A 288358-nucleotide genomic window follows, 5' to 3' on the forward strand; every position below is an offset into this window, starting at 1 on the left:
AAATAGGCAATATCTGGCATTTATGATATAATATAGGCAATATCGTATAAAATAGGCAAAATAGGCAAAATTAAATTGCCTATTATGATATAATATAGGCAATATCGTATGAAATAGGCAAAATAGGCAAAATTAAATTGCCTTTAAATTAAGCTAATCCCTTCCCCCTGGCCTTCGCAACATTCGTTTTCATCATATCTCTAACAGCAAAGAATAGGCATTTTGCCTAACATCCGGTCTCTAGTCATCACTATCAGATACGGGAGGCCTACTATCTACCTAGTAGTATAATTGATGCTATAACCAGGACACTTATAGCGTAGAAAAGAAGAGCTCATATGATTAAACAGTGTTTAAGTGTGATATGCTCTCAATCCCAAGAATCTTGAATTCTAGTGTAGAAAAGAAGAACCCTCAATAGACAGATTTGCCCACACTTAAAACTATGTCAAGATGCCCATATGCCCCAATCGGCCATGTGTGTACATATTTAAATCTAAAGAATTTTGAATTCTAGCGTAGAAATAAAGAACCCCCCTCAGACAGATTTGCATATGTGTGTAAAAGCTACATCTCTCAGTTTGTTGTCCATAAACTTGTCAAAAATATGCCCCCTCTTGATTTTGTTTTGACTATACTTAAAACTAGGGCAAAAATGCTTATATTCTCATCCTCTACAACTTACAGATCAATACAATAGGACAAGGGCAGGCAAGCAAATTGGTTTCATGTTTTTTCTAATCTTGGATCAGTTTCATGTCCCGGCCAGCAATAAATTATGCACGCCTGGGAGATTTTATATGCTTGCATGCATGAGATAAAATCTACACTGTGCCCTTTCAGGGAAAATTCCCCATACATGCCATTATGTCATTGACTCCAAGGGAAATTCTTAGTAAAAAGAACATTGGCCTCTTGCATGTTGTCATATATGCCTGAATTGGATTCAGGTTTTGCTTTGTTCTGATAATATATACCCGAGTGAGACTTACAGAATATTCATTGCACAGTTCAGTCCAACTTTGAATTGTATTTAGCTGATATAGAGCTCATAACTCCTGGGTTCTGATGTCCAATAGAATATGGACATAGTCCCATGGCTTATTGCCTTGTAAACAAGAGCTCTGGGTTTGAGCCCTGGTAAAATGTGAGGTCTCCCCTGATGGCAAAGTGTTAATATTGTTGCCTTGTAAACAAGAGCTCTGGGTTTGAGCCCTGGTAAAATGTGAGGTCTCCTCTGATGGCAAAGTGTTAATATTGTTGCCTTGTAAACAAGAGCTCTGGGTTTGAGCCCTGGTAAAATGTGAGGTCTCCTCTGATGGCAAAGTGTTAATATTGTTGCCTTGTAAAAAAGAGCTCTGGGTTTGAGCCCTGGTAAAATGTGAGGTCTCCTCTGATGGCAAAGTGTTAATATTGTTGCCTTGTAAACAAGAGCTCTGGGTTTGAGGGCTGATAAAATGTGAGGTCTCCTCTGATGGCAAAGTGTTAATATTGTTGCCTTGTAAACAAGAGCTCTGGGTTTGAGCCCTGGTAAAATGTGAGGTCTCCTCTGATGGCAAAGTGTTAATATTGTTGCCTTGTAAACAAGAGCTCTGGGTTTGAGTCCTGATAAAATATGTAAGATTGAAATACATGTGGCAAAATAATATCTCCACACGTGAGATTTTGAGAATATTTACTGCTAGCTGATATACAGCTGATAGCTCCCAGATCTGAAACCTGGTAAAGTGTGTTGTACAACAGCATAAAAGAGCAAAACTATTTTATATTGGGGATCACCAGAGCCTAGTTATTGCTGTTGTTTGGGTATAAAAGCACCAGCTCAGCCACTAGCTGATGTTATAATTGTTTTGGCATATTGTCCATAGTTCTGTTTTTTTTTTGGACCCAGAAATTTTATATAAATAAACAATAAAAATGCCAAATCAAAAATATTGCAATCAGTGTAATAAAAATATATCTAGTTCTAATTGGTCTAGACACCGGCATATTTGTGACCCTAAGAAATGCAGAAAGGCCACAAAAATGTGTCCAAGATGCCATAAAATATTAAGCAAGGCTTATTACAAATGGCATAAATGTATTTGTTATGAACAGTCATCAACATTGCCCCACAACCATCTACATCTGGTCTGAAAAGGAAGCATGAAACACCTGTTAATGCTGGACCGGCAAAGCAGCCACGCTATGCACCACCTATCCATAGCAGTTTTAATGGCCAACTTAGGGATTACCGGTTTGTATCAGAGCCAAAATGTGACATTAAGAATTTTTTGAACAGTATAAATTCTGATGTGCAGGCAATTCTAAATGCACAAAATGGCTCTTATAAGCTGTCCCTCAAATTGTTTACACAATATAAGAAGCCAAATGGCACAAAATTTACACAGCCCCACATAACAGAAACTGTACCGGTATATTCAAATGCAAATTCAGACAAAATAATAAGCAGTTTGATAGATCAATTGAATATTAAACACTCTGAATTTGCTGGAAAAGAGTCTGGATGGAGCCTATGCGGATCTCCACACAAGCTCTATGTTAATATTTCTGAATTCAGCCCATTACAAGGATCTACATATTTGCCATTACCTGCCAATATTAAAAACAAACAAGCCGTGGTTAATATAAAAAATAATGATGAGAAATGCTTTTTGTGGGGTATTTTAGCTGCTTTCTATCCAGTTTCAAGGCATCCTGAGCGAATAAGTTATTATAAACAACATGAAAATGATTTTGATGAAGCAATGGAGGGTTTAGAATATCCAATGTCTGTTCAGAATATTGATAAATTTGAAAAAAAAGGCCAGGAATATCAATGGTAAACAATTATCTATTAATGTTTTTATTTGTTCTACTGACCGTGGCAATTGCTTGATAGCACCTCTCAGAATCAGTACATTTGATGATGATTCTGCTGTTCCGATTGATCTGCTCTTAATTGAAGGGGATGATACACACCATTATACTCTGATACAAAATCTTGAAGCTTTAGTCAGAACACAACTAGACAAATTTAATAGAACATTTAAGTTGTGCAGAAGATGTTTAACTGTATTTGATGGTAAAAAAATAATAAATGGGGTTTGTGAAGTGAATGCAGAAATTGCTAAAAACAAGTTAATTGAGCATCTGAAATACTGTGGCAACCATAAACCTGTTCATATGGTGATGCCTAATCCAAGTGAAAATGCCAAATTCAAAAAATTTGAAGCCTTGTTGGAACACCCAGCATATATAGTCTGTGATTTTGAACCAAATCTCAAACCTCTTGCATTCTGTAGCCCAGATCCTGAGGAATCTTCAATTACACCATACCAGTTACATGAACCTTCTAGTTTTTATTATGTTGTTGTACAGGATGGTGTTGTTAGTAAAGAATATTTATACATGGGACCAGATGCCATCAAAGAATTTGCACATAGAATAGAAAATGAGTGCCATGACATAGCATCTAATATCGTATTAAAATCAAAACCCATGTTGCCTTTAACAGAGAAACAGATTAAAGATTTCAACAATGCAGAAAAATGCACGGTATGTGATGTAACGACCCTGCGAGGTCGCCACATTTAACAGCCCTGCGAAGTCGCAGTATTGTGTTTGTTGGGAAGGTATGGATGAATAATGCATGCTAAATGTTTAAAATGTGTTAACGGATCCACCTCTACGGTTGTTACTTTCGCTTATTTTTATTTGACCCTACGTGGTCGCTGTATTCTGTGAATGTTAACGGGTCCACCTCTACGTGGAGGAACTTGGCTCATGGTTAGACCTTGCGTGGTCGTTGTTTTTGGTAAATGTTATCAAATATTGTGACATGAGAATTAAAGGTTAAAAACCTGAAAAGTGGAATGTGAAATGAAAAAAAATTGTAAATTAGCTCAGCGAGAAGCACTCTTTGAAATCAGTAAGTACTAGGCAGAAAGGCCTGGAGTTCAAATTCTGAGTACAGTGTGAAGGTTTATGACATGAGATTGTTAGCCATTTTTATTGTCATTTATACTGTTCAATTTGTTGATGCAAGTGAGTGGTAAGGGTAAAGGTAAAGACACTTGAGTAAGTGTGCTAAAGGACATCTTTGTGATACGATTATAATAAACTGTTACATATATATGTATAAACCTGGTTTAGTCTTTCTTTGCACCTAGCAAGCCCTGCGATATTTCTGAGTCCTTGTACTACGACTGAATCAGTTAGCACATATGGGTAACTTTTGCCGACCCTCCAACTGCAGTGTTTAGCGTGTTGAACGCAGCCAGTACCAGTACTCCTGCGCCTTGGTGCTGAGCACTGCGTGGGTGGACGTTGCATAAAGTTTTGGCGTCTTAACGTGGGGCCCGAGAGAGATTGTAAAGACTGAAACCAGCAAGCCAGTGGGAGCCTTTTAGCTACAAGGACTAGAAAGGGCTCATAAGTGTCAGTGTTGGTGTTCTTCCAAAGAATTCACGAAGGTGAAGATATAGTGTCGGTAGTGGAAGAAACCATAGACGGTGTGCCAAAATGGAAAGGGATGCGTCAAGTATGAGCTTAAGAAGCAGAGGGAGGAAAACCGTAAATGAAGAAACTGGGTTCGGATGCTGTGAGGATACCGGAGGAGAGAGGGAGTCTTTCCAGTGTTGCCAATGTCTACAGAAGTTTCATTGGAAATGTGAGGGGCAAGAAGAGACCTCAGTCTCCACTGCAGAGTCCAGATGCAAGACTTGCTCATCGGTACCCTTGATGGTTTTAGGACAAGAACCAAGTGCTCCTAGTACGACCCCATCAGACCATTGGTTATTAGAATGGCTGATGAGAGATAAAGAAGAGAGAAAGAAAGAAAAAGCGGAGGAGGAGAAGCAGAGAAAGAAAGATATGGCTCAATTAGAGAAAGCTAGAAAGAAAGAGAAAGCAGAAGAAGAAGCTAAAAGAAAACTAGAGACACAAGAATTTAGGTCGCTAATATAGTCTCTAGAAGAGAAGAGAGAAATGGAAAAACGTGAAGCAGAAGAGAAAAGAGAAATGGAAAAACGAGAAGCAGAAGAGAAGAGAGAAAGAGAATTAGAGACTCTCCATGCCTTAGTTCAAGGTCAAGAAGAGAGGAGACAGCAAGAAGCTGAAAGAAGCAGAACAGAGATGCGAACACTGTTCTCCCAACATAAGACAGACCAGTTAGAAAGTCTTAGGGAGGAATTAGATAAAATTAGAATCTCTTGTCAGCTGGAAGTAGTGAAAGTAGTGGAAGAACAATTAGAACCTTTAGCTGTCTGGCGTGGTGAAATGGAGCAAGAGCAGGAACAAATGAAGAAAAATTTAGAGGTCTGTCTGCAATTGGTAGCTCAGTCTACGACGGAAAATGGAAGTGAAGAACCAGAGAGAGTTAAGCAGATAGAAGCATCTATAGAAACCATAAGTTCAGCAGTAAAGACTCTGAGTGAGCAGACCGTAGTTATGGAGAAGGCTGTCCAAGAACAGAAAGTAGCTGCAGAAACGATGGCTAAAGCAACCGGCGAAAAGGTGAACTCTCTTCGCGGAGAGACACAGAAATTGGAGGTATCTCTTCGGCAAGAAATACAGGAGCAGACTGGGTCTATGGTCAGAAGAGTAGGCGAACTGCAAGATAAAATTGAACGGTTGCAGCTACAACCGGGAGTGCCTTCTGATGTTCTCCCAGATTCCATTGAACGAAATAGAAGTCTGAATCCTGAAGCAGCCTCTTATGAACCTCCTAGAGTGGTGCAGAATCCTTTCTATATGGGAACCATTCAATCGGATAAGCGTAAGCGGCCTAGAGAAGCAGATAGTTCCGACGGGACATCTCCTCGGCGAAGAACCGAATTTAAGATGCCTAGAATGTCTGACATCGCACACATCCCCAAGTTCAAGGGTGATATCGAAGCTCAGTCAGCTGAGAAATATCTTCGTGAGCTCAATGTAAGCTTCGAGCTCATGCAAGTGCCTGACAATTACCGACTCGAATTGCTACCTAGAGTATTCACAGGTAAAGCTGAACATTGGCTGGCAGGTAACATAGACAGTTTTGTTAGCTATGCTGATTTCTGCATAAAGTTTAAAGAAGAGTTTGCCTCCGAGAAGGCTAAGCAGAGACAATTAACAGCAGTAAGAAATAGAAGATATTCCCGTCCAGTACATGAAAATATGGAGAGCTTCGCTTGGAGCATTTACGCCGCCTATAGGAATCTAAGTGACAACTTCAGCGAGAGCGAGGTGCTGAATTTAATCATAGGTCAGTTACCTTATAGAACTCGAAATCTCTGCCTTGCGCACTCTCCCCGAACAGTTGACGAATTGACCAGTTTCCTCAAGGACTTTGAAATATATGATGATCCCGACTACTGGAGAAATAAAGAGGACTTCAAAGGTCAAGAACTTCCCCATAAGAATTTCAAAGTGCGAAGCATTGAGACCAAGGGTGACACTAAACCTGAAAACTCTTGGAGCGCTCGGAATTTTAATAGATTTGGAGGTAACAGAGGACTGAACCGTAACCAGAATGGTCGATGGGAACCTTATCGACCAAATCGAGGGCCAGATCGCAGATTTCCCGATTGGAAGAGGAACAATCAGGGACGCAGTAGTCCTAATTCTCCTAGGCGATCCTCACCTAGAGAATCGGGACCAAGGGGAAGACAGTCACCCTCCAGAGAAGTTATGACCTCTGAGCAGGAGGGAGCCCTAGAAACAACCCGGGACTTCTTGCATAATCAAAGGTCTCAATCCTGCCAAACAAACTAGATCCTTGTCTAGGTGCTTCGTTCCCATTTAGGCAAGGGGCCTCGGAGGAGCGACCTGATACAACTATCCAAGAACTAAAGGTTAACTTTCAACTAACTGAAACAGAAGAAGTAAAATTACAGAGTGAACTGAAATCCGCAAGGGAATCGAGGATTAGATATAAATCACCAGCAGTGGCTGCAAAGTTAATAGATATACCAGTGACTTGTGTAATAGATACTGGGAGCGAATGCTCTATTTTAAGTTATGAAGTTTGGACTAAGTTAAAGGAACAAATTCCAGGTATTCAAGTGCAGAAGGTTCCAGAGATAAGATTGGTGGATTTTTCTGGGAGCCATAGGAAGCGTGTCTTTGGCAGCAGACGTGTGGAACTGGAGATTGAAGGTATGGTGTTCAGTACTGAAGTTTTTATATTGAGAGGGTTTGTTACAGATCTTCTTTTGGGCATGCCATTCTTGAAGCAGCACGAGGCCGAGATAAATTTCAGAAGAAACTCGGTAAAATTGTATTTTGGAAAAACTCCGGATCAAGATGTAGGGAATCCACTGGATGTTGAAATTCTGCGGTACATCCAAAAGGTCCAAGAAAGAGACGAAGAGTGGATGTATAAACCGACAGACCTCAAGGAGAAGGTCGAAACTATAGACATTCTGAATGATTCCCAGAAACAGGAGTTGCTGCAAGTGCTGAATCAATATATAGCAGTGTTCTCAGAGAAGCCCGGTACCATGGAAAGTGCAGAATGTGAGATCCTTTTAAAAAGTACCGAACCAGTTCATCGCCCGCCATATCCAGTGCCGCTCTCGAAAAGGGCCACTCTAGAAAAAGAACTCAGCTTGTGGAAAAGCTGGAACATTATTCAACCATCGGTATCACCATATCTAAATCCATTACTAGTGGTGGATAAGCCCGATGGTAGTGTAAGACCGTGCCTGGATTTTCGACTATTAAATGCTATTATGATTGTTCCTAAAAGCTCAGTGCCACCTATTGATGAGTCATTGCAGAGATTTAAACAAGCCCAGTATTTTTCGAGTTTAGATCTAGCTTCAGGCTATTTACAGATTCCTTTGAAACCAGAATGCCGAAAATACACTGCTTTTTCGTACAAAGGTCGCCAGTACGAATTCTTGAAGATGCCTTACGGCTTATCTAATGCTGTGTCTACCTTTGTGTCAGTTATGCATACAGTTTTTGGACCTGAAACTGAAAGTTATCTGACAGTGTACATAGACGATATTCTGATTTTTGATGTGGATTTCGATAGCCATATCCAACATATAGAAGAGGTGCTCCATAGATTAGAAGAAGTTGGACTCAAGGTGAAACTTCGCAAATGTAACTTTGCTAAAGGTGAAATGGTTTATTTAGGCCATTTAATTTCGGGAGATAAGATTAAAATAGACCCGAAAAAGAACGAAGCCATCCTAAAGTTTCCACTACTTAAAACTAAGAAAGATGTCAGGAAATTTTTGGGGCTCGCAAATTGGAGACGGAAGCTCATAAAAGATTTTTCAATTAAGACAGAACCATTGCTTAAGTTACTCTCTAAGACCGCTAGATGGAACTGGGGTTCAATGCAACAATCCGCCTTCGACCAGCTTAAACAAGAACTGGTAACCGCTCCTGCCCTGGCTCAACCTGATTTAGTCCAGGAGTTCTGCATACAGTGTGACGCTTCGACCAAAGGCTTAGGATGTGTCTTATTTCAGGAGCAGAACGGAGAGAAAGCTGTAATCCAGTATGCTAGCAGGAAGCTAAAGAACAATGAAGTACACTACTCCATTCATGAACTGGAATGCCTGGCCATACTTTTTGGAGTAAGCAAGTTTGAGATTTATCTTCGCGGGAGACATTTCAAAATCTACACTGATCACAGAGGGTTAGTTTGGCTACAAAATTCCAGGAACTGGAACTGTCGACTCACCAGATGGTCCCTGAAACTACAATCTTACTCTTTTGAAATTATTTATATACAAGGAAAGGAAAACACGGTTCCCGATATACTCAGCCGTTATCCAGTCGAAGAGAGCGTCAAGGATGAGGACACCAAATTTTTCCATGTGAACTACGTTTGGCAAGAAAGGGGAGAAGTGGAGGATGTAGAGAATTGGATCCAGGCCCAAGAAGAGGATAATTTCTGCAAGCCGGTATTAAAGGTTCTGAGGCAAGAGGAAGTTAACGACTCCCCAGTTGAATCCAGGATAAAAGGGTTGTATCAAGTGTATGGAAACCTCTTATTTAGGAAAACATCTGGAGATGGAGTCTCCTGGAAATTGTGTGTTCCCGAGAATCTGAAAAAGAGGGTCCTAAAGGAGAACCACGACGAACTGGGTCACTTCGGCATGACTAAAACTCTCAAGAGAATTAAGAGTAGATATTTTTGGCCTAAATTAAAGATGGATATAGCCAAACATGTTAGGGATTGTCTCACCTGCGCTAAAACAAAAATGGACAAATTAGGTATATTGAAGGATAAGCTACACATTAACCAGAAAAATCCTCATGAACTTTTATCAGTCGACCTAATTGGAAAGCTACCTATGTCTCATGGGTACCAGTATATTTTGACCATGGTAGATGTAGGGACCAAATTTGTCTCCACTTACCCTCTGAGACGAGGAACGGCCAGGGAAATCCTTAATGTAATGGAGAGAGGATATTTCTCCCATTTTCCAAAGGTGAGAGCAATTCTATCTGATAGAGGAACACAGTTTACTTCGGGATTGTGGAAGGAGTATTTAAGTAAGAAAGGGATTAAGTATTACTTCACCACTGCTTATCACCCCAGCAGTAATACCATCGAACGAATGAACCAAGAAATAGTGCGGTTACTCAGATTGTTCTGTCATCGTGAGCACCAGTCTTGGTCAAAGTATCTAACCGAAATTTCATGGCTCCTAAACAACTCTGTTTCAGACGTTACAGGATACGCCCCTTCAGAGTTATTCTTTAACAGGCCTGTGCCTAATGAAGTTCTGGACCACTTCAACTGGCCCATCGACGAAGCCGATTCACAAATAGACAACTGGGATCAAAAGTTATTCATGGCAAGAGCTAGAGAACGCTCCAAAAGTGAGAAAAGGAAGTTTAAAGTAAAAGGAAATGCATTCCAGTTGCAAGAAGGTGACTTGGTTCTTGTCAGGAACCATAAGCTGAGTTCCAGAAGGAATAAGACAATCGCCAAGCTATTTGAGGTGTTTATTGGCCCCTATGTCGCTACGGATGTTCGAAGCAACACTGCCCTGCTGTTGAACCCGACGAACAAGAACCCAGTCGACAGAGTCAACTTCGAGAACCTTCGCCTTTACAGATGTTCTCCGGAGCGAAGAAGAGAAGTAGTAGGGGAAGAAGAGGACCAAGTGACTTTAGTGTAGAAAAGACAGAGACTCTTACCAGGTTGATCTTTAATATTTCCAGTAAAATTTTTTTCAGAAATTGTAAGTTTTAAATTTCTACCAAACATTTTTGGCCCGAGGAAGGGGCGTATGTAACGACCCTGCGAGGTCGCCACATTTAACAGCCCTGCGAAGTCGCAGTATTGTGTTTGTTGGGAAGGTATGGATGAATAATGCATGCTAAATGTTTAAAATGTGTTAACGGATCCACCTCTACGGTTATTACTTTCGCTTATTTTTATTTGACCCTACGTGGTCGCTGTATTCTGTGAATGTTAACGGGTCCACCTCTACGTGGAGGAACTTGGCTCATGGTTAGACCTTGCGTGGTCGTTGTTTTTGGTAAATGTTATCAAATATTGTGACATGAGAATTAAAGGTTAAAAACCTGAAAAGTGGAATGTGAAATGAAAAAAAATTGTAAATTAGCTCAGCGAGAAGCACTCTTTGAAATCAGTAAGTACTAGGCAGAAAGGCCTGGAGTTCAAATTCTGAGTACAGTGTGAAGGTTTATGACATGAGATTGTTAGCCATTTTTATTGTCATTTATACTGTTCAATTTGTTGATGCAAGTGAGTGGTAAGGGTAAAGGTAAAGACACTTGAGTAAGTGTGCTAAAGGACATCTTTGTGATACGATTATAATAAACTGTTACATATATATGTATAAACCTGGTTTAGTCTTTCTTTGCACCTAGCAAGCCCTGCGATATTTCTGAGTCCTTCTACTACGACTGAATCAGTTAGCACATATGGGTAACTTTTGCCGACAATCCAACTGCAGTGTTTAGCGTGTTGAACGCAGCCAGTACCAGTACTCCTGCGCCTTGGTGCTGAGCACTGCGTGGGTGGACGTTGCAGTGATTCTGAATTTTCAGATACAAATATCAAGGTACATCACCATTCTCATACAGATGGTAAATTCTTAATGGCCCTGTGTAATAGCTGTAATATTAAGATCCAGAGACCAAAATTTGTCCCCATATTTTGCCATGGTGCATCAAATTATGATTTTCATCATTTGATCAGGTACGAGGGGTTTGACAAGCAGAATTTAAATATTTTAGCTGAAAATAATGAGAAATATATTGCCATTAGCAAAATAATTAAAGTTAATGGTGTTCCTATTCACTTAAAATTTCTTGATTCATACAGAATTCTGTCTGCTAGCCTGGCTACACTGGCCACTCAATTATCTGATGATCAATTCAAAATCACATGTGCTTTGTTTCCAAATCAGGACCTGAAATTAATTAAGCGGAAGGGTGTATATCCATATGATTATGTTACAGATTTTTCTAAATTTGATGAGTGTTCTCTGCCACCACAACAAGAGTTTTACAGCAAAATCAGAGCATCTGGAATTACTGATGATGATTATCACCATGCCCAGTTGATGTGGAACAATTTAAAATGCCAGACATTTGGTGATTATCACAAGGCATATTTAAAACTTGATGTGACCCTCTTAGCTGATATACTTCAGGCATTTAGAAAATCTTCCATGCAAAATTATATGCTGGATCCAATGTATTTTTACAGTGCTCCGGGCCTAGCATGGTCTGCAATGTTTTTAAACACTAAAATGCAATTGGATCTGATCCAGGATCAAGACATGTATCTGTTTATGGAACAATGTATAAGAGGGGGCATGGTGCAATGTTCTCAGAGATATGCCAGAGCAAATAACAAATATATTCCCGATTATGATCCAGCACTGCCATCAAATTATATACTGTATGTAGATGCCAATAGCCTCTATGGTTATGCTATGATGAAAAAACTGCCATATGCAGGGCTTGAGTGGGTTGAAGATTTCAAATTTGAAGATCTTAAGGATTTTGATGACAGTAACTATGGCCTGTTCTTAGAGGTTGATCTGACAATTTCTGATGATTTACACAACACATTTTCTGATCTGCCCCCTATTCCTGAGGTTGAGTGCTCACCTGGCTCTAAACAAAAGAAATTGATGATGACTCTAGAGCGAAAACAGGGTTATGTCTTATATTACAAGAACCTCCTGTTCCTAATAAATCATGGTGTCCAAGTGACCAAAGTTGGAAAAGTTTTGAGGTTCAGGCACTCAAGATGGTTGAAACCATATATTGATACAAACACAGAGCTTCGAACATCTGCAATGAGCCAATTTGATAAGACCTTGTTTAAATTGATGGTCAATTCTGTGTATGGCAAAACAATAGAAAATGTCAGAAAATATACTGATGTTAAAATAATTACTGACCCCAGCCGGAGCAAAAAATTGATAGCAAAGCCCAACTTCAATTACAGAAGAATTTATGAAGAAAATATGGCACTTTTTAACATGAAATAAACAAATATTAAATTTGATAAGCCTATTTATGTAGGGGCTGTGATATTGGAATTGGCCAAATTACACATGTTAAAATTGTTTTATAATGTGTTGAAGCCTTTTTATAAGGATCGTGTAAAACTGATGTACATGGACACAGATAGTTTTGTTCTTGATATTCAAACAGAAGATGTTTATCAAGATATAGCACAGCCTGAATTGTTTAAACATTTTGATACCACTGAACATTCAAAAATTAAACACCACAACAAAAAGGTGCCTGGCAAGTTAAAAGATGAGACACTTGGTGATGTTATTGTGGCATTTGCTGGGTTAAGGGCCAAGATGTACAGTTTTGAAACATGTAGTGGCGCTGTTGCCAAAAAGGCCAAGGGCATTGGCAGAGTGACTGTAGACAAAGAGCTTGAATTTGAAGATTACAAAAATTGCCTCAAATTATTTAGCACAATCAGAACATCAGAATCCAGAATTCAGAGTGTGGATCACTTGTTGACTACAAATATTGTAAGAAAAGTGGCTCTGGATCCACATGATGATAAGAGATGCATTTTATCATGTGGCATACATACTCTACCATGGGGTCATTGTGATTTGAAAAGTGGTAATCAATGCCCAATTACAGAGCATGATTTGAAATAAATAAACATGCCTATGAACTTATTTGGGTTCAAAAAACAGGCTATTATGGACCTGCCAACACCACAACCCTCTTCTGATATGATATCTAAACTAAGTGCTTTGTTAATTATTCATCTGAACAGCATACTTACAGATGTTGATGATGAAACAGGTAAAACATTGTACATATTTAACAATAATTTAAATCATTACCAATTACCTGTAGGTGGTCAATTGCAATTTATTACAACCCCTGAGGGTAATGTCAAGATTTCAGTAGGGAGAAATATTTATAGAATTAAGCACTCAAACATGGTTTCTGGCACTGTATATACTGTTTCTGCTGGTGACTGCTTATATATTGAGGTCCCGGGATCATATGACAAGCTTATACCTTTTTTTATAGAATTAAGAATCAGATATTCAATAATAAATAACCACTAAAACAAAATGCCTAATGATATATTTGGCCATACAAGACATGAAGATCACAGTGATGAGATTCTGATGCTTGATGTCAGAGTCAAGAAATTAAGAAGTGATTTACAAGCTTTACAAACCACACTCAATGCCAGTCTTCAACTAGAAATTACAAATTTGCAATCACAATGCATGGACCCTCTTCTTAAAATTGATTCTGAACTCAAATTGCTGCTTCAAAAATATACTGACTTGGCCACATTGGATAATTTTCAAAGTTTAGAAGAAGCTGTAGCAGCTCTTCAAGCCAAATTTAAGACCCAGGCCACCAACTCTGAGCAATTGAAACAGCAATTGGAAGAGCAGATAAATAATGTCCCGACACAGCTCCAAACAATTGTCAAAAGCATAAAATCACAAGAAGATTTTGATCTAGTGATTTCCACTCTAAAGGAACAGATTCAATCACTCCAGATACCTAATCTGGACCCCTTGAACAATGCCATAGCCGAGGTTAAAGAAAAAATTGAGACACTTGAAAATTTTATGAACAACTTGCCATCTTCTGATGCTTTGAGTGCAATAACTCGGAGTGTTGCCAACATTAAGCTGCAACAAATTATATTTAGAAAATCCTGTAGTATCAGCTGCTGAACACCCCATAGTTGCAATATTCCTGTTTACATATTATGTCTAGACAAATTATTGTTGATGAATTACACAGACAAGCCAGACATAATTATAAGAGACTGCCAGTAGTGACAAAAGGCATAGATGATTTATGGCAGAGCGACTTGATTGAGATGGCAAGTGGACAGCTGAAAAACTTAGACAAAATCAACAAGGGCTACAAGTATCTACTTACTGTAATAGACACATTTTCAAAATTTGCCTGGGCTGTGCCACTCAAATCCAAGACTGGAAAATGTGTTACAGAAGCCTTCAGGACAATCATCAATCAGAGTGGAAGATCACCGCGCTATTTGCAAACAGATAATGGCAAAGAATTTTATAATTCTGTGTTCCAACAATTTATTAAAAGCCAGTCAATACAACATTATTCGAGTTACAGTGATCTCAAGGCCTCAATTGTAGAGAGATTCAACAAAACCCTAAAAAATCTTATGTATAAACAATTTACACTTCAAGGTAATTATAAATGGCTTAATATTCTTCCAGAACTTCTACATAAATATAACAACTCGGTCCATTCTACAATCAACATGAAACCCTCTGAAGTAACTTCATCTGATGAGCAAAAATTGATCAGGACTGTTTATTATCCTAGATACCAGCCAACAACAAGAAAGGCCAAATACAAGGTGGGTGATCAAGTAAGAATCAGCAAATATAAGCACTTATTCAAAAGAGGCTTTACAAGAAACTGGAGCACTGAATTATTTACAGTGGTTCAAATTATACCTGGGACCCTTAACACATATATAATAAAAGACCACCGAGGAGAAATTCTCAAAGGCCGGTTCTATGAAGAAGAACTCAACAAAACTAAACAGCCTGACACATATCTCATAGAAAAAATCATCCGCTGAAAAGGCAACAAGTTATTTGTCAAATGGCTAGGACTTCCAGAACACAGCTGGATCGATGCAGACAAAGTGATAATATGAGCACCTGGGATGTTATAAAAAGGCTGCCAGAACCTGAACAGCAGATTAAGAGAAATGGCAAGTTGCTGCCTGATAATATTAGATGTCTTATTGTTGGGCCATCAGCTTGTGGTAAAACTACACTAATGATTGATAATTTTTTATTGGCACCCAACTGGTTAGACTGGAAAAACAGGCACTTGTATGTTTTCTCTAAGATCTTGGAACAATTAAAATATCAGCAGCTGATGAAGCTATATGATGGACTGGATATTGCCACTTTTGAATCAGATGTTAAGCCACTTCATGAATGTCTGGATAATTCTGTTGTTGTGTTTGATGACATTATACTGGATAATCAAAACAAGGTTAGAAATTTCTTTACACAGGGCCGACATAAAAACATTGATTGCTTCTACCTGGCACAGACTTTTTCTAAAATACCGAAGCAGCTGATCCGAGACAACAGCAATTTTATATGTGTGTTTCATCAAGATCATACCAACCTCAAACACATACATGATGAATATGTAGGTGTGGACTTGAGCTACAATGATTTTTCCAAGTTTTGCAGTAGGTGCTGGAATCAAAACAGTTATGGGTTTGTCACAATTGATATGACAAGAAAACCCAATAGTGGCAAATACAGAAATAAAATCAACAATTTTCTAGACATTGAAACATATATAAATAACCATGAAAAGGCCAATCATTGATGATCTTAAATTAAGAGATTATCTTGTAAAAAGATTTAAGGGATGGAAATCACAGAACCGAGGAATTTATGAACAACACAAACAAACGGAACAGCCTATTATTGATGCTATTAGTGAATTAGGTAAAAATATCAAAACTGTTACAGAGCAAAATCAAAATTTGATCACAGAGCTTGTACCTGTAGCTGCAAGGAACATATTAGATTATCCAATCTCCCCACTTTCTAGTATTCATACACCTAGTCCTGTTGCTCCTCGAAGAATTGAAGCTAGTCAGGATCCTATTGAATTGGGTCTTCTTGCTCAAAAATATTTAAGCACACCTAAAGACAACAAAGATGAGGTCTTTGGCTTATATGCTGACACAGAGCGTGATGGTAGCATCATACATAGAATTGGCAATTTCAGAGTAACATTTATGGGAGATGATATAATTGTATATTCAGAATCTCATCTTGGAGAAAAAGGTGGTTTTGTTAAATATCCCGGCACACCTGGGTTGTGGGAACTGATGACTAGGAAAAGGCCTGGCAGCTATACAGATCAAGATTATGAGCATTACAAAGAAATATTAATAAAATCAGATGCTCTATACCAGAACAATGATCCCACACAAAAAAGAGTCAAGTCTAGCAGTGGAGCAAAATACAACAATTTAATCAAGCCCATATGGTCACAAATTAAGACAGGTAGTGGAATCAAACAATACAACACCCTGCCCAAAGAATTTGTGTGGGTTGATGATGTCAGGAAACTTGTAGATAGGTTATTGGTGATAGCTGGGGAGGAAAATGCTGGCAACCACAATTTTTACAATGAAAAGGTTGGAATTATGGACATGATAAGCACAAAATTGTCTAATTTTATAGTGAATGACACTAAGGGGATTGGATATCTTATAAAAATTATTAATACTCTACCACCTAAATTTTGGAATATTTCTGAGGGCCGGGGGTTGGTTAATGACATTATAAACAAGCTGCCATTTGAACTACACATTCCAGGCTATCAGTATTGTGGTCCAGGCACAAAATTGGAGCATAGATTAAAAAGAGGTGATCCTGGTGTTAATCCCCTAGATGCTGCTTGTAGAGACCATGACATAGCATACAACACACATTCTGATCTTGACAAGAGACATGTTGCAGACAAAAAATTAGAAGAGGCTGCATTTGGTTGATTTGTAAGCAAAGATGCATCTTTAAGTGAGAGAATAGCAGCATTGGGGACCACCATAGCTATGAACACCAAACAAAAACTGGGGTGGGGGTTGTGAATATATATATAATAAACCTAGGATGAAGGCCAAGGGTGTTATGTATCAAATACCTTATGCAGGTCTTAAATCTCTTAAAACTATTGATAGTCTTTTAACCAAAAAGCAGCGCAAGAAAAAAATTCTTGTATTGCCAAGGGCCATGGTATGAAATTGTTGCTTAGTACCCCCCAATTAAAAAAATTACAACAATCTAGAAAAAAATCACATGTGGGGGGTTTCATATTTACTATCCCGGCCATCTTAGCAGCACTTGGGGCTGTTGGGAGCTTGGCTGGGGGATCAGCTGCCATAGCAAAAACAGTAATAGATGCCAAGAAAAATAGGGCAGAATTAGATGAATTGAAGCGCCATAACCTGGCCATGGAGAATCAAGGCAAAGGTGTTAAGAGAGCCATGAATAAGTTTAAAAAAACAAGAGCCGCTTACAAACCAAGATATTGAAGCTTTAATCAAGCCACTGGGCATCAAAAATTTTAGAGGTGTGTACATGTCTGATTCTTTACCAGAACAACCACTCAACAAAGAGTGTGGCATTGTTAATTTGGGTAAGTACAAAAATCAGGGCACTCACTGGATTTGTTATCTTAAATTTTTAAAAAAATGAGGCATTTGTGTTTTATTCATTTGGAGGTGTTCCACCTGAAAATTTAATAAAATATCTAAAATCAGCTAATCTTTATTACAATAATGCCCGTGTTCAAAATTTCAAAGATGTTAATTGTGGACATTTGTGTTTATCTGTTCTTAGATATCTGTCTCAAATAAATAAACCATCAATTGAAGATTTTCAAAAAGCCTTGTGGTATTTAAAACATCATGGGGGTATTCCATCTCACCAGCCAAAATTCAATATTGAAACTCAAATTACATGATGATATAGTGTATCCCAAAACAATAGCTCTCAGAGCATTTTATGGCATGTACTTGATCCCTAATATTACACACCACAACAACAAAATTGCAGTTGGGGATCAAAAAATTGTCATCACTCCAGGGCAATATAATCTGTCCACTCTAAATGCTCAATTACCCAGAGGTATAGTATTAACTCAAAATTCTGTCACTCACAGAGTAGAGATTGTATCTGCTACAGAAACAGTGGATCTGGGTACTATAGGAGAGCTGTTAGGCTTTGAGAACAACACAAAACTTGAACCAGCCATCAAACACACTGCTATTAATATACCTAAATTCTTAGCCATAGAGACTCTGAATATTCACTGTAATGTGGCTGAGGGTATGATCACCAAATCAAATGGCATAGGTACTCACAAACAAACTTGCATCATTGCAACATTTAAACCTAATTCTGAATTTATGGAGCCAATCATCTACACTCCATCCCCAACATTATATTTTCCTGTGTGCCATAATAGAATAGATTATATTGAGTTGATGGTCACTAATGAAAAGAAGAATTAGTTGATTTTGCTGGAGCCACAACAACCGCAATCATAGAGATTAATATTTAAATAAAAATACATACAAAAAAATGGAAAATATTGAGAGTTATGAGCTACAATCATTCCCCCCAAACAGGAGGACATTTGCAAATTTAAATCAACCCAACACTGAAATTGAGGTTGATCTTGATATAGGAGATGGCTTTATACACCCCCACAGAGCAGATCTATACACCAAATTTGATGTTGTAAAGCTCGATGGAACAGATTATCGGGCAAATTCAAATATAAGATTGGTAGACAATTTTGTGCCGCATCTGTTCTCTGAAATTGAGATCAGAAAACATGGTGTTGTTATAAACAGAGTGGATTATCCCGGCATTACCTCCACAGCTTTGGCCACACTAAAATTATCCAAAACCGAGGCTTCTTACTACAAAATAGGTGGATTTGAGGCTGGTGATAAAATTATATCTAAGAGCCACACAGTGCTGTTCCCAATGCGCCTGTTGTCAGGATTCTTCTCAGATTACAAAGACATTATGTGGAAGGGTGGTTTAAGAATTACGTTTAGAAGAGCTGCCAATGATAATAATGCTTTGATGAGGTACAGTACATTAAATTCTACAGAGGAAGCTCTGCCCAATACCCTACCTGATGAAGGCAAATGCATTATTCAGACTATGGAGCTAAGAATCCCGGTTGTTTAATATGAAGCCAGTATGCTCTTAAATACAAAGCAGATATAATAAAAAATCCACAGAATCCTTTACAATTTTATACATATCAATGTGTATAGAAGCCTGCCGCTGGTACCTATTATGAGTTTGATGCTACAAATTCATTCTCCAGTATACAATATGACATGCCAGATTTTGTGGTGGTACTGTTTCAGACTGGAAGACACAATAACCAAGAAAAAAATTCAAGTAAATTTGATAACTGCAACATCAAGAATATTTATCTTAAAAATGGCAGAAACGAGGTATTTCCTAGAGAAAATTATAATTTAGACATGTCCAAGGATGATTTCCTCAAATTATATGAAGCATTTACAGCATACAAAAAGGTCACTACTGGCAATACTGACATGTATTACACACCAGATGAATTCAAAGCACAGAGACCCATGTTTGTCATCAACACTTCAAAAAGAAAACAAGTTGTGGTTAATGACAGGACAAACATTAAAATTATCTGTGAATTCCACGATACACTCCCTGATGACACCATATGTAGTGTTATTCTCATAGGTGAAAAATCATATGTTTATGATGTAAGAAATGAGAGAGTCACAGAGCAATTCTAGAAGATTTTTGCATATTACATTGTCTTACTACTAGATATATGAGTTGAGGCTGGTGTCCAATTAAAATATTGAGCTTATTCCAGGTAACAAGTATTTAAGCATATATTACATTATATTATTGTGTAAGCAAAAGCTCTTATAAGCATTTTTGCCCTAGTTTTAAGTATAGTCAAAACAATATCAAAAGGGGCATATTTTTGACAAGTTTATGGACAACAAACTGAGAGATGTAGCTTTTACACACATGGGCAAATCTGTCTGAGGGGGATTCTTCTTTTCTACACTATAATTCAAAATTCTTTAGATTTAAATATGTACACACATGGCCGATTGGGGCATATGGGCATCTTGACATTGTTTTAAGTGTAGGCAAATCTGTCTATTGAGGGTTCTTCTTTTCTACACTAGGATTCAAGATTCTTGGGATTGACAGCATATCACACTTGAAGAAATGGGGAATAAGGGCATCTTGGCATAGTTTTAAGTGTAGGCAAATCGGGCTGTTTAATCATATGAGCTCTTCTTTTCTACGCTATAAGTGTCCTGGTTATAGCATCAATTATACTACTCTACCTGTCCTGCTGGATTTGGTCGATCTGAAACGAAGCACGACGGAAAGTCGCTTTCTTGGAATACCTCAGAATTGAAGGGAAATATTCCTGTTTGAACAAAACCTGATGTTATGTTGGTAGGGGTAACTGTATTCAAAAATGCTGTTTTAACTATCTGTGGTATGTCGTAGATTGTAAGAGTTTTTCCTGGATTATTCTTATGCCATGAATCAATTGCTCTGCCACACACTTTCTTAAATGGACCAAAAACACTGACATCTAACGGTTGTAGTCGATGCGAACAGTGTGGAGGAAATGACAAAAGGGTAATATTATTATTTTTGCATTCATCTAAAGCTTCACAGCTGAGATGGGAAGAGTGATTATCGATGAAAAGAAGCACAGGGGAGTTTTCGTTAGGAGTCACCTGAGAAATGAAGTGTCGAATGAATTGGACAAACGTTTCGTCAATCATCCAACCTGAACCAGTAGCTGCTCCAATGCAGTCTGTTGGGCCATCTCGAATGAAATGGTCCCGAAAGTTCTTACGTGGAAATATTAGCATTGGAGGTATGAAAGTCCCTTGAGCACTAACTGCCACTGCAACTGTCACAAGTTCACCTCTTTCTGCACTGCTCACTATGCCAACCTGTTTTGTTCCTTTTCGAGCTACACCCTTATTTGGTTTCATGACAGTTGTGACACCAGTTTCATCCATGTTCCAAATTCTTGAGGATGAATAATTGTTTCTGGACAGAACTTCGGAAACTTTGTCAAAAAACATGCGCACATTTTCTTTGTTGAAACTTGACATTCGTTCTAAAGAAGTTGATTCAGGAATGCACACCGAAAGACCTTTGTTTCTCTGTAGGAATCCTCTGAACCATTCAATACCAGCCATTCCGTTTACAGACCACGATGAAGGAGCACTTATATCAAACTTAACTGCACAGAGATGAGCCAATTTTCGCACTTCCTGTGGTGTTAGTCCAAACATATCTCACTGGAACGCTGCAAGTACATTTTGAAGATATTCTCTTCTTCCTCTGAAAACACTTTCCACGGTTTCGCATAACCACAACTTATGTTCTGTCCCTCACGAGGACCACTTTCTTGTAATTTCTTCTTTTGTATGTATCTTGAGAGGGTTGAATAATGAATGTTGAACTCTGCAGCCACTTGTCTTAAGCTGACATTTTTGTCATCTTCGTGTTCCAGGACTAAATTTGCTGCTCTATCCATCACTTCAGGCGGTGTAGTCCCCTTTTGGGTCTTCCTCTTGTAGTTCCTCATCTTGCAGGCTACCTGAAACAATAGAAATAATAATAATACGGCAACAATTATACAACAATTCGACAACAATAGTTTCGGCGGGAACATAAGAAGGAACAATCTTTTAAAAATAAATCTGCAAGACGAAAGAGACCATATCAGAAAGCATAACAATATTAATGTTTCGTGCTGCTAGTAGAAATTACATGCACATGATTATAAACAAAAATTCATTCACAATTTATCTAGCACTACTTAGTGAAATATAGTGTTTTCTTGCCGTACTGACGTGCGTGTAATTTTGTATAAGAATAAATAAGTGAAAATTCAAAATGCGTGTTGGTTACTGAATATAGGAGTAAATATATGCGATCACATTTTTCTTTTACTTGAAAATATTGTAAAATTAGTAAACAATAAACCGTATTTCGATTTATCACATTCGGGACAGTGAACAATTACATTCAATATCTTATTCAAGCGCTGGTCTGTCATGGGGCAGTTTGCAACATTGTGGGGTTAGTTGCAACATCTGTTGCAACTTGCCTCACCGACATGTTTGATTACGAAAGCTATTCTTGCCTCCACAAAAATTGCCTAACATAAAAAGCAATTTCACTTTCCACACCTTCAATAAACATGCTTTCAATTGACCACATGTCGCATGCTGTCGTCATTTATAGGAATTGCGTATTAAAAATTGTAAGAGATTCTTAAAAATTACTCACCGTCCTCAAAATTCTTCTTTCTTCCTCCACTCTGACAACATCTGAAAAACTGGTGTAACGAACGGTTCATCAGAGACACCTACCAACGTGTGTTGGAACGACAGTAAGCGCAACGCAGTAGAGCCATCCTACATAACAGAAAAAGCACTGTTGCAACGTGCCCATGTTGCAAAGTGCCCCACTTTCCCCTACTGTTGGACATGGCAGTTAACTGATCTAACTGACTCCCTGTACAACAGGCAAAAAACAATACTATTAATAGTAAAATATCCCTACAATTTCACCATTCGAATTACGTGAACGCGTTTAAGATATCTCAAGAGGAGCAAGTGCCCCCTCCCTCCGGGCGTCCTTGATCACGTTGAAATCTATCCGATTAAATAACAATCGAAACGTTTGGTGACCGTAACATTACTTACAACAAACATTTAGCCGATGGTTGTAGTTGACGTAAAATCTGCTAGGCGCGCTGCTTGTTGTTGATAGCTAAAATGGCAACAACGAATGTTGAGCAAGCATATTGTGTAATGGAATTTGCAGGAACAGGGACAGTTGTTACAGTTCAGATACACGTTCGTTCGAAATTCAAGAAACGACCACCACCTAGACACTGCATTATACGCTGGGTGCAGAAGTTTGAATCAACTGGATGTCTGTGCAGTAGAAAAATTCCCGGAACGTCGAGGGAGACAGTGGATAGGATTATAGTTTTGACATCTGCCGTGTTACCCAGGGTGCTCATATCCAACATTTGTAATTGCCCAGGTAAATTTACAACCTTCCTTTCTCCTTTCCCACCAGAATTGCTTTTGTATCTCTTCTCACTTAAAAATAAATTAACTTTACTTTTGTACCATTCTTTTTTAATAACACTGTATATTATATTTATATATCCATATTTTATTCATCCCATGACAGATCAAAATATCTTTATTGGAAAAAATGTCTCGCAAGCAACAGGCATGGCATTACCTGTTTTGTCGCAATGCATGATGGTACCGAGTGTTGCCAAGTACATGGAATAATCTTTTTAAGTTTGCAATTGACGCAGACCTTATGGGATACTTCGAAAAATACATCTCTGTTGTCGTACCTGAACAAATTTCAAAGATTGGAACTTGAAATTAATCATATTCGATTTATTTCAATTGTTGATTGATTTTGTGATGGAGTTTATTACTAGCTGATTGCCCGGCGTTGTCCGGGTATTTACTTATACCAATCTTCTATTAGACAGAAAATAATAAATTCTAACTACGAGAGTGTAAAATGAACTTGGAGTTGAACGGAATTGGGATTGTCACTATTCATCTTAGCGACCCCGTAAACTATAGATTCCATACTAATATAGGTCGCTTTCGATTATTTTTAATGTCAATCCCTTCCCATCCTCTCTCCTGCGGGTGCCACAGGTGTCTTGGAGTTGAACGGCATTAGGAGTGTCACTATTTATCTTAGCGGCCCCGAAAACTATGGATTCCATACTAATATCGGTCGTTTTACATGTCAACCCTTCCCACCCACCCCCCTAGGGGTGCCAGGGGTGTCTTGGAGTTGAAGTTTAAAGATTGTAAGTCATATGTGACCAACATCTTGAACGTCACAAATTAGCTTAGAGACTCCGAAAACTATGGATTCAACAAATCTAGATCATTTTTTACATTTTATTTTTCACCCCCTATCATCCCCCATACCGATAGGTGATGAACGTGGAGTTGAACGGCATTCGTAGTGTCACTATTCATCTCAGCGACCCCGAAACTATGGATTCCAAACTAATATCGGTCGTTTTCGATTATTTTTACATCTCACTCTCCTTCCCACCCCCACCCCTAGGGGTGCCAGATGTGTCTTATCCCCACAGCATTTCTTTCCAGATACATACATACACACGTACATCAATTTTTATATATTAGATACTTAGTGTTTCTGCCATTTTTGGATAATTGCTCGTTTTTTCAGTCAGGGCTTACTTTCTTGGCCCTCTCTGTAATATCAACGTGTGATAAGAAGACATGAGTTCTGGGTTTGGGTTTCTATCTCATGTAGACGCACATTTCCCAGTATTTGGGATTTCATTATCAATCATCTGAAAATTAATTATATCTAAGACTTGGCGAAACAGTAATAAATTGCACCAAATATTGCAGTCAGGTCACAAATCACGAATCTTCTGCTTATAAGAACGTTAGGTGAAACAGGGATACAGCTAGGTAACGCGTTCGATGGTCACGTGTTTACACCCGCCACTGGCCACCTCGATGAAGAAATTCTTTAATTTTGTTCAATTGAACGAAGGGGCCAGGACTAATTGCTATGATGGCACAGTCAAGGGCGCTCGCAGACTTTTTTCTCATGAGGGGCAGAAACTATTATCATTATTTTTGCTATTATTGTTGTGGTTATTATTATTATCATCATTACTACTTCAACTATTACTGGTACTTCTTATGCTTTTTTTTAAATTGCATACATTTGTAATTTCCAAATTCTGTGTATCTATATATGTACATATGTATATATTGAGATTGATTGAGTTGGTGTTTTAAGTCCACTTTATGCACAGTATTGTTAATTGGGACTGGACCTACAATTTAAAGTGGGATCCGAACCACTATGTGCCTCCACCGGGTATCGAACCCAGGACCCCTTGATTACAAGGAAGCGATGCTACCACTGCGCCATCGGGGATTTATATACCATTTACATAACTCCATACTTAACATATTAATTGATGTAGGACAAAAAGCTGTTTTTTGATAGTTAGACAATCAGTGCCAAATGGACTGTAAGCTTAAATGTAACCCTACTTCAAATAATAATAATAATAATAATAATAATAATAATAATAATAGTTGCCCTAACTAACTAACTTCCTGTAAATCACAGAATACAATATTTTTTATACAATATCGCTACAATGTCACCATTCGAATTATATTAACTCTCTCTAGAAATCTCAGAGGGGGCAAGTGCTCCCCCTTGCGGGTGCCCTTGGACACAATATTAGCGGTTGACATCACACGTAAAGTTCCTTGCGTTTGAACCAAAGTTTTGCAAATTATATTCATAGCACATTTATTGAACTGAACCAAGTTGTAAGATGTGTAACGCAAGTCTAGCCTCCAAGCGCACTCGCCCAATGCCATAGAGCGAGGTAGGTCGATAACAAGGGAACATTTTTTTCATTGCGGGAGCATAAGTAGGTCGGGACAGTTCAGACCTTTTCCACGTATGATTGTTCAAGAACAGTCCTTCCTTTTCAATCTCGCTTAATTTCCTCAGGTGTTCCTTGGAGCGGGGCTAAACATCTTCCTTCGATCGATTTCCCGCCTTCTCTCTATGCAACTCGGACTCTTTCGACCTCAATTTCACAATTTCGTCACGCGATGGCGTAGTAGTCGCAAGCGTGCATTTGCTCGGGAAGGCAGCCTATATTGGTTGTAGTTCCTGATTTTGTGTTCTGTGCCCAACAGGGGGAAGCAGTTGGGAGCTTTATTTGAATTCTCACCTTCGTCTCGTGTGTCGTCTAGTGGTGCGTGTGCGAAATATTACGTGCTTGTTGTTTAAGCTCAAGCAGCGTAGTTAAGTGTCAACGTTTACATCCGTTTTGCGTTATGATGCACTAAACCGTCCTATTTGTGAACCTAATTATCCAGGCAACAGACATGCAACGCTCATGATCAACAGGTTGTCACAGCTTGTACTTGACGTAAACAACAATGAATTTTCATTTCAGTGCGGTGACGTAACACCTCAACAATGGTTAAACCTTATCTATTGTTGCAGTTGGTGTACGGGACGTTTCAATCTAGGTTCTGTTCTTGGTCGTTAAGAAACAAAGACTTTCTTGTACTTGAATGAAATGATTGCACTAGTGTGATCAGCTTTCCGCTAGTGGAAGAACTGTCTATGCGCCGCCCGGTGCCAAATGGGTTGTGGTTCGAGCACAGAAGTTGTTGAATTGGAAAGGTCTTTTTACAGTACTGAGCAAGGAAACGTTAAAAATCCTTTGGAAACAAGAATTATTCAGGTAAATATTATATCCGCCAACTCGATAAATTAAACAGCACTAGTTATTCGTTCTATATACGTATTTGCACAGAATGCAAAATTTCGTAGAGATACAGAAAAGCATGAAACATTGCATAATCTTATAAAGTGGATTTTCGAAATGGTTACGTATACTTTTATTAGTAGTCAGCCCTCATTTTGAAATATTTTCCTGCCTTTGACGTTTTTTAAATAAACTATACACTCAAGGAGGTGGGGTGGGGGTTATGACCTTCAGAACCCCACTTTGGGCACGCCAGTGTGGTATAATATCGTTTAGTTTTTACAAGGTCTGGAACGCTACAAACATTTACTTCCAGCAAATCTTCTAGAAAAATAATATATGTTACACATCACTTCTTGGTATGTTTTACTTTGTACAGAAAATGATTTCTTCCACATATTTACTAAATAATAATTTTCCATTGTAATTTGCTGCGAGGGCTGAACCCTCCGTCGTGCCGTGTATTTAGCGTTATTGATGTTGGGAGGTGATGACAGTGTTTGCCAACAATCTTTCCACCTTTCGGAGAAGCACAGGTCTTTTACATTGTCTCTGAGGAAGTTTTTACTGCATTCCTACCGTCTTAACGTGTTTTATATGTCCTGCGCAGGTCGCTTTACGACATTGCACTTCAAACCTTCTCAATGGGCTTTTAACATCCCCCTTTCAATTTTCAGCTAAGAATTTTATATAAGAGAATTTCCTTGGTATAGTCTGAAGGCTGAAAACAGTGGCGTGCCCAAGGGGGTTTGGCCTTTGGCCCAGTATTCCTATAAAAAAAAGAACGTCAAGGGCAGGAAAAGAAAGCACAATGAGGGATGACTACTAAAGAAAGTATACGTACCCCCCCCCCCTTTTCAAAAATCCTTGACACGCCCCTGCTGAAAAATGTCCATATTTGGTGAAGGGCCCAGAAGTATTAACTCATTCATTCATTACATATGTGCACGTAATGTGTAACATGCAAATGGCCCAGAGGCATTTGATTAGATTTCCCACCTGAGTAAAATTTTCGGCGAAAGGGGAACTTCCGTTCTGCCGAATCCCCTTTCGCCGAATATTTTGAAGGGAGAGAATTTTCCCTCCACTCTGAAATTTCAGATGTTCGCGGCCAAAGAGCACCACAATCATTTTTTTTTAAACGAACGGAAAATTTATTTGAGAAATTATTTGGAGAAAGATACCTAGAGAAAGGAAGTATTACTCATAGTATTTGTGGATCTGAAGAAAGCATTTGATGGAGTGAATTGGATGATACTTAGAGATATACTGAATAAGATCGGTGCAGGTGTAGAAGAGTGGAGATTCATAAGCAATCACTTTCATGAAATGATGAATTAAACTGAGAGCAGGAGAATAAATGACAGAGGGAAGCGAAATTGGGAGAGAAGTATGACAATGGTGCTGCCTATCAGCTATATTATTTTCCTAGTAAGCAACACAGAGGGTGCTGTTTTTGGAATAGTTACTTCGAGTGCAACGCCCCACTCGATCTCCGAGGCTAGACTTCAACTCAACGAGTATGCTATTCTGTGAACAGAATTGTAAAATGAGTTTCTGACATCGTTGAAATTATCTTTCACCCAAGTCCCTGAAATTTCTCAGCGGATGGAAAATTCCCTCCATTCAAAGTATTCGGCGGAAGGGGATTCGGCGAAATGGGAATTCCCGCTTTGCCGAACATTCTCCTTAGGTGTGAAATTTGCCTGGGGCATTCGACGAAACGGAAGTAACCCGAAAAACCTCCTGCTTCATCTTGTCAGACATTCTCAATCTATTATCTCTTCTACATTCCCCCATTTCACTACTCTCCCCATCTGGCCACGTCACGCCACCCTTCCAGCCGTATCTGCGCCTCTTCTTCTTTTTTAAGCACATTAATTTTAGAAAAAGTTTTGTTTCAGACCAAGTGATGTGAGGCGGACCGGTTTTTCGTGTCCAACCCTGTATAAGATATACACCCCGGCAAGATTTCAACCTAAACTTGTATTTAGGTGAATTTGTGGGTGTATTTTGTTTGCGTTTTATATTTCACCTACAAAACCACTTCATAAAGTTTTTGTAATCAATGTTCCAAACAACCTTTTTAAACATCCGAAATATACAGTCATGGTCCAGTCCATTACATTGGCAACGAGCCAGGGTGTGTCGTGACTCGATCAACCCTCCTCAGTTGATATCATTATGCAGATTAAGTCAGGAAGAGAATGCTGGGAATTTCACTTATCACGCAGTGGAAAAGTAGTGAGTGTTCAGAAAAACTTCCCGTATGCTATTTATAAAACCATCGAAATACTCCTTAGAAATAGCGCACCCTTTAAACGAAGAGATTCACTTCCACAGTAAACGTAGTACAAGGCCCACTTTAGACGGAAGCATATTCTTTAACATTCCTGCTAGCATAAATGCTTCAAAAAATCTTATAGCAGATGGTACTTTACACGGAAGCATTTCACGTAACATTTCGGTTAGGATTTGCGATTTCTATGTATAATATGTACACCACGAGAGGAATGTCGAGTTACAACATCTATGATGAGTTCATGGTGTTTACAATTGAAACAACTAAAATATTTTTCTATGCGTGTACGTATCTCAGAGAACTAAATGCATCATATCAATTAATGCACCAGAATGAATCGATTTATGCACTAAAGTGTGTTTTATGGCTTCTTCAAAGAATCAGATTCACATTTGTTGCATTTGGGTGCATTTTTGTATGTCGTGAAAGAAACATCAAAGCGCATAATTTGTTTCAAGTGAGGATTCCTTTCAGTCGAGATGCACTTCAATGCATGAGTTGATGCGTTTTGATGCACCTTGAAGCGTTTTGATCCACCCGAATGCATCTCTTTTGATGATGTACTTAAACGTTTCGTCTGAGCTACATAAACTCTGTAGCTCAGACCAAACGTTTAAGTGCATCAACCAAAAAGATGCAAGAAGGTGCATCAAGGAATATCAACTGATGCATTGAAGTGCATCTCGACTGAAAGAAATCCTCACTTGAATCAAATTATGCACTTTGATGTTTCTTTCACGACATACAAAAATGCACCCAAATGCATCAAATGTGAATCTGATTCTTTGAAGAAGCCAAAAAGCAAACATTAGTGCATCAATCGATGCATTTAGTTTTTTGTGTGTACTGTACACGTTCTAAAGTACGCGTATATATTTAAGCAGCGCCATTGATTTGTACCTAAAACCTTCTTATACGAAACATTATTCCACTCGGTTGATAGCTATCGACTTTTAAAAATGTGAAGTGATACATTGTTTACATCTCACTCGGTCGCCATTACATCTGCACTCGTGACGTAGAGGTCGCTTCTGATTGGTTATGCTATGAGAAATACTACTGAAATAGGACGTTTTCTATCCATTATATATGCCATGGTGTCTGAAATGCCAGATTTTTTAAACTTTACGTGGTAGCATTTTGGTCATGGCAAAAGTGTCAGGCGTAATGCGGGCGTAAGCAAAGTGTAAGTTAGATGAGTATATTTGGCATTTTGGCGGTGGTTGAATTGAGACGATACACTTAATACCCACTTCTTGGAACTTTCCTTTTTAAATCACTCTTTTGAACCACCTCAGTCATCTGCTTCAATTAGTTCCTAAGGAGGTAACAATAGACAAACTCAGGTACGTAGTGGGTATTGTAACGATGGAATGACAGGGTTCGAATCCATTGTAGTGCTGCATGGGACCACTTTCGGTCGCTCAAACTCGTTCGAATCTCCCACGCTCGAGCGTACCACATTCGTAGTGGAATGATTGGCAACGTCCTGCGTTTCAGAGCCTACACTGTCAACCTAAATCCCATACATGGAAGGAAACCACTCCATGCAATTATTCTAAATTATAATTCGTATATTATTATGTAAGACTCAAGTACAATATATGTATATGAAATTATGCAATTCTACAGACCGAAACGTAAAATGGATACACATGCTGACAGACTGCTTAAGCAATTACAAATATCGTATCGCAGTGAACAAGTACGTGTAGATCGTTGTTCATTTACGGAAAAGGAAATGCCATCTGGCGTTGCCCGTGTAAACTATCGAGCGCTAGAGCTAAATGCGCTCGTTGGAAGGGGCAAGGTTGGCATAAACAATACTTTATATATGATAAATATATAAATATTTGTCCCTTTACGTGAATTTGGGGGCGCAGAAAGTAACCTGCACCTCCCCCCCCCCCGAAGTCGGCGCCTATGACTCTAGCCATAGTTGAAATTAATATTTTCTTTCATTTCCTTTTCCAAGTAATTTGGTAAGATCAGTTACAGTTTACCTACAAGTTAAAAAATGTAAGTGAATAGTTGATAAAACTTTATTAACTTCCTGTGGTCAGGCTGACACGACCCAGCTAGGGACTTCGAATATGCTAATCTCCTTTTTCTGCTTCCAATTTCTCTCATGAGCATTGTGCGGTATTTTAGAGCCGAGCTTTATAGTTATTGATCCGTGTTCAGAGATTTAACATTTCTGCGATTGATGCATGCAGCAAGAGAAGGGCCAAATGCAAATATGGATCGTTAATCAAAAATCCTTACTTTCATTTCCCAACCCAAGGTCTCTATCGCGCAGTTATAAATCCGCCGTGGTGTGCCGCGGTCTCAACAGTCAGCCTCGTGCGGCCAACTTTGTATTGGAGGATTACGTGCAGGTCCCTCCAAGGCCATTAACAACAACAAAGGGACTTTCATTTGTTAGCTCTCTAATGGCAATCAGCCTCTTTACAAGTTATTGATATTTCCAATACTATCTTATAAAAAAATACTTTAAAAAGATATTGATATTTTCTTGTCTTGCATGTACTATTTCTTAGTAATCTAGAACTTGTCTTTATCTTCGTGAAAATTTGGTGTTACTCTGATTGGTTAAAATATCTAGAAAAGTGTGTCACGTGGTTATTTTACTTTAAACTTTTAAGTAAGACCATTTTAGAGCAGGGTTGGAATGTTTAAAACAAAAGCGTTTAAAACAACTTGTTTTAAACGTTCAAAACACATGACTTTGTTTCTTTATATATATAAATGTTTGAAACATAGTGTTTTAAACATGTTTTTTAGACTTGTTTAAAAACATTTTGATATTTGATAGTATGTGGTTATTTGCGTGTAATATAAGTTTTTCTTTTCATTCAATCTGTGTCATTTTGTTTACTGTGCACCGAAATCTGTTCAGTGGTTGAAAATCTATGTTCAGTTAACAAAGAAACATATCGTGATGAATTCAGTGGATCACTTTTAAAACACCTAGTTATGTCTTTTTTTTAAAAGTGTTTAAAACATTTTTTTAAATTGAAAACTATATTGATGAAACAGTTTTGTTTCTCACTTAACATACTGCACATAGTTGTTAATGTCAACATTTTGTTGCATTCACGATAAAAATGTGGTATTTCGGAAAACAGAGTATTATTAGTCATTATTCTAAGAGAATAAGTCTTCTTGGCATTATATTTAAAAGTTTTATTTGCCTATGACATGTTTTCTTCTTGATTAAAACAATGTTTAAAACATTTACGTAGAACATTTTTACAGCATGAAACTGTTTATTTTGTTTCTTTTTACCAACCCTGTTTTAGAGATATATGCAGAAGCAGAAGACATGTTTGTACTGTTAGATCTTGTGCTTTATTCAACTATCTTTAACTCTAGCTTACTCGAGGGGGAGCTGTCAGGCCCATCACCTCTATTTTTTCGATTTTTTAACTGTGAAAATTTTTATAAAAAAATCGAAAATAAATTACATTGTTCCCTTAGGGTGTTCCCAATATTTCTATAATATTTTTGTTCATAAAAACATAAATGTAATGAATATAGGGGTCAAAATGCACCAAAGGCGCCATCTTTGAATGCGTCTTATTAGAGACACTAATGCTAATGCTAGTGACTGTACAATTGGCTGGTAATGATGATAATTTTTGAAAATATTATATTTTATAAACAATTGAACCTGTATAAACAAAAAATCATTAACTAAAAATTATAATGTTTTTGTGTGAGTTTCAGTGAATGGCAAAATATGTGTGTTACACTCATGTCATAATTGGTTATAATTTTTATATTGATGATGGTTATTTTTATAATTATTATTATTAATAAGTAACTGCACATACATAATCAACAAAGGAAAGAGTGATTTAATGGGAAAATGGTTTCTTTGTAAGTTTAGTGATACAAAAAAGTGTAGGCCTGTGAGGGCCCCCCCATTTCAGGTAAGTAAGTTTTTCGTATGGCACGGGTAAGCTAGAATTGAGTTCGAGCTCTTTCCCTTTATAACTTTTTAACTTCTAGCAACGTATTCTCCTTTCTTCCAGAAATATCCCATCTACGTTTCCTTTTCTTTTCAGTCTACCTCTTCATTCCGCCCGTTGTATTTGCAGGACTTTTTTTGCTTTTTCTGAAAATATGTCAGAACAAATTTTACGTTATTCCCTGTTATTAATTCGTAACTTTCTTTGAAAGTCAGTATTTCTGTCTCATGTTGTTCTTACCTACAACTCCACTGCCGAATCTTTACTCCTGTCATCTTATGAGGAACAATTGTAAGAATATCACACGTGTGTGATGATCTCAATGGATATTTAGTCTAAATCATTTCAAGAAAGTGTTATGCAGAAAAAAATGTTACATAGTGAGACATGATTTATGGAGCTATTACCTTTCAAAGTGTCACAGTGTGCCAGAAATTACTTTCTTATTCAATGTTTCTTTATTTGCACTGTAAATTATTATTATTTCTCCTCAATATGCACGTATAGTTGCTTTGTTGCGCTCTCAGTTTTGGTTGCATGGGGAGAAATGACCACACACGAAAGCATTACTAAATTAAAATTGACGGGTATTTGTTCAGTGACTCGTGAAATGTGTATTTAAGTGGTAAGAATAGATGGGATATTCAACGATGACGCTTGTGGGATATAGTGATCAGTGGGTTGAAAGTTAAATTATGGGAAGAAGTCTGCAGACCCAGAATACGAAAATTTTACAGCAAAGAATATGCAAGACAAAAGGCAAAGGATGACCGATACACTAATTCTATGAAAACCATTTCTGAAGAACAGGGAAATGCAATGTTCAACAAACAAAGGAAATGTCTCGTGGGCTCGATAAATTCGCTTTTTCTAAACGCTTTTGATGCATTTATTTAAAAAATATTTGCCTGCTCTCTGTCGTCAAGTTACATTTCTTCGATTTTTATAACTAGTGCACTGTAAAACAGCAAGTCTCCCGAGACTCACAAATGGAAAGCCAATTGAAAATATCGGCACGAAATGACTCTACAAGAGCTTTCGCACAATTTTGTAATCGACTACATATGATTGTATCTGCATGATTTATTGTGTTTTCGTGATGCAATGCATGGAAGCAGATCCCTCGATAGCAGCAACTCCTGCATTCACCGCGATTTATATTTCCCTCTTCATTAAAAGCTCCCCAAGCATAACTTCATTATTATATAATTATACAAAAAAATGTGTAGTACAACAGGTAGAAAAAGGATGGGCGATTTCAGGTAATTCTGTAGATATCCCTACATAACCGGTTCTGAGGTTTACTCCCTTCCCAGTCACTTATTATCTCAAGTGCAAACGCGGCAGGAACATGATCGTCAGTCTCCTCTATGGCCGATACAGAGGCGCAGGCGAGGATCCACGGGGAGAGAAATAGGGGCGATCGCCCCTCCCTACTGCCATGCTTTTGGATGTATTTTTGTGCCTAATATTTTTGAAGACCCAAATGTTGTGCCCTTTATCACCAGACTAGAGAATATATAAGTCCACTACGTATGTACTCAAGATATCCTAATCCTAATCGGAACTGGACCTAGAGTTTCAATTTGGATCCGACCAATTTTGCAATATGCCTCAAAAGGGAATCGAACCCAAGACACCTTGAGAGAATGTTTTTTCCCCCTCTGTTAATTCATTTTACTCCTCATATCTGAGTGCTCAGTTTACCGTGGCAGTGGAAGGAATTACGATAAAGACCAGTAGCAGTGATTAGGGGAACAATTAGCCCTCACTTTTTGCCGAAATAACTAGGACCTCTTAATGTTAAGCCTTGTGTATCAAGAAAAAGTCAACTGCCCTTGTCTCCCTCAGTTTTGGCAGTCAATCGCCGCTACTGATAAAGACACAATAGTACCAATCTATTCCATCCCTGGTTTCTATTCTTGCAAAATAGATTCTCTAGAACATGGAAGTCAGTTTGGTTCCTCTTTACAGTTGGATGTAGCCTATTGTTTATATAAAACAGAGTAAGGTTAGAATTCATCGTCGGTAAGGTGATGTACCAGACAGAAATTCGCCTCTCCCAACTGTAACTTCTGGATCCGCCAAAGGCTCAACGCTAAGCTCGTAGATGTTTTCACTACATGATACAACATGCTCTTGTTTGAAGGAGTGTTATGTATACTTTTACAGACACCGAACTCTCAATTTGAACGTGTTTTGGATCATACAAATTAGAAAAACTGAAGCCCTCCAGCGACAAATCCACTGGTTGTAGGTTCGAAACTTGACGTAAGGCACATAGTAATCGGCAAACAACAATACAATACCAAGGAAAGTAGAGAAATTACGAACCTATGTACAGGATAAACTAAATACAATAACACCTCGTTAATCCGGACTAATGGGGATAAGTTGACAGGTTTAACGAAAGTCCGGATTATCTGAAATAACCTAAAAGAATAGTAGAAAGTACATTAAAACTCCGTTTATAGCAACAAAACAAGTTCATTATGGTGTATTTAAAGGGCATAGGCCTAAATACCATACAGTACAGTACAAAATCTGCGGGAAACAGAATTTCATCAGTGGTTGATTGCCTTTTCTTTCGGAAGTTGTCTTGTTGACTTCTATCCACATTTAAAACCTTGCATTCTGCTTTTTTTTGCCCTTTTGCCTTTTTCCTGTCCGGAGTAAGCGAAGTCCGGCTTATCGGGGTCGGGATTAACGAGGTTTTACTGTAATAATAATAATAATAATAATAATAATAATAATAATAATAATAATGGACACTTAAGGAGTTCCTACATAAAAGACCTACCAAGCAATAGCTTCTTACAGTGTTCCAATATAAATCAACATTACTATTGACTAGTACGAAAGTAGAATACGCTACTTCCTGACACGTCCTTGCACGTCTGTATTTTTCTTCAAACAAGTTGTTGATTTTTACCCATGAATCTTATTCCGGTTGAGCGACTATTGCCGCAAACTCTGCTTTCACATTGTAAACTGTATAGTACTATGCCTATCTCGAAACCTGGCGGGCCTCCTCGATGGCACAGTTTTAACGTCGTCGACTTGTAATCAATGGGTCCAAGGTTCAATACCCGGTGGAGGCACATGGTGGTTCGGATCCCACTTTAAACTGTAGGTCCAGTCCAGGTTAGCCTTTCTGTGCATAAAGTAGACGTAAAACACCAAATCAGTCAATCAATCGAAACCAGTCTCTTACATGGATTAAGTAACAAGAGAGAAAAGAATGAACCAACCTGGGGTTCACGTTAAGGCTGATTCCTTTACTGTATGCAACCACCCACTCATTAATGCTCTGAGGGTTTCACGTGCTGCGAGGCCGTCGTCAAACTCGTAGGCTGACGCACTACGAAGCCACGCCGAAGCATTTACGTGGCCAGCGTGAGAGAAAGGTTTTTAGTTCATGCAGAAGTAGTGGATTGATTGATTGAATTGATTTATTTTACTTCCTTTTTCTGCCACTTTTGGCAAATCGCGAAGATGGATATGAATGGAGTTAATTGAAATAGATGAAGGGACAATCACAATTGTAACGGACCTGAGAGTTTAAGGTTTTATATTTGTAAGACGTTAAGATTTTTAAAATGTTTGTTACTTCAAATAATGTTCAAGTTGTCACAGATAATTATAGTTAGATTGATACAGTTGTGTTTGGAACTTGTGTAGATGTTTATAAATACGTCATAATCTGTTCGTGTTGACGTCACTTTCTCATCTCAGCAGAGGAAGTGAACACACCTAAATGTTTCTCACCTGACGACAGACTGAGTTTAAAAAACAGGTGAAGGTGAAGAATCAACAAGAACGTGGTAACAGTTAATAGAATGCCGGAATAATGTAATTGGTAACTATTTTCGTTTCATTCTGGCTATACTCGAAATAATAATTAAGTACAGAAACTTTCGTGTATTTATGTTTGTCTTGTCCAACGTTAATTCTATATGCAAGTGTCTGTAGTGATTGTGATGTGATTTAATATGATATAGAATTGTTCCTCTTCAGGCAGAAACGTAAGCAAATCTGTGCCTTGCTTGTAAGTACACATACGATAGGAAATATAAGTGCTTATAAGAACTACGTTTAACTTTGAATACTGTGTTGTGTTTCTTTTCTGCTCAGCAAGCCCTGATGATTTGCAAAGATTCTCATGTTCCCGACTAAAGGAGTAGCGGAGTAACTTATCGACGACTGGTGTCCAACTGGAGTACGTTGCACAATCGTATATGGACGACACAACATAGGCCGCACGGAGGATTTATACCCTGTCTCAGCTAACTGTGTAGCAAGGCGTCAGAGAAGCGAAGGAAATCGAGTGGCCAGAACAAAGCAGTACACTCTGCTGGGAAGGCTGATAACTGCAGTCGCTTTCCCGCACTCCATGCAATTCCGTTCCTCTTACGTGTTCATTGGTGAAGCCGTCTCGCGTCACTACTTGCGCAGAGACTTGTTTTCGTTTGCCTGCTCCACAGTTAGCTGGGACAGAGTATAGTTTACGCTCACTGAGACGCGCGAAACACGGAAATATCCGGCAACAGAAATTATGTTGTCTTCTTCCATTGTAATAAAATGGAGTAACGCCCAGTACAGCGAAACGCGCGGAACCCAAGCACGGATTTTCCGGCTAGAAGTCTGCAGGTTATCTTGAGGGTTATCGCCCACTGAAACGCCGGAAGCGAAACTGTTTCGTTCTGTTGCCGCGCTTCCGCCGTCTCGGTGGGCGTCAACCTTTATACTGGCCGTAAGTCCAGACGCCAGAGCCTCGCTAGTCTGCAAAATGCAGTACAGGGTTTACTGCGTGGGAGGGAGGTTGTCATTTAGGTGCACCCCGTAGAAGTAGTGGAACGAATAATTGAAAAAGATAGAAAAAAATCTACAATTTTAATGTTCGTCTTCTAGTTTTGCTGTTGCTCTCCGCGTACTTGTGGGGTGGAGCTTCAACACTGCTTCAGTAATAATGTTACTAGCATTCATGCATGGCATTATCGCCCTTCGTCATTCACTCATTAAAAGAAAACAGCAATCCTAACGTGACACGAAGTTCACCGGAATAAAGATTATTCTGATTGATGTCTTGTTGTCCTTCGTTTCCATGGCAACTCTCCACCAATCACTTCGAGCTAATTGTTTACAAGGCGTCGTGCATGAAGGCTGACGTTATGTCTCACATAAGTAAACATATGCCCTTCCTATTTATTTCTGTCAATCATACGTCAGATTATACAAATACACACATACGTTTTCATTTCCCCCCAAAATAATATGAGCAAAGTGATTCTCGAAATAATCGATACTGATAAATTTCCAATATGAAATTTTCTGATCTTGATAATGTACTTTTCGTAAGTACACCCGACGCCTTTGATTAGCGCTTCATTTATATAATGACAAATGGTCTCGGAGATAATATTTCAATATTGACCTCCACCTGACGTCGCTAACGGTACTGTTATGTAGCTTAAATGATATATCAATAGGACCTTCCAGATAGCGTAGTTCTTAACCAGTGGCGGAGATTGGGGGAGGGGCAGTTTTGCTCCCACACTATGCTAAACCTTATGAATCAAGGGAAAGTAAACTGTTCTTGCCTAACCCCAGTTTTGGAACCCAATCGCCGCCACTGTTCTTAACCATGTTATGGTTGTAATAAAAAAGACCCCAAGTTCAATTTCTGGTGGGCACATACAGTGGTTCGGATCCCACGTTAAATTTTACGTCAGTTCCAAATAAATTATCCTGCATAAAGTGGAATAAAATAAATCTTGAAAGACAACTTTGCATATGTTGAACTTTATTTATTTATGTACTGAGAATACAGTATTTCAGATACAGCACAGATGGACATTTTACACTGAAATTTTGAACAATGAGAAAAACAAATAAAAAAATATGTAAAATTAAATATTTTAAAAATTACAAAATAACACAAATATGAACGAATATTAAAAAAGAACAGGTAAAAAATGGCACTATTTGATATTATTTACCAGTATTTCTTCTGATAGAAGACCGAAAGGCATATTGCAAGGAAAATGTATCAATACTTGATGGGAGGTAATTATATTGTGTGGGAAGTCTGTAGAAGATAGATCTTTTCTGAATTTGTAGTCTTTGTTTTCTTATGTAAAGTTAGCTTGTGGTACCTGTTGTGCGCATCGGTACTGAAAGTGGAATTCCTCCAGGAGTGTGTTGCAGCGGATTTTGCCATTGACAATTTTGTATAAATAACTGAAACCATTCTGCAAACGGCGCTGAGATGCAGTATGTAAGTTTAGAAAAGACAAGAGATGCGGAGATGAAAATTTGCGTAATGAGGGAACCCTGCAACGAACTATAGCTAGGAAAAGTAAAATACTGAATATTTTAAGGTTAATGCACTGTGTAGAGTTCATTGCAGTATTTTTTCATGATATATCATAGCATAACATTTCTGGCATCCTCAATTCCGAAAATTGGGATTCAGATTGGTTAAGAAGAGGATAAGGTCGCAACAAACGCCATTATGTGATTATGATAATGGAACTAGGAAAATGAAATACGTGGGTTGTAAATTGAAAAGTGGAAACACTGTCAGGAAGAGGTGAGAACACCGTGCATGTGCTATCAAAAGGTGAGCATTGCCAGTTGGGGTCCATGTCGATGTGTGGAGTACCAAATGTTGTCGGTGCAGCGATCACTGTCCTAAAACATGTTTACAAAGGTAGAACAATGATCGTGGATCAAAATCCAGGTGGCCCGTGACAAAAACGCACAAGAATGTCATCAAGACTTGCATGAAGCCTATAGCAACAATACCTAGCAGTATCTTATAGCAGCATGATACAATTTTCCTCATGTTCTCACTGACACATCCCAACCTCCTTAAGAAATGCACTTACCAATTGTGCAAGCATCATATACGGCTATGTATTGTTGCTACAGGCTTCATGCAAGTCTTGATGACATTCTTGTGCGTTTTTGTCACGGGCCACCTGGATTTTGATCCACGATCGTTGCTCTACCTTTGTAAACATGTTTTAGGACAGTGATCGCTGCACCGACAACATTTGGTACTCCACACATCGACATGGACCCCAACTGGCAATGCTCACCTTTTGATAGCACATGCACGGTGTTATCACCTCTTCCTGACAGTGTTGCTACTCTTAAATTTACAACCCACGTATGTTAGTGTGAGAAGAAAGTTAGATTTGACAAAGAATTATAATTTTATATATAAAAAAGATTTTATTAGTGAGAATAATAAAGTAAGGAAAATAGTCAATTCAAAAACTCAGAAGGCTTAAAAGAGTGAGCATTTACAATTAATCTGATGACTTCGCTGGCCCAGCTCAATCCTTGCAATTATTTATGGCCCAGAGCAAAGTTAAAAGTTCCCTTGAACGATTAACAGGTTGAGTCAAGAATGTGCTTTCTGATACAAACAAAGGTACGTGTGTGTTACTGTTTATCGGCCGGGGGAGTTCCTTTTGAGGCACATAATGGCCATGGCCTCCATTTTGAAATGTGCCATCTTGGATTCAAGTCAAATATTTTAAATGGAACGGGGGTAATGGTAGAACTTTTTTAACACTGGTTTCTTAAATAGAGGCCGGTGATGATGTTCTTCACCTAGCTTGAGTTGATTGAAACATATGTACGTTTGGAATTGATTGATCATGGAACCAATGTCTACTCTACTAAATGCACATATTTAGGAGGTTTATCCAGTCACAATGCACTGTAAGAAGCCACTCAGATGACCTCTCTGGTAGGAATTGTGTGACTCACTACAGCATGGGCGCGTTTCTTAAGTCAAACCAAGGAAAGGATTTGCATGTAAATACAAATGTATGAAGCTGAAATCTGTTATATTTTGTATTATCTTTGCGCATTATAGTACGTATACTCGAAAAATTCAGTTTTTATTTTCCGTATTTGTACATTTATGTTTTGGCTCATATTTTACATATGTTAGTTATTTTTACATATTATTTCCATATTTTAGAATTCTTCTCAACATATTCTCCATATTCACGCAATAACTACATGTCCCCTTCTGACCAAAATAGTTTGGCGAATTTCTTGTGAATAACTAAGAAAGTCCGAAGGGACGTTAAACAAACGAAAGTGTACGACCCTTTTTATACCCTCCAATTGAGTTAATTACAAGTTTGCTGTCATCCGAATATATATATATATATATATATATATATATATATATATATATATATATATATATATTTAAATTTTACACCTCCCAACCGTTTGCTTTTTCTATTGTAAAACACTTGAAATTCCTCTTTATTTACAATTGTGGTCAACAATAGAGAATGAGGGCTCAAGCATCGGCTCCTTGTTGTTACAAACGTTACTTTGCCAACGTTGGAAGAGCAGCCCATTGCTAACCCCACCCTTGCTACTAGTTGCTCGCCCGACAGCAGCGCCAGAAGCAATAATTTTGTGGCACACGTAAGGGATTCGCTTCTGTTTTCTCTTCAAGACAGTCACGGTAATAGTTACAATGCCAAGTCTGTATTTTATGTTGCTCGTGTAGTGTTTTATATTATTAAAAGGTAATTTTTTCAATTTTACGTCCGTATTAAACTACATATTTTGGTGAAAATAACTAAGTATGTATTTACATATTTATCACATTTTAACGACGTATAAAACCGTTCCCTAATCATAAATAGGGCTTGTAAGTTGATGAAAAATCATATTTTTTTCGGAGCCTTGATAACAATGCTAAACCTGATCAGTCCGTTTCCCATATAAGTTAGAACCAGAAAACGTTGTTGTTATTTTAAATTTTTCGTCCTTTTTGGCTTATAGGTAATTTTTTTCAGTAATATTTGCAGTCTTTATTGCATTTTTCTTAATTTTTAAGATGTATTTCTCTTCTCCCCTGTTATTTCGTGAATTTTAAATGCATTTGCTAGCATAATTTATGTATTTCAATTTCATAACATGGTCTTTTTAGCAAGTTTGCCATGGAAGGCACAATGTTATTTTTAACTGAAAGTTTGGCAATGGATTGAATAATAATCAATTGTGGGTACATTTAATTTTTCTCCAGCACGTAACATATGTGTGAAGCCCACTTTGAAGTTCCTTTGCTGGCCACTAAAATCCCATTAATCTTGGATTTTAGTCACAATATAAAAATATTATAATATGATATAAGTGAAACACGATTATATATTCAGATGCTGACCGATTATAGCATCGTGGAAGAACTACTCTGAAAGGGGGTGATCGATTAACAAACCTTGATGCTTTTTCCCTTTGCTCCAGTAGTTTAAAACATCAAGTAACGTATTTTGTTGAATTCAACTAGCCTACTCTGTTGTAATTTATGAAAAAAATCAAGCTTTCATTTTAAGAGTGAAAATTATTTTTAGATCATTTTTTACATTTTTAGGTCATATTAAAATAATGTCTGCAATTGTCTCCACTGCGTGCGTTTCTTGCGAGAAAGAATTTCACACATCACACGGGAAGCTGCTAGTGTCGTCGAGGCTTAGGCATTTTACATTATGCTCAGTTTATCACTGCTCCACACAGCAAATTACATAAATAACAGTAATGTATATAGTTCTAAATCATCACACCGTTCTGTAGTAGATATACTTATTATTTGCAATAAATAAATACATTAAGTTATTCGCCATTTACTGAAATTCTAACTACACACCAAAACATTATTGTTATATCTGTTCATTTGTTTTTAACAACTGGTTGCTAAGCAACAAAACAGCATGCTTTTACATTTATTTCTTATATCTTTACAAGTAAGAATTCATTTTACGATTTACACAATTTGAAATTAGTCACAAAGCGACTTTAGGAACATCATAGACTAATAAACGTCACAAGATTCACTAGAGGACTTAAGGAACGACCAATTTCCATAACTCGTTGAACGCATTAAACTCGTACTACGTTTGAAACGCACCTTTCAATATATTTGTACTTGATACAGAGTCTGAAGAATACCTTGCTACAAGGTTGAAACGTTACGTTTAGTTTATGTTTTTAATAAAATAAATTACTGCCTTGGTCAGCATATTTAGTTTTTCAATGCAAAAAGTAAGGAGACAACTGATTCCGCACCCCCTAATGATCGCCACTGCAATTAAACATATTTTAGAAACACCTAATACAGTAAAACCTCATTAATCTGGACCCCGATAAGCCGGACTTCGCTTAATCTGGACAGGAGAAAAGCAGAATCGAAGGTTTTAAATGTGGCTAGAAGTCAACAAGAGTACTTCCCAAATAAAAGGCAGTCAACCACCGATGGTATTCTGTTTCCCGCAGCCCTTGTACTGTACTGTATAGTGTATTTAGGCCTATGCTCTTTAAATACACCATAATAAATGTGTTTTGTTGCTATAAACGGAGTTTTAATGCACTTTCTACTGTTCTTTCAGGTTATTTCAGTTAACCCGGACTTTCATTAAACCGGTCAACTTATCCCCACCATTAGTCCGAATTAACGAAGTTTTAATGTACATATATTTACTTCTGAACCCAAACCCTTTCACAAAGAAAGCTATGGAACTAATAACACCGAAAACTTGTCCAAATCTTCTATTGCCAAGTTCAAACTTAACGTTCAAGTTTCTTGTGAACATTTTAATACATGTAAAATATCAGCACTATGGCATGAAAACTTAAGTGGACAACAGTCTGCTGTTATCCAGGCTCGGTGAGGTTTTTCAGTTGCAGAAGGGTGTACTTTTTTAACCAACAAGGCCGAATACTTTTCGGCAGGGAAATCTTTGATGACTGGATCATTAATGGACACGAATTAGTTTTCAATTGGGTTTGTTCATAGTTAAGCATACACTATATGGTTTGAATTCCATTTTCTTTGAGGGGAATATAAACATCCCTGGCAGGGATAATAATAATTCTATTTTGCCGCGGATAAACAATCTTGTCGAGACCCCCTCCCCCTTTTAATTCGCACACTGGTTATCACTGAATTAACCTTCAGGATTCCCAGCTGAACGCACATCGCCATACATGCGTGAAAGGATCACTAACATTTTTTGTACACCTTCAATTATAAGCATTTACAATGCGTTTTACTATTCCTTATATAATACTGCTGATGACATTTTTCTAATAGCACGAAATGTGAATAGCCTAAAAGAAATTAGCATTTGATTCAAGAAGAAAAGAAAATGGGTTTGAAAATTAATGAAAGTAAAACAAGATATCTGAAAATGACAGCAAGAAAAGGAAGAAATCATACAAAAGATCTAAAAATTGACAACTATAACCTTGAAGGGGTTAAAAGTTTTGCTTATCTTGGATCAACAGTAAATAATAATAACAATAGAGTTAATGAAGAGATACAAATATAAATAATGGTAGGAAATCTAGCATACTTTGAAAATATCGCATCTAATATCAAGATCAACAAAAATATATGAAACACTAATAAGTGTACATGGTTCAGAAAGTTGAAAAATTAGTGCCGAAAGAAAAATAGTACGAAGAATTTGAGGACCTGCCAAAGAGGTAGGATAATATGCAATAATATGCAAGTAGACAATATATTAGAAATGGAAGATATGGCGATATTTGTAAAATCGAATCGATTAAGATGGATTGGACATATTAAGAAAAATGCAAGAAGGAATGATGCAAAGAATTATTCAGCGTGCCAGGATGGAAGGGAGAAGAAGAAAGAGGAAGACCACGAAACCGCAGACTAGATGAAGTGGAGAGCGATCTGAAAACCCTAGGAGTTAGAAATTGGAGAAATGATGCAAAGGATAGAGAAGAATGGAGAGCTGTAATTGGGGAGGCAAAGGTTCGCCCAGAACTCTAGTGCCGGATAAGTATATAAGTAAGTAAGTGTACCATAATGCTAGATTATACTTTTGGATCGTAAAGTTTCTCAGAAGTTTTCACAGACAAAAATCAATTTTGGCGATGATCCCGAAATAGAACAAAAAGAAAGAGAAAAAATATAAAAAGCTCATCTCTTCACATTTGTGCTTTCACCCGCAAGCTCTATCCTTCAGGACCATGTAAAACTTGCATCGCGTGTATTGAAGAGTGGCCAATGACACTAGAATTCAATATTTAAGCACTAAAATTCCAATTTTGCTTCCCGGAGAGAGAGAAAAGATTGATTTATTGATATGGAGAAGGAAGAGCCAGACGATTTCAGTCATTCTGAAAACTTTTCCGTAAATGAAAGTTCCACACGATCACTTTCATAATAGAAATCGGAAATACAAATAGAGGCTAGGCAATATTAAGTTGGTGTGTTCCGTCACTTTCATAGTAATTTTCGATTTGTCTGAGCCTATCAAACGAAAAAAATTAGATGATCTTCTCCTTTATAGTTTCGTTTACTCCACAGAATAATAGAGAAAACATTACATATATCAGTGTAGAGTCAAAGTTTCTAACACAATTATACATTTAACAATCTCCTCCTTACAAATTATTTATTAGTCCAACTGATCTCCCGTTTTATTCATCATAATTTGTTATTTATAATTTATTTATTTATTATTCTAAACGTTTATACTGCTGTAATCAGCGTGGCTACCATTTACAGGAGTTATACTTAAGAAGATTACATACAAATGCGAATTTTAAAAACACAGATATTTGATAAGACGTACACCAAGATATAAATAAAATAGTTTATTACAGACCCAAAAGCTACATGAATGGACAAAATACAAGTAAATATAAACACTGACACCTTTCTAAATGATACAGAGACAACACATTTATTTAAAAACATTTTTACCTGCACATATGAAGTATTTTTCTGGCATTTTTTAAAAATATTGTTACATATTTAAATTCATATTTTATTATTATTATTATTATTATATCCTATTACTGAAACTAGAGATAAGTATTTCCTTATGTGTTCATATTTCATATAATTATCTTCAAATGAATGTCCAAAACCTAAATTGAAGGCATTTACAAACTTTTGCTCAAAATTGGTTGAACTGTGTAATTATTAACTCCAACTCTGCCACAATACTCATTAGGATCTAACATGTGCAATCCATTAATGACCTTGGTATTATTTTGGACTGATGTTTGAAATTTGACGATTATATAAATCACATTATATGTAAAGCAAGAAAGCAATGTGCTATTATTGTAAGAAAAATGAAGTAGTCAAACAATTTACAATTTCTAATTTTAGAAGGAACGCTTTAGGTACCTAACCCACTTCTTATTAGGTTTCAAGGTGAATTTCCACAATCTTGGAGAGAATGGTGCATTATTATTACCGGATCTGAAGCATAAAAACAACTTGTATATCTTTTTTTAACCTACAATTGACATACAAGATCAAATATTCAATAATTGTTTCACTGCAATTATTAATATCACACACAAAGGTTATTAAAAAAATAGAAAATATATTTATTCTTTTACGCATATACTTCAGTATTAACCAGTTTTCATCTGAAAATTTCCACACAATTTTGCCAGCTATGTACAATATTTCGCCGTATCACATTCAAGAACACTTTTACAATTCAACATTGACCTGAAGGAAGGGGAGAGACTTTTTTTTAATAACATCGAAAATATCACTGTAATTTCTCGAATTTTCTTGAATAACTGTAAAAAACATTCTCAAATTTTTAGGTCACCATAACTCTGTCCCTGCAAGTCTCCATTTTTTATGACTTGAAGGAAATATTAAAGCATTTCATAGGATTTCAATCAATGAAATAAATTTTCGGTTGGGCTGCATTATATTGTTTTGAAAACAACACGACAATTAATATGTATAGCGTATTTGGACAAATAGCAATTTCATCACGGTAATTCCGTCACACATTGTTTTCGAAAAAAATATCAGAATACAAAAAAAAAAAAAAATCAGTCGTTGTGTCCTGGCATGATGAACATGCTTTGAACTATTTTTCCTAATATTAATATTTCAGACAAAATTCATAATTCACATAAATTGGAAAATGTCAGTGTACACCTGCTAAGAAGGTTTCCATGAAGATTATAGACACAATATCTGTCTAGTACATCCAGCCAATTTTCATGTTTTGCAAGCTTGGAGTTGCACTGAATTGAGTCAATACATATAGCACGACAAGCCACATATTGTACCATATATGTTAGTACATGAGGGAAATGTGTAATTATATTGTTGTCCAAAAGATAATTCCGTCAAAAATGGAATTACCCAGTTAACTATCATGGCACAAAGCTCAAACATGTAAATGAGTTTAATAAACAAACCTTTTTAAATGTTTCCAGCTATTGAAAAAATCAAATAAAATATGCGTAAGGGTTATTAAGTAGAAAAATGCAATTTCTTTTCCAACCAACGGAACCTTAAGAGTATTACACTACATTCCAATTCAATTTCAAATTAAATCATAAACTATCTTAATAACAAAGGAATTGGCCCAAGTTTCTCTCATACGATACAAACAAATACTTAGTGGAGCTTCATGAAAGTATTGGGTGCCGTGTTAATATTAACACTATCGTCAGTTTCGAAAGAAACATATCTAAAAATGATCTTGCTCGCTTCATTCGTAACAGTAGTCCGGGGTGATATGTGAAAAAGTGGTGCATTTTTTAGTGGTAAGAAGCATCAAATTTTACATGTAGGTTATTGGCACGATTAGCCCGTAACCTTGGGTGTGAAGTAGATTCTATGCCTGCCATTTTAACATCCTACATTATTTCTGTTAACCCATCAAAAGAACGCTACTGAGTACCTTCCTGTCAGTTGATTTTTGACTGTTACACGTGACTGTTGTGTTCTTGGATGTAAGTAACCATCAGTGGCGTAGCGTTATAGTACGCCCGTACGCCCGGCGTTCCCAGATTTAAAATTTCAAAAATGCTTAAATGCTGTGATTATAAAGTAAAACGTGACTAATTTCATATATGTTTGACCTTCATGGCATTATAATGGCTATTTTTCGCGATCCGCTTGCAACGCTGCACTCTCAACACTCGTTCTAGCATCTCTTTTCAATGCCTTTCCCGGCCGGACGCCGAGCAGGTTCGGCGTACAGAACTCCTATATTACTTGCTGCCTTTATGGAGGGAAAGCTTCCATTTGTACAGCACGCGCGTAAATGGGCTCTCCTACGCCAGCGTACGAGAGGTCTACCGTGATTGGTTCATGTGACCCTTCCTGCCTTCTGAAGCAGACGACAGCGGCAGAATTACTACCCGGTTCTTCGCTCTTCGCGTTCATGCAACTCGTGTTGTGTGATGCTACAATACGCAATATTGACTGACGTAATTTTACCAATCTGAAATATACTGCTTCTTAATGGCCACTGCATTGTATAATTTATCGCACGAACAGCGATGTGTATTAGAAACTAAAAGATCAACACAGTTTTTGTCAAATAAGTTGGTGAAGTCCTCTTGATAGAAATTTAGCCTGTGGCTGCTCTACCACTTAACACGCAAAACTATTATTTTTTATTGTATTTTTTCGTTATTATCTAACTACTTAATATTGTGTGAATGGAAATGTTTAGCATTCATTTGAAAACTCTTAACATCGAATGGTCTCTGGACAAAATTATTTTAAAATGTTTATCAACATTCTCAAGATGTAATAAACAGTGGTCTGAATTACTAATCGGCACTGTTACGTCAGTAGAGTGTACGATATTTGGATCATCCACTCTGCTTTTCACAGTACGCCAAGACGACAGAGGTCCCTGGTTCGAATCCCGGCGTGAGCACGGGTGTTCTTTGTCAGTGTCCTTTCATCAATATCATCACTCATATTCATATTCAAAATTAACCAAAAGTGGTAGAAAAGCGAAGTAAAATAAACCAAATCAATCAGTAGTTGGATCGCCCATGACAATGACGTCTACTGTTGTGCAGAGGCGCTTGTGATTCAGGTAGGTTTTTAATGACTTGCGTCATGCAGAAAGATATAAAAAAAGGTATAGAACACCAGAGTTCAAAACATCTGTGGCATAGTGAGGCATCTAATTTTCTAGCTAAAACATGCAATGATGATGTTTTATTGAAAACCCAGCTTACTTCAGGCAAATAATACCTGTGGCGACTAATACCATAAGTAAATTATTAAGCAAGAAAGGGCCGACTCTTCCTTCGGACTTGGCGTTCCCACCCGAAATGTCCATGCTACGCCACTGGTAACCATAGCATAAACTTGGAGTAATTTAGGGCTGGGGTAGAATATACCCCACGTTCAAGCTTACGCTATTGTCTCTGTATTTCTGTTTCTATGCACTAGTGAGCATTTCACTTATTAATCCATAAGTAATTTATTTGACAACATTTACATCATAAACAAACGATGATTTAATTAAGTCACTGGCAAAACAGTTAACAGAACCACATGCGACAAGAAGTATGTTAAATAACCATGTTACTCCTAGATTCGACGAACTCTCTCATCCTGAAGGAAGAACTTCCAGCCTCAAGTCATGAGGATTTGTTGAAATATGTAAAGTGCTTTAGGTGTCCTCGTGGCAGTGACAAGAAAACTAAACAAAGATGTGTTGTACGTACAAGTATGCATCATACCGCCGTGTGGAGACTGCAGAAATAACGTGTGCTAAAACTGCTTAATATTATAAACCCATAATTTTACTTCATCAACTCTAGTTTATCACGAAAAAAATATGAGTTCTACTTTTACTGGTTGAGCGTAGTTTAATCATACAATGACCCTATTGAACTCTATGGAGTCAGCTGAAACGAAAGCAAATAACTTTAGTGAAGTATGAAATATAATATTTCACAAGGGAAAACAGTTTCTGTTGATAGAAGTTATTATTGAAGATAATGTACACAATACCGATTCAAATATCAACCGATATGATAAATGAAACAAACACTTTATTCTGCAGTTGCAAGGATTTTTTCGCATAGGATTGGATATTGTGAATGGACTGTTCTCTGAGTGTTGTCATTGTTCTAGAATTAAAATTTAATAAATAATGGTTTGCTTAAATAAAGTAAATAGATCCTTGCAACAACAATGCATATAATTATTGTTGAATGCTTGAATATTGCGTGCTGCATAGAATCTTACGAGGCAAGGCTACGGCTTGAGAAATTGAGTTTGGGATGGGACTTTGTGTAGAAGTAGGGTACTGTATAGATATTGACAGTAGCGGCGATTAGGTGCGAAAACGTGGGAAGGGGGGGAGGGGGGGCAAGGACAGTTTATTTTCTTGGTGAACAAGGTTTAGCATTAAGAGGCTATTGTGCGGGAGCAAAGTGGCAAGAACAAGTAGGGGGGACCGCCCCCCACGCCACCCACTAATCGCCGATACTAGGTATTTTTATGCCAAGGAACTAAACGCACGGCCATGAAAATAGGCGGCTGGGTAAAATTGCGCTGGTGCCACATATGGGAAAACCAAAGCGAGAGCGGGACGAAAGTAGCTGGTTCCCGCGCACTGTGTGGCAATGTTTGAGGCGACGAAGGTTCTGGGTGCGACTCCAGTTCGAATTTCCCTACTTCTTTTTTTTTTTTTTAATTGAAGCAACTATTATTTGCTCGAATTGTTTTTAAACATAGCAATCAAGGTATTTTTCGTCACTAATACACATTTAGAGTGCTTTCGATGGCCTTATTGGAAAGTTTTCCATTCCTTATACCATTAACAGAGATAATTCCTTAAACAAGAACAATTAAAGCTCATTTGCACCGCGTGTGTCGAAAGATATACTAATAAATTGGCCGCCATCTTGAAAACATCCGCTATTGCTGAGTAACGGAGTATTTCAAATGGCTCCAATCTTTAAAATTAAACTACATTCGAAGTTTCATGCTTTTATCACTAAAATACACGATTTTACACATATCCGCCGTACTATAAGGATAAATTGGAGTGTAAACTTTCTGCGAATGGTGAATGCATTTCTCTTACAGCTTGACCATGTTCTGTCTCATCGTATTTTATTTTTCTTTACGTCTGTTCTCTTTTTTGGTCAATTTGTGTCTCCTGAGATCGTGAATGTGTTTATTCGTTTATTTTAACAACTTGTAAATGTAGTACTTTGTTTTTATAAAAGACTGACGAATTTATACCTTTTGAGATATGACAAGTACTTTTGATGAATGTAGAATGTACTGTAACAATTGATATTGATTTTTAATAGCATTGCAAGTGACATATGACATATTTAGTAATTACTTGAGCTCGATTTAATTTGATTAACTTTTTTTCGTAGTTTCCTAAATAGCCAAAATTTCTCAAATAATTATCTTATATCATTTTACCCCACAATGAAGCTTTCGATATTTAGTAGCTCTGTACGTGAAGTTTCAAATCGTTGCGGGTAAATCTGGTGGAAAGAGTGAATTTGAGAGATTTCCATAAACTTCCAAAGTTCCGTCTGAAATACATTATATTTGGCTAAAATGGGAAATTATGGAATATTGCAATTACTTTTGTAAGTAGTTATTGAAAGTAAAATCCATAGAAAAATATTCGGACCTAAAAGGGATGAGGAGAAGGTGAGTGGAGAAGGTTACGTAATGTAGAACTGCACAATTTGTATTCATCTCCAGATATTATTAGAACAATTACATCAAGAAGACTTAGGTGTGTTATATGACACGAATGGGAGAGGAAAGAAGAGTTTACAGGATTCTTGTTGGGAAACCTGATGGTTAGAGACCTGTAGGAAGACCAAGACGAAGATGGAGGGATAAAGTTGAGATGGTAAGGATGGAAAAGATTGGATTGATAGGGACAGATGGATGGCTTGTGTTGCTATAGCCATTAACCTTCGGGTTTAAGAAGGCTAGAAAGTTAGTTAGTTAGCTTTTGTAACTAACCTTCTGTTTGATGATGTCAGAGAGTTGACCGAGTCAGTCAGTTAACAAGCCCGACGTTTTTCACACCTGAAATTAGTGACTCTTTGAATCTCACTCACCTTCAAACAGAAAAGCGTTAATTGTTAAACGAAAGGGCCTTGAGCGATTGGAAGCTTCTAGTGCAAATTATCAGTGACTATTCACCAGCAGAACTCTTAGAGTGTCATTGTCCATCCTGGTGTTGTTAAAGATTCGTGATCACTTCTCGTTTGTGGAAGAAAAGGCGAGAAAAGAAGGATGTTTCACTATCAGAGAGAAAGATGTTATTACGTGCCTCAACGTTCAGTAAGTTTTCTCAGATTTTCTAATTCCATGATGGTGTAGTAGTAACGTCGTCGATTTGTAATCGATGGGGGAGGGGTATAGTTTTTTTTGGTATGTAAATGTGTATATGTTACCAGTTAGTAAACAAACTATTGCCTTACCTTGCGGTTTAAGTACCTTAAAACGTAGGTTCTAACCTAGGTCATTAAATCTTATAACAGTTGCATATGATTTAGTATGTTTACATTTCTAAGAAAAAACAAACCGACATGCAAAAAGAGGTATCGAACTAGTAACACCGAAAACTTGATAAAATTTATATTGCTAAGTTGAAACTTATGTCCGTCTAACGTACCTACAAGTTTCTTGTGAACACTTTAATACATGTAAAATATCAACACTGTCCTCCTCCGTGGCCGTGTGGTCTACTGTGTTTTGGACTCCGACGTGGGACGGCATGGGTTCGATTCCACCCGGGTTCAGTCTATGGGTTCTCAGACTGTGTATAGGACCGGTGGCAACTCACCATCGTGAGGAATTTGGGAAGCTACGAGTGAGTAGCCTAACCAGGTTACGGATATCTCCTATAACGGCTGAGGGTTCGACGTGCTGACCTCACGTCACCCCATTACCGGTTGATGATCTCCACACCTCCAGTTAGGATTGTGGGAGGGAGACTGGAAGTCGGGAGATAGGCCAAGGCTCTTACGGGGTGTAGAACCACGGCTTATTATTAAAATATCAACACTATGCCATGAAAGCTTAAGTGAGAAACAGACTGCTGGAATGCGATGAACTCTCTGTTGTCTCGACTCAGTGAGGTTGGTAATTTTCAGAGCGGTGTCCTTTAATACGCAAGGCTACAAACGTTTCTGCAGGGACACAACACAAGTTACAGCCGTATTGAAATATGTGATGAAATACAAAAGTAAAAATCATCCTTACTTTTAATTGATTTGTTTTATTTTACGTCGCTTTTCTGCCACTCTTGACTACATGGATGGCACACGACAAAATCCCCAGGACGTCCAGACGCCAGGGTTTCGTTAGTCTGCAAAAGGCGATCCAGGGTGTACTACACTCTGTCCCAACTATATCTAGAGTAAGCGAACGAAAGTCTCTGCGCAAGTAGTGACGGGAGACGGCTCCACCAATGAACAGTGAGAGGAACGGGATTGCGTGGAGGGTGGAAAGCTACTGTCGTTACCAGCCTTCCCACTCTTTCGCCCTGCGCACTCGATCCCCCACCCCCTTCCCTCTCTGCCGCTCTGCGCGGCCTTGATCCAGAGATAGATGGAACAGGGTATACGTGGAAGAGAGGTTGAGATTTTGGTGTCTTCGGAAAAGGTCACTCCTTGTACCCCCCTCCTTGCTTTTAAAAACACATTTTGAACCTTTGGAATGCAACTAATAGAGTAACAAAATCCAGTTATTAATCAAATGTAAAATATGCTTATATATTGTTACGATACAAGTGATAACAAGAAAGTAGCTGCTGAGTGTTCAGTTTGTGTGCGTTCGGTAAATGTTCGCTTAATTTATTCCATTTGAAAATCAAAATAGGTAATTAAAAATAAATGATATAGTTACTATCATGTAATGTGACAATGCAAGAGTTAATTTTGTTTTCGGTTGAAAATAGGCTTTGAAAAAGGGGTACGGATGAAAATCAAGGGGTGCGCAAGAAACCCCCCTCCCATGGCGCTGCCCCTGCTGTACATAAAGAGAACTGAAATGATCGCCGCGTATGAATATCTCTGTATGAAGTCACTCAAAATTGCTTAGTGGGCATTCTGCACGCTTTTGCTAATAGCGAAAAGGTTATCTAATTACGCAGTCTATAAAATAGTTCTGTTTGCTTTCTTGTGATATTGAAGATATTAAGAGATTTATTCATTTAATATTAACATAAGTAGATTATATGAAAATGAATTTAGCAATACATATGTACGAGGGTTGGGGAGTAAGTCATGGTAACCCAGTAATAATTTGACAATCGAAGGATGTATTAAAAATTTGTTACAAACAACTGAAAGAGTATCCATTATGGATATTTTTTTGGTAGAAATCATGAAAGAAAAGTCAAGCAACCCTGTGACATACACATGTATTAATGTACAAGTTGAAAAAACCTGTCTGACCCTGTGACATACACATGTGCAAATGTTACAAAAACTTATCTGATTATGACAAACCTTCGAAATAATCTCCGGCATTGTCCACAGCACGGTGCCATCGATGTGGAAGAGTTCCTGCAGCGACATCTACGACGTGCCGTTAGGGAGAAGCTCTGCTGCATAATGCAATCATACTCCTCGATAATGCAAGGCCACATAAGGCAGCTTGTGTACGGGACCTACTGCGCAGCGTGCTGTGGACAATGCGGGAGATTATTTCGAAAGTTTGTCATAATCAGACAAGTTTTTGTAACATGTGCACATGTGTATGTCACAGGGTCAGACAGGTTTTTGTAACTTGTACATTAATACATGTGTATGTCACAGGGTTGCTTGGGTTTTCTTTCATGATTCCTACCAACAAAATATCCATAATGGATACTCTTTCAGTTGTTTGTAACAAATTTTTAATACATCCTTCAATTGTCGAATTATTACTGGGTTACCATGACTTACTCCCCAACCGTCGTGTGTGTGTGTGTGTGTGTGTGTGTGTGTGTGTGTGTATATATATATATATATATCTGTGTGTGTGTGTGTGTGTGCGCGCGCGCGCGTGTGCGTATATATATACATATAAATATACATACACACACACAAACAAAGAGAGAGAGAGAGATGATTTGATTTTCTTTTTTGTTATTTAGCGTCGCTTTTCTGCAATTTTGGCTAATAGCGACCATGAGGATGAGTGATGAAAACGAAATTGATGAAGGCACACTCACAAAGAACACGAACACCCAGGTCGGGATTCCAACCTGGAATCTTTGGCGTCGTAGCACGCTGATCTAACCACTCCTTTGTGAAGGTCGGCAAGGTTTAGTTTAGCTACATCGCACTCTCATTTCTCACTATTCTGTCTATTAATGTCAATTATACAAGCTACTGATCATTTCTGATAATTATATCCATTGTGTAGCAAAACATGTTTAGAGTCAGTGGCGCACCACAGGGGAGGCAGGGGGCATTGCCCCTCCCCCCAACCTTGGACGGAAATGAGTTCTAAGGGGGCAAGGGGGCAAACATTGACGGCCAAGTGTACCTGCAGGGGGCAATTACCACCAACAACTTCAAATTTTATGCAAATAGAAAAACTATTCGTAAAATTTTGCTCTCTTCGCTCGCACTTCCTTCTTTTCTTGGTCTCATCAAGTTCAGAACCTAGTTAGGGGGCGGTGGGAGTCGGCCCTGGTCGCCGAACGATCTAAATAAAAATAAGTTACAAAATTGATTGATTGATTTGTGGTTTTAAGTCCACTTTACGAAAGCCTCATCGGGACCTGGACCTACGCCCTTTTTGCATAATTTACGAGGGTTATAACGTATTTGATACTACTACTACTACTACTACTACTACTACTACTACTACTACTACTACTATTACTACTACTACTAATAATAATAATGTTGGTACCGGGTTCGAATCCCGGCTTGGGCATGGATGTTTGTGAGTGTCCATTCATCAATTTCATCATATCATCACTCATCCCCATCTTCGCAAATTAGCCAAAAGTGACACAAATGCGAAGTAAAATAAAGCAAATTAATAACAACAGCAATAATAATAATATAACATTATTATTATTAACATTATTAATATTAGCATTATTATTATTAAAATTATTATTATCGTTGGTACGTTTATCCTGGTACTTGCTCCCCCAAACAAAAATTCGTCGTTGCGCCTCTGTTTAGAGTCTTGAGTTCGGTTTTACAAAAGCTGTTCAGATTATATCATAACAGTTATCATATTAAAACATCTTGGCCTTCATCTCAACCTCCCTGTTATTTCGCCAAATAATGCTCACTCACAAACTTAGCTGAGACAATGAGGTAAGTGATGCACGGTGTGTGCCTTACTAGGTAAGAAATGTGATAAGATAAATGTTGTTTGCTACCTGGCTAGTTTGGAAACGTCGTGGCCTTGTAATCGATACCTGGTGGAGGCACATTACACAGCGGCTCGGATTCCTCTTTAAACTGTAGGTCCAGTCCCGATTAGCCTATCTGTGCATAAAACGGACTTAAATCATCAATTCAAACTCAAAATCAAACCTGTCAAGTTGAACGTTAAGTGGATGGTGACTGATACTACTTATTTTAATAATGACGCTCGTCGCGATTAGCCAAATTGGCATAAAAGCAACGCAAACCAACAAAAGTACAAATACAAATAGCGCTGCCATGATTTTGAATGTGTAACACTGAGATACCTCATCCCACCCTCTAGAGAATTTATGGAATTTCTCTCTTTTTAACCCTTACCTTCTAAGAAATATAAATTAAGTATTTCTCATATACGAGGGGAGAGTGAAAAGTTTTGAGCCTCACAGGGAACGGGTGTTTGAGCTACAGTTTCACATTATATTTTCTCTACATAATCTCTATAATCACACCACAGATCAATGCACTTGTGCATTCTGTGCTGCAATTTGTTTACAGTCATCTGGTAGAATGATTTGTCGTAGCGAGTATCACACCTCTGAATGACCGCCTTCGTCCGTGTGGAAGTGGCGTCCTCGAAGTGAATTCTTCATAGCAGGGAAAGGATGAAAATCTGATTGGCAGGTTGGGGGAATAAGGTGGATGGGGAAGTGCGGTGAAGCCACACTCGACCAAAGCAGCCTGGGCAGTGAGGCCTTGTCGACAGAGGTACCGAATCTCAGCCCTGTCGGTCACTCTCTTCTCTGACACTTCATTCATTTTCAACCTGACAAAAAATAGAAGAAAACATGTGAATCTCATATAAGTTCGCACAGAGTGTCCTAAAACTCAAACCTTACATCCTCCAAAATGTTAACTACCTAGGATCACTCTTTCCATATGAGGCTCAAAACTTTTCTCGTCCCTTGTATCAAGTTGCACGTTAAGTGCGGGTACAATGTTTTCTTTGGTATAAATAAAATTGAATTTACCTTTAAATATTGACTTTCCTTTCACAAATTGTATGCGTGAAATATTGCATTCACGTCAGATACATAATCATCAACATTTGTAATTTGTTTGACTCTTGTTTATATGTTATTGATTCTCCATTATTAAAATGTGTACAGAGGTAATACTTTCATGTTTGCAAAGTTTGTTCTTGTTGTTTGTGTTCGAGAGTACAGAAGCAGAATACACGTGTGTGTTATTTCAAAATATGGACTTTGGAACTTATTACAAAAGCAAAGTGGGAATTTTCAAGAAATGCCTTAAATTCCAAAATTTTCACATTTGTAAAACAAATATTTCCTTTAGGTTTACAAATGTAGAATTGTCAAAATAAGTAAATATTGCTTTTCTGCTTAAGTGTAGCTATTGACTTTGTTCATGAAACATCTAGCTTTTATGATACTGACAGTATATACACAGTTTAATATGTAATAGACAATAATATCGTATCACACCGAAGGTGTGGTTCGAACCCGGAACCCCTGGAGTCATAACTCGATAGACTAATCTCTTCGCCAAGAGGTCCGGTTGAAGCGCTGGAAATAGCTTCTTACAAGCACATAACACCGGCAATCTTCAGCGGATCTTGAAAAATCCACTGACACGGATTCTGCCGGAAATCGTACTAAAAATAAGTAAACCCAGACTTATGCTAAAAGCACCGTTAACGGCAGACGCAGACTCGCCAACGGTTTTAACGATCGGAAATTTGAATCTTCCATAAATAGTTCGACAGAGCATTTCTCACCCCCAGTTGTACTCAGAAATTTATTGAGTAAATAGTCGTTGCCTCCGATTTACAATTGTTACATAAGTTACCACGCGAGTTGCGCTACCGAAAAAAAAATATTTCAGGACCGTGCCTCGTCCACCGAATCAATGAGACCATCAACTCTATACACGACACAAGATGAAAACGAACGTTCTTTTATCCCCCTTCTATTATTCTCACGACCCTGCCAGACCAGTCAACCAAAGTGTTAAAATCAAATGTTTAAGTGTTCTCATTATTTCACCAGGTCAAGCTCCCCTTACTGGTACAAACGTACCTCTCACTTAGCGAGTAGCGCTCTAGGCTTACAGAGCCCAACTACGACCCCAATAAAAACCCGTGTGGGCTTTTATTCGTGGTTGAGGCGCCAGACTGTGGCGCAGCACCTTTAAATATACGATATCTTTAGTATTTGCATAGTATTAGAGGGCACATAAGGTTGCGATCTAACTTTACACCCAAGTGGACAACCACACTTATTTTTCATCATATTCTACTCCAAACTGACATTTCCAAAGCCATCACGAGCATTGGGGTACCCGTCTCAGCATGGGAGCGCACAAGACGTGTGGGCGATTTACTATAAGGATTGTGCGAAATAAGCTTTTTGCTTTGTGGAGACGCCCACTCAGTGTAGCAGAGGAAACCAACGGGAAAAAAGGCCTAACCCGGAAATAATTGCAACACAAATGTTTTTGTGTCAGATTGTGCGGAATGGTATAGTGAATAATATATTAAAAATCCGCCATCCAAATGTTTGGGTAAAATCCGCCATCTCGGAAAATGGCGGCTCAACTTAAAAATTCTAAAAAAAATAATATCTCGAAAACGGTGCATTGTAACCAACATGAAAGAACAGAAAATTTGCTGAATTATGGTTTTGTTTGATAGAGCTACCATCAATCTTAATTGAATTAGTAAGATTTAAATATTTTTCTTAATTTTTAGAATTAGCGTGAAAGTTGGATTCTGACACAAAAAACAACAAATATGTAAGAAACTATGTAATTTACGTCCTAAAGTCACTGAACCAAATTCATAGGTTATGATTTCCTCTAGAGACCGGTTTTGTTTTGTGCAGGGGATGAAGAGATATGTAGTTTAATGCAGAGTCATGTGTTTCCCTAAATTTACGTGTTCCATTTCCTATGATATTGGTTGATTGATTGATTGATTTGCTTTACTTTACTTCACTTTTGTGTCACTTTTGGATAATTTGCGAAGATGGGAATGAGTGCCCAGGCCGGGATTCGAATAAGAGACCCCTGGCGTCGTAGCGCAGTTATGATATTGATGAGAACGTAATACATTGTTTTATGCAGTGTTTCGTCCACGTAGCGTTTGTAACTTATATGTTGTTTTTGTTTTTTAAGAATGTATGCACACAGTGGCGGCGATTAGGTGAGGGGGGGGGGGTGGTAAGGATAGTTTACTTTCTACTGACTGCAATTAGAGAGAAGCGTATTGAAAATGGAATTCTGGCAGATGATTTTGGGTCAAATCCACTGGTAGACAATGTTTAACATTAAGAGACCATTCGGCCTGGGCATGGATGTTTGTGAGTATCCATTCATCAATTTCATCATATCATCACTCATTCCTATCTTCGCAAATTATCCAAAAGTGACACAAAAGTGAAGTAAAGTAAAGCAAATTGTTACGACCTTACCTATTTTGTAACTTTGCAATTCCGTGTTAAAAGAAAAATTGATATAGTGTTACCTAATGTTCTTGTTAATGTCCGTGATACTACATGTTGTATGGCTCGGGTTGTGACTCAAATACGAACGCGCCAATCAAGGCGTTGTTGAACTAATGTATTCACCTTTCTGTAACTATCTAACGAAGTCAGCTCGCTTAAGACAACGGGCATTTATTATGATGTAAATATAGATTTGCCAATCAATGATTATCCTTGTTTGATGAAGTAACCTAATTGTAATTAAATAATGGCGGAACATTTAAAATTGTATATTTCCAAAATGTAAGATTTTATCAACGTTAAAGAAATAATTGTTAACTCAAATGAATATGTAAACTTTCTTTGTAAATTATTAATAGCCAAACTATGTTTTTTTCAAATATCCTTCTGTTGTAACTTGGAATATTGTAATAAGAAATTACCTAAAGACAGGTGTTCGAGGCTGGAACTTCGGGTATAAATACGAAGCAGTTTGGTCTGTGCGGAGGTTGTTCTGGTGTCAGTCTAGGAAAAAGTGAATAGGTGCAAGCCGCTCTTCTGTAAAACCTAGACTGGCCAAATAGGAACGGTCTAATCTAGGAAGAAGTGAATAGGTGTATGCCGCTCTTCTGTAAAACCTAGGTTAGCCGAATGGGATATAAGTTCCAATTTAGGAAGAAGTGAATAGGTGCAAGCCGCTCTTCTGTAAAAGCCTAAATTGGCCATCTCGGGTGATAACTCCAAGTCTAGGAAGAAGTGAATAGGTGTATGCCGCTCTTCTGTAAAACCTAGGTTTGGGCCACCCTAGTTTGACCTTTCTAGTAAGTTTGAAATTATCTATTAACAATTGATCTCCAAGTTCCAGTTATGAATTACCTAACCACTGGCTGTAAGTACTCAAGCAGTAAATAAACATTTCATTAAAACTTCACGACGTTGGTTGGATTTGATCTGCACCTACCCTGAAGATAGGTTTCAGTGTAGACCCTTAGAGCCTCAATACTCCCGGCTATAGGAGTAAAGGGTGAGAAACGTTGCTAGGAACGTAACAAAATCAATCAATCAATCAACCAATATCATAGGAAATGGAACACGTAAATTTAGGGAAACACATGACTCTGCATTAAACTACATATCTCCTCATCCCCTGCACAAAACAAAACAAACCGGTCTCTAGAGGAAATCATAACCTATGAATTTGGTTCAGTGACTTTAGGACGTAAATTACATAGTTTCTTACATATTTGTTGTTTTTTGTGTCAGAAACCAACTTTCACGCTAATTCTAAAAATTAAGAAAAATATTTAAATCTTTCTAATTCAATGAAGATTGATGGTAGTTCTATCAAACAAAACCATAATTCAGCAAATTTTCTGTTCTTTCATGTTGGTTATCTTCACTTTTTGTGTACAATGCACCGTTTTCGAGATATTATTTTTTTTAGAATTTTTAAGTTGAGCCGCCATTTTCCGAGATGGCGGATTTTACCCAAACATTTGGATGGCGGATTTTTAATATATTATTCACTATACCATTCCGCACAATCTGACACAAAAACATTTGTGTTGCAATTATTTCCGGGTGAGAACGTATATTTCCTCTACTAGTGGCGTATTTGTGATTTCAATTCGGGAGATAGGTTATTTTGTGTTTGCTAATTTGTACAACTTACCAGTTAGTAAACTAAACTATTGCCCCTCGGTTCTATATATAATATAATATTAAATCCATAAAACTCAATAAGAGTTTCAAAATTAAATTGAAAGAAATACTTCTACAGGAACAGCAGCAGAACAGTAGCACATACTAGAAGTGAACTGGCACTCAACAAATGACAAAACACTCATATCCTATAACTGTAACTATTGGAATTTTATTAATATCTTCAAATTATTATTATTATTTACTTAAATGCAACCTTATGTTAACATTTACATTCATATTTTTTCTTTTCACGTTTGTATTTTTTTTAAATATTTTCTTGTTCTTTCACATTTATATTATCCTATGACTAATATTACTGAAATGAGAATATTCGTAATTGAAGGTAATGTGATTTTTTTTTTATTTCTCTTTAGTGTAATCAAGCTTTCCATCTGTACTCATATATTATCATATTATATTAGCTATATATACTTATACGTAGTTTCTTATGTAGCTCATGACAAGGTTTAGGTGGCAGAGCAGCCTACGGCTGAACCTCGCCCGCTAAATAAAGGAATTATTATTATTATTATTATTATTATTATTACTAGACCTCGGATTTTAGGTTCTTAGCCTATTTTTTCCTTTGCAGGTAAATAAGAAATAACGCCTTAAGCAGGTTGACGATCTTTAGTTCGCCTATGTGGTTTTGATTATCTCTTAATAGTTTCGCTTTTTCAATGTCAGCGTATCATTAAAAAACGCAACTGATCAAGTTTTATAGTGCCTAAAATAACCTATTTTGCTTGTTAGAACTTATTTTAGATTTTTGTGTTTAAATCAAACCTTTCTTTTAGGTTTTTATATATATTTTAAGGTTTTACATTATTTTTACATCACGCAGAGGTATTTGTTCTGTGAGGTAATAAAAAAAATACAATGACCAACTTGTTTGAAACATACTCTGTGCCGATTTCCCTCCCTGTAAGTCCATAATGTTTTCGAAGCTCTAAACAAAGCAAATGTCTGGCGCCACTGTTGCCTGCACAGTCCAAAGTGCAAATTTCTCATCCGCTTATTTTTGGTGGTTTCTAGCATTCAAATTTGCACCATTGACTAAGTATCTGTTTAAAGATCATTTTCGTCGTATAAGATGATCCTCGCAGATAAAAGGCGGGGTAATGTGAAAAATATTGTTATATATTGTGCAGGAAATTATACATAATTCATTTATCATATCGATTAGTAACTTTTGCTAACAGTACAAGTATTACTATTACAATAATTTGTGGATCATTTTGAAAATGATGCATAGAAATGGAAATTTGGTTAGAAAGTTAATATTTTTGATGGTTACATATATCTATTATAATTTCTCACGGTTCCTTTGAAATTTTTGTTTTTAGCAATTGTACCTAATTAGTACTTTTCAGGATCTTGGAAACATTTTAAGATTTTTGGAACCTACTTCAGGATTTTTAAAAGCTAATTTAATATTTTTAGATTTTTAGAGCCTATTTTAGGAACCTAAAAGTTCATTTTTTAGAACCTAAAAATCCGAGGTCTACTTATTACATTAGTTCTAACCTGCGTCATTAAATCTTATGGTAACATTTACACGTAATTTTGAAACACTTAGTATGTTTGCATTCTAAGAAAACCCACACTCATTACACAAGAAGAACTATTGAATTACTAACACCATATTTCCATTGCCAAGTTCAAACCTAATGTTCAAACTACCTACAAGTTTCTTGCGAACACATTAAATACATGTGAAATATCAACCGATGAAAACTTAAGTGGAAAACAGCCTGCTGTTGACTCGGTGAGGTTGGTCAGTTGCAGAATGGTGTCATCCTTTAATCCACAAGGCTCCATACTTTTCAACAGGGAAATCCTTGATGACTGAACCATCAATGGACACGAATGATTTTTCAATTGTCTTTCTTACATAGTTAAGAAATGCTACACTATGTGTTTTCACTTCCATTTTCTTTGAGGGGGATAAAAACATCCCTGGCAGGGAAAACAATAATTTTGTTTTGAGGGGGATACATTTTTTTTGCGGTGGGGAAATCAGTCATCCCCCATTAATTCGCACACGGGACTGTAAGATGCCTGCTAAAGGAATTAACTATTATTATAAATTTGATATTAGAACATAACAACAATTTAATGTATTCCAGAGGAGGAATATTTTGTTAAAAAGAAATACAGATACTTTGAAGTACAATCTAGCCCAGTGGTTCCCAAACTTTTTAACTTGCGGAGCCCTTCCTAGAGTCAATTTCTATTGCGGAGCCCCTTAGGTCTAACATACCGAATGTCTTACAAGTGAATGTTGTTTTCAAACCATTTGCGTTACAATAGATTAGATTGTTGCTAAGAGCAACAATAAGGTCCATAAAATAACGTATAATCGTTTAATGGGACATCTGTGGATGCATTTTCTTGCACAGTTTTCTTATTTCAGGTTCAATTGGTGATAATTGAAGGCGAATGTCTGGTTCTGCATTTTATTTTGGTAGCTGTATAAGCGGAGAATCTCGTTTCACAGAGATATGTAGCTGAGAAAGGCAGCAATACTAATTTTGCTTTCTCCCCCAGACAAGATTTTGATATTCATCTTATAAATGCAGCCAAAACTCAGGCAGACTTTAGTTTTGAAACGCGATTTTCAGTTCACTGTGAGATGTCAAATCTATGAGGACCTATTATTCCGTTCAGAACGTAATTTCTAGTTTTCTTATTTTGATTCTACTTTTTGTTTCTTAATCTTTAATTTCATTCAATTTTTATTTATTTTCCTGGAGCGGCCGCGGAGCCACTGGGAAGTGCACGCGGAGCCCATGGAGCACAGGTTGGGAACCGCTGATCTAACCGCTTTTTATTTTACCTGATTTCTATCTAGAGGCTCAAATTCTTAGTTTTGGAATTTTTATGCTAAATATTTTTTTTCTAAAGCTATATTCATTTTAGAATGTGAATATTTGTTTGGTTCAAATTAAAGTGTGCAATTTTCTTCTCTTCATCGACAATGCTTTCTATTCAAAATATATATCAAATAATAAAAATATATAAAATTCAAATAATTTTAGAAAATTTGGTTAAAAATACACAAAATTCATGGTAGTAATGTTCCGATTTTAGAAGTTACTGTTTGCCTACACTCTGTCTGAACTTTCTCTGGAGCAGGCGAGCGAAAACAAGTCTCTGCGCGAGACGGCTCCACCAATTAACACTTGAGAGGAACGGGATTACGTGGAGGGGGAGAGCGACTGCAGTTACCAGCCTTCCCAGCAGCATGTATTGCTTCGCTCTGTCCATTCGATTCCCCCTTCTCTGCCGTTATGCTCGACCTTGCTCCAGAGATATGCGGGACAGAGTATACTGAAGAAAAATTTCGTTGAAAAGATATACAGTTTTTTTTTTGTTTTTTTTTTACCTAATTTCTATCAAAAGTTGTGTACTAATGTTCCGATTTTCTTAGACTAAAGATCCACACACAGTGACGTGTCTGACAGTTTTTCTCTCTCGCCAGCAAGACGTGTTGCGACCATGGAACTTTCAGCAGCGCCAACTGAGCCTCGTTAGCATTCCGATGCGAATGGCCAACGAGAGCAGAAGGTCCATTCGAGTGAGTAGCGGCTGCACTGAGTGTGGTGTTGTGTTCGCGTGACTCGGAATGCTTTGGCACTCCTCCGTCGCACTCTCTCTCACTGGCAGAAAGTACGTGATCCTTTCCTCTCTCTCCAGATTTCTTTCTCTTCGTCTTTCTTCTTGTGGCTAATTGCATTCAACACGCAAGCTTTTTCCTTCCTCACTCTGTCCTTTAATACGCACTACATGTACGTGATCGAACTGGATCATTTCTTCATCTTCCTTTTTTAACCCTAGGACGCATACCCGGAAATATTTACTACTTTACATAGGTGGGGTCTGGTAGATATCCACACGTATTTTATCACAACTTTTACAAACTAACTAACTCTCTGGCATCACAAAACCCGAAGGTTTATCGCCAAAGCAACATAAAACCTCCACCTCTTTCTGTCTTGCGCACTCCCAATCCAGTTATTACTATCCACACCAAGTTCTAACAGATCTATTCTAACATTTACCTCCCATCCTTTAACAAACAAACAAAAAAATAATAATAAAAACATATTTAACCTTTTTTATTGTCAGATGCAGCAGAATTCACATTCTTTACAGTAGCACGATAAAGTTATTTTTTTCAACATTAGTACGTAATTAGTGTATTTGGAAGTTAGATTTCCATCTATATTCACAAAAAAAATATTTGTAATTATCTCTAAACTATTTTGATTATGTTCAATCATACAATGGACATTATATCAACAACAACAGGACACACACAGGTCTAAAAAATTGCAGTTTTTTTCTAATGTAACAGCATAAACTATACTTCTATCTCTAGCGCACGGCTGCAAGTTTTAAGTTTCTACTTGCATTCAGTGCAGAATACATTAGAATGCTCAGCACATACATTTTTTTACACTTCACGCAAACAATTGCACTCTTTCTGCCATTATTACGGGAACAAAGAAAGTATCTCTTTCGCTTTCCTTTTGTTGCTGTGGGGTCGTCAGAACGAGCAGCAATCACACCACAACGTAAGAGAGCTTCCACAGTCGACTTGGGTTTTGTGCTCGTTTCTCCATGTTTGGTAATGTCAGCTGCATTGCTAACTCCTTCAAAAATTATATTCTACTCTTCTTCACGTCCTTGCAGTAATGAGGATTTTGCTCCACAAAGAGAGTGAATGCATTCAGTGCGGCTATATCCATTACGTAGCTCAGTAGTAGTAACATTTTGCCAGGTTTTCCCTTTTTGTGAAGCGATGCGTCTACCTTCAAGATTTGTGTAATATAATATTTCATCACATATTTCTTCCGTAATGAAATACTCCCATGGGTCCTTTGGCGTGGTAGTTATAGTTCCTGGTGCAGGTCCAGGGGCATTGTGAAGCACATTGTGTTGACGAGTTTGTGCAATAGGTTTAGGAACAGAAGACCACATTGTACCATCTCTTCTGGTCAAAATAGTTGAAGCAGCAGCTTCTGAATCAGAAAAAAATGTTTCAATCTCACCACTGTCTAATTCACTTTCAGCTGAACTCGATGTTTCGGAGCACATGTCCTGGGCGTTTTCGAAGCATCCTTCTGCATCACTGTCCTGAATACTATCTTCAGAGGATAAAACTCCCTCTTCAGGAAGCCACTCATAGAGAAATTCACTAAAATTACCATCTTCTGGATTCACAGAACGCTCATTCTTCCTTTTTTTAGAACTCATTCTCACTGGTTGAAACAAATACCTTGAAAAATGCTCCAAATCTCTAAATCACACTCATAGGATGCAACACTAACACAAACCTGCCATGGTTCAAGTATCCTATGCATCATTGATATTACATAAATAACTTATCGTTTAGCAAGAAAGGTGACAAGTTGTAAATAATATTGGTGATGCACAGCAAAAGGGCTACTGGAAGAAACATGACAAATAGTATGTATTTCTTCTTCTTACAGTAATGCAGCCAAATAGGAGTATATCGCTTTAGACGAATATTATGAATTAGATGTGAAGCTGATTCATTAGCGCCATGTATGAAGCACATGTAAAAGCACGATGCTAGAGTTGAACGAGAGCAAAGTGCATTGCTATGACAGAACTAGTGCCTAACATTACAAAAAATGTATTATTTCTTGTTGGGGTCTGAACGACCCCACGTATACAAACATGGGGTAATGATACAAAATAATAAAATTCACAAAAATTGTTATTGGTACGGGGCTATAATTTCGTACGTTATAAGAACACATTCAGATGTAAGATGTCACGAACACTGAAGAACTGATGCGCATTTATTGTGTCAGAAGGTGCTTTAATATACTATGTGGGGTCTGAGAATAAAATGGTCAGATGAGAGTAAGACTGTTCATGTATATCCTGTTCGTGCACACACAGTTGCACGTTGATTACTCCATCCAGAAAAAAAATAAGCACATATTAAAAGTAATTCACTCTGCTTAACCCTGAAAACGCCGGGAAATGAAAACATAATTTGCTCTAACACCCACACTACTCGTCAGACCTGGATCCCTGTAGCTTCTACTCTTTCCCGAAAGTCACCAAAATAAATTACTTCCGGCTAGTGATATGCAGTAATATACAAGTCTACGTATAGATTATATTGAACTATAGTTTGCATAATCTACATAGACAATGTAAAATATTTTAAAAATGAATTTTTTGAAGTGAAAGTGCCAGTTTTCAGTCTTGTAGATTTAGTTGAAAACAATCCCATTTCAAAGAACAAAAATTGTACGAGGAGGTACCCAAAATAAACCGGAATCATAATGTTGCCCGGATTACCGATGTAGTTACGGCTTGTGCCGCTAGGTGTCATTAGTATGGGATATCTTGCATCAATCTGCAAGTTGGCATTATTCTGTGCTGAGCGGTTCGTTCGTAGTGTTGCATTGTTTGTGGTGTTGCGGCAAGAGTCTGGCGATTTTTGAGTGATTGCTGAGATGGCGGACCACAAGGAGCAAAGAACCTGTGTTAAATTTTGTTTCGTGTTGGGAAAAACGGCTGCTGAGACCGTTGTTACGCTTCGCCAAGCTTTTAATGAAGCTGCTTTGGGAAAGACACAAGTCTACGAGTGGTTTTCCCGGTTCAAAGATGGCGACATGTCAACTGAAGACTTGCCAAGGTCTGGCCGTCCTTCGACAGGCAGAAATGAAGAAAACATTGGAAATTTGTTGGGGAATTTGTTCCCCAAGGACAAACAGTGAACCAGAAATTTTACCTGAATGTCTTGAGAAAATTGCGTGAAAGTGTGAGACGGAAGCGTCCAGAACTGTGGAGAAGTGGAATGTGGTTACTGCACCATGACAACGCCCCAGTCCACACGGCCATGTCAGTGCGACAGTTCTTGGCAAAGAACAACATGGTGCTTGTGCCCCATCCCCCGTTCTCACCCGATTTAGCACCCTGTGACTTTTTTTGTTTTTTTGAAGAGGAATGTGAAAGGGAAGCGATTCCATTCAATTCAATGAGGTCAAAGACATTACGATCAAAATCTTAAAGAGTATTGTGGCAGAGGAGTTTCGAAACTGTGTTCAACAGTAGGAAAAACGGTAGGACAATTGCATTAAAGCACATGGGCAATACTTTGAAGGTGACTAGAGTAGACATGCTTACCTGAATGTACCTACAACATGTACATGTACGGTCAAAATAAAACAAGGTGACAAAATTCCGTTTTTTTTTTTGTTTTTTTTTTGGGTACCTCCTCGTATTCTCTTTCAAGCATCAACTATGGGGGAGAAAAACTCTAAACCAATAACACGTTGAGCGTATTAGTCCCAAGAACGTTTGATATCTTGCATTTGTTTCATGGCGAAAGATTGTTCGTGATTGAAAAGAAGAACGAAAGGTGCTTCTACACCTTCAGCAAACGGAACGCTGGATAATTCTGTTTCATTTCTTCAGCGTGCCAAAACTTGCCACCATGTTGTGCAGACTCTACATAAATAACTTTGCCTACCAGGAGCACCGAAACACCTGGGCGGGGAGCCGGGTCCCTTCAGTTCTCGTTTGACCCCCCCCCCCCCCCATTCCCTCCATAAGGGACCCAATGTATAACTTTCAACACGATTTCATTTTGTAACAAAATATTATTTGGATTATGGAAATTTCATAAATTGTTTGAGGATTCTGTTAGAAATTACGCAGAATTATGCTCTGAAATTGGCTTTTTACTCTATCTCAGTATTACCTTTTCCAAATATACAGTTGGGCCTCCCCGATGGCGCAGTGGTAGCGTTGTCGCCTTGGAAACAAGGGGTCCCGGGTTCGATACCCGGTGGAGGCACAAGTGTTTCGGATCCCACTTTAAATTGTAGGTCCAGTCCCGATTAGCCTTACTGTGCATAAAGTGGACTTAAAACACCAAATCAATCAAATCAAACCAAATACACAGTTAATTAAGAAAAACGCATGGTACATTATGATTATGTCCGAGAATAGAGGAAGAAGCGTGGGAGTATTGTAGTCCTCGTGTTCTTGAGTGAGTCAGTCAGTCCATCGAAAGATAGGTGCCACGAATATTTGGTAAGATCTTTCATCGACTTCATCAAATCGTGCTCATCGTTTCACTTACTCTGTTTAAATGAGAGACATAAAATCATACGGAAAAAATTACGTTCGTATAAAGATTGGATAAAAGCTAGAAAATGTAACAAAACTACAATATATAAAGAAAATGTCTTCCATTCATAATGTGACAAATTGTTTCTTCATTATTTTACACTGCCACAATGATTTGGATCGGACCAACGGAACAGACTTCCAATATTCCCACAGGCCGTGTAGCGAGGCGGCAATGCTCTGGAAGTCACCTTCAGCCCGCAGAATCTGTGATTGGCCGCATCTCGCCATACGTCATCGGCACGTTTACCATATTAGGAGTGGTAAATAATAATTTATATCTGTAGTTATACTTGAGACATACATCAAGCTTCTGGATATGGATCAAATGTGTCATACAAACGGCTTTTTACAATTTTATTGAATTTGCAATTATGCATTTCAAGGTTGCACGTTTCCCCAAAATGTCAATTTTTAAAGTATCTAGTGAAGATCTACATTTGACTATTTTTCCACAGAGGTGCAAAAATTATCCTCTTCCAAGTTCAAAAAATCTCAATATTATGTATATCTACAGTTGATTATGAACTGTATGGTGTTCAGTTCCCCGTTCTTGCAAAATGGAACAGAAACTTTATTTTTCTGATTTTATCGTTATAATAAGAATATACAGTGAAGAATAATTTTCAGATAACGATTATAAAGAATATATACTTGAAACTTTCGAATGAGGTATATATTTTCCTCCCACGGAGTACAATTTTAAAAGCACGTAAACAGAGGGCTCAATATTTTTGATGTAGATAGTGCGCTTGCTTTTGACGCTGTATTCTTCTTGCGAGGATGAAAATAGTTTGTGCTTTGAATCTCCTCAACTCAAGATCTATTTGCGAAGTATGATGACTCAAATGCGTCTTAATTCTGTGGCACTTTCTCAAGGACATAAGGAAAAGCTGGTCAATATTGACACTAAAGGAACCATGAAATATTTCATTCAATGTAGTTTCCCTTCGTAAAAGTCGAGTAGAAGTTGAAAATATTCTGTTTTGCAATATGCCACTGTTTTATCACAGATAAAGGTAATACCTTTGTCTGTGGTTTTATTTAATCAGTATTAGTACCTTATACCTGTACATATATGTGATTCATATTGTAGTACTTTGGCTAGTGTTACATATTTATACAATGCGTTATCAACGTTAAAAAAATACGTTTGTAAGTGTATGTCTGAGCATGTTTGAAGATAATAAACTACCATAAAGGATTATGAGAAAAGTAAAACACAATATGATAATCAAATTCTCAATCAAAAGGTACATATAAAGTATTATGTTACATAATCACAATAATGATTTCTTTTGTCCAGCTCATCAAGCTTGATGTACCTTGATATGTACATTTTTGTTGCCAGAGGTAGTAATTGTAATTACAATTTTTCAAAGGTTAGTGTGTATGTTGTTGACAAGAATAACGTCTCACGTAGTTATCTCTTTATGTAAAACATTTATTTACACTTCTACCCTTCGCCGTATATACATCTTTCCATAAACTAACTAACTCTCTAGCCTTCTTAAACCCGAAGGTTCATGGCTGCAGCAACACAGGCCTTCCTCTAAACTCCTCTTTCCTCTCCCATTCGTGCCACATGACCTGCCCACCTAAGTCTTCTTGATTTAATTATTCTAATAATATCTGGACATGAATAAAAATTATGTAACCTTGTCCACTCACCTGTGTCCTCATCCCTTGTAGGTCCAAAGATTTTCCTAAGAATCTTATTTTCAAATACTCTCAATTTATGTTCTTCTTTCATTGTAAGGGACAAAGTTTCACACCCATATAATACTACAGGCAAAATTACTGTTTTGTATATTTTAACTTTTACTTTCTGAGATATTAAACGAGAAGACAAAAGTTTATGAAGAGAGAAGTAACATGCATTTCCTGAATTAAGCCTACTTTGTATTTCCTCTTTAATATAATTTCCATTGGTTAATATTACTCCTAAGTATTTGAATTTGGAAACTGGTTCAAACGAGTTGTTATCAATAATTAGATTTTGATTATTACCTAACACTTGGTTTCGGCCTGTAAGCATATATTTAGTTTTATCTTTGTTAACTTCCAAACCTATCTCTTTAGCAGTTTTGAAAAATATTTTAGCATTATAACTGAGTCACACCATTTAATTTTAGTCCTTCTTTAGTTTCTTTTACCTTCCTAACAGCATATTCTAAGGCAAAATTAAAGAGAAATGGAGATAATGCATCTCCTTGTTTTAACCCATCATGAATTGTAAATTTGTCAGACACATTAATACCCACACGAAGTTTACTTTCTGTTTCACTGGTACATACTTTTATCATACTAACAAGCTTCTTAGGTATTCCAAACTCTACCAATATATTATATAATTTATCTTTCCATAACAAATCCATTATCAACTGCTCCCGGTTGCCTTTTGCCCCATAACACAGAGAATTGCACTTATCAGGACTTCACTCTACGAGCGCACTATTTACCATAGCGCTAACCCAGCCCCGCAGTTTATCACGCAGAGGTTCCTATACTAGGGCGCTCACTCTGTGTGTATTTCTATATATCCATCAAAACGGCCTCACTCCATCGGGCCTTGTATCGAAGTCTCTGCGAGCCTGGGATTCTGAGATATGAGAAAACTTAACAAGTCGGAACCGGTATTTATACCTCCGACAAACGACCCGCCCCCCAACCACCGAGGCAAGGTCCTATTGTTACCTTTCAAAACGGGGAAGTCGTTGAGAAAACCCAACCGTTGGCTTCCCGGACTACCGAGCAAAAAACAACCTAGGCCGAACATGTACACCGAAATACACTTTTACATACATATTTCCCTTTTTGCAGTTGTGTACGTAAAAGCCACACAGTATAGCTCCCCCTTTTTTCCTAAAAAAAAAGATATAAAAGAACAGAAACAATAATTTTTACCAGAATCCTGCAATGTCCAAGAGAGTTCTTCACCACACTTTCTATCAGTCCCAGCAGTGTGTGAAATTTTCCAGTAAACAACATTACACATTAGACATGCACAAGACACAGACACAATGCATCATCCCTCCTCCTGAAGGAAGGGTATACCCTACAAACACAAAAATAAACAATAATACACTTCACTAGTCACAGTTCATATCCAGTCTTACAGTGTATTTCACACGCAAAATAAGGTCCCCTGAAAAAAACAGTGTCTTTCACTCGCAAATAAAATCACCTGAAAACAGTTCACTGATCTTCCTGGCACATCCGGGGCGTCGTGTAGATCCTTTGAAACCGGCAAGTCCTCCTCTGCCGAGATGCCACTCTCCAGCACTCTCCAGTACTCTCCTGGTCTTGCGTGATTACCCTGCTGGTGTCGTTTCGAGACGTACTCCAGTTGTCTACTCACTAGGACAGCGCCAGAAATCCTGTATCCGAAATCATTCTCGTAATTCCGATTTCTGATGTTACAATGTAGATTTTTCCAACCAGGCTTCCTAATCTCCATTCCCTGCTCTGGCTGCGCATTTTGGGCTGAATGTTCGTTCCTAACACCCGCTGCGCGTCGCGCTAATTCGCGTTTCTCCTGCAGCCTTGTTACGTGTGCAACTTTTGCTTCCTCCAACCCTTTCAGATCATCCTAGGCCTCTTCCGGTAGAAATATGCCAAACTGGTTGCCTAACTGGCGGCCGTAGTGAAGATGAAATGGCACACATCCAGTTTTGCTTGTGACTGTACTGTTAATACCATACTCAAGACTAGGCAAATTCTCCTGCCAATCACGGTAGCTTCTCGTGTAAATTGTAGTGCGTTTCTTGTTCCTCACGGGCGTCTCGCTTTTCTTCCCTTGTGAGCGGACTCGCGTCTTGACAGAACCGTCGTCATTAGGCACCTCTTTTGAACCGGGTACCCCCTTGTCCAGCAAACGAAGCGCCAAGTCTACTTCTTCTTCCTGGGCGACATCTGGTTGCCTTGAAACAAGTTGATGCAGACGCACGGCCGTCGCGATTAGCCTCGGTGCATTTTCAGGCGGATACTCTCTCCTTCGTGTTTGTAACAAAGCCTCGGCTTGTCAGCCAAAAAGCAGAAATGCAGTGTTTATCCTTTGGGTGCCTATTTGCTTACTTGATTCATAGGTTTTTGCTGACTACAAATCCGCAACCCTACTCATTATTCTCGAAAACAAGAGCCTTATTCTTTGCACTAATGGAGTATCAGACACTCGGTAGACGGTTTCATCTTGCCATGAAAGACACCCAGCTGCGGTTGTAAACACGAGGAGTTGTAGAAAGTAGGAGTCACAAATGGGTCGTTGTTCCATGTCGGCAAATTCTCACTGGTGGTTTGACAAGAAAAAAGGACTGAGTTGTCCGTTACCAGAAATACAACTTAGTTATGAGGCAATTTTTCTTTTCACAACAATTACGTTTTTCTTCCTTCTATTCGAGTGCAAAAGCGCTTGCACAAAGAATGAGAAAATAACTGATTTGGAAGCGCGAGGCCCTGTGCAGTGGCACGCTTCGCACACCCCTAACGGCGGTCCTGGACTCAAGGTCATGAGTACACACACTTCATTTCTTTTCATGATCCTTGGCATTTAACTGTTGATCGGAGTAAAATGGATAGTCTATTGTAACGTGAATCGTGGTAGGTTCTCAAGGTCTTCGGTACACACACTTAATTTCTTTTCATGATCCTGATACGTTCTAAGTTTTATTATTAAACGTATTATTATTAGATTTGGTACTATGTCGTTGTATTATTCTTATTATTAATAACTCAGTAATACTCAGCGGTGAACGATGAGACTCGGCGAAGTACACAGACAGTGTTAGGCAAAGACAATGCTTCAGCACAGAGGAATAAAACCACATTATTGCAGTAGACAAAACGAAAGGATTTACTCTTTATTTATTGCGATTATAATGCAAACAGATTTAGTTCGAAGGTGAAGATTTCGCTTTGACGATGACTTGACTCAACTAAAACGCATAAACTCAATGCGTGACTATCGGCATGCCTATGATCACATAGACCTAGCTTGCGCCCCGAACTACCACACCAAGAGATATGCCATAATAACTGAGCCAATGTTTGCTCTTAACCTTTTATTCCAAATTAATCCTCAGGCTAGCTTTATTTCTTAACGTAGAATAGTTTCAGTATTGTGCATAGCATTAATGCATGGCCATCGGTATACCTATGGTCACATAGGCTTAGCTTGCGCCCCAAACTACCATACCAAGTTGTATGCACAACACCGAGGAGTTCTTTTTAAGTTAAAAATCTTCGACGATCTGTGCCGAATGTGTGTTATGCGATATCCTCGCTTTTATACTATTTCAAGAACATAGATTCAAGTACAGATGAATCACTTACTATCTACAAAATGATGCTACCAACACAACTGACATCTACACACGTGTAGAAATACAAATTCACATAGTGCACCCTCGCAAATATAAAGATACATTGAACTACTCATAATAGAGTATAAAATACAATAAATATTAAACAAAAGATATACATTACAAACAAGGTGCAATATTACATAGTATAATAACACGAAAATTACGCTTTCTTTCACAAAATTAGTGACATATTTTAAAGTTGTGGCGTCACAAAAATATGGATCATATTAATGCTTGGCATGTAACTGTTGATAGGAGTAAGAAGGAATAGTCCATTGTAACGTGGACCGTGGTAGGGACTCAAGGTCATCAGTACACTTAATTTATTTTCATGATCCTTGACATGTATCTGTTGATCGGAGTCGGGTTGCATTTCTGCGACACCTTGTAATAGGGTATCTGCATTTATTTTTCTGTATCAAGTTATCACGCGTGGATACAGTACTATTTAATAAAATTGTAGGTGTTGTGCATGCATGTATTTTCTATTCAAGTAAATGCTTTCTAACAACATTCTTGGAAATTAGAATTTTCAAAGATAACAGAAGGGAGTAGGAGAAATGTATGAATACTAACCTTGGACATGTATACTAAACAGAGAGAAAATCGTTTGGAAACGAAAATCGGTGAAGGTTAATAGCAATGAAGCGTGGGATGTTATTGATTTCCGTTCCACCTGATGTCAGGCAACTCCTCACTTAAGGTGGGGGCACACCTATGTCTCCGACAAGTATATTTCCCCTAATGGGGATATCGATCGCGGAAGCAACGAACTAATCGATACACTTGGCATGTCATAAGTGGACATTGCTGGTCTGCTTGGCGCATCGCGAACAAGGGAAGTAAATTTCTCTCGCCGTTAAGATCCAGGGGAGGCGTTTTGTGGCACAAACAGCAGCAGGTGGTATCTGCTCCAGGAACTGACTCAGAAGAGTTATTTCGAAAGCGAAACAAGAATTAAACGCACGCGATCTGCCTCTTTCTTCGCTGATCTCGCCTGCAGAATTTCTTGAAGCTATGGTGAGTTGCTGGCACCTCGTTGCACTGCTGGGAGCGCTTATTTCTTGTTTCTTGCACATTGCTAATAATAATAATCAAAGGCGCCCGCAGGATTTTTTCTCAGGGGTCAGAGTCATCGAAACTTTATTATTATTATTTTAAATATCATAAAATTCAAATTGAATTGAAAATACTTTGGTGTTGTATACAAGGTCAGAATCGAGTCTACTGTTTAGATAAATACTTGATTAGTCTTTCTTCCTTTCATAAACATTTATCACTTTGTTGATGAACAGTTCTTTGTATTTTTGCACTTCATAATGCACAGATATTAATCGAAGTCACAGACCACTTAATCTACTGTGTTTCATGGTACCTCTGAACCATGTTTTACATGCCGAAGGGCACTGTAAAAAATAATAATAATAATGGAGTAACAATAACTACAGCATTGCCTCCCCGATGGCGGAGTAGTAGCGTCGTCGCTTTGTAATCAGTTGTTTCGGGTTCGATATCCGCTGGAGACACACGGTGATTCGGATCCCACTTCAAACTGTAGATTCAGTCTCGATTAGCCTTACTGTGGATAAAGTGGATTTCTTTACAAAACATAAAATTCAAATTGAATTGAAAATACAGTAAAACCTCGTTAATCCGGACTAATGTTGGGGGATAAGTTGACCGGTTTAACGAAAGTCCGGATTAACTGAAATAACCTAAAAGAATAGTAGAAAGTGCATTAAAACTCCGTTTATAGCAACAAAACACGTTTATTATGGTGTGTTTAAAGGGCATAGGCCTAAATGTACTATACTGTACAGTACAAAGTCTGTGGGAAACAGAATTTCATCAGTGGTTGACGACCTTTTCTTTGAGAAGTTCTCTTGTTGACTTCTAGCCACATTTAAAACTTTGCATTCTACTTTTTCTTTTTTTGCCTTTTGCCTGTCAGGCAAAGTGAAGTCAGGCTTATAGGGGTCCGGATTAACGAGGTTTTACCTTTCCTTTTTAAACTGAGAGTATGCAAATCACAGAAAGCAATGTTATTTGTAAAAAGACATCGCTATAATTTTCACCATTCCAATTACATGAACTTATCTCAGATATCTCAGGGGGGATGGGCAAGTGCCCATGCCCCGCCCCCTGTGGACACCCTTGATGATGATAATAATAATAATAATAATAATAATAATAATAATAATAATAGTCTATTTATTTAAAGTACTGAGAACAGTTACAAAAACCTCATACAGCACTATGTCACAAAGAGTAATATAAAAGGATTAACTTATAATATTTTTTACATAAAATCACATGCTATTCATAAATATAATATTTTAAGGGAAGTCATAATCGAAATCATCAATTAATATTTTTATAAATTCGCCACCATCTTTCAATTTTACTGTTAATAATGCATTTTTTCTTGTTTTATATTTTGGAACGTTATAAACTATAGCATTTTTAAAGTATTCACTATCAGTCCTCTTTGACAAGATGTTTTGCATAAATACTTTAATTTATCCTTCCTTCTTAAGCTCAAGGTTGTTAAATTAAAAATTTTCAAACACTCCATATATTTTAGTGACATGTAACTTCTCTTCATTTTAATACAAAGTAAACTAATAAAAAAATTCTGAATTGATTCAATTTTCTCGATGTGACTATTGGTTGCTATGTTCCATAATTCACTTCCATATTCCATTAATGGACGAACCAAAACTATAAATAGAAATCTAAAAGTTTCCATTTTATTAAAAGAAGTCCAATTAAAAAATATAACACCTAAAACCTTTTTAGTTTTTTTACATACTTCAATTATATGTTCCTCAAATGACAGTTTGGAATCAATAATTATTCCAAGATCCTTATGACTAGAGCAAATAGAAATCTTATTAGATTTAATAACATATTTAGAGACAATACAGTTTGTTTTTCTTGAACATCTCAATAGTTTGCATTTAGCTAAATTAATTTGCATACCATTTATGTCACACCATTGTACTACTCTATTAAGATCATCCTGTAATTTAAAAACATCCGATCCATTTTTTATTCCCCTGAATATTTTTAGATCATCGGCATATAAAAGACATGATGATTCTCTAACACTAAATATAAGATCATTAATAAAAATTACAAATAAAATTTGACCAAGTGGAGATTCTTGTGGTACCACACACGATATTTTTGCCTTATTGGATGTTGTTTGACCTATTTTTACTCTAAACGTTCTATTCATTAAATAATTCTGAAACCATTTCAAAAATCTTGGGGAAATACCCAACATATCAAGTTTATGAAGTAACAATTTATGATTAACAGAATCAAAAGCTTTAGCCAGGTCAATAAATACAATATCAGTTTGAGATTTTTTTAAAAGAGTTGTTTTATATTCAATTAATACTAAAAGGTTTGTAACCGTAGATCTACCTTTTATGAACCCATGCTGATTTACATGTATATATTGTATATATCCAATATAGTCGGCCATTATATGTTCAAACATTTTAGCTATTGCATTTAGAATGGTTATTTGTCTATAATTTTCAATATCACCTACATCTCCATTTTTGTTTTTAATGATTGGAACTACATAAACATATTTCCAAATTTCAGGGAAACAACCACTTTGAAGAGATTTATTATAAAAGATTGACAGTAATGGTACCAAAACTTCTTGGTTACCTTTCAAAATAAAATTAGGAATTCTATCAGAACGAATTGCAGATCAACTTTTAAGTTTACAGATTACCTTTGAAATATCTCAGTTAGAGATGAATGGTATATCAATATAATTAACATAATTATTGATCATAACACTACTCAAATCTGTTTGAGTTACTGTTGAAAAAGCTTTATGAAAAACTTCTTTAAAAGCATTTGCTATGTCATATTCTTTATGAAGTAACTTATCCAAATCGAGCATATTTGTGATTTTATTCTTACTCTTTTTCTTATTAAACTATGATCAAAAATGTTTTTGTTTGTTTGAATACTCTCTTCTAAAGATAGAAAATATTGTTTCTTTTGATTCATAAACTGATTTTTTACCTCTCTTCTTAAAGTATTATAAATAACATAACATTTAAATTCACCAGTTTGTTTATATTTATCATGAAATTTTCTTTTTTTGTTGATCAATACTTCGAGTTTTTTATTTACCCAAGGTAATCTAACACTAACAGGTACATCTTTTAGAGGTATATTCTTTTCTAATATAAATTGAACAGCTTTATTAAAATTAATTATAGATTCATTTATATCATCTTCAATTAGAAACAGTACGAAAATCGTTATAAAGTTCTTCATAATCCCCTTTTGCAAAATTGAAGTCATTGCTGTTTACAAAAACCATACTCTCTTTATTTCCTTGACCTAAATGAAAGGTGAAGAAAAATGGAGGGTTGTTATCAATTCTGCATAGAGGGAAATGTTAGTATCCAATTTAATATCTTGTATATTTGATAAGCATAGGTCAAGAACATGATGTGTATACTATTGATCATAAGGTACATTAAATTGTTTGAAATTTGCAAGAGTAGCAACTTAAAATATTTTCTCAGCTTTCCATTTGTCATAAAAATCAGTGGATACAATATTTCCAGTACACCAATCAATACCACTTACATTAAAATTTCCTATTAAAATAACATTAACAAATTTCATTACTATTTCCTGTAAGACCCAATCTAAATTAGTCCAAATAATATAGGATCAGAATTATGATTAAGCAACTTTATCCAAATAACATCATTATTAGGGAAAGAAACATCAATTGTCAAAAAATCAACTGTATTTTTAACCAATAAGGCACAACCACCACCACTTTTTCTATTACTTAAAAGCAAGTTTCTATTATTTCTAATCACCCATAACTTGGATCAAGATGGGTAAAATAATCTCTGTCTTTCTTACACCAGCTTTCAGTTATAACCCATACAGCACAACATGGTTTCAGATATGTTACGGATACGTAACTCGTGAAACATTGTAACATTGCAGCAACATTGCGAAACATTACTGTGATGTTTCAGGTATGTTTCAGCAATGTAAAAATGTCCGCGAATCTAACATAACATTCGTAATGTTACAGAAACATATCAGTGCAACATTACAGAAACGTGTCAATGTAACATTGCAGAAACATGTCAGTGTAACATTACAAATACATTTCCGTAAGGTTTTGTGATATTTCAGCTACATTACAGTGATATAATTTTACATTACGGTTATATTCAATGGAATCAGTACTGTATTCATGAGTGAAATATTTAAGGGGGCCTATTGGGGTATTTCAATATTTATTTGTAAATCATTTCCTGAAAATAAAATTCACAATGTTTGATACCTAATTAGGAATGATATTTAATTATATTTATTTTACCTCTCCTCAAATGACCACGTATCTCAATTGCTACAATTATTCTCGAGGGGGGAAAAAGTGCATAAAATTACAAAATACACATTCATTCAAACCAGACAACAGTTACAACTAAAAAAAAAAAGAAAAATACTCGTATTCGCCACCAAATCCTAAACTACCTTCAAATGTGTGTAAAGTTTTACATGTAATAATAAGCTCTCCGTGGTTTGTTGCATCATGTCACAAAGAAGGTGGGGCCTCTCCCATGGCGCAGTGGTAGCGTCATTGCCTTGTAATCAAGGGGTTCCGGGTTCGATACCCGGTGGAGGCACAAGTGGTTCGGATCCCACTTTAAACTGTAGGTCCAGTCCCGATTAGCCTTACTGTGCATAAAGTGGACTTAAAAGCACCAACCAACAAAGAAGGTGGGATTTGAGTGCTGTGATCAGCATAATGCTCCCGTCCCCTCTACTAATAGATGAGAAGCTGGAAGCATTTTAGTGTTGTATGAAATCCATTCATGATTCTATGAGTCACGGTCATCTGAAAATTCTACTCTAATGTGTCTGTATGAATAAAACATTTTTCCTGGACAGAATACATGTTCCACATGTATGGTTTTCAACCTATATGGTGTTCGAACTTTCAGAATTCCGCAGCAATATTCCAAATTAATTTCAAACATCACAAATTGAGCACATGTCTTCAAATATAACTTTCGGATACTAAAATTTACTATGTGACATTCTCACCTTTTACGAATCTCAAATAAAAATTCAAAATGAATGTAATAATATCCTATATACTTACATAATTGGAGAAATGTAGATACACTTTGACCACAAAATAAATTCAGTAAATGAACCAGTAACCACAACTGGGAAATAAATATCAATTCACAGGTGTAAAATGGAGACAAGCTAAATTTTAGCAATTTTTTGGCAGTAACAATACGAATAATATAATTGAATAATAACTAAAAATTTATAAATCAATGAAAAGTTTTGACATTCTCTATAATATTAAATGTGCAGCGTGTATCAGAGGTTGTGGTTACTAGTTAGAGAAATTAATTATCTTAATGTTACTTGTGAGCAATTTCCATTGAATTATTACTTCAAAGATATAATAATACGTTCTCATTTCTATTATTTTTTAATAATTTATATTTCACCCATGTTTGACTTTCAACGTTGTTATAGTGGTTAGGATGGGTTGGCCAGTTTCAGAATACACTGAGAAATTGAATTAAGCTCCTTGTAATGAAGGGATTTCTGGTTCGAAACTCTGGTAGAGGCACATTGCAGTGATACGGATCCCATTTTGAATTGTAGGTCCAGTCCCGATTACCCTATTTATGCATAAAGTGGACTTAAAGCATCAATTCAAAGAACAAATAAATATAAATAAGCATTCTTTGATACATTTTTTTACACCAGCGAGTGATCAGACACTATCCATGTCACCATTGAACTCTAAAAATTGGACATGCATCACATCAAAGAAACATTATTATACGTAAAAAAAATATTTTTTCATAAAATATATTCTTTATTTGTCTAAATTTGTCAAAATACAATTGCTTCTGTTCTGTTAAGAAGTATTTCATTGCAGGTTCTCCGCTATAACCTCTTGTTGGAGTGCAGTAACATTCATTTTTTCCTGAAAGGAAATAATGTCATAATATCAATTCTGGTCAGAATTTTCATTTCAAAAAACAATATTTTGCACAAGTAAAATACACATCTTAGCCTTGAAGAAAACTGCAAAGCAACATCAAGAATTTACATTCTTCATGTCAGCACCAATCAATTTTTTTTTATAAATGTAACCTCGGAGAATGCCGTAAAACAGATTGAACAAGAAAAATTGCTTGTACTTCATATTATTTGCTCAGAAATAGCATAAAGGTTTTAGTGAATGCTCAATATGTCATGTAACATCCAAATCGTTAATATTACTGAAAATCAGTGTTTCCATGTACTTTTTTTAAAAATTGCTCGGCATTCCGCAGAAAAAAAATTCATGTTTCATCTTTCTTTTAGCATGTCAAGTTAAATACAACATCTGCAACTTGTGCAATCGTGCAGTATCATAATTTGATTTTAACCTATTATTTTATTTCTGTCAATAATCCATAATTCTACCTACCTAATTACAAAGAAATGATGATTGAATGGATTTTTAGCATAAAAACAACTAAATATTACCAATTTTTTACCTCTTCAAACTTAATAATAACAATTGAACCACAAATGACCCAAATCTAGTATATTAAACTTGCAGTGTTTCATAGTTTTGAATTACTGTAACTTGAAATCCAAATTTTGTCAAAAAATGATCATTCTTGCGAAAGAAACTGATCTTAAATCAGCCATAAAATACTCAATTACTGTTAAATCTGCATAAAAACTAACAGTGGGAGTCATAAACACCATAGCCTTGAAGAAAATTGCAAAGCAACATCAAGAATTTACATTCTTCATGTCAGCACCAATCAGTTCTTTTATAAATGTAACCTCGGAGAATGCCGTAAAACAGATTGAATTTTGGCAAGAAAAATTGCTTTTACTTCATATTATTTGCTCAGAAATAGCATAAAGGTTTTTAGTGAATGCTCAATATGTCCTGTAACATCCAAATCGTTAATATGAGTGAAAATCAGTGTTTCCATCTACTTTTTTAGAAAACTCCTCGGCATTCCGCAGAAAAAATTTCATGCTTCATCTTTCTTTTAACATGCCAAGTTAAATACAACATCTGCAACTTGTGCAATCGTGCAGTATCATAATTTGATTTTAACCTTTTATTTTATTTCTGTCAATAATCCATAATTCTACCTACCTAATTACAAAGAAATGATGATTGAATGGATTTTTAGCATAAAAACAACTAAATATTACCAATTTTTTATCTCTTCAAACTTAATAATAACAATTGAACCACAAATGACCAAAATCTAGTATATTAAACTTGTATTGTTTCATAGTTTTGAATTGCTGTAACTTGAAATCCAAATTTTGTCAAAAAATGATCATTCTTGGGAAAGAAACTAATCTTAAATCAGCCATAAAATACTCAATTACTGCTAAATCTGCATAAAAACTAACTGTGGGAGTCATAAACATTATAGCCTTGAAGAAAATTGCAAAGCAACATCAAGAATTTACATTCTTCATGTCCGCACCAATCAGTTTTTTTATAAATGTAACCTTGGAGAATGCCGTAAAACAGATTGAATTTTGGCAAGAAAAATTGCTTTTACTTCATATTATTTGCTCAGAAATAGCATAAAGGTTTTAGTGAATGCTCAATATATCATGTAACATCCAAATCGTTAATATTACTGAAAATCAGTGTTTCCATCTACTTTTTTAAAAATTCCTCGGCATTCCGTACAAAAAAATTCATGTTTCATCTTTCTTTTAGCATGTCAAGTTAAATACAACATCTGCAACTTGTGCAATCGTGCAGTATCATAATTTGATTTTAACCTTTTATTTTATTTCTGTCAATAATCCATAATTCTACCTACCTAATTACAAAGAAATGATGATTGAATGGATTTTTAGCATAAAAACAACTAAATATTACCAATTTTTTATCTCTTCAAACTTAATAATAACAATTGAACCACAAATGACCCAAATCTAGTATATTAAACTTGTATTGTTTCATAGTTTTGAATTGCTGTAACTTGAAATCCAAATTTTGTCAAAAAATGATCATTCTTGGGAAAGAAACTAATCTTAAATCAGCCATAAAATACTCAATTACTGCTAAATCTGCATAAAAACTAACTGTGGGAGTCATAAACATCATAGCCTTGAAGAAAATTGCAAAGGAACATCAAGAATTTACATTCTTCATGTCAGCACCAATCAGTTTTTTTATAAATGTAACCTCGGAGAATGCCGTAAAACAGATTGAATTTTGGCAAGAAAAATTGCTTTTACTTCATATTATTTGCTCAGAAATAGCATAAAGGTTTTAGTGAATGCTCAATATGTCATGTAACATCCAAATCGTTAATATTACTGAAAATCAGTGTTTCCATCTACTTTTTTAAAAATTCCTCGGCATTCCGTACAAAAAAATTCATGTTTCATCTTTCTTTTAGCATGTCAAGTTAAATACAACATCTGCAACTTGTGCAATCGTGCAGTATCATAATTTGATTTTAACCTATTATTTTATTTCTGTCAATAATCCATAATTCTACCTACCTAATTACAAAGAAATGATGATTGAATGGATTTTTAGCATAAAAACAACTAAATATTACCAATTTTTTATCTCTTCAAACTTAATAATAACAATTGAACCACAAATGACCCAAATCTAGTATATTAAACTTGTATTGTTTCATAGTTTTGAATTGCTGTAACTTGAAATCCAAATTTTGTCAAAAAATGATCATTCTTGGGAAAGAAACTAATCTTAAATCAGCCATAAAATACTCAATTACTGCTAAATCTGCATAAAAACTAACTGTGGGAGTCATAAACATTATAGCCTTGAAGAAAATTGCAAAGCAACATCAAGAATTTACATTCTTCATGTCAGCACCAATCAGTTTTTTTATAAATGTAACCTCGGAGAATGCCGTAAAACAGATTGAATTTTGGCAAGAAAAATTGCTTTTAATTCATATTATTTGCTCAGAACTAGCATAAAGGTTTTTAGTGAATGCTCAATATATCATGTAACATCCAAATCGTTAATATGAGTGAAAATTAGTGTTTCCATCTACTTTTTTAAAAATTCCTCGGCATTCCGTACAAAAAAATTCATGTTTCATCTTTCTTTTAGCATGTCAAGTTAAATACAACATGTGCAACTTGTGCAATCGTGCAGCATCATAATTACATTTTAACCTTTTATTTTATTCTTGTCAATAATCTATAATTCTACCTACCTAATTATGAATATAGTATATGGAGGGCATGACAAGCCTCATGAGAAACAAAACTATACAAGACTACATGAGAGAGAAAGAGAGAGATTATTAACATAAGTGAGTAACCTAATAAGTGATTAAGAGAGAAATATAATTAGGAATTTAGTTTTGTCACACAAAAAATTACCCATGTGGTGATTGATGGCTGGAAATATAGGAAAAGCTAGCTTTGCATATTATCGACCTGACCTGATAAGGATCATGAAAAGATGAAAGTATACAATAAAATCTCTTCTGATTTTACATGTATTTCATCACAAGAATTTCTCACATTATAGTGGATAATGAGACAGGTCAAAATACTTATATAAACACTAGCTTGATAGCCTGGCATAGCTAGTCATTCTTTTATAATATACACTGTCTAGTCATGGCACTGTGACACTACTAGTAGTCATGGCATACTGTCACTTTCAGAGGGCTGTGTGTTTTTTTGTTTTTTTTTAAGCCAGCATCATGTTTGTTTTGTTTATAATTGCACTTCATTGTAAACAGAATTTTGATTATGACTGCTATGTTCATTTGAGCTATTATTAAAGGTTTTTTCATAGGATAATTTTATTCTTGATACCTTGTGCAACCAATCGAGAGCTGATCTAACAAGTATGACCGTGCCTGTGGTGCTGCCGTAGACTTACATTACGTAACGATGGCACAGAACAAATCAGTTGATTCGTAATTTGTATTAGATAGAGGCTCTGAACGTAACAACTTACGTGGTATTCTACGCACAGGGAAGTGAGAAACAACATTTTTTAAAAAGAAGAGGACAAACTTTGTGCAAAATTTACGGGGGGTGGGGTCATATACCGTAAACGAGAACTATATAGCTATTTTTAACAGTAAAAACATGCAGGGAAATACTTTGCGTCTCGACCATTCACTTTTTCACTACACACAACGTAGACAACTTATTTCTCGCGATTATAGTTTCATGAAGTGGAGAAGTTCAGTGCTTCTTTACGTCCACATATTTTAATTAAACAAACAAAACAAAATACTTCTTTAAACACTGGCTTGAACTGCCTTGTTTCCACTCACTTTTTCACACACGTTGTACAACACGGATTAAATATATAGCGTGCATAAGTATAACACAATTAAACACACTTTGGCATTAATAATATTCAACTTACCACGCAATAAACAACATTATTCTTCATAAGATGTGCACGACTCCCGGTCAGCGTTGAAGGTAACAACATGGCCGCCGCAGAAAATGTCCCGGATGGCCGCCACGCATGCATGATGACCGAATCCAACGTTGCCGAAATGTGTCTGAAACATTTCTCAGAGATGTAAGAAAAATGAGACGTTGCAGAAACTAGACAATGAAACTATAACATTGCAATGTTTCAGAAACAAAACTGGGACTTCATGTGATGCTTTCTGTAATGTCAACGCGAAACCAGAATGTTAGAAACATTAATGAAAGATTGTAATATTTCTGAAATATGTCTGAAACTTTGTGTGCTGTATGGGAAGTACTAATTCATAATTCTCCAGATTAATATTATCTATAAATACATCCAATTTTGATTTTGTGTTTAATCCTCTTACATTTTGATAATAATAATTCAATGTTATGTCACTTAAAGAGATTACATTCTCTTTTTGTTGAGTAAGTCATTCATTGTTTGCTACGTTATTAGCAGTATTGTCTGTATTGCACTCAATTACATTATCATTTTTTAACTTTCCGTAAAATTGAGAGATTAATGTACCTTCTGGCCACACTTTCGGATCAAATAATATATCAAAGTCCTCTATTGTAACTGCTATGTGAAAAGAAGCATAAGAGTTATATCTTGTTTTCAGCCTTGTACAAACTGCCTTTTTTACTTTGGTAGTGTCTATAATATAATCTTGAATATCTGCAGAGATAACCTTAGGATAAAATCTAGAAACAAATAATAATTTTTCTTTTATCCCTTTCTGTAAAACTGGCAGTTTTTTAGAAGAGTTCTGACCTTGCACCAGTTTCTTAACTTCACTTGGTTTAGTTACTTTTTGCAACGCAAGAGTACGGATGAGTGAGCTGCTTGTTTCCTTATCTGGGACAACCCTGTTGACAGTAGCGGCGTCTGCTTATTCGCACATTCGCACGTGCACACCCAAATAAATCTGTAATGCAAATCATTATTATACATATTTATTGAACTCTACCTCCTTCGAAACATCAAGTGTTCCCATGCCGCTCCACCAAGAGAGATGGTGGAGAAGCCTGCGTATCAACCCGCGTAGACCAGGCCGCGATCGGGGCAGGAAAACAATGGTAGTTTCGCTCGCTAGGACGCTGTTGCAGCAGTCGCTTAGAGGACGCTGATTGGACGTTTTGGCTTGAGCGCCGTGTGAGGGGAGGTTGCATCATTTAGGAAGGCTGTGAACGCAGCGATCTAAGTGCGAGGAAATGTAGTGTTGAAAACCAATTCCATTGGAGATCGTGTGACGGAGTCGAAGCAACCCATACATCATCGCAAATTGTGGGATTTTTCGATGATGGTATATTGTCCCGAGCATAACAGGGGAAGAAAAGGGGGAGAGGAGGGAGAGCAACTGAAACCAAAACGGGTGTTTTAAGCATGCCTTTCCTACGTGCATCTTGGTCAAAATAAACGGTCTCTGTGGCGCAGTAGCCGAATTATCAACCCGCGGGGAGGGAGCGTGCATCAAATAGTCAGCTGTTTTGCATTGTGTGGCTGTTACTGCGTTATAAAATTATTTAACGCTGTCAAAAGGTCGTTCCTGTTTCAGTGCAAAGTGTTTGATTTCATGATGAATAGGGAAACTGTACATAGCGAAAGCAGACTCAACGTTATTGAATTTCTGGAGGGAAGTTAGGTACAAAGCCTGCAGTAATATATGGATACGGTGGAAGAGAAGGAAAATTCTGAAGTACGATTACGAAGCAGGGCAGTGTGAACTTAGTGAGTACTGTTATTTGCTTTAACATTTATTATTCTCTTGATCTAGCTTCATTTGCTTGGTTTGATCAGTCTGTCATTAGAAAAAAACAACATCTAGATAGATTACAACTGATTTTCTCCATGTGGTAGTTCGATCGGGTTCTTTGGTGTACGCCAATGTTATTATTCCCTTGTTCATTAATATCAGCAGAGCGGGGGAGAAAGTTTTTAAGAAATATTTTGCAAATCGACAATATTATTGATATTGTAGATCGGTATTTCTATGTTTTTAGTAATTTTGTCAGGTTATCGAATGCTGAATTACATACTGCACAATAACATCGCTCTTCTCGTGATTTGCTGGATAATTTCCGAAATATTTGAAATTTATAAAAAAATTAGTGTGAAAAAATCATGAAATACGTATAACTCTGTCATAGCACCATTTTCAGTGAAAGGTGATCAAAACTTTGGTTGTCAATATATTAAGCTTCATTATGTACGCAAAAACGGGTGTGAGTATTTCGCAGGGGTGGACGATAGACTGAAGTGCACACCCATAGAGCCAGTTCACGAGCCGTCACTGGCTGTTGATCTGACCTACTTGCTGTACTGATATCTTGCTTATTTCCTTGCTGTCTTTTTGGCCTAGTCTTCTTTACGAGGCTCGTTGGTGTTTTGTTTACTTTGCACTGAATTCGATTGTAACACACTCGCATATGAATACTGCTGGTTAATTGTTTCAAGCTTCTTAATTAATTCAATATTTTGATCCCTAATTACAACTATCTCAGCCCTCAAACATTGCACCTGATTATTTAACTCTGGCACTGTTAATATCAGTGACGTCACAGAATCCATAACACGACAATCCCCTGCACACTTTTCGTTTCTACCCTCCGAGCTGTGTCATTATTTAAACCTTCATTTAGTTCATCGTCACTATTTTCACCGCTATAATTTTCTTCAGAAAACATTAAGTCAGAATTACTTACTGTTTTAATTCTAGTCACAGATGGCGTTGGAGTCACCGGCGTATCATCGTTGCGGAGTTGAATACATTTCATGCATTTATATGTTGAAACTTCATTAATCATGAAACATTCAACCTTAATCTTGCTAAGCTTCAAACAAGGTTTCGCATGAAACCTAGTATTACAAGCAATGCAAGCTAGAACTTGTTGTTTACCATGAATTCCTTTAGCACAGATCCCACATAGGCCAGAAGCCGGCGCCATGTTGGTTCAATTAATAATAATAATAATAATAATAATAATAATAGAGGTAAAAGGTAAAGTTTCCCGTGAATACAGCACAGTGCCATAAAGGCACATATAGGGCCTTGTATATTGCCCCCATGTAGCTATTGATTTGAGGCTGGGTGAGCTCCACAGCAATTTTATACGGGGACAAGACCGGAAAAATTCCGACGTTACATCATCCACCCTGGGAATCGAACCCGGGTCTTCTTCGTGGCAGTCAGACGCTCTACCGACTTTTTTTTACATAAGATAGGGAACCCTTAATCCAGTGGTTCCCATATTTTTTCATTTTTTATTTAAAATTATTTAGAGGGTACCTTTTCAGAAACAGTAAAAATGACAAACATAGTTTTAATAACTCCAGTGGCAACAGCTGAATCTGAACGATGTTGCAGCACATTGAAGCGTATTAAAACCTGCTTAAAAAATGCAATGGGACAAGACATACCAAATGCCTTGGCACTTGCTTACAATAGAGAAAGAATACCTTTCAAACACAGAGGGCTTCAACGAAAAAGTAATAACAAAAGTTGCTGAGCAGAAGAACAGGAGTCAACATTCGTAGAAAGGTATGTTTCACAACAATACCAAATTTGAGGCCACGAGACGCCACTGCAATTCGACATCCTTACCAAAAGTTCAAAAGAAAAGAAGAAAATTTTGACATTAATACCTTACAAAATAAAGCAGAAATAGATAGAATAGTCTCCTTGGAACAAGGATGTATCCAGGGGATGGGTAACAATACAACAGACTCAAGTGTTCGGTACTGGGGTAATATTCCTTAATTGTATTTTAATTATTTTTTTCATTTTTAACCTCAAATATGAAATATCATCATATTAATGTAAATTTTCTCAAATTATGTCGACTATTTCCAATTCTGATTGAATATACTCTTTTTTCAAAATTATGAAGAATCCCTCAGATTTATAAAAATTACTGGTGTAGTAAATTTTTAAAGCAATAATTACAAAATTATATTTATTTATTTATTTGAAAAGTCCTGAATACAGAAAAATCCATTTTACATCAGGATATCAACCGGAAAAGAAATAAACAAAATAATAAGATGGACACATACACACACATATACATATATAACAAGAAGAATAACAACTAGGGCAAAAATAATATTATTTACTCTTCAGCTGCTTTATGCACGCCGCTCTGTAAGTCTGCTTTGATAAATGGAAGCCCGGAGCGTCATTTAATGAGTTGTAAGTGGTTTGTAGCCTGTAGAGAAGTGATCTTTGTTCTAAAGATAGCCTTGAAGATTTAATGTAAAAGAAGTTGTTGCATTTGCTGTTGGGACGTGGGATTCTGATATTAAGAAGTGGCAAGAGTTCGCTGGTGAAAAGTTGTCCATTAATGATTCTGAAGAGTAGTGTTAAATCTGAGAGTTGACGGCGAAGAGAAAGGTCATGAATTTGTATAGTGGATAGAATTTCTTGTTTGGAGAAGTTTGCAAGGGCTGGGCATCTGTGTTTGACTATTCTGACGAAGAAACTTACTACTTTGTTTGTTTTCTTTAAATTGCTTTTACATGCCATTGACCAAATACAGGAGCCATATTCAAGAATAGGAACAACATACATTGTAAAGTAGGTTTTGAGGGCAGAAACGTGTGTTATGTCTGTAAATCTGTAAATTAGTCCAAGTGTTTTCATCGCTTTCGAAGTTATGTAGTCTATGTGATGGTTGAAAGTCAGTTTGTTATCAAAAATGACACCAAGATCCTTGTGCTGTCGTACGAACGGAATAACCTGGTTGCATAACTTGTAGGATGGCACTGTGTTATTGGATTTTAGGGTAAACCTCATGACAACAGATTTATCCGGATTTAATTTGAGATTCCAGTCTTGACACCAGCGTTCAATGTGTTTGAGATTGTCTTGGATATAGCATGTGTCCTGAAGTGAGGTAATGTTTCGGAATAATTTGCAGTCGTCAGCATACAATAATACTGAACATTCGGAAGAAATATATTCGTGAATGTCATCCATGAAGAGAGAGAAACACAGGGGCCCCATAGAACTTCCTTGGGGCACACCGGAAACTACAGGGAGCCACGACGAAGAGCAACCAGATACGATAACCTTTTGCTTTCTATTGTGCAAGTAAGATGAAAGTAGTTTAAGAAGAGCTCCGTGAATATTGAATCTATTCGATAATTTGTGGATGAGTTGCGTGTGAGAGATAGAGTCAAAGGCTTTGGAAAAGTCTAAGTATACGACATCCATGTCTTGCTTGGCATTCAGGCAGTTAACTGCTTTGGTAAGCAAGCAAGCAAGGTTTGTGTCACAGGAAGCATGAGGGAGAAAACCGTGTTGAGTGGGAGAGAGAAACGGAGAAACATGTGCAAGGATACGATTAGAAATGATTTTTTCAGCTAACAGTGCAAGTGCAGGAAGTAAGGAAATCGGCCGATAGGAAGTGACATGAGTTTTGTTTCCGTGTTTGAGGATAGGGACTATATTTGCTTGCTTGCATGTACAAGGAAACACACCTTCGGAAAAGCATTTATTAAAGTTTTGTTGGGGTTATGTAGTTCGTTCAAAATAAATGTGAACAAATCAAAACGTTAATTTAGTAATGGAAAAGTAAATACAGTTAACAGAACAACACAATTGATGAATGTGAGTAGTGGGAAAGTATATAGGATAAACCCGAGAAAGGAAGAGCCCCCCCTCCAGCAGATTTGCTACACTTAAAACAAGCTCAACATGCCCATACGAGCTTTTTGCTCAAGTGTGGAACCCTGCCTAATCCAAGATTTTTGTAAAAATGCCCTCGGGAATTTTTCAGAAAGGAAGAGCTCCCTCAGATTGATTTGTGCATACTTACAAAAATTGCATCAGCCAGATTTTTGTCCATAAATTTGTCAAAAATTGATATTTTTTTGGCCACACCAGAAATTAAGCAAAAACCCATACATATACACACATACACACACACACCCACCCATATATATACATATTCACTTCTAGTTTAAGTTTAATTGATAAACAAGGGGTTCTGGGTTCGAGTCCTGATAGATTGAAATATGTATGGCATTCCATACGTGAGATTTTGAGAATAATTACTGCTAGTTGATAGCTCCCAGATCTGAAAACCTGGTAAAAAGTGTTTTACAACAATATATTGTATAAAAACTGAATTTCTCAGTTTTCTTATTTTTTCATGTTTTATAACCACCCGCTCAGCCATACAATAGGAGAAGAGCGGGTAAGCATAATTAATTGTTTGCATGTTTTGCCGGCACGCAAGAGATAAAATCTACACGCTAGAAGGGAGCATTAATGATTTTTCTGTACGATTCACTGAAGGGGCCATTAATCTTTCTGTGCGACAGGGGAAAAAGTGTAACATGTCTGCAACATGTAAAAGTGTAACAAAGATTATTGAGATAAAAATACATATTTTCACACAGTGGCAATAAACTGCCCCCCTTCATGCTGAAAGCAATTCTATTCTGATAATATGAGCCTAGGCAAAGACTTAGAAAATATTATGGCAGTTCAAAATCCAATTTTGTCTGTATTAAGGTCTCAGAACCCAGTAAAATGTGGGCATATTCCATATTGAGAAGTGTTAATATTGTTGCATTGTAATCAGGGGCTTTGGGTTCGAGTCCTGATATAAGATTGAAATATATACAACTGCCCACACATAAGATATTCACTGCTAGCTGATAATACAGTTGAGGTTTCAAAGCTGGTAGAGTGTCTGGGGCCTCTCTGACAGCAAAGTGTTGGTATTATTGCTTTGTAATCAAAGGGCTTTTATGTTTGAATCGGACCTCTAGAATTGCTCTGTGACCCTCTCATTTCTTACATCATAAACATATGATTTTTCCCCTATGAGAATAACACTACATATGGTGTCATCAGGTAATGCCTCATGGAATTCACAGATAATTTTAATGTTTGTCCTGTCATTCACCACAACTTGTTTCCTTTTTGAAGTGTTGATTACAAACATGGGTCTCTGTGCTTTGAATTCATCTGGTGTGTAATACATATCAGTATTGCCAGTAGTGACACGTTTGAAGGAAGAAAATGCCTCATATAATTTGAGGAAATCATTCTTGGACATGTCTAAATTGTAATTTTCCCTAGGAAATACCTCATTTCTGCCATTTTTAAGATATATGTTCTTGATGTTGCAGTTATCAAATTTGCTTGAATTTTTTTCCTGATTATTGTGTCTCCCAGTCTGAAACAGTACCACCACAAAATCAGGCATGTCATATTGAATACTGGAGAATGAATTTGTAGCATCAAACTCATAATAAGAACCAGTTGCGGGCTTCTGTACGCATTGATATGTATAAAATTGCAAAAGAACCTGTGGATTTTTTATTATATCTGCTTTGTATTTAAGAGCATAACTGGCTTCATATTCAACAACCGGGATTCTTAGCTCCATAGTCTGAATAATGCATTTGCCTGCATCAGGTAGGGTATTAGGCAGAGCTTCCCCTGTAGGGTTTATTGCACTGTACCTCATCAAAGCATTATTATCATTTGCAGCTCTTCTAAATGTAATTCTTAACCCACCCTTCCACATAATTTCTTTGTAATCCGAGAAGAATCCTGGCAATAGGCGCATCGGGAACAGCACAGTGTGGTTCTTAGATAATATCTTATCACCAGCCTCAAATCCACCGATTTTGTAGTATGAAGCCTCGGTTTTGGATAATTTTAATGTAGCCAAAGCTGTGGAGCTAATGCCGGGATAATCCACTCTGTTTATAACAACACCATGCTTTCTGATCTCAATTTCAGAGAATAGATGCGGCACAAAATTATCTACCAATCTTATATTTGAATTTGCCGGATAATCTGTTCCATCGAGCTTTACAACATCAAATTTGATGTATAGATCTGCTCTGTGGGGGTGTATAAAGCCATCCCCTACATCAAGATCAACCTCAATTTCTGTGTTGGGTTGATTTAAATTTGCAAATGTCCTCCTGTTTGGGGAGAATGATTGTAGCTCATAACTCTCAATATTTTCCATTGTATGTATTTTTATTTAAATATTAATCTCTATGATAGCAGTTGTTGTGGCTCCAGCAAAATCAACTAATTCTTCTTTTTCATTAGTGACCATCAATTCAATGTAATCTATTCTGTTATGGCACACAGGAAAATATAATGTTGGGGATGGATTGTAGATGATTGGCTCCATAAATTCAGAATTAGGTTTAAATGTTGCAATGATGCCAGTTTGTTTGTGAGTGCCTATGCCATTTGATTTGGTGATCATACCCTCAGCCACATTACAGTGAATATTCAGAGTCTCTATGGCTAAGAATTTAGGTATATTCATAGCAGTGTGTTTGATGGCTGGTTCAAGTTTTGTGTTGTTCTCAAATCCTAACAGCTCTCCTATAGTACCCAGATGTACTGTCTCTCTAGCAGATACAATCTCTACTCTGTGAGTGACAGAATTTTGAGTTAATACTATACCTCTGGGTAATTGAGCATTTAGAGTGGACAGATTATACTGCCCTGGAGTGATGACAATTTTTTGATCCCCTACTGCAATTGTGTTGTTGTGGTGAGTAATATTAGGGATCAAGTACATGCCGTAAAATGCTCTGGGAGCTATTGTTTTGGGATACACTATGTCATCATGTAATTTGAGTTTCAATATTGAATTTTGGCTGGTGAGATGGAATACCCCCATGATGTTTCAGATACCACAAGGCTTTTTGAAAATCTTCAATTGATGGTTTATTTATTTGAGACATATATCTAAGAACAGATAAACACGAATGTCCGCAATTAACATCTTTGAAATTTTGAACACGGGCATTATTGTAATAAAGATTAGCTGAATTTAGATATTTTATTAAATTTTCAGGAGGAACACCTCCAAATGAATCAAACACAAATGCCTCATTGTTTAAATATTTAAGATAACAGATCCAGTGAGTGCCCTGATTTTTGTACTTATCCAAATTAACAATGCCACACTCTTTGTTGAGTGGTTGTTCCGGTAAAGAATCAGACATGTACACACCTCTAAAATTTTTGATGCCCAGTGGCTTGATTAAAGCTTCAATATCTTGGTTTGTAAGCGGCTCTTGTTTTTTTTAAACTTATTCATGGCTCTCTTAAGACCTTTGCCTTGTTTCTCCATTGCCAGGTTATGGCGCCTCTGCTCATCTAATTCTGCCCTATTCTTCTTGGCATCTATTACTGTTTTTGCTATGGCAGCTGATCCCCCAGCCAAGCTGCCAACAGCCCCAAGTGCTGCTAAGATGGCCGGGATAGTAAATATGAACCCCCCCACATGTGACTTTTTCCTGGATTGCTGTAATTTTTTTTAATTGGGGGGTACTAAGCAACAATTTCATACCATGGCCCTTTGCAAGACAATATTTTTTTTTTCTTGCGCTGCTTTTTGGTTAAAAGACTGTCAATAGTTTTAAGAGATTTAAGACCTGCATAAGGTATCTGATACATAACACCCTTGGCCTTCATCGTAGGTTTATTATATACATATTCACAGCCCCCACCCCAGTTTTTGTTTGGTGCTCATAGCTATGGTGGTTCCCAATGCTGCTATTCTCTCACTCAAAGAAGCATCTTTGCTTACAAATCTACCAAATGCAGCCTCTTCTAATTTCTTGTCTGCAACATGTCTCTTGTCAAGATCAGAATCTGTGTTGTATGCTATGTCATGGTCTCTACAAGCAACATCTAGGGGATTTACACCAGGATCACCTCTGTTTAATCTATGGTCCAATTTTGTACCGGGACCACAATACTGATAGCCTGGAATATGTAGTTCAAATGGCAGCTTGTTTATAATGTCATTAACCAGGCCCCGGCCCTCAGAAATATTCCAAAATTTAGGTGGTAGAGTATTAATAATTTTTATAAGATATCCAATCCCCTTAGTGTCATTCACTATAAAATTAGACAATTTTGTGCTTATCATGTCCATAATTCCAACCTTTTCATTGTAAAAATTGTGGTTGCCAGCATTTTCCTCCCCAGCTATCACCAATAACCTATCTACAAGTTTCCTGACATCATCAACCCACACAAATTCTTTAGGCAGGGTGTTGTATTGTTTGATTCCACTGCCTGTCTTGATCTGTGACCATATGGGCTTGATTAAATTATTGTATTTTGCTCCACTGCTAGACTTGACTCTTTTTTGTGTGGGATCATTGTTCTGGTATAGAGCATCTGATTTTATTAATATTTCTTTGTAATAATCATAATCTTGATCTGTATAGCTGCCAGGCCTCTTCCTAGTCATCAGTTCCCACAATCCAGGTGTTCCGGGGTACTTAACAAAAGCACCTTTTTCTCCGAGACGAGATTCTGAATAAACAATCAGATCATCCCCCATAAAAGTTACTCTGAAATTGCCAATTCTATGTATGATGCTGCCATCAAGCTCTGTGTCAGCATATAAGCCAAACACCTCATCTTTATTGTCTTTAGGTGTGGTTAAATATTTTTGAGCAAGAAGACCCAATTCAATAGGATCCTGAGTAGCTTCAATTCTTCTAGGAGCAACAGGACTAGGTGTATGAATACTAGAAAGTGGGGTGAATGGATAATCTAATATGTTCCTAGCAGCTACAGGTACAAGCTCTGTGATCAAATTTTGATTCTGCTCTGTAACAGTTTTGATATTCTTACCTAAATTATTAATAGCATCAATGACAGGCTGTTCTGCTTGTTTGTGTTTTTCATAAATTCCCCGGTTCTCTGATTTCCATCCCTTAAATCTTTTTACAAGATAATCTCTTAACTTAAGATCATCAATAACTGGCCTTTTCATGTTTATTTATTTATATTTCAATGTCTAGAAAATTGTTGATTTTATTTCTGTATTTGCCACTATTGGGTGTTCTTGTCATATCAATAGTGACAAACCCATAACTGTCCTGGTTCCAGCACCTACTGCAAAACTTGGAAAAATCATTGTAGCTCAAGTCCCCACCTACATATTCATCATGTATGTGTTTGAGGTTGGTATGATCTTGATGAAACACACATATAAAATTGCTGTTGTCTCGGATCAGTTGCTTCGGTATTTTTGAAAAAGTCTGTGCCAGGTAGAAGCAATCAATGTTTTTGTGTCGGCCCTGTGTAAAGAAATTTCTAACCTTGTTTTGATTATCCAGTATAATGTCATCAAACACAACAACAGAATTATCGAGACATTCATGGAGTGGCTTAACATCTGATTCAAAAGTGGCTATATCCAGTCCATCATATAGCTTCATCAACTGCTGATATTTTAATTGTTCCAAGCTCTTAGAGAAGATATACAAGTGCCTGTTTTTCCAGTCTAACCAGTTGGGTGCCAATAAAAAATTATCAACCATTAGTGTAGTTTTACCACAAGCTGCTGGCCCAACAATAAGACATCTAATATTTTCAGGCAGCAACTTGCCATTTCTCTTAATCTGCTGTTCAGGTTCTGGCAGCCTTTTTATAACATCCCAGGTGCTCATATTATTATTTTGTTTGCATCGATCCAGCTGTGTTCTGGGAGTCCGAGCCATTTGACAAGGAACTTGTTGCCTTTTCTGCGGATGATTTTTTCTATGAGATATGTGTCAGGCTGTTTAGTTTTGCTGAGCTCTTGTTCATAGAATCTGCCTTTGAGAATTTCTCCTCGATGATCTTTTATTATATATGTGTTAAGGGTCCCGGGTTTAACTTGAACCACTGTAAATAATTCAGTGCTCCAGTTTCTTGTAAAGCCTCTTTTGAATAAGTGCTTATATTTGCTGATTCTTACTTGATCGCCCACCCTGTATTTGGCCTTTCTTGTTGTTGGCTGGTATCTAGGATAATAAACAGTCCTGATCAATTTTTGCTCATCAGATGGAGTTACTTCAGAGGGTTTCATGTTGATTGTAGAATGGACCGAGTTGTTATATTTATGTAGAAGTTCTGGAAGAATATTAATCCATTTATAATTACCTTGAAGTGTAAATTGTTTATACATAAGATTTTTTAGGGTTTTGTTGAATCTCTCTACAATTGAGGCTTTGAGGTCACTGTAACTCGAGTAATGTTTTATTGCCTGGCTTTTAATAAATTGTTGAAACACTGAATTATAAAATTCTTTGCTATTATCTGTTTGCAAATAGCGCGGTGATCTTCCACTCTGATTGATGATTGTCCTGAGGGCTTCTGTAACACATTTTCCAGTCTTGGATTTGAGTGGCACAGCCCAGGCAAATTTTGAAAATGTGTCTATTACAGTGAGTAGATACTTGTAGCCCTTGTTGATTTTGTCTAAGTTTTTCAACTGCCCACTTGCCATTTCAATCAAGTCGCTCTGCCATAAATCATCTATGCCTTTTGTGACTACTGGGAGTCTCTTATAATTATGTCTGGCCTGTCTGTGTAATTCATCAACAATAATTTGTCTAGACATAATATGTAAACAAGAATATTGCAACTATGGGGTGTTCAGCAGCTGATACTACAGGATTTTCTAAATATAATTTGTCCCCTATTTGTATTTTAAATTCCACAGTGCCATCATCTTCAGTATAGGCTGTTTCTAATGTATTGGGGTCTGTAAAATCCTCCAATTCTACACTGGTGATTTTCACTTTGTTATCAGCATTTGTTATTGATAAGGTGGGGTAGTGGTGTGCCTGTGGTTGAAGCCAATATTTGATCTTGATTGGTCTCAGTGTGCCCCCAACAAAAAACTGGTAATAAAATTGTGCAGGGGACAGCATATATATTTTGCCACCTGGTGTAAATGGTGAATCATATTCTTTGTTGGGGATGCTGTACAATTCAAGAATTACTGTATGTTTAGGATTCTCGATTATGCCTGTTATTTCTTTTTCTGCTGTGAGCAATCTGCTTGTTACAGATTCAAGGTGCTCATTGATGGTCCTAACAACATCATCATGGCCTGGCTTGATCTTTATGTCCACAATAAGTTTCTTGTATTGTTGCACAATTTCTTGAAGCTGGGTGGCAAAAACAGACAGAGCATTTGCTTGATTGGATTCCATGGTCCCTAGCTGTTGCTTGATATTAGCTACAATTTGTTGCAAATTTTCAACAACTGCCAATTTTGAATTTTGAGCAGTAAGATCATGGACCTGTCTTCTGATATCCTCAAACAGGGCATGCAGTTCATTAATATGTTGATTGGTTGGTAGAGTGGCCACTGTCTGAGTGAGATGTTTGATCTCTGTCTGGATATTCTTGATATCTTCTGATTTCAATATGCGATTCACTGCCCTCTTAATATTTTTAAGTTCCTGTGATGTAGGTAGATTTGATACAGTATTCTGCAAAGATTCAAGTGCCAATTTTACATTGTTTAATTCAGAAGCATCAGCCACATTTTGCATAGCATTTTGGAGCAGGGCTATATCTGCCTGAGAGGGTGTTGATTGTTGTAAAATTTCAAGTTTTGTTTGGATATCATCTATCAAGTGATGAAAATTAGATAGTTCAGATTCAGTGTTGAGGTTTTCAAGCTTTGTGATTTGTTGCTGGACACTGACAAGGGTATCTACAATTCCAGGCAATCGGGATTCTTGTACATTTGTCAAATCACTTTGCACTGCTGCTATTGTACCCTCAAGATGGGTTATGGTACTTTGAATTTTTCCAAAATCTTCATATGTTTCAAGTTGCAGCTTAATATTTGCTACACTCCGAGTTATTGCACTCAAAGCATCAGAAGATGGCAAATTGTTCATAAAATTTTCAAGTGTCTCAATTTTTTCTTTAACCTCGGCTATGGCATTGTGCAGAGGATCCAGATTAGGTATCTGGAGTGACTGAATCTGTTCTTTTAGAGTGGAAATCACTAGATCAAAATCTTCTTGTGATTTTATGCTTTTGACAATTGTTTGGAGCTGTGTCTGGACATTATTTATTTGCTCTTCCAATTGGTGTTTCAATTGCTCAGAGTTGGTAGCCTGGGTCTTAAATTTGGCTTGAAGAGCTGCTACAGCTTCTTCCAAACTTTGAAAATTATCTAATGTTGCCAGATCAGTATATTTCTGAAGCAATAATTTGAGTTCAGAATCAATTTTAAGAAGAGGGTCCATGCATTGTGATTGTAAATTTGTAATTTCTAATTGAAGACTGGCATTGAGTGTGGTTTGTAAAGCTTGTAAATCACTTCTTAATTTCTTGACTCTGACATCAAGCATCAGAATCTCATCACTGTGATCTTCATGTCTTGTATGGCCAAATATATCATTAGGCATTTTTGTTTTAGTGGTTATTTATTATAGAGTATCTGATTCTTAATTCTATAAAAAAGGGTATAAGCTTGTCATATGACCCAGGGACCTCAATATATAAGCAGTCACCAGCAGAAACAGTATATACAGTGCCAGAAATCATGTTTGAGTGCTTAATTCTATAAATATTTCTCCCTACTGAAATTTTAACATCACCCTCAGGGGTTGTAATAAATTGCAATTGACCACCTACAGGTAATTGGTAATGATTTAAATTATTGTTAAATATGTACAATATTTTACCTGTTTCATCATCAACATCTGTAAGTATGCTGTTCAGATGAATAATTAACAAGCCACTCAGTTTAGACAGCATATCAGAAGAGGGTTGTGGTGTTGGCAGGTCCATAATAGCCTGTTTTTTGAACCCAAAATAAGTTCATAGGCATGTTTATTTATTTCAAATCATGCTCTGTAATTGGGCATTGATTCCCATTTTTCAAATCACAATGACCCCAAGGTAAAGTATGTATGCCACATGATAAAATGCATCTCTTATCATCATGTGGGTCCAGGGCCACTTTTCTTACAATATTTGAAGTCAATAAGTGATCCTCACTCTGAATTCTATTTTCTGATGTTTTGATTAAATTCTGGGATTTGAGGCAATTTTCATAATCTTCAAATTGGAGGTCTTTTTCAACAGTTACTTTGCCAATGCCCTTGGCCTTTTTGACAACAGCACTACATGTTTTAAAACTATACACCTTGGCACTTAACCCAGCAAATTCCACAATAACATCACCAAGTGTTTCATCTTTTAATTTGCCAGGCACCTTTTTGTTGTGGGGTTGAATTATTGTATGTTCACTGGTATCAAAGTATTGAAACAATTCAGACTGTGCAATATCTTGATAAACATCTTCTGTTTTAATATCAAGAATAAAACTATCCGTGTCCATGTACATCAATTTTACACGATCACCATAAAAAGGTTTCAACACATCATAATACAATGTTAACATATGTAATTTGGCCAATTCCAATATCACAGCCCCTACATAAATAGGTTTATCAAACTTAATCTTTGTTTTCTTCATGTTGAAAAGTGCCATGTGCTCATCATAAATTCTTCTATAATTGAAATTAGGCTTTGCAACCAATTTTTTGCTCAGGCTGGGGTCGGTAATTATTTTAACATCGGTATGTTTTCTGACATTTTCAATAGTTTTGCCATACACTGAATTCACCATCAATTTAAACAAGGTCTTATCAAATTGGCTCTTTGCAGATGTTCGAAGCTCCGTGTTTGTATCAATGTATGGTTTCAACCATTCTGAGTGCCTGAACCTCAAGACTTTGCCAACTTTGGTCACTTGGACACCATGTTTCATCAGGAACTGGAGGTTTTTGTAATATATGACATATCCCTGTTTTGGCTCCAGAGTCATCATGAGCTTCTTCTGTTTAGAGCCAGGTGAACACTCAACCTCGGGAATTGGGGACAGATCAGAAAATTTATTGTGCAAATCATCAGGAATTATCAGATCAACCCCTAAGAATAGGCCATAGTCACTGTCATCAAAATCCTGAAGATCTTCAATATTGAAATCTTCAACCCATTCAAGCCCTGCATATGGCAGTTTATCCATCATGGCATGACCATAGAGGCTGTTTGCGTCTACATACACTATATAATTTGATGGCCGTGCTGGATCATAATCAGGCATATATTTGTTATTTGCTCTGGCATATCTCTGGGAACATTGCACCACCCCCCTCTTATACATTTCTCCATAAACAGATACTTATCTTGATCTGGGATCAGATCCAATTGCATTTTAGTGTTCAAAAACATTGCAGCCCATGCTAGGCCCGGGGCACTGTAAAAATACATTGGATCCAGTCTATAATTTTGCATAGAAGATTTTCTGAATGCCTGCAATATATCAGCTAAGAGGGTGACATCAAGTTTCAAATATGCCCTGTAATAATCACCAAATGTCTTGCATTTTAAATTGTTCCACATCAACTGGGCATGGTGATAATCTTCATCAGTGATTCCAGATCCTCTGATTCTGCTGTAAAACTCTTCTTGTGGTGGCAGGGAACACTCATCAAATTTAGAAAAATCTGTAACATAGTCATATGGATATACACCCTTCCGCCTAATTAATTTCAGGTCCTGATTTGGAAACAATGGACGTGTGATTTTGAATTTATCATCAGATAATTGATTTGCCAGTGTAGGCAGGCTAGCAGATAAAATTCTGTAAGAATCAAGAAATCTTATGTGAATAGGAACACCATTAACTTTAATTATCTTGCTAATAGATATATATTTCTCATCATTTTAAGCTAAAATGTTTAAATTCTGCTTGTCAAACCCCTCGTACCTGATCAAATGATGGAAATCATAATTGGATGCTCCATGGCAAAATATGGGGATAAATCTTGGTCTCTTGATCTGAATATTGCAGCTATTACACAGGGCCATTAAGAATTTACCATCTGTATGAGAATGGTGTTTCACCTTGATATTTGTATCTGAAAATTCACAATCACATACCGGGCATTTTTCTGCATTGTTGAAATCTTCAATCTGATCCTCTGTTAAAGGCAACATGGGTTTTGATTTTAATAAGAAATTAGATGCTATGTCACGGCACTCATTTTCTATTCTATGTGCAAATATTTTGATGGCATTTGGTCCCATGTATAAGTGTGGCTCACTAGCTACACCATCCCGTATAACTGTATAACAAAAGCTGGAAGGTTCATGTAGCTGGTATGGTGTACTTGAAGATTCATCAGGATCTGGATTGCAGAATGCAAGAGATTTGAGGTTCGATTCAAAATCACAGACAATATATGCTGGGTGTTCCAACAAGGCTTCAAACTTTTTGAATTTGCAATTTTCACTTGGATTGGGCATCACCATATGAACAGGTTTATGGTTCCCACAGTATTTCAGATGCTCAATTAACTTGTTTTTGGCAATTTCTGCATTCACTTTACAAACCCCTTTTATTATTTTTTTACCATCAAATACACATAAACATCTTCTGCACAACTTGAATATTGTATTGGATTTGTCTAGTTGTTTTCTGACTAAAGCTTCAAGATTATGTATCAGAGTGTAATGATATGTGCCATCCCCTTCAATTAAGAGCAAATCAATCGGAATAGCAGATTCATCATCAAGTGTACTGATTCTGAGAGGTGCTATCGGGCAATTGCCAGTGGAACAAATAAATACATTAATAGATAATTGTTTGCCATTGATGTGCTTGGCCCTTTTTTCAAATTTATCAATATTCTGAACAGACATTGGATATTCTAAACCCTCCATTGCCTCGTCAAAATCATGTTCATGCTGTTTGTAATAACTTATTCTGTCAGGATGCCTTGAAACTGGAAACAAAGCAGCTAATATACACCACAAAAAGCATTTCTGGTCGGTATTTTCAATATTAACCACGGCTCTTTTGTTTTTAATATTGGCAGGTAATGGCAAATATGTAGATCCTTGTAATGGGTTGAATTCAGAAATATTAACATATAACTTGTGTGGAGATCCGCATAGGCTCCATCCAGACTCTTTTGCTGCAAATTCAGAGTGTTTAATATTCAATTGATCTATCAAACTGCTTATTATTTTGTCCGAATTTGCATTTGAATATACCGGTACACTTTCTGTTATGTGGGGCTGTGTAAATTTTGTGCCATTTGGTTTCTTATATTGTGTAAACAATTTGAGGGAGAGCTTATAAGAGCCATTTTGTGCATTTAGAATTGCCTGCACATTAGGATTTATACTGTTCAAAAAAGTCTTAATACCACATCTTGGCTCTGATACAAACCGGTGATCCCTTAATTGGCCGTTAAAATTGCTACGGATGGGTGCATAGCGTGGCTGCTTTGCTGCTCTGGCATTAAGAGGTGCTTCATGCTTCCTTTTCAGACCAGATGTAGATGGTTGTGTTGATGATTGTGCAGAGCAAGTATCTTTATGTGTATATGTGAAATATTCCATGCTGTATTTTCTATTGCATTTGGGGCAAATTTTTGTGGGAGTTCTGTATTTGTCTGGGTTACAAATCTTTTGGTGTCTGGCCCAATTAGAGCTAAATATATTTTTATTGCACTCATTGCAATATTTTTGATTCGGCATTTTTGTTGTTGTTTATTATATACAATTTCCTGGGTTTCAATTCAAAACTTTATACTGAATAAAAAATATCAGTTGGGTTCAGCTGTGTGCTTTGTGTGTGTGTGTATGTGTGTATGTGTGTTAATATTTTTGGCTTTGGTATTTATATAAAATTTCCTGGGTTTTAAATCTAATCTCTATGCTTATTATGACAGGTTGTAAAGCCAATAGCTTACAAGTGGAAAAAAAGAATAAATATTCATTCACACTGACCCAGCGCAAATACCTGCACAAACATGCAGGACATGGGACAAATATAAGCTTGACTCTAAATATGAGTGGATTACAACAAATATCAGATTTTATATTGTTCAATATGAATATTTAAACCAAACAGGCCTGTAAGTATGAGAAGCACTGTATCAACACATCTGTTCTCCTCAACCACTCTCACAATACTGGCTGATGCAATACTCGGGAATTTCTGTAAGTACTGGCGCTGAGGAGAAACATGCAAAACAAAAATCAATACTACCGTCTCGGGAATTGTACACACTAACACAGAGGGGAATTACTTGAAACATGCAAACATATAATATAAGAAATGAGAGAGTCACGGAGCAATTCTAGAGGGGCTCTGCATATTGCATTGTTTTAATATTAGATAAGCAAATTGAAGCTGGTTTCCAATTAAACTTAAACCAGAAGTAAATATGTGTGTGTATGTATGGGTTTTTGCTTAATTTCTGGTGTGGCCAAAAAAATATCAATTTTTGACAAATTTATGGACAAAAATCTGGCTGATGCAATTTTTGTAAGTATGCACAAATCAATCTGAGGGAGCTCTTCCTTTCTGAAAAATTCCCGAGGGCATTTTTACAAAAATCTTGGATTAGGCAGGGTTCCACACTTGAGCAAAAAGCTCGTATGGGCATGTTGAGCTTGTTTTAAGTGTAGCAAATCTGCTGGAGGGGGGGCTCTTCCTTTCTCGGGTTTATCCTATATACTTTCCCACTACTAATGTGCGTTGAGATGGACAACAATTTTACTCATTCGGTATTAACGTTCCAATACTACTAAACAACTAGTAGAAATATAAGCTTGTGTCCAAACTGAAATTGAAGTTTACGCACAAATTAATCACTCAATTAAATGCAGAGATATTAACTGTAGAACTAGAGTAACAATGCATTAGGTACGCATTTGTACTATTGTATTATAAGAACTCTCATAGATCTAGCTGCGAATAAATTCAATCTCTTGGAACGTAATACCTTACGAAAAAAAATAGGTATATTCACTGATACCAGGACGGAGAATTAGGCATACTGATAAATAGGGTGTGGATTTTTTTAATGTTTTAAGTTCGTTTCATGGTGTTTGTAGTCCGAAAACCCATTTTCATAGTGCTTATAAATGCCCATTTTGAGCGTTGGTGCCTATTTTGCTTAATCGTGTCTTAAATGCCTATTCTGCCATTTTTGCTAACCAGCTTTTTTTACATGCATTTGTGTTTCCCTACATTGAAGAACTGACTGAAATCTGGTAGTCGCCAGATTTGAGAGTCGCACGGGAGGTCAAATATTTGGAAATACCAAATGTCCCTTAATCATAGGAATCAAACTGGACAACTTACTCTTCACTCATACTTGGACAAATTGATTCCAACCCACTCCATTTTTCCACCTGAATGTTTCTAGAAGTCAATCAGTACTCATTTGCTTTGTTGTGTGGGAAGTAGGTAGAGATAAATGCAGAAGACGGACAGATGTGTATTAATTAAAAAATGGATTGCTGCAAAAGCTAGTCTCACCATTGACGGAAAATCCTATTTTTGTTTTTTAGCGTTGCTTTCTTCCCCGTTTGTCTAATCGCTACGATAGTGATGAGTGATGATACGATGAAATTGATGAAGAGACGCTCACAAAAACCACACATGCCCAGGGCGGGATTCGAATCTGTGACCCCTTGCGTCGTAGCCTTTTTTATATAAACTGTAATGCCAATGTATGTATTGGAAGAAGAACATTGAAATAAGTTCAGGTTCAATGCCTATTTTAATGTCTTTCTTATATTTTAGGATGCCTTTTTAGTACCTATTTTAGTGCCTTCTGTTATTTTATAGTGTCTTTTTAAGTGCCTACTTTTATCATTTTTGGTGCCTATTTGAGAGGTTTTTAGTGGCTATAAATTTATTTTTATTTAATCATTTATTTATTATTACCTTCAACAGAGGTATATCCTCCAATGACAGAAGGCGTACATAATAATAATACTAATAATAATGAAGAGTAATTACAAAATTACAGAATTACAATACAACTACAATCACAATAGATACATATACAATGCAGTCACAAATTGTATTCATTACATAAGACATACAGAACAGTTTATAAGTAAAATAAGGAAAAAAAATAATAATATAATCTTGAGTATAAGTACAGTTATTATGTATTAACTATCACATATTCGTACTTTCAGAATTGACCCTAATGTTTTCTTGTAAGTCAAGAATGGCATTGAAAAATCTATGGAATGATTATTAATCATAATTTTATTATGCATATCACAAATTCTATTAATCGGGTAGCTCTTAAATTTTTTGGTTTTTGGAATTTTAGGGATGAAAATATTTCTACAACGTAAATTATTCTTCCTAAATCCGCACCCTACTGATAAAAGTTAGCGCCCGACCCTGTGGCCGAGTGGTTAGCACATCGCGCTGCGACGCCAAGGGTCCCGGGTTCGAATCCCGGTCGGGTATGGTTGTTTGTGAATGTCCATTTTCATCCATTTCATCATTTCATCACTCATCCCCATCTTCGCAAATTAGCCAAGAGGCACAAAACGCGAAGTAAAATAAACTAAACCAATCAATGATAAAAGTTAGCTATCCAATTTCGTTTACATAAAAATAAAAGGCACATTCATGTATTCCAAAGACTGTATTAGGAGCAAACGGGAAGGGAAGAGACCACGGAACAAGTTGTAAATCACACACAGAACCTAAATCGTGTCAATGGACACGTATATTTTGTGTCCAATAACACATTAACGTGCATAAACTGCAAATGATGCACCTTCTGGTGTGTCAAAGTTGGTAATATTGTGATATTCTAAAGATTGATTGATTGATTGATTTGGTGTTTTAAGTCCACTTTATGCACAGTAAGGCTAATCGGGACTGGACCTACAGTTTAAAGTGGGATCCGAACCGCTATGTACCTTCACCGGGTATCGAACCCGGGACCCCTTGATTACAAGGCGAGGATGCTACCACATCGCCATCGGGAAGGCCTGATATTCTAAAGAAAAACACTATTTATTTCCAAACTAAATAAGATAAATCTAATTGGCAATGACAGCTTCACTAAGTAATGTCATTGTCAAAGAAACACACCGCACAATGACATTAAATATTTTTCAGTTAAAATATTTATGTCAACAGCATAGAGTAATATTGTGATAGAGGATTGCTAATATTGTGATAAACTTAAAGAAAACAACCGTATGTATTTCACATAATTAATAAATATAATAAACAAGAAACTTATGTAGTAATATTTTAAGTGTCTGATATAAAAGTTTTGGCAAAATTCACGTTCTGTTCTCAATCACTGTCATCGTCCACAGAATCCTCACTTTTTTGCACTTGAACTGAGGAGATTTTGCATTGTTGGCGCATGTTTCGTTGGTACCATACGAAACAAAAACCATATTGGATCCACACAGCTCCATTTTTGAGATGTAGGTACAACCTTATTATAGGAGCCAGAACACTCACCACAAAACGTATCATCTGCTTTTCCCTTACTTATAGAAGATGCAGTCTCAGAAGTTCGACGAAAGTCAACATTGGTGGTTTTCCTTATTGATAATTACTAATTGATAAACCAAATCCAAGTTTCTGCACTTCGAGATATTTCACGAACATAGTTTCTACTTTCTTCGATAACACGAATGGCCGTCCAAGTTTAGGAATGTTGATTTCTACATCTGAAAAACTGTCCGAGGTATGCTCCTTTACATGGAGAGTGAGGGTACTCCACGGAATCCCAAACTCTTTTGAAGCCTTATATATTGTCCAATGATGATGAATTATAATTTTTACGGCATTTTTAATTTTAGGGGAGTCGTAATCACGCCGTTTACGAACCTTTCCGTCCTTCACTGCTCGATCTTGCAACACTATCCTGTAAGAAAGAACGCCATGTTCAGAAGCTTCTAGCAGGGACATAACCCATTGACAACGGAATTCTCACACATAAAAAAATGCGTCTAAATATGCAGTATTAGCGCACGAAATATCATCTTGATATTAGCAGTTATTACTTCTCTTAAATACAACATGTTTGTAACAACTTACGTGTTTTCTTTGGTGCTGTTCATTTTATTTGAAGACTGGCTCTGTACGCGTCCTTCTTGCGAGACATCATTATGCTCACAGGCGTAGTTAGGTAGGGGCTAGGGGAGGTAAGCCCCCAGAACCAGTCATTAGCCCCCCAAAGGCATTTGACATATGCATAAAATAATTAAGGAAGGAGAAACTGCAGACAGAAATAGATAATTCTCATGAAACTTTCATGTGTTACTTTTGTGGTGTGGAAGTAACACTTAAGGAAACAAGTTCAAATTATGTCCTGATGTAGAATAAAATGAAAGTTGTAGTGATTGTGCTTTTTTACGGGGACCATATGTTCCGAACAAGATTTCAAAGAAAATGTATCACCGTTATTTCATTTGATCTTCCACCAAGGTAAACATTGTTACATTCAAACAATAGTGCGACCAGTGATTACATAAATGTTGCACTTCAACAATGATTTCTTACAATTGTATTTTCTTCGAACAAGAAAAAGAGAAGCCGTCATTGTAGAGACTTGAAGAGAATAAGTTTTGATAGGGAAAAGGCGTCAGTTCAAAGAAGTGAATCTAGTTTCTGCGGATTTGTATTGCGTGCGGGACATTCAAAAATTCATGCGTCGCGTGAATGTATCGCGATCCTGTAGAAGCGATTCAAACTAACTAACTAACTAACTCTCTAGCCTTCTTAAACCCGAAGGTTCATGGCTGCAGCAACACAGGCCTTCCATCTGTCCCTATCTTGAGCAAGATCTATATACTCTTTTCCATTACTACCGATTTCCTTTAGGTCCATCTCAACGTTTTCCCTCCATCTTCGTCTTGGCCTTCCTACAGGTCTCTTACCATCAGGTTTCCCAACAAGAACCTTGTAAACTCCTCTTTCCTCTCCCATTCGTGCCACATGGCCTGCCCACCTAAGCCTTCTTGATTTAATTATTCTAATAATATCTGGACATGAATACAAATTATGTAGTTCTAAATTATGTAACCTTCTCCACTCACCTGTCTCCTCATCCCTTTTAGGTCCAAAGATTTTCCTAAGGATCTTATTTTCAAATACTCTCAATTCATGTTCCTCTTTCAATGTAAGGGACCAAGTTTCACACCCATATAATACTACAGGCAAAATTACTGTTTTGTATATTTTAACTTTTAGTTTCTTAGATATTAAACGAGAAGACAAAAGTTTATGAAGAGAGAAGTAACATGCATTTCCTGAATTAAGCCTACTTTTTATTTCCTCTTTAATATCATTTTCATTTGTTAATATTACTCCTAAGTATTTGAATTTGGAAACTGGTAAAAACGAGTTGTTATCAATAATTAGATTTTGATTATTACCTAACACTTGGTTTCGGCCTGTAAGCATATATTTAGTTTTCTCTTTGTTAACTTCCAAACCTATCTCTTTAGCAGTTTTGAAAAATATTTTAGCATTATTCTTAATCGTATTTATATCATCCCCCAGTAAGTCTACATCATCTGCATATGCTAACAACTGAGTCACACCATTTAATTTTAGTCCTTCGTTAGTTTCTTTTACCTTGCTTACAGCATATTCTAAGGCAAAATTAAAGAGCAATGGAGATAATGCATCTCCTTGTTTTAACCCATCATGAATTATAAATTTGTCAGACATATTATTACCCACACGAATTTTACTTTCTGTTTCACTGGTGCATATTTTTATCATACTAACAAGCTTCTTAGGTATTCCAAACTCTACTAATATATTATATAATTTATTTCTTTTGACCGAATCATATGCTTTTTTGAAATCAATGAATAGCTGATGGACATTTTGATTATATTCCCACTTTTTTTCAAGTGTCTGTCTGAAGTGAAAAATTTGATCAGTAGTTGATCTGTTACGTTTAAATCCACATTGATAATCACCTATAATTTCATTAGCATATGGGGTTAGTCTTGTTAAAAGAATGTTAGACAATATTTTGTATGTTGTTGAGAGTAGAGAAATTCCACGGTAATTATTGCAGTTCATTTTATCACCTTTTTTAAACACAGGAACAATTATGGATTCTTTCCACTGTTGAGGGATTTCTTCTTTATTCCATATTAAACAAATTAATTTATGAATTTGACATATTAATGAATTTCCACCATATTTAATTAACTCAGCTGGTATTAAATCAATGCCAGGTGCTTTGTTATTCTTTAGCCTTTTAATAGCATCTTTAACTTCAGTCAAGTTAGGTTCTGGAACTAAAGGTTCTGCTGTGTGTACTTCATTTACTTCTGATTTATCTCCTACATGGACATTTAAAAGGTCATTAAAGTAGTTCTTCCATCTATTTAGAATATCGCTTGGGTCAGCTAGAAAATCACCGTCTTTATCTTTTATCAAGTTTACTTTAGGTTGCCACCCCTTTCTAAATTCATTTACACCTTTATATAAATCTCTGATATTTTTATTTTTGCTGATTGTTTCAATTTCGTTAATTTTGCTTTTCAAGTAATCTCTTTTTTTACTTCTAAACGTGCGGTTAACTTCTCGCTTTATTCTATTATAATTGCTTAGATTTGTATCATCCGAGTTATTTAACCACCTAAGTCTAGCCTGATTTCTTATTTCTAATAGATTATGACATTCATTATCAAACCATGGCTTACTTTTTCTTGGTTTATGGTATCCTATACTTTCTTTAGCTGCTGATTCTATTGCATTACGTATGTGCTCCCAATTCTTATTTACGTCTGTTTCATTTATATTTTCATCATCATTTAAATCCTGCAAAACATCAAATCTATTTGACAGTTTAATTTGGTAATCTTTCTTAATTCTTTCATCAGCAAACTTTCCTGTATCAAATTTTATAACTTTTAGATTTTGTTGCTTATGATTTATCACTGAGAGTCTTTCTCTTAATTTAGCAATTACTAAATAATGGTAACTGGCACATTCAGCACCTCTATGTGTACGAACGTCAATTATACTAGTATGCCTTCTCTTATCAATAAGAATATGATCTATCTGATTATGAGTTTTACCATCTGGAGAAGACCAGGTATATTTATGGATATCTTTATGTTTAAAAGTGGTACTTTTCACAATTAAATTCTTTGAGGTTGCAAAAGTAATCAATCTTATACCATTATCATTACTTAATTCATGAAGACTTTCTTTACCAATCGTGGGTTTAAATGTATCTTCTTTGCCAATCTGTGCATTACAGTCACCTAACAGAATTTTCATATCATACTGAGAAAATTTATCAAAGACCTGTTCTAACTCTGTATAAAAATCATCTTTAGTATTATCATCTTTATCTTCCGTTGGTGCATGTATGTTTATTAAAATAATTTTACACCACCTACCCTGTAAAACTGCATATGATATCCTATCATTAATAAATTCTACTGTTTTAAGAGCCGAGATAATTCTATTATTTATGAAAAAGCCTGTTCCAAAATTATGATTTTCAGTACCACCATAGAAAAAAGTATAATTTTTAGTTTTACAATTCCCTTCTCCTGGCCACCTAACTTCCTGGACAGCTACTACATCTAATTTATACTTGACTATCTCATTAACTGTACACTGAAATGCCCCAGGCCGGTAAAGGCTCCGAACATTCCAGGTGCCTAATTTAATATCCTTATTCCTAACGTAGACCTTATCCTTAGTCCAGGGACAATCGCACATAATTGTTTTATTACGTAAATGGTGATAACTACAATTCATTGGCAAAATCACTCTTTTCCAAGTCTTTTGTGTGCGTTGCACCGCGTCAGCAATATGTGTGCAGATGTTCCGGGTTTATTTTGATTTTTCATTGCGCGAAGGCGGTGCAGTTGAAAGTTGTGTTCAACTCTCCTGGTGAATATTAGGGATGCTTAGAATCTCAGCTATCTCTTGGAGTCTTCGGATAGATTCATTCTTCTGGAGGTAAGAAGAAGCTTATTTGTTGGTTCAAGTAGCCCACAGGAAGATTATCGTGGAAGGACACGTAATTATGCTGGTTATATAACAGCAAGAAATCTAAATCATTTTTTGGAGACTGGAAATTATCGGAAAATCATTCTTTGATTTTGTGTTTGTGAAATACTGTTTTGTGAAATTAAGGCACAGATGACAGAATGATCATTCCTTTTGATTGGAGAGTTTATTAATATTAAAAGTCAGGTGTCCAGCAAACAAGCTTAGACTATTGAATTTCAGAATGAAATTTAAAGAATGCATAGGCAAAGGGATCATTAAAACCTGCTTCGAATGTCATAATCGGTTTTCGATTGAAGTCACCTGGCCAGAGTTATATAAAAGTTATTTGGTCGAAGATCCTCATATAAAAGTCTAGTTTTCAGTATAATTAAATAATATTTCGCCAACTTTCTGTATACTTCATGCCATTATTTATTAGTGCATGTTCTTTCTCATATTTTGTTTCATTCAAACCTTGTTTACAGACAGAAATGGTAATTCTATTAGTAAAAAAGTGAATTTATCCTTAAACCTAGACAGAGACCAAGAATAGCGCACCTTTCCCGATAATTCAATAACTTGCGAGGCTCTCAATTTTCTAATAGTCAGTAATTCTTCGTTTCCTTAATTCACTTCTTCAATAGACAATTTCTTAGGATCCGAAAGCGTCATAATACTTAGAGCGTTCCAGTTTAGTGCACTTAATTTTAGAGTCCCACATTATTTCATTAAGAAGCATTTTTTAGATACGTCGCAGCTCATTAAATGTTGGCAAAACTTATACGTTGCTGTTCATTTTTAATTGGTTTCTGATTTGCCAAAAAGCAGTACTGGACTATAATCTGAATCAACGAAACTTAGAATGGCGTTGATATCTGTTAGATTAGATATTAAGCAATTAACGTCCAATTAAAAGCATGCATAGTATATTGGTAAAATAGATCTGCATGCGAGGTTTAAATGAATGGAAACTTATTAGAGCCTACTAAATAGTATTCTGGGAGAGATCTTTGCGAACATCTACAAGATTAATAAGATAGCAAACCAACTAAATAAATCACCTCTCTCCCCTCTGATAATATAATTCGCACCCTGAGTAGGTGTTTGACGTGAATTTATTATATACCTACGGAAGACTGCCAGTGTCTTCGGCTGCAGCTGCCTGGCTAGGGTCAACCATGGGCAAGATTTTTTTTCCATATCACTGTTAAACATAGAAATGGAAATTGTAGTTGGCCAACAAAGATATTTTCAGGAATTTATACAGATAAGCAAAACACAGTGCACTTCTATTTAAGTTTGAGATATGACAAATACGTTTGGAGTAATATCGTAACGTTTTCTTCATGAATCTAGTGGTTCTCAGTTGAAGTTAAATTAGGATAAAGCGAATTTTCGTTGCATAGAAATTAAGGAAATTTAGATTTTTACTATTTCATTACCTATGTAGATTGTGCTATAAATGCCTTGGAGCATTATAATTTGCTCAGTATCATGAACACAGGATTACCTATTAATATTATCACACTGTAAAGTTATACCTTCTTTATTCTATAGAAGAAATGTGTTCTTTGTTAATAGATTTGGAACCATCTAAAACAGCGTATTGATTCCTTTCAACAATTCCATTTCTTTTGTATGAGATGATGTGGGGATCACCTGTCTCCCAAGGAGAATACCCGTGATGATTTTTGTAATATATTAAAGCTTGAATAAAGTTAGCCCCAGCTAGCCCCCCAAAGCGGACGGGCAAAACTACGCCTATGAATATGCTCACTGCAGGTTCGCTTTTCGAGGAATACAGGCAAGCAGAGAGAAAACTTCTAGCTCGCTTAGCAATACTCTAAGAATTTAACACAGCAACAATCACAATATTACTATAGTCACAAGATTACCAACCTTTACCCTACACCCAGGCACTTTTGTCAGATGGTGTTCTGAGTGATGCACTAAGAAAGCATCAATTGGGAAGACCAGACAAGATTATTTCCAAGATAACAAAATTACACTTTTAATGCATCCATTGACACAGATAGATGACATTCCAAAAAGTGCATCATTTGCAGTTTATGCACCTTAATGTATTATTGAAGTCAAAATATACGTGTCCATCATGGGCGTAACTTGGGGCCTAACTTTGGGGGGGGGGGGCAGGACCGAAATTTTCCAAACCCATTAAAAATAGCATTTCGGATAATTTTGTTAAATAACTGCTCTATTTGTAAAATTATAAAGTTACATTAATATAAAATCAATTTTTAATTAAACGTTTAGATACATTAATTATTTATTGGAAAATTAAGAAGCCGAATAGAAACTTTAAATTGATTGATTGATTGACTTGCATTATTTTACTTCGCTTTTTGTGCCACTTTAGGCTAATTTGCGAAGATGGGGATGAGTAATGATATGATGAAATTGATGAATGGACACTCACACATAATCATGCCCAGGCCCGGAGAAATTTTAAATACACAGCTAACTTTTGTTGTTTAAACTTGGAAGATAAAAGAGCATTCTCCTTTCTGATTGCAAATATTAGTCCTTGGCAACTTGTTTAAGGTGAAAATACTTGTTTCAAATGATACATGTTAGAGTTTTTTAATATTGAAGGAGTTAAGGTCGAACTGTTTCCACAGTGAATAGATGACAATCATGCACATTCGCCGATGCCAGAATTCTTTAATATAAAGCAAACTGTCCGCATTTAAGTATTCAATTTAATAATTTAGGTATTTAAAGTAATATCTGGTTATCTACGTGGAAATTTTTACATACTATTGTTGTCACCATTCTTAAAACTGTAATCAAGGGGTCCCAGGTTCGATAACCGGTGGAGGCCCATAGTGATTTGGATCCCACTTTAAACTGTAGGTCCATCCCGATTAGCCTATCTGTGCATAAAATGAGCCTAAAACAACAACTCAACAAGGTAATTTATGCGTGACACAGCATAGAACTTTTCAGATATATTGACCTCTCGCCATGCACGTCGCAGCGCTTGAGCTGGAAAGACCCATGGATTTTTATGGAAATTTTCGCACTCATACATCGTCCACGCTCCCATGTCATTACAGGTGGCCGTGAACAACAGGCCTCCTCCATACCGTAAGGACCACACAGTATTTCCATGGAGAATACCTAGTTAACAAATTGAACATTTAACCAATGTGTTCATTTATCTACATTTCGGAGTCTTTTCTGACAGAAGTGGCGGTATTTCTGACATTTTTTAAAGAAAATTGAATCGGTCCTTAAACATTTTTCCACGATGACGTCCAAAGTTGACCTGGAGGGGGAGTGTATTCTGAATTATTTAATTATCATCATTTTTGTTCCTGTATCCTCATTAAATAATAATATTTCTCAAGAAAACTGGTCTTGTGTTTTGGTCAGAATTTCAGGCCTTTGAAAACTCTGTGCCATGGTGTGCAAAGTATGCAGTACTGTGTGAGGTTGTTGGCATGAATTTAGTTTTATCTTGCACAGTATATAATTAAACTATCTTCTAGCGTGTAAAACACGTCGCCATGGTATCCTGTGGAATTTATATTAATTTATTTTACAATTTGTTTCCAGCAAGTTTTGTCACTGATGTTGAGGAGTTAATAGTTCTTGTGAATAATGATTCTGTTATTTGATAAGAAAACGTTTAATAAACTCAGCAACTGCCCGTCAATTTCTCCTCTGTAAACGATCTCTATTCTTAAAATACAAGTGATAGAAATGCAGTATCTCTGTTGAGAAATGATGTTACCCAGCCACGCAAGAAATGTGCCTTTAGACAGGAATTTCTTGAATATTTGAAATCATGTGAGATGTGTCATGCCTCAAAAGTATCTGTGAGGTCATAAAGCGAACGTAGACCATAATAAAATTTATCTGATGTTTCTTTCAATTTTAGCATATTTTGATCTTTATGGTGCATATGAATCCGCCCCGTCACATAACCCATGTAGCACACAAATATGAGTGAAGCTTCTGGTTCTATTGAAGTTTCAGTCTCCTTTCTCGAAGAGTTGCGCCGGAGTAAAATTCCTTTATAATTTTGAGCCTATTAATATCATATGTTTGTTAAATATAAAAAAAAAACAGCAAGGAGGTGAAGTAATTAATGTCCAGTAGTGTTGAGTATACAGTGAGCCTTCGAGAGCAAAAAAGAATGCTCACAGCATCCTGAACTCACGGAGGTTGTAAGAATGTTTTGAACAATTCATTTCAAATTTGGAAAATATTCTCTTAAATGATGATCCTCACACACATACACAAGAAAGTTCTGGGTTGAAACTCAGTGTTCTTATATTCACATATTTCTTACAACACATTGATTGAGTTCTGAACTATTTTCTGTCTGATATTTAATGGGTGGAAAACACCTCTCTTTCACTTAACACCTGAAAATTTTGGAGAGGCTTTTGCAGCCCCCCCCCCCCCCCCCCGTTAAGTTACGCCTATGGTATCCATTGACACGTTTTGGGTTCTGTGCGCAGAATTCAGACGAATGTGGTTTCCGTCCTTAAAATTAGGGATTGCAGAACAGCAACAGGTGAGAGGACGTATTAGGAAGAATGTTGATAACGAGACTGCACGTAGATCGAAGACAAGCCGAAGCGCCGTAGATAAATGTACGGTCAACGAAGTTAGTAATAAGTTGTGTTTAATACAGCCTACATTGATACAATTGTAGGTTAAATCGTATCTTCTGCAAATATGCTGTATAAAGAAGCCGGAGTACCAAGTGAGGTGAGTGTACGTACCTACATTCTCAAATCACAGATACTTCTGCGATATAACAACTTCATTGACTATCGTTTCAATCCAGGAGTGTCATTACTGTACGCATGAAAACCTTGAAAATGATGAATTTATGAGATAAGACATGTAACTTTTAACGTTATTGGAATGCGTTCGATACAATTGTTCATGGCTCTTGCTTGATCTCATTTGAGGCACATGAACATTAGTTGTGCCATAATGTTGTAGTTTGTTCGCTTAAAGTTCGAGTTCTCCTTCGAAGGCCACTTTACTTGAAAGAAAGTTCCGAAAGATCAATTTCCCTCTGACAAACAAGTCCACGTGGAGGCCAGTAGATCCTCCCCTCAAACCTATCCCACCAATAGCGTTCGTTTTAGGAACTGACAGTTCTTGCCAAGTCCACGTGGAGTAAATACGATGTTGCCAATTCAGTTTCTTTGGAGATTACATGATGTGAGGTTGTGGTTATCTTTTCTAGGTTGTGTTATTATGTAGTGCTATTTTCCTTTATGCACCATGTGGAGACCTTGGGATTGTAATGTGGTCGCAGTTCGTGTTGGATGTCTAGAAGACTGCAGGTGAAAGTGACAGCAGCGCTTCTCAGAAAAACAGGTTCTGGCTCAAAACCAGATCGACTGGTAGGCTTCCCCTCGAGCTATGTCAAAGATACCGTACTGACGTTCGAATCAGGACTTGAACCATACCAACGTCTTGCTTGTAGCAAGGTGATTGTCCCCATACTCTGGGACTAGGCATAAATATCTAAGACTTAAACTTTCCGTGCAAGTTTATTTACTATATTACTACATTACTTTTTGTTTAGTTATAATATTGTTCCGTATTTTGCACGATGTACTATTATTTATTGAAGTTTTGGTTTCTCTTCTACAGGATGACGTCATCGACACATGCACAGAACGACCAGAGCCTCCCGAACGACGAGCGTTTGAACTTCCCGAGGGAGAATTTATCGATGGCATGCTGGGACTGTGGGTGAGTTATCTTGGAATATACTTCTGAGTATCTGGACATGCAATCTCTTGCCTTTCCGCCTTGCCACAGAAAGACTTTTGCGGTAATCTCTGTATTTATTCGTACTGTTATCGGAAATAGATCTGGTGTTCAGGCGACATTCAGTGCTCCTGGAGGTAAGTGACCCTGGACACATTTGAATAAAGAGGAACAGCCGGAATTTTCCGGAAGGCGGGAACGGGGTTCCGATACGACGGAGAAAACTCATGGAGCAGATACAAAGAGGTCAGAAACGATCTCCTTTGCCAGCCCCTATAAATACATTCTAAATGATGGCACTAAAACAAATAAAAAATAAACAAAGAAATGGGAATATGGTTCAAATTATTGAAAATACTGAATATTTAATTTATTCTACGATTGATAAAACATATAAACTTATTTTTGGCAAACTTTCTTCGAGTCTGTATTTAGTTAGAAAACAGGAGGAAACAATTCGAATAAGTACAGAAAACGAAGATTTGTATTAACATTTCTTAAAAAATATTAACTTGCTATTTTCATCATTCCATAACTATTCGCGGCACGAAATAAAGAGACACAATTTTGCCTAAAAGTAAATACACACATTCACACATACTTCGTTGAATTGGAAAAAAATTATCAGTAGATAAGAAATATATTTAGTAAATGAAAAGTATTAAGAGTAAATTTTTGCATTGTACGATATGTACTTTCAAGTTATAATTAAAGAAACGAGAGAAACTAAATTGTATTTAAATTCAATTACTTAAAATATGGGGCTGTTGATACTTTTCACAGAGAATCAAAAATGAAAATATACGTCGTACTTCAGAACTAGGTATGTAGACTCATGGGACCTAATTTTGAGGGGGCAGAATCCAACTGAGTCTAATTTTGAGGGGATGGAAGAATCAAATCTGGAGCTTAACTTTGGGGGAAGACACTCGAAAAGTTTTCCATCACATAAAAATAGCGTCCAGTATTATTTGATAAATAACTGTGACGTTTGCGAAATCACAAATATTACTCTTTATTACTTTCCTCCTCAGGTCCCATAGCTTGGAATTTTTAATATACCTAAAAATTTGGGGAGCAAGCCCCCCTTGCTCCCGCCAAGTTACACCTATGTGTAGACTAACTAACTAACTAACTCCCTAGCCTTCTTAAACCCGAAGGTTCATGGCTGCAGCAACACAGGCCTTCCATCTTTCCCTATCTTGAGCAAGTTCTATATACTCTTTTCCATCCCTACCGATTTCCCTTAGGTCTATCTCAACGTTGTCCCTCCATCTTCGTCTTGGCCTTCCTACAGGTCTCTTACCATCAGGTTTCCCAACAAGAATCCTGTAAATTCCTCTTTCCTCTCCCATTCGTGCCACATGGCCTGCCCACCTAAGTCTTCTTGATTTCATTATTCTGATAATATCTGGACATGAATACAAATTATGTAGTTCTAAATTATGTAACCTTCTCCACTCACCTGTCTCCTCATCCCTTTTAGGTCCAAATATTTTCCTAAGGATCTTATTTTCAAATACTCTCAATTTATGTTCCTCTTTCAATATAAGGGACCAAGTTTCACACCCATATAATACTACAGGCAAAATTACTGTTTTGTATATTTTAACTTTTAGTTTCTTAGATATTAAACGAGAAGACAAAAGTTTATGAAGAGAGAAGTAACATGCATTTCCTGAATTAAGCCTACTTTTTATTTCCTCTTTAATATAATTTTCATTTGTTAATATTACTCCTAAGTATTTGAATTTGGAAACTGGTTCAAACGAGTTGTTATCAATAATTAGACTTTGATTATTACCTAACACTTGGTTTCGGCCTGTAAGCATATATTTAGTTTTCTCTTTGTTAACTTCCAAACCTATCTCTTTAGCAGTTTTGAAAAATATGTTAGCATTATTCTTAATTGTATTCACATCATCCCCCAGTAAGTCTACATCATCTGCATATGCTAACAACTGAGTCAGACCATTTAATTTTAGTCCTTCGTTAGTTTCTTTTACCTTGCTTACAGCATATTCTAAGGCAAAATTAAAGAGCAATGGAGATAATGCATCACCTTGTTTTAACCCATCATGAATTATAAATTTGTCAGACATATTAATACCCACACGAATTTTACTTTCTGTTTCACTGGTGCATATTTTTATCATACTAACAAGCTTCTTAGGTATTCCAAACTCTACTAATATATTATATAATTTATCTCTTTTCACCGAATCATATGCTTTTTTGAATTAATAGCTGATGGACATTTTGATTATATTCCCACTTTTTTTCAAGTGTCTGTCTGATGTGAAAAATTTGATCTGTAGTTGATCTGTTACGTTTAAATCCACATTGATAATCACCTATAATTTCATTAGCATATGGGGTTAGTCTTGTTAAAAGAATGTTAGATAATATTTTATATGTTGTTGAGAGTAGAGAAATTCCACGGTAATTATTGCAGTTCATTTTATCACCTTTTTTAAACACAGGAACAATTATGGATTCTTTCCACTGTTGAGGGATTTCTTCTTTATTACATATTAAACAAATTAATTTATGAATTTGACATATTAGTGAATTTCCACCATATTTAATTAACTCAGCTGGTATTAAATCAATGCTAGGTGCTTTGTTATTCTTTGGCCTTTTAATAGCATCTTTAACTTCAGTCAAGTTAGGTTCTGGAACTAAAGGTTCTGCTGTGTGTACTTCATTTACTTCTGATTTATCTCCTACATGAACATTTAAAAGGTCATTAAAGTAGTTCTTCCATCTATTTAGAATATCGCTTGGGTCAGCTAGAAAATCACAGTCTTTAACTTTTATAAAGTTTACTTTAGGTTGCCACCCCTTTCTAAACTCATTTACACCTTTATATAAATCTCTTATATTTTTATTTTTGCTGTTTGTTTCAATTTCGTTAATTTTGCTTTTCAAGTAATCTCTTTTTTTGCTTCTAAACGTACGGTTAACTTCTCGCTTTATTCTATTATAATTGTTTAGATTTGTATCATCAGAGTTATTTAACCACCTAAGTCTAGCCTGATTTCTTATTTCTATTAGATTATGACATTCATTATCAAACCATGGCTTACTTGTTCTCGGTTTATGGTATCCTATACTTTCTTTAGCTGCTGATTCTATTGCATTACGTATGTGCTCCCAATTCTTATTTACGTCTGTTTCATTTATATTTTCATCATCATTTAAATCCTGCAAAACATCAAATCTATTTGACAGTTTAATTTGGTAATCTTTCTTAATTCTTTCATCAGTAAACTTTCCTGTATCAAATTTTAGAACTTTTAGATTTTGTTCCTTATGATTTATCACTGAGAGTCAACTATGTGTAGACTGTCAAGATAATTTTAAAAGGAGATGAAAGGTATTTTTGCTTGCAAAAAATTCCTCAAGAAGAACAGATATGAATGTATGCCCCGGTATCTGTGTATGTGTGTATGCTAACTAACTAACTAACTCCCTAGCCTTCTTAAACCCGAAGGTTCATGGCTGCAGCAACACAGGCCTTCCATATGTGTGTATGTATCTACATAAATATATGTATACATATTCATACATACAGCCTACACGCAACGCGTATATATTATTTTAACTACCCAACGCAAAATTAGTTTGCAGTCAACGCACTGATCACGATAATGTACCTATTTTATTCTTTTGGAATCTCCATTGACTCAACGACAAAGCGTGTAAATGCCATTCACAAGGATACTACAATATACTGGGTAACTTTGAGAATCTCAATCAGAACTTACATTGTAACATTTTCTGGTTCGCGTAAGACTATGTGTCACATGGCAAATACAAAAAAGAAGAGACTACATTCATCTGAAATATGTATCTTGATTATTTCAAAGGTAATAGAACTCAGGGAAGAAGAATTGTTCCAAATTATTAGATTCGTACGGAAACAGTCCAATTAATCAGAAATGACAGATACATTGCCAATTGACACCTTAAATCTTTTATGGCAATTGTAACCCATCAAAACTCAAATCAATCATGTCCTCTACTAATCTTCTTTTCATCAACATTTTTTTTAGCTTTGATATATTATTTATTAACCATTTATTAACACTTTTATTTCCTATTGGGAACTTGCGAGCTAGCTAGACATGTGCCAATCTTAAATCTTTTTTTAAACATATGTGTACATAAATGCATACACATATCAACATTAAACGTATGTAAGTATGTTAAGGAAATAGCAAATCAAGCTGTGCGCTCTCATGACAAACCCTCGAACGTACCATAGCACAATATACTCGTACATTATTTAGCAACTGTGATATCCAACCACAATAAAGTTTTTCCTTTCATTCTTTTCTTGCATACAGTCAGTATAACATGCTGTCTTCTTGAGAGTGTATATTCACACATTTTGTCTTTCTAGGTATGTATTATTTCACGAAAATAGCTGAACACAGTAGGGATGGTTCAATAAGAACATTTGTCATGTACGTTTATTTAACAGTTTTCAATGAAAATACGATTCATAATATATATTTCAGATCTGCAGATTGCCATAAACTACATTTCAAATTGAAATGGCTTATTAACAACTCTCTCTTACAGATTTCCATCATCAAACAAGTACAACGGGAATGCAGAACGAGAGCTATTCTTGAAAAACTTTTCTATAAAGTCAGTGCTTACGTAAGAACTTCATTTCATAGACAATCTCAAACGAATTATCAAATTGACAACTTAGTAGATTGCCACCTATCTATATTTTCACGTAGACGTTGATTTTAGATAATCCATAAGAAGTTTAGAAACCTTGTAATGTAGGTAGCGTCTCACGGTAGAGTACATGAACACCTTCATCAGCTTTTGGAAAGAGTAGATAATGTTTGGTATGTAGATAATGTTTCAACAATAATCTTACGTAGATTAAAGAAAATATGTAATGTAGTATCACTCAAAACCTCACAATTTGTCTGTAAGTTTTGATATTAAATCATTATCAAATGTGTCATTATGCAACAAGATAGCACCTGATTCGATCTTCTCATTTCCATAGCCTAACATGTTTTGGTATTTTTATTCTTCTCAATTTTCGTCACTAACTAACTAGCTCTCTAGCCGTCTTAAACCCGAAGGTTTTCGGCTGCAGCAATAAAGTATCCCATCTGTCTCTATCCTGAGCAACATCAATCCAATCTTTTCCATCCTTACCGATTTCCTTTAGGTCCATCTCAACGTTATTCCTCCATCTTCGTCTTCGCTTTCCTACAGGTCTCTTACCATCAGGTTCTGCAATGGGAATCCTGTAAACTCTTCTTTCCTCTCCCATTCTTGCCACATGGCCTGCCAACCTACGTCTTCTTGATTTAAATATTGTAATAATATTTGGACATGTTTACAAATTATGCAGTTCTAAACTATTTCAACTTCTCCACTCACCTGTCTCCTCATCCCTTTTAGGTCCAAGTATTTTTTCTAAGGATTTTATTTTCAAATACTCTTAATTTATATTCCTCTTTTCATTTTTAATTGAGACTAAGGGTCTAAATTCTCATCAATGAAAATAAAATAATGTGAGTAACACGTGCTATGGAATAATCAGAGCCTTCCTATCTCTTGATATTATTGTTAACTTTGCCTATTCCATAGGTGTGATTTTCATGTGGGTTAGAAAATACAGTTTCCTTCTTACACGTATTTCAGACTACATATGTCAGTGTTATAATATCTGCTTACATACAAAAAAATATACTGTTTACTGCATTCTCCCAAAAATATTTCCAGAAAAGATTCCTCTCAAAAATATCTTGCTTATGTCACTAATGTAAAAATAAATTTTATTGAACATATTACAGCTACTACTCGTGAACATTAATTAATTACCCATTTTTCCAAATCGTTTTATCTCACCTACTTCTGAATACTGATATTATATATAGACCATAGGTTTGAAAACAGAAAGAAACTGAGAATATCTTCTCTGCGATACGTTCATAAAACAGATATTATATCTATCTTGAACATCTAACCATTACATATATGCCACGAACTAGAACGCATTATATTTATCCATAAAATCATCATTATCAAAATTATAACTGAATTTTAATTTTTCAATCTTCGGGCAAACGCACAACCAACCTCCAATGTCTAACTCTTCCACAATTCTGCTAGACGGTTATCCCTTCTACAACGCTCTCAACTTGATAGTCTTATAACAACTTAACTCAAAATATTGGCTCTTGTTAAAGCACAGTTTTCGAGCTTCACTAAATACTTAAACACAGTGTGTTTCAAAACTCCTTCATAATTTTAAAAAGCTATAACTTTAAAGTAGTAGGTTTATTGCAACGAAATATTGTTGTTGTTTCTTTCACAGATTAAAATTTAAAACTTTGTTCTGCCCACACTGCTGAATGGCGTGTTAACCCATTGGCGTCATGTTTAAATACCTTCGGAGTTGACCAAGAAATCGTATTTAAATTCCGTAGATATAGAGATATTCTGGAGTGGATAGAGAATCTACTAGTGGTTCTTGTGCTTTGTGATTTAAGTTAGGAATATATACGTATAAACTGAGATTTTAAAAGGTAATATATAATATAATAACTGTGTGAACGAAGTGATAGAGTACGTGGAGATAAAGTTATTAATATGATATACGTGTTTAATATGACTCGACGCCATTAAACAAAATGAATACCCAAGTAAGTGACACAGACACTTCGGAATGTATGGAAGTTTGGGTTCCTGCTAGCGTAGCTAGTCAAGACAAAAGTGATGTCTCTCAGAAAACCTATCACAGAATACAGTAAATACACATCAAGTTAAAATATCTAAAGATCATGAAACAATTACATACAAAAATAACCAATTGGGGCCTTATGATATATTTGTAAGAAGTTCAAATGAAAGTAATGAAACAAATACAGGTAATATTAGACAGCTACATATACTAAAATTAGGGAAAAAACTTCATGAAGCCAAAATAGAAGGTCTAAAGACAATTGAGACCATGGGGAAAAATCTGGCGAAATTGGAATTTAAATTTGCGAAAAATGCTAACATCTTTCTCTCTCATCCAGTTCTAATGAACAATAACCGGTTTGCTTATGTACCAGCACATAAAGTGAGGAGAATGGGTGTAATTAAAGGAATAGATACCTCATTTAACAGATGATGAATTATTAGAAAACATAAAACCAAATTTTTTCAACGTACTCAAAGTGAGGCGAATAATGAAATACAAAATTGACGAAAATGGAAGTCGAATTGCTGAGCCAACGAGATCAATAATATTGACATTTGATGCCCAAACCTTACCAGTATATGTAACTTTATATTATTCAAAGATTGATGTAGAGCCTTACATTCCCATGGTAAAGCAATGCACAAACTGCTACTATTATGGACATTTCAAATCTAACTGTAAGAGTAAATTGAAGTGTAAACGTTGTGGGCAAAATCATGAATTCTCAAGCTGTAATAATAATGTCATATGCATTCACTGTACACAAGAACACTGGGTAACAGACAAGGACTGTCCAGAAAAACATCGACAAAAGGATATAGTCAAGACTATGGCGCTTGAAGGCCTATCTTATCATGAAGCTGCGAAAAAATACCCAAAAGCTACTTTAACTACTACATCAGTAGTACCGAGTGAGAACAAAATATACAACATTTCCTACGCATCAACGTGCAAGGAAACAACACAGACCCAATATAACATTAATCCAAATACTTATAAACAAGAAATCCAATATCAAATGCTTCATCACCAACTGCCTAACAAAAGAGCTTTTAATTATGCTCAACAAGTGGATCGTAACCAGGAAACAACAAAGTTATCGCAGGGAAAACGTCCAAAATCATCAGAAACACCTCAAAATCGAGAACAAAAAGAAAGACAGAAACCAGCGACAATTGACAAAACAAAACCACATTGGAAAGAAAAGCAGCAGAGTGGTTCAATGAACTCGGTTATAGATCAGAAAGACAAGTTACTTCTGCTATCGCAGAATATGCAAGCGAGTTCAGATTGTGGATCATCAATGAATGACCCCTTTTTAACATTTTTTTCTAAGTATCTAGCAGGAATATGCAACTTCGCCAATACCTCGTCATCACATAACATGAAACAGGATTGGTCTGTTGTAGCATCAAGTATAATAAATTATCTAATTCATCACTCAGAATGCCAGGCAGGATAAAGAAAATTATACAATGAAATATTAGAAGCATAATTCCAAATATACACAGTCTAGAAAACATTATTCACTTTCACTCAGCAGACATTATATTAATTCATGAAACCCGAATCAAAAATTAAAGCCTATGGATACCACTGAATAAGACACGACAGAGATGACGGATATGGTGGAGTGGCCATAGGGATTAAAAATAATTATAGGTATGAAATAATACATTTAAGGAATATGCCTGATAATATTCAAATAGTTGGAGTAACAATAGATAGTACTACATTTGTTACACTATATAATCCACCTTCGTCTAAATTACTGTATTCGTTCTGGTGTAATCTCTTCCAACAACTTCCGGCATATACTTCTATTATAATCGGAGGGGATATTAACGCACATCATCCATTGTGGGGTTGTTATGGTTCAGATATGTCAGGGAAATCTATGTGCAGATACTTTCAAGAGTCAAATGTAACAATACTAAATGATGACACTCCCACATATATCTCGAGACCAAATGAAAATCCTAGTGCCCTTGACATAATACTCGTGACAGAGAATATAGTTGCCGATATTAACTGGAGAGTTCTGCAAAATCCATATAATAGTAATCATCTTCCAATTTTGATATCATTATATTCAAATATAGATACAACACTTATATCTAGTAATCTTCCGGAAAGATCAACACGTCCATACTATTCTAAAAATATTAACTGGAACGAATTTTCAAGACAAATCAATCTCTCTACTGAAAAATACCAAAAACAAACTTTAGGGAAAGATTACGAAAACTATACATCACTAATTAAAGAGAATTTGAACAGATCTACAATTCCCCGTCAACGTGACTCGAAAAGAAAGATTGCTCCGTGGTGGACGACAAACTGCCAGAAATTGATAAACGCTAGACAAAATGCATTCCTCAAATATAAAGAAAACCAAACAATGAACCATTTCTTGAAGTACAAAGAAACAGCAGCCAAAACTCAAAGGTACTTAAGGCAAATTAAGGCAGAGTTTTGGAAAAAGTTTTGTTCCTCATTAACAAATGAATCAACCTTAACCACAACGTGGAAAGTTATTAACAGAATGTCTAATGCCAATAATATTAGTAGATATCATGGAGGCGACATAAGCAGTAAATGGATAACAGAATTTCATCAATCCCTAACACCAGACTCCAGGGACTGTGATTTTAACGCCATATTAAATTCAATGAATGAATCCACGACATTGGAATGTCCATATACCAGTGCAGAATTAAGAAAAGTTATAAGTGAAGGGAAACCTTCGTCGTCACCAGGAATAGATGGCATATCATATGAATGTATACAAAACTTACCGAAACTGGGGATAGATACATTATTAGAACTTTATAACGTGATATGGAATAGCGGACAAGTTCCCCTTCAATGGTAGGAAATTGTTATAATTCCAATCCTTAAACCAGGAAAAACACCAGGATGTTCTAAAAATTATCGACCAATAGCACTAGCGTCATGCATCATACATCTTATACTTAATAGAATTACTTGGTGTATTGAATATAACAATATATTACCAAAATATCAAATGGGATTCAGAAGAGGAATGGGAACAATAGATGTTTTGACTACACTTAACATATGATTGTCAATTGTTCGTCGCGAATTTTGTATAGTTGTTTTCCTGGATCTTTCTAGTGCATATGATGCAGTCCTTATAGATTTGCTTGTTAAAAAACTAAAAAATCTCAATCTTCCTAAGCAATTTATTAAAAGTATAGTTGGATTATTACTACAGAGAAAAAGTTATGTTCGTTACGGTCATCAACTTTCGAATGCTCGCACAACGAGTCAAGGACTTCCGCAAGGTGCGGTGTTAAGTCCAACATAATTTAATTAATATACTTATGATCTTGGTAAACAAGTAGTGAAGTATGCTTAGATTATTGCAATATGCAGATCATATTGTTATATACAAAAACAGCAAGAATCTATCTGATGGTTTAGAGAAAACACAACTGGCTTTAAACGAATTATGCACATGGTGTGATAACAATGGCATAAACATTAACGTAGAAAAATTATCTGTTATTGTGTTCCATAGAAGAAGATTACAAACTCCAGTTATGTCAGACATTAATGGATCACACATAAAACAAACTAGGACACAAATTTCTTGGCATTATGTATGATGATAAATTGAAATGGAAAGCCAAAGTAGAACACATGGAAGAAAAGGCTCTTAAGGCGTTTAACATTATAAAATGCCTCACATTCAAGAAAAAGTGGGGAGCAGATCCTAGACTACTCCACATTGTTCACAAACAAATGCTAAAGTCAAGATTAGAATATGGCTCTTTCTTGATTAACAGTAATCTAAATTGGGCATTTGGGAAAATATCTTCAATACAATATCATAGTTTATGTAGAATCTTTGGTCTATAGAAAGGAACACCGAAACAGGCTACGTTTGTTGAAGTAGAAGAATCACCATTTCATCTACGGGCACAATATCTTGCGAAAAAAATCTTAATGAAAAAGATGTCTTAAATATCCAGTCCGATTATACCAAAATTATCACTTTTACAAGCCTTAATGTCATCAAACCATACACCTAATTTTAAATTAGCAACAATACTTCCTGTTCACGGTGGCTCAGTCGGTAACGCGTCTGACTACCATGCTAAAGGTCCCGGGTTCGATCCCCGGCCGGTTCAAATCCGGGAACTTTTCTAACGATGGAAGCGGCCCCGGCGCCCACCCAGCGTCGAATAACATGGGTACCTGGGGGAAACCCTGGGGGGTAAAGGCGGTCAGGTCAGGGGCGTGATGCTGATCACATCACCCCACTCACGACCGGATCAAGAAAGTGTGGGGCGTTACCCCCACACCCCCTATACGCCTTCATGGCGTGGTGCTATGCACAGGGGAGCACTTTACCTTTTTTACTTCCTGTTCACTTTCCTCCATATCCATATAAAGATACACGAACATCAATGCCAAGTATGGTGAATAACATATTGATGGATGCTGCGGATGACGCATAAAAGTCCGCAGCTGGTAACACTGAAGCTGCAATATATTGTAATGATCTAATGGAATATAAAATGTAACCATTACCAGCAGAATTTTCAATATTCACGGCGGAAGCGCTTGCTATTCGTCAAGCATTGTTGTATATACACGAGAAAAACCTCAAGAGGGCAGTGATCGCCACTGATTCAGCGTCAGTCTTACACTCCCTGGGGTCGATAACAGCGGATTACTTTATAGACTGATACATTGTTAACATAAAAGTTTTGAAAAACTAAATATGCTGACCAAGGCAGTAATTTATTTTATTAAAAAACATAAACTAACGTAACGTTTCAACCTTCTAGCAAGGTCTTCTTCAGACTCTGTATCAAGTACAAAAGTCCTTTTGACTTTTGTACTTGATACAGAGTCTGAAGAAGACCTTGCTAGAAGGTTGGAACGTTACGTTAGTTTATGTTTTTTTAATAAAATAAATTACTGCCTTGGTCAGCATATTTAGTTTTTCATAATCATGGAAACAAGGCTTAATGGAGTTATAATAAAAGTTTTGTATCACAAACTAACTAACTCAGGTTACAATATTTCTTTTGTATGGACGCCTGGGCATACATAACTACATAGAAGGAAACCACATAGCAGACGTACGCAACTGAAGAATTAAGTCACCCATCGCTTCGGATTAAATTTTCTGCAAAAGCACTAGAGTCGCATGCTAAAACAGAATTGTTGAAAAGTTGGCAGAAACAATAGTCAATTACAGGGAAGACTAATGGGAAAAAATATTATTCAATTCAACCACTTATACATAAAGAACCTTGGTATCAATATATTAACCTTTCAAGAAACTCTTTAACAAGTCTTCTTAGATGTCGGCTAAATTACACCCTAGCCCCTAAAGACTTGTACACTAGGAAGATTGTGCAATCCCCAATCTGTCAGTATGGTGCAACTGAAGGAACACCTGATCATATTATATTTGAATGTCATCTTAATGTAACTAACACGCGTGATTATTTCTTAAGAGATCTAAAAGAAGCAGGTTATAATGGCGCATACGCCTTGACAACACATTTGAGGAACCCAACTAAGAAAATAATATATGTACTTACCAACTATATTGTGAGAGAAAATATTGTATTATAAAATTATGAAATTGTAAAATTATGAAATGTAAAACAAATGTAACTGGTGCATAGCTGAAAAGCTACAACTAATTATACATTTATATAAATATATATATATAAATTCGTAGTGCAGCAGTTTGGAGTGCAAAAATAATTTGAAATAAATTACCTACATAAAAGTTGAAAATGTTTAAGTTTTATAAGTTTTCCGTAAAAACCAAACTTCGGATCAAAGGGTTGAAATGTGAGAATATATAAGCTTTATTGGCTCAGAACTGTGTAATAATCCAATATTTTTCTGAAAATTATCTCTGGTTTGGGATGTGTTGAAAACTAGTTTCAAAGGAATATTAATTAGCATTGAACACCAGATTCCGCGAGAAATCGAGTTTTGATCCTAGTGTCGAAATAACAGATTATATGCATTTTAAGAGGCTAAATATACATAAAAACTCGAAAATGACTTATAAATTTAAATTGGTTTCTAAATTGGGGGAAATGAGAAATTTTGATGCCATAATGGCAGCTGAGGAGAGCGACGTACGATAAAGAAATGTTTTTTTCTTACTCCACACAAACACATCGAGTGGCGCCACACTGAAGGAATTTCAAACAGCACATATCTGGACTTCGTTTTAGAATGAATACATGTGACATCTATGAGCTACACACTGAACTACGTGCGTTTCTATCAAGCAGTGTAGCATTGCGAGCTGAGCTCGTCATACGACTTATATGTCATAACAGGTTCATGCGAGTCCTGCTCATCATATGACTCGAATGGGTTAAGGTAATCACACGATCACATGATTCGAACATGGCGCCGATACAGTAAAAAGCTCAGTGCGTGTTATGGTATAATAATAATATATAATAATCCTTTGCGCAACAGCTCTGAAGGGCCTTGGCTTAATACCTACCGACTGCCGGTCTCCCTCCCACGCTTTCCTTCGTCACCTCTAAGCGTGGAGATCTGCAACCAGTATTGGTATGCAGAGTTAAAATCTGGTGTTTTGGTGTGTGTGTGTCTCCAGCGGAGACAAGTATTCAGAGATGGTATCACAATACTCCCGACGAGCACAGTCAGAACGCCATTCTCGGAATCAAACGAAGATTGCATGAGTGTTTGGACGTAAACATAGGCGTCGACTCCATGGGGCTTGGGAGGGCTCGAGCCCCCAATGTTAACAATGTTGGTGCAGAGTTCCCCAATAATGTATTATTTTGCTTCTCTTGTAAAGTTTACTCTGAATTGTGCCACATGAACTTAACTTTAAATACACATTTGAAATGTTCTAGACCATCAACGTTGGGGGGCTGATGCTGTCAAACCTCACAAGTTCTACACTCCAAAAGAGAATTATAAATCAATATACACTGACGTGTGTTAAACAATGACATGCATCTACAGGACTACAAAACTAACAGTCGTAGAATTTGAATTTGAATTTGAATTTAAAATTTTGGGAGCGTCAGCACTTAGGCTAATTTGCTCCCGTCACATTATACAGGGTCCAGCCCCTTACCATTACAAATTACAACTCAAACGTTGCATAACTAAAAACTTTAAAACCTTAAAATGTTCTGACTTGTTAAAAGCTGAGGCTGTAATCGCGCACTCAGCACACACAAGGACATAAAACAGGACAACACACACAAAATTATACTGGCAATAGCGCCAGTCGCCAGAGCCTCGTTAGTCTCTTGTCCAGGGTGCACTACGTGGAAGTGAGGTTGACTTTTGGGTGCACTACGTGGAAGCAGCACCCCTTACACCCCTAACAGTCGTAGAGAAAGAATACATCTCAGCTGTGAAAAGTTGCACAACAAACTTTGAGCAAACGCAAGATTTCTTTCGCCAAGATTTGGATGCCGATAGGATCTCCTTACATCTGTCCATGCTTGGTGATATTGCCAAACAGAACAAAGTAGCTGTAACTACCATGCGTGACATAAGGAAGTTTCTTTTGGAAGGCAGCACCCTCCAGGAGCTTCTGCTTGAAGTCGCCAAATTCATGATGCTTCTTCGCACAGTGCCAGTGACGACAGCCACAGCCACATATTTGAGATCCACAATGGGGCAGAAGAGAATAAGTAGCTTAGCGGTACTCCACATACATCAAACTGTGCTTGATAATTTGGACCTGAGACCGCTCGTTAATGACTTCATAAAAAAATAACCCAGTGCGTAGAGCAATTCTTGCTTTATTTTGAAATCATGTTCATATGTTTTTATGTGTATGTGACTTTATATTTTAGTGTACATGCTATGTGTTTTTTTATTATTGCAAAATTAAATTTAAAAAGTAAAAAATTGTAGCAAGAACAAAAAAGTAAAATTATTTTCTTGCGATTTGTGTTAGCATTTATGTAAATAATTAAAAGGGAGGGAGTGAGTCATTCATTCATTTATTTCAGTGATCACAACCCCCCCCCCCCCCGCAATAATTTTGACAAGTCGGCGCTGCTGGACGTGAATGGTGCCTAGCTGGATACCAAACCACATCAAACATTAATTTCAAAGTTTCCTCTGTGTAACCAACAATATCTCGTTGTAATTATCCTAATACTTTAAAAGTTATAGGTTTTCAGAACCCTGCTGGACTTTAAAAACACACTGTATAACGTGTATGTATATTTCCTGTCTTTTGTTTTGTTGTTGTTGTTCTCGTTACAGTTTCAGTGCCAAATGGTTATAAACTACTGTATCCGATACTTGAAGCAAATTTTAAAAAAATGATCAGCAACACTTCTTAAGTGACCTTAAATTAGAAATCCTCAAGCCCTAAGCAGATTTTGAAGCAAGTGCATAATGTTAAAAACAAATAGGACTATCTCAAATGTGATTCTTAATGAAGGTTTTAAATTTCACATTCAAATGTTTTGTTACCCATACTCTAGGAAATATTAAAATTATTTTCCTGACCAGTGAAATTTGTATTGTAAAACATTGATTCAAAACAATGTACTGAGCTCTATGTAGATGTTTAGTCATACTGACATTTTATTCCGCATAAAGTAGTTTCAAATAGTGGATGTGATTTCTATATTAACATTGTTGTTATTAGAGGCATCATCGCTATCACCGTCATCTTAATCTTTAATGTCTCTGCTATTTATATTGAGAAATAATACATAGGCAAACAAACATACACTTCAAAACTAAATTAGATTCTTGTAAGTTCAGTCGTACTGTTAATACATTATACCCAGACATAATGAAAAGAATGTGAATTTGTGATCGAAGTTACATTTGAATATACAGGGTCTATCATAAGTAATTGCGCAAACTGACATAGTTGAAAGTACACGATAATAGGTGCAAAAAAGTCTCAGTAAACGTGGGTGTGCAAACGTTTTCGAGATAATTGCGAGTGTGTGGTTACAAGCCGCCACTGACTTCATTGTTTGTAAACGTCGTCCTAATTTTTAAAATGTACTCTTCGTTGCTGTAAGGTTCCATTTGCACTACACAGTACGATTAGACTGTGTACTGATTGTATCCATCCTGTTTGATTACAACGCCATCTCTCGGAAATGTTCTGTTTTATAAACGAAGAGCAAACCTCGGGACGCGCAAGGAGTAAAAAAACTCGGTGTTTACAAAATTCAATCAGAGACGACTTCTAACCACACATTTGCAAACATTATTAGCATTTTACCAACTTCAGGATGTGACCACACATTCGCAATTATCTGTAAAAAGGCTCGTTTGCAAACCCATGTTTACTGCGACTATTTTGCTTCTATTATCGTGTACTTTCAACTGTGTCAGTTGTGCTATTACTTACGATACACCCTGTATGTGTGTGTGTGTGTGTGTGTATATATATATATATATATATATATATATATATATATATATATATATATATATATATATATATATAGGGGAAAATGGGGTAGCCCCGGACATGTTCACACAGTGATGTGCTTCTTGGTAAGAAGATGCAAAATTGTTTTAAAACAAGCCTGAAATATTTATTTGGAATGTGATCTTTATTGACAAAGCAAAGTTATCGAAAGAAATGCAGAAAGAAGTACATAAACAAATGACAATACAGATCGCTACGTTTTACATATTTTCACATATTGGCGGGTACCACCGGACACTTAAGATAATTGAAAAAAAATCATATTCTACACTTGGAAGGAACAATAAGAACACCTACCCAGGAAGTTTACAGTAATCACATGTGTAATGGATATCAGTTGATTCGATATCGGTGTAGTTGTCATGGGCCCAGCCATCGCAGGATTGACACTGAATCCAGCCTTCATTGAACGTTTCACCGCAAATGATGCATTCAGTTGTGCTATCCTGTTCGTCTGGTCGTATGTCCTCTTTGTTATTGTCACAAGCAAGCTGATCGTGGCCCATTAGCTTCTTGCGACCTTTCTTTGCTAGTACATGTGTTGAGGTCAGCTTTCTTTCAAGTTGCTTCTTATATGGTGAAGATGTTAGTATCTCACTCACTGCAGTTCTTCTTGTTCGTGACGCTAAACGTCTCTTACGATTTTCTGGTATTGGTGATAACTTTTCAATAATGGAGAGCCCTTTGCTAGTTGATGGACGAGGAGATTCAGGTTCCTCGGTGACTTGTAGAGAACGTGGATCCACTGCAGACGACGGAGAAGAAGCAGCCCTCATTGTGTCCACCGCTGCTGAAGTTGAAGGTTCTGGGTCTTCACAGGTTTGCGGAGTGTAACATCTTTCAACGCGAGTCACGTTTGCGGGCAGGTAGTCAATGTCTGTGAATATATTACGGTTGAATGGATATATTCCAGTGCACACAAATCCATTGAGAGCAATGTCCATGAGACACACCTTACGGTATGTCTCTGCAACAAGGTGCGCTACATCATAATTCGGTTATCTTTACTCCAGCATTCTTGCGCATCCACATCGAACAAGCTTCTTTGTATGCTCCTTTAAACGGTTTCATAAAATACCTGTCAAGGGGCTGACTCTTGTGCGTGGTATGTGGAGGAGTACTGGTCATATGAATACTGTGATCCCTCGTATATTGGATCACTTTCAAATCCTTATGACTGCAATGTCCGTCAACAATATCAGAACTGAACGCTATCACACAGTGTCAAGAACTGCTACATTTTGTCCGGTGTTACCCTCCAATTGCCTGTCCGGGGCTACCCGACACGCACCATTCGACAATAACATGCCTCACACTAACACACAGTCAAACCCTAACCAGTATACTGACAACTATTTGTGTTTCATTTACTTACCTTTATAATAGCAATGACCTTCCTTAAGTTACTTCGGGACGAACACCGCATACGCAGAAACAGAGCGGCTTGCAGCACGTCCGCTATTCTTCACGGACCAACTCCTACTACTTGCACGTGCAGGGGAGAACAAAGTCCTTTCTTTTTCTGCTGATACAGTGTTGCTAGCTCATACCGCAGTTTCGGAACTCACACTGTCCGATGTTACCCGATGTCCGGGGCTACCCGATTTTACCCTATATATATATATATATATATATATAGAGAGAGAGAGAGAGAGAGAGAGAGAGAGAGGATAACGCAACTTCCTTTCTATTTGGAAATAGGTACGTACATTTATTTGAAGATGTGAAGAAACAAATATTTTTGACGAGCATTTCCAAAACTAAAGTTGTAGACTGTAGTAGCAGGTGTATGCTTGACACCTATTATGCACCACATACATTGTAAGTTCAATAAAGAAACTACTCACGATATTTTCCCAGATGTTATATAAACATACGAAATTTTGTTTATGGTCTTAAAATAAAATGCTGTAGTTCCTATAGCACGTGGTTGTTTCCTATTTTTGCTTTTAAATTCAGATTAACGTTTACATTTTTTACAGTATATTTTTCAACTACTCGGTGCTTTGTGGATCGTTTTTACTTCTTTCTACGATTTCTCCCACTGTAATTGTACACTTCTGTTCACATAAAGTGGCACACTCATTTGAGTTAAAGTTCAGGTTCGGAGCCGATCGAGTGTGGCAGTACACCCGAAGTAAATGCCGAAAAACATCACCCTGCAGTGTTGCTCACCAATAAAGATTTTCACAGCATGCAGGATATTTTCTGACTTTCCGAGTGAAAGAAAATGGTTTCAGGAAAGCCTTACATTGTAATTATTAATGCAGAAAGAGAGAATTTTATTTCTTTGAACTGTTTATTTCATTCCAGCCGCATCTTGAATTTCAAATTTGATTAGATTTTTTTAATTTGCCGTCGTTTTTTCTTCCACTTTAGGCGAATCGCGACGATGAGGAAAAATGATGATATGAGAAAATTTATGAAGGGACACTCGCAACGAACACCCATGCCCAGGCCGGAATTCGAACTCAGGTCTCCTGGCTGAATGCCGACGTTGCTGTTACGTTATGCTAGGGGAAGGGGTTAATGGAACCACCTTTCTCTCCTTGCTGATTTCAAAGAAGTATGAGTTTTTCCCCAATTAAGTAATTGAGGCACTTTTTAAAATTAGTTATGGGATACTGAGTTTTTCGAAGATTTTTTTTACGAAATTTTCCCTGCCGTTTGAATGAACAAATGGACACTGTAACTGTGTCCTTTTGCTCGGAAAGTCAGAAAATTCCCTGCACGCGGTGAGAAACATTAGTGGTAAGCAACACTGCAGGGTGTTGTTTTTCGAACATTTACTTCGGGTGTACTGCAAGACTCGATCGGCTCCGAAGCTGAACTTTGTTTTTAAGTCCACTTAATGCACAGTAAGACTAATCGGGACTGGACCTACGGTTTAAAGTGGGATCCGAACCACTGTGCCATGTGCCTCCACCGGGTATCGAACCCGAGAACTCAAACGAGTGTGCCATTTTATGCGAACAGAAGTGTACATAGTAATTAAGGCAAAAATAGTATTATTGATTCCTCTTTCAATACGAAATGCATGCCATTGAAAGAATTTGCAGCTCCTGAAGTGTTTTCTTCTCAAGCACAACTTTAAAAAATCTCACCTTGTGTTGAATCGTAATTTGTCAGTCACATTATTTTCCTTGTCTAACGGAATTCTATCTCTTGCAAATTTCCCCCCAGGAACAGAGTCTTGTGGAGGAGCTTGTCGAATCCCTGCAGAATGGAGAGCTATTCGAGGATCCCGACTTCCCCGCGGAGCCCTTGTCTCTCAGCTACTCCGACCCCGACAACGAGGAGCTAGCGGATGTGCAGTGGCTTAGGCCTCAGGTGAGAGAACGCACTTCTGAATAAGAAGAGAGACAGAAGTCGTGGAAACTGATTTCGTGGATGATGGTTTTGATGGATTTCAGTCATCTAAAGATATTACATAACTTATTTATTACCCATGAAAATCAGAAAGTTTACATATGAGAAACACACATTCCTGATGTTATGCCAAATTATTTTTGGGACACCCTCTACTGTATATATATATATATATATATATATATATATATATTATATATATATATATATATATATATATATATATATATATACATACATACATACACACACACACAAATGTATAGCTACATATATGTATGTATACATTTTTGATTTTGTTCAGGTAAGACTACCCAAGTTGTTGTTTTAAAGTCGTCTCTCTTGACAAGGGACGCACACTAGTGGTAACCCAGAAGTTATGTCAGAGCGATCTTTTTCTGTGTTGGGTTGCGTACATACAGGTTAGATTTTCAGTGTTTATAGCACATAAACTAAGCGCTTTTCAGGTAATGTTGCAAGGAAAAGTTATTGTTAAGTGTTTATGATATCTACCAGCACCACTCAAGCATTGTTGAAGTTGTTTTGTTTTTTGACATCCTGTGTATGTGTGTGTGTGTGTGTGTGTGTGTGTGTATACACACACACACACACACACACACACACACACATATATATATACAGGGTGTCCATAAAGTCTCACCCCGCCCTGGGTATTGTGAGAACGGCTGTAAATAGTTAGGAATGGCAAAGCACGTATTCCATGATGTACAGGGGGAAACGTTTTGAGGCCAATCACTCCCTATCCGGGACCCCCATAAGGGGGTAGGCTGGGGTCGACTCAATTTTTTCAAATAGCAAGGGGGGTCGAAGAATATGTCGTTTGAAAGGTCTTATCATAACAATAATACAGCAAATCCGGGGTCTCTACGTAGCTCCAATTGACAATGGCGTGAAATCAGATGTGGAACATGACCAGCATTGGACAGGACTCCAACTCCTATAGTAGTAATCCTAGACAACAGTGGGAGCTGGAAAAATGTTCCTACACTGTAGCATGTTTTGGAGATATCCTAGCAGTGTCTACAAATACGTACCCCCCCCCCCCAAGAGATGGCAAGCGTCCGTACACAAAACCGCTTATCATCGCACCCCCTGAGATTCCTACCAGGAGGACATTTATGCCAAAGAAATACAAGATGAAGCAAGAGGGATATTATTGGAACTCGAAATAGAAGAAGTAGACAAGTTAAGCTACCTAGATATATTGATGAAAAGGAAGAGAGGACAAGAAATTGAAACCGCTTGGCATCAGAAGAAGTGATGTAAGTGAGGTGACAAAAATAAATTTTATAAAGAATATTGAGGACAGAATAAAGAAAATATGCACGAAAGAATGTGAAAAAGAAGGCAAAATAAATAGCCTATGGAAACAGCTGGAAAAGAATGGCTATGAGAAGCAGGATAGACTGGACATAAACAGAAGAAGGAAGAAAGGGGGCAGGGGACAATTGGAAGAGAAAGAAAAAGAGAAAAGGTTTGGAATAAGGAGTATGGGGAAGACCACAGAAAAGATATGCAAAGTGCTTAGGAAAGCGGACATTAAAACTTACGGGAAGGGAAGGAGAAGCATCTTGAGAATAGCGAAGAATGCAAACAAGGAAAAGGAAAACAGAGAATAGGAAGAGGAAGGGATTATCTACGAAGTGAAATGTAAAGAATGTCAGAGTGTGTACATAGGAGAAACGAAAAAGAGGCTGAAAGACAGGTTGAAACAACATAGCAATGATGTACGACTTAAGAGAAAGAGAAATGTGATATTTAAACACACGAGAAAAACAGGACATGATATAGAGTGGGATGATGCTAAGCAGATAGGAAGGGAGAAGAGAATACTAGTGAGAAAATTGAAGGAGGCCAAGGAAATAGAGAAGAAAGGTGAAGAAGACATAATGAACTGGAATGGGGAACTGAAGTTAAACAAAGAATGGAAGAAGGTGTTAGAAAAAGTGGAAAGTACAAGAGAGAGAGGGAGAGAGAGAGAGAGAGAGAGAAGAGAAGAAGGAAGAAGGAAAAAGAGCGTGAGATAAAGAGCCCAACCACATTCTATATGGAAGTAAATATGTTTAGCCTTTTAGGTGAAAGTACAGTTGACAAGGGAAAGCCACCTGCTAGAATGTTCCAGAACAACTTTCTAATAGTCTGGAGGGAGTAATGTTTGTGTGTATATATATATCGTCCTGTTTTTGTATCTTGTTACATTTGTACTTGGTGCAGAGTCTGAAGAAGACCTTGATAGAAGGTTGAAACGTTAAGTTAAGTTTATGTTTTATAATAAAATAAATTACTGCCTTGGTCAGCATATTGAGTTTTTTATATCATGGAAACAAGTCTTAATGGTGTTATAAATGTATACAAACTATTGTAAACGCTATCAAAGGAAGTGGAGGAACTGAGGAAGCAAAATAAAGAGACAGAGCAGGAATTGAGCAAATCATTGGACTATGCTCATCAAAAACTGGGTGAAAATGTTGATTTAATAAAAAAGCAATCCGAGACCATTGCCACATGTCTTGAACAGGTGGAACGGCTGCAAGAGGAGAACATTCAACTGAAGAAACAACTTCTAATATCATAGAAAACGCATGATATAAGCTGATGATAGTAAAACAAAATATAGAGAAACTGGCATAAAAGCGAAGTCAATTATAAATAAAGCGTATCGTATGTACATCAAAGAAACCGAGGAAAGCATTAACAATAATATAAAATCTTTCTGGAACTGTGTACATAATAGGAAAGGTAGAAATGCGTATTCAAATCAAACTATCCTACATGACAGCAGAACTTTACAAATAAATCAAAGTATAGCTGACAGCTTTTCTTCATACTTTCAATCTGTTTATGCTGAATATCTTAGCACATACGAAATTATACGAAATTACGGATGAAGTTGAATTAAAGGTATCTAATTCACTCACTAACGATGGGATCACTGACAAGGAATATTGGCATGCAGTAAAAAAATTAAAACCGAAAAAATCCAGTGTACCAGATGGAATTCCTCCATATGTAATTAAGGCTTACGCCGAAGTGCTTCAGAAACCATTAGGCTATGTTTTATTTATAATTTAATAATGAAGACACAATGTTTCCCCAAAGATTTGGAAATTAACTAAAGTCTGCCCAATCTTAAAATCATGTGAAAGTACAAGAATTGAAAATTATAGACCAACTGCTGTAATATGTGCACATACAAGAATATTCAAATATGTTAAAAACTACATAAGCGATTGCCAATATAGGTTTTCCCCAGGTAGATCTACTACAACTAATTTAACAAATTTTGTGCAAGATGTATATAATGCATTCTATTGTAGATCTGCTGTACACACAACCTATATTGACTGTGAAAAAGTTTTTGTTAAAATCAACCATGATATTCTTCTGCATAAACTATCAGGCTTTGGTTTGACAAATAATATGTTGAATTTACTGAAATCATATCTTCAGGGTAGGAGAGAATATTGAACTTACAAAAAATCAAAATCATGTGACTATACTGTAAACTCCGGTGTCCCACAAGGATCTAATCTAGGACCTCTCTCATTTATTTTATATGTAAACGATCTACCAACTTGTGTTAAGAACTCATAAATTCTTTTGTATGCTGATGATATTAAATTATACAAATTAATTAATGGTCTAGACGATACAATAGATCTCAAAGAAGATATAGAGAAACTATATGAATGGAGCTGCTTAAATGATCTCACATTTGATACAAATAAATGCTACTTTCTGCAATTAACGAATAAAAAAATAATTTGAGGTGTACATATTCAATTTGTGGTAAATTACTTCCAGAGGTGAATCCAATCAAAGATCTTGGTGTTTTCATTCATTCTGCTTTGACCTTCAAAGAACACATATCATATATGGGAAATAAGGCCTACAAATTATTAGGTTTTGTTATAAGAAATTCTAAAGATACATTGTATTACAACTCTATATAATAGGATAGTAAGAAGTAGACTTGAATACGCATCCGTTATTTGGTCTCCAATGTATAGATCGTACGAAAATAGCATAGAAAGATTTCAGAAAGGGTTCCTAAGGTATCTATTTTACAAGAAATATGATATGTCCCCACGACAAAATAACGGGAATTATAATAATCTGCTTCACATATTTGGTTTTAAGAGTCTTAGTAATAGGAGGAAAATATTAGAACAGTTGTACTTGTATAAAACAATTAATGGTGTCTTAGACAACAGCTCCTTTCTCGGTCAAATACAATTCAATATAACAAAAAATAATCTGCGTAATAGAAATATTCTAACTTCTAAAATTTCAAAAACTCAGAAATATAGAAACTCACCAATAAATAGAATGTGTCACAGTTACAATATCCTTGTTGCAAACAACCAATGTGTAGATTTTTCACTTCCATTTGACAGATATAAAAGAAAAAATAGATTCAGTGCTATAGAAAACGAAACACTGATAGAATATAGATTGTTTAATATAAATGTTACCATTTACAGTGTGCAATACTTGTGAATTACGTATAAACCTCTTACCTACATGTATGTAGATAAGTGTGTATATATATCTCATGTGTTACGTATGTTTGTTATATGTATTGTACGTGAATGAATAAATATGTGTTTGTATATTTCTATGTAATTTCTATTGTATTAATCAAACACAGTGTACGGCTTCTGTGATTGGAGGTTCAATCCTCTGTAGAAGTGCAAAGCATAAATAAATAAATAAATACGTTTTCGCCATTTCTTCCCATTTACAGCCGTTCTGCAATAACACAATTGACCACGTTGCAACTTTAACTTGCTGCTGCATGTTCAACATTATCTTGACCAATGACGTAAGCTCGGGCGCGTGTCACATATCTGAAATGAAAAAAGAAACAAAAACAACGGAGCTTAAAATTTAATATACCATTCACTATTTCCCTCTACACTGTACAGTAACACACTACACTACACTTTTTCCTGGAGACGGCACTGCCCTCACAGCTCCAGCGATCCATGTCTGTAAATCGCGTACATTGGTGATGCAATTGACAATCAATAAGCGTTCCCAACACCATTACAGAAACTCTACCAACGAAAACAAAAATATCCGTTTTTATACCATACCCTGCATTAGGCTATAGGATCTTTGATATTTTTGTCGTTCTGATATTTATTCAGGAACTGGTGGACGATCCCCAGCTCTTCATTGACGGCATCAGTCGCAGCGACGTGAAGCAGGGGATTCTGGGAGATTGTTGGTTCCTTTCAGCATGCGCTGCCATCGCAAAGAGGCCTGACCTCATAGAAAGGGTAAACTTTTCTTTGCTTTTCAAACTGTACTAGCTCTTATAATATTGATTAAAATGTTGCTATTGTTAGTTTTTATTAGAAAGCTGAAATATGCTTTATTTTCAGATCCCGACAGTGGCATTTATAGAGATGAATTATTAGGCTGAATAAATGAATTATTATAATTAGTGAGATGATGAGATTATTTCCTTATTACGATTTATTGATAATAGTAGTATTCCAATTTTATGTACAACTAGGCTGATTACCCTGCGTTGCCCGGGTATTTATTTATCCCAGTCTTCTATTAGACAGGAAAATAATGAATTCTAACTATAGTGTAAAATGTAACTAATTTTATTTACAGGTATTTAAAAGTATAAGTACAGTATACAAATTATAAAGTAAAATCTTTTACAAATTCACTATAATATTAATTTAACTCAAAACTTGATTATAAACAACATTTTTAGTTTCACCTCCAGGAGCAAGAATAAATAATTTAATTGGTGAACCCGCCCTTGAGCAAGCAACATAAAGTTGTGCGTGGGCAAAACATGGCGATCTTAAATCCACTCCGCAGTACTCAATAGACTGATGCTCTGACTTGTTGATCGTGATCGAGAAAGCAAGTCTCACTGGAAATTGCAATATCTTAAAGTTAAAAGGGAGATTCGTCGGAATGATTTCACTTGGCCAATCGCCTTACGTTTCTTTGAAGGCTTACGGCAATGAAATCTGTAAAAGAATAAAGCTGTTTGAGATTAAATGTCATCGTAAATGTCACCAATTAGATTAGCGACCCCGAAAACCATGGATTCGACATTAATATCGGTCGTCTTCGATTAGTTTTACATGTCACCCCCTTCTCACCACCAGCCCTAGGGATGCCAGGGGTGTCTTATCCCCACATTATTACTTTTCAGATTGTAAGTCACATGTGTAAAACGTTTGGTTGAAATTGCTCCAGGCGTTCGAGAGTTATGCCGGAACAAACATACATACATATATACACACATACATCCATTTTTATATATGTAAAAATATAGATACAATGTTTACGGTCGAGTCATCCGTGTAGCGGCGGCCAGCGTCCCGGGCAGTGTGAGTCCGTCTACCGGCAAATTGGATGCATCATCTGCGTAACTGGAACCGATAGCTATGTATTGACATAAGCTCGTAAATGAGCACGTACCTTGTTACAAGAGATGTTGGAAATGTTGTCCTTCTGCATTCACACGTTTAAGGCTTCTTTTTAGGAAATTTTCACTAACACGTGTCAGTTCCTCTTCCGAAATTGCTTCAATTTATCTCCTGATACATTCTTTAAATTCTTCTAATATATGGCTTCAGGTTTAAACGTTTGGTAGCTCGCCACGTAGGAGTCACGCAAATGTCTGTTCCTTGTTGCAGGGCGCCGGAGGAACTTTTGAGGAGTATGTTCCAATCGTTCTGCAATTTCGTGTAGTTTTTCCTCAGTAAGCACATGTCGTTCAGATCAGACCCGTTTCCCTAAATTTGTTCTCAATTATCCGAACGCTGTCTCTGTGTGAAAGAGGAATATCTGGAAATTCTGCTGCAAGGCGCCTTCTAACTTCCCTACATAAAAGAATCGTTGTTTCAAATTGTACGTTCAGCGTGGCATTATCGTAACATACCCTTCGGTATGTGGGTTGATGTAGCTCACTGATCATTCATCCTTGATTATGGAGCATCTCGCTATTCATGGTATGCTTGATGGTAAGGTGCGAGAGGTACTAACTACACACATATGAATGGCAAAACACAACACTTGAGTTTTGAACCCCTACAGACTGGATCTGCATGGCTAAAGGAAAACGGTATACCTGTCTCTTTATAGAAGCTGAAGTTCTGCGAAGTATGGTTATGGTCGTGACTCTACAAAGAGATTTGACTCCCGACTCGCTTCAACACGTTCTTCCTCGAATCGTACTTCTGCCTCTCTCCCTAACTGCTCGGAACTGACTGACCAATGACCTCTCTCTGCTCCCAGACATTTATTCCGATCGATTTTACTAATAATGCCGAATCAGTCACCTGTAGTCTGTTCCCTGATTGCAATTGTTTACACCTGTTTGCAACGATGGCGATCAAGGAAGCTCGGCAATGTCTGACAAGGCATTCCTCAGACATTTCTAGATATTTCCTGTCTGGAAAAGTGATTGCTAAATGATTTGGAGTTCTTTGTACTTAATATTTCCAATGATTCTATAGTTTGTTATGTTATTAGACTACAGAAAAGTACCAGTAATACGTAAACTAAAACAAAACAATCTAAAACACTTGTTAACACCTTAACACTTCACAAACACGTGCAAACTGGACATCAGCTATCTGGATATTGAAGCACTGACGCGTCCAGTGCCAAGCTCAGTGTACAGCTGTGATCTAAATGCCGGTAGACGAACTCTTAATGTCCGACAAGCTAGACGCCTCTCCACGCACGACTTGACTGTGAAAGTCACTGTAGAACCACAGATGAGTTAATTTAACTTATCTGTGGTAGTACCTAACAGATAAGACAAATTTAAAATCACAATAACTTAGTGCTAATTCGTTGGCATGTCTAGGATTATGGCTTCTTTTCATTAGTCATGCTACGTTTTACATTTTCTTGGTACACCTAAAATTTTGAAAGGAAAACTGGGTATACTGTGGAAATTTTAATCACCGTCATCCTTGTCCAACTGGACATGCCAATAATTCCTCATTTATATTTATTCACACGAACACACACTCATATTGTAGCCCGTTAGACTATTGAAACTACGTGATCCGGACCCCGATAAGCCGGACTTCGCTTAATCCGGACAGGCAAAAAAAAAAAAAAAAAAAAACAGAATGCAAAGTTTTAAATGTGGCTAGAAGTCAAGAAAAGAACTGCTCAAAGAAAAGGCAGCCAACCACTGATGAAATTCTATTTCCCGCAGACTTTGTACTGTACTGTATAGTGTGATTAGGCCTATGGCCTTTAAATACACCATAACAAACGTGTTTTGTTGCTAAAAACTGAGTTTTAATGCACTTTCTACTGTTCTTTTAGGTTATTTCAGTTAATCCGGACTTTCGTTAAAGCGGTCCACTTATCTCCCACCATTAGTTCGCATTAACGAGGTTTTAATGTAATATCAAATGATGCTCTGCAGACACAATACATGAAATAGTGATTGAGTAGATAAGCCAACTGTCAACTTAAATAAAACCCAGAGCAGTTACTATTATATGGGATTCAAGCTGTTCAACGTGCTTTCTGTAACTGCTCAAAATGTGTTCCTCATAAGATTTTTTAAAAAAATTGTACAACTTTGGTTAAAGGATAAGACCATAGAAGAATTTGAAATTCATCTCACAAATGATTCCAGTGTTTATTACTTTCTTATTGTGTTCTCTTTTATATTTAATCCTAACTTCTGTGTACTATAATATATAAAGTGACTGTAATCAATAGGTATACTGAAAATGTTATGTATAATGGCGACATCTATTGCATATAAAAAAGCCTAACGATTAATTACATATTATTATATTCGATTGTACCCTCATTGCCAACCAGTACTATCACATTCATCGTCAACATTGGCTTTGCAGTCGTAATCTAACAGTTTTCTTTCAATGATAATATTATAATTTTAGGTTGTACCTCCTGAGCAATGCCTTTCAGGAGATGAGTATCGGGGCGTGATATACATCAGATTCTGGCGCTTCGGTCAGTGGGTGACCGTGTACATTGACGATAGGCTGCCTGTGAAGGAAGGGAAGCTGCTCTATGCCAGTTGTTCGGAGCCAAATGAATTTTGGGTGGCATTTGTGGAGAAAGCATACGCAAAGTGAGTAAACAATTGAATGACTTTCTGCATGTTACATAATAATATCTTATTTTACGAACTTGCTGTGAAGGTGCATGGGAGGGTAAGACTTCACCCTAGCGCCCTCTAGCATCAGCAACTTTGGTTCCGAAGGCGTCCCGTGCGACCTATCCAATGTTGTGGCACCTACACGAAAAGCTTGCACCAGTTGCAATCCGTATGACCTCCTAAAAAAAAGTCGTTTTAACCCTAGCTAAAACTCACAAAAACCATAATACATTTTTATTGGTGCTTGTTTGTTTACGCAACCAACCAACAATATACATTACCAACCAATTGTATACTCTCACTAGCAGAGTGTCTCGAATAACACGCTTTTAAAGATGGCGCCTGGTACGCCCTCCAAGTGCATTTGGCCTCCTGTTTACATAACATTTATGTTTTTATGAACAAGACTAATACAGAATATTCAGAAAACCCTACCGAACAATGTAATATATTTTCAATTCTTTACAAAAATTTTCAGTTAAATAATTGAAAAATAGAGGTGGTGGGCCTGACAGCCCCCCCTCACTGTAACACACGCAAATTCTGAGTTAACAAGACGAGTGGACTTGTTCGGACTTCTCTGAAAAGCCTCTTCAATTCTTTCGCACTTTCCTCTGAAGTGTGTGGTCACCCTGGACTCTTCCCTTACCTAAACACCCTGTTTCTTCAAATTGTCGACACCAACGGCGAATGTTCCTTGCCACTTATGGATCAATCTTGAAACGCTCTCGAAAAGCACGCTACATCGTCATTATCGACTCATTCTTGCTGAATTGGAGAACACAAAACGCCTTCTGTTGCGTACACGCCATCTTGCGAACGACTATGGTTAGCGTCTATTTGGGCGCTACTAGTGGTATCTAGCTGCTGTCATTTAAAACTCTAGGCCACGGCAGTTCAAGCAATGCAAATTCCATTCACTGCCACTGCATGGTTGCACAGCTATAAGGTTTTAAAATCGGGTCATTCTTTTTTAAACACGCTGTATTCGTATAGCCTATGTACAATCATTAGCGTGTACACGAGGGGTGCCTGGGCACTTCGTAATGTGTCATAAGAATATGAAAATATAGGAACTACCATTAAAGTAGTTAAAAATGTAAGCAATTTCGTTTCATTTGAGACGAAACCCCTCTACCCCCCCCAAAATAAACAATGTAATAATCAATATCCATGTAGTAAAGATGTTTTTAACTTTATAAATCGCTCAGAATTCTTCCACACTTATCCCTTTCTCTAGCACAGCGTCGATAGCTAATGGGTCAATCCATATGAAGTCATACAACATGGTTGCTTGACAATTTTTAAAAAAGTTTATTTTTTGTGTGGTGTGAGTCTCATATGTTTACAGTTCAGAACCACTGTTATTTTATTTTTACTATTACCGATTTGAAGATGGCGGGCATATTTTTATCATGGCGCGCGTCATTTTCTCCAATCGTAAGCATCAGCGGCAACTTTTTTATCTCAGCTCTGGTAAGTTCTACGACAATGAGACAAAATCTGTGATGTTAATCACATTGTAGGCTACAATTATATTTCTGTGTAATTTTCTAAATATTATTCCTTCATAATAAACTTTAAGGTGAAAATTGTGTATTTTAAACGCTCAAAATTACATTTTCGGACATTTTTTTTGGAGGGGAAGGCACGACCGGATCAAGAAAGTGTGGGGCGTTACCCCCACACCCCCTATACGCCTTCATGGCGTGGTGCAATGCACAGGGGAACACTTCACTTTTACCTTTTTAGGGGAAGGCAGTTTGTTTCACACTTGAATTTTTTTGTGCAAGTATCTGTGTACCAGTAGAGTATGTCAAAATTATTTGAAGCTTGAGACTTTAATATTTTTTTGTCTACAGGGTCATAAACATGTACTTTTTGTTAAAAAATTCCAAGTTCAGGGTTAAATATCTCTGGTGGGCAGTTGTTTAAAAATTTGAAATTTGTACACAATTTGTACTCCATGATAAGTAACTTCAGTAAAAATTTTGAGTTTGAGATTCAATTGGTTTAAGAAATACAAAACTCGTGAAAAATTCAATATTTTGCGTTAAATATGGTATGCCTAATTTCATTTCTTATTAACATTTTTTGTTAAAATTCTGCAAACTGTAATTTGGAATGTCAATGAACAACATTACAATTCTGAAATGGATCTGCAATAAAGTATATATACGAGGGCGTGCTGAAAAGTAAAGCTTACTATGTTTTTATTTTCTTTGTTACCTTGTAAACGCATTTTGGATTTTGAATAACCATACATTTCACTTATAAGACTTTCCCGCTACTCAATTGAAGATTTTAAACTTCTATCGCCAGGGGGTGCTGAACTATTGCGAGGAAAATGGCAGCATGTAACCATGCAATGTCGGTGGAGCGCCTGAAGTAGCGTGCCGTGATCGAGTTTCTAAACGCAGAAAATGTGCTACAAATTGACATTCATCTGAGACTGAAGGCATTTTATGGGGATGAATGTGTAGACATCAGTACTGTGCGATATTGGCTTGTTCATGCTCGTAAAGAAAACCCAAGCTGAACACGATTCTGATGACCCCCATCAGTTGCAGTTCGCGGACATTCATTCCATTCTCTCACATAGCTGAGATTTCTTCAGCTGAGGTTACACAGAAATATAATTGTAGCCTACAATGTGATTAACATCACAGATTTTGTCTCATTGTCGTAGGACTTACCAGAGCTGAGATAAAAAAGTTGCCGCTGATGCTTAAGATTGGAGAAAATGACGCGCGCCATGATAAAAAAAATGCCCGCCATCTTCAAATCGGTAATAGTAAAATTAAAATAACAGTGGTTCTGAACTGTCAACAAATGAGGCTCACACCACACCAAAAATAAACTTTTTTAAAAATTGTCAAGCAACCATGTTGTATGACTTCATATGGATTGACCTTAATGCGACCTTCTTGAACTCACAAGGCTTATTTGTTTATTTACACTTTTGCATAGCAAGAATATTGTAGTAGCCATCGAAATAGCACCCAGAAGAAAAATAAATGCAAACCGATTTATGTAGGAGCTGTGTGCAGTTTAAAAACTGAGAATAATGGAGGTTTAATAACGGCAAATGCAGGGTGTTTCACTCGCTCTCAGCCTCTGATTTTCGCTTATAAAAATAAAACAATTGGTCATAATGTAATGAAGTTTGCTACAGACATTCTTTGGTGTATGAGAAGCATGGTGACGTCACGGCGAGTATTGGAAGCCATTAGCATCAATTCATACCTGCACACGCCTATCCACCAACACATGATGAGTTGCAGCGTCATTGTCCCGCCGAATGCTGTCTTGCATTTCTTTGATAGTTCGTGGCTTGTTGCGATAGACCATTCCTTTTCAAGTAGACCTACGCACGAACGATAAACACACGGTGTTCCACTGAGCACAGACTCATAACTGTACTGCTTTGTTACTGTACTGTAATCACGAACCACTGATTGTAAGCACGAACTTTCAACCGAATCCGAACAAACACGATCCACTATCAGGTGCGTCACATGAGCAGGACCAAGAACTCAGACTGAAAGCTCACGTCCGTACAATTGGCATTTGACGCCAGAATCTCCCTAGCGCACGTACATGCCCACTCAAGGACTAGAGGGACTGTGGCGACATATTCAATGACGTCACCATGCTTCTCGTACAAAATGGTATGTCCGTAGCAAATTTCATTACATTATTACCAATAGTTTGATTTTCATAAGAGAAAATCAGTTGTTTTGTTGAGTAAGATACACAAACATTTGTTTTGACGATTTATCTTACAGTGGATCACTGAAGTCCCAAGTGGATAATAATACAATTTGAAATTTGATATTTTTTATATATTTTCGCCACTCTCAGTGGTATTACGATTCTCGACATTATTGTAACAGACTGTTTTAATAGTGTAGTATTTAAATGATAGTAGATTTAAAATATATTTATACTGACCTGCATTTTTGTTCAAGTTTACTCGGATTTGCTAATAATTTAAATGTTAGCTCTTTCTTCAAAATTGTAAATTTTGTATCGTATCTAATATCAGTATACTTTTTAGGCAATAATTATTTCAAATTCACGAACAGTACGGATAGTTATTTTTGTGATTACTCTTGGCCTTTAAAGTATACTACCGAAATGGTTCACAGTAGTTTAGAGCACTAATGGTTGTCATTTTTAGGAACTTTACTGCTATATATGGCTGGGGTGTACGTTCACTGACGTACCCTCGTCCTGTATAAGTATGCCTACCCCTGAAATTAGACGTCCCCCCTCATGAACTACATCGGATGTTATGGGACCACATGAGTACCTCGCAAAGGTGCCTTAGTGCACCAGTTAATTCGACTTTAGAGGAAAGCATTTCCTTTAACATTTTTGCTAGCATAAATTCTATGCAAATGCTTCCAAAAATCTTCTAGCAGATAGTACTTTACACGCAAGCATTTTCGACTAGCTTTTGCGATTGCAACGTATAACATATACAGCATGAAAGGCACGTCGTGTTACATCATCTATGCTGAGTGCACGGTGTTAACATTTGAAAAACCTAAAATATTATTCCATACGTGTACAGTAAATGTTGTAAAGTATGTGTTTAAGCAGCGCCATTGTTTTGTACCTAATAACGGTTTATACGAAACTTTATTCCTCTCGGTTGAATAGTTATCAGTTTTTAAAAATGAGAAGTGATACATTGTTTACATCTCGCGCGGCCGCCATTACAGCTGCACTCGTGACCAAGAGATCGCTTCTGATTGGTTATGTTACGAAAAATGCTACGAAAATAGGATCGATCCTATCCTTGACAAAGGCCATGAAATATGCCATGGCATCTGAAATGCCATAAAATTTCTCACTTTACACGGTAGTATTTTGGTCATGGCATAAATGTTAAGAAAAATTCTAAGGTAATGCTTTCGTCTAAAGCGGGCTTTAGAGTGCTGTAATGGGCGTTTTTCGCTCGAGCGGCAAATAGTTCGCACAGACGACGCTAGATAGCGCACGGAATTGACAGTTCCTTAGCTCGAGCGAACAACGCTCGAACAGGCAAAACGAGCGGTATACATTCGAAGCCCAATAGTACACGTATAGCCGTAATTTGTCTGTGGTAGTGGACCCTCAAGTGAAAGACGCAATGAAATTGAATCTTATAAGTAAAACATGCATCATCTCCATGTTAAAATGCAGGTTAGTCTATTTTACCAACACGCATGGGCTGAATCTACCGGCGGATTTTCACACATATATTTCTACGATTGTTGCCACATTGAAATTACATTTGATTCTATACACTCGAGACTCGATCGAGTATGAGCGAGCGAAAGTGGTCCTATGCAGTTCTCTAGTAAGAGTAAAACTAGTAGAGCAGTAATGGAAATATTCTGTAATTATCGTAAGGCCTAGGATTATAGATTTCCTGTCATTTCATAAAATTACAAGTAAAAAAAATCATAAATAGACAAATAGGTATATTAGGTAATCCCGGTCTCCGGCCCTCATAGAGAGCTTAGCTTCGGCACTGGTAAATTCCAGAACAGCACAAGGCATAAGTGTTCCGTGCCAGAGAATCACGCATTACTTCGTCGTTTCAACTTTTAGATATTCACTGTATTTTTCGATATATTTGCGCAAAAATGTGAAATTTACGAGAAACAGTAAAAATTGCGCAAAAGCCAAATATACCTTATTTCGTGACTTAGTATGCATAGGAAATGTGTTTAGTACATAATTGAATTCAATTAAAATCACTTTCGTGCAATGTAAGCAGACAATGTATTAGATCACGAACACCATACAGATCTCGTGAGATTTTAATCTTTACTACTTCTTGTCTTTAGTTTCCCTTATTTCGTATTAATTAATGTTCAACCAACATCACAAATTATTATACTCTTTTTGTGTGTATATATGTGTGTGTGATTGGGGTGGGGTGCGCGTGCAAGTATATGTATATATTCAAGTAAATTTACATACAGGATGTTTCTGTGTCCTTGATTGAAACTGGCCGTGTGGATGGAGACTGACCCAAGTACCAATATGGGAGAAGGAACACCTATCCGGAACTGTTCCATTCCGTTGCTCGCGTGGCGTCCACGAGAAGCCAGATAGTCTATCAGTAACGATAACTTCTGAAACAAGGTAGCTTGGGTATTCCCCAGCCTGGTACCTTTCTGGTATGAGCAAATGATTATTCAGAACGAGCTACGACAGTTCAAGTGTGTGCGGTGAGAAGTTATTAGTGATATTGTCTGCACCGAGTCTCTCAGACGCCGCGAGAGTATTCGTGTTACAAAATCGTACATACAACATATGTTATAAAGCACGAGTCTATTTGTACCCAAAACAAATAATGTATTTTATCTAACTAAAAATGTAAGACTTTCTAGTGTATTGCTCGAGTTTTGTATTTCTATTAAATATGTCGGTTTTGTATTTTAGAACACTCAATGAATATCTGTTACATTTGTGCCCAAAACAAATAATGTGTTTTATCCAACTAAAAATGTAAGGCTTTCTTGTGTGTTGCTCGAGTTTTCTTTTTTTTACTAAAGATGTAGGTTTTGTATTTTTTAGTAAATATATTGGTTTGAAAAACAATTCTGTTTACGCTTCGGTTCATCTGAACCACAATAATCCTCAAAAAAATATGTTTTCAATGCAGGTCATTGCGTGAGTCTGTCAGACGCCACGCGAGCATCGGTGTTAGGGAAATTGGCGCGAGCAAGGGAGGGTTAAAAAGTTAGAAGCCAAAACTCGTTGGGGCTTTATATGACAGTGGAATAAGACAACCGAAAGATCCAGCTTGTAGATTTAATGCAGACCTCACTACAGTGCATCATAGCACTCTAGGACGAAAATGTTACAGTAATTGTTCAAAATGGCGAACCCCAGCGTCGATGCAGGTGCGCAAGAAGCTCTGTCGCATCTAATCTAACATCCCCGGAGTCGCTCCGACGATATCACAGGGAGCAAGGATTCTTCTGTATCTTTCATTTGTCTTATTCCAGTGTCATAGGCAGTCCCAACGAGTTTTGGCTTATGACTTTTTAATGGCGAGTTTTCGAACAGGTGTTCCTCATCTCACATTGGTACTTGGGTCAGTCTCCATCCACCCTGCAAGTTTGAATCAAGTTCACGGAAACACCCTGTATAAGTATTAGTTGTTGTGGAGGCAAGAATGTATGGGATAGGGAGGAGACAATTAATTCATACTTTGTACAAAATTTGCCAAGAAATATTATTGTTAACATGTAATTGTGCAGAAAATATATTTTCATAAAATACTATATAATTGCGAATGACTTATACATTACCATGCAGTACAGAATACTAATTAATGCTTAGACAATACTAATGCTATGTTTTGTGAATTTCATCAGAAATGTGATATTCGTAATTTTTAAAAATAGATATGTTGAACTTCGCTTTAAACAAGAATTAATTACTGCAATTCTTTGTTTCAGACTCCACGGGAGCTACGAGGCCCTCGCAGGGGGGCAGGCTTTGGAGGCATTCGTGGACCTCACGGGGGGGCTGGCCGAGAGGGTGGAGGTGGGGGCGGCTGCGGCTGCAGGGTCGGAGGCAACGGCCGACCTCTTCAGGCAACTCAGAATCGCACAAAAGAACGGGGCGTTCATTACATGCTCTCGAAAGGTACAGTTATATCACTTGGATACATTGGGATAGAATACAAGTAGAATACAGGCTGTGTCCGAAAGGTACAAAGAGCAGACTTCAAGTATTGTCCTGACTGAAGTGACGTCACCTAGTGCAGTTCGAAAGCACCAATTAAACGAGCGATCGAGACAACACCGCGGAGTTCTTAACTCCAGCACTCGTTGTTCATTTGTTTGAAATCACGGAGTTAGAAAGCCAGCAAGTTGTTGGTTGAAGTTATTCTAATGTGTGGAAATATATGCATGAGGAATTTTCAAAATGTTATGTGATTTCTATGGTGAAAAAGATGTGTTTAATACGCAGGGGAGACAACGTATCCTCACTTTATTCTAATGAACGTATTTGGCGCTGCAGTCGAAGTGCAATTCGAAAAGCTTTCACTTTCAGTGAACTGAGAGACCAGGATGTTCGCTTCATATACGGTCTTGCACCTTTCCGTCACGGTCACAGTTTGCAAAAATTCTATACAATTTCAATTGTATATTTTAGGGAATACTACAAACATCGAAAGGTATTATAGCATTGAAATGTCTTAAGTAGTTATAAATACATTTTATAAAATCTAATCTTTTTCTTTTCCTTGAAAAAAATGTTACAGTTTGTCGAATTATTTGCTAAAAGAAAATCATAAACAGGTCCACCGAATCTGTATAATTCCTAGCAAGAGATCAGCTCTATAATGTCGGGCTACAAACCTGTATAAGTTTAAAAACCATAAGTATAAACTAGAGGGACGAAACAAATGCGGCTTTTACTTCTAAAGACATTTTCGATATCATCTGCATGTCGGAAATATTTGCTCGTGTTCAATGTTTATAAATTCGTACTTCAATAAAACACCAGAGGTCGAATTGGGTCGGTATCAACCGGTATGCAATACCGGTAGTAAATTAAGATGCAGAAAAGCATACCGGCAGTAAATTTTTAAATTTGTCTATTAGCTATTTATTGAAGCTGATCGTACAAGTGGCAACGCAAAGGCCAACCATGTACTCGCTCATTTTTCTAACTTCTCCCCCCTCTCTCTCTTTCTTGCACGTTTGAGTTGTACCGCACGGCACTCTGCACTCTTCCCCTCCCCATCGTCCACGGCTGAGCGCTCCTTGTCGATCATACGCCATGAGAAACGCAACAATAGCGCCGAGAATGTGCTAGAAAGTTCTAAACTGAACTTGGAATCATTTAACATATTCAACCAAAAGGACTTACAGAATCAACCAGCAACGTGTTTAGAAATTGGTAACAAAGGACGGCCATTTACAGATTTTTCACATAAGTTGCAATAAAGTAAACAATGTAGGCCTATCAGTTGGCAGGATAAATGGCAGTGATCATACATGTCAATTTTGTGGCTGATTTTTGTAGTATTAGGAAGAAGTGAGTGGTTTAATATGAATTACTTTACAGTGGGGCCGAGGGGGCAGTTTCCCCCAATTTTTGCCACTTTTGTCCCCGCAGCATCATGCTAAACCTTATCTACAGAGGGAAATGTACTGTCTCCCCATAACCCCCGGTTTTAGAACCTAATCACCGCCACTATTACTTATTACAATTCATGCATGGCACAAATAAAATAGGATCGGAATATGTTGTGATAAAAGAGAGAGAAAGAAAATCGATGTATTATTTAAGATATATAAAAAAGGATTGTATTAAAAGACAGTTCTGTGCATACAGGCAGAAATTTATTTCCAATTCGGCTACTGTAAAGCACTTTTGTTCATTGTTCAATTCAGCTTTTTTCTAGTAATTCAATATACATTAATAAGAATTTTATTTACATTTGAACCTAAAATTAAGTATCATAAATAAAATTTTGTGATGTTGGACCTGAAACTCTGTGTTGTATTCGTTTTATCAACCAGGTACGTACTCAGAATTTAATTATTGGAGTCATTCTCTATATGGACGTAATGTACGTAGTTACAGAATATCATCATTATTTTTTTTTACTAATTCTAGTCTCCTTGCATGATTTGACAGAATTTTATATTGAAATTTCCTTTTCCCCTAGTTATGAAAACAGGAAACATTTGGAAAGAGTTTATATATTCAGCTAAGTGATCAGTTGTTAGCACAAACAATATATTTGCTGTTGCATGAGTTACCTTTTGCTTTTGAGCATTGGCGTAGCAACATATCGCGAGGCCCTAGGCGAGATTAGAATGTGAGCCGCCCCCCCTGTTCTTTAAATATGAAATCTCAAAGTAAATTGATAGGAAATCATCAGACATACGTCAACCAATGTATGATTGAATTTTAATAGTAATAATTACTAATTAAAGTGATATTTAATAATTTCACTCACTCTGAAAATGTATTTCTCTGCTTTCCCTTGGGACAGAATTCGCTCACGACTTCTGAATAGTGCAGAGATGAGCCGATGTTATCTGTTGTGTTGATATTGCCGGCCCTGTCTATTGTTCTTGTGACATGGTCGTTGGGAGGCTTATGAGCTTCTTCCATTCCTCTACGTCGTGTTCATTGTTGCGTTGTACAGTGTCTCTCAAACGTTTTAGGACAACGACATGTTAAACTAGGCAACCCAATTTACACAAGCCGTTGGTGGGTTGCGTGCAGAGTTAGGCTCAATTTCAGGGTTGCCACATGCACAATAGATATTTATAAAATACGCGAAAGAAATATAAACAAGTATTATTGTATAAAATTATTAAAAATATCACTATTATATCGCAAATGACAAAATTCTTTCTGAAAGAAAAAAATAGGTTTTCTAGCATTTCATCGCCGATGAGTCTACAGTAAGGAAAAGAGGTGAGAGGAAACGAAAGGTTACAAAAGAGAGGAGAAAGAGAAAGCCAAAGGAGAAGAGGAAAAGTAGAGGAGAGAAGAAAGATAGGATAGACGAGGAGAGGAGATGTAGTGAGGAGAATGGAAAAAGATTCGAGGAGAGATGAGGAAAAAAGAACAAAGAAGAGAAAAGAGGAGGAAAACGAGAGGAGAGGAGACGAGAAGACGGAAGTGGAGAGTAGAGTAAAGGGGAGAAAAAGAGAAGAACGAAAAAAGAGAGAATAGTGCAGTGGAGTCGGAAATCTAAGACAGGAAAGGAGATAAGAGGAGTGGAGAAGAGTGGGATGGAGATAAGATGCGAGAAAAGTAGGGAAGGCGATATGAGATAAAAGCAGAACGGAAAGAGGGGAGAGAAGAAGGAGAAGGAACTGGAGAGAAGAGGTAGTTGCAGAAAATATCGTCTGAGCGTCAAGAATGGATGCATTGTTCAAATTATCGACATGAAACATTCAATAACATTTTGAAATGTACTGGATAATATACTTAGGTGGCAACCTAAAGTAAACTTGATAAAAGATAAAGACGGTGATTTTCAAGCTGACCCAAGCGATATTCTAAATAGATGGAAGAACTACTTTAATGACCTTTTAAATGTCCATGTAGGAGATAAATCAGAAGTAAATGAAGTCCACACAGCAGAACCTTTAGTTCCAGAACCTAACTTGACTGAAGTTAAAGATGCTATTAAAAGGCTAAAGAATAACAAAGCACCTGGCATTGATTTAATACCAGCTGAGTTAATTAAATATGGTGGAAATTCATTAATATGTCAAATTCATAAATTAATTTGTTTAATATGGAATAAAGAAGAAATCCCTCAACAGTGGAAAGAATCCATAATTGTTCCTGTGTTTAAAGAAGGTGATAAAATGAACTGCAATAATTACCGTGGAATTTCTCTACTCTCAACAACATATAAAATATTATCTAACATTCTTTTAACAAGACTAACCCCATATGCTAATGAAATTATAGGTGATTATCAATGTGGATTTAAACGTAACAGATCAACTACAGATCAAATTTTTCACATCAGACAGACACTTGAAAAAAAGTGGGAATATAATCAAAATGTCCATCAGCTATTAATTCAAAAAAGCATATGATTCTGTCAAAAGAGATAAATTATATAATATATTAGTAGAGTTTGGAATACCTAAGAAGCTTGTTAGTATGATAAAAGTATGCACCAGTGAAACAGAAAGTAAAATTCGTGTGGGTATTAATATGTCTGACAAATTTACAATTCATGATGGGTTAAAACAAGGTGATGCATTATCTCCATTGCTCTTTAATTTTGCCTTAGAATATACTGTAAGCAAGGTAAAAGAAACTAACGAAGGACTAAAATTAAATGGTCTGACTCAGTTGTTAGCATATGCAGATGATGTAGACTTACTGGGGGATGATGTGAATACAATTAAGAATAATGCTAAAATATTTTTCAAAACTGCTAAAGAGATAGGTTTGGAAGTTAACAAAGAGAAAACTAAATATATGCTTACAGGCCGAAACCAAGTGTTAGGTAATAATCAAAATGTAATTATTGATAACAACTCGTTTGAACCAGTTTCCAAATTCAAATACTTAGGAGTAATATTAACAAATGAAAATTATATTAAAGAGGAAATAAAAAGTAGGCTTAATTCAGGAAATGCTTGTTACTTCTCTCTCCATAAACTTTTGTCTTCTCATTTAATATCTAAGAAACTAAAAGTTAAAATATACAAAACAGTAATTTTGCCTGTAGTATTATATGGATGTGAAACTTGGTCCCTTATATTGAAAGAGGAACATAAATTGAGAGTATTTGAAAATAAGATCCTTAGGAAAATCTTTGGACCTAAAAGGGATGAGGAGACAGGTGAGTGGAGAAGGTTGCATAATTTAGAACTACATAATTTGTATTCATGTCCAGATATTATTAGAATAATTAAATCAAGAAGACTTAAGTGGGCAGGCCATGTGGCACGAATGGGTGAGGAAAGAGGAGTTTACAGGATTCTTGTTGGGAAACCTGATGGTAAGAGACCTGTAGGAAGGCCAAGACGAAGATGGAGGGACAACGTTGAGATGGACCTAAGGGAAATTGGTAGGGATGGAAAAGAGTATATAGAATTTGCTCAAGATAGGGAAAGATGGAAGGCCTGTGTTGCTGCAGCCATGAACCTTCGGGTTTAAGAAGGCTAGGGAGTTAGTTAGTTACTGGAGAATATATTAGATCGGTGCGAAATGCCTTTTGGCTGAGTTCAGAGCAAATTCAAATCTTCCATGTAAGATCTTTGATTTTACCTGCGATTACACCACTAAAAAAATGAATGTAATTTTTAATATTTATAAGAATTATTCAATTTTTCTCCACTTCTCGGTCCGTTGAAATGGAGATTTTGTAATGCAATATTTCCCCTCCCCCCATCGTTAATTCCAAACTGAATCATTCCGTTTCACACGGCGTGGACAATGAACACAATGGGATATGTCTAAAACTTACGAAAATTTTCTGCCACCGGAAGGGTTACGACCATCAGATTGACAATCCTGAACGGTAGCCACTACCCTACAAGCTTTAACTCCTTAAACCAGGTAGAAGAACCACTACACCACGCCTTTACCTTCGAATGAAACAACATTTTTTTTTAAGTATTCTGTCCCTCCAATATTGTAAATGTCGTTTGGTATACGTGTAGTTGAACTTTTACTTTAATTTTGATTTGCTTTCTTGTAGTATAACCGATATCTTCGAGAAATAATTTTCGAAGTGATTAAAAACGAGAATATTGGTAGTTGTGAAAATGCGAGTTATTTCTTCTAACTTATTATTGTGATTAGACATTACTAATGGAAAATAACTAGAGGCTTGAACATTACAGGACGATGTTCTTTTCCTGTGATACTGTAACAGACAAAATGCTTGTTTACTGATGCAAGTCTTGTGTCAAGAACAGTCTTATGAAATGTATTTGCTGTTGCGTAAGATAACACGAAATAATTACACCGTGTGCGAACTACCAAATCTGCGCAACGTTATACGTAAACAGGCGGAAAATTTTATTCATAAAATCACTTCACATTTGACAGTGTTAGCCAAGAGAGACTCGTGGGACACTGTGTTAAGGTGCTGGACTAAATCCTTCTAATTTTTCTTCCTCGAAGAACAACAATTTCTAAGGAAGATCAACAGTGATGATATTTCTTATTTCTTTTAAATGCTTATACTTTCCTTTAATTGGGTTAAAAATAAATAAGAATATTGCTTGCATTTCTGTCATTGAGGTAGACCAGAGAGAGAGACAGACAGACAGACAGATATTACAAAATAGTTCATATAGTGCGAGCGCCATTAAAAAGTCATGATAATTCTATGTTGCGTACTTAGAATTATTCATACAATAAAGAACATGTCTAATTGTGAGTTAACAAAAAAAACAATAATAAAGATACATTTTCGCATCACGATTGCAGTTCGAAAAAGTCGGGACAGGGATTGAAAGTAACGCACTGTCCTGACTAAATCGGTGAATCGGACGTCTGGTAGCCTTGCATCAATGATTATAAAACTAAAACCACCCAATATTGCAACTTGAAGACTTTTGGCCAAGAAACAGATTGATTTATACAAAAGCAAAATTGAAATTTTTACTCATTTAAAAAATCGACGATGTTATTTTCGTATTTGTTTATTTATAGGTTCACATTTAAATATTTTAGGGTTCGAGGGGGAAGCATGGCCCACATGGCCCCTCCCCTGGGTACTGACATTACGTAGACAGTGGAAGAGAAATTTTGGAGAACCTTTCTATTAAATTTAGTATTTACATTCACCTTATGCTCAGATAGGTTAAACCGTTTATTGAATATCGTGAACTTTTCGTTTAATAGATAATATTTGGTTTTAAACGACGGGAGAACATTGGTCGAATTTCCTTTCTTGCTCTTTTGAGAGAATATATACTTCTACAATAGCAATCGCGTTCGGAAACCGTGAAAAAAATGACTTGGTTTTCAAAGGCAGACAAGCTTGATAGTCTAGCTTGCTCGCGATCAAAGTGTTCATATAGTGCGAGCGCCATTAAAAAGTCATGATAATTCTATGTTGCGTACTGGTAGCCTTGCATCAATGATTATAAAACTAAAACCACCCAATATTGCAGCTTGAAGACTTTTGGCAAAGAAACAGATTGATTTATACAAAAGCAAAATTGAAATTTTTACACATCCTTGCATTGAACTCAAGTGGGAAAAGGGGTAAAATTAGCATGTCCTGAATTGCCACACATATAAGTAGTTATTTCATTAATATTTGTCAATGTCTTTTAAGCAGTACACAATTATCGTTAGAGTATCATAACATGATCTTATATATAAAAATATCCCGTTGAACGCGTGTCAATTCATTTATTTGTTTATTTTTATTATAAATTTCATATGCAGAACAATGTAGCCACTATATACTGCTATTACAAATAATGTTACCATGCTCTTGTTTAATAGAAGGGATCTAGTATGGAGGATCGAACGTGGGACCGCAATGCTTTCAAGAACTCTAACCAATACACTACGCCCTTTTTTTTCTTGGAGCTAGTGTTCCTAATTATTCTTTCGCCTCAGTATTGTAAACGTTAGCTGCAAAAAAGAAGTTAAATACTCAGATATAGCTCTGTACTTCTAGAATTACTTTATACACATGCATTTGAAATTTAACTCTGAATTTCTTTCTTCGTATTAGTATATCTAAGCTTGTGAATATATTTTATTTGTAATTTTATAACGGTTTCATGAACATCTACGAAATAGTTCCTTATAACTTGGAATATGGTGAATAGATATGAAATGTCTTGAAATTAATTTTCGACCACTAGATTTTGACAAGGGAATTATGTGTGATCCGTTTCCAGTTATTCATTGCTTAAACAAACGTTTTAAAACTATGTGGAATTTTCATTCTGGGATAAGTTTCTTTACTTGCTACATGTATGCGAACTACACTCTGTCCCACTTTTCTCTGGAGCAGGTGAACGAAAACAAGTATCTGAGCAGCGATGAACACGTGAGAGGAATGGGATTGCGTGGAGGAAGGAAAGCCACCGCAGTTACCAGCCTTCCCAGCAGCGTGCACTGATTCGCTCTGTCCACTCGATCCCCTCTCCACTTCTCTTCCGCTATGCGCGGCTTTGCTCCAGAGATGCTGGGACAGGGTACAGTTAATTGTTTCTCAAAATGTATCATCTATCTCTGTATACCACACATTTAATTCTTACTCACATGGAAAAAAAATGTCAATTTGTATTCAGGGGTAGTTTCACAGTTACAAACTATTTTGGCCTTGATGAGAAGTTTAGTGTAAGTAGGCATTTTGTTTATAATTTTGAAATTGAGGTCGTCTAAGGTTGAAATCCTCATATTTAGGGCTTGAACTCGTCACTTAAGAGAACTCGTCCTCTACTTTGTGCGTGACCTTCTTTATTTTTATATTCATTATTCATCCTCATCGTCGCGATTATCAAAAGGTAAAATAAGAAAAGTCCTCCTCCGTGGCCTCCGACTGCAGGACGGCATGGATTCGAGTCCGCCTATGCTCACTCTCTAGGTTCTCGGCCTGTGTATGGGACCGGTGACAACCCACCATCGTGAAAAAATTGGGGAGCTACGAGTGAGTAGCGTAACCCGGTCTCGGAAATCTCATATGGGGCATGTTCCTGGGTAAACAAAAAATAATCGATCAGACAATTCGATTATCGAAGGCGATAAAATAACCTCCGGTTGACCAAGTTGCCAATATAAATACATGGAATACAAATTGTCTTCGAGCTTACATTGTTAAAAAGGAGCGGATACACGTATTACTATCCCAATAATTATTCAATACGGTTTTTTGTTTGTCAAGAATTATCACTTAAAATATTGCATGTTGAGCTGGTGCCTACCTAGCCGCCTCTGATGAAATCTACCATTCTTCAGATTCTCTTTAAAATTCGACTCGGGTCACTTGTAACGTGCTGGGTGCAGACACTGTGCATCAAAGCACAGTGTCTTGCGATAAGAAGCAGCCTTGAATAGCGTGAGTGAGTCACTTTGATCGCGAGCAAGCTAGACTATCAAGCTTGTCTGCCTTTGAAAACCAAGTCATTTTTTTCACGGTTTCCGAACGCGATTGCTATTGTAGAAGTATATATTCTCTCAAAAGAGCAAGAAAGGAAATTCGACCAATGTTCTCCCGTCGTTTAAAACCAAATATTATCTATTAAACGAAAAGTTCACGATATTCAATAAACGGTTTAACCTATCTGAGCATAAGGTGAATGTAAATACTAAATTTAATAGAAAGGTTCTCCAAAATTTCTCTTCCACTGTCTACGTAATGTCAGTACCCAGGGGAGGGGCCATGTGGGCCATGCTTCCCCCTCGAACCCTAAAATATTTAAATGTGAACCTATAAATAAACAAATACGAAAATAACATCGTCGATTTTTTAAATGAGTAAAAATTTCAATTTTGCTTTTGTATAAATCAATCTGTTTCTTGGCCAAAAGTCTTCAAGTTGCAATATTGGGTGGTTTTAGTTTTATAATCATTGATGCAAGGCTACCAGACGTCCGATTCACCGATTTAGTCAGGACAGTGCGTTACTTTCAATCCCTGTCCCGACTTTTTCGAACTGCAATCGTGATGCGAAAATGTATCTTTATTATTGTTTTTTTTGTTAACTCACAATTAGACATGTTCTTTATTGTATGAATAATTCTAAGTACGCAACATAGAATTATCATGACTTTTTAATGGCGCTCGCACTATATGAACTATTTTGTAATATCTGTCTGTCTGTCTGTCTCTCTCTCTGGTCTACCTCAATGACAGAAATGCAAGCAATATTCTTATTTATTTTTAACCCAATTAAAGGAAAGTATAAGCATTTAAAAGAAATAAGAAATATCATCACTGTTGATCTTCCTTAGAAATTGTTGTTCTTCGAGGAAGAAAAATTAGAAGGATTTAGTCCAGCACCTTAACACAGTGTCCCACGAGTCTCTCTTGGCTAACACTGTCAAATGTGAAGTGATTTTATGAATAAAATTTTCCGCCTGTTTACGTATAACGTTGCGCAGATTTGGTAGTTCGCACACGGTGTAATTATTTCGTGTTATCTTACGCAACAGCAAATACATTTCATAAGACTGTTCTTGACACAAGACTTGCATCAGTAAACAAGCATTTTGTCTGTTACAGTATCACAGGAAAAGAACATCGTCCTGTAATGTTCAAGCCTCTAGTTATTTTCCATTAGTAATGTCTAATCACAATAATAAGTTAGAAGAAATAACTCGCATTTTCACAACTACCAATATTCTCGTTTTTAATCACTTCGAAAATTATTTCTCGAAGATATCGGTTATACTACAAGAAAGCAAATCAAAATTAAAGTAAAAGTTCAACTACACGTATACCAAACGACATTTACAATATTGGAGGGACAGAATACTTAAAAAAAAATGTTGTTTCATTCGAAGGTAAAGGCGTGGTGTAGTGGTTCTTCTACCTGGTTTAAGGAGTTAAAGCTTGTAGGGTAGTGGCTACCGTTCAGGATTGTCAATCTGATGGTCGTAACCCTTCCGGTGGCAGAAAATTTTCGTAAGTTTTAGACATATCCCATTGTGTTCATTGTCCACGCCGTGTGAAACGGAATGATTCAGTTTGGAATTAACGATGGGGGGAGGGGAAATATTGCATTACAAAATCTCCATTTCAACGGACCGAGAAGTGGAGAAAAATTGAATAATTCTTATAAATATTAAAAATTACATTCATTTTTTTAGTGGTGTAATCGCAGGTAAAATCAAAGATCTTACATGAAAGATTTTAATTTGCTCTGAACTCAGCCAAAAGGCATTTCGCACCGATCTAATATATTCTCCAGTACATTTCAAAATGTTATTGAATGTTTCATGTCGATAATTTGAACAATGCATCCATTCTTGATGCTCGGACGATATTTTCTGCAACTACCTCTTCTCTCCAGTTCCTTCTCCTTCTTCTCTCCCCTCTTTCCGTTCTGCTTTTATCTCATATCGCCTTCCCTACTTTTCTCGCATCTTATCTCCATCCCACTCTTCTCCACTCCTCTTATCTCCTTTCCTGTCTTAGATTTCCGACTCCACTGCACTATTCTCTCTTTTTTCGTTCTTCTCTTTTTCTCCCCTTTACTCTACTCTCCACTTCCGTCTTCTCGTCTCCTCTCCTCTCGTTTTCCTCCTCTTTTCTCTTCTTTGTTCTTTTTTCCTCATCTCTCCTCGAATCTTTTTCCATTCTCCTCACTACATCTCCTCTCCTCGTCTATCCTATCTTTCTTCTCTCCTCTACTTTTCCTCTTCTCCTTTGGCTTTCTCTTTCTCCTCTCTTTTGTAACCTTTCGTTTCCTCTCACCTCTTTTCCTTACTGTAGACTCATCAGCGATGAAATGCTAGAAAACCTATTTTTTTCTTTCAGAAAGAATTTTGTCATTTGCGATATAATAGTGATATTTTTAATAATTTTATACAATAATACTTGTTCATATTTCTTTCGCGTATTTTATAAATATATATTGTGCATGTGGCAACCCTGAAATTGAGCCTAACTCTGCACGCAACCCACCAACGGCTTGTGTAAATTGGGTTGCCTAGTTTAACATGTCGTTGTCCTAAAACTTTTGAGAGACACTGTACAACAGTAAACACTCATTTGCAAATTTCATTAAAACGCATGACACGAACAACAATAACAGATTCGATACAACGATAAATTATTTTATTCATAGCTTATTTAAAGGAGCGTGACTTCTAAAATCAGACGACTATCGTTTATTGTACGTTCTTTTCAAAATATTAATTGCTTGGCACGTGCATTCAAATTGTAACGTTTAACTGGAATTTAAAGCAGGGTAAAAACAGAATGTTATAGTTTTATTACACACAAAAAATAGCCTTTTCTATCTATTTTTATCATTTCAATTTCTTACATTTCTTTTGTACAAGCCCCAATGGATGCGAGACCCCTCCTCTTGCTACGCCACTGCTCTTGAGTCCTTTAGAGATTCAGTTGTTTTTTAGCTTTTTTTAAAAAAATAAATATAGACCATATTATATGTAAATTTAGTCAGGAACAGTTTCAAAATAATGAAACAAATTATAGGTCGTGCTGTTGGTTAAAAATATGGTGTAATTCTTTAGAGTAGTGTTGTCGAAGATGATTATGTGAATATTTATTTCAAAGTGACAGTTTTTAAAATATAAATCCCTTTCTCTACCAATGAACTTGTGTTCATCTTGTGAGAAAATATTGTTGTTTTCAGGGCGATTGGCAGGCTTCCAGGCTGGCAGATATTAATGGCCTCGTGAAAGGACACGCCTACACGGTGACGGACATCAGGAAGATCGAAGCTGGCGATTTGGGAAGTGTGCACTTAATACGTGTCAGGAACCCGTGGGCTGATTTTACAGAATGGACGGGAGCTTGGAGTGATGGGTAAGCTATCAAAGGAATTCCATTCAAAGTGTTTGAACTGGGCTAGTCCCGCTTTAGACGAAAGCGTTTTCTATAGAATTTTTCTTAACATTTATCCCATGACCAAAATGCTACCGCGTAACGTGAAATATCTTACGGCATTTCAGATGGCATGACATATTTCATGGCATTTCTCAAGGATAGAATCGGTCCTATTTCCGTAGCATAAACCAATCAGAAGCGATATCTAGGTCACGAGTGTAGATGTAATGGCGGCCGCGGTAAACAATGTATCACTTCACATTTTTAAAAACCGATAACTGTTCAACCGAAAGGAATAACGTTTCCTATAAAACGGTATTAGGTACAAAGCAATGGCGTTGCTTAAATGCATACTTTATAACGTATACAGTACACGAATGGAAGAATATTTTAGTTGTTTCAATTGTAAACCCCGTACACTCACAATAGATGGTGTAACTCGACGTGCCTTTCGTGCAGTATATGTTGTAGGCTACGTACATTGCAATCACAAAAGCTAACTGAAATGTTAGGTGAACTGCTTCCGTGTAAAGCTCTATCTGCTATAAGATTTTTGAAGCATTCACATAACATTTACGTTAGCAAAAATGTAAAAGGATATGCTTCCGTCTAAAGCGCGCCTTAATGTTATTTATCGTACTTTAAGTATTCATGGAAAAGTTGAATATTCGATGTAACTACTCAAGAAATTATCAACATTTCTAATGGATAGGAAAATATTATTCTCATTCAGTGCAGTTGACATAAGAAGCTTTTATTTACCCTTTCTATTGGCGTGATCCTTAAGTCTTAACGAATCGAACAACAAGAACTGGCCTCGTGAACCTGGTGAAACCAGTTTTTTTACCTACCTAAGGAACTCTTTAGGTGAAAGAGTCAGGCACAGTGTTTTGTTTATTGAAAGTTTCCATATTACATCCAGCGCTGGCATGTCCTTGTGGCAGAAATAAATTCTGCTGCAGACATACTATAATCCTCTACGTCTCTTGTTTCCCCTTTTATACTACAGAAGTGAGACGAGGATTGTCTTATCGGCGCAGTGGAACGTAATGATCATATATTAGGTACTTAAATTATTCAATTTAAACTTAATATTCTTTAACACATATTCTTTATTACAAATAATATTATTACTTATACTTTCCAAATTTAGTTAACTCAACAGTAATTTATATGGATTAACGCCCAGTTAAAATAGTAGGTACAGTTCGTCCCATTTGATTGTCACCAGTCAGTCAGTAACGGATACACGAGTCTGAGCCAACCGCAGCCCCGCCCAAAACCCCCACAGCCAACATGACCCGGAACAATCCACCTAAAAAAATTAAAACAAAGACAAATTCCTTTTCTTGCACTTTTAAGAACTCAAAATAACTCTATTATCTTTAGGTAAATTACACCCGGCCATGCAGGCCCCAAAAGGTTGATAGACGGTAATGCAGTATACTCAGCCTGTCCAGCCAGTGTCCAGTTCGTCCAAAGTGTCTCTCAGTCGGTAAGGATCTGCCACGCTAGACCTCTCGCTCGCCCAGCGCAGAAGCCCAGTCAATGGCATAACCTTCCTGAGTCACCTGTCTATTGAGTCTCAATCCGTCATTCATGAGTAATATTACACTATGGGCTTACAATACCTAACTAACTAACTCTCTAGCCATCTTAAACCCGATGGTTTATGGCAGCAGCAACACAAGCTTTCCATCTGTCCCTATCTTGGGGAAAATCAATCCAATCTTTTCCATCTTTACCGATTTCCTTTAGGTCCATCTCAACGTTATTCCTCCGTCTTCGTCTTGGCATTCTTACCGGTTTCTTACTGTCAGGTTTCTCAACAAGAGTCCTGTAAACTCTTCTTTCCTGTCCCATTTGCGCCACATGGCCTTCCTAGCATGTCTTCTTGATTCAATTATTCTAATAATATTTGGGCAGGAATACATGTTGTGGAATTCTAAATTATGTAACATTCTCCACTCACCTGTCTCCTCATCCCTTTTAGGTCCAAATATTTTCCTAATAATTTTATTTTATTTTATTTCTGCTGCAGACATTCATGCTCATTTCAATTGTGTTTTAGGAACAGTTAAGACATACTCATATGGTGCAAGTTGCTTCACATTGGTCTCTGTTGAAATTATGTTGCACTAGTGCATCCCAACTATTGCAGTTTGTAATCATCATGCATATGCACTGTCTGCAAGTAGCAGACAATTTTCACTGGACAAGCTAGCCTCCAGTTACTTGCGAGAACGAATTTCACGCATTGCACGAAAATCGACTTATGGAACGGAATAACGAACTTCAGAATCTTCACGGCCGGACTTATGGAACGGCCCTTGTTTTACGCGTTAAACTCGTGCGAATTTCCGAACGCGCCCCACGTATACACGAGTATACGCTCTGCATGAAGTTACATACTAATGTAGTATGTGATGTGGCATATTCATAGAAGGAATTTTAGTTCTCAAGGAAACTAAAAAAAACGCTTAAAGTGAAAGAGTCAGTCGTTGTGTTTTGTTTAGTTTAGTTTAGTTGTTCATAAACTAAACTAGTTCGGATGCACTAGTGCAATATAGTGTGAACAGAGAGCAATATGAAGCAACATGTACAATGTGAGTGTTCTTAACTATTCTTAAAACGTAATTAAAATTAGTTTTAAAGTCTCAAAGACGCATATAACGATGTCCTTTATTTTCGATAAAATTTTACACGGACTGGAGTGAAACACTTAAAGACCTTCATGAAACACCGAAAAAACTTTATGTTTCATTTTATTTTTTAGCCAAATGCCATATTTAAAATCTATTTAAAAAATTGTGCCCTCTAAACTACATGAAGCTCAATGAAGAACAAATATTATTCTAAAATTTAGATTGATTGATTGATTTACGTCACTTTTCTGTTACTTTTGGCTAATCGAGACGATGGGAATGAGTGATGATATGATGCAATTGATGAAGGGACACCCACAAAGAACACCCATGCCCTGGATGGGATTCGAAGCCCGGAACCCTGGCATTGTAACGCTCCTGTGCTAACCACTTGGTCACGTAGACCGGCTTTAACATTTTTGAATGACAAGAATAATGAACTAAAACAAAGAACTGTGTTGCTTTTTCCATTCCTACATTTCTTAGATACTATACGTCTATATTGTACTGCATGTAATAATCTGGCAAAGATATCATACGTAAACGCACAGCCTTCAAAATAGGCGGCTACACTGTGTGGCAACGTCAACCGGGCTACGTTGCCTAGTTCGAGCGTCAGACAGAGCTTTCTCCGGGGCACATTTGTATCATCCCTGACCTTTCGAGCACATACTGTCAGTTTGTATCACATGGATTACAAAGACCATCTCTACAATGAGATCTTTCATTCTCTTAAACCTTCGAACACACGGAGTCGTGCTCCGACGTGGCAACAGCGCGAACTTCTGCCACCCGCCTAATTTCATGGCCGTGCGTTTAGCTTATATGGAAACATTAAATAAGCTTTAACATAATTGACGTAACGTGTTCTCCATTTCCAGAGATGAAAACTGGCAATACGTTGATGACGACACAAAGGACAGTTTGTCTCTCGCCGACCATTCAGATGGGGAATTCTGGATGGAATTTGATGATTTTTGCCAAGAATTTGAGGAAGTGACGATAGCTGCGTTGGGACCTGATTTTGACCAAGATGGTGTAACAGATATTCCAGGCGAGGTAAGACAAAGGGAACGAAGAAAATAGTCAGGGTTGTGGGCGTGGAAGAGGCGGGATTGTTTAGTAGTAGCACTGTGCGAATTAAGCTTTAAGGGGGGTGATCACTCAGTGGCGTATTTGTGATTTTAATTCGGAAGGTTGGTTTTTTGCGTATGGAAATTTGTATATAATACCAGCCAGTAACTAAATTATTGCATTGAGGTTCTAAAGTAGGCCTACCTTAGTGCATTGGTTGGAAAGGTACTTTAGAACCCCAAGGCAATAATTTAGTTACTGGATGGTTTGACGTCGCCCTCACGAGCATTTCATTCGGAATTGCCGCTATTTCGTTGCGAATAGCTAACTTGAGATCACCAATTGTGTGAGGTCTTTCAACATGCACTTTTGATTTGAGATAGCCCCAGAGGAATTGATCACACAGTCAGATCCGGGGAGCGAGGAGGCCAGGGAATGTCACCATTTCTTGACATTACACGTCCAGGAAACGTTTCAGTCTTGACCCTGTCTCTCAAAAAGTTCTGACCCAAAGCAGTATCGTATTCCGACTGGGTACACGGCCGTGACGATCGACATGGAACTCCCTTCGAAACCATCGTTGGTTTTGCACAACGGACTCATCATTTTTAAAATATGCTTCTAACACAAAATCACGGGGTCGCCCAGTCCACTGCTCCATCTTAACTGAAATGGCGTTGAGCGAGGTTGAAAGATCTCGCACAACAATCCAATTGTGTCGAGGCAAACGCCATTTTTGAACATTTGAACCATGTGCACAACAATTGGTGATCTCAAGTTAGCTATTCGCAACGAAATAATGGCAATTCCGAATGAAATGCTCGTGAGGGCGACGTCCAACTTTAAGGCAAGACTACATGAATGTGTACGGAATGGAGGTCATTTATCTGACACAATTTTCAAAACAAAGAAAAAATAATGTAAGCACTGAAAATGGCAATTATTTTTGTAGCAATTTTGATTATTAAACCTTGCATTACATTAATTGTTTTATTTATATACACATTTCAAAACCATCAGCTCTTTCTGCCGGTCCCTGTAATATTAGCGAAAACATGGAGAACTCCAAGAAACCACAATCAAACCAATTATAATGTAATAATTTTATTTTAATGTCATGCATAGTATCTCGACTTCAAACATATATATGCTTATAACTATTTTGAAAATTGTACTCTAATGTACTGACATGTTCCATGCCATTTGTGGAAGAATAACCACTGTACAGTGGTTAACGGAATTAAATAAATCATATCATATCATATCTACAGCTTTTTCAAAATCAGTTTAAAGACAGTCTGAAATATGTTATTCTGTTACAGGTGAAGGCCATCCATGGCTGCTGGTTAGCAGGGGTTAACGCTGGAGGCTGCAGAAATAATCTAGAAAAATTTGCTACTAATCCACAGTACCTGTTGACTTTGATGGAGCCAGGTTAGTAATGAGGGGAATACTACCTCTGGTTTCTGTATCCCCCCATATCTCAATGTCTCTAAAGCAGTGTGGATAAAAACATGATTCTTATTTTTTAAAAAATCATTTTTTGTATATTTTATTTAAAACATATTTTTATTTAAATTTAATTTTGTGATTTAAAAAAGCACGCTTAAAATTTCTTGTATTTTTTCGGCACCTGTGACGCTTCCATTAGTTGTGTTCTGTTGCTATTAGTTGTAACGGCCCATGTTCGCTACTTTATCATGCTCAGTAGGAATACGTCACACCCTTCAATAAATTGTCAACGATTATTTGAAAAAAAGGAAGGTGCATTGACTGGAAACATCCACCTAAAAATAAAGAACAACCCCCCCCCCCCTCGAAATTGACCCTGTCACAACTGAACTACTCACCTGTAAAGAAAAAAAGATCAAGGACGGGCAAATGCTCCGTAAGTCCGGGTGGACAAACTAGTAATACCCAGATTTGACTAAACATAGCAAAGTGCTATTGATGCGGTCCTTAGTGCGATCAACGCTAATTCGTAGGAACTTGAATCGGGCTCGTCTTGTCCCGCTCCCGACGAAATAACGTATATATGACCCTGGAAATTGAATTTACAAATGTGCGCAGAAATATTACCCACTCCAAAGTGTGTACACAAGAAAAAAACGGGAAGGAACTAATTCTAATCCCTTGTCGTGCCTCTCCTCCGACAGTTTTCAAATATAATAAGATAGTTCTTCACTTCATTTCGACTTCCTTTATTACGTAACAAACTGTTTTTAAAAATACATTCATTAGATTTGATCTTGGATTTTCTTTCGTAACATATACGGATTGAACATAATGGAAATTTGAGTCAACAATAAACTCGCAAAATTTAAGTAACTAATGATTATCCTCGCACCACGAAACATTTACTTTCAAACTAATCCCATATTAAATAGGTCGAACAGCATATATCATCACCAGGCAAACTTTAACAATCTGACGACGATCAACGTCAATTGATTTCTTTACACTCTATTAAAATCCAATAAATATCACAAATACCTGGCGTAATAATTACTACACACTATATTCCAACTCAAACGTGTATCTCATGTTATAAGGAATGGAGAACCGTTCCATCATTATTGTTACGTATTCGCTATCAGTTGATTTGGAAATGACCCAAAGGAGGAGGGTATTTCCCCCACGGTTATTTAATAAATATTTCCAAGCCGAGCAATTCAAATCTTGGTCTAACTACTTATATTTACCATGCCCACCTTTGATTATATGTTACTGGAAACACGGAGTGTATTCCTGACGAATCCCAGGTGATCGGGGAAGTTACTCAAGTATCGTCCCATTCCCTCGGGCGTCTATCTCGTCAAGGAAAAGGCAATTGCACACCGGCAACCGTATCAGGCCAGAGCAGGAAGTCGACTCACAGTCTCGCGGAACGAGGAAAAGATATGCCCCGAAAAACTCGCTAGGTGGCAGCATCAACAAACCTTAACGAGCTTCTGGGAGCAGACGCAATATTACGCAAACCCAAACGGACTTAATTCCTTTTACAAATGCAAGTGAAGCGAGAATGTGGCGAAACGGGATGAGTTTAGTCCCGATTCACCACACACCATATATACAGGTAATGGACAAAATAATATGAACACCTTGGTTTGCAAAGGCCTATATACGCCGTCGTGGAAAATAAACAACACTCAGCAGAGATTTCAACCATCTAGTGGCGATGAAAGCAAACATATCAGTCTATCAGAAGCTGGTGTGAGAGTTGCATGCGAGCAGTCAGCTATCCATCAAATGCAGGAATGTCCGACCTTTCAGACTTCAAAAGAGGCATGATCATAGGAGCCTGCCTGGCTGGAGCATCTGTGACAAAAACAGCTACACTTGTTGGTGTAGCACGGAGTACAGTGTCAACTGTTCTGACAGCCTACAGACAACATGGAAAGACAACGTCTGCAAAGGAGAATAGTGGGCGAAAAACAAAGTTATCCAACAGGGATCGACGTGTGTTGAAGCGAATAGTGACTCCATAGACATACTACTACAAGATGTTACTGCTGCGGGTTAAAAATGGTTGACAGTATGGCGGCACTGGAAGGTCGTTTCCTCGCGACCACCGACGGCAGCACCGTCGGGGAAAAAACAGAAGACGAACGATATGCGCAAGGGCTCGCGGATTGCTCGAAACGACAAAACACTATCGTGTTCCGTACCATTCGCTTTCCGATACTTTCTAACCGCGTTCAGCCGATTTGCGCGTATAAAAAAATTATACGCGCAAATTGACTAAACGTAGTAAGAAGGGGCGGAAATTAATTATATGCAATGCTTTCGTTTAATTACAAACTTTTAGCATTAAAATTGATTTCTATCAAACAAAAATAAAAGTATACGAAAGTTATATGGAAAACGTACTATTACCAAAACTTCCTGAAATTTCACTATTACTTTGAGCGGAAATATATAAATTCCTCTAAAAGCATTTTTTTTAATAAAAAAATCTACATCATACGAAAATGACAGTCTTAAAATAGGTAACTTTTTTTTCTTGGGTGGGGAAATGGAATGAAATAAGTATACAAGAATTCAGAATGATTCATGTCATGTTAATCCATATTTGCAAAAATATTTTTTTCCCTGATTGATCCTTCGGCTATACAGGATTGTATTGCAAGATTTTACATCGATCAATAAAAAATATTTTCTTTGCCACACATTAAAACGGAAAAAAATGACTGCGTACAGCAACTACGCTCCATTCGATAATAAAAAATTCAATACTGTCAGGGATCAGTTCACATACCTTATGGCACTGATTAGAAATAGGTTAGTCTGCACAGAAAAAAATATAATAATTACCAAGAGAATGCTCGGAAGTTTTCTCAAAAATCAAATAAATAAAAAGTACTAGGTGGAATGCTACGAAAAAGTTCAGCCTTTAAAACAAATTTACTGTCATGACACTGACCATTAAGATGAAGTGAAATTTCATACCTTATTATAGCAAGTGCAGCAGCACCTACTCTACACATATGCTTTTTACGCTGAAAGAAAAGCATGAAAACATATTTTCGAAAATTAATAGTTGTTCCCTGAAGACTTCTTTCAGCATTTAAAGCAATTGAAAGAATGAAAACCCGTAATATTGAAAATTAATATTTCTACTTTAAAAATACACAGAAAATATTAACAAAAATAATATCTACAATATCTCTTACATAAAACAGCTTATTTAAAAACCAAATACTCATCATTTACTAAATAGCTGAACATGAATGAAGAAATGTTGATTTATTTCCCTCCACGATGAACTTTGTGCCAGCTGATACGAGACTTAAACAGAGAAGTGCCATATTTATTACACTTCCCACGTCCAAGTCCCATACCGGACTTTGCATTTGCATCTCTTCTACTATCTTGATGTGTGCATAAAACACGCACAACGGTGGATAATTCCTAGAAATTAAATAAATGCTCTACAGTGCTGTACAGTGAGATTAATTTTCTTGCGTTTTCATGTTCAAATGCTATTAAAAAAATATGTACTGGGAACTGCCCAATGGGTAACATAGTTTCCCTGGTGACAATAACATTTCAGTAGCCAACATGCTAGTGTGCTCACCACATAAATGAGAGTACACTTTGCAAAAATAAAGTCGACCGAAGCTATGGCAAACAAAAATAATGTACTTAATGTACTCACTTTAAGAAATGCATGACTTCATTATCAACTTTGGCTGCTTTATCCTAGGGACATACGAGCACCATTACAAAATGAAAAATTCATATTGGACCTTGCTACTCCATACCTCCTTTCTGTAGTTATTACGCATAGTTTTATAACATGAGCAACTAGCATTTAATGAAGTACAACATAAACAGTGTGCAGCAGAGACTAATTACTTTCATACATCTCACTGGACTTGATTAATCTGTTATATCAGTAACTACTGTACTGTGTGTATCATGATACATGCATGTTACTGAACACAAAAATGTTCATCTTAAAATAGATAAATTGTGGAAATGATCACACTCTGAAGTGTTGTTTTTTTTTTCCAGAGAAAGGTTTCTCTGAACTGAAAAGTTGTTTGCAGTACTGAAAGCACATTTTCATTCTCTTGTATAGCTTCTAAAAAAAAACTTCACACAATGGGAACCATGATTTTCAGTAATTATTCTCAAAATAAAAATAAAAATGTGCAACTACATTCATGAGGTGTTGGGACTAGCAGAACAAGTTATTTTCACCAGTTTTTTTTTATTATTATTATGGTAACAGTTTCATACATCGCAGACACATCGGAAATGAGTTTCTCTAAGGTTTCCAACATTAGTCAAGGTATTTTATTTCATCGTGGTACCTATTTCACCAGGAAATCATGTCAGTGTTTCCAACCCCCCCCCTTTTTCACTATGCTTGCCTAACCTAACCAAACCTAACCTTATCGGAATGGTTTGTGGGGCTATCCGTTAGCAATGTACAATTTGCACACGTGACGAACACGATAGTAAGTATTTTTCGGTGAAAAAGGTTGGAAAACACTGATATTGGAAAACAAAAGAAGCGATATCATTCACAAAGTAAGTGATATTGCACCGTTACGTGCATTCGATAGCACTTAGATAAATGCATTTTATTTTCAGTAGAAAAAGTGTTTGTTTTTGTGTAAAAAGCATAATAGCACCTTGAACTATGTTCCGCAATACACAATTGGTAGGTACGAACCATGCAAAACACAAAATATATGATTTTAATGTGTCTCCGATCTATGAAACTGGTACCTTTATTATTAAGTACAGATGCTATTATATTTCACACATTGTCAATTTTTGCAAGTTAAATCACTCAACTAACCATAGAGCTTAACACAAATTAAAAATGCTGATTATTGATTATTATTACCAGTTTTTAGAGAGAGCAGTGATTTCACATGGTATAGATGATTATTTTTTGAGACATAGAACCTAACAAGCAATGCAAAACAAAATCTTACAGGAGAACGTGAATGTTTTATAAAATAATTCCCACATTGTGAAGAATCAAGAATTTAGGTGAATATAGCACAAAAACTTGGTGAAAATAGTAACTGAAAATATGCTGCTTTCAATACAAAGTTCCATTTACCTCAAATGATCCTTCAGGATTAGCTACATACAAATAAAAAAAGGCTGAGACTATTTTCACCGGGTGGTGAGAATAGCATGTAGGGTTATTTTCACTAGCTAAATAATTACCGGAATCATAACATAAGTACGTTAGGATCATTAGGTGTAATTCTCTGATTATTTCCGCGCGTGTGTATAATTATTATATAAAAGTAAGAGAACCAAACCTGGTCCACCTAAACCACTCAAGCAAGCAAATATGAGAGGAACTTAAAAAATAAGTTATTGCAGAAGCATAACATCACAGATTAAGTAATACACATGGAACTTGGCCCTTACAGAACAGTATATAATATTATTACCATTTCATTAAAATTTATTTTACCTTTTTATTTTACACAACAAATGACACACAATTGCAACCAGAAAGTTCGATTTCGATACTGAATGCAAGCCTGTACTGATGTATGAAATGAACGGAATTTGGTTCGCGTTTAGCGATACTTTTTATCACTTTTGAAAAAAAGCTTTGATACGTATTACGCAGTGATTTCATACAATGTTAAACGATTTCATTAACTACATTAGGCAACACTTACCGCATCCCCAAAATAATATTCTAATGACAAGAATCAGACGACACAATTTCAAAATTTAAACAGACTGGTCGGCCGGTTGAAGCTACTTATCCAAATTAAAAACTAAATATTGTGTAAATGAAAGAGTTGTAGAATACGTATATTGCTGGTACTATTTGTAAATATTACACGTATTCTACTCACATTCTCGCAATAAAATTTAGTAGAAGAAAAGGTTTGTGAATATGGACACGAATTTGACTTCAGCCGGTTCGCGAGGAACAGTAGAAACACAGAATACTAACTACGGTCAACCAATCTCCCATAAGACTGAAACAGCCCTGAGTGACTCGAAAGCACAAGACAACACTGTCCCAGATAACCGCAGAGATGAACAATCACCTCCAGGACCCTGTATTAACGAAAACCATTCAAAGGGAGCTGCATTCTGTGAACATTCATGGCAGAGTTGCCATCCCCAAACCGTTGGTGACTCCACATAATGCAGTGACACGAAGAAGGTGGTGCCAAGAGCACAAGAATTGGACACAGTAGCAATGGGAACATGTGATATGGTCAGACGAATCGTCTTTCACATTATTTCAGACCACAGGACGTGTTTATGTGTGGAGAACTCCTGCTGAAGCATTTGATATTGACTGCTTAGTGCCTACCGTGAAATATGGTGGGGGATCTGTGATGGTTTGGGGGGCTATATCTTGGAATGGTGTTGGCCCACTTGTCGTCCTGCGTGGGAGAATCAACGCAGAGAAGTACTGCACCATCCTGGGTGACCACCTCCATCCCATGGTTCAGACTTTGTTTCCCGATGCATGCCCCATCTTCCAAGATGATAACGCCCCTATTCACACTGCTAGGTGCGTTGATGCATGGTTTGATGAGCACAGTGATGAGGTAGAACATCTCATCTGGTGTCCACAGTCCCCCGATCTTAACATCATTGAGCCTTTGTGGGGTATTTTGGAGGCCAAAGTGCGTAATCGGTTTCCACTTCCAATGACACTTTCGGAACTTGAGACTGTTTTGTGCGAGGAGTGGCTACGTATTCCAGTTCACACTCTACAGGACCTTTATTTGTCTATCCCACGTAGGATACAAGCTGTCATTCAGGCAAGGGGGGGCCCAACCCCCTACTAAGACAAGTTTTCTGCAATTGCGTTGGTGTTCATATTATTTTGTCCATTACCTGTATATTCATGGAAATACTTCATAGAAATACTTTTTCTGGTATACTGCCCTGTAAAATTTTTGAACAGTTTGATTAAAGCAAATAAAAAATATGTAAATATACATTTTTCCGTTTCTAATATGAACCTACTGTGGAAATGTTTGTCGAGTGTGTTAATGAAACTATAATAATTTCAGTAACTTTTCCTCCAGCGAAAATGAAACATTCTAGATGTACGTACTATATAATTGTAACTTTAAATTGTTTTTGTCTTTGTAGCTGAATTTGAAGATTTTCAAATGAGAGTTTGCAAAATATCAGTTGCCATGTTTATTTACAGCTTAATGATAAAATTTACATTTTAACATGATTAGTATCTTGTACATATATATAATTCTATACATTTTTTTTCTTTAATAATTATTGTATTTTAAATGAATAGAAATGTAAGTGTGTTTATAGTTTACATATTACATTTCCTTTGGTATGAGCTTCGCCACATCAGTACATATATTTTGTTTCCTTTCTTTTCTTTTCTTTCAGCTTAACAAACACCATTAAATGATTACGAGATTAATGTACTTTGTGACATTAAAGTGACTCTGACATCTACAAATTCCTTATGTACATTATTCTATAAATTATTTCTATAAAGTTATTTAAATGAGAGATTTTAAATTTGAATTTGGCCTTGTTTTTATGTGACTATAAAAATCGTAGAAACTGGGACATTTCATGCACCACTCAGTAATCCCAAAATTGTATCACTAGTTCAAGAGAAGTCCTGTTAGAAGTAACGTTTCCTCTGCTTGTTTATACAGGCTAAATCGAAAAACTGAATATGCTGACCAAGGCAGACATTTATTTTATTATTAAACATAAACTAAAAGTAACGTTTCGTTTCAACCTTCTAACAAGGTCTTTTTCAGACTCTGCACCAAATACAAATGTAACAAGGTACAAAACAGGACGATATATATACACAAAAATCGACTAAATCGCTCTCTGCTTGGCTCTCGTATTCTTGATTACTAATACATTGTTAAGTCACTGTAGATCTGCCATGAATGCACAGGTTCTCCAAGAAAGAATAGTGAGTGGCGTTTGGTGATGTTAATGTGAAAGATGCGTTACACGGTATGCCTTGAAAGTTGTTTCATTAGGTTCAGCAAGTCAAACAGCTTCTAAGGTAAGCACACAAATGATTTCGTGGCTAAAATAAATTTTACATGAACTGAATCGAGCCACACAGTCGATTGAGAAAGGTCCAATGGTTTACTACCGCGTGGGAGCAATTTTTGAGGACTCCGAGGTGTAGAATACTGTCCAGTGTTTCGTCTGATATCCTCAGTCTATTTGATGATTTCTCTTTCTTTCTCCACACTTCCGGCCTCTAGGAACTGCGAGAACCATCGACGGTGGTGGATTTTTTTACACAGGCGTCTAAATCATCTTTGCATCTGAATCATAGATTTGTGTTTCATTTTATTTTATTTCATTTCATTTATTTGTACATCACAGGACCGAAATCCCATTTATTATGTTAATGTTAAAAATACATACAAATGTTAACAATAATGTTAATACATAAAATAATGTTGAAATTTATGGTGGCGTAACAACATATTATAAATACAGTTTTTACATTTACAGTCAAATCCAATAAAATCTAAAGTTATACAGAATTTTGCACCTAATAACATTACAGAGGTTGATCGGGTTATATCCTACCGATATGTAAAGTGTACTTACCCTATGAAAAGCCGCGCCGCCACCACCGGTTGTGTTCTATGGGACCACCAGCATTATGGACTATCACCCGACATCGCAATTTCCACTGCAACAATCTACGTTGGAGTACATGCACAGGAAATCCTTCCCATTCCTCCTTACAGGCTAACCATATGTCAGTGAGGGTGCGGGAACGGTGATGATGTACACGTCGTTTCAACAGTTAAAATTCGCACAAATCCATTGGACTGGCATCAGGGCTTTTGACCGGAATGTCATGGCAGGGAAAAACAAGGATTCCTGTTTCCTGCTCCATGTCCTGATAAAACCGAAGGGTGTGGCTGGACGCTTTGTCCATGTGGATCCGCACCTGGTTCTTGTAGACTCCGTATAAACGAAGGATGTCTGTCCGATAGATTGGAGCCATATTTCCCCACCTTACGTATCTCCAACTTTCCCTCGTAACCGTATCCGGCGACAATCATGATTCCCTACGCGAAACTTTCTCGGCACTGGTTGTAAAACTCGGTACGTCCCTTGCCAGAGGTGTCACGGTACGTAATTGCTCTAATGTTACCATTACGCGTGAGTTAAATGTGGACCTCATCCAATGTGACAACTGTCTTCCATTTTGACTACGCCAAGTGTATTTCGTACAGTTTGCTGCAGTTGGTCTTGCGATCTGCAATGTGGCGCGGGAGGAGTTGTGAACTCGACCCTTACGTAAGCACCGCAGGCCAAGACGGCGACGAATGACGTCGCTGACAGTGGACTGCGCCCAGTGCCAGATCTAAAAATCTTGGCTCCCCTCCCCGCAAAATATTACCAAAGACTCCCCTATCTACCTACACACACACACACATACACACATTATATATATATATATATACAGGGTGTCATTTTAATGGCGCCCACGGACCACAGATTCGTGTAGAGGACATCAAAACAAACAACTTTTCTCAGTAACATTTTTCACGTTGGTGCGTCAATTCGACGCTACATCCGTTAAAAAAAGACCGTTTTGCCGCCTGGATGCTGGCAACCCAACACAACATTTGATCGTATCTGTGACGTCATTTCCTGCGGCGAAACAGCGCACGGTAGGGTTGCAAGGAACACACAAATTTTGTGAAAAATTACAAACTACCAACCACATTATTAGCTGTAAAACGAAGCGAGAAACGCGTCCAGTAAACCTAACATCATAGCCTACCAGCCAGAAGATCAGCAGTCATCTCAGGGGAAGGGGGGAAGTGAACCAACGATATGAGAAATGGTAAAAACGTATTCAAAATGAAGAGTCAATATCGGATCGTGTCTCAGCCTACATGTCAAATACCAACAACAATAACTTTTATTGTACTTACAACTTACACGTGGCTGTTTACGCCCAGCTACATGTCAATTATATTTGCAAATCTCGCTGCAAGGTTGATATCTACAGGTTTGTGTCCAGATGCCTTGTGGTACTTTGTGCTGATAACGGAAGTATCTGAGGTTCACGTTGTTACATTACGGCTAAAACACGTACAACCACAGTAACATACGGCTAAAACACGTACAGCCACAGTAACAATCTAATGATGAATCAGTAGCATGTATATACTGCCCTGTTCACAGTTGCAAACTATTACATGTGTATCCGGTGCGTAGATAAACACAGTCGTCGGAGAGTTTGTTTTACTACTATTTATATTCCTGTATTTTCAACCATTTTTGTCACTTGCATCATAATGCCCTGAATATACATTATATTATGTGTTGCTTACCTTTGGAATTTTGAGTTCTTTCATTTCTATTTTGTCATCTGTGCAGTGTGTCACAGACAACTAGTATCAGAAGGACGAACTGGATAGACTAAATTGTAGATGCCAACTTGGTAACTAGATTTGCAAATATTTGACATGCAAGCTGATACAAAATTCGATATGACCACTTCCACTCACTTTCTATTTTCTTTCTACCATTTTTCGTATCGTTTGTTTACTTCCTGTTAGGTTACAGAACGTGTTTTCTCGTTTTGTTTTACGGTACATAATGTGGCTGATTGTAGCTATGTCATTTTTCACAGAATATGTGTGTTCCTGGCAACCATGTAACGCATCGCTTCACGACGGGATATGACGTCACAAATGCTATCAAATGTTGTGTTGGGTTGCCAGCATTCAGGCGGCAAAACGGGCTTTTTTGAACAACTGTAGCGCTGAAACGACGCTCCAACGAGAAAAATGTTACTGAAAAAAGTTGTTTGTTTTGATGTCCTCTATACGTTTCCGTGGTCCGTGGGCGCCATTAAAATGAGACCCTGTATATACATACATATATGTATTACACATATATAATGTCTGTGTGTGTAATTCTTGATCTCATGTTGACAAACTCACATACGAGGGCCTACAGGGTGATTCAAAAGTCCGTAAACACCCCCTATAAAAGGTAAAGAAGTTATGCTTGGTACAATTGGTCATGATAGAAACAGGTTAGGCTTAGATTGAACCAGATTGGTGTGTTCCAAGAGGACGTCCACCATATTAGTGGCCGCCATATACGCCTTCATGGCGTGGTGCTAAGCACAGGGGAGCACTTTACCTTTACCATATTGAATTCAACTCAATTTTTTTAAATGGGAAGGGGACCATGTGCGTAGGCGCCGATATCTTAAGAGATTGGGGGGGGGGGGTAAAGCTAAGTAAAGCATAAATACTGATTTATTTCTTTTTGCGGTAAGAGGCGCAATTTTTTTTCCTTAAGGAGGAACCTAATATTGGGTTGGTGCGAATGAAATGTCCGGCCCCGGTGCGTCATTGCCAAAGGCCAAAAAAAAATCAAAACTACAATACCTGTTTAATCAAAATAGTCGCCGTCTGCAGGCACACACTTTTGCCATCGCTCAGCCAACAATTGGATTCCATGGCGAAAGAAGTCTGGAGTCTGCGACGCAAAGAACTCCTCAACGGCATGTTGCACCGACCGATCATCAGCGAAGGTCTTCCCTATCAGGAAGTGATCGAGATGCCGGAAGAGAGGTAGGGAGGGAGGTAGGGAGAATATACTGGATGAGGAAGAGTTTCATATTGCAACTCATGGAGAGCCTGCACCGTCCTTTGCGCGACATGTGAGCGAGCATTGTCGTGCAACATGAGGACACCATGTCTGTGGACCATTTCTGGATGCTTGCGGAGAAGTTTGCGGTGCATTTCATGGAGTTCAGCACTGTAACGATCTGTATTGATGGTTTTACCTCGTCTGAGAAAGACATTATGGATCACACCCACCATAGACCACCATACCAGCAACAACACCTTCCGTGGGTGGAGAGGTGGTTTCGGAAACCGTCCTGGACGTTGATCACGATCCAACAATTGTTCTGATCGTTTACGATTGTCATAGCAGATCCATTTTTCATCTGAAGTGACAATCCGAGGCAGGAAACCATCCCGGTTATTCCTTACACTCAGAGAACTGCACACCTCCAGACGGCGAGTCTTGTTGACCGGTGTCAAATCATGTGGTACCCATGAGTCCAACTTTGTCACTTTACCGATTGCACCGAGCCGCCGAACGGCAGTGGTATGGTGTATGCCTAACTCGTCTGCAATGGCACGAACACTTTTCCGAGGGTCCGCTTCCACGGCGTTCCTTAGGAGCTCATCCGAACATGATGTTGGTTGATGGCCACGGGGCTCATTTTGCAATGCTGTGTCACCGGAACGAAATTTGACAAACCAGCGGCGAATGGTGCGTTCATTTGTCATTCCTGGCCCAAATGCACTGTTAATGTTTTTGGCGGCTTGCTGAGCAGAATGTCCCACTTTGAATTCGTAAAGACAAATCACTCGCAATTGTGTGTTCTCCATGGTGCACTTTCAGACGACCCTGTTCAGCAACACACTGCCTCCTGACTGTCTGGGTGCTCCAGCCTGTTTGCTGGATGTATACAGAGTTTATGATGTTAGACCCGTGACCTCAGTTAATCCCTGTGTTGTGTTGTTGAGGCGAGTTTCCCACCAGACGTCAAAGCGGACATTTCATTCGCACCAACCCAATACACTTGAATCGACCTTTGAAAAATAGTAATTGCAATAACTGTCTTTGACAAAACATATATATCAGGGTACTTCGAACTTTATTAGCTGGACAAAAAAATTACTGCACTACTGTGATTATGTAATTATACAACATAACACTTTACATGTAACTTTTGACTGAGATTTTTTATTATCATATTCTGTTTATAATACTTATTCTTACATGCTAATATCTTCACGCATATTTACATTAAAAAGGAAGGCTCAAGATAAAATTTTCATCTGTGCGAGCAATTTTTGACATTTCCGAAGGGAAACAAAGGAGTCTATTTTGCAATGGACTGGCTCATTCAAGAGCATGAAGAGGGGTGTAAGAAGTACCTTCCACGTAGGCGCCCAAAAGTCAACCTCACTTCCACGGAGTACACCCTGGACTGCATTTTTCAGACGAGCGAGGCTCTGGCAACTGGCACTATGGCCAGTATAATTCTGTGTGAGTTGTCGTTTTTTTGTCCTTGTGGGTGCCGAGTGCCTCTTTACAGCCTCAGCTTTTAACAAAAGTCAGAATATTTTAATATTTTAGTAACACGACACTGCAATTACGGTATTTTAATAATGGTAAGGGGCTGGACCCCGTATAACGTGATAAGTGCAAAATTGCCTAAGTGCTGACGCACCCATTTGTGTGAAAAAGTTATGTAATATGTTGGAAGATATACGTTGGGCCCCTTATAGGGAAGGTCAAACGATAATTGGATCGGACCGGGCCCCTCTGCCCCTCCCTCCCGGTTTCGGCACCGTTGGTGATGTGATATATAGGATGATACTATTTTCTCACACCTGTAGAATGATACATTTGTTACAATCATGCAGTCAAAACTCTTTTCTGATTAAAGATAGGTTGAAGAAACCTTCACCACAGCATTTCTCGTGAACTTGTAGTCGCATTTGATCTAAGACCGGAATTTTTCCGGCTTTGTCCCAGCAAAAAGCTGATCCATGGTCCACCCAGCATCAAATCAAATGGTAACCTTTGGGAGGGGTGTTGTAAATGCGGCCGGAGCGAGATGCTGATCAAATCACCTCCAAGATGTCCGGCATCGAAAATATGTGGGGCCCTGCCCCCACATATCCTAAATGTGCCTTCATGGCACGGTGCTACATGCACAGGGAACTTTACATTTACCTTTGCCTGTATATATTGTATTCGTTTCTGTACCTCTGAGTAACTACGTTTATTTCTATATGCGCATATATGAATCCTCTACTATGTCAATGGCTGAGGGCCCCCTTAAAAGCTTACTTGTCTCCGCCCCCCCCCCCCCCCGCACTGCGGGATTTTGCGGGTTGTAGATCCGGCACTGACTGCGCCACATTGAACCTCTGGGCCATGTTACGTTGGGAGGGAGGAGGGGTGGATTCTCCTGGACTGCAATTCGCCGAATTCCATGAAACACCTCAGGCGACACTTTCACTGGCAACCTCGAACGGGCCCCGTTTGTTGGCGAATGTTTCACTATTCGGTTGTACAAAAAATGTGCGTGGAAAGAACCATGATGTACCCTTTCCAATAATAGTTAATTTCACTAGCACGAACACGACGCTCCGACAACTACAAGGTCAGACACAACACTGGTTTCAAAGTTCTGACGCAACTACAAACGTGGCAGCAGCGTTGCCAAATCGGCCGAATATAGCCCGATATATGAATCGAAAATGGCCAAATCATACAGTAGAAATAACTCATTTAAGCGATTCCTGAACTACTTACTATAAAATTGGAGAATTTTTGTGTACGTCTAACCTTGAGAATGACGTGTAGAAAGGTGTTCTGTTCCTCGTTGTAAAAGGTGTTACATAGAAGTATATTTTCTCTAATAGTTCAGAACATAGCCAAACTTGCCTTACTAATTTGAGTAAAAACATTAGATCATTAAAAACTATTTTGTCTATCAATGTATTGAGACCAAAACGGATATTCCGTCAGCCGCTGTTTGAGTTGCGGAATCTAATAAAAATAACCTTGAATGTATGCTGTGTAATTTCACGATAACCTCACCAAACACCACCATTCATTCTCGGAGACCCTGTATGTTTAACAGCATAACTTTTGTACAGCATTTGGAATTGTACAAAAAATATAACAAATATCGAGAAGTTATTTATTATGACTAGTTGCCCCTTCTCCATTAACAGACGATCCAGACCCAGATGCTCCACCGAGCGAGGAAGACCAGCCTCTCTGCACCGTGATGGTTGGTTTGATGCAGGAGCATCGGCGCAGTGAGAAGTTACGAGAGCTGCGCATGTTTCAAATCGCCTTTTTTGTGTATAAAGTAAGTAGCGTCAGAGAAAAAGTTACGTCATACTTACGTCGAACAGACATATCTTTTTAGTTATATATAAATTAGAATTAATTGCCTTGAATTATAGTGGAATTTTAAAACCATTTATTAGAAAAATGAACAACTTTGAAATATCTAGATCATTTTGAGGATTCAAAGATAATGACAAGGCGATCTGTAGAGTTTCCAAACAATTACCGAAAATATGTATTAATCAGCGTCATACAGTGTGTTTTCCAGTAACATTACTTGTTTGTGACTAAGAGAAACTTCTTCCGACGATAGATATAGCTATTAGTGTGAATTTATATTATTTTAATTATAAGATGCTTGATATAATTCTACTTTTTACTGTAAAGCTAATTATAACTAGTTATCTTTCTCTTCTTTGTAGCTGATCAGTGGTGATTTATTCATTCTTAGATTTGGACTTTTAACCACTAATTTTAAAATACCAACGTTTCGGAGGCTGAATCTGCCTCCGTCTTCAGGGTAGTGTGTAATCTACTAAATCATACTTCAGTCCCTGGACACATGATGTGTTTGGGGACGGTGTCTATATAGAGTCTATGTTATCTTTTTGTATTTCATTATAAACATTGTTATTTCAGAGGTATTTCAGTGGAGGGTTTGGCCTTCAAAAGCTCTCTCTCTCTCTCTCTGCCCCCCCCGCCATCTCTCTGAAAGCTCTTACTAACTAACTAACTCTCTAGTAACCTTAAACCCGAAAGTTTATGGCAACACAACCCAAGCCTTCCATCTGTCCCTATCCTGGGCAAGATCGATTCAATCTTTTCCATCCTTGCCGATTTCCATTAGGTCCTTCTCAACGTTGTCCCTTCATCTTCGTCTTGGCCTTCCTACTGGTCTCTTACAATCAGGAACGGTCTTGATTACAATCTTAAAATTCTTCCTTTATTTCAACAGACAGAAAGCCCTGAAGAGAGACTCAGCACGGAGTATTTCCTTTGCATTCCCGAAGAAGGAAGTTCAGGCGTTTTCATAAACTATCGTGAGGTGATGGGAAGATTCGAGCTGGAACCTGGAAACTACGTCATAATTCCTGCCACATTTTATCCAGATTGCAGCCGAAACTTCATGATTCGTGTTTATGGTGCAAAGGAGTTCGAACTGAAAGAACTCCCTCCGTGCTCTTCTCTGGTTGAAGAAGGCAACATGCCCCAAATCCCTTCCTTCCCCATAGACCCAGGACTAATTTCCCAAATTGAAGATTGTGGGGAAGATGGGGAGGAAGAGGACGATGATGCCTAAATGCAGAACTAAATGACGGGTACTCTTTTGGCAACGTGCCTTTGTGATTGTAATTCAACCCAGTTGTCTCACATATCTCGCCCAACTCCCAAGTAAACACTCTTATTGCAACATTCTTGTCAGTACTATCAAACAATCCGTGTGCAATATTTGTAGTGTTTTCTTTTAATATATTACATGTAACCACATACAAACTAATCTAAACCATGGTTAATTAAGCGTTTTGTTACATTTAAAGCGCAAAATACTCTTCATATAGCCTACAGGTTGTACCAGAAGTGTGAGTAACGATACGTTTGCAATTATCTCGCAAACGGTTCCTTTGCGACCCCATGTTTTCACCGTTTCAGTTTGCGCACTTCTGATGCACACTGTATATCTACAATGGCATTACGATCTATTTATTCCAGTCCTCTTCGTCATTCTTGCTTTTTCTATTGCTTATGCGCTACAGAATTTATATTAAAATATTAAATAAAAATGGATAAAAAATATTTCTAGTTTGACCATTCACACAATTGTTTAGAGTTGTCTGCGAATATATCAATTTTGAAAGTATAATTAATAATACATTCATTCTGAGAATTTCTGATTTTTATATTTATATATGATGTCGCTGAACTACAGTTTTTATGAAAAGATAACTGGTTGAAGACCCAGACATAAAATGTAGCTTTTTTCATAGAACTTTTGCCGTCCTGTACAAGTTCAAGTTACAATTTGAATCACAACTATGATCTAACTGTGGTTTGACAAATGACATACACAGATGTTTCTTCTCTTAATATGATACTTTTCGCACATCGGGTTAGTAAAAAAGAAGGAGCAGATTTCAAAATAACGTTATTGTTTCCAACAAACCATGCATTACAAGGAACATAATCCGCACATCATTGGATACATTAAAGGTTCAAAGTTTTGTTGTAGGACAATAGGTTTTGTTGGTGTACTAACAATGACATTTTGTGTGCCACAATTTGTGAAGTGTGAATCCATTGTGCAAGTGGAACGTAAAATTCTAACCTTCTGTCACGGTGGCCAGGGTGCAAGGCCTTCAATAACTGCAACTTGTACGGCTGCATATCCACAACACAGGCAAACCTAGAACTGTTTCAGATCTTTTAAGAGTAGCAGGCAGACTGTTTATGAGGAATGCCAAGATTTTCTATGGCTCTCGGATATCCTCGACATTTTCATCGGACGTCCCGTGGCCAATCAGTGCTTTTCCCTTTTCATATGCAACCATTCTGACGAATTTCTCATGAAACTCGTAAATTTGCTTATGACGAGGCGACTGTTTTTTAATCTACAGAGGAATTCACGTTGCACTTGCACAATGCATTCACACTTCGCAAATTGTAGCACACAAAACGTCACTGTTAGTACACCAACTAAACCTATTGTCCTACAATTAAACTTTGAACCTTTAAATGTATCCATTGATGTGTGGATTCTGTTCCTTTCGTGTATTGTTTGTTTGAAATAACATTTTGAAATCTGCTCTGTCTTTTTGACTAACCCTGTGTAATCTTTTCGGAGTAAACCCACAGTTATCAGACTCAAAACTCCAAAACTGGAAAATAGTTAAGTGGGATTCCAGGGTATGAAGTGGTTAGTGCCTTTGAAAATTGGTGCAAGTACAATATTTTTTCTCCAATACTCGCTTTATTTTTAAAAAAGTAAATAATTTTTAATGAAAATGAAACGTTAATGTTACATTTAAAATAACAATCCGCAACTTAAATGAAAAGAAGAAGAAATATTACTCCAAGCCAGACTAACATATAAATCAGATACTAGTCTTCTAGCATCTACAAATGATATGAAATGCAAACCTATTGAAAACATGAAATGTAAATGCCATAATTAAATATATCCACTCTTATTTAATCTATGAGTGCCTCGTCAGTTAATTATTCTGCCTGTGTGGCTGTGATATGAATATGTATATATGTGAAAGTTGTATATGGCTTGCTTATCAATATATTATAAAATAAGTGTACTTAAATAAAGGGAAGAGTATTTAATATATCAACTGTTGAAAATGTTGTAAATGCTTTTGCTCTTTGACGAGCTGTGAATATTTAAAGACGTTTTACGTGTTTTGAATAAATGTTGAATATACAGGTGTTGTCTTTTTTCACATACATTTCCCCCCACATAGAACTGTACAAAGTGTTTGAATATATACAGTGGCGTAAATAACAATTTTGGGGTCTTCATCAGATCCTATTGAAAGGAAGTATCTGCACTCCTGAGTTTAGACATCATCACTTTTGATCACGTCTCAACAAGAAATTGAAAATTAGTATTAAATCTATAATTGGAATAGAACAAAGAGTTTGTTGTTTCTGAGTAGTACATTCAACTCCATTTCAGTTCAAATAAATCACTAATATATCTTCTGCATTATATGATTCATAAACTACCGAAAATGGCAAGTCCAGTGAAGGATTGGCTTTTAGAAGGGTTTTATAAGAGTATTGGTTGCTGGCCCAGGACTGAATGGACTACTCATTCAACACAAACTGGAATTGTGTTTTGAAATATCCCAAGTAAGCAAGAGGTTGGCCCATAAGTACAAAAATAGTTGGCCAAGCGTAACAACATACGGTTAGGCAACTGTAATTTTAGCCGTGGTTACAACGTTGGCCCAACATACTGAAAAATAAAGTATAGATAGGTTTCTGTGATGCCAATATATAAACTTTAGTGCAAATTATTTATGTAAAATAAAAAAAAATACACAGCACTTTCTCATTCATATGGTATCATTGTTTTCAAGGCACCATACCTTCAAGTGGTAGCACAAAACATTTTCTAGAGTTTCTTTAGTTTTCCACCTTTCATGGAATTTAGTCTGCACATAGAAGGTAGCCTATATATAGATCATGAACCACCATCACAAAAATACATATAAGAATATTCTTGTTCTGCTACAGCTAGACAAACAGCAATTTCCAAAACATCTCTCATGCACGGCGGCTGACAAAGGACTGGTGAGTTTCTACAAGTTAAGAAGAATATCTTCTACTTTAATTAAAAAATATTAATATTTTCAGTATGTGCTGTGACTGAAATATTCTGATAGAAACACTACCACACATCCTTTCTCCCCACCAATCTGTAGTGATTTCGCACCCTGCTATCGCCTAATCGTCGCGGCCTTGTAATCAAGGGGCCCCGGGTTCGATTACCAGTGGAGGCACATAGTAGTTGACATTTAAAACTGCACGTTATGTCCCGATTAGCTTTACTGTGCATGAAGTAGACTTAAAACACCAATCAATCAAAACCTATCGCCTAATGTAACAATATTCCAACCTTTTTGTGAGGAGTGTATTTTAGAGAACAACCTAGAATAGAAATCATAAGATTCCCATATTTGTGTGAAATTAGTAAAAAAGGGCGAACGAAACAATCAGCTAGGATTATTCAAGGGATTCGCAAAGTTAGCGCATCGAAGTGGACATCGGATTTCGCACCTGGAATGGTCGCGGGTAACAGCACAGCACTCAATTGGAAACGTAGCGGGGCGGTTGGGCACGGGGTGTTGTTATTTTTAAATTTCGTTAACTTGATGTATGTGTTTATTCAATACCTAGACTTATCACTGATAATCACAGGATAGTGACTGATCTCTGATGGGATCGAACCTGCCACTCCCAATAGAGTTATGGGTGATGTAGCTAATCATCATTCATCCTCATTAATGATGAGAGCACTTGTCATGACGACAAGTTGAATGCTTGGCAGCAATAGGCACAACTGAAATAGAATACCTTACAAACAACTAGAAATGGCAAATAGTCACTCGTTGGATATTATAACTTTCGAACCTGAATGTGCACGGTAAGGATTAGGATAAATACCTGTCTAGACTTACAATAGATGATCAAATCTGTAGTGAAGTGTAAAATGAAAATGTGCTTTCTCCAGGCTTCTCAGCTAGTTGACCTACCTGATGAAACTCTGTAACCTCAATACATCAGGAAGTCTACACACACTTGACTAAGCATAATTAAAATGCATCAGAGAAGTAGACACCTGGTGTAAACAAGTAAACCATCCTTGGTGAATTGAAGCTTCTAGAGAAAGTTTAAATAAAATAAAGAATAATTGTAAAATGCTGTTATTTCTTTGAAATTGCAATGGAATTATGCATATAGGTATTTTTTATCTTGCTAAGAAGTAAAATGCACTTCTTGTTGTTAGTGTAAAGTAGACTTTGATTTTATTTGAACAAGTAACGACGAAGATATTACCTATTCCCTGAAAGGCATCAAGTGAATGCTGTTTGTTTTAATTTTATTTGGTGTTTGAGTTAAATCATGTTGGTTTGACCAGAAGAACGTGTCAAACATCGATACAGTATGTAATGGAACTTAATTCGTAAAGCAATTTAATTATATGAATATATTGGTGTTAAATTATAACAGATATTGGAAGTTGTCGGTGTTATTGGTATGTGTATTTAAAAGGCACTGGACGGGATGATACTGTAATTTATTATTCCTTTGTTTCTAGATACATTTCAGTGATATATCAGTTGTCCTTTTCTCCAATGCTAATTATTAACTTCACTTGCGAATTTTCACCAACAACTAGGAAATTTTGCTGCAGTCTTGACCTCTTCGACTGTAACAGATAGAGGATGCACTTGCCCACAAAATGTAGTTTTTTGTGGAAATTTATCTTAAAAAACGAGTTCATATTCATAACTCCTTTTTTGTGTTAGCTTAGCAATTTGACACCAACAAATAAACATGTATGGACCAAGCTGTTTTTCCTGGTATATAATAACTGTTCCAGAATTCCCATCCAGCAGGTATTTGGTATTGTGTAGAATGTGACCTGGAAATTCCCAACTATTGTGAAGCAACGAGTACGTGCAAGGCTCATTGTGCGTGTTGCTAAGATCGTCGTGAAACATTTCATGCCCATCCACAGTTTCAGAACAACCTTCTGCGGGGCATTGGAAAGTTTTAAATAAGCAGCGTTGATTGTGGATGCTCCTGGACACTCCAGGAGCTTCCAAAGCCTTTCTCTTTCGTTTTCTTCCTTATTCAGGCACAAGGTCTCTGAAACAATAGAGAGTGAAGTGAGTAATGCTTATTTGACACAGCTTTATTTATTTTACTTCGCTTCTTGTGCCACTTTTATCTAATTTGTGAAGGTGGGAATGAGTGACAATATGATGAAATTGATGAATGGACACGCATAAACATCCATGCCAAGGCCAGGATTTGAACCCGGGACCCCTGGCGTCGTAGCGCGATGTGCTAACCACTCCGCCACAGGGGCGGCCAAGTGAGTAATGCATTTTAATTATAACGCAACAATGAGAATAGTGCTGAGTGGGCAGCATCTAGGATTTTATAATGTTTGTACCACCCCTGGGCAATGTATCGAATTTTTATATGATAGTAAGTATGGAAAAGTCGAAAATTAGTATTGTGGAAAATGAAAAAAATGCTAATTCATTGAAACTTGCCTTAAACGGAATCGAAATAGACCAGGGCACTTTTCCGCTAAGGTGAAGTGTCCGTTTAATGCAGGTGTAATTCTAATGTCCTGACCCGTGGCCATGCGGTAGGCGTCAGGCTTTGGGCTCGGGCTGCGTGACGCGTGTCGGGCCGAGTCTGCGTAGCAACTTTTCTTATGAGATTTCTGCCTGTGTTTGGGACTGGTGGCCACCCAGCTTAGTGAGGAGAGTTATGAATGAGTAGCGTAACCCGATCATAGAAAACCTACAACAACGACTGATGGTTCGTTGTGCTGACCACACGTCATCCCCTAACTGGTTGGATGACCGCCCGCCCATCGGTGCTGAGGCATGTGGGAGTCAGGCCGACAGTCGATTGGTAGCCTCAAGGGCTGTTACGTAACGGGTTATTAATTTATAAAAATTGAGATGAAATTAAATACATACTGTACTCCTTCATCTTCAGCATTTATTCACACTGCAATTAAACTCAAGTTATAATGTTATTTTTCCATTTTTTATTTTTCCTATCATCACTCGCCCTCTTCTTTTCGATTACCTAAAAGTGGAAGAAACGCGATGTAAAATTAACACAACCAATCAATCAACTCTTGTGTTTGGAGCCTTGACCACAACTACCAGACTAAGGTATACATAAAATATATGCTTAAACCCTTACCTCAGTAAAAATATCCTCATGGAGAAAACAATTGAATTTCAACACAGATGCGGCTGACTGCTTAATGCAGCTGAATCAAAGATGATTGACAAGTCATTAGCACGAAAACTGGGAAGAAAACAGAGAACTTCTTTTCCTGAACAATGCATTCCGAAACATGGGAAATTTTCCACATAAATTTATTTTGATTTCTGTTTTCGCTTTAGACAGTTTCGGTTTATACCAGAGAATTTAACAGGTTTTTCAGATCCAAAGTCACGAGCTTTAATATGCTATGTATTAAAATATTTCCGTTTAATAAAGGTTCCCCGCCGGCCCCCGTGGCGGAGTGGTTAACACATCGCGCTACGACGCCGGGGGTCCCGGGTTCTAATCCCGGCCTAGGTATGGATGTTTGTAACTGTCCATTTCTCAATTTCATATCCCCATTTTCGCAAATAAGCCAAAAGTGGCACAAGAAGCGAAGTAAAATAAAGCAAATCAATCAATCCATCAATCAATAAATAAATGGCCCGCTTACGACAGGTTTCACTGTAGCTATATAATTCATCCGGTTGTGACATGAAAGTGAATAAGCTACTCTAAACTCCACGGCGGAATAGCCTTCTCACGACCAAGTCGGATCTCCCCTTACGTTGTGACTTCAGTGGGGAATGCTTTTATTGTTAGGGTAAATGCCTAAGTTGTTAGGTTAGGCTAGCTAAGTTTAGCTCTCTTAGCATAAATAATAGTCAGAACGCAAAGTTGCTATAGTGTTGTGCAATAAGGGAGACCCAACCAAGGTCTGGCAAGAGCTCTTTTCGTTGACTGATGCTTGATAAGTAGAGTCAAATTATTTTCGGAATATCTCCAGCTGAGTTTGCGAGTCTGTCCAGCGAGCCTACCAACAGCCTAGAACTTGATCTAGCACCTCAGCTAAAAGTGCTGGGTTGAGATGACGTCAGCAGCTCGCTGGATGAATGGACGATTACGGAGTTAAGACTCGCTCTCAACCTGCAAATACACAACAGACAGAAGAGATGTTACGGAAATAATCTCTCTACATGCTTTAGAGACCTGTACTATTGTTGTAAAGTAGCTCCCCAACTGTCCTCACGGTGCTAGGGGCTCTCACTGGAAATCGAGCCAGGCACCGCTTGCACCAAAGGCACTAACAATTTGACTACGCTGGAGCTCATAAGTTACTCTACACGAGTTGTTGGTTAAATCACAGGCGCGTATATTCTAGGCTAGCTAGGCTACCTCCGAAGCCCAGATTAAATATAGGAAATAATCAACTAGCAAATGTGACTGAGGCTCCACTCTCAAATAACGACCGCGGGAAAAAAACGATAGTACATGGGGATGGGCTCCTTTCCTTTAAAGCTACCACCAGGCTTCATCGGTTAAATTCTTCCCTGACCAGCGCATGCAGGCGATCGGTGACGTATTTGTAGTAACATCCAAACCCAAGCGTGGAGAGGAAAGTCTTCATTTTATAACGGAGGAAAAACCTTACAGCGATACCAATTCACTAACCAGCATTGGCTTTTCCCAGGTAAGGGAAATTTTAAAACGAAACTACTATTACAGGAACGGGAAAAGAGTGGCTGGCATGTGATATGGAATTTCTCCTCTAGGCCAAAACAACACTGTCCCATCGAACACATGAAGAAATCACAGGCCGCTGACCTTCAACCAACCACGATTTACAATATTTTCAACCCCTCTGCTGCTTTGTTTATGACTGGTTTGGGTAGAGTGACTGGCCGGAGATGACAAAGGGCATTTTTCGAGTGGAAATCGCTTTGAAGGAAGTTTAAGAAAATTAGGTTTTTTACTGCGTGGATTTTCTTAAGTGTATTGAGTGAGTGAATTACGTATATATGTTTTGAATGATCTGTGGTGCGTCGTGTAGTGAACGAAAATGAGTGACATAATTAACGAACTATTGACGAAACAATTTACTCGGCTCTTGCATGAGGATAAGCTTCAAATTCACACACTGCACCACTCTTAATCAAATACTACATACTTGTCAAATCTGAAAAACCTGGTAGTCAGGTTGCTTGATTGATTGAATTGTTGTTTAATGTCCACTTTATGCAAATATAGGCTAATCAGGACTGAGCCTACAGTTTAATGTGGGATCCGAACCAATGTACAATGTGCCTTCATCTGGTATCGAACCCGAGATCCCTTCATTGCAATGCTGGGCTTCTGGTGTATGTAGATGAGATACAAAAATCTATATCACGAATGATAAAACAACAACAATAATAATGATTACTGTTATTATTATTACATAAGGGGAGGCAATTACAACTCCTTGAATTACCCAATGTGCATACTATGCAACGTGCTCCAGTTGGACACGACTCACAAAGTTAGTCCGCTGCTCCTTGTGTCGGGAACATGAGACTCTATATTACTCATCAGGGCTTGCTGGGTAGAAAAGAAACAACATTGTTTTCAAAGTTAAACGCAGTTTTATAATCACTTAAATTTCCTATCGTATGTGGACTTAAAAGCAATTTACAGATTTACTTACGTGTCTTTGCTTTGCACGAAGAGAATTAAAGAACAATTCTATAGCATATTAAATCACAATCACTAAACACGAATGCATATACAATTATGCCACATGATGACTGCGGGACTAAAGAAGGATGAAACTGCGTGACCCAAAAAAGTGGGTCTAAAGTTTTGGAAGAACTCGAAAAATACAAATGGCAAGGGAGGGGGTCGAGTAATACCTCGTTTTAAATGTCACAGAAAACGTGAAAAGGATGAGAACATGATTTTGTAATCCACTGATCGGTTTCAAAATGGCGAACAAAACAATTCCGATCCCTGAAGTTGGTGTTCCAAAGTGAGGAATTACGTTCGTAAATAGCAAAACACAAACACTGGCCAGAGTACATGAGATCCTGTACAAAGAATGCCAGCGGAACAGCTGTTGATTCGTGACAAGGTTTATAAATGGTTACTGGTTCGCTACCATTGTCAGACCATGCCAACTGTCACATGTAACGTCAGTGTACTGAACGTCCGGGTGAGAGGTTTGCGGTTTCGTATTAGTACAAGCCTCTGTGAGTGTACAAAATGCAGTGAGTAGAACTTCAAGTTCATTGTGTAAGAGTAGGAATAAGCATATGCCCACATGTTGGGTAGGTTGCAGTACACAACACAGCATGCTGGCCCAGTCGACAAATTACAAAGTACGCCAATTGCCGGTGCGTCCAGTTCCATTTGACTGCACGTATGCTGTTCCCACTGCCCGGTATAACAAAGACAATTTAAAAGTACCACGGGTCGAGGTGTGACGAGCTCTCCTGAATAGCAGTCGGTTCCAGTGTGCTTCCACTAATAACGCGAATACGCCCCTCCAATCTTGGTCTCATTCACCGTTGTCTGTTACAAGTGGTTGCATCGTCGAAGGCATTCTGTGGTACCTCAGGACGTTCTGCAGTGCATTCCTCGCGGGTAGTGTGCATTCCTGTACTTAATTCGCAGAGGCAAATTGTTGAATGTGAACTAATAATGCCTTTCATGAACGAAGAAGCATTTCATATGCTCATGGTGTTGGGTGAGTGCCAACGAAATAGTTCTGCTGCTGCTCCGTACCACGTGTTCTTGCATCAAGAGCTACACGGAACTCATTTTCAAAGCAGGCTAGACTTTTGCATGTGGTCTCAAGCTCAAGTGAATGCAAATGTTCGATTCTTTGACGAAATGATGTGGTCTAACGAGGCTACATTTAAAAGTGATGGTCAGGTAAATCGGCGCAACATGCATTACTTGGCCGCCGAAAACCCACGGTGGATTCAAGAGGTTGATCATCAACGTAGATGGTCTGTGAATGTGTGGTGTGGAATCATCGGCGGACGAACAATTGGACCTCATTTTTTTCTGCCGAGGCTTACGGGTGTTGTGTACCGCACATTTCTTCAAGAACAATTACCCAGTCTTCTCGAAGATGACCCTTTACACATCAGAACACACATATTGCTACAACAAGATGGCTGCCCAGCACATTTTGAGCTGACAGCGAGGAATCAGGTGAATGCAATGTTTCGTGGTCGCTGGGTAGGTAGAGGTAGCCTGTGCCCTGGCCTCCTAGGCCACCAGACTTAACATGTTTAGATTATTACCTCTGGGGACGACTGAAAGAAATCGTTTACAAAAATCGCCCTACAACGAGGGACAACATGATCGAGCGCATAGTTGGTGCATGCAGGCAGATTAGTGAGGCAGAAGTTATTGCAGCACAGAATGATTTCAGTGTCCGTGTGCAGAAATGCATTGAGACTGAGGGAAGACATTTCGAACATCTACTGTAAGTTGGTAAATGTGCATCACACTGGGTGCTTTACCTAATCTTCTCGTTTTCGTTGTTCATTGGTTTCTGATTATTCTTTCGTTTTTCTTATAATGATTTCAGTTAGGCCTATTTCTCTTGTCAAACAATGGTTTGGCAATCAATTGTGAGAAAAGAACTTTTTTCGTTGGCAAAGTAGCCGTTAAACACGCCAACGAATTCCTTATTGTGCGTGACAGTAAACCATTCGTTGCCAGTCCTAAGCCTGGAGAAAGTGTGAAGGGCGGTCAAAGTTGCAGCTCAAAACAAAGCTTACAGTAGTACGGTGTTTCAAGAGCGAACCCATTACCATAATTGTTTGTACAGGATTTTATGTACTCTGTCCAGTGTTTGTGTCTTGCTATTTACGTAATTCCTCACTGTGGAACACCAACTTCAGGGGTCGGAATTGTTTTGGTCGCCATTTTGAAACCGGTCAGTGGATTACAAAATCATGTTCGCATCCTTTTCACGTTTTCTGTGACCTTTAAAACGAGGTATTACTCGACCTCCCTTGCCATTTGTATTTTTCGAGTTCTTCCCTAACTTTAGACCCACTTTTTTGGGTCACGCAGTTTCATCCTTCTTTAGTCCCGCAGTCATCATGTGGCATATCGTTGGAAAGCTTGTGTCCTGCACTTTCCGAAACTGTTATGGTGCTGCACTTATCTTAATTGTTAAGCTCGCTATACTCGATTTGACTCACCTTCCTTTTATTGAAAAACCATTTTCTACACGGAAAACAGTAGGTGGTACAGACAAATGTTTCATAAGACAATCGTATTTTTTCCCCGCCTTTCCGAATCTGCATTTCAAACATACCCTTCCCATTTGAAAATCGCACGAATGGGGCATGTGCCTTCCACTAAAACCACAAAGTGTGGCTTTCGGGCTGTTGCAAATACTTTCTACGGATTCTTTGTGCCCAGCTTAGTGGTGCACTTTTTTGTTTCAACTTGATACGATCTCCCGTTCTCGAGAAAAGGGTAGTGTCTGGGTCGCTCTGAAACACCCTGTATAATTAAAACTTACGCCTTATCCTGAAAAATAACTTGGCTAACTTGTCTCTTGGTTTTTACCATTATCTAGCATGCTTACCAAAAAGGGATATAATTATAAGGACTTAAGAATACGATATTCTTTTAACAATAATCTCCTGATAGAGCATGAAGTTTATTGTACTTGTATTCTCTTGCTTTTTGCTTTGGGCTTCTTAATTAAAGTAAGTTTCTTGCATGTTGCATTAATATTCTCAACGAGTTTCATTTTCCGTGTGATCGAAAATCCCTTTTCATAGGCTTGAATTACTGTTAGGATATTTAAGATTGGTATTCTTAGCATTTAGGTATTGCGAATAGGTTAGGTTACTATTTGTACACTCTCTCTCTTTGCTTGCATGTTAATATTTTGATATTTCCTCAACCATCTGTAAGTAAACTTTTACAAAATTATCTTGCATACATAACTTGGACAGTAAGTTCTCATTCCACAGCAACTTAATAGCAATTATATACTAACGACGATAATTATTTACGAAGTTACAGTAAGTTCCAAATGTAGGATGAAATTTTATCTACTATATCGCCTTTTTTCCGTTGGTAATTTGAAAAATAAGGGTACTTTATGCAGAACGGTAAAGATTGGATTTTATTTTTATCAATATTATTTACGTATTTTCCAATGTCATATAACATTTGAAACGTTCTTCAGGAGAAAGCAACGTTTTGAACGAATAAGAGAGGACTCAGAAAACTAAATATTATACTCTTACAATACACTTTGTTAAATGTTGTAAATGGACTTTACTTGACTAATCCTGTGACGTCACGAAAGCTGGTGTGAGGCCCGTACATAAGGATAAGTATCTCTCGGGGCCTTACCTTACATCCTGAAAAGTGTTTCACTCTCACTATCTTTCTCAAGAAGAACCAGTTAGAGTCATCTTACTCCATCTCTGGCAATAACATGAAAGTAGTATCTTCTCACAAAGATTTAGGCATTGTTTTCGACGAAAAGCTCACATTTCAGGAACGTATTACAGGCACCACAAAAAAGGCAATGGGTCTCTTGGGTTTACTGTACCGTTTCACTGAAATTAGTGACATCTCAGCCCTCACTTTATACTTCAAGTTATTCATTTCCCCCAATAATAGAATACTGCTCTCCCGTCTGGTCCATGGCTTGTTCCACTCAGCTCTCTAGAATCCATTCAGTCTTTCACTTCTTCCTGGCTATAGTTAGTTGGTTCCCTCTTTACGCAATTTTTCATCTCCGCATCTCTTGTCTTTTCTAAACTTACAGACTGCATCTCAGCGCCGTTTGCAGAATGATTTAAGTTATTTATACAAAATTGTAAATGGCAAAATTCCCTGTAACACACTCCTTGAGGAATTCCACTTTCGTGAACCCATGCGCACAACACGCAACACAAGCTTATTTTACACAAAAATCCAGACCACAAATTCAAAAAAGATATCTCTTTTACAGATTTGCCACACAATTCAATGATCTCTCCTCAAGTATGGATATATTTTCCTCCGAGCTTGCCTTTCGGTCTTCTATTAGAAGAAACGTTTGTAAATAATATCTAGTAGTACAATCTTTTACTTATTTTTTGTCAATTTGCTATTCATTTTTGTGTTATTTTGTTACTTTAATTATTATTATTATTACTATTATTATTTGCTTTTTCATTGTTGACAATTTCAGTGTAAAATGGCCTCCTGTGCTGTATCTGGAATTTTCTCAATAAATAAATAAATAAATACACGAACGTACTTAATTATTATTTTCGAGTATGCTAGAAAGAAACGAAATTAATGCCAAACAATGACACTATTCTGGCATTCCATTTCCCGTTACCACGTTCCTGTTGATTCCTCACCTTCACCTGTTTTTCTACTCAGTCTGTCGTCTGGTGAAAACATACAGGCGGGCTCACTTCCTCTGTCGAGATGGAAGAGTGACGTCAACACGAACAGATTATGACGTATTTCAAAACACATGTAGAAGTTACAACAACAACAACTGTAGCAGTCTAGCTATAGTTGTCTGTGACAGCTTGCACATTATTAGAAATAAGTAACATTTAAAAAATTTAATATTTTACAAATATAAAACCTTTAACACTCAGGGGGGAATAGTCTGTGGTGAAATATTAGCTAGTTGCGTAATATATAGTTACAGACAAATTCAAGCTTAAATTGTGGATTTAATCATCGTTTTTATTGTAAAAGTTTTCTGTGTTATTACAAGACAGTACATTTATTGAAACGTAAGTTAATATTAAATAATCTTGTGATTTAGAAGATGAATCAGTGTTAAATCTGGATAGCATGGAAGGCTCTGAGCCATCCAGATAAAGTTTCCTGCTTGTAAGAAATTCAACAAATTTCATTCAAGTGAGGGAAAATGTCTAGCGAGGAAATTATTAATCAAAGCAGAGAGGACGTCCAAATGGAGACGAATGAAGTAGTGGAAGTAAAAAAGGATACGTCTTCAAATAAAGACGGAGAAAATATGGATGTTGAATTGGTTGCTAAGCAACCAAAAAGTCAGAACTCAAAACGAAATCGAGCAAAAGTTAGTGGAAAGGAGGAATCTATAAATGCTCCAAAAATTTTCAAAGCAAACGTATTAGAGCGTACAATGCAATCAAAGGACAATGTGAATAAAAATGACTTATTCTATCCTGGGCACGATGGCCCATATATTGTTCTTGTTGAAGGCGTGGAACACAATGTTGGTAGCTTTAGTGCTATTATGTTAGGTAGTCACTTAAGAGAAGCTAGAATTAAGGTGAATTTTGTTAAGGCATCGGGTCCTAATCGTGCAAAGGTTTACTTTTTAACATCCAATGATGCAAATGACTTTTACTTGAACAAAGAGTTTCAGAAGAAATATAAGGTAAATGTCAAAATCCCGAAGAGTCTTTACACAGAATGGGACTAATATATGGGTTACCGTTACATATAAATTTAGAAGAAGTACAAGATGAAGCAGAGGCTGAGAGAAATATTCCAATAATCAAAATGGAAAGAATGAAAAAAAAAGATTTATCAAGAAAATGGGGAATTTGAGTTCAAACCGACCAAATTGATCAGAGTAACGTTTCAATCACAAAGGTTGCCCTCGCATGTAAAGCTACTCAGTAACATATTTCAGGTACAACCTAAAATAAAATCTGTGATGCAGTGCAGGAATTGTTTCCGTTTCTCTCACACAAAGTATGTTTGTAAGTTTAAAGCGATATGTCCAAGGTACGGTGATTATGAACATGATGATATATGTGCTGCAGTACCTAAATGCATAAATTGTTCAGGAAATCATCTTGCAACTGAGAGGTCGTGCAGTAAGTGGGAAGAGGAAAGAGAAATTCAGAAGGTGATAGCATATGAGGGCTGTTCATATCAAGAAGCAAAGAGAAAAGTTAGTTCTAGTAGTTCATTTATGACCGAAAGAGACGATTATTCTTATGCAAACATACTACAAGATTTCCCAGAGTTAAAAACAACTAAAGCAGAGTCTTCCTTTGTACAAGCTCCAAGTTCAGCAATTACAACAGGTAACAGATATGAGGTGCTGGCCACTCTAAGAGATGAGGAATCAGGGACATCAAGAAACTTATATTCGTGGAAATCTTCTCAACCTCATCTTTACAACATGAACAATAGTTATGCTGATCGAAGACTTGGGAAGATATTTAAAAGTAAAGAAGTTATGAAAAATAAAGGTATGCAAAATCTAAAGTCGTGTGACAATCCTCAAACCCAAAACGAACAAGAAAGACCAGATTATGTATTACTAAATTCCCAAAGCAGTCCAACGTCAGTGACAACAACGGAAAAACGAAAATTACGGACTAGCATCCCACAATATGACTCTCAAAAGCAAATAATGATTAGTTTGTTACAAGTTATGGCAAAACTAACGTCGAACATAACTGTGGATGATAATCTTCAGAGAATTAAAAATATTCTAGTCGATTGTGCAAATATAACTTCACAGTTATTGAAACTTATTGAAGAGCTTGAATCATATGAAGATGCTCAACATTAAATATAATAATCAGTAAGTTATTACATGCAAAATATGTTTTTGTTTGTGCAATGGAATTTATGCTCGTTTCCTTCAAGAAAACTTGAACTCATGAAACTGATAGAAGAGCATCATCCTCTCATTATATGTGTATGTGAAGTATGGGGGGATGGAAGAGTTTCAATTGAAATAAAAAATTATCACGCAGTAATTAATCAAAAAGGCGGAAAAGGAGTGGGTATATTTGTACATGAAAGTCTGGCATTCAAACCCATATCATTTAATCCCAATTTAGTGATTCTTCGAGAATATCGGGTGGAAGTAGTGGGAATACAAGTGCAAATTTTGAATAAAATATTTACCGTTATCTCGATATATATACCATCTTCCTATACATCGCAAAAAATTGCAGTGAAACATTTAAGGTCTATGATTAGTTCATTCAAGACTCCATTAATCATAACTGGAGATTTCAATTGCCACCACCCATTGTGGGGTCGACAAACAGCAGATAAGTTGGGTCGAACTCTTGTTGAATGGATGGAGGCGGAACAGTTAACTATAATAAATGATGGTTCACCTACTCATATGCCTAGAAATGGAAGTAATCCGTCATCTATAGACTTAACATTAATTTCAGAAAAGTATTGTGCAGACTTTACATGGGAGGCCGATGTGGACTTGAGAACAAGCGATCATTATCCATGTTATTTTTATCTGGCTTATTGGCATGCAACAAATGAAAGAATATTAACTATTCGCAAATGGAAAGTATTCAAAGCTAATTGGTCTAATTATACTAAACTTTTAAATATTTATTTCTCAGAGAATGATGGATTAAAACCTGATAATATTACATATGAGGAGTTTGTAAAAATAATTTCGGCTGGGATGGACTTGAGTTGTCCCAGGGTGATAAAAAGTAGTCAGCAAAACTTCCCAAAGATATACTGGTGGACAGAGGAGTGTGCTGAAGCAAAACTACATAGAGTCGAATTAGCAAGAATATACTCACGTCAACCAAATCCGGAGAACTGGATAGCATTCAGACGCTCTGTGGCCAAATCAAAGAGATTATGCATAAAAGCAAAAAGAAAATCATGGAAATTATTTTGTGAAAATTTACACCCAAGCATGAAATTAGGATATGTGTGGAATAAGTTTAGGTCGCTCAAAAATCCTCGTACAGCAAATGTAGTCCCTTTGAAATCAAATTGGAAGACTGAATTTATTCAGAAACTCATACCTACAGTGTCAGACGGAGTAATTGAAACACCAAATGAATTATGTAGTTACACATCAAAACTACGTTCGGCGAAAGGTTTTGCAACTCCAATTTCAAAAGAGGAAATCTATGAAATCATCAGCAACAGTAAAGAATCTGATCCAGGGATGGATGGAATTACTTATTCGATGATTAATCACCTTCCAGATGTAGCGTTAACGGCGATGTGCACAATTTTTAATAAATTCTTAAATAATGGAAAAGTACCAGAAGATTGGTCCAAACAGTTGATTATTCCAATTTTAAAAACAGGCAAGGACCCTCAAGTAGGTAAATCATATAGACCTATAGCTTTGACGTCAGTTATAGGAAAGATATTTGAGAAACTGATACAAAAAGGAATAGAATGGTTTTTAGAAAGCCAAAATATATTTCAGTTCGAACAAATAGGATTTCGAAAGGGATTAGGATGCCAAGACGGATTAATCACTCTTTCCTCGTATATTTTCGACTCACTGAAAAGAAACAGAATTGTACTAGCTGCATTCTTAGATGTAAGCGCAGCTTATGATAATGTAGATATTAATATCCTAATCCAAACAATACAACAGCTAAAAATACCTCACAACTATGTTTTGATACTATGGAAGTTACTCACTAAAAGATCTGTATATTTCCACTTTTTCAGTGAAAGTAGAGGACCGTATTCAGCCTGCAAAGGGTTACCTCAAGGAAGTCCTTTAAGTCCTTTGTTATTCAACATATATATGATCGGGATGAAAAGGAAATTAATTCCAACAGTCAATTATCTTCAATATGCAGATGATATCTGTATCTATATGTCCACGACACAAATTCATACTGATTTTCCTGTTTTAGAGGAACAAATATTGGAAGTGCAAAAGTGGCTTGAAAGTAAAAAACTCCCCATTTCAATGGAAAAATCTAATATTACAATTTTTAGTAGAAAGGGAACACCTCCAATAGTTCACTCAATGTCCCGAAAAACAAGAATTCACATTACATTCAGAGTAAAATATTTAGGTGTCATCTTGGATGATAAACTAACTTGGAAGGACCAAATTAATACAATACAAGTCAAATCAGAAAAAGTGTTTAATTTGTTCAAAGCAATAGCAAATACTCAGTGGGGATGTCATCCTCGAGTTATGCTTTTATTTTACAAGAATTATTTTCGGCCTATGATAGATTATTCTCTACTGGCAATGTGTAACTTGACAGAAGGGAAATTGAATTCCATTGATGTCATACAGAGGAAATTCTTGAGAAGATGTTTAGGCGTTATGAACAGCACTCCAAACGTAGTAGTATACATGGAAGCGGGTGAATGTTCCATTTCATGTAGACAGAAGATGTTAGCAGCAAATATGCTCTTCAAAGTGAAATCATATTGTGAGCATCCTTTCAACAATATACTAACAAATATGATACACTTATATGAAACGGGGAAAAATAACAAACAGAAAATCTGCTATGTGGATAGAATTGTATAATTCGTTTTGTCAAGAATACCAGGATGTTCTACAGATGCGTTCGCGGCCTGTTTTTTCATTAGATTATCCTCAACAGTCTCTGGATAATATTCATTTCCCTCGTTATTCGCACATATCGGAATATTTTACTCAATGGCCAAGTTTTTATTTCATATACACAGATGGATCTAAAAGTGAGTCAGGAGTTGGATGTGCAGTGTACGATCCACAACATAAAACAGACCAATTATTTCGGCTTCCACAAGACTGTTCAATATTTACAGCAGAATCTTACGCAATTTACCAAGCTTTAATATATGTCCAAAAATTAAATTTACAAAAGTTCTTAATACTTACTGACTCGCAAAGTGTATTACAGGCTCTTAAATCTTCTTACAAGAGTATTTACAAATTATCCCCTTATATTATAAATTGCATACAATTAGTTCAAACAATACAAAAATCTGGAAAAACCATTGAGTTTTCTTGGGTTAAAACTCATAGTAATATTACAGGTAATTCTCATGTAGATGAATGTGCAAAGAAAGCAGTGCGTCTTCCAAATATTACGAACTTATCATTATACTATACGGATCTTCTCCCTAGAGTAAAGAAGAAAATTCTGAATGAATGGTTTGATTGGTGTCGAAATGAACTTACAACAGTTGGAGAATCATACAGACCATTTGCTGTATTCAAAACACAAAAACCATGGTTTCATCATGTAAGTGCTACAAGAAATGTAATTGTATTAATTAATAGACTGAGAACGGGCCATTTGTGTACTAGGCAACATTTATCCAAAATTGGAATAACGAACAATAAGAAATGTGAATGTGGCTGGGAAAGTGCAGATGCACAACATATAATACTGGAATGGTCAAAATATAATAGAGAGAGAAATATCTTGCATAAAACTTTAAATAATCTAAAGGTTCAATTTCCAACAAATTTGTTAAGTTTAGTTGTTAATCCAGATGTGAGAATTGGGTATAGTTTGTTATCATTTTTAAGGATGTGTAACATACAATTGTAAAAGGCAAAGTGTTCTTTAAAAAAAAATCTAATATCTGTAAAATAGGGGGGATGGACTGATAATTTTAATGTAAAACAATTGTGTACATTTTATATGTGTATTGCTATGGACAAAAAACGGCATAAAGCTGTTAGGTTCCAAATAAAGGAATGAATGAATGAATAACACTCAGGTTCGTTACAACTTTTAGAGACATCCCTTACCTTGTAACGTACCTGTGCACTCTGAGCTATAGAGAGTCTATAGTCTGGCCGCTTTGTGAAAGAAAAACTGCCTATGTTCACGACCAGCAAGTGCAAATTATCTTCTTACTTTACTCAAGCAGAACATTTAAAAATAATATGTGCATAACTTAAAGAAGAACGAACCTCCTAACCAAACTGTTGTAAGGTGAGCGATGTAGTAATATCACATTGAATAATGCTTCCTCCCTTTTAGATGTTGAGAATATAAAGATAACAATTATATGATCACATTTTTCAATCATATTTTATCAGTAAATTGAAGTTACCATATATGCAAGGAGGTATATATAGATGACGTAAGGGGAGGGGGTTCAACTTTTGGTTCAATTAGGGTTCCTACATTACATAAGTGAAAATGCAGGACACTACTGACTGGTAGCTTGTTAGGGAGCGGTGGAGGGGGGGGGGGGCTGGACCCGATAAAGTTGTATGTACGACGTATGTACAACACAATTTTCATTTACATCACACATCGTGTGGGAACTCTATTTGAAAACTGCGGACTGAACAGATAGGCACCCAAGCACTGACCCTTTATAGTAAGCAGGTTACTATACAATGGAAGAGAATCGTAACTGAAATTCAGCACTGCTAGCAGACGGCGGCGCCATCGTGAAGTGAAAGATGTTTGCAGTACCGTCTGCATCTCGTTAACTCTTGTATTATGGAGAGGGAGTGGTTCAATGTAGTTAGATTGTTTTGTAAAATAAGCATTTTAAAATTACGTCCACGCATTTAAATAAAAAGTTCAGGAAAGTATAGTCCTAATCATTTCTTCTTTCCCACCTGATTCCAGGACATTTGTGCATCCCGAAGAAACAATTCAGAACATGGACAAAAAATACCATGCTTAATGCAAGAAAACTTAAATATTACGTCTTACGATAATTACCACAAATTTCCATCCCTGCCTGGTACTCGATCTTCACATGCACTTAGGCATGATCGTATTGATTGATTGATTGATTGATTTGATTTGTTGTTTTAAGTCCACTTTATGCACAGGATGGGTAATCGGGACTGGACCTACAGTTTAGAGTGGGATCCGAACCACTGTGCCATGTCCCTCCACCGGGTATCGAATCCGGGACCCCTTGATTACAAAGCGACGACGTTACACCATCGGGAGGCCCTTACATGATGGTATTGAGGCGCATTCCTTTAATGATTACTAACATAACTTAAAATGCGCTACTTTTAAAAGGGGATGAAGTACACGTGCAAACGTATTGAGAAAATCTATGTTGCTGCAACTTTCTGATCGATGTGTTACAAAGAAAGTTGCCCGTATTCTCTTTTACTATTTCATCATTTTATAACTTGTAGAATAATTTTAACAAAAGCGTCGCATACTAAAGAAGAATTTCATGAATGAATTAAGAGTTAAAAAAATAATAGATTTAGTTTATTTTACTTCACTTTTCTGCCATTTTTGGTTACTCGCGAAGGCAGTCGATGAGATTGAGGCAATATGGTATATTTTATTTTGTAGGCGCTATGTTTTTAAAATTTTAAAATATAAAACATTTCTGCTTCTAAAAAGGCGTAAAAAGATGGCACAAGACAAGATGTCGAGGAGAAACTATTCTTTCACCTTTTACTGATATTTGCAATTCTCGGACTGCTATACAGAGATTGAGAATAAAAAATGAAACTCTCGGTAATTTTAGAGCATTTGCTACGCTAAAGTGTTCCAATGAACACTCTCAAATGTAGTGCATGGTTGGAGAGGGACGAGGTATCAAATATGGGTCTAAAATATCGATCATGCTTAGACCTTGCCACCTAAAACTAAACAATTACTACTCCCAACGTAAAAAAAATCACCTGCTAACATAAGAATAAATGGTGTTACCTCTCTCTGAGGTCATCAGTCCCGAACATAATGTTTAAAACAAACCGTAAACTTTTAATAAAAATGTCCAAGGAATAAGAGATCCTCCCTTCCCACGAGAGGAGGTGATTCATACACTCCAAAGTTTGCAGCTTTAAAACCCAAAAGGGCAAATGGTATATCGAGACGATACTTGTCTGTCTCTAGTCTCGTCTTTTTCTACCCATTCACACAAAAAATATAAATTAGTAAAAAAAAAACGTAAGGAGAGAAGTGAAACTTACCAGTCAATTGATTCTATATAAGGCGACTAATTGCAGTGCAGCGATCTTCCGACGCACCTTGCAGTCGGTGTACTTTCTGCAAATGATTTACATGTACATGTGCACAGTTATATCGCTTGGTGAGGAAAGAAATCCAAACTCGTCACTATAATTTCCAGAGCAAATGCCGAAACACGCCTTCTGAAATTGTTCTTGTAATGACCCCGAGTTTGCCATTACTTCGTGGTTTTATATTATTATTATTATTAGTATTATACAGTTAATAATTCATATATATATTCATAAATATGGCCGCCTTTATAATCAATACACATATCTACAAGTATGAATAGCGGCAAATTTAAGCCATTTACATAGTTTCAACATTAATCGTTTCATTTGCTTTTAAATATTCTAAAGATTGTTGTAAGTTTCATTTTAATCAAGTTAGTGAAGCCTAAGTTAATAATTTCTGAGTTAAATTCCTTATATCTATTTGTTGTTTCATGTTTCTGGCCAGCGCCGTTCGTTTCTCTTATATTTTGAAAGCCATTGTTGATGTATTTAAAGCGCTGCGACGCCAAGGGTCCCGGGTTCGAATCCCGGTCGGGCTTGGTTGTTTGTGAATGTCCATTCATCAATTTCATCATTTCATCACTCATCCCCATCTTCGCAAATTAGCCAAGAGGCACAAAACGCGAAGTAAAATAAACTAAATCAAATAAAAAAAAAATTGATGTATTTAAACTCTTGTGGGGTGAGAAGATCACGTGCTTTTCATTGCATTGTTGCCACCACATACCTAAATTCACTGTGCCAGATTACTGTACTTTTCTAATAATATTACTGTTGGCTTTTATAGAACTTCCTAGTATTAAAAGGTTATTGTGTCTGGTAACACTGTGTAACTGAGGAGGTGTTTTCGCCTTCCTGGAAAACGGTTAGGAGTCACGCGGAGAGATTTGAAGTAGCAAGAGGTGCTTCGCGTTACGGAAAAGATAGGCTTACGCATCTCGTGCTGAACCGTTCAAAAGTATTTGAATTGTAATTTTCGTATTACATTATATACGTGCGTGTCTATAATAAACGTAAAGTTGAACATGTTGCGGTTTTTCTTTATTTCGAAAGTGTATTTCGTACTTGTGGATACCTGCATCAGGAGGACAACCTCATGGGTTGTCATTGGACTCCTGTGGATCCAAGGGGAAGGAACGCAGTAACTCAGCCCTATCCCTGGGATTATCCAGCATGCTCTGCTGAGCTTATAAGGTAAGTGTACTTGTGAAGTGCACCGCTACGCGGGACGTAGCAAGTTTTTGGCGCCACATCGCGGGGCTCGTGAAGAGTGAAGATTGTCCTTTCTCCCATTGTGTGAAGTGCTTCCCAGTGGTCCCGAGTGTTTTGTGTCCTCCCAAAATTTATACCACTTTCCCAGAAGATGGATAGGAAGAACCTAAGGAGCCAATCACGCAGCGTAGTACATGAGACGACAGCGGCGTGTTGCAGCACTACTTGGACAGAAGAATCTGGATACCGATGTCAAAATTGTGAAAGGTTATTCCACACTGGGTGTGTGGCACGAGCAGAGACTGTGGTCGGCGAGAATCACAAGGAGTTGCTGTGTCAAACGTGCTTTGAACAGAGGATGCGGCCGGTGGAACCTGTACCAGGCACCGTGTCAGTGATCCCGGATTGGATAAAGGCCGTGATGGAGAGACAGGATCAGATGATTGCTGCAATTGCTGAAAAGGAACGTAAGCGGGAAGAGACCAGGTTAGCTCAGGAACGTGAGCGGGAAGAGACCAGGTTAGCTCAGGAACGTGAGCGGGAAGAGACCAGGTTAGCCCAGGAACGTGAGAGAGAAGAAAGAGACCGGCAACGACAAGAACAATTCGTCAGCGCTATGGAACAGAAGGAACGTGAGAGGGAAGAGACCAGGTTAGCCCAGGAACGTGAGCGGGAAGAAAGAGACCGGCAACGACAAGAACAGTTCGTCAGCGCTATGGAACAGAAGTAACGTGAGCGGGAAGAGACCAGGTTAGCTCAGGAACGTGAGCGGGAAGAGACCAGGTTAGCCCAGGAACGTGAGCGGGAAGAGAGAGACCGGCAACGACAAGAACAGTTCGTCACCGCATTATCGGAAAAACAAAGGGAGAGTAATGAACAGATTGCGGGAAAGTTTGGTGACATTATGCAACAACTAAGTGCTCTTCCTATTCAAATACAGCTTATATCTGAACGTATTGGGCAAGTCGAAGAAGCACAACAGGGTCTAGCGTCCAAGCAGACTGTCCTTGAGTCCGATGTAGGCGTGTTGAAGGATCAAGTGACCGAACTTTCGCAGGACATTTCTGGTCTGCGGACCCAGCTAAAGGAGACTGTGACAGAGACCCACACGAACCTACAAAACGACATTGCAGACCTTCGGCAGCGTGTGACAAATTTTGTTGTTCGAGAGGAAACTGTTACCCCTCCCGTAGGCGAAAACATGGGCCACAACATTACCTCGTCGCCCCGTCACATTGCAGGAATGTACGTACAACAGCAGTCCTTGCAGATTGAGAGAGATCATCGACCTTCTGTGCGCGAGTCCGTACCTGCTCGAGAGGCAGCTCGGGTTGGACAGTACGACGTTGACAAACGACGAGTAAGAGATGAAGTGTCCGATTCGGATAGTGCCCCTTTAAGAGAGTGGAATCTTCGTTTGCCACGCATGACAGACATAAATCAGTTACCAAAATTTGACGGAAACATTGAAGCGTACTCAGCGGAAAATTATCTGACAGACCTAAACCTTAGCTTTCACCTAATGCATGTACCTTATGAGTGTCGAGTAGGTTTGCTGTCTCGAATCTTTGTGGGAACGGCTGAACATTGGCTTTCCGCGAACCGTGACCAGTTCCAAAACTATGAGGACTTTTGTGAACAGTTCCGGGCACAGTTTGCTTCCCCGGAAGCTAAACAACGACAACTTGCTGCTTTGCGACGGCGTCGTTATTCTAGGCAAACTAATTCGTCCATGGAAAGTTACGCCTGGAGTACCTACGCTGCTTTCAAGAACTTGTCTGACAGTTTACAAGAAAATGAAGTGGTGACTTTGATAATCGAACAGCTCCCTTTTCGAGTGCGACATCTGTGCCTTGCCAACGCTCCTAGGAACATTCGTGACCTGACAACATTTCTTAAAAGTTACGAAGTGTGCGAAGAACCGATGGGTTGGCAAACGTACGACAACACGGCTGGCGTACGACGACAGGAAGACTCTAACTTTCGTCGTACACAAAATAACAGAGCTCCACAAGTAAGGATGGTAAGACAAAATAACCGTCCTAACAAACAAAACCAAAATTCATTTCATCCGTACAATACTTCTCGACGGCAGAATCAACAGAACCGGACGTCTCAAACAGATGAGCGGTCAGAAAGAACGAGGCAATGGACACCACCTGCTCGTCGACGACAGCGATACAGGCCGAGCTACCAACGGTCAAGATCGGACTCTCCCCGTCATAACCCGATGGTGAACGCTGAAACAAACACTGATGAGCCGCCGTTAAGTCACGAACAGCAACAGGCCATAAATGACACTCGAAACTACTACTGGAACATGAATCAGGCAGGTGGGAATTCTCCGGAAAACTCTCACCTTGCTTAATTGATCAGCTCCGTGTTGGGCAAGGGCATCTTGAGGAGCTATCCCACGTTACTGATCCCAGATCTTTTGGAGTGACCACGACGATTGATTTAACTGAAACTGAAAAGGCTGTGATCCGAGGTGCCGTATTTAAAATTCAAAATTTATCTTCAAATAGCACCACTCCGATCGTGAATAGTAATATCGCTGGACTTCCGGTATCTTGTGTCATCGACACCGGAAGCGAGGTATCATTGTTGAATTATGAAATTTGGGAACGTTTAGTGCAGAAATTCAGTGGTATGGCACTTACAAAAGAACCACAAGTTAGGCTGACAGACTTTACAGGAAAACAGCACGTACGTGTGTGTGGAAAACGAAAACTTACAATATCATTTGATGGACAGGAAGTTCAAGTAGACATTTTTGTGAACAAAAACATTCCGACAGATATGTTTTTAGGAGTTCCTTTTCTGCGTGACTACAAGGCTAGTGTGGACTTTCAAACCAATCAGCTGATACTTCGCCTCGATGATGAATCATCCTTGTCTGAGAGTATAGTTTTTAACGTGGGTGCAAATGAGCAAACGAAGGCTGTGCACCACGTTCAGTATGACAAGTGGATGGCTAGTGAGGAGGATTTGAAGTGCAAGGTCGATGAAAGTATTACTTTGAGTTTTTCAGAACGAAAGGAACTGTTTAATTTTAAAATATCAACCGACGTTTTCTGACAGACCAGGAACGGTCAAAGGACTGGAATGTGAAATAAATTTAATAGATCAAATTCCCGTATTTCGGAAGCCTTATCCGATTCCCATTTCTAAACGTGCTGCCCTCAACAAAGAATTAGAACAATGGAAGCAGTGGGGAGTTATTCAAGAAACTATCTCACCATATTTAAATCCTGTACATGTAGTAGACAAGCCTGACGGATCAGTTAGACCAGTATTAGATTTAAGGTTTTTGAACTCTAAGATCATTGTGCCTCGAAATCACGTACCTCCGATTGATGAAGCAATCCGTCAATTTAATGGTTCTAAATATTTGACTAGTGCAGATCTTGCCTGTGGATATCTACAGGTAAACATTAAGCCAGAGTGTCGAAAATATACAGCTTTTTCTGATCGTGGACGCTTATTCGAATTTCTGAAGATGCCCTATGGACTTGCAAACGCCCCAAGTGTCTTTGTGTATATTATGCATCAAATCTTTGGACCAGAAACTTCTGACTTTCTAACAGTGTACCTCGACGATATTCTGATCCATAGCCCTGATTTCAAAACACATCTATCTCAATTGGAGTTTGTGTTAAATCGTTTAACAGAAGTTGGGATGACAATTAAATTGAAGAAGTGCGAATTTGCAAAGAGTGAGGTGTGTTACCTCGGACATATAATATCTGGTGACGGAGTAAGGCCCGATCCGAAAAAGAATGATGCAATTATAAAGTTTCCTGTGCCTAAGTGTCGGAAGGACTTGCGAAAGTTTCTAGGACTTGCCAACTGGCGTAGTAAGTTTATTTCAGGATTTGCTATTAAAGCGGAACCCTTATATTCTCTGCTCTCGAAAACCGTGAAGTGGAAGTGGTTAGAGGAACATCAGCTGAGCTTCGAACAGCTAAAATATGACTTAGTGAATCCGGCTGCTTTAGCGCAACCCGACTTTAACGTTGACTTTTGTCTTCAGTGCGACGCCTGCACGAAAGGTTTGGGATGTATGCTATTTCAAAAATGTGGCGATGACACTCGTGTGATTCATTACGCTAGCAGGAAACTAAGAAACAGTGAACGCCACTATTCAATTCATGAACTGGAGTGTCTTGCGATTGTGTACGGTGTCGATAAATTCTCTATTTATCTCAAGGGACGACCTTTTACCATCTACACTGACCACCGCGGGCTTGTCTGGTTAAGAAATTCACAGGACTTGAACAGCCGTCTGACCAGATGGTCATTAAAGTTACAAGCGTACCAGTTCCAGATCGTGTACGTCACGGGCAAGTCTAATCCCATTGCAGACACCCTGAGTCGTTATGCTATCGATGAAGAAAATACTGTCACATCACCCGAATCCACTACTTTTCATATTAATTATATCTGGCATGTTCGAGAAGAAGAAGAAGAAATGGAAACTTGGGCTAACGCTCAAAATCTGGATACGTTCTGCTCCCAAATCATGACAGTTTTGCAGAAAACCTCTGAGAATCTAAGTCCAGGAGAAACGAAAGTGCAACAGTTATATAAAATGCATGGTGGCTTATTATTTAGAAAGATTGCAGGGGAAGAAGTACAATGGAAACTTTGTGTACCAGCTAGTTTGAAAACTAAAATCCTGGAACAAAATCATGACCACAAAGGACATTTTGGGATCAGTAAAACGTATAGACAGATTAAATACAGATATTACTGGCCTAAGTTGAAATCCGACACTGTAAAATATGTCAGAGATTGTGTCACGTGTGCGCGTACTAAAGTAGATAAATTGAAGTTACTCAAGGAAGAATTACATATCGCACCGAAGGCCCCTCATGAGCTATTGTCCATAGACATAATTGGAAAATTACCAGTTTCACAAGGTTACAATTACTTGTTAACCATGATTGATGTAGGCACAAAATTTGTAACTGCGTACCCTATGAAAAGAGCCACCACGCAAGAAATTACAGGAATCTTGACTAAGCAATATTTAGCACACTATCCTGTGGTGAAGGCAATAATATCGGATAGGGGAACTCAATTTACATCATCTATGTGGAAGGACTTTTTAAAATCCAAGGGAATTTCCTCTGTCTTTACTACACCTTATCATCCGAGCAGCAATCTTGTTGAACGTACTAATCAGGAGATAGTGCGATTATTGCGCCTTTATTGTCATAGAGATCATCAATTGTGGGCGAAATTCATTACTGATATTGTTTGGCTCCTAAACAATGCGATCTCAGAAGTAACCGGCTATGCACCGTCCGAACTATTCTTCAACCGGCCGTTACCCAACGACTCGCGCATTGCTGCATTTTGGCCAGAAGAGAAACAGGCAGACCAGAACATATGGAAATCCAAATTAATCATAGTCTCACAGCGGCAAACTTCCCGGAAAAATCTGAAGTTAAACTCCAAGAATGCAAGACCGTTGAAGTCCGGAGAGTTTTATGAAAACTCACAAGCACAGCTCTGCATTTCGGAAACAAATCCATAAGCTATTTGAAACCTATATTGGTCCATACATTGCCACCGAACTTAAACACAACACAGCTGTTCTTCTACACCCAGACAACCTGACAGAATTTGCGAAGGTAAATTTGGATAATTTAAAACTTTTTAATTGTTCATCTGAACGGAGAAAACTTATCGTCCCGCAAGAACCCTGCGAGTGCGAGTAAACCTATTTTTTTTTCAATTGTTGTTTTGTTCTTTATATTACTCAATACTGTCGAACAAAAGAATCCATTGTTAGGTTCAAATGCAAGAAAAAAAAGAACTGAGAATATAAGAAAGATATCTGTTTATTTATCTTCAAAGCAAGAACGCGCTTTTTTCTGTAAAAGCCTGTAACAATGAATGAAGCTTGCGACTGTAATTTCCTGTAAATATTTGTATGTTTTCTTTTGGTTTGTTTTCTTTTGTGGAGAAGCATGACTGTAACAATGCTTATAGATTAATAACTTTTTTTCATGTTCGGCGATGGTTGTCAAAGTGCCGACAACGTTTTCCTTTTGTAATTGTTTTCTGTGATTGTTGAAAAGCTTGTATTTACGAATCGTATATGTTTCTAATGTAAGTTAAAAGGATAGAATATTTTGATTGTCAAAAGAAAAGCACGAATTAGGTATTGCAAGCTAAAGATTAAGCTCTGTGCACACATTCAAATTCTTTTGGAAGCTTATTTTGTAACAATGCTTTGAATGATTTTTTTGTGTACAAGAATGGAATAGTACACTAACTTTGGTTTCTTATCTCCATAATCTGTTTATTGTGAATACGTTGCAAAACATTTGTGTACACAATGTTAAGATACTTCGTTGTTAGTACGTTTTCTGGCACAGACAAGTTTTATATTTGTTTGATATAGCTATATATATATATAAAAAAAATACTTTTCTTCGATTTTCTCATTAAAGATTTTATTTATTTGGAAGAGGGGGGATATTGTAATGACCCCGAGTTTGCCATTACTTCGTGGTTTTATATTATTATTATTATTAGTATTATACAGTTAATAATTCATATATATATTCATAAATATGGCCGCCTTTATAATCAATACACATATCTACAAGTATGAATAGCGGCAAATTTAAGCCATTTACATAGTTTCAACATTAATCGTTTCATTTGCTTTTAAATATTCTAAAGATTGTTGTAAGTTTCATTTTAATCAAGTTAGTGAAGCCTAAGTTAATAATTTCTGAGTTAAATTCCTTATATCTATTTGTTGTTTCATGTTTCTGGCCAGCGCCGTTCGTTTCTCTTATATTTTGAAAGCCATTGTTGATGTATTTAAACTCTTGTGGGGTGAGAAGATCACGTGCTTTTCATTGCATTGTTGCCACCACATACCTAAATTCACTGTGCCAGATTACTGTACTTTTCTAATATATTACTGTTGGCTTTTATAGAACTTCCTAGTATTAAAAGGTTATTGTGTCTGGTAACACTGTGTAACTGAGGAGGTGTTTTCGCCTTCCTGGAAAACGGTTAGGAGTCACGCGGAGAGATTTGAAGTAGCAAGAGGTGCTTCGCGTTACGGAAGAGATAGGCTTACGCATCTCGTGCTGTACCGTTCAAAAGTATTTGAATTGTAATTTTCGTATTACATTATATACGTGCGTGTCTATAATAAACGTAAAGTTGAACATATTGCGGTTTTTCTTTATTTCGAAAGTGTATTTCGTACTTGTGGATACCTGCATCAGGAGGACAACCTCGTGGGTTGTCATTGGACTTCACCTGTGGATCCAAGGGGAAGGAACGCAGTAACTCAGCCCTATCCCTGGGATTATCCAGCATGCTCTGCTGAGCTTATAAGGTAAGTGTACTTGTGAAGTGCACCGCTACGCGGGACGTAGCATTCTACTCTGAACAATAACTGTGTCGTCTCACCAAATCTAAATTTGGGAAATGAAGGGGAGATTAGCGTAGACTTCAATTTCCAAGAACTTGCAAGGTGCATGTTTTCTATGGTCGATGACCATTTTGACAGCAAGGGGTCGTGTTCGGAACGTGCACCGGAGGATTTCTACCCGGAAGCATTGTTATCTGCTAGCTCCAAAGCAAAACTGGAAACAGAATCAGCGAATTCCTTCGGGAATACTTGATTTGCAGAGACCTGACTGTGATGTCACGTGCTTCTTGCTGTTAACGGAAACTTGAGTGCACGTTCAAAAATCTAGTGCAAAAATATTTTTTTCAAATATTTTTGAAAACTAAGAAAATTTTAAATAGATGTAGTCTCGTTTTTAGGGAGTGGCTGGGGGTGGGGGTGTGGTGGGAAGGGGAGCAAAGATACAATATGCTCTTTCCCTGTGGTTTCTTCACATCAGGCAATAACGAAAGCATTTGTGGGTAGAGGCGGAACAACCAAGGAAGGAACGTTTGTTTCTTGGCCATTTAGATTTAATAGAAGTTTACTGTTTCTCTTAAACGTCATGTTCAGGGCTGATGGCTTAGTTTACACTATTTATTCTTATGTTCATTTGTGAGTTTTTTTACCCGTGCATATAGTACCGTTCCATGAAGACACATTTACGAAACGTGGGGGTAAGGCCCATATATTCTCGATCTCGGACATTTTGGAGGTTATTTGATCATCACCACACTCCAGCCGCCTTTACCCCGGTTGGTCACAGACACCCATTCGTTTGAGGCTGGGTGGGCTCCGGAGCCGCTTTACGCTGGTAAAGGGCCGAAATAATTCCGACCTCAGATCACCCACACCGGGAATTGAACCCGGCTCTCTCCGTGACAGTCAGACGCCCTACCAACTAGACCTCCGCGTCCGCTCGCATTCGTCTCGAATGTTTTTCCACCTTGAACTTTTAAGCTAGAAGACTCAAGCTTCATCTGCCCCCTGTTCGGAGTCGTTTCATCCATGCAATGTAGTTGTAGATGGAAAAGAATAGGTTTAAAATTAAGCTGTCTCCGCCTCCTCCCTTCCCATCGGAGTACGCTGGGTTTATTGTTTCACACCGACCGCATCTGTACATACAAAACCTGGTAGATACAAAGGAAAACTGGAAACCGAAGCTGCAAATTCCTAGGAGGATAATTCCACCTTACGCTTGATTTGCGAAGAAGTGGCTGTGATTCTTATCTGCACGTAGAATTTTCTGTCACATACTTCTTGCTGGTAGCTAAAACTTGAGTCCGCGTTCATGTAACGTGTACATTTTTTTTTCATTTTCTTCAAAACAAAACATAAGTTTGAAAGAAATAGTGTCTCATACTTCAGCACTCGACCGGGAGGGGGGCGGGGGCAAGAAACTATCTTGCCCCCCCTCGATGATAAGTGGGGCGGCAAGTCGCTCCCTCTGCCCCCCTGGTTCCGACGTCCCTGACCTACTTAACGTTAAACACATCCTCTCGGGTGTTGAAGATGAAACTTGCAGTGTAGCCAAGATCACCAACAATTTGTGCATATTTGAGTACAAGAGCTTGTCACAATTTTCTACTGCTTACAATACAGACCCTGAACATGTCTTTTCAATTACTGTTTACCACATTTTTCATTCAGATTTGAAAATGTAAAAAATATCAACCAGGCCATCCAACATTTTGAGACACTGTTCCAATGAACGAGGAATAGGCATTTCATATTGGAATAAGTTGTTGCAATTTTTCAATGTGTTGACTGTGTTGAGAGAAACTTGGGTTCATTTCTACTACAAAATGGCCTAAAATGAACAACTGTAAAGTTTCTACTATTAGTGTATACGATTTCACAAGTCACCCTACTGAGTATTGATACTTTTCTGTCCATCTTGTGTCAAACAACTTGAGAACATTTCAGAACTTCCTTAGCTATCTTGCACTGCATTTCTTACAACCAAATTACTTCGAGAAGATTGATTGATTTATTTGCATTATTTTACTTCGCTTTTTGTGCCACTTTTGGCTAATTTATGAAGATCGGGATGAGTGACGACATGATGAAATTGATGAATGGACACCCACAAACGCCCATGCCCATTCCAGGTTTCGAACCCGGGACCTACGATGTGCTAACCACGGAGGGCTGATCCTTTGAGAAAACTCGAGAGGGAAAAAAATATAACTGATTTAACAGTCTCAATATCGCAGAAATTCCACAGAAATGAGTAATAGTCAGGGTTAAAATATGTGCTGTACAATGTACAAAAATTCGAGCTTTGGTTTGCTCCCTTAGGTCGTGGCCGCCTAAGCCCAAGTCTCCTGGGTGCTCTCGGACCTATCCTTTGTGCCTTGCCGTCTCTTGCTACTGCCTGGATATACCAACGGACCTGTAGTCCGAGTGACCCACGGCGTCCTTTGTTCCCAACACCTTAGCGATTCTGCGGGCTCCCCAGCCCGTCCCTTGCAATTGCTCGGGCAACTTCCACGGGCTCATGCAATTGACTTGGGCGCCTTCGCACGTTGTTCCCCCTTGTCGGCGCAGCACGTGACCACTACAAAGGCGGCTATTGGCTACACGCACAAATTGATGCCTCTGAATTAAATAAGGTCTCTAATACCCCCCAGGCACCTCACTGCGAGGAAGAAATGAATGGTCCCTGACATCCCTTATCTTCTAGACCTTCAGAGCAGTGATGACATGTGGTGTAAGTGTGCTAAACAGGTAATTCACAGGTGTGGGTAAAGATAAATAAAGTCCTTGCCCGCAAGCCATGAGATACTTAGAGTACATGTCTACGCCTGGTTACAAGCTAGCGTACGTAGATGGGTACACTTCTGCATCGCCTACTGGAGTAGTTCGTAGAGTGGAGTGTGTAGCATGCAGGTGGAACGTTGCAAAGTTATTGCGCGAAGACGGATTCCTCCCCTCTAATTCTTTTCACCCACTACAGAAGCAGTCTCCCACATCTCCTCCCCCGCCGAACGAAACCAACTTCGAGCTGAGTTCATATGGTAGCTCCTCCTGTGAACGACTCCTTCAACGAGCAAACTCCAGTGAACTTTATGAAATGAACTGCCTCGTGCCGTGGCCTCGTAGTTCCTTTGAATGACTTCCGGTGAACGCTTCCTTTCGGTGAGCGAGCTCCGGTGAACTTCCTCCCGAAAAGGAACTGCCATGACCCATCACTTGAAAATTACGTTGCATTCATTCCAGTTCAGAGTAGGCCTAACATCAAAAGTATGCAATACTGAACATATCTTATTATCCTTATGATAACGAGAGATCACATTTTATTTGTTTGTATATAATGTTTCAGTTATGTGATTAAATAATAATAATAATAATAATTTTAATATTATAGATTTTCAGGAGGGGTTAAGCTGGTTTCCTACAGACGTTCCGTTTTGAAGTCAAAAAATATTACCAAGAAGGTAACCGAAATCTAGAACAGTTGCATTATGTGTTCGGCTACCTTTTATGGGCCACCCTGTATCTAGATGTTGGGAGGAGACCTAGAGTAACCACTCAAGAGCAAAATTTCATTTAAATCACATATATGTTGTATAATAAGATGTGATGCGTCACAAAATGCAGATAAATAACTTACAGGAAAAGCTCTTAAAAAGACATCATGTTACAGTCAACACTACATATGGAATGGAATGAAATCAAGTTCACAGGTTTCTGTATCATATTTCATTTCAATCGTTTAAGTTGTCCTTTTCTCGAATCAAAACAGCCAGTCTTCAGTGTGGAATTTTTCCAAAGGATAGAAAATTTCCTGAACTTTGAACCTCATCAAACGTGACAGTTGCCGGATGCAGTTGTCCAGAAAATGTAGATTTTTGCTCACAGGCATTTTCAAAAATAAGTTCATATTCATAGTTTGATCCACAATCATGTGCAATTTGACACCAACATATAAACAGGTAAGGATAAATCTGTGCCTGGCGATAAAGAATAATTGATGCACCGTAATCATACAGATCCAGAAGTATACTACGTCCCGTAGCGATGCACTTCACAAGTACACTTACCTTGTAAGCTCAGCAAAACATGATATGGACATCTTCGGGTTCGGGCTAAGTTACTATGTTCCTTCCCCTTTGATCCACTGGTGAAGTTCCGTGACGGCCTCGTGGATGTTCTCCTATTCCTGCTCTGAACTAAGTATAACTACTTTTAAATGCAGTCTATTCTAATCTGGCTTTATTAGAATATTAAACACACTCGTATACTACGTAATACAACCTAAAGACAGACAATTCCGACCGTTATCCGTGCGAGATACGTAGGCGAAAATGCCCGCGATGCGAAGCAGCTCTTGCTTCGCAAGATCTCACAGAAAAACTGTTAGGCGATCTCTGGGAGACGGTTACACCTTCCCACTGCTACAGTGGTACCAGACAAACAACTTTTATATTTCCAGAAATTGGATAGGTTTGAACAGTAAAATGTTAGAAGTATACATTCATCTGGCACAGTGAATTTTTATATGTCGTGGCAACAATGCAAGCAGGAACGCGTGATCTTCTACTCGACAAAAGAATTTAAACAAATCAACAATGCAATTTGAAATAATGCGGAATAGAAAAGCAGCGTCTGCCAAAAACATGAACTACAAATGAATATAACGAATTTAACTTAGAAATTGATAACTTCGGCTTCAATTCACTGATCAAAATGAAACTTATAACACTCCTTAGAACATTTAAAGGCAAATCAAACGATTAATGTTGAATCTATGTAAATTGCTTAAATTTGCCGCTATTCATACTTGTAGATATATCAGTGTATAATGTTAACGATTATAAAGGCGGCCATACTGGAAAATTGGCTGAAGGCATTAATATAATATTTATGAATATATATTGTTGTAATCCCGTTTTACCTGGGATCTGAGGTCACAGGGAAATTTCAATTATACATTTAGGTAGAATTGTATTATTGCTTAATTGTATCTGTTGGCTGAACCTGCTCCGATTAGGAGGGTAGAGATATGGAAAGTTGATGTAAAGGTTATTCACGCTTGTTCATACCTGGTAGGTGTGTCATGTTCTTGTCCAGATGCTTCTTGCAGACCGAATTGTGACAGGTGCCAAGGTTCTATCCTTCGACCCTTGACTCACCAAACCGGGCAATCCCATGCAACTCGTTGCGTGCTAGGCAGCCGTAACTCCGTGTTCCATCGTCGTAGTTCAGTAGTGTTAATGTGTTGTAGAGTAATCAGAGACTAGTTATCCATGTGAGCGTCGATGATAAAAGTAATCCAAAAGAGAGCGAGCTCCGGGAGTGAGCTTGCTTTTATAATCTTAGGCTTCGAAAGGTTGTTAAACCTTTCGAACGCGGTAGATCTTGTTTTGATCCACGCGTTTGCCTTTCAGTTCCTTGTTTAACGGAAGTTACAATTTAGCGCATTCTTGGGATCACCCGCTGGTCGGACAATTCCAGGAAATAAACAAGCGCGAATATTACAATGACGAGGTTTTCTCGGTTTAATAATCTCCATATCTCTACATTCCCCTTGTTGAAGTAATCGATCCATTCTTGTGATGGTCGACTAGCTCCGGAGGAGGTTATATTTAAAATTTATCATTTATTAAAAATTACAAAATCCGTAGAAAACCGATACATCAATCCATTCACCATAAAAAAAATTATTGAGATCACTAAAATAGTCATATCATAAAAAAAATATTGATATAATCAGAAGAGTCATTGCATCAAAACACCGTTGGGGAAAAAATAAAACACGTAGAAAAAAAATGAAAACTGTAGGTCAAAGCCTCTTGTGTACTCACAGAGTACGAGCATCAATAACGAAGTCTTGAGGCATGGATAAAAAAAATAATCATATAGGTTTGACACTGAACTAGTTTTGAATTAAAGATGACAACACGATAACAGAAAAACACATGTCAGCACACTGTGAAGGAACGCCGCATAACACACGTTGTTGTGTTGACTGTTTGCGGAGTTCAAAGTACACACTGAATAACACACACGCGGTCGGGCGGGGCATTGAGGTAGTGTTACCATGGCAACGCCATAGACTGCAGGGCGCTATTGGCAGAGTGTAATCCGTAGCAGACGATAAAACACATAACAAAGAGACTTATCTCACACAGGGCGTGAAATGTAGATCCACTAAAATTATGGGCAGCACCCATGGGCACAAAGTTTGCGCTGTAACCTACATATTTGTGTATAAAATAAGCGTGCCTGACGGTATTTGATGGAGGCTGAACACTGGAACACACTTTCAGCCGATGAAAAACGACAATGCGTATCACGTGATAGCAGTAAACAAGGGCAACACGCACTGACTGGGAGGGGCTTTGCCGATGTAGGTCGCCGTGACGTCATGGAAGGGCAGCCTGGAATTCAAGCTTATGGTGTCGGTTCGGGTCGGTAGACGTCCAGAGTAAAACGTTCCACAGCTGGATCGCGGCCTGGAATATGGGAAAAGCCGCCAAATGGTCCAGACAGGGTTGGGTCTTTTGGTGCTGGAAGTCCACAAGATCGTCGTCCTTCTCTGCGATGAGCCTAGATCTCTCGCTCGGAAGCACAGGCAGGAGGTCGCCATGATGAATCCATCCGGTAGCATTCGTGGCGATGAGAATGAAACAAGCGCAAAAAGGGAAAAATTAGGAAAAATGTAAAAGGTAGTGGAGCAGAGTTATAATAAATGATGGCGGGTGATAAAATCGATAGAAAAAGGACTTTCATATAAAACTTGGGAATTATTTTCGGGGGGAATGGGAGGTAATATCTGATCGTAGTGATGGCGAAGGGGCGTTGTTGCTTATATGACGCAGAATTTTTAAGGGGACCTGTTTATGAGTGACAGGTTTACATCAGGAAGGTTCGCTGGGGGGAAATGGGTGGGGGAAGTTGGTGTTGGAATAGCCGGCTTAGCCGGGAATGAAATGAGAAAAGAAAGGGAGTTCAGCGATAATAGAACGAACTAACTGATTACGAGACATTTCCTTCTGTAATATGTGTAAATGACGTATATAAAAAATAATTGCAAGAATTTTACATGTCTTGTGGGCAAAGGATTAAGCGCCTTCGATTCGCTGCTAACCAAAAAAATTGAAAAAGAGTAAGTAATATGTTTATAGAAACTTCATGGAAAAAGAGAGTAGTTTTTAATTTCATGGGATATGAACTATACCATGTTGTATGCTATCAATAATTGAACTATAAAATTAAAAGAGAGAGTGGGAACATTTGCCTATATTTATTATATGCTTTGTTAACATATTTAGTGCATTGCAGCTTTCAAAGAAGCAGTTCGCGTTACACCTGAGCGTAAATAAAAAAAAAATTGCTATGGCCAAAATTCAAATGTTCAGCAAGTTCTACGCAGTTCATTTGTTCTTTAAATCATTCATCTTGTTCTATCTTAGTTCTTTCTTTCTTTCTTTGTACTTTTTTTTTCATTTGAGCGTATATATACCAGCAAATGGAAAACTAAGGTTTGCTAGTTAGAGTCATAAACGCGCTAAGTACTTATTAGTCAAATCAGCTAAGTGATATGTTCTGACTATTACTATGCGTCTAATCGCAAATTATAAAATAACATAAAAATATCAGTAGACATTAATTATTAGGCAAGAGATGTATTATAAATGTTCCGACGATTGAGATTGCATTCTGTAATCCTGGTCTTGTTAAAAATAAAAATGAGTTCGTTCTAACGAAGAAGTGCAGTGCGAGCACGGGAAGTTGAGGAAAAGGGGGGTGGATGAGCGTGAGAAAATGCTGGATCATGGGATGTTAGCATGTGCAATGTACGTAGCGAGGAGACTAAAGAGAGTGATAACGGAGTGGAGTGTTAATGAATGTTAGCGTATATGTTAGTGGGGTTTTTATGGCACTAGTCGTAGCGGGCTTTGAGTCTAGAAACAGTAATCGTGTCAGTCTTTTGTTTACTCCTACCGTCGATGAAAGTGACTTCATAGGAATTCTCGTTAACTTTGCGAAGAATAGTTCCTTTATACTTATAAGAGGACGCAAAGGCTTTTGACACGCCTGGAGTCGGAGTGGCATCTAGAATCCACACATGTTGACCTGGTAAGTACTGTATTAGTAGTGGTGTTGATACTACGGACAGCACCACTTACAAGTGTAGAAAGTATGAACCCCCTCTCCAGCAGATTTGCTTACACTTAAAACAGGCTCAACATGGCCATATGAGCTTTTTGCTTAAGTGTGGAACCCCCCTATAATCCAAAATTTTTGTAAAAATGCCCTCGGGAATCTCTCAGAAAGTATGAGCCCTTCAGATTGATGAGGCTACACTTATAAAAGGTACTTCTGTGAGATTGTTGTCCATAAACCTGTCAAAAATATGCCCCTCTTGATATTGTATGACATCTTAAGTATAGTAACTGTTATAGTGCCCTAGCATGTATAGATTTCAAAATTTTGTTAATATTGTATTTTTCAGAAAATTCTATTTATAAAAATTATAGAGACATAAAATATAGAGAATCTCGAGTAGAATATGTATACAAAATTTCAAGTTACCCCTGTTGAGAACTGCCTGCCCGCCGGGGGAATCAATATCTTCTGACCTAAGTTCTCAACAGCTCCCAGTTTTATTGCCGGATTAATACTTGTTGGAGCAGTTCCTTAGATTTCTGCGGCGCGGCGCTGGCAGCACCGAGGTGTGATTAATACTTGAGCAAGTTCCTCAGATCCCCGCAGAGCGGTGCTGGTAGCGGCAGCAGTAGGATCAATATTTGGAGCGGTAGTTCTATTGCCTCCTGAGTTTTATTAGCAGAGCTCCGGCAGTTCTATCAGCAGTCTTATTGACATCGATTAGTTCCAGAGAGTGCCGCGCTGGGGCATGGCGCTGCAGTATGGGTGGGATCAATATTTCGAGCAGAGCATTTCCAACATCGATTAGTTCCAGAGTTGTCCACCGCCGTGCTGGGAGCATGGCGCTGCGGTCTGGATTGCATGTACGCTCAGCAGAAAAACGGGATGTGCGCTCAGAAGAAAGTACTTCAGCAAAAATATTAGAGAAGAGCTTATGTTTCTGAATACACCCCTACCCACCCCCACCCACCCCTACCCACCCCTACCCACCCCCACCCACCCCCACCCACCCCTACCTACCCCTACCCACCCCTACCCACCCCAACCCACCCATACCCACCCTCAACACACCCCCACCCACATCCATACATATTTACTTCCCGGCCACTTCTATTGCATCATGTTGTGCAATATTAATTGATTAAATGGTTATGACATAATGTGATGATGTGGTGTTTTCTGATTGGTCCGACAAAACTATATAAGCCAGGGCACAGTGCAGATTCTTCACCATTGCTGGATCGGCAGTGGAACCCACAAGTGGGGGGCAGAATCTGAACAGGCTCTACCAGATTGTAGGAGACTTGAAGCATACAGTCTGGTGGAATAACCCAAGTAAGATCATAGGGACAGTATACACTGGTGCAGTAAAAGCCAATTTTTGGCAGGGGGGCCAAAGTGGTTCCTAAATACAAAATAATTAATATCTCAAGAACTAATTGACATAGAGCTATGCAGTTTTTTTGTCTGTACTGGAATAACTCAAGTAAGATCATAGAGACAATATACACTGATACAATAAAAGCCAATTTTTGGCAGGGGGGCCAAAGTGGTTCCTAAATACAAATCTCAAGAACTAATTGACATAGAGCTATGCAGTTTTTTTGTCTGCACTGAACCCAACTGATCCAGCATAGAGTTTTGATTTGAATCCCAAGAAATTGTATATAAATACCAAAGCCAAAAATATTAAGTGTATATATACATACACACATACACATACATACAAAGCACAGTGCTGAACCCAACTGATATTTTTTATTCAGTATAAAGTTTTGATTTGAATCCCAGGAAATTGTATATAATAAACAACAACAAAAATGCCAAGTCAAAAATATTGTAATCAATGCAATAAGAATATATCCAGCCCCAATTGGGCCAAGCACCAAAAAATTTGTAATCCAGACAAATACAAAACTCCCACAAAAATTTGCCCCAAATGCAATAGAAAATACAACATGCAATACTTCACATATATACATAAAGATACTTGCTTTGTACAGTCATCAACACAACCATCTACTTCTGGTCTGAAAAGGAAGGATGAAGCACCTGTTAATGCTAGAGCAGCAAAGCAGCCACGCTATGAACCCATCCGTAGCAGTTTTAACGGCCAATTAAGGGATCATCGGTTTGTATCAGAGCCAAGATGTGGCATTAAGAATTTTTTGAACAGTAAAAAACCTGATATACAGGCAATTCTAAATGCACAAAATGGCTCTTATAAGCTGTCCCTCAAATTGTATACACAATATAAGAAGCCAAACGGCACAAAATTTACGCAGCCCCACATAACAGAAACTGTACCTGTATATTCAAATGCAAATTCGGACAGAATAATAAGCAGCTTGATAGATCAACTGAACACTAAACACTCTGAATTTGCATCAAAAGAGTCTGGATGGAGCCTATGTGGCTCTCCGCACAAGTTATATGTTAATATTTCTGAATTCAACCCATTACAAGGATCTACATATCTGCCATTACCTGCTAATATCAAAAACAAAAGAGCCGTGGTCAATATAAAAAATACCTACCAGAAATGCTTTTTGTGGTGTATATTAGCTGCTTTGTATCCAGCTTCAAGAAATCCTCAGAGAATAAATTATTACAAACAACATGAAAATGATTTTGAAGATGCAATGGAGGGTTTAGAATATCCAATGTCTGTTCAGAATATTGATAAATTTGAAAAAAGAGCCAGGCACATTAATGGCAAACAATTATCTATTAATGTATTTATTTGTTCCACTGGCAATTGCCCGATAGCACCTCTCAGAATCAGTACACTTGATGATGAATCTGCTATTCCAATTGATTTGCTCTTAATTGAAGGAGATAGTACATATCATTATACTCTGATACATAATCTTGAAGCTTTAGTGAGAACACAACTAGACAAAACTCATACAATATTTAAGTTGTGCAGAAGATGCTTAACTATATTTGATGGTCAAAAAATGGTAAATGGGGTTCGTGAAAAAAATGCAGAAATTGCAAAAAACAAGTTAATTGAGCATCTGAAATACTGTGGGAACCATAAACCTGTTCATATGGTGATGCCCAATCCAAGTGAAAATTGCAAATTCAAAAAGTTTGAAGCCTTGTTGGAACACCCAGCATATATTGTCTGTGATTTTGAATCGAACCTCAAACCTCTTGCATTCTGTAGCCCAGATCCAGAAGAATCTTCAATTACACCATACCAGCAACATGAACCTTCCAGCTTTTGTTGTATGGTTATACGGGATGGTGTTGTTATTAAAGAATATTCATACAAGGGACCAAATGCCATCAAAATATTTGCACATATAATAGAAAATGTGTGCCGTGACATAGCATCTAACATCTTATTAAAATCAAAACCTATGTTGCCTTTAACAGAGGAACAGATTGAGGATTTCGACAATGCAGAAAAATGCCCGGTATGTGATTCTGAATTTTCAGATACAAATATCAAGGTTCATCACCATTCTCATACAGATGGTAAATTCTTAATGGCCCTGTGTAATAGCTGTAATATTCAGATCAAGAGACCAAAATTTATCCCCATATTTTGCCACGGAGCATCCAATTATGATTTCCATCATATGATCAGGTACGAGGGGTTTGAGAAACAGAATTTAAATATTTTAGCTGAAAATGATGAGAAATATATATCTATTAGCAAGATAATTAAAGTTGGTGGTGTTCCTATTCACATAAGATTTCTTGATTCTTACAGATTTTTACCTGCTAGCCTGGCTACACTGGCAAATCAATTATCTGATGATCAATTCAAAATCACACGTGCCTCGTTTCCAAATCTGGACCTGAAATTAATTAGGCGGAAGGGTGTATATCCATATGACTATGTTACAGATTTTTCTAAATTTGATGAGTGTTCCCTGCCACCACAAGAAGAGTTTTACAGCAAAATCAGAGGATCTGGAATCAGTGATGAAGATTATCACCATGCCCACTTGATGTGGAACAAATTAAAATGCAAGACATTTGGTGATTATCACATGGCATATTTAAAACTTGATGTGACCCTCGTAGCTGATATATTCCAAGCATTCAGAAAATCTTCTATGCAAAATTATGGACTGGACCCAGTGTATTTTTACAGTGCCCCGGGCCTAGCATGGTCTTCAATGTTTTTGAACACTAAAATGCAATTGGATCTGATCCACGATCAAGATATGTATCTGTTTATGGAGAAATGTATAAGAGGAGGGATGGTGCAATGTTCCCAGAGATATGCAAGAGCAAATAACAAGCATATTATGCTGCCTGATTATGATCCAGCACGGCCATCAAATTTTATACTGTATGTAGATGCCAACAGCCTCTATGGTCATGCCATGATGCAAAAACTGCCATATGCAGGGCTTGAGTGGGTTGAAGATTTCAATATTGAAGATCTTCAGGACTTTGATGACAGTGACTATGGCCTCTTCTTAGAGGTTGATCTGACAATTCCAGATGATTTGCACAATAAATTTTCTGATCTGCCCCCAATTCCCGAGGTTCAGTGCTCACCTGGCTCTAAACAGAAGAAGCTCATGATGACTCTGGAGCCGAAACAGGGATATGTTACATATTACAAAAACCTCCAGTTCCTGATGAAACATGGTGTCCAAGTGACCAAAGTTGGCAAAGTCTTAAGGTTCAGGCACTCAAGATGGTTGAAACCATACATTGATACAAACACAGAGCTTCGAACATCTGCAAAGAGCCAATTTGATAAAGGCTTGTTTAAATTGATGGTGAATTCTGTGTATGGCAAAACAATTGAAAATGTCAGAAAACATACCGATGTTAAAATAATTACTTACCCCAGCCTGAGCAAAAAATTGGTTGCAAAGCCCAATTTCAATTATAGAAGAATTTATGATGAGCACATGGCACTTTTCAACATGAAGAAAACAAAGATCAAGTTTGATAAACCTATTTATGAAGGGGCTGCGATATTGGAATTGGCCAAATTACATATGTTAACATTGTATTATGATGTGCTGAAACCTTTTTATGGTGATCGTGTAAAATTATTGTACATGGACACGGATAGTTTTATTCTTGATATTAAAACAGAAGATGTTTATCAAGATATGTCACAGCCTGAATTGTTTCAATATTTTGATACCAGTGAACATACAATAATTCAACCCCACAACAAAAAGGTGCCTGGCAAGTTAAAAGATGAGACATGTGGTGATGCTATTGTGGAATTTGCTGGGTTAAGTGCCAAGGTGTATAGTTTTAAAACATGTAGTGCTGTTGTCAAAAAGGCCAAGGGCATTGGCAAAGTAGCTGTTGAAAAAGATCTTGAATTTGAAGATTATAAAAATTGCATCAAATCCCAGAGTTTAATCAAAACATCAGAATCCAGAATCCAGAGTGTGGATCACTTATTGACTAGCAATATTGTAAGAAAAGTGGCTCTGGACCCAAATGATGATAAGAGATGCATTTTATCATGTGGCATACATACTCTACCATGGGGGCATTGTGATTTGAAAAATGGGGATCAATGCCCAATTACAGAGCATGATTTGAAATAAATAAACATGCCTATGAACTTATTTGGGTTCAAAAAACAGGCTATTATGGAGCTGCCAACACCACAACCCTCTCCTGATATGCTGTCTAAACTGAGTGGCTTGTTAATTATTCATCTGAACAGCATACTTACAGATAATGATGATGAAACAGGCAAAACATTGTACATATTTAACAATAATTTAAATCATTACCAATTACCTGTAGGTGGTCAATTGCAATTTATTACAACCCCCGAGGGTGATGTTAAAATTTCAGTAGGGAGAAATATTTATAGAATTAAGCACTCAAACATGATTTCTGGCACTGTTTATACTGTTTCTGCTGGTGACTGCTTATATATTGAGATCCCTGGATCTTATGACAAGCTTATACCCTTTTTTATAGAATTAAGAATTAGATATTCAATAATAAATAACCATTAAAATAAAAATGCCTAATGATATATTTGGCCATACAAGACATGAAGATCACAGTGATGAGATTCTGATGCTTGATGTCAGAGTCAAGAAATTAAGAAGTGATTTACAAGCTTTACAGACCACACTCAATGCCAGTCTTCAATTAGAAATTACAAATTTACAATCACAATGCATGGACCCTCTTCTTAAAATTGATTCCGAACTCAAATTGTTGCTTCAGAAATATACTGATTTGGCAACATTGGATAATTTTCAAAGTTTAGAAGAAGCTGTAGCAGCTCTTCAAGCCAAATTTAAGACCCAGGCTACCAACTCCGAGCAATTGAAACAACAATTGGAGGAACAGATAAATGATGTCCAGACACAACTCCAAACAATTGTCAAAAGCATAAAGTCACAAGAAGATTTTGATCTAGTGATTTCCACTCTAAAAGAACAGATTCAGTCACTCCAGATACCTAATCTGGACCCTCTGAACAATGCCATAGCCGAGGTTAAAGAAAAAATTGAGACACTTGAAAATTTTATGAACAACTTGCCATCTTCTGATGCTTTGAATGCAATAACTCGGAGTGTAGCAAATATTAAGCTGCAACTTGAAACATATGAAGATTTTGGAAAAATTCAAAGTTCCATAACCCATCTTGAAGGTACAATAGCAGCAGTGCAAAATGATTTGGCAAATGTACTAGAATCCCGATTGCCTGGAATTGTAGATACCCTTGTCAGTGTCCAGCAACAGATCACAAAGCTTGAAAACCTCAACACCGAATCTGAACTATCTCATTTTCATCACTTGATAGATGATATCCAAACAAAACTTGAAATTTTACAACAATCCACACCCACTCAGGCAGATATAGCCCTGCTCCAAAATGCTATGCAAAATGTGGCTGATGCTTCTGAATTAAACAATGTGAAATTGGCACTTGAATCTTTGCAAAATACAGTATCAAATCTTCCCACATCACAGGAACTTAAAAATATTAAGAGAGCAGTGAATCGCATATTGAAATCAGAAGATATCAAGAATATCCAGACAGAGATCAAACATCTCACTCAGACAGTTGCCACTCTACCAACCAATCAACATATTAATGAACTGCATGCCCTGTTTGAGGATATCAGAAGACAGGTCCATGATCTTACTGCTCAAAATTCAAAATTGGCAGTTGTTGAAAATTTGCAACAAATTGTAGCTAATATCAAGCAACAGCTAGGAACCATGGAATCCAATCAAGCAAATGCTCTGTCTGTTTTTGCCACACAGCTTCAAGAGATTGTGCAACAATACAAGAAACTTATTGTGGACATAAAGATCAAGCCAGGCCATGATGATGTTGTTAGGACCATCAATGAGCACCTTGAATCTGTAACAAGCAGATTGCTTACAGCAGAAAAAGAAATAACAGGCATAATCGAGAATCCAAAACATACAGTAATTCTTGAATTGTACAGCATCCCCAACAAAGAATATGATTCTCCATTTACACCAGGTGGCAAAATATATATGCTGTCCCCTGCACAATTTTATTACCAGTTTTTTGTTGGGGGCACATTGAGACCAATCAAGATCAAATATTGGCTTCAACCCCAGGCACACCACTACCCCACCTTATCAATAACAAATGCTGACAACAAACCAAAAATCACCAGTGTAGAGTTAGAGGATTTTACAGATCCCAATACATTAGAAACAGCCTATACTGAAGATGATGGCACTTTGGAATTTAAAATACAAATAGGGGACAAATTATATTTAGAAAATCCTGCAGTATCAGCTGCTGAACACCCCATAGTTGCAATATTCTTGTTTTCATATTATGTCTAGACAAATTATTGTTGATGAATTACACAGACAAGCCAGACATAATTTTAAGAGACTCCCAGTAGTCACAAAGGGCATAGATGATTTATGGCAGAGCGACTTGATTGAGTTGTCAAGTGGGCAGTTGAAAAACTTAGACAAAATCAACAAGGGCTACAAGTATCTACTCACTGTAATAGACACATTTTCAAAATTTGCCTGGGCTGTGCCACTCAAATCCAAGACTGGAAAATGTGTTACAGAAGCCTTCAGGACAATCATCAATCAGAGTGGAAGATCACCGCGCTATTTGCAAACAGATAATGGCAAAGAATTTTATAGTTCTGTGTTTCAACAATTTATTAAAAGCCAGGCAATAAAACATTACTCGAGTTACAGTGACCTCAAAGCCTCAATTGTAGAGAGATTCAACAGAACCCTAAAAAATCTTATGTATAAACAATTTACACTTCAAGGTAATTATAAATGGCTTAATATTCTTCCAGAACTTCTACATAAATATAACAACTCGGTCCATTCCACAATCAACATGAAACCCTCTGAAGTAACTTCATCTGATGAGCAAAAATTGATCAGGACTGTTTATTATCCTAGATACCAGCCAACAACAAGAAAGGCCAAATACAGGGTGGGCGATCAAGTAAGAATCAGCAAATATAAGCACTTATTCAAAAGAGGCTTTACGAGAAACTGGAGCACTGAATTATTTACAGTGGTTCAAGTTAAACCCGGGACCCTTAACACATATATAATAAAGGATCACCGAGGAGAAATTCTCAAAGGCAGGTTCTATGAAGAAGAACTCAGCAAAACTAAACAGCCTGACACATATCTCATAGAAAAAATCATCCGCAGAAAAGGCAACAAGTTACTTGTCAAATGGCTAGGTCATCCGGAAAACAGCTGGATCGATGCAAACAAAATAATAATATGAGCACTTGGGATGTTATAAAAAGGCTGCCAGAACCTGAACAGCAGATTAAGAGAAATGGCAACTTGCTGCCTGAAAATATTAGATGTCTTATTGTTGGGCCATCAGCTTGTGGTAAAACTACACTAATGGTTGATAATTTTTTATTGGCACCCAACTGGTTAGACTGGAAAAACAGGCACTTGTATATCTTCTCTAAGAGCTTGGAACAATTAAAATATCAGCAGCTGATGAAGCTATATGATGGATTGGATATAGCCACTTTTGAATCAGATGTTAAGCCACTCCATGAATGTCTCGATAATTCTGTTGTTGTGTTTGATGACATTATACTGGATAATCAAAACAAGGTTAGAAATTTCTTTACACAGGGCCGACACAAAAACATTGATTGCTTCTACCTGGCACAGACTTTTTCTAAAATACCGAAGCAGCTGATCCGAGACAACAGCAATTTTATATGTGTGTTTCATCAAGATCATACCAACCTCAAACACATACATGATGAATATGTAGGTGGGGACTTGAGCTACAATGATTTTTCCAAGTTTTGCAGCAGGTGCTGGAACCAGGACAGTTATGGGTTTGTCACAATTGATATGACAAGAACACCCAATAGTGGCAAATACAGAAATAAAATCAACGATTTTCTAGACGTTGAGACATAAATAAATAACCATGAAAAGGCCAATAATTGATGATCTTAAGTTAAGAGATTATCTTGTAAAAAGATTTAAGGGATGGAAATCAGAGAACCGAGGAATTTATGAAAAACACAAACAAACAGAGCAGCCTGTCATTGATGCTATTAATAATTTAGGTAAGAATATCAAAACTGTTACAGAGCAGAATCAAAATTTGATCACAGAGCTTGTACCTGTAGCTGCAAGAAACATATTAGATTATCCATTTACCCCACTTTCCAGCATTCATACACCTAGTCCTGTTGCTCCTAGAAGAATTGAAGCTACTCAGGATCCTATTGAATTGGGTCTTCTTGCTCAAAAATATTTAACCATACCTAAAGACAACAAAGATGAGGTGTTTGGCTTATATGCTGACACAGAGCTTGATGGCAGCATCATACATAGAATTGGCAATTTCAGAGTAACTTTTATGGGAGATGATATAATTGTTTATTCAGAATCTCGTCTCGGAGAAAAAGGTGCTTTTGTTAAGTACCCCGGCACACCTGGATTGTGGGAACTGATGACTAGGAAAAGGCCTGGCAGCTATACAGATCAAGATTATGAGCATTACAAAGAAATATTAATAAAATCAGATGCTCTATACCAGAACAATGATCCCACACAAAAAAGAGTCAAGTCTAGCAGTGGAGCAAAATACAATAATTTAATCAAGCCCATATGGTCACAGATCAAGACTGGCAGTGGAATCAAACAATACAACACCCTGCCTAAAGAATTTGTGTGGGTTGATGATGTCAGGAAACTTGTAGATAGGTTATTGGTGATAGCTGGGGAGGAAAATGCTGGGAACCACAATTTTTACAATGAAAAGGTTGGAATTATGGACATGATAAGCACAAAATTGTCTAATTTTATAGTGAATGACACTAAGGGGATTGGATATCTCATAAAAATTATTAATACTCTACCACCTAAATTTTGGAATATTTCTGAGGGTCGGGGCCTGGTTAATGACATTATAAACAAGCTGCCATTTGAACTACACATTCCAGGCTATCAGTATTGTGGTCCAGGCACAAAATTGGACCATAGATTAAACAGAGGGGACCCTGGTGTTAATCCCCTAGATGCTGCTTGTAGAGACCATGACATAGCATACAACACACATTCTGATCTTGACAAGAGACATGTTGCAGACAAGAAATTAGAAGAGGCTGCATTTGGTAGATTTGTAAGCAAAGATGCTTCTTTGAGTGAAAAAATAGCAGCATTGGGAACCACCATAGCTATGAACACCAAACAAAAACTGGGGTGGGGGCTGTGAATATGTATATAATAAACCTAGGATGAAGGCCAAGGGTGTTATGTATCAAATACCTTATGCAGGTCTCAAATCTCTTAAAACTATTGACAGTCTCTTGACCAAAAAGCAGCGCAAGAAAAAAAATTCTTGTCTTGCAAAGGGCCATGGTATGAAATTATTGCTTAGTACCCCCCAATTAAAAAAATTACAACAATCTAGAAAAAAATTGCATACAGGGGGATTCATATTTACTATCCCGGCCATCTTAGCTGCTCTCGGGGCTGTTGGGAGCTTGGCCGGGGGATCAGCTGCCATAGCAAAAACAGTAATAGATGCCAAGAAAATAAGGCAGAATTAGATGAGCAGAAGCGCCATAACCTGGCCATGGAGAAAAAAGGCAAAGGTGTTAAGAGAGCCATGAGTAAGTTTAAAAAAAACAAGAGCCGCTTACAAACCAAGATATTGAAGCTTTAATCAAGCCACTGGGCATCAAAAATTTTAGAGGTGTGTACATGTCTGATTCTTTGCCGGAACAACCACTCAACAAAGAGTGTGGCATAGTTAATTTGGATGAGTACAAAAATCAGGGCACTCACTGGATCTGTTATCTTAAATATTTAAACAATGAGGCATTTGTGTTTGATTCATTTGGAGGTGTTCCACCTGAAAATTTAATAAAATATCTAAAATCAGCTAATCTTTATTACAATAATGCCCGTGTTCAAAATTTCAAAGATGTTAATTGCGGACATTTGTGTTTATCTGTTCTCAGATATATGTCTCAAATAAATAAACCATCAATTGAAGATTTTCAAAAAGCCTTGTGGTATCTGAAACATCATGGGGGTATTCCATCTCACCAGCCAAAATTCAATATTGAAACTCAAATTTCATGATGATATAGTGTATCCCAAAACAATAGCTCTCAGAGCATTTTACGGCATGTACTTGATACCTAATATTACACACCACAACAACACAATTGCAGTAGGGGATCAAAAAATTGTCATTACTCCAGGGCAATATAATCTGTCTACTCTAAATGCTCAATTACCCAGAGGTATAGTGTTAACTCAAAATTCTGTCACTCACAGAGTAGAGATTGTATCTGCTACAGAAACAGTGGATCTGGGTACTATAGGAGAGCTGTTAGGCTTTGAGAACAACACGAAACTTGAAGCGGCCATCAAACACACTGCTATGAATATACCTAAATTCTTAGCCATAGAGACTCTGAATATTCACTGTAATGTGGCTGAGGGTATGATCACCAAATCAAATGGCATAGGCACTCACAAACAAACTGGCATCATTGCAACATTCAAACCTAATTCCGAATTTATGGAGCCAATCATCTACAATCCATCCCCAACATTATATTTTCCTGTGTGTCATAATAGAATAGATTACATTGAATTGATGGTCACTAATGAAAAAGAAGAATTAGTTGATTTTGCTGGAGCCACAACAACTGCAATCATAGAGATTAATATTTAAATAAAAATACATACAATGGAAAATATTGAGAGTTATGAGCTACAATAATTCCCCCCAAACAGGAGGACATTTGCAAATTTAAATCAACCCAACACAGAGATCGAGGTTGATCTTGATGTAGGGGACGGCTTTATACACCCCCACAGAGCAGATCTATACATCAAATTTGATGTTGTAAAGCTCGATGGAACAGATTATCCGGCAAATTCAAACATAAGATTGGTGGACAATTTTGTGCCGCATCTGTTCTCTGAAATTGAGGTCAGAAAGCATGGCGTTGTTATAAACAGAATAGATTATCCCGGCATTACCTCCACAGCTTTGGCTACATTAAAATTATCCAAAACCGAGGCTTCATACTACAAAATAGGCGGATTTGAGGCTGGTGATAAGATATTAACCAAGAGCCACACAGTACTGTTCCCCATGCGCCTGTTGCCAGGATTCTTCTCGGATTACAAAGACATTATGTGGAAGGGTGGGTTAAGAATCACATTTAGAAGAGCTGCCAATGATAATAATGCTTTGATGAGGTACAGTGCAATAAACTCTACAGGAGAAGCTCTGCCTAATACCCTACCTGATGAGGGCAAATGCATTATTCAGACTATGGAGTTAAGAATCCCGGTTGTTGAATATGAGGCCAGCTATGCTCTTAAATACAAAGCTGATATAATAAAAAATCCACAAATTCCTCTGCAATTTTATACATATCAATCTGTACAGAAGCCCGCATCTGGTTCTTATTATGAGTTTGATGCTACAAATTCATTCTCCAGCATACAATATGACATGCCGGATTTTGTGGTGGTATTGTTTCAAACTGGGAGACACAACAATCAGGAAAAAAATTCAAGTAGATTTGATAACTGCAACATCAAGAACATATATCTTAAAAATGGCAGAAATGAGGTATTCCCTAGAGAAAATTATAATTTAGACATGTCCAAGGGTGATTTCCTCAAATTATATGAGGCTTTTACGGCATTCAAAAGGGTCACTACTGGCAATACTGACATGTATTATACTCCAGATGAATTCAAAACACAGAGACCCATGTTTGTCATCAACACTTCAAAAAGGAAACAAGTTGTGGTTAATGACAGGACAAACATTAAAATTATCTGTGAATTCCACGAGGCTTTACCCGATGACACCATATGCAGTGTTATTCTCATAGGTGAAAAATCATATGTTTATGATGTAAGAAATGAGAGAGTCACAGAGCAATTCTAGAAGAATTACATTATCTTAATACTAGATATACAAGTTGAGCCTGGTGTCCAATTGAACTTAAACCGGAAGTAGACCGGAAGTGAACTGGAAGTAGACCGGAAGTGAACTGGAAGTAGACCGGAAGTGGACCGGAAGTGGACCGGAAGTAGACCGGAAGTGGACCGGAAGTGGACCGGAAGTGGACCGGAAGTGGACCGGAAGTAAATATGTGTGTGTGGGTGGGTGTGGGTGTATGTGTGTGGGTGGGTGTGGGTGTAGGTGGCCTAGTTTTAGGTATGGGCATCAAGATTTGACAGGTTTATAGACAACAATCTCACAGAAGTACCTTTTATAAGTGTAGCCTCATCAATCTGAAGGGCTCATACTTTCTGAGAGATTCCCGAGGGCATTTTTACAAAAATTTTGGATTATAGGGGGGTTCCACACTTAAGCAAAAAGCTCATATGGCCATGTTGAGCCTGTTTTAAGTGTAAGCAAATCTGCTGGAGAGGGGGTTCATACTTTCTACACTTGTAAGTGGTGCTGTCCGTAGTATCAACACCACTACTTGTATTTGACTAGAAGTGCGGTCTATGTACTTTTTCTGCTGTTCGTAACGTTTATGTAAGTTGTCGTGAGCGGTCTTACGTATGGATGTCAGGAGTTCAAATCTCTGTGCGTTCGTCTGGGAGATATTGTCAGGTTTCGAAGGAAGGACTGCGTCTGCTAAAATCCTTGGGTTGTATCCAAACAAAGTAAAATACGGGCTCTGGAGGGATCCAGAATGGATTGTAATGTTGTGGCTGAAAGTCGCACTAGCTAAATAGTCACACCACGAAGCCTTTTTCTCTAACACAAAAACCCTCATAACTTTCTTTAAGTAACTAAATGAACTCTCAACTAACCCATTCGTGAAATGTGCACAAGTATCTACATATTTTAGTTGTACGCCTGTAATATCAGCTAACTCTCGTAATAGTAAACTTGAATTTGGTGTTGAGCGATCTAAATAGATCGTTTCCGGGATTCCATGGATTAGAAAGACTTTCTCAACTAAAGCTGTTGGTTGCTATGTTTTGTGCATCATGATTAGCCAAAGGAGCTGTAATGACGTATCTTGTACAATTATCAACTACTGATAAAAAATATTTGTATTTGTGCGTTTTAGAAGAGACTAATGGTCCACAAACGTCAATATGAATTCGTTGGAAAGGAATTTGGGCTGGTTGAAATGTTTGCAGCGTCTGTGGTTTAGAACCTTGTGGTTTCTTTGAGATCTGGCAAGGGATGCAATGTCGAACCTTATCGTACACAAATTTCTTCATATTAGGGAAAAAGTAGCGCATAAGCATTAAATTATATGACTTTTGTGCACCTTGGTGACTTCAATTCATTTTGTGTGCATGAATAAGATCGAAAACTTGATTTCTTAATGCATGGGGATTACAAAGTCTATCCCGATAACCAGTTTTGATTTTATTAGTCCTGTATAAGACACCATTTTTGAGTACATAAGAATACGAAAGTTTTTCTAGTTTAGGATTACTAGCTTTGTCTTTGTTTTCTAAAACGTCAATAAAGTCTCTTAAATAGGGGTCTTTACGTTGTTCTGAACTAATATCAAAATCTGCTGCTTGTGCATGAAATACTTGATGAAAGAATAGTGCATCATCATCATCATCATCATCATCATCTTTCTTGTCAGGATTAGTCTTTTCTATAGGGTTGTCTTTGGGAATGACAGGTGACTGAGGGTTTACTGTAGCATTGGGAAGGACTACTGGATGCTGGGTCATAAGGGAAGCAGATGGGGTAAAAAATACAGGCTTAGGGGTGTTAGGTGTCGTAGTGGTGAGTTTCAAATTGATATAAGTTTTTGATCGTGGACTTAACTGAATTGTGTTTGAAAGGGTAGCTTTTCCCTCATACACATTTACATTTTCAATTTGGGTGAATATGTCATGTGACAGCTGGTACCTCTTGTACTTTGACCTCAAAATACTATAATTTGGAGTACGTCCTAAATGATGAAGAGTTATTGTGTTGTCTTTTAACGACATTTCGCACCTCTGCGTTCGCAAAAAGTCATTTCCTAAAAGGGGAGGGACATTTGTTGAATCTACAATTCTAAACGGGTGCGAATATTTACACTTTCCAATTATGATAGGAAGAACTACAATTTCAGACACACTCAGTTTTGATCCGGACACACCTTGGATTGTGGACTTCACCTTGTAAGTTTTTCTTTCAGAAAGAAGAAGGTGGGAGGGATAAATTGATATTTGGGAACCCACGTCAATATGTAAATCTACTTCTTTCCCTTGTATGCTACTATTGATAAAATATAGGCCATTTCTCTCAATGATAGGAACTTTGTCTAATCTACTATTATCCTCATTTCGTTCCTGCAAGTCGAAGATGATTTTAGTTTAAACTACTGTCTCTTTGTGGCTTGTAAAAGCATTTATCGCTCACGTGATTGTAGCGACCACAGAACGTACATGCCGATGTATTTGCTTCGTCGCGATTACCCATATTTCGAGTCTGAACTCGACGTTGAAACCTATTATTACTATTACCTCTGAATTTGCCTCGAGAGTTCGATCTAAAATTTCTTCTATGATTAGCTCTATTATTATTATTACCCCTGTAGGAAGAGGAGTTATTATTCCTTTTGTTGTAAACTCTGTTCCCTCTGTCATGTGCGTTTTGATTAGCCGTTTTCGCAAATTCCAAAACATTTGAGCAAAAATTAAAAAGAGAGGCTGTGTTCATTAGTTCGGTTGAATGTAAAGCTAAGTTCGTCATTTGTGACGAAAGTTTATTTATCTCATCACTAGAGGCAGCACTTTGAGCGTGTTCCACTGTGGCTACGGCTGGTGGCGCCGCGCAGTGAGCACTGTCAGAACTCGGTACATGATACATTCCTTGATACATTGCGTGGGAGTTATTGACGGGAGTTGGATTTGATTGCAGACTTTGGACTTGAGGAGCCGATGGTTGGGGGAAAGGGAATGGACTCTGGTTATGTGGTACAAACTGCTGATTCGGGTTCAGTGAATTACTTGGGAGGGGGGAGTAGAGCTGTGCATGAGAACAGCTGAGAAGTGGCGTCTGGGTCAATGTCTATTGCTGCAAGCTTGCTTGTGCTATTGCTTGGTCAATTTCAAACTTCTCCTCCATCATACGGGAATTAATCAATAACTGCTGGCGTTCGAAACTTTGAAGGTGGGCAATTAATTCCTCTGTTTTGGCAAAGTGCTTATTAGTTAAACAACCAATGTATTTGGCTCGCAGTCCCGTGATTATATAAGACAGAGTTTGTTCTTCAGTGGCGTTCGGGAAGTATTGCTGGACTAATGCCTTCTTAGCAATAACATAGGTATGGATCGGTTCGCTAATCATTTGCTTCCTGGCGATAATTATCTGTACGGGATCCGCTGATAGGTACGAGCCTTTAAATAAAGTACTTAGCTCGTTTTTGATATCTGTGTAAGTCAGGTCTACAAAGTTGGGTCGTTTCTGTATGTCATGAAAATAAGTTAATGCAGTGTCAGTCAAAAATAAAGGCAACATATATTTACGCTTAGCTTCCGACCATCCCGCTGCGTGTGCTACGTTTTGAAACTTAAGAAAAAATGGGTCAATGTCCCTTGGGTCATTCCCGCTAAATGGCGCCGGGTACAACGCAGTTGGGATTGGGGTGGCCATGTTAGTGGTGGGAATTTCTACAGTTACGTTACTAGGGCTATTAGTATTGTTAGAGTTAGTAGGGACGTGGGCTGGAGTACTTGCTAAGGGCTGGGGTCGGTTTCTGTTGGGTCTTTCCAGTCCAAGGACAAATTGAGGGTAGTTTCTATTAGCAGACCTTAACCGTGTTAGCGGAGGGGAGGGGACTGGAGGTAAAGGTCGTGAATTTATTGGATTTGCCTTGATTGCAGTAGCTAACTCTATGATTTGGTCGAGGGAGGAATCTAGGTGTTCGTGCAATGCTATCTGTGACGTATTCATAAACGAAGGTTCGTCGTGCTGACCAAAGAACAAATGAAAGTATGGGTATGCAGTTATTTATGTCATTAATATATCGCTTGTCAAATAAATATAAGCAAGTGTTCTCATTCCTGTGTGAATGATGCTCAAATACGTCCAGAGTGAATATTATGCAGAAGAACTAGATTTTGTTGTGGGGGGACTCGGCATAAAAAGAGAAAAGAGGGGTTGTATTCCATAGGGTAATATACAAAATTGTCACTGGGTCTGACGCATCTTAAGCGTACTGTGGGAGTATGAATTGGAATTACTAAAAATTTACTTTCAAAAATGCTCCCAAAGTGGGAGGGGGGGTAAAGACTAATTTAATTTAAAGCAATTCGTACAGAAGAGTACTCGATTGCAAAAAAGGCCTGAAGCACCTCCAACATGTTGTAATCCCGTTTTATCTGGGATCTGAGGTCACAGGGAAGTTTCAATTATACATTTAGGTAGAGCTTAATTGTATCTGTTGGCTGAACCTGCTCCGATTAGGAGGGTAGAGATATGGAAAGTTGATGTAAAGGTTATTCACGCTTGTTCATACCTGGTAGGTGTGTCATGTTCTTGTCCAGATGCTTCTTGCAGACCGAATTGTGACAGGTGCCAAGGTTCTATCCTTCGACCCTTGACTCACCAAACCGGGCAATCCCATGCAACTCGTTGCGTGCTAGGCAGCCGTAACTCCGTGTTCCATCGTCGTAGTTCAGTAGTGTTAATGTGTTGTAGAGTAATCAGAGACTGGTTATCCATGTGAGCGTCGATGATAAAAGTAATCCAAAAGAGAGCGAGCTCCGGGAGTGAGCTTGCTTTTATAATCTTAGGCTTCGAAAGGTTGTTAAACCTTTCGAACGCGGTAGATCTTGTTTTGATCCACGCGTTTGCCTTTCAGTTCCTTGTTTAACGGAAGTTACAATTTAGCGCATTCTTGGGATCACCCGCTGGTCGGACAATTCCAGGAAATAAACAAGCGCGAATATTACAATGACGAGGTTTTCTCGGTTTAATAATCTCCATATCTCTACAATATATATATGAATTATTAAGTGTATAATACGTGCAACCATAATAAGCATGAGATAATAATAATATAAAACCACGAAGTAATGGCCAATTCGGGGTCATTACAAGTAACATACAATCTTTCAGAGTATGTTTTGGGAAATCAAACATGATATGATCACTACGATATTCCGAAGAACACTCTTCCCAAGGCACATTATACTTTTGCTGGAGGTGATCTCTAAATTTTTCACAAGCTGTCACCATTCCTGTGCATCATGAAACAGAGCACTCAATTGGTTTAAATTTGCAGTGCTCCATATGTCTATCTCGTTCATGTAGTAATGTGTTTTCCCAACATCCAAAGGTCCTGTTGGACATGGCAGAGAAATGGTTTCAACAATAGACTTGCTACGTCCCGCGTAGCGGTGCACTTGACAAGTACACTTACCTTATAAGCACAGCAGACCATGCTGGATAAACCCAGAGTTCGGGCTGAGTTACTGCGTTCCTTCCCCTTGGATCCACAGGTGAAGTCCAATGACAATCCACGAGGTTGTCCTCCTGATGCAGGTATCCACAAGTACGAAATACACTTTCGAAATAAAGAAAAACCGCAATATGTTCAACTTTACGTTTATTATAGACATGCACGTATATCTTGTAAGACTAAAATTACAATTCAAATACTTTAGAACGGTACAGCACGAGATTCGTAAGCCTATCTTTCCCGTAACGCGAAGCACCCTGGCTACTTCAAATCTCTCCGCGCGACTCCTAACCGTTTTCCAGGAAGGCGAAAACACCTCCTCAGTTACACAGTGTTACCAGACACAATGACCTTTTAATACTAGGAAGTTCGATAAAAGCCAACAGTAATATATTAGAAATGTACAGTAATCTGGCACAGTGAATTTAGGTATGTGGTGGCAACAATGCAATGAAAAGCTCGTGATCTTCTCACACCACAAGAGTTTAAATAAATCAACAATGGCTTTCAAAATATAAGAGAAACGAACAGCGTTTGCCAGAAACATGAAACAACAAATAGATATAAGGAATTTAACTCAGAAATTAATAACTTAGGCTTCACTAACTTGATTAAAATGAAACTTACAACAATCTTTAGAATATTTAAAAGCAAATGAAACGATTAATGTTGAAACTATTTAAATTGCTTAAATTTGCCGCTATTCATACTTGTAGATATGTGTATAATTTTGATTATAAAGGCGGCCATATTAGAAAATTGGTTGAAGACATTAATATATTTATGAATATATATATGAATCATCAACTGTATAATACTAATAATAATAATATAAAATATAATAATAATAATATAAAACCACGAAGTAATGGCAAACTCGGGGTCATTACAATATCCACCTCTTCCAAATAAAAAAATCTTTAATGAGAAAATCGAAGAAAAGTACTTTTTATATATATATATATCAAACAAATATAAAACTTGTCTGTGCCAGAAAACATACTAACAACGAAGTATCTTAAACATTGATTACACAAATGTTTTGCAACGTATTCACAATAAACAGATTATGGAGATAACAAACCAAAGTTAGTGTACTATTCCATTCTTGTACACAAAAAAAATCCATCTTTAAATATCTTGTTGTTTCAGTCAAAGCATTGTTACAAAACATGCTTCCAAAAGAATTTGAATGTGTGCACAGAGCTTAATCTTTAGCTTGCAATATTTAATTCGTGTTTTTCTTTTGGCAATCAAAATATTTTACAGTTTTAACTTGCATTAGAAACATATACGATTCGTAAATACAAGCGGTTCAACAATCACAGAAAATAATTACAAAAGGAAAAGTTGTCGGCACTTTGACAACCATCGCCGAACATGAGAAAAAGTTACCAATCTATAAGCATTGTTACTGTCATGCTTCTCCACAAAAGAAAACAAAACCAAAATAAAACATTCAAATATTTACAGGAAATTACAGTCGCAAGCTTCATTCTTTGTTACAGGCTTTTACAGAAAAAGCGCGTTCTTGCTTTGAAGAGAAATAAACAGATCTCTTTCTTATACTCTCAGTTCTTTCTTTCTTACATTTCAACCTAACAACGGATTCTTTTGTTCGACAGTATTGAGTAATATAAAGAACAAAACAACAATTTAATCTATAAGTTCATTTGCACTTGCGGGATTCCTTCCTTCAGTCAAAATGCATCCATTTGTGAGTTGTCGGGCAAGGGTCGGATGACTTGTGGGATCGAATGTTTGGGAGCCATAACAATATCAATGATGAAATTAGACCACAATCGGTGATTCGTGTAGACAATAAAGGCGCAATAAAACATTTCTTGAATAACTCTCCATTCCTTCAACTGTTCTAATTTCTTGTTGAGTGCAGCACGTTTAGCGATGGGAATCGGATCAGGCTTCCGAAATACAGGAATTTGATCTATTAAATTTATTTCACATTCCAGTCCTTTGACCGTTCCTGGTCTGTCAGAAAACGTCGGTTGATATTTTAAAATTAAATCTAACAGTTCCTTTCGTTCTGAAAAACTCAAAGTAATACTTTCATCGACCTTGCACTTCAAATCCTCCTTACTAGCCATCCACTTGTCATACTGAACGTGGTGCATAGCCTTCGTTTGCTCATTTGCACCCACGTTAAAAACTATATTCTCAGACAAGGATGATTCATCATCGAGGCGAAGTATCAGCTGATTGGTTCGAAAGTCCACATTAGCCTTGTAGTCACGCAGAAACGGAACTCCTAAAAACATATCTGCCGGAATGTTTTTGATCACAAAAATGTCTACTTGAACTTCCTGTCCATCAAATGATATTGTAAGTTTTCGTTTTCCACACACACGTACGTGCTGTTTTCCTGTAAAGTCTGTCAGCCTAACTTGTGGTTCTTTTGTAAGTGTCATACCACTGAATTTCTGCACTAAACGTTCCCAAATTTCATAATTCAACAATGATACCTCGCTTCCGGTGTCGATGACACAAGATACCGGAAGTCCAGCGATATTACTATTCACGATCGGAGTGGTGCTATTTGAAGATAAATTTTGAATTTTAAATACGGCACCTCGGATCACAGCCTTTTCAGTTTCAGTTAAATCAATCGTCGTGGTCACTCCAAAAGATCTGGGATCAGTAACGTGGGATAGCTCCTCAAGATGCCCTTGCCCAACACCTAGCTGATCAATTAAGCAAGGTGAGAGTTTTCCGGAGAATTCCCACCTGCCTGATTCATGTTCCAGTAGTAGTTTCGAGTGTCATTTATGGCCTGTTGCTGTTCGTGACTTAACGGCGGCTCATCAGTGTTTGTTTCAGCGTTCACCATCGGGTTATGACGGGGAGAGTCCGATCTTGACCGTTGGTAGCTCGGCCTGTATCGCTGTCGTCGACGAGCAGGTGGTGTCCATTGCCTCGTTCTTTCTGACCGCTCATCTGTTTGAGACGTCCGGTTCTGTTGATTCTGCCGTCGAGAAGTATTGTAAGGATGAAATGAATTTTGGTTATGTTTGTTAGGACGGTTATTTTATCTTACCATCCTTACTTGTGGATCTCTGTTATTTTGTGTACGACGAAAGTTAGTCTTCCTGTTGTCGTACGCCAGCCGTGTTGTCGTACGTTTGCCAACCCATCGGTTCTTCGCACACTTCGTAACTTTTAAGAAATGTTGTCAGGTCACGAATGTTCCTAGGAGCGTTGGCAAGGCACAGATGTTGCACTCGAAAAGGGAGCTGTTCGATTATAAAAGTCACCACTTCATTTTCTCGTAAACTGTCAGACAGGTTCTTGAAAGCAGCGTAGGTACTCCAGGCGTAACTTTCCATGGACGAATTAGTTTGCCTAGAATAACGACGCCGTCGCAAAGCAGCAAGTTGTCGTTGTTTAGCTTCCGGGGAAGCAAACTGTGCCCGGAACTGTTCACAAAAGTCCTCATAGTTTCGGAACTGGTCACGGTTCGCGGAAAGCCAATGTTCAGCCGTTCCCACAAAGATTCGAGACAGCAAACCTACACGACACTCATAAGGTACATGCATTAGGCGAAAGCTAAGGTTTAGGTCTGTCAGATATTTTTCCGCTGAGTACGCTTCAATGTTTCCGTCAAATTTTGGTAACTGATTTATGTCTGTTATGCGTGGCAAACGAAGATTCCACTCTCTTAAAGGAGCACTATCCCAATCGGACACTTCATCACTTACTCGCCGTTCGTCAACGTCGTACTGTCCAACACGAACTGTCTCTCGAGCAGGTACAACGGACTCGCGCAAAGAAGGTCGTTGATCTCTCTCAATGTGCAAGGACTGCTGTTGTTCGTACATTCCTGCAATGTGACGGGGCGACGAGGTAATGTTGTGGCCCATGTTTTCGCCTACGGGAGGGGTAACAGTTTCCTCTCGAACAACTAAATTTGTCACACGCTGCCGAAGGTCTGCAATGTCGTTTTGTAGGTTCGTGTGGGTCTCCGTCACAGTCTCCTTTAGCTGGGTCCGCAGACCAGAAATGTCCTGCGAAAGTTCGGTCACTTGATCCTTCAATACGCCTACATCGGACTCAAGGACAGTCTGCTTGGACGCTAGACCCTGTTGTTCTTCTTCGACTTGCCCAATACGTTCAGATGTAAGCTGTATTTGAATAGGAAGAGCACTTAGTTGTTGCATAATGTCACCTAGCTTTCCCGCTATCTGTTCTTGTCGTTGCCGGTCTCTCTCTTCTCTCTCACGTTCCTTTTGTTCCAAGGCGATGAGGAACTCTTCCTGTCGTTGCCGGTCTCTCTCTTCCCGTTCACGTTCCTGGGCTAACCTGGCCTCTTCCCGATCACGTTCCTGGGCTAACCGCTCACGTTCCTTTTCAGCAATAGCAGCAATAATCTGATCCTGTCTCTCCATCACGGCCTTTATCCAATCCGGGATCACTGACACGGTGCCTAGCACAGGTTCCACCGGCCTCATCCTCTGTTCAAAGCACGTTTGACACAGCAACTCCTTGTGATTCTCGCCGACCACAGTCTCTGCCTGTGCCACACACCCAGTGTGGAATAAACTGTCACAATTTTGACATAGGTATCCAGATTCTTCTGTCCAAGTAGTGCTGCAGTAGTATAGTTTATGCTACGGACAGCACCACTTACAAGTGTAGAAAAGGCGAGGCTATTTGATTGTTCAATCAGATTTGCTTACACTTAAAACAATGCCAAGAGGGGCCTATACCCCAATTCTTCCAGTGTGATATGCTCTGATTTTTAAGAAATTCTGAATTTCTAGTGTAGAAAAGGCGAGGGCTCAACAGATAGATTTGCTTACACTTAAAACAATGCCAAGAGGGGCCTATACCCCAATTCTTCCAGTGTGATATGCTCTGATTTTTAAGAAATTCTGAATTTCTAGTGTAGAAAAGGCGAGGGCTCAACAGATAGATTTGCTTACACTTAAAACAATGCCAAGAGGGGCCTATACCCCAATTCTTCCAGTGTGATATGCTCTTAATTTTAAGAATTTTGAATTCTAGTGTAGAAAGGGTGAAAGCCTCTCAGACAGATTTGCTTATATTTAAAATTATGCCAAGTTCCCATATGATCTTATTGCTTATAGTGTGTCAAAATCCCAGGAATTGAATTTTAGTGTTTCAGATTGATTCTGCCATGTATATTAATATAAAGCTTATAGTTACTGGGTTCTGAGGCCCAGTGGAGTGTGGTGCATGGTTTTTATTGCCTTGCAATCAGGAGGCCTCTGGGTTTGAGTCCTGATAAAATGTGAAGCCTCTCCTGATGGCAAAATGTTAATATTGTTGCTTTGTAAGCAAAAGGCTCGGGTTTGAGTCCTGATAAAATGTAAAGCCTCTCCTGATGGCAAAATGTTAATATTGTTGTCTTGTAAACAAGGGGCTCCGGGTTCGAGTCCTGATATAAGATTGAAATATATACAACTGCCCACACATAAGATATTCACTGCTAGCTGATAATACAGTTGAGGTTTGTGTGTTGTACAACAGGATAATAGAACAAATATCTTCTAGAACTGCTCCGTGACTCTCTCATTTCTTACATCATAAACATATGATTTTTCACCTATGAGAATGACACTACAAATGGTGTCTTCAGGTAAAGCCTCGTGGAATTCACAGATAATTTTAATGTTTGTTCTGTCATTTACTACAACTTGTTTTCTTTTTGAAGTGTTGATGACAAACATGGGTCTCCGTGCTTTGAATTCATCTGGTGCGTAGTACATGTCTGTATTCCCAGTAGTGACTCTTTTGAAAGCCGAAAAAGCTTCATATAATTTGAGAAAATCATCCTTGGACATGTCTAAATTGTAATTTTCTCTGGGAAATACCTCATTTCTGCCATTTTTAAGATATATGTTCTTGATGTTGCAGTTATCAAATCTACTTGAATTTTTTTCCTGATTATTGTGTCTCCCAGTCTGAAACAATACCACTACAAAATCAGGCATGTCATATTGAATACTGGAGAATGAATTTGTAGCATCAAATTCATAATAAGTACCAGCGGCAGGCTTCTGTACGCATTGATATGTGTAAAATTGCAGAGGAATTTGTGGATTTTTTATTATATCAGCTTTGTATTTAAGAGCGTAACTGGCCTCATATTCAACAACGGGGATTCTTAGCTCCATAGTCTGAATAATGCATTTGCCCTCATCAGGTAGGGTATTGGGCATAGCTTCTCCTGTAGTGTTTAATGTGCTGTACCTCATCAAGGCATTATTATCATTGGCAGCTCTTCTAAATGTGATTCTTAACCCGCCCTTCCACATAATATCTTTGTAATCCGAGAAGAATCCTGGCAACAGGCGCATGGGGAACAGCACTGTGTGGTTCTTAGATAATATCTTATCACCAGCCTCAAATCCACCTATTTTGTAGTAAGAAGCCTCGGTTTTGGATAATTTTAGAGTGGCCAAAGCTGTGGAGGTAATGCCGGGATAATCTATTCTGTTTATAACAACGCCATGCTTTCTGATCTCAATTTCAGAGAACAGATGCGGCACAAAATTATCTACCAATCTTATATTTGTATTTGCCGGATAATCTGTACCATCGAGCTTTACGACATCAAATTTGATGTATAGATCTGCTCTGTGGGGGTGTATAAAACCGTCCCCTACATCAAGATCAACCTCAATCTCTGTGTTGGGTTGATTTAAATTTGCAAATGTCCTCCTGTTTGGGGGGAATGATTGTAGCTCATAACTCTCAATATTTTCCATTGTATGTATTTTTATTTAAATGTTAATCTCTATGATAGCAGTTGTTGTGGCTCCAGCAAAATCAACTAATTCTTCTTTTTCATTAGTGACCATCAATTCAATGTAATCTATTCTATTATGGCACACAGGAAAATATAATGTTGGGGATGGATTGTAGATGATTGGCTCCATGAATTCGGAATTAGGTTTGAATGTTGCAATGATGCCAGTTTGTTTGTGAGTGCCTATGCCATTTGATTTGGTGATCATACCCTCAGCCACATTACAGTGAATATTCAGAGTCTCTATGGCTAAGAATTTGGGTATATTCATAGCAGTGTGTTTGATGGCCGGTTCAAGTTTTGTGTTGTTCTCAAATCCTAACAGCTCTCCTATAGTACCCAGATGTACTGTCTCCGTAGCAGATACAATCTCTACTCTGTGAGTGACAGAATTTTGACTTAACACTACACCTCTGGGTAATTGAGCATTTAGAGTGGACAGATTATATTGCCCTGGAGTTATGACAATTTTTTGATCCCCTATTGCAATTGTGTTGTTGTGGTGAGTAATATTAGGGATCAGGTACATGCCGTAAAATGCTCTGAGAGCTATTGTTTTGGGATACACTATGTCATCATGTAATTTGAGTTTCAATATTGAATTTTGGCTGGTGAGATGGAATACCCCCATGATGTTTCAGATACCACAAGGCCTTTTGAAAATCTTCAATTGATGGTTTATTTATTTGAGACATATATCTGAGAACAGATAAACACAAATGTCCGCAATTAACATCTTTGAAGTTTTGAAGACGGGCATTATTGTAATAAAGATTAGCTGATTTTAGATATTTTATTAAATTTTCAGGTGGAACACCTCCAAATGAATCAAACACAAATGCCTCATTTTTTAAATATTTAAGATAGCAAATCCAGTGAGTGCCCTGATTTTTGTACTCATCCAAATTAACAATGCCACACTCTTTGTTGAGTGGTTGTTCTGGTAAAGAATCAGACATGTACACACCTCTAAAATGTTTGATGCCCAATGGCTTGATTAAAGCTTCAATATCTTGGTTTGTAAGCGGCTCTTGTTTTTTTTAAACTTATTCATGGCTCTCTTAAAACCTTTGCCTTTTTTCTCCATGGCCAGGTTATGGCGCTTCTGCTCATCTAATTCTGCCTTATTTTTCTTGGCATCTATTACCGTTTTTGCTATGGCAGCTGATCCCCCGGCCAAGCTCCCAACAGCCCCGAGAGCAGCTAAGATGGCAGGGATGGTAAATATGAAACCCCCTGTATGCAATTTTTTCCTGGATTGCTGTAATTTTTTTAATTGGGGGGTACTAAGCAACAATTTCATACCATGTCCCTTTGCAATACAAGAGCTTTTTTTCTTGCGCTGCTTTTTGGTTAAAAGACTGTCAATAGTTTTAAGAGATTTGAGACCTGCATAAGGTATTTGATACATAACACCCTTGGCCTTCATCGTAGGTTTATTATATACATATTCACAACCCCCACCCCAGTTTTTGTTTGGTGCTCATAGCTATGGTGGTCCCCAATGCTGCTATTTTCTCACTCAAAGAAGCATCTTTGCTTACAAATCTACCAAATGCAGCCTCTTCTAATTTCTTGTCTGCAACATGTCTCCTGTTAAGATCAGAATGTGTGTTGTATGCTATGTCATGGTCTCTACAAGCAGCATCTAGGGGATTAACACCAGGATCACCTCTGTTTAATCTATGGTCCAATTTTGTGCCTGGACCACAATACTGATAGCCTGGAATGTGTAGTTCAAATGGCAGCTTGTTTATAATGTCATTAACAAGGCCCCGACCCTCAGAGACATTCCAAAATTTAGGTGGTAGAGTATTAATAATTTTTATGAGATATCCAATCCCCTTAGGGTCATTCACTATAAAATTAGACAATTTGGTGCTTATCATGTCCATAATTCCAACCTTTTCATTGTAAAAATTGTGGTTCCCAGCATTTTCCTCCCCAGCTATCACCAGCAACCTATCCACAAGTTTCCTGACATCATCAACCCACACAAATTCTTTAGGCAGGGTGTTGTATTGTTTGATCCCACTGCCAGTCTTGATCTGTGACCATATGGGCTTGATTAAATTGTTGTATTTTGCTCCACTGCTAGACTTGACTCTTTTTTGTGTGGGATCATTGTTCTGGTACAGAGCATCTGATTTTATTAATATTTCTTTGTAATGTTCATAATCCTGATCTGTATAGCTGCCAGGTCTCTTCCTAGTCATCAGTTCCCACAATCCAGGTGTTCCGGGGTACTTAACAAAACCACCTTTTTCTCCGAGACGAGATTCTGAATAAACAATTAGATCATCTCCCATAAATGTTACTCTGAAATTACCAATTCTATGTATGATGCTGCCATCAAGCTCTGTGTCGGCATATAAGCCAAAAACCTCATCTTTGTTGTCTTTAGGTGTGGTTAAATATTTTTGAGCAAGAAGACCCAATTCAATAGGATCCTGTGTAGCTTCAATTCTTCTAGGAGCAACAGGACTAGGTGTATGAATACTGGAAAGTGGGGTGAATGGATAATCTAATATGTTCCTTGCAGCTACAGGTACAAGCTCTGTGATCAAATCTTGATTTTGCTCTGTAACAGTTTTGATATTCTTACCTAAATTATTAATAGCATCAATGACAGGCTGTTCTGTTTGTTTGTGTTTTTCATAAATTCCACGGTTCTCTGATTTCCATCCCTTAAATCTTTTTACAAGATAATCTCTTAACTTAAGATCATCAATGACTGGTCGTTTCATGGTTATTTATATATGTTTCAACGTCTAGAAAATCGTTGATTTTATTTCTGTATTTTCCAGTATTAGGTGTTCTTGTCATATCAATTGTGACAAACCCATAACTGTCCTGGTTCCAGCACCTGCTGCAAAATTTGGAAAAATTATTGTAGCTCAAGTCCCCACCTACATATTCATCGTGTATGTGTTTGAGGTTGGTATGGTCTTGATGAAACACACATATAAAATTGCTGTTGTCTCGGATCAGTTGCTTCGGTATTTTAGAAAAAGTCTGTGCCAGGTAGAAGCAATCAATGTTTTTGTGTCGGCCCTGTGTAAAGAAGTTTCTAACCTTGTTTTGATTATCCAGTATAATGTCATCAAACACAACAACAGAATTATCGAGACATTCATCAAGTGGCTTAACATCTGGTTCAAAAGTGGCAATATCCAATCCATCATATAGCTTCATCAGCTGCTGATATTTTAATTGTTCCAAGCTCTTAGAGAAAACATACAAGTGCCTGTTTTTCCAGTCTAACCAGTTGGGTGCCAATAAAAAATTATCAACCATTAGTGTTGTTTTACCACAAGCAGATGGCCCAACAATAAGACACCTAATATTATCAGGCAGCAGCACTCCATTTATCTTATTCTGTTGTTCAGGTTCTGGCAGCCTTTTTATAACATCCCAGGTGCTCATATTATCACTTTGTCTGCATCGATCCAGCTGTTTTCCGGATGACCTAGCCATTTGACAAATAACTTGTTGCCTTTTCTGCGGATGATTTTTTCTATGAGATATGTGTCAGGCTGTTTAGTTTTGCTGAGTTCTTGTTCATAGAACCTGCCTTTGAGAATTTCTCCTCGGTGATCTTTTATTATATATGTGTTAAGGGTCCCGGGTTTAACTTGAACCACTGTAAATAATTCAGTGCTCCAGTTTCTCGTAAAGCCTCTTTTGAATAAGTGCTTATATTTGCTGATTCTTACTTGGTCGCCCACCCTGTATTTGGCCCTTCTTGTTGTTGGCTGGTATCTAGGATAATAAACAGTCCTGATCAATTTTTGCTCATCAGATGAAGTTACTTCAGAGGGTTTCATGTTGATTGTAGAATGGACAGAGTTGTTGTATTTATGTAGAAGTTCGGGAAGAATATTAATCCATTTATAATTACCTTGAAGTGTAAATTGTTTATACATAAGATTTTTTAAGGTTCTGTTGAATCTCTCTACAATTGAGGCTTTGAGATCACTGTAACTCGAGTAATGTTTTATTGACTGGCTTTTAATAAATTGTTGAAACACTGAATTATAAAATTCTTTGCCATTATCTGTTTGCAAATAGCGCGGGGATCTTCCTGAATGATTGATGATTGTCCTGAAGGCTTCTGTAACACATGTTCCAGTCTTGGATTTGAGTGGCACAGCCCAGGCAAATTTTGAAAATGTGTCTATGACAGTGAGTAGATACTTGTAGCCCTTGTTGATTTTGTCTAAGTTTTTCAACTGTCCAGTTGCCATTTCAATCAAGTCGCTCTGCCATAAATCATCTATGCCCTTTGTGACTACTGGGAGTCTCTTATAATTATGTCGGGCCTGTCTGTGTAATTCATCGACAATAATTTGTCTAGACATGATATGTAAACAAGAATATTGCAACTATGGGGTGTTCAGCAGCTGATACTGCAGGATTTTCTAAATATAATTTGTCCCCTATTTGTATTTTAAATTCCAAAGAGCCATCATCCTCAACATAGGCTGTTTCTAATGTATTGGGGTCTGTAAAATCCTCTAACTCTACACTGGTGATTTTCACTTTGTTATCAGCATTTGTTATTGATAAGGTTGGGTAGTGGTGTGCCTGTGGTTGATGCCAATATTTGATCTTGATTGGTCTCAATGTGCCCCCAACAAAAAACTGGTAATAAAATTGTGCAGGGGACAGCATATATATTTTGCCACCTGGTGTAAATGGTGAATCATATTCTCTGTTGGGGATGCTGTACAATTCAAGAATTACTGTATGTTTTGGATTCTCGATTATGCCTGTTATTTCCTTTTCTGCTGTAAGCAATCTGCTTGTTACAGATTCAAGGTGCTCATTGATGGTCCTAACAACATCATCGTGGCCTGGCTTGATTTTTATGTCCACAATAAGTTTCTTGTATTGTTGCACAATCTCTTGAAGCTGGGTGGCAAAAACAGACAGAGCATTTGCTTGATTGGATTCCATGGTCCCTAGCTGCTGCTTGATATTAGCTACAATTTGTTGCAAATTTTCAACAACTGCCAATTTAGAATTTTGAGCAGTAAGATCATGGACTTGCCTTCTGATATCCTCAAACAGGGCATGCAGTTCATTAATATGTTGATTCGTTGGTAGAGTAGCCACTGTCTGAGTGAGTTGTTTGATCTCTGCTTGGATATTCTTGATATCTTCTGATTTCAATATGCGATTCACAGCTCTCTTAATATTTTTAAGTTCCTGTGATGTAGGAAGATTTGATACTGTATTTTGCAAAGATTCAAGTGCCAATTTCACATTGTTTAATTCAGATGCATCAGCCACATTTTGCATAGCATTTTGGAGCAGGGCTATATCTGCCTGAGAGGGTGTTGATCGTTGTAAAATTTCAAGCTTTGTTTGGATATCATCTATCAAGTGATGAAAATGAGATAGTTCAGATTCAGTGTTGAGGTTTTCAAGCTTTGTGATTTGGTGCTGGACACTGACAAGAGTATCTACAATCCCAGGCAATTTGGATTCTTGTACATTTGTCAAATCACTTTGCACTGCTGCTATTGTACCTTCAAGATGGGTTATGGTACTTTGAATTTTTCCAAAATCTTCATATGTTTCAAGTTGCAGCTTAATGTTGGCTACACTCCGAGTTATTGCATTCAAAGCATCAGAAGATGGCAAGTTGTTCATAAAATTTTCAAGTGTCTCAATTTTTTCTTTAACCTCGGCTATGGCATTGTGCAGAGGATCCAGGTTAGGTATCTGGAGTGACTGAATCTGTTCTTTTAGAGTGGAAATCACTAGATCAAAATCTTCTTGTGATTTTATGCTTTTGACAATTGTTTGGAGCTGTGTCTGGACATTATTTATCTGCTCTTCTAATTGTTGTTTCAATTGCTCAGAGTTGTTAGCCTGGGTCTTAAATTTGGCTTGAAGAGCTGCTACAGCTTCTTCTAAACTTTGAAAATTATCTAATGTTGCCAGGTCAGTATATTTCTGAAGCAGCACTTTGAGTTCAGAATCAATTTTAAGAAGAGGGTCCATGCATTGTGATTGTAAATTTGTAATTTCTAATTGAAGACTGGCATTGAGTGTGGTCTGTAAAGCTTGCAAATCACTTCTTAATTTCTTGACTCTGACATCAAGCATCAGAATCTCATCACTGTGATCTTCATGTCTTGTGTGGCCAAATATATCATTAGGCATTTTTGTTTTACTGGTTATTTATTATAGAGTATCTGATTCTTAATTCTATAAAAAAAGGTATAAGCTTGTCATAAGATCCAGGAACCTCAATATATAAGCAGTCACCAGCAGAAACAGTATATACAGTGCCAGAAATCATGTTTGAGTGCTTGATTCTATAAATATTTCTCCCTACTGAAATTTTAACATCACCCTCAGGGGTTGTAATAAATTGCAATTGCCCACCTACAGGTAATTGGTAATGATTTAAATTATTGTTAAATATGTACAATATTTTACCTGTTTCTTCATCATTATCTGTAAGTATGCTGTTCAGATGAATAATTAACAAGCCACTCAGTTTAGACATTACAGATTGTAAATCAGGAGAGGGTTGTGGTGTAGGCAGGTCCATAATAGCCTGTTTTTTGAACCCAAATAAGTTCATAGGCATGTTTATTTATTTCAAATCATGCTCTGGAATTGGGCATTGATTTCCATTTTTCAAATCACAATGCCCCCAAGGTAAAGTATGTGTGCCACATGACAAAATGCATCTCTTGTCATCATGTGGGTCCAGGGCTACTTTTCTTACAATATTGCTAGTCAGCAAGTGATTCTCACTCTGAATTCTATTTTCTGATGTTCTGATTGAACTCTGTGATTTGATGCAATTTTTATAATCTTCAAATACAAGCTCTTTTTCAACAGTTACTCTGCCAATTCCCTTGGCTTTTTTGACAACAGCACTACATGTTTTAAAACTGTACATCTTGGCACTTAACCCAGCAAATTCCACAATAACATCACCAAGTGTCTCATCTTTTAACTTGCCAGGCACCTTTTTGTTGTGGGGTTGAATTCTTGCATGTTCACTGGTATCAAAGTATTGAAACAATTCAGGCTGTGACATATCTTGATAAACATCTTCTGTTTGAATATCAAGAATAAAACTATCCGTGTCCATGTACAATAATTTTACACGATCCTCATAATAAGGTTTCAGCACATCATAATACAATGTTAACATACGTAATTTGGACAATTCCAATATCGCAGCCCCTTCATAAATAGGTTTATCAAACTTAATCTTTGTTTTCATCATGTTGAAAAGTGCCATGTCATCATCATAAATTCTTCTGTAATTGAAGTTGGGCTTTGCAACCAATTTTTTGCTCCGGCTGGGGTCAGTAATTATTTTAACATCGGTATGTTTTCTGACATTTTCAATAGTTTTGCCATACACTGAATTCACCATCAATTTAAACAATCCCTTATCAAATTGGCTCTTTGCGGATGTTCGAAGCTCCGTGTTTGTGTCAATATATGGTTTCAACCATTCTGAGTGCCTGAACCTCAAAACTCTGCCAACTTTGGTTACTTGAACACCATGTTTCATCAGGAACTGGAGGTTTTTGTAATATATAACATAACCCTCTTTCGGCTCCAGAGTCATCATGAGCTTCTTCTGTTTAGAGCCAGGTGAGCACTGAACCTCGGGAATTGGGGGCAGATCAGAAAATTTGTTGTGCAAATGATCTGGAAATATCAGTTTAGTCTCTAAGAAGAGGCCATATTCACTGTCATCAAAGTCCTGAAGATCTTCAATATTGAAATCTTCGACCCACTCAAGCTCTGCATATGGCAGTTTATCCATCATAGCGTGACCATAGAGGTTGTTTGCATCCACATAAAGTATATAATTTGATGGCCGTGCTGGATCATAATCAGGCATATACTTGTTATTTGCTCTGGCATATCTCTGGGAACATTGCACCATCCCTCCTCTTATACATTCCTCCATAAACAGATACTTATCTTGATCGTGGATCAGATCCAATTGCTTTTTGGTATTGAAAAACATTGCAGACCATGCTAGGCCCGGAGCACTGTAAAAATACACTGGGTCCAGTCCATAATTTTGCATCGAAGATTTTCTGAATGTCTGTATTACATCAGCTGAGAGGGTCACATCAAGTTTCAAATAAGCCATGTGATAATCACCAAATGTCTCGCATTTGAAACTGTTCCACATCAACTTGGCATGGTAATAATCTTCATCAGTGATTCCAGATCCTCTGATTTTGCTGTAAAATGCTTCTTGTGGTGGCAGAGAACACTCATCAAATTTAGAAAAACCTGTAACATAATCATATGGGTATACACCCTTCCGCCTAATTAATTTCAGGTCCTGATTTGGAAACAATGCACGTGTGATTTTCAAGTCATCATCAGATAATTGAGTGGTCAGTGTGGCCAGGCTAGCAGGTAAAAATCTGTAAGAATCAAGAAATCTTATGTGAATAGGAACACCATCAACTTTAATTATCTTGCTAATAGATATATATTTCTCGTCATTTTCAGCTAAAATATTTAAATTCTGCTTGTCAAACCCCTCGTACCTGATCAGATGATGGAAATCATAATTGGATGCTCCATGGCAAAATATGGGGACAAATCTTGGTCTCTTGATCTTAATATTACAGCTATTACACAGGGCCATTAAGAATTTACCATCTGTATGAGAATGGTGATGAACCTTGATATTTGTATCTGAAAATTCACAATCACATACCGGGCATTTTTCTGCATTGTTGAAATCTTCAATCTGTTCCTCTGTTAAAGGCAACATGGGTTTTGATATTAATAAGATGTTAGATGCTATGTCACGGCACACATTTTCTATTCTATGTGCAAATTCTTTGATGGCATCTGGTCCCTTGTATGAATCTTCTTTAATAACAACACCATCCCGTATAACCATAAAACAAAAGCTGGAAGGTTCATGTAACTGGTACGGTGTAATTGATGATTCTTCTGGATCTGGGCTACAGAATGCAAAAGGATTGAGGTTCGATTCGAAATCACAGACAATATATACAGGGTGTTCCAACAAGGCTTCATACTTTTTGAATTCTGCTTTTTCACTTGGATTGGGCATCACCATATGAACAGGTTTATGGTTGCCACAGTATTTCAGATGCTCAATTAACTTGTTTTTAGCAATTTCTGCATTACATTCAGGAACCCCCTTCACCATTTTTTGACCATCAAATACAGTTAAACATCTTCTGCACAACTTGAATATTCTATGAGTTTTGTCTAGTTGTGTTCTCACTAAAGCTTCAAGATTATGTATCAGAGTATAATGATATGTGCCATCCTTTTCAATTAAGAGCAGATCAATCGGAATTGCAGATTCATCATCAAGTGTACTGATTCTGAGAGGTGCTATCGGGCAATTGCCAGTGGAACAAGTAAATACATTAATAGATAATTGTTTGCCATTGATGTGCCTGGCCCTTTTTTCAAATTTATCAATATTCTGAACTGACATTGGATATTCCAAACCCTCCATTACATCATCAAAATCATGTTCATGCTGTTTGTAATAACTTATTCTCTGAGGATTCCTTGAAACTGGATACAAAGCAGCTAATATACACCACAAAAAGCATTTCTGGTCGGTGTTTTTTATATTGACCACGGCTCTTTTGTTTTTGATATTAGCAGGCAATGGCAGATATGTAGATCCTTGTAATGGGCTGAATTCAGAAATATTAACATATAACTTGTGTGGAGAACCGCATAGGCTCCATCCGGACTCTTTTGCCGCAAATTCAGAGTGTTTAATATTTAATTGAACTATTAAACTGCTTATTATTGTATCTGAATTTGAATTTGAATATACAGGTACAGTTTCTGTTAAGTGGGGATGTGTAAATTTTGTGCCGTTTGGTTTCTTATATTGTACAAACAATTTGAGGGAGAGCTTATAAGAGCCATTTTGTGCATTTAGAATTGCCTGCAGATCAGGATTTATACTGTTCAAGAAATTCTCAATGCCGCATCTTGGCTCTGATACAAACCGGTAATCCCTAAGTTGGGCATTAAAACTGCTATGTATGGGTGGTTCATAGCGTGGCTGCTTTGCAGGTCCAGCATTAACAGGTGCTTCGTATTTTCTTTTCAGACCAGATGTGGATGGTTGTGGGGGCAATGTTGATGACTGTACATAAGAATTACACTTATGCCATTTGTAATATGCCTTGCTTAATATTTTATGGCATCTTGGACATATTTTCATGGCCTTTCTGCATTTCCTAGGCTTACATTGGTGCCTAGTCCAATAAGAACTAGATATATTTTTATTACACCGATTGCAATATTTTTGTTTTGGCATTTTTTCTTGTAGTTTATTATATAAGATTTTCTGGGCTTCAATTCCAAACTTTATACTTAATAAAAATATCAGTTGGGTTCAGCAGTTAATGGCTGAGCTGGTGCTTTTATACCCAAACAATAGCAGTAACTAGGTTTTGGTGATAGTTTTGCTGATGTACAACATACAAACCTCAACTGTTTATCAGCTAGCAGTGAATATCTTATGTGTGGGCAGTTGCATATATTTCAATCTTATATCAGGACTCGAACCCAAAGCCTCTGATTACAATGCCACAATATTAATACGTCTCCAAATAGAATATGCCCATATTTTACTGGGTTCTGAGACCCTTATGCAGACAAAATTGGATTTTGAACTGCCATAATATTTTCTAAGTCTTTGCCCAGGCTCATATTATCTGAACAGAATTGCTTTCAGCACGAGGGGGGTACAGTTCATTGCCACTGTGTGAAAATATGTATCTTTATCTCAATAATCTTTGTTACACTTTTACATGTTGTCTTGCATGACTAGGAATTTGTTACACTTTTTCCCCTGTCGTGCTGAAAGATTAATGACCTCTTCAGTGAATCATATAGAAAAATCATTAATGCCCCCCTTCTAGCGTGTCTCTTGCGTGCCGGCAAAGCATGCAAATGCTTACCCGCTTCTTCTCCTATTGTATTTGAGGAGGTGGTTATAAAACATGAGAAAATAAGAAAATTCAGTTTTTTGTACAATATATTATTGTAAAACACTTTTTACCAGGTTTTCAGATCTGGGAGTTGTATATCAACTATTCTCAAAATCTCACTTGTGGACATATTATTTTGCCACATGTTTTCAATCTTAAATATTTTATGAGGACTCGAACCCGGAGCCCCTTGTTTACAAGACAACAATATTAACATTTTGCCATCAGGAGAGGCTTTACATTTTATGAGGACTCAAACCCGAGCCTTTTGCTTACAAAGCAACAATATTAACATTTTGCCATCAGGAGAGGCTTCACATTTTATCAGGACTCAAACCCAGAGGCCTCCTGATTGCAAGGCAATAAAAACCATGCACCACACTCCACTGGGCCTCAGAACCCAGTAACTATAAGCTTTATATTAATATACATGGCAGAATCAATCTGAAACACTAAAATTCAATTCCTGGGATTTTGACACACTATAAGCAATAAGATCATATGGGAACTTGGCATAATTTTAAATATAAGCAAATCTGTCTGAGAGGCTTTCACCCTTTCTACACTAGAATTCAAAATTCTTAAAATTAAGAGCATATCACACTGGAAGAATTGGGGTATAGGCCCCTCTTGGCATTGTTTTAAGTGTAAGCAAATCTATCTGTTGAGCCCTCGCCTTTTCTACACTAGAAATTCAGAATTTCTTAAAAATCAGAGCATATCACACTGGAAGAATTGGGGTATAGGCCCCTCTTGGCATTGTTTTAAGTGTAAGCAAATCTATCTGTTGAGCCCTCGCCTTTTCTACACTAGAAATTCAGAATTTCTTAAAAATCAGAGCATATCACACTGGAAGAATTGGGGTATAGGCCCCTCTTGGCATTGTTTTAAGTGTAAGCAAATCTGATTGAACAATCAAATAGCCTCGCCTTTTCTACACTTGTAAGTGGTGCTGTCCGTAGCATAAACTATACTACTTGCTGCAACACGCCGCTGTCGTCTTTTGTACTACGCTGCGTGATTGGCTCCTTAGGTTCTTCCTATCCATCTTCTGGGAAAGTGGTATAAATTTTGGGAGGACACAAAACACTCGGGACCACTGGGAAGCACTTCACACAATGGGAGAAAGGACAATCTTCACTCTTCACGAGCCCCGCGATGCGGCGCCAAAAACTTGCTACGTCCCGCGTAGCGGTGCACTTCACAAGTACACTTACCTTATAAGCTCAGCAGAGCATGCTGGATAATCCCAGAGTTCGGGCTGAGTTACTGCGTTCCTTCCCCTTGGATCCACAGGTGAAGTCCAAAAAAGGCGGCCATATTAGAAAATTGGTTGAAGGCATTAATATATTTATGAATATATATATGAATCATCAACTGTATAATACTGATAATAATAATATAAGATATAATAATAATAATATAAAACCACGAAGTAATGGCAAACTCGGGGTCATTACAGACTGCAATGTAAGAGTACGTGTAGAAATTATATCAGCTCTACAAAGAGGACAAACAATCCTGTCTGCATGCATTGCAAATATGATGGCCTGATTTGCACATGGAAATAGGCGGTGTTACCACTTCATATCAGACAGGACATTTCAGTAGCTTCCAAATATTCTTTCATTGCTTCTTGCATCTCATCCATATTCGCGTAAGTCTGTATTGTCTCTGAAATAAAACAAACTACAATGAGTAGCCCATAACTAGATATCTGTAATTTATACTGCTGGACAATGAAAACCGGACACTTTAATATTTGACATCTGAATTGCAATAACAGCTCGCAGGTATATTACAGAATGTTCGGCAGATCATGTAGTACCATATGCACCATTCATAGGCTCGGACTTTGTTTATGCATTCGTACTTAATTCAGTTTCTGCAACATTTAGTTAGCCCTTGTACCAGAACTTTTATCGACCCATTGCGTTATCACAAAAAATGCAAGTGTCCGGTTTTTTTTGTCCAGCAGTATAGATTGATTGATTTGCGTTATTTGACTTCGCTTTTTGTGCCACTTTTGGCTAATTTGTGAAGATGGGAATGAGTGATGATATGATGAAATTGGTGAATGGACACTCACAAACATCCATGCACAGGCCGGGATTCGAACCCGGGACCACTGGCTTCATAGCGCGATGTGCTAACCACTCCGCCACGGGGGCCGGCTTTGTAATTTAGATTGACTGATTAATTGATTAAGTTGCTGTTTTAAGTCCACTTTATGCACAGTAAGGCTAAACGGGACCGGACCTACAGTTTAAAGTGGAATCCGAACCACTATGTGCCTCCACCGGGTATCGAACCCGGGACCCCTTGATTACGAGGCGACGACTTTATCACTGCCCCATCGGGGAGGCCATTGTAATTTCGAGTACAACGAAGTAGTTAGCTATGTGCAAAGGAACATATGTCTGTGCAAACGTCAGTAAAGCCAGAATCTCTCCCTTTCCCTCACACAAGTTGGCGGATTTAGCGGGGCACACAGGGGCACGTGCTTCCCTCCAAAATCTATGATTAGGATTCAAGAAAAGAGATGACATTGTTATATCACAACGAACAAAAATGTTCCAGCAACATAAAATAAAATCTTTTAGTAATATCCATTCTAGACTGTCCCCAAAAAAGGAAAATTTAGAAAATTGGTTCTATTTGAAATTGAAATATGCCGCCACTGAAAATCGAAATCACAGGTCGATAATGTTAATATACGAGTAACGTTAATACACTTTAGCAAAACCCGTGGCGGTGAAAGCAATGTTGTGACCCCCCCCCCCGAGCTGATTAAGGAGGCCCTATATAAATCGCACGTCATAACTCTTCTCTGTAGGTTCCAGTACGTTACATTTACACAAAAATCTAAGGAGAATTCAACAACATCGTTGATGTGCAAAAAATATCGAATAATGAAATAATAATAACAATAATAATAATATTGATACATTTTACTTACGTAAGGTAGTATTTTTTTGTACTTCGCTAAGGCATGGGTCTCCGACACTACCTTGGATCCTATTTGCATCCCCATAGACTGGTTACGTAAATCATTTTGCAAACTTTTGTTTCATTGATGAACTTGTATAACCATTATATTGGTAAAAAATTGTTCGACACTCAACAAATAGAAACCCTTGATTAATGAATCATTTATTTTATTACCGGGTCATTAATGTTTCAAATTAAGTTTAATAATGGTGAATTTTGTATCTTCTTCACATTGTGGAACAAAACTTCCTGGAAACAATATCTTGCCAGCAAAAGAGCTGTCACGGTGAAGCCGTTAATCTTAACCTTCAGTGATTTATCCACATACCTTTAACACCTCCTAATTTTTTTTCACAAATGCCCCATATTTGGTAATTTTTGCTCTATATTTAACTTTACACCCCTAAATATGAACTTACACCATCCAGATGGAAAATTCTTCATAAACCTCGCTCCCCTTTCCTTCAGATAATTCATTTATAACTGCACACACATATGATGCCTATCGTATTAAGATGCGCTGTAGATGGGCGATGTACAGCGACATCATATACACGCCCGCTTTATAAGCGCGCGCGCATATAGCTATATTGTTGTTCACGAAATAATTCAGGTAGTAATTTTAGGTGACTCACCCTGTTTATACACACATAAACATATATGCATATAGATATCCTACGCATGTTTACAGCTCACGCTGTCTCCTTCCCAGAAAATAATCCTGGATCCGTCTACACACACTAACATACAGATCACAGGATGTTTGGACACTAATGCAGTAATGACACAAGGAAAAATGAACAGAGAAGCAGACGGCCAAGACAACGCACGAGACCACATTCGAAATTCTTTCTCATAGGCTACAGTAGAACATTCGTCGTCTGCGCCTATTCAGGAACAGAGCAATTTTCGGTTCGAGGATTCTTTATCCTGCCCTCTATCTTCGCTCTTTGAGGGCTAATGTCTCTTTAGGGACCATTCAAAAAGGTACACGTGGGTAAGACATAATTCTTGGAATTTTTAAATACAGTACTTACTTGAACCAATGTCTAGTTTCCTTTGTAAATGTATAATTGGTCCCGGGGCACAATTATTGTCCGAAGTAGAACAATCTACATTCGAGCACGTGTGTTTCAGTATCATTGAATGTGAAAAAAAATATTTTGTTGCATTAAATTGCACTGGAAATCCTTTACCGAAAGCATGTATCGAGAGTGAAGTCATTCCAGAAGATTAGGGTACTGAAATTCGTTGCCTGATTAAATATCAGTTTCCTGGTAAGTTTTACTTCTCTCCTTATTTACAATTTTAGCTGTCTTAAAGTACATATTGGTGTCTTGGGGCCTCCCCGATGGCGCAGTGGTAGCGTCCATGGGCGTACCTTGGAGCCTAATTTTGAGGAGGCAGAATTAAACTTGGGGCCTAATTTTGAGAGGGCAGAATCAAGCCTAGGACTTAACGTTGGGAGAAGAGATTCGAAAAGTTATCAATCTCATAATATTAGAGTCCAGGATTATTTGCTAAACAACTGTGACGTTTGTGAAATCACAAATATTGCTGTTTATTACTCTGCTCCTCAGGTTCCCTAGTTTGTGAATTTTTATAAGCCTGATTTTTTGGGGTGCAAGCGCCCATCTTACCCCGCCAAGTTACGCCTATGGAGCGTCGTCACCTAGTAATCAAGGAGTCCCGGGTTCGATGGAGGCACATAGTGGTTCGGATCCCACTTTAAACTTTAGGTCCAGTCCCGATTAGAATTACTGTGCATAAAGTGGACTTAAAATACCAACTCAATCAATCAATCAATATTGGTGTCTTGAGGATAATGGTGGAGTAGCCAACATCTATTGTGGGAAAGTATGATGTTTAGTTTCTTAGTTTCCAGACGTCAGAGAGAAGGTCGGTATTTATTCATGTGTTCATGGACGATTAATTGTTAATGATTGTTTGAAGATGTGTTCTGTGAAATTGCAAAGGGTGAAAAACGCCACCGCACGGCTCCTGGTGCATTTCTTTTTCCGCACCGCACGGAGAGTTTCATAATAATAAACAATATTCAACAATAAACAATATTGCATTCTATTTTGCATGTGCAGAAGTTGGGGAAATTGTCTAAATATGTGCCTTATAAACAAGGAGACCGAAACGTGTTCGGGAATGATGCATAACTGTAGAACGTGTCGACCAAACAAAATTATCCGTAGTATATTATTTTTCTACATCATTATCAGATTTTTAATTGCATGATATTCTTCATGATTGTGTTAACAATATCGGATGGTACCGTTAAATAAAATCCAACTGAAATATTCCCATGTATATAATTTTATTTATTTTTCCTACTGCAACCACCAAAGTTGGTTGGTGCCACTGGGACAATCGTGGAATGATGTAAAGGTGGAAATTGTTCCTCTTACGGGCAAACATATTCATGGAGATCCTTCATGGAGAATGATTTGTTCTTGCATTTAATGAATTCTCGGACTTCTCGAAAGTTGAAAACTTTTTGCATGCTATATTGTGTAAAAAATGGTGTAGCGTCAAATCATCGCCGACTAAACATCGACGGTACAAAACATCGACGGAAAAAACATCGACACCAAAAACATCGACGGTAAAATCATCGACGGCAAAAACATCGACGGCAAAAACATTGACACCAAAAACATCGAAGGTAAAATGAACGGCAAAAACATCGACGGCATAAACATCGACGGCAAAAATATCGACGGCAAAAAACATCGACGGTATAAACATGAACGGCCAAAACATCGACGGTAAAAACATCGACGGCAAAAACATCGACACCAAAAACATCGACGGGAAAATCATTTTTTAAAAAGGTTACTACACTAATGAATTCAGATCTAATCCCGAATATTTTGAAATGGGCTACCCTAAATTATAAAGTGTTTCAGTGAAACGAACAATGTGTAATGAGCGAACTCAAGTTCCCAACTTATAGTGCTACCGTGCTACCGTACCAATGTATAATGGTCATTGTTGTAAGAACGATCCGCGAGGCCGAACCAAGCCCTCTGAATAAAGACGTTATTATTACAAACAATGAGATTGCACAGTGAACGTGATTGTTTAGTTTCTGGTAACCATTTATCACTTCTCGCCGGCAGTTTGTGGTCGGGGGAAAGGGAAAGGAAGGCTCCTCCGTGTGAAAGATGAAAAGACCACCGACTATTGTTATTCCTTGTTTATTAGACGCAGGAGACCGAAATGACCAATATACAACTTGACTTTTCCGTAGTGATTTCTTTTGGTACATGCACTGGTACACACCGTGTGCAAGTAATACAACTGCCCCCTTGCAATATTGCCTTGCCCCCTTCCTCTCCAGACATTTTCCCCGGGTGTCGCACGACGAAGCGCCTTCACTGTGTATCAGTACCGCTGTTGTATTTGAATCAAGGGGTCCGAGGTTCGATCCCCGGTGGAGTAAAGTTGCACAGTGGTATGGATTCTTTAAACTATACGTTCAGTTCCTATTAACCCTTCGTGGGTCACACGAGAAAACTTACCTTGTTGATCGCTCACAGTGCCAGAGACCGGGCTCTTAATATATGTTAAATTAAAGGTCTAAAACACCAAATCCTCAATTATTACGATTAAATTTATATATTGTGTATATATATGTGTAGTTGTTTTGAATTTGAACCTGAGAGATTAATTTAAAGTCACATATAATTTAAACAGTGTGATCTTTTTTTTAATAATGCAATACATATATAGCTTAATTGCAAGTAGTCCAACAAGGCATGGTATCTTCGAAAGCATCTTAAGAGATGCAGGATTGAAACTTATTCCCTTAAAGATCTTATCTGTAACAAGATGGGCTTTCTTTGCGAATGCTACGACAGTCATAAATTCTTTCCGTAAATATTTGACATCAGGAAATAGTCTCAAATACAAAAGAAACTGAAGTAAAGGCAATAGAAGAGGACTGCTTTCGCAAATGAGAATGGCGTAAGCAAGGGGGGCATTGGTCGTCTAAAATTTTCTGGTTTATTAAAATTTACAAGTCAATGGTACTTTTATTGACCTCTTCGGGCCAGAGGAGCAATTTTTATGATTTCACAAATGTGACAGTTGTTTCACAAAATAAAAATAATCTTGGACGCTATTTTTATGGCCTAGAAAACTTTTTAATCCTCCCCAAAAAACCTAAGCGGCAAGTTCGATTGTGACCCCCTAAAGTTAGATTCCAAGTTACGCCCATGAACTTGGATAGAGAAATTCCTCGTCAAACAAAAAAATAGATAATACGTGCCAAAATGATGTCTAAATGTGGCAGCGATTGGATTCCAAAACTGTGGGGGGGGGGGGGGGAGGACAAGGACAGTTTACTTTCCCTTGGTACATAGGGTTTAGCATAGTGCGAGAGAAAATGTGGCAAAATGTATGGGATGGTGCAACTGCCCCCCCCCCCCCCACAATCTCCGCCACTAGTTAAATGTGAAGGAACATTTTTCTACTTTGCAGCAAATCATGAGTTACCTTCGTAATGGGATTGGTAACTGGAGGTTGAGTGCTGTATTTATTCCCTCAAATGTAACAGTTATTTAACAAAATAGTCCTGGATATTATTTTTATAGGATGGAACAACTTTTTGATTCTCGATTAGTGCAGTGGCGGCAATTAGGTTGGCATGGAGGTTAATATGCCCCCACCCACACACTTTTTGCCGCTTTTGCCCCTGTATTATACTAAACCGTATGTACGAAGAGAATTTAAATTGTTCTTGCCCCCCCCCCTTCCTCAAGTTTTGGAACCCAATCGCCTCCACTGCATTTAACTGTTAAGGTAATTTTGTTGTGTAATGTTGTGGTAATTTTTCGATAATAGATGGCAGCATCGTTTGCCATGGCAACCGAGGGCCATGTTGCCAGATCTCCGCGTAATCAAGGTAGATACATACAAGTTGGTCGATTAGGGTAATCCTTGATGGGATATGACGTCACGTTGGTTAGCAGATTTTATTTAAAAATCTAAGTAGATTTGGAGCAACGTAATTGTTTATCATGAGATTTTAGTTGTATGTTCTTATTGAAAAAAATATACAACAATTTAACAGCAATGCAAGATAGTAATAGTCGTAATAGTAATATAAAATCCCTTGCATTGTATTATGTATTTCTTTTAATATTTCGAAAGCAGAAGAGAACATACAAAGATAGCTGTAGTTAATTGAAACACGAAATGCATAAAGTAAGAAGAGTAATTGAAATAATTGAAAACATTTTGCAATTACTGCATTGACTGTAGAATTCACTTTATATGACAGTACTTGAACATATTTATATCTTTTATCGGTGACGTTAGCAGATTTTCTTCATAAATTTGTAAACATCTTGTAAATATTTATAAATATTAGCGCTCTCTAACGATCCTCAATCTTTTATCCTTCAAGTGAATAAACATGTAATTCTGCACCCTTATTTTTACTGAGTTTTAATATCGCGATTTTGAAAGAAAAATATCAGAAAAATCCTGGATACACAATGGAAGACATATTTGTTATCTTTATAATAGTTCAATATTATATACAGTTTTGTACCGCATCTAATTTATTTGCATGTCATGTCACCACACAATGTCCTGTTTCATAGTTCTTTACGGATTTGGTCTATTCTGGTTTTCAGTTCTGCAGCTGATGTAGAAACTTTGGAAGTATCAGTAACATTTTCAAGCAACAGTAACTGTAAACTACTTACGTTATGAAATTAGTAATTGTAACTCGTTAATTTTCCACCTAACTAGTAAGTTGTACAATTACTTTACTGCATGGAAAGAAATATTAACTTGAACCAAATGTTCTCAAAGAATTGACTATTATTAAAGCCAGCCCCCGTGGCGGAGTGGTTAGCACATCGTGCTACCACGCCAGGGGACCCGGGTTAGAATCCTGGCCTGGGCATGGATGTTCGTGAGTGTCCATTTATCAATTTCATCATATCCACTCATCTCCATCATCGTAAACTAGCCAAAAGTGGCACAAAAAGCGAAGTAAAATAAAGCAAATCAATCAATTGATGATTATTAAAATCTCGAGACCATGAGGACAATTTTGTATTTTTTCGTCAAGAGCCAGGATGTATCCCAAGTTTATTTGTATTAGAACACTTACCATATAAGATTACATGCATAATCTACAACAATCCTCATGGACACACAGTAATTTTATAGTTCAAAAAAATTCTAAAAAATATTTGGTTTGCTCAACAAAATGAAATGAAATGTTAATCGTCATTGCTTTGTAACAGAAGTTTACTGTGAATTTTATTGCCTCAATGTTTGTACATGAAATTTAAGAAATAAGTTATAATTTCATGAACTTAATGCTTAGCATTTAGTGGTCATCGGTGGTGAAAATGACATGGCGCTTGCAACTCATGATCCTAACAACGTCTTACGAGATGAAACAAATCTAGAGTAAAGTAACTAATAATAACTATGTCAAGTACTTTCTAAAGAACAGTAATTATAAGTGAATTACTTTCTCAAGTGATTAACTCGGAGTTACTTTTAAAGAGTAACTATTCAAACACTACTGATATATCATCGAGTTCAGCAACATATTGGTATGAATTGCGAGGGAAGTTGAGCCTCCCCTTTGGCAAAGTGGTAACGTAATCGCCTTGTGATACAGGAGTCCCAGGTTCGATAGATGGTGAGTGTACAGTGATCGTCAAATAAAAATGGGACAACTAGATCCTGAAAGTCTCCCTTCTCTGCACTGCGTCTTGTGTGTTGTCTAAATCTACGGCGATAAGTGAATTGTAATAGCAAATTTTCAATGGCAAATTCCGTCACTGCCGTTGAGTTAGGCAACACACATAACGCATTGTAGGGATGCGGGTATTTCAGAATATAGGTGTCCCATTTTTATTGCCGGTGACTGTATATAGTGGTTTGGATCCCGCTTTAAACTGTAGGTCCAGTCCCAATTAGCCTTTCTGTGTATAAAGAAGATTTAAAAAAAGGTATTTCGAGGGAAGATACAATACAGTAATAAATACCATTAGAATAGAAGTTCAATAGCTTACAAAATAATTGTTTAGAGGGACTACTAAAACTAGATTTTCCGGATACGAGGGTCACTATTTATATTTTGAGCCTAACAATGAAAAAACAGGAATTTGGCATTAAAAACTGCTTTATTGTTTTTCGAAGTATTCTCCTTTATGGTCAATACACTTTTCCGTTCGTTCGAACTATTTGTCAAAGCAGTTTTTTCCAATCTTCTTGAGACACCTCCATAATATGGTTTTTGAACGCATCAACGGCGTCTTCCGCCGACGAAAATAGTTGTCCACGCGATTTATTCTTGACATTCGGGAACAAGAAGAAGTCATTGGGTGCCAAATCAGGACTGTACGGCGGATGATCCATCAATTCGATTTTTTGACTATTCATAAATTCGGTTGTTAGACGAGATGTGTGACAGCTGGCATTGTCTTGATGAAGAATGATCCGACGGCGTTTGTTTGTTTTCCGTATTTGACCGAAGACCTCTGGCAAACAAATTGTTGTGTACCATTCAGAGTTGACCGTTCTACGTTCCTCTAAAGGCACAGTTGCCATATGACCAGTTTTCCTGAAAAAACAGGCGACCATTTGTTTCGATGTGCTTCGACCGCGAACAACTTTTGTTGGATTGGGTTCATCTTGAAACACCCATACAGTCGACTGCTGTTTACGTTCCGGCTCATATGCATATATCCATGATTTGTCACCTGTTACAATCTTATATACGTCTTTTGAAGCACCACGATTGTATTTATTGAGCATTTGTTTCCACCAATTGGCGCGAGCGTCTTTTTGAGTTTTTGTCAAATACCTTTCTCACAGCTAAATGATCATGTAATATTTTATATATGCTGGTGGAACTAATGCCTATGGTTGCCTCAATCTCACAGTATGTCACATTAGGTTTTGCACAGCATCAATGTTTTCTTGAACAACAACTGATTTTGGACGACCTTCGCGAATCTCGTCGGTGAGCGAATGGCGGCCACGATTAAATTCGTTATACCAGCGTCTCACAGTGGCAAAGGATGGGGCTTCATCGCCAAATGTGGAAGTAAGTTGATCGATGCACTCTTGTCTTGATAATCCACGTCGAAAATCGTAAAAATGATCGCACGAAAATGTTCACGAGTTAATTCCATTTTATTGTTGTCGCGCAATCTCCAAGGCAACATAAACAACACAAATCAAGCTATTTACAAAACATTTGAAGTACGTTATGGTCAATAATGCGAGACGATTCCCTGCAAACATCAAATCGCGCCTAACTTCAATCAGTGTTGCCAAGGCTCAAAATATAAATAGTGACCCTCGTATACGAAATAAAATCATATTTACGTTGTTGTTTCAATGCATATTTATTATTTTTCTTTATCGTACCCTGCAAAACATAATTGCGTTCTCTGAGAGCAGTGTTGGCGATTGGGTTCCAAAACTGGCAGAGGGCAAGGACACTTTAATTTCCATTGGTAGATGAGGTAAAAGTATTGGGGTAAAAGTGGGGGCCATGTGCCCCTCCCCCTAATTGCCACCACTGTCTGAGAGATATGCTTTTTGCAAATCATCATCGTTTTCAGGAAGAAATTTATTTTCTTAGGATTTTTGAAAATACCTCTAAAAATTTAAACTTGCGAGAATATCAATGAATGCGTACCAATGCTTGACAGACAAGACAAGTAAGTCACACCCCTGGCATTGTTTTTTTCCCTCCTGTTTCCCCTAATATACAATTTACAATTGATGACCACTTGCTATCAGATATTATTAAGGCTTGAAACATAATTTCTTGAGCATATTTTGGACTCTTGATTTCTAGAAAATCATCACCATTCAATCAAGTGTCTACGGTAGCAAGCAAAACTCTATGTACTCTTCCATGTAAAGTTCAAACAGTCCACTTTGTTGATTTACAGTATATTCCGTAGAAGCTTATACACCAACTGCCATGGTACGCAACTGCCATTGTCGGTCAAACCTATTGTCCTTTTGTACAAATTTGAATAGTGCTCTGTACTATTGGTAGAAGACACGTCGATTACTTTCTCAAATGCTCATCTGCAAAAGGAACAAATAAAAATAGTTTTAACATCGTATGTGAGACTATGAACTTACAAAACATGTTTAAAAATATTGATATTACATTGTTACAACCTTAGACAAGTTGAGTTAATAATGGAACTTACAAATGTTGAGTAATGGATTTGAAAATAATGGATCCAATTGGCACTACAATGCTTAACGATATCGTCCTGTTATTAAAGGGCAGTTTGGTTCACGATATGAGCTCACTTCAATGATCTAACTTTATAATGAATGTTAAATATGATGAGCCTTAAACAAAAATTGGCAAAATAATTGTTAGAAATATTTTCATAGTAGAGTGATGATTGCAACGCTATATGGAGTGAGGTTCCTCCAGGTTCGAATCCTGGTTTCATGTATGTATTTAATCATTATCTTTGTTCCAATCATCGATTTTATCAAATCAGTATTCATCATAATTGTTCCAAGGAGCAAAAGTTGGAGGTAAAATAACAGAAATACATTATGAAATGGAAATTCAGTTCCTACTATATTTTTATTCGAATATTATGGTAGACCAGCCAAGAAGCAAAAAAGCTTAAAAAAACTTTTATCTGCATGGAATGTTAATAATAGGCATCCATGCAAAATCAATCAGTCATAGGTCTGAGAGAAAAACTAGTCAAGCTTCAAACTCACTGGTATTCGAAGTAAACTATTTAGTACAAACGGCTACTGAAATCCAATCTGATATTGAACCAAATATACGTAGCATGATCAGGACAAATTATGATTTCTATGAAGCTCTGTGTCATCCAAAATTAAATCATTGCCATTGTACTTGCAAGCATGGAAACATTTATCTATACCGGTACTCATTTGGAAATTCTCAGTAAATATACAGACTTGTGTTCGATAGACGATAAGATCTTAGTCTCATAACTGTTAGGGTGTACTTTTATACTTTAAATATACTATACAGCATCAAGTTATTGGACGAAATGCACTCTCATTATGAGCCGTCTAAATTATAAAAGGACAAGAAAACAGAAGAGCTTCATACAGTTTACAAAACCGGTTTTCTGACGCGTTTCTGTAAAGGAAGATAACAGAACTGTGTCCGAAACTTGCAAACATTCAGGGATCTCACATTACATCTATTCGAATCAAACCTAACTTAGCCTGACCTACTTAATACACATGAATATTTTCGAGCTGCTTCAAAAATAAAAAGAGAAAAACTCTTGTAGAAAATAGGTCAGCAAGTACTCGTTTCATGGCTTTAGAACCCCCTTAATGAATAACACAAAGCTTATAAAGTTCGTTAAAGGCAATTTTGAACGTTTCAACCATTGCAAGCAGTTGCTGAAGGGTTCTTATTGCTAATTCCCTTCCATATCACAACAGTAGTGAGCGGCGGAAGATTGTAGCTTTCCGTAGTTCATAAATTCGGAACTTTCTCAATTGAAACGGCCAAATCCAATTAACACATCACTTACTGTCCTTAGTAAAGCCTTCCTTTAATTTAGAAATTAATAAATCATAATTTTAATATTCTCTTCACATGTAGCTCTTCTGCTTTCACATGCTGGAATCGAAATGGGCTACTATGACAGTGCACAAATTATTTTCTAACCTCAGAACTGAGGTTAATATAAATCCAACCAACTAAATACTGCAATACGGTGCAAAAATCCACCTTGGGGAATGTAGGCATACTCCTAAGACTCCGAAGAGCATTAACTTGCCCAAGCGTGCTGACTTTTGCACAAATTGCAGTATTTTATAGTGGAATTCGAGCCACTTAATGAAATGTGCCCCCACCAGGGATCGAACACGGGTACACTTGGTTACAAGGCAACAGTCTTATTGCCAAACTACCTGGGTGTGGAGCTCAATTTTAATATTTCTAATTCATAGTTTGTTAACTCCTTGATTTCATAACGTCGTATTTCTCTCTCTCGGAATTTTTAGTGATAAGGATATACGTATACACTGCCTTTCACGGCCGAGGTGGCCGTTGGGCGGCGGCTAGAGCGTCGTAAAGTAAGAGCACATCTGCCGGCATTTAAACCCACAACTGTACGCTGACCTTGACATTGGACACGCACGTGCTTCAGTATCCAGACAGCTGTTGTCCCGTTTGCACGTGTGTGTGAAATGTTAAATTGTTAACAAGTGTTTTAGATTGTTTCTTTTTATTTTATGTATTACCAGTTCTTTCTGCAGTCTAATAATGCCACGGTATCCGTACAATTTTAAACAACGAATTTTTATATACAACTCTTACGTCATTACGAATTCTTGTAGGGAAGTCAGAAGGCGTTTTGCAGCAGAATTCCCACATGTTCCTGTTTCACACAGACAGAGTGATCTGTTACTTGTGAACAAATTTAGGAAAATAGGGTCTGCTCTTGTTAAGGTAAAACGGCATGTGCTTACTGAGGATGAACTAGACGACGTTGGAACACGATTGAAACATACTCCTCACAAATCTCTCCGATGCCTTGCACAAGAAACATACATATTTCTAACGTCATCCTGGCGAGCTACCAAGCTTTTATACCGGAAGCCATATATCAGAGAATTGAAAGAAAATATGAAGAAATAAATTGAAGCAGTTTTGAAAAAGGAACTGATACGTGTTAGTGAAAATTTCCTATAAATATGTGGATGCAAGAGGACATCATTTCAGAAACAAGTTCTAGATCCGCCTATGTGTATGGCGACAACCTGTATATTTATGTCTAACACAAACTACTAGCAAAAAATTACAGCTAAATTATTGTCCTTATTTTCTTAAGTTCATATAAGGCTGTGTATTTTTAAAAAAATAAACACGTTGTTTGTTAAAAACACTTTATGCACAATCTACATTTGTGACAAAAATTCTTGAAACCCTTCTGGTGCAACTGGCAGAATTGATATCAGTTGCGGATAAACCCTGATGTTTGTGAGAGACGATGTTTTGAAGGCTTCTGTCCAGTGGCTGTCACAAGGGGTCTGCTGTGTGAAGGTGGGCGGGGGGAGGTAAAGCAAAGGGGCCCTCAGTAGGTTCGTACCATAGTCATAAAGGAACATTTCTTCCACATCCACAATATAACGAGCATACAACTATCCCGTCTATGAAGTTAAAAGCAGCTTGCTAGAAAGCAGAAGGAAACATGACACTTCGCATTGTTTACGATTGCATTGTTTGAGCTTTGGGGCAAGAATCTGGTGCTAATAATAATATTGTTTTGATGTCAGAAGGTGCGCATGCAGCGCGAAATAATCGAATCAATGAAAATACCGCTCTTGCACAACAACCATGGCTGACAAGAAATCTAAAAACAAGATCGACCAATGTAGGCATGTTTGGTCGAAACAAAGAAGAGCTGTAGCTTCATGATGCTATTATCATAACACTAAATCCTATTCAAGATATAAATTTCACCTGGGCGAGTTAGAGTTTTAACGCCCCTCTACTTTCCACCCTCTTACTCACCCCCATCTTTCTACTCTGCTCCTCCTACTTTCCGCGTTCCTCCAATAATAATAAAACATGACTGCATTATAAATTTACAGTTTTAATAACAAAAAATAGCGATGATTTTGGCTTCGATGTTTTTGCTGTCGATGTTTTTGGCGTCGATGTTTTGCTGTCGATGTTTTTGCTGTCGATGTTTTTGGTGTCGATGTTTTTGCCGTCGATGTTTTTGGCGTCGATGTTTTTGGCGTCGATGTTTTTGGTGTCGATGTTTTGCTGTCGATGTTCTTAGCGTCGATGTTTTTGGTGTCGATGTTTTTTGATGTCGATGTTTTTGGCGTCGATGTTTTTGCTGTCGATGTTTTTGTCATCGATGTTTTTGGTGTCGGATATTTTTGCCGTCGATGTTTTGTGCTGTCGATGTTTTGTACTGTCGATATTTTGTGCTGTCGATGTTTTGTGCTGTCAATGTTTTGTACTGTCGATGAAACGTAGGCGATGTTTTTGTTGTCGATGTTTTTGCGTCGATGTTTTGACGTATAATCGTAAAAAATTGCGGTCCGAAGGGGCCATAACACCTAATAATTGCTTTTCTTTTTAAAAAATGCAACATCTTCTTTATCAATTTACGTTGATTTTCCTCTTTAGCCTAATTGCAAGAACGATAATGACATGAAATTGGTGAAGCAAGTGATTTATCCACACCCCAACACCACCCTCAATTTTTCGCTATGGCTCAATTTATGGTCAATTTGGCTATAAAGTTTCCCTTGAACTACCCGGATGGAAATTTTAAACAAACCGCTGGATGAAAACACGGAAAACACATACTCATACTAGGACTCGAAGGTGACTCTGTCGGTGACATTGACAAGACCACAAAAGAACAGTTGATTACCTCATTCACTTACCTGCATAATAGTAATAATGATACTCTTCTAGCGTTGACCTGCGAAAAGAAATTCTAAAATCCGTATCACAGTCAATTAGTCATAAACATAAGGAAACATTACCAAAGGACGTCCCCCATTCAAACAGGGAATTCCAGAATTGCGTCATCCACTGCTGGGGAACAAGTCAATGACGATGTTACCACATTTCACTAGAGTTGTATGATATCGATCAGTGTGAATTCCTGGCGAGCGTGAGAACAGTGCGCAGAAATAGTACTTTTGAGTTTGAGTTTTAAGTCCACTTTATGCACAGTAAGGCTAATCGGGATTGGACCTAAGGTTTAAAGTGGGATCCGAACCACTGTACCATGTGCCTCCACCGGGTATCGTACCCGGGACCCCTTGATTACAAGGCAACGACGATACCACTGCGCCTTCGGGGAGGGTGTGTGGGGAGTTACAAAATCCTACATGCACAATGGCGGATTTAGCGGGGGATACATCCCTCCTCCAAAAGAGATGCCTCCTTAATATAAAAAAATGATAATTTCGATATATCGCCCAAGGAATAAGTAAAGTTCAAGTAACATAAAATAGAGTAGTTATGTTCCCGGATATAGTCCGATAAATCAATTGATTGGAAAAGATCGATGAAAGATCAATTGATGATAAAGGGCAGTGGACAAGCAAGCATTGTTTGTTTTTGGAGAGAGGCCAGAAATGGGCGGGGTTTGAGATATGGGTGAGAGATTTGATTGGTTGTTTGGATGAGGAGATGATGACGTCATAGGTGTTTTGAGTTTTGATTGGTTGAAGAGTTTTTTGACCCCGGAACGGGAAATTCCCGAGCTTGATTTCAACAGGAAATTACTGAGTCAGTTGAATGATGATTAAAATGTTGTCTGAGAAAGGTGAAAGGTTATAGATAAGAGGTTGAGGTTTAGAAAATGTTGTGTGAATCACGTGAAAATCACGTGATAGGAAATTGTTGATTCGGGTCGATTCTGAGAATTTCCCGCCAAAATCACGTGAAAGTCACGTGACCGGAAATTCCCGGCTCGGGTTAATGTTCGAGTGAACAAGCAGATATTGTTATTATTTGGCAGGGTTCCAAAAATGTGTGGAGTTTGAGATAGAGGTTAAAAGGGTATAGATAACGGATGGGGAATGTTTTACTGTTGTTTTTTATTTTATTATGTTTGTTTTTCGGTACAGAGGTTGATTTAGGTTTTCGAATTTAATGACGCATTCAGTATAGAGGTCAACAACCTGTCTTTGAGAAGCCGGGAAAATGTTGCTGACTCATTTGATTCAAAGATCGTTGTATTAATTTAAGAATACAAAAAGTATTTATTTGGACATGTTTAAGGAAAATGACGTAATAGGAAGAAGGGTATATATATATGTAGACGGTATAAAAAGAACGAGAGTGTGTCACAATGGCAGAGTATTACATAACGTTTCCGGAGAAAGCTCTGAATTTCTACGAGATAAGTTACGATGAGTTTTGGGAAGTCATCGAATCCTGCGGCGATATCGATACCGATCGTGAGGCTGTACAGCGAGTGTTGAAACAGTTCCCGTTTATGTACGTAGCACTACGTGAAGCTCCATGGTGCGGATGTTACCTGTTCAATAGATCGGGAGAAGCAGTCCATCATTCCTGCGAGACGTTGAAGGAGATAGTGGAAAGAAAAAAGTTTACGGATGAGAGAACAGGATTTCCCAGTCACAAATGTTCGTGTGAACTCATTCAGAGGAAGGATGAAGATGAGATTGCTGAAGCTTTAAAACAAAGAGTGAAAGAGTGGCTTGCCGTGTTAGTGAACAAAACTATTTTGTGGTGTACTACCTGCAACCGTTCTCTACTACGTAAATTAGAAGGACACGCCTGTTTTCCAGTGTTATCTTCGAATCGTCTTGGTTTTTCCAGAGCCCTGTTCGATAGTGATGTAGAAGATACTGTGCCGGTACCGTTATCACCAATACCTGGAACCCCATCACCTATTGTATCAGATTGTTTTTCTTTGGCTGATTTATGAAAGTGTTCAGTTACCCCTGCTACCGATTTTCGGGGCATTGTAATAACTACCTATCAGTCGATTCTCGATACAAAACTTACGAAAAGTGGCCTGTAGGATTACAACAGACACCTGAAGAGTTAGTGACTGCAGGATGTTACTATTCAGGCCACGGTGATAGAGTACTGTGTTCATATTGTTTTTATGGCTTTTGTGATTGGACACCGGAAGATTGTCCTGTTATAAGACATCTGGCAGCAGTGCCCCATTGTAGTTTTATACAAAGTGTTGCATTACTACATTATAAGGTCGAATGTAAATATTGTGCTAATAGAGAAAAGTCTGCAAAAAAAGTTATTGAAAAAAATGCAGATTCTGTAATGATTTGTAAAATCTGTTTTTTGAATGTTTGCGATATAGTGTTTCTCCCGTGCAGACATTTTGTCAGTTGTCGATCCTGTGCCTCACAACTCGATAAGTGTGCTATATGTCGTGGATCTATTAAAAATACATTGACAGTTTTTACCTGTTGAACAATGGATGTATGTTTTTTGGACGTTCAAGGTTTACGAGGAAAAGACGGTGAATTTGTGTGGAAAGAAGTCGGAATATTGAAGTCTCCTTTTGAATGTACATTTGATTATTTAGTAAAACCTCCATATGGTCTACATTTGTTAAGTGAAAAATACCGTCGTGTGAATTATTGGCTCCGTGCAAACAAACACGGACTCTCCTGGGAAAATGGTTGGGTACCGTATGAGAAGTTAGGAGATCTTTTATATTCTGTACTTGTAAATGAAAATGTGTATGTTAAAGGTACTGAAAAAACTAAATGGTTGGAAAAATGTATCGGAGAAAAACGTATGAGTACGTTAACCGTAGATAATATTGAAGAATTTGGGTGTCCAAAATTGGAGAGTGTGAAACTTTCGGTAGAGAAAAAGAAATGTAGAGAACATAGTGAATCAAAAAATGTGAACAAAACCTGTGCAGTTGAAAATGTTTGGAAAATGTACCATTTCTACTGTAATAGAGAAAAATAAAAAAATGTTTAACCTTTTTTCAAATGTTTTACTTACAATTTAATAATATACATATAAAGATATACATTTACAGTAAAAATACATAATGGATAATAAAATTATTTATAATATCAATGAATGTCCAAGATTGTGTTGAAGATATATTTCAATCATCAATTCGTTGTACCAGAGAACGTGAAAATGGCTTATCAGGTTTTCCGGTACTTCTTTTCTTTCTGAAAACATATTCTTTTCGATACAATGCACAAAAGTCTGTATATGTGGCTGTAATTTATGATAACGTTCGTTCGTTAATTTTCTTAAGGGTGTGAAAAGTTCACAAAAAAATAAATGTAGTTCCGGGGGTGTAAAAATAAAAGCATCCGGTGAGGAATGTTGATACATGGAAATACAACGTTTTCCGAAAAAATTTACAGCACTGACAGTAACATTCCCTGTGACGAGATAATTAAATCGTCGACCTGTTTCGATGTAATTAAGTACATCAGATTTCAAAACACACAATTCTCTAATCTGTGAAGAATTAATTCGTACGGGTAATCTTCCTTGTTGCGAAAACTCCCATACCAGATTGAAAGGTGTTTGTTTTTCGAATCCTACTGCTACATATTTGGTTTTTTCTGTGTTCAGAAAGTATATATTTGCAAGATAAAGATCCAAACAGACATCTATGTTGTGCAGTTCCGAACATTCGGTTTTATTTTGGGAAGAACTGTTTTCTTGACGTATTTTCATGAAATCATAATCCTTTGTCACATCCGGTTCACTCTCGATCGGTTCAGTTTTTATAACAGGAATCTCAATTTTGGTAGGGGGCAGACGTCTACGTTTTCTACATCTAGAAACACCATCCTTATGAGTAATACGGTCTAGAAGCTGATCATGTTTTTCCATTGTAGAATTTTTGACCGGTTCCATGATGTTTTCACTAAAGGTGTCAAGATGATACTGAGAGTGAGCAGAATCATCATACATATTTTATATAGAAATCACCTTATACACTCCCGAACTGGTTTGATGGAACGACACACTTGTGCTCCTTTAGGACACTTTGAATGCGGTAAACATTTGAAGATCTGACGAAAACGGTGTAAAATATATTCATCTTTACTGACACCCGGTGGGAATATCCGGATGAAATCCCTGGTTGTGACGTGATGTGCTTTATAATAAGCATATACACAACAGTAATGTCCGCAAGTTGTAGCAAATATTCCTTGTAAGGGGGTATTATTGTGAGTCCAAATAGAGGAATGACGGTTCAAGAATGTTATGAATTCTGGGTAATAGGGGTGGAAACCGTATGAATCAAAATATTCTGCCTTATTGTTTTTGTCGAAATAGAAAGCAACCCAGTGTGTTCCTTCGGAATCAGAAGTATCCGTGTTTGCGATTATCAAAGCAGGGGTGGAGAACGTTCGAGGCAGAAGATCTCTCGGGTAAACACCACAAAAAATTGTTTTGGTGGAACAATTGTGAGATAAAATATGTCTGATCTGTGATGTGTTCATGTCGGATACGTTTATAATAAAGTACACAAACACGATAGTATTTTTCTATTACGATACAGGTAGGTTTCTGTGGCAGAAAACAGGAATACACCAAATTTATAGAGTAAAATTGTTAGGTTTATTAGTGAAGGATGGCACCTCTGTCTTTTGTCACATCCAAGGCTACTTCGAATTCAGCATAGAGAAGACAGGTAACATTTTCCGACAGTTGTGGAGAAAACTGCATTTCTACTCCTAAGGTACCTTGTTCCTGTAGACTGATGTGTGTATCGTTTCCTGAAAAATCTGGTGTAATGTCGTAAATTAGAAAAAATGATCCGTTTTCAAACATCTTCCTTGTTATCTGATGTCCATAATTATTGTGATGGATACCTGTGCCGGAAAAGAGAGTTTGGTAGGCACGTGTTACTAAACCGCTATTTCCTCCTGTACTGATTCGTAAAGGTTCAGAAGGTGTGAGCTCTCCATTTTTTACAAGATGGAAAGAAGATAGGTTAAAACTTCTAAAGTCGAACGGATTTTTTTTACTGTCTCCGAGAAAGCTGGCGGTGGATACCATAGTAAAAAGAATAACATTCGGAAAAGGACCTTGAAAAGCATTGTCGATAGAAATCTGCTGCGTTCCTGCAACGTAAGAGTATGCCTTGATAATACTTCTTGTGAACGGATAATGTGCAGGAGCGTAAGAAAGTGCTCTGTCTATAGCCAAACTGGTGCTAGGAGTAGGAATGACGTGATTTATTTCGAGAGCAGCTTTTAAAATTTTTATTTGTACGCTAGGTGAATCTTGATCTCCCCAGATATAAAAAGCATCACGTGACTTGATAAGTTCGATACGTACTTCCACACCATTGAGTAGATATTTAGGCTGATTGAAAAAATCTATGTGGAGTTTTCCCATAAGTTCCATTTCGGCTGTTACTTCCATAGGATTTAATGATGACGGAACGTACTGGAAAAATTTTTTTTCGGGTGGTGAAACCTTCGTTATTGGTTGTGATTTTATCTTGGTTTCCAGGTGTGTCCAGGTACCATAAAGCATTAGTAAGATGTGTATTTGCAGCATCAGTACCATAATTGAGAAGTACCTCAAAAATCGATTTGTATGCATAATTGTTGTCAGCATTTGTTACAGATATACCGTTGATAGCAACGTTACATTGTGAAAATATAGTATTGAGGAGATAATTTACTACCCCACAATTTTTTGTGGTTGCATTATCGGTCGGCAAAGCACTCATACGACTCCCATCTTGTTTAACCATCTCCACCTGTAAACGAAGATAAACAGATGCAAGATCCAGAAAATCTGTTGCTGTTGCAGGTATGAGAAATGGTATCACGTTCTGGTTATCGATGGATGCAATAGGTTTGTAGGTAACAGTGTAGGTTTTTTCGACATTTTGTTGAATAGGTTTTTTCCGAAAAAGATCGAACTGTGAAATCATACACGTGTTGTCCTGCATCATTGTGTAAAAATATTTTTGACTTTGATAGTCTGTTTGATTTTTCTGATCCTCGAGGTTCTAACACGGGTACCTGAATGTTTTAACATCGAATGAGTATTTTTTCTTGTAATTCTTCTTCTTATACCCGAACCTGTCAGAGAATCGATTTTTTATCGGACGGTAGAGTTCTCATACGACTTCCATCTTGTTTAATCATCTTCAGCTGTAAGCGAAGATAGACAGGTTCGAGAAACGAAGTTACATTCTGGTTATCGAAGAAAGCAATAGGTTTGTACGGAATAGTATGTTTTTTCTGAAAAAGGTCGAACTGTGAAATTACCCAGGTGCTGTTCTGTATCATGATGTAAAAATATCTCTGACTTTGATATTTTGTCTGATTTTTCTTTTACGTGTTTTCCTAGATTTCGATGATGTTTTTCGACGTTTTACGGATGTACGTTTTTTCTTGATTCTCGAGGTTCTAGCACGGGTACCTGAACGTTTTAACACCGAATGGGTATTTTTTCTTGCAATTCTTCTTCTTATACCCGAACCTGTCAGAGAATCGATTTTTTGTTGTGCTCTAGTTTTGAGATTCTGACCAGCTTCACGTATTCGCTGACGAACAATAGTTTTCGGGGTTTGCTGACTTGTTGCAATATCTGTAACAATATTAGCACCAGTTTTTAAAGCTTCTTTTCCGATAGCTTTTGCACCACTCCAGAGAAGAGGTTTCACCATTCTGAAAAGTCCAGCAAAAAGAGAACCTAATCCTCTTCCTTTCTGAATTCTGTTAGAACGAAAAATGGGTCCGATTCCTCCATGTATTTGGGTTGTGTAATATTCTGCTTGCGAATTCATGATGACTCATTCGTTTACCAATATAGACTGAGAAAATAGTGTTATGTCGGTTTTTTAAAAGGATTTTGTTTTTTTACGAAAATGTAAAACAGCGATAGTAGGAACGGAACCGTTTCTTAAAGGTAAAAAGTTTCCTTTTTGATCGTTCAAAGTAATTTCTATTGTTTCAAAAGAACTTTTATCCAGAGAAACATAGTGAATCGGATTGAATGTGTGATGAGCTACAGGTATCGTACATGTGGTATCTACTTCTGAACATTGTTTTCGAGTAAGACGTAAAAGACGTATCATTTCTTCACCGACCAACTGTTGTTTTACAATATCTGAATATACAAATATGTAAGGATTTTTATCGACAACGTTATTAGATATTACGTGCGAAGAGTAGATAGATTTTAATATATCATATCGAAATTTAGCATAGTCGTCTGTTAAATCTATCGGTGTTATTGTATTGTCTACAGAGGCATCGGGTTCAGGGTCGAGCATTCCTGTTTCGGACAAGTGTTTATATACGGCAGCTTTAAAATAGAATCGAAGATGAGTAGGAATAGCTACATTTGCAGGGTTGGTTTTCAGGAAAAAAATAAGATCATCTATTGTATAAGTAGTTGCAGGAAAATAAAACGGTTGATCGTTAATATATAGTGTGTTATCTGTAGAAACAGATGACTCGAATGAACTCCATTGCGGGTCAGCCAGAAGATGCCAGAATTTGTAAAGCACAGATTTTCGTATTTCTCGATTATCGGGAAGGGAAGTTACGATCGACGAAATCAAGTCGTCAACATTTGTATATGTTCGAACAGGAAATGTTAGTTGTCCTGAATCTGTTTCCAGAACGTTATCATAAAGAGTTGAATGACATAATTCTGCTAAACCGACTTCCCACAAATCTGGAGACAGATCGATACGTTTTGCCAATTTTACAGTAAAATGAGTTAATGTGTTGTTTGAAAAATATTTTTCTGATGAAGACGATGGGAGGTAGATATAGAAATTATCATCCATTCTGACTGAACAAGAAGAACTCACTGATTCGAAATGGTGATATATTTCGATATATATTGAGGTTTAGTTGTTTGCTATCGGTTTTAGCGATGATGCCTTGATCCATGAATCA

At 37.5% G+C, this 288358-nt stretch overlaps 2 protein-coding genes across 4 annotated transcripts; one reads left to right on the forward strand and one right to left on the reverse strand.

Annotated features, from left to right (window-relative positions):
- Window positions 1-20383: 20383 nt before the first annotated feature.
- Window positions 20384-21088, reverse strand: LOC145990472 (uncharacterized). The gene has a single exon (XM_083126165.1). It carries the CDS (start codon window positions 21086-21088, stop codon window positions 20384-20386), a length of 705 nt encoding a protein of 234 aa, XP_082982291.1.
- A 4717-nt stretch (window positions 21089-25805) lies between these two features.
- On the forward strand, window positions 25806-190878 carry LOC145989857 (calpain-A-like). 3 transcript variants are annotated; one of them, XM_083125314.1, is made up of 13 exons: window positions 25806-26403; window positions 64582-64677; window positions 118463-118564; window positions 123173-123253; window positions 137974-138120; window positions 143334-143465; window positions 147099-147292; window positions 154789-154978; window positions 167139-167311; window positions 170859-171036; window positions 172374-172485; window positions 187338-187477; window positions 188414-190878. In XM_083125314.1, exons 1-13 carry the CDS (start codon window positions 26302-26304, stop codon window positions 188756-188758), a joined length of 1992 nt encoding a protein of 663 aa, XP_082981440.1. In that variant the 5' UTR covers window positions 25806-26301; the 3' UTR covers window positions 188759-190878. The 3 variants fall into 3 exon arrangements, with proteins under 3 accessions (XP_082981440.1, XP_082981441.1, XP_082981442.1); XM_083125315.1 differs by lacking the exon at window positions 123173-123253; XM_083125316.1 differs by lacking the exons at window positions 25806-26403; window positions 64582-64677; window positions 123173-123253 and adding an exon at window positions 51714-51850.
- Window positions 190879-288358: the final 97480 nt, after the last annotated feature.

The sequence above is a fragment of the Lepisma saccharinum genome, chromosome 7 (assembly GCF_977018435.1).
Source record: "Lepisma saccharinum chromosome 7, izLepSacc3.1, whole genome shotgun sequence".
In the NCBI taxonomy this organism is placed as follows: Eukaryota; Metazoa; Arthropoda; class Insecta; order Zygentoma; family Lepismatidae; genus Lepisma; species Lepisma saccharinum.

Coding starts and splice junctions, on each gene's coding strand:
- LOC145990472 (XM_083126165.1), bottom strand. CDS start 21,088: ATGGATGAAACTGGTGTCACAACTGTCATGAAACCAAATAAGGGTGTA.
- LOC145989857 (XM_083125314.1), top strand. CDS start 26,302: ATGGGTTGTGGTTCGAGCACAGAAGTTGTTGAATTGGAAAGGTCTTTT. Junction 123,254..137,973: donor TCTATAAAGTCAGTGCTTAC/GTAAGAACTTCA, acceptor ATTTCCCCCCAG/GAACAGAGTCTTGTGGAGGA. Junction 154,979..167,138: donor TCATTACATGCTCTCGAAAG/GTACAGTTATAT, acceptor TGTTGTTTTCAG/GGCGATTGGCAGGCTTCCAG.